At 50.3% G+C, this 216,126-nt stretch overlaps 2 protein-coding genes and 1 pseudogene across 4 annotated transcripts; 1 reads left to right on the plus strand and 2 right to left on the minus strand.

The window, feature by feature from the left end:
- Positions 1–9,187: 9,187 nt before the first annotated feature.
- On the minus strand, positions 9,188–13,525 carry trappc5 (trafficking protein particle complex subunit 5). The gene is made up of 3 exons (XM_085971540.1): positions 13,445–13,525; positions 12,352–12,442; positions 9,188–10,862 (listed from the first exon to the last, which is right to left on the minus strand). The coding sequence occupies exon 3, from the start codon at positions 10,854–10,856 to the stop codon at positions 10,290–10,292; it is 567 nt and encodes a 188-aa protein (XP_085827666.1). The 5' UTR covers positions 10,857–10,862; positions 12,352–12,442; positions 13,445–13,525; the 3' UTR covers positions 9,188–10,289.
- Positions 13,526–34,692: 21,167 nt separating this feature from the next.
- On the plus strand, positions 34,693–181,316 carry gmip (GEM interacting protein). Of its 3 annotated transcripts, XM_085971542.1 has the most exons (22): positions 34,693–35,492; positions 63,326–63,472; positions 103,297–103,387; positions 104,521–104,596; positions 108,617–108,686; positions 122,990–123,115; positions 136,022–136,086; positions 137,420–137,530; positions 148,474–148,554; positions 152,773–152,967; positions 156,052–156,189; positions 157,666–157,856; positions 159,166–159,272; positions 161,376–161,477; positions 162,737–162,829; positions 163,725–163,888; positions 164,985–165,173; positions 166,032–166,169; positions 168,312–168,532; positions 170,010–170,307; positions 176,960–177,080; positions 180,062–181,316. In XM_085971542.1, the coding sequence occupies exons 1-22, from the start codon at positions 35,330–35,332 to the stop codon at positions 180,970–180,972; spliced, it is 3,798 nt and encodes a 1,265-aa protein (XP_085827668.1). In that variant the 5' UTR covers positions 34,693–35,329; the 3' UTR covers positions 180,973–181,316. The 3 variants fall into 3 exon arrangements, with proteins under 3 accessions (XP_085827668.1, XP_085827669.1, XP_085827670.1); XM_085971543.1 differs by lacking the exon at positions 156,052–156,189; XM_085971544.1 differs by lacking the exons at positions 34,693–35,492; positions 63,326–63,472 and adding an exon at positions 68,730–69,033.
- On the minus strand, positions 76,323–77,395 carry LOC147097590 (uncharacterized; annotated as a pseudogene).
- Positions 181,317–216,126: the final 34,810 nt, after the last annotated feature.

Raw genomic sequence — 216,126 nt, forward strand, 5'->3', positions numbered from 1 at the left:
ATGAAGTACCTTTGAAGTGGAGTCACTGTTGTAATGTGGAAACGTGGCAGCTAATTTGCACACAGCAAGCTCCCACAAACAACAATGTGCTAATGTCCAGATAATCTGTTTTTGTTATGTTGGTTGAGGGATAAATATTGGCCAGGACACCAGGTATACCTCCCCTGCTCTTCTTCGAAATAGTGCCGTGGGATCTTTTACGTCCACCTGAGAGAGCAGTCGGGGCCTCGGTTTAACGTCTCATCTGAAAGACGGCACCTCCAACAGTGCAGCACCCCCTCAGCACTGCACTGGAGTGTCAGCCTAGTTTTATGTGCTCAAGTCCCTGGAGTGGGACTTGAACCCACAACCTTCTGACTCAGAGGCGAGTGTGCTACCCACTGAGTCCTAGAGGCACTCGTTTCTGAATACACATCGTTTCTGAATACACATCCTTACAGTTGAGAAATACATGCCCAGCCATCACCAACATAGTTTTCAATAGGAATACTGTAAATTATACATTCCACTGTGGAACAGAGTCATATACAGAAGAACATAAGAAATAGGAGGAGTAGGCCATATGGCCCTTTGAGCCTGCTCTGCCATTCAATAAGATCATGACTGATCTCCGACCTCAACTCCACTTTCCCGACTGATCCCCATATCCCTCGATTCCCTTAGGCCGAGATTTTCCTCACCTCGGCAGGTCCGGGGCGGGCAATGTCGGTGGCGGGTTGCGGCCCCGCCGCTGGCTCCATCCCGCTCTGGAAAATTAATTTACGTTGGTGGGGCTTGTTAAGCCCGCCCAGCACGTTTCCCAGCCCAATTAGAGGAAGCGGGTCTGGTGACATCATTCGTGATGCCTCATCGGCCGGTTTCCTTAAAAGGACCATGGCCAACTTTCTTTTGGCATTTGTGCTGTCAGTGTTCTACAACATTGAAGTGCTGCAAACACTGACAATCACTGCACAGAGGTGCAGGGTTGTACCCAGGTTCTGCCATGACTCCCCTCCATATGCTTATGGAGGGAGTCACAGCACGTAGTAAGGTCATCTTCCCTTCCGATGGGTGGAACAGACCTCCCCAGGAGATCAAAATAGCCTGGTTGCACATTGCACAGGAGGACACAAGCAAGGATGTGGTCAGGAGGACCAGGCTGCAGTGGCACAAACCTTTCAATGATCTCATTAGATCATGAAACATTTGTACAAAGCCACACTCAACATCATCCTGCTGTGCCTCTCATCATATCCCCATCACTTTGCCTTCCCTACTCATGCACATCCTTACTCACACCAACTTACCTTGCACCTCCACCTCTCTATCTACATTATCACATCCCCATCTCACTAGCCACCCCTCACACTTACCCTCATCCTAGTCCAATCATACCAACTAACAACGTACAAGGGTAGCCACTTGGGTGTTTTAGCCAATGTTCATGTGAAGTTTCTGTCAATGTGCTGTCAAACATTGAAAGCTTTATTTCCAACACTTTCTATTCTTGAACAGATTTGTGTGCACCTTTGGAAGTGGCTTAGTGAGTTGCTGTGAATGGTGAGACATAACGGTACCCCCGCAATGGTGGTGAGTGTGAAAGGAATGGCTTGGACATTGTAGGAATGCTTTATGGTGTTGGTGTGGGGTGGTACCAACCTGGCGCATCATGTGGCAGCCAGGGTGTACAGCGTCAAGTGAAGTAAATCTGGCCATGGTGAGGCCATCCCTGGCAGCAATGTGGTCAGGTGCTGATGCCCTCTGTCCTGTGCAGCATCAGGTGATTGCGAAGAAGGTTGGTGTTGTTGTTGGTGCTGCTGGTGTGCCTGGTGCTGCTGGTGTTGGGGCTAATCGTGGTCGGATTCTGAGGACCAAGGTGAGACAGTATAAAGGGCACCCATGTTGATGGAGTAGATGGCAGGTGATGCAGAGGTCAATGGTGAGAGAGTTCTTCCAATGAGGTAAGAGTGAATGGAGAGTGGAAAGTGGAAAGCCTGCAGAATCTGTGCTGGAAATGGACTGAGGAACAGCTTGTGGCTGAGGAAAGTGATGATCTGTCAGGTGGGAGCTTTTACTGTACAATTGAAGCGGTCAAGTAATCAGCTGGAGCAATGGCCACTAAACTCCCGCCTCAGGTCCCCGAGTAGCTTGGACCCCGTGGGCGAGCAGTTAAAGTTAAAAGTTAAGGATAAAAGATTCACAACTCTTTCAGTGAAGAAATTTCTCCTCATCTCAGTCCTAAATGGCCGACCCCTTATCCTGAGACTGTGAACCCTGGTTCTAGACTCTCCAGCCAGGGGAAACAGACTCTCAGCTGTCAAGCCCTCTCAGAATCTTGTATGTTTCAATGAGATCATATCTCATTCTTCTAAACTCCACAGAGTATAGGCCCAGTCTGCTCAATCTCTCCTCAAAGGACAATCCTCTCATCCCAGGAATCAACCCCCTTCATCAGGTTCAACCGCGCCTCCCCCACCCCCACCCCAAGTTAAATTATGTCAAGTCAGAACAGTCGTGGGAGTGCTGCAATTGGCCTACGTCCTTTGTACTGGGAGGGGGGGGGGGGGGGGGGGACGAGAAAGAAACTCCGCCAATCCTAATTGCTTTCCAGTGACCCCTCCTGTATAAAGCAAGTGTGGATGCTGGGTATGACGGACCAGGCTCAGCTTGTCATCTCTCCCCGAGAGCTGAAGAGCTTGTTGCCACTCACAGTCTATAACTAGCATTTATATAGCGCCGATAACGTGGTACAACGTCCCAAGGTGATTCACAGGAGCATTATCACACAAAACACAAGCCACATGAGATACTGGAACAGGTCAAAGAGGTAGTTTTAAGGAGGATCTTAAAGGAGAGGTTTAGGGAGAGAATTGCAGGCCTTGGGGTCTCGACAGCTGAAGGCACAGCCGTGTAAGATTCTCAAAATTAACAGATCCCCCAAAACAAAAGAAAACCCTATTAAAATGACCCTCGCTAAAAACTTCAGGAGTGATAAAAAGGGCATGTTGGGCCTAGCAAGGAGTCTCAAGGTCAAAAACAGACTTGACATTTTTAAAAGGACATGTTCAGGCATGTTTGGGAAAAAAGGCTCTTACAGAATTTGGGATCTACCTCTGCAGCAGACAGTTTGAGTATTCGAGGTAATCAAACTGTCTGGGGGAACTGAAAACGTCACTCAGCCCCTATCAAGAAATTTACATGCTATCAATAGACCCACGGAAGAACAGCCTCACAAGACCCATCCAAAAACATGCATAAAACAAATCGTTTCACCAACCTACAAAGAACCTCAGGCCCCACAGGAAACTCAAAGCTTGAGGACAATTCACTACAATCTAGGTAAGAGCTCAACAGCTCAGGAAAACCATCCCGAAACCACTCGTCACATTTTTAAACTACTTCAACAATTCAGGAAGCCACCCCGAAACCACTTTAAACAACTTAATTAGCAGGCCCCGATTAGTATAACTAAAGGCCTGTTTTCACAGCAGTGGGAGTTCCAAGTTCGAGTTCAGTACTCTCTGCAGTTCGAAGGAGTCTCGCAGAAGCTCTCTCTCTCTCTCTGGAAGCAGTTCAAACACAAGAAGAAACCGGAGCAACAGTTTCAGTGATCATCAGACACCTCGCAGCAACAAGGGCCTTACGAAACAACCAATGGAACATTACCATCAGCCAACCGGTTAATATTGGGCCACTGCGACCAAAGAAAACCAACTTGGAAGAAAACCGAAGATTCGCAAGTGTTTCCACTCTACAAACTATTCCTGCGTTTGGTGAGCATTATCCCTGGTCCTTCAGAGCCTAACTTAGCTAGTAAGGTGGGATTGGGAGGGGTGAGATATTGGTCTACTGTAATTTTTCCCTCGTGTATGTCGAAGTGTTTCCCCATTTTACTAGAGTGTTATTATTGTGTTATATTTTCTTTCTCAAATAAAGATCAAAGTTCTTGCACCAAAATCAGTTTGTCTGCTGCACTTTTATCACAACCCCCAAATAAGTCCACGGTCTAGAACCAAGGGAGTGGGAGCGATTCGAACCGCTCATAAGTCAGAGGTGAAGCTGACCCACACACCACCCCCTACAGCCGCCAATGGTGGAGTGCTGAAAATCAGGGATGCACAAGAGGAACGCAGAGATCGCGGAGGAGGGTTGTGGGGCTGGAGGAGGTTACAGAGCTGGGGAAGGGCAAAGGCCAGGGCCATGGAGGGATTTGAACACGAGGATGAGTATTTTAAAAATCGAGGCAATGCTGGACCGGGAGCCAACGCTCGCACATGAAGAAATGGGCACTTGGGCGAGGTACAAGAGGGCACCGATGGGACTGCACCCAGCAACAATCGAGGGCAGGACATTGGAGGGGTGGGGAAAGGAGAAACTCGTCCCTTGTGGGATGATGCATTTTGACACAGCTTAAGTAAAATTGCAGCCCGGCTTGGGATTTTCCAGTGTCAGTAAATATTGGATCGGACTGTAAATGTGAGCTCAGGACCTCGAGCTATACAACACATAAGCCCTTAACTTAATTCTAGTGTAATGTCAGCAGACCTCCTGTGGCATTGCTCCTGGTTAAAGGACATGCTGTTTTGTAAGGACGGGAACATTATACCATGTAAACCACACTGTAAGATTCAGCTGCTAAAGCGTAGCTGTGCATTGATGCAACTGGTCAGCATTGGCCAAAATCAATTGGATGCCGATTGCTTTAGTGGATGGTTGGGTCAATTAGAGGTCAGGCTGACTCTCTCTGCTGTGTGCAACTGCAAAAGTCAAATACCAGCTGTAGACATTGCGAGTTCTGAAGTATTTTCTGTTGCAGAGGGAGATTGCGAGCGATTGTTGTGTCTTAACAGTGTGAGACCACATTTACATATTGAAATAGGTGACACTCAAGTGTGATATGCTGGACATTTGGTGCAGTATATGTAGTGTCAGCTGTGGCTCAGTGTTGTCTCACTGTCTTTCGGATGAGACGTTAAACCGAGGCCCCATCTGCTCTCTCAGGTGGATGTAAAAGATCCCATGGCACTATTGCAAAGACAAGCAGGGGAGTTCTCTGCGGTGCCCTGCCCAATATTTATCCCTCAACCAACATCACTAAAACAGATTATCTGCTCATTATCATGTTGCTGTTTGTGGGACTTTGCAGTGCGTAAATTGGCTGCCGCGTTTCCTACATTACAACAGTGACTACACATCCAAAAAAGTACTTCATTGGCTGTGAAGTGCTTTGGGATGTCCTGAGGTGGTGAAAGGCGCTATAGAAATCCAAGTTCTTTCTTTGACGTTCAGCTCAAGGTCAGGCAGGAAACTGAGATTGTGCAAAGCTGGGTTCAACCCGAGTGAGGAAGGGGTACAGTTCCCCTCATCTTCAGTACAAGGGATAGGTTCATTCCACAGGTCTGAAGGATTACCTCACCCCGTTTTTTAAATTCATTCCTAGGATGTGGGCATCGCTGGCAAGGCCAGCATTTATTGCCCTTCCCTAATTGCCCTTGAGAAGGTGGTGGTGAGCCGCCTTCTTGACCCGCTGCAGTCCGTGTGGTGAAGGTACTCCCACAGTGCTGTTAGGGAGGGAGTTCCAGGATTTTGACCCAGCGACGATGAAGGAACGGCCGATATATTTCCAAGTCAGGATGGCGTGTGCCTTGGAGGTGGTGGTGTTTCCATGAGCTTGCTGCCCTTGTCCTTCTCGGCAGTAGGGGTCGTGGGTTTGGGAAGTGCTGTCCAAGTGGCTGGACACTGGCTCCACTGCACCAGCGATCCTAACCGTCAACTTATTTGAATGAAATGATTAAGCGGTTACAGGGGGCGCTTCATTGTGTAGTACAGGAAACTCTTTTTTATCCGGGACCGGCGTGGTGCCGGTTTATCAAAAAGTCCAGATTACAGAGAGGTATTGTAAAAGGTACGAGAGCCCCATACACAGCAACAAATCCAGGCGTCCCTGTTGCTATGCAACAGGTGCAGGAACCCCGGCCACAAGACCCAGGCGTCCCTGTTGCTATGCAACAGGTGCAGGAACCCCGGTTACACGGCCACAGATCCAGGAACGGCCACTAATATGAAGTAAAACTTACCTGAACCTACTCCTGAATTTTGCCGGTTAACAGAGATTTCCGGTTATTTAGGTGCCGGTAAATCGAGAGTTTCCTGCAACAAGATTTTGCTTAATAAGCATTTTTTTGTAACCGGGTACTTATATTCGAAAAGACATTAAACTGTCACATGGCGACTGAAAATTTTACAGGCTGAAATCAGCCGAGGCCAACAGGAGCACACACTCGGCCTCTTGCATTGTTCCACGGAAGCTCAACGTAAACTCGAGGAACAGCAGCTCATCTTCCGATTAGGCACTCTGCAGCCTTCCGGACTCAATATCGAGTTCAACAATTTCAGATCATAACCTCGGCCCCTATTATATTTTTACTTATATTTTTTTTCCACCCCTTTGTTTTGGGTCTTCCCTTTCCCCCCCCCCACCCCCCCCCCGGCTTTCCTTTTTTTTTCTCCCTCCCACATGGCAGCTGTCTCTCATCCTGCCAGTACACCTCACACCTAACCTGAGCCGTCTTTTGTCTCCACTGTCCTATCACCATCTCGTCTGGTTTTGAATACCTCTTAATGTCTCTTCACTTCTTTTGTTCTATCGCAGCCCCGCCTTCGATCTATTTCATTTCCTTTCCAGTTTTGAAAAAAGGGTTTCGACCCGAAACGTCGACTCTAATTTCTCTCCACGGATGTTGCCTGGTCTGCTGGGTTTGATCTTAGTCAGGGCACCACAGGTAGCAACAGTACCCCTGGGATCTTTTTAGAAATCAGCAAAGGGGGACCAAGAAATCGATAAAGGGCAAATGGAATGTGAGCACAAACTAGCGAAAAATATAAAAACGGATTGTAAAAGCTTCTATAGGTATGTGAAAAGGAAAAGACTGGCGAAGGTAAATGTAGGTCCTTTACAGTCAGAGACGGGAGAATTTATAATGGGGAATGAGGAAATGGCAGAGAAATTAAATAAATACTTTGTTTCTGTCTTCACGGATGAAGACGCAAAAAACCTCCCAGAAATACGAGAAAACCAAGGGTGTGGCGAGAATGAGGAACTGAAAGAAATTATTAGTTAAAAAAAAGTACGAGCAAAATTAATAGGACTAAAAGTCGATAAATCCCAAGGACCGGATGACCTACATCCTAGGGTTTTGAAAGAGGTAGGCATTGGGATAGTGGACGCATTGGTTGTCATCTTCCAAAATTCTATAGATTCTGGAATGGTTCCTGCAGGTTAGAGGATAGCAAATGTTACCCCGCTATTTAAGGAGGGAGGGAAGAGAGAAAACGGGGAACTACAGAGCTGTTAGCCGCACATCAGTAGTTGGGAAAATGCTGGAACCTATTAAAGGATGCAATAACTGGGCACTCAGAAACTAATACACTAGTAAGATTGGGCAGAGTCAACATGGATTTATGAAAGGGAAATCCTGTTTAACAAACATATTGGAGTTCTCTGAGGATATAACTAGTGGAGTAGACAAAGGGGAACCGGTAGATGTGGTGTATTTGGATTTTCAGAAGGCCTTCGATAAGGTCCCACACAAGAGGTTGGTGAACAAAATTAGGGCACATGGAATTGGGGGTAATATACTAGCATGGATTGAGAATTGGTTAACAGACAGAAAACAAAGAGTAGGGATAAACGGGTCTTTCAGGATGACAGGCTGTGACTAGTTGGGTACCACAAGGATCGGTGCTTGGGCCCCAGCTATTCACAATCTATATCAATGATTTGGATGAGGGGACTAAATGTAACATTTCCAAATTTGCTGATGATACAAAGCTAGGTGGCAGTGTCAGTTGTGAAGAGGATGTGAAGAGGCTTCAAGGGGATCTCGACAGGCTCAGTGAGTGGGCGCGAACATGGCAGATGGAATATAATGTGGATAAATGTGAAGTTATCCACTTTGGTAGAAAAAACAGAAAGGCAGAGTATTTCCTAAATGGGGAAAGATTGGGGAATGCAGATGCTCAAAGGGACCTGGGTGTCCTTGTACATGAGGCACTGAAAAGTGAATGTGCAGGTGCAGCAAGCCATTAGGAAGGCAAATGGTATGCTGGCCTTCATTACAAGAGGATTTGAGTACAGGAGTAAAGGAGTCTTACTCCAATTATATAGCGCCTTGGTGAGACCACGCCTGGAGTACTGTGTACAATTTTGGTCTCTTTACCTAAGGATATACTTGCCATAGAGGGAGTGCAACAAAGGCTCACGAGATTGATTCCTGGGATGGCAGGACTGTCGTATGAGAAGAGATTGAGTAAACTAGGCCTGTATTCTCTTGAATTCAGAAGAATGAGAGGGGATCTCATTGAAGCATACAAAATTATTACAGGGCTTGAGAGGGTGGATGCTGGGAGAATGTTTCCCTTAGCTGGGGAGCCTAGAACCAGGGGCCACAGCCTCAGGATAAAGGGTAGGCCATTCAGGACTGAGGTGAGAAGAAATTTCTTCACACAGAGGGTGGTGAATCTTTGGAATTCTCTACCCCAGAGGGCTGTGGAGGCTCAGTCATTGGGTATATTCAAAACAGAAGTCGATAGATTTCTGACTAGTAAGGGCATCAAGGGATATGACGATAGGGCCGGTGAATGGAGTTGAGGCAGAAGATCAGCCAGGATCTCATTGAATTGGCGGAGCAGGCTCGAAGGGGCCGAAATGGCCGACTCCTGCTCCTATTTCTTATGTTCTTATGCTACAAAGGTAAGAAAAACAGTCAGTCATTAATTCTGCTGGAAAGTGCACTCCTGTGCACAGAGGGAGAGATGAGCTCGAATAATCCCGCCATAGTTGAATAGTGTACAAGAACTCTCCATCCATACTCGACACCGGTGAAAGGACCAGCGGGTAGTCCCCACCTGTGTAACTAGATCCCCAACATGAGTTAGTACCTTCAGAGAGAGAGAGAGAGAGAGAGAGAGCGAGAGAGAGAGAGCGAGAGCGAGAGAGCGAGAGCGCGAGCGAGAGCGCGAGAGAGAGCGAGAGCGAGAGCGAGAGCGAGAGAGAGAGAGCGAGAGGCTGGAATGGTTTCGCTGCTGAAGGAACTACCCTGCACTGTGCAGGAGCTGGGCCTTCCCGTCCAGCGCACACTGGAACAGGAGCACCCAGGCAGTCCCAGACTGCCGACACCCATTTTATCACAAATTAGGAAACATTCCATTCTCTTAAGATAAATTAATTTGGTAACAATTTTATCGAACAATATACAGTACACTGTTACTCCTCGTCCCATTTTAGCTGCAGCTGAGTTCAAGTAGAAGGATGTAACTTCACACGGAGATCGGGCAAATGAGCCGTCCTAACAGAGAGGGGCAAAACACAAGCCCCAACACGGGGCACACAACAGCTAGATAGTTCATTAAAAACGTCCTCTGAAATTTTGTGGTCAAATGCGAGTAATTTCGTGCACCCAGTGTCCCATCAAACACTCCCAGGGCAGGTACAGCACGGGTTAGATACAGAGTAAAGCTCCCTCTACACTGTCCCATCAAACACTCCCAGGGCAGGTACAGCACGGGTTAGATACAGAGTAAAGCTCCCTCTGCACTGCCCCATCAAACACTCCCAGGGCAGGTACAGCACGGGTTAGATACAGAGTAAAGCTCCCTCTACACTGTCCCAGCCACAGAAGAGCATCCCCTACTGTACTGGTAACATTTTTTCCATTCCCCCCTCCCCCCACACAGTGGTCCCTCTCAGTGAGATTGAAAGTGAACTCGGGGAAATTCTGTGCTGTTGGTCCCATGCCAACCAATACGTGGATGGAGATTGTTCCGAACTCTAACTCTCACGGAAGCGTCAGGGGCAGGAGAGACCACCATCACTGCAGCCTGGATTTTATAGCTCTTTTTATAAGTCAATCTAACTTTCATGTACAACTTCAGATAGCGCTAATAAATACCAGACAGTGGGAGGATCTCGCGTTACTTGGGGGCGGTCTACCGAGAGCAGTCTGGTCCCAGAACACAGGGAGGCTGCTGCAGGACAGAACCAGCAAGGGAGAGGGTTACACAACATAATCAGAGTTGAATCTTGCACTCTTGGAATGGTCAATGCTCAATGGGGAGCTGGGAACTGCGGGCGGGTGGAGACACGGTCATCTCCACACTGCAAACTGAAGCGCCCGGTCACTGGTTTGAGGTCTTGGGGGGGGGGGGGGGGGGGGGTGGGGTAGGGAAAACCAGTGAGAAAAGTGAAAGGGAAGGGGGGGGGGGGATGCATCTACACATGCCAAAGTGATGCCAGACATAAATCAAACATTTTATCGTCCATCCAAAGCTTTGTCGCGTGCAATGACGGACTCGTCGAACTTGATCATCAGGGTGGTGCCCTTGTGCCAGTGAGCAGTCACCTTGGCCGGGAAGCCGCTGTAAGAGAGGATGGCCTCTACAATGCCGGCCGTGAACGAGGCGCAGTTCAGCGTGCTGTTCTCCTTGGGCACGGAGATGTAGGCGTTGATGAGCGGCTCCTTCTCGATGATGTAGTAGGTCTTGTCGTCGTCGTTGGCCTGCTCCAGCTTGTCGGCCTCCTTGCCGAACAGGGCCTTCCACACGTTGACCTTGATGAAGAGCAGCACGTTGATGACCTTGGTCTCACGCTTGCCGTTCTTCTCGCGCATCACCAGCGCGTCCAGGATGCGCACGCCCACCTGCTGGCCCAGCTCCGACAGCTTGTTCTGCAGCTCCGACACCGAGTACACCCGGTTCTGGCAGTACTGCACGATCTCGGAGAAGAGCAGGGCAAAGGCGCTCAGGCTGACCTCGGTCTTCGGGCGAGTGATCGATCGCTCCAGGATGGCGGACTTGCCTCTGGTGAAGCGCGTGTCCATGGCAATCTTTGGAAACCAAAAAATACAATCGTGAAGAATGACGAGATCCAATGGAAGAGCAAAGCCGTGCGGTATATCCATCCAGAAACACCCCACACACCCCCTCACTGTATTAAACCGTTTCTTAACTGGTTTCAGGGTTTAGAATTCTCATCCTTGTGTTCAAATCCCTCTATGGCCCTCGCCCCTCCCTACCTCTGTAATCTCCTCCAGCCCTACAACCCTCCGAGAACTCTGCGCTCCTCCAATTCTGGCCTCTTATCCAATCCAATTGTCTTTGCTCCACCACTGGCGGCCGTGCCTTCAGCTGCCTGGGCCCTAAGCTTCGGAATTACCTCCCCAAACCTCTCCGCCTCTCTCGCCTTCTTTAAGACGCTCCTGAAAACCTAGCTCTTTGACCAAGCTTTTGGTCGCCTGCCCTAACATTACCTTATGTGGCTCGGTGTCAAATGTTGTTTGATCACGCTCCCTTGAAGCGCCTTGGGATGTTTTCCTACATTAAAAGGCGTGTATAAATGCAAGTTGTTTTTGCCTCCACTACTCTATCGGAAAGTGCATTCCATGTATTGATCGCTCTTTGTGTGAAGAGTTTCCTGATATCAGTCCTAAGTTGGCCCTGTACTAGTTTAAACTTGTGCCCGATTGTTCTACTTTCCGTTTAGTTTGAAGTTTAAGATCTACCTTTTCTATCCTGTTTGCGATCTCATACACCTCGATAAAGCTCCCCTCTCAAGTTCCCTCTTTTCAAGGCTGAATAGCCCTACTTTCTCCAGTCCTTCCACACGCAGGTGTCAGCCGGGGCTCAGTGGGTCGCACTCTCTCGCCTCGGAGTCAGAAGGTTGTGGGTTCAAGCTGCACTCCAGAGACTCGAGCACATAATCCAGGCTGACACTCACAGTGCATTACTGAGGGAGTGCTGCACTGTCGGAGGTGCCGTCTTTCGGATGAGACGTTAAACCGAGGTCCGGTCTGCCCTCTCAGGTGCATGTAAAAGATCCAAGGGCACTATTCGAAGAAGAGCAGGGGAGTTCTCCTCAGTGTCCTGGTCAATATTTACCACTCAACCGACATCATTAATAAATGATCTGGTCTTTTATCTCATTGCTGTTTCTGGGACCTTGCTGTGCACAAATTAACTGCTGCGTTTCTCTACATCACAATATAGTGGCTGCATTCAGAATGTGCTTCATTGCACGAAGCACTTTGAGATGTGATAATGTGCTGTAAATATGAGTCTGTCTTTCTCCCATCATAGGGATTTGGAAATCTGCATGTGCTGTCGTTCCTCAGTCGAATATCATGCCAACATTCACTGGGTTCTCACACACAAAGAACCGCAGCTCAGTGAGGGCAGCACAGTGAGGCTGATGCCCAAGGAACTGAACCCCAGCGCGGGGCAGCGCCTTCTGGAGGGGGCAGGGAATTAAAAACACAAAAGAGCTACAAGGAGGAGATTGTCTCCCCCCTCACGTTATTACAATACTCCATAACTCACATCACAAGTCACCGATTCTCTCCTGCACACTCCGCTGTTTGGACACAGGTTACTGCCGGAATCTGTGGGGATCCACTATGATTTCCTCTCCCTGTATTGAGAGCGAGAGAGAGAGGGAGAGTTTGAACAAACTAATCAGTGAGACTGGGAATACTCAATGCTTCCCCCACCCCCTTCCACATTAATAGGTGCACATTCTTTTACAACTGCAGTTTTACTACCCTCTGTACTATTGTTAGTACCAGCCCCTGTATTACTACTACCACCATTATTATCCTCTGTGCCATTAACATTATTCCCCTGTACTGTTATTACCATCGCCAGACTGCTAGTATTGCTAACCCCTATTATTATTCACCGCTGGATTATTATTTAGCCCTGTATTGTTATTTAGCCCCTGTATATCCACGCTCCTCAAATTCTTGCCTCTCGAGCATCCCCAATTTTAATCGCTCCACCATTGGCGGCCGTGCCTTCAGCTGCCTTGGCCCTAAGCTCTGGACTTTCCTCCTTTAAGACGCTCCTTAAACCCGACCTCTTTGACCAAGCTTTTGGTCACCTGCCCTAATTTCTCCTTATGCGGCTCGGTGTCAATTTGTGTCTTATAATTCTCCTGTGAAGCACCTTGGGACGTTTTACTACATTAAAGGCGCTAGATAAATACAAGTTGCTGTTGTGTTATGATTTAGCCCGTATTGTTGTTTAGGCCCTGGGTCAGTAATTACCCCCGGATTATTATTAAGCCCTATGTTGCATTCAACCCCTGTATTATGATTATTGTTATTTACCCCCTGTGTAATTGTGATTATTATTGTGTTGTTGTGATTATTGTGCAGTGATTGTGTTATGATTATTACTGAATTGTGATTATTACTGAGTGGTGATGATTATTGAGTTGTGATTATTACAGTGTTATGATTATTACTGAGTTATGATGATTATTGAGTGATGATTATTAAGTTATGATTATTATTGAGTTATGATGATTACTGTGTGGTGATGATTATTGAGTTGTGATTATTAGTGTTATGATGATTATTGAGTTGTGATTATTACAGTGTTATGATGATTATTGAGTTGTGATTATTGTTACCTCCTTTTTCGGTTTTCTCTCCTCTTCCGCCCGGCTCCCGCAGACTGTATCCGGGTCGCTGACCTTTCTCTGACCTTTTTACCCTTTCACCCCTCCCCGCCCCGCCCTTTATTTTCCCGCTCCGCCCTTTTATTTCTCCATGATTTTGCTCCCGGGTTTCTCCTGTTTCCGCCCAGCTCTCTCCCTGCGAGTTTCAAACAGTTTATTATTATTTTTAATGTTTTTAAGTATTCGGTTCCGGGTCAGGCTGGCCCCGCCCCCTCCCTGTGGGGAGGTCTGATCTCATTGGGTAACCCGAGTCACGTGGGCCCGACTGCTGCATCACCCCCTTGTGGAAATTTCACTGCCCTGCAATTGGGGCCAACTTCAGACAGGGAATTGCAGCCAACCTGCTGACTTAATGCAATACAGACAAAGAATATTAATAAATGGAAGGACTATAAATCTGTTTGCAGTCTTGTGTTGCTATTACAACAACTTTCAATAATTTAATATTCAGATTTCCAGCCTCCACAGTATTTTGCTATTCCATTAATATCTTCTTCTTAGGCAGTCCCTCGGAACCGAGGATGACTTGCTTCCACATTAAAAATGAGTTCTCGGGTGACTGATGAGTCCAATGCGGGACCTACAGTCTCTGTCACAGGTGGGGCAGACGGTGGTTGAAGGGGCGGGTGGGTGGGGTGCTTGGGTTGACGTGCGCTGCCTGCGCTGCCTGCGCTTGGCTTCCGCTTGCTCCCGAAGAGACTTGAGGTATTCGCCGCCTTCACGGATGCTTCTCCTCCACTTTGTGTGGTCTGGGGATTCCCAGGTGTCGGTGGGGATGTTGCACTTTTTCAAGGAGGCTTTGAGGGTGTCCTTTGGTAAATCCATTGGCAGGATAGGCGCACCAACGTCAGTGTTCTCGCTCAGGCCAACATCCCCAGCATCGAAGCTTTGACCACGCTCGATCAGTTCCGATGGACGGGTCACATTGTCCGCATGCCCGATGCGAGACTCCCAAAACAAGCGCTCTACTCGGAGCTCCGGCACGGCAAGAGAGCCCCAGGTGGGCAGAGGAAACGCTTCAAGGACACCCTCCATTAATATAGCACCTTTAACGTAGTAAAACGTCCCAAATGCACATCACAGGAACATTATCAAACACAATTTGACTCCAAGCCACATGAATAGATTGAGGCTTCAGCAGGGCATATAATTGGCAAATGAATTTCAACGCAGGTAAGTGTGAGGTATTGCATTTTGCTAAGGAAAATAAGGAGGTTACATATTACTTGGAAAATAAGAAGGTAAATGGGGTAGAGGAGCAAAGGGATCTGGGAGTACAAATACACAAATCATCAAACGTAGCAACACAGGTTACTAAGGCCATAACAAAAGCAAACCAAGCACTAGGGTTTATTTCTAGAGGGATAGAATTGAAAAGTAGAAAAGTTATGCTAAACTTGTATCGAACTTTAGTTGGACCACAGTTGGAGCACTGTGTATAGTTCTGGTCGCCACATTATACAAAGGATATGGCTGTAACTATTTGTAACACCAAAGTTCTGATTGGTCCCCTTGGAGGACAAGACACATCCAGCAATTTGTCTGGGATGTGTAATTAGATCCTCTTCTTCTTACGCAGTCCTTCGGAACCGAGGATGACTTGCTTCCACACTAAAAATTCCACACTATTTATTGCCCAGTCTTCGTTGCCCTTGAGAGGGTGGCCGTGAGCTGCCTTCTTGAACCGCTGGGGTCTGGAGGGGGAGGAGAGGGAGAACGTGGTGCCGGTGTACAGGGGGTGGGGGTGGAAGAACGTGCTCCAGGCCTAACAGAGGGCGGAAGAACGTGATCCATCTTCCCATCTGGATCATGTTCTTGCTCTCATCCCCCACCTTTAGACCTGGATCACTTTCTTTCCCCCCTCTCCACTGTTCTCAACGTGCTCCCCCCGCCCCCACCGAGTTCCTGACCTTCTCCCCCAGCCCAAGTTCCTGACCTTCACCCCCAGCCCCAAGTTCCTGACCTTCTCCCCAGCCTCAAGTTCCTGACCTTCTCCCCCAGCCCAAGTTCCTGACCTTCTCCCCCCCGAGTTCCTGACCTTCTCCCCCCCGCCGAGTTCCTGACCTTCTCCCCCCCGAGTTCCTGACCTTCTCCCCCCCGCCGAGTTCCTGACCTTCTCCCCCCCGAGTTCCTGACCTTCTCCCCCCCGAGTTCCTGACCTTCTCCCCAGCCCGAGTTCCTGACCTTCTCCCCCCCGAGTTCCTGACCTTCTCCCCAGCCCCGAGTTCCTGACCTTCTCCCCAGCCCGAGTTCCTGATCTTCTCCCCAGCCCCGAGTTCCTGACCTTCTCCCCAGCCCCGAGTTCCTGACCTTCTCCCCCAGCCCCGAGTTCCTGACCTTCTCCCCAGCCCCGAGTTCCTGATCTTCTCCCCCAGCCCCGAGTTCCTGACCTTCTCCCCCCCGAGTTCCTGACCTTCTCCCCAGCCCCGAGTTCCTGACCTTCTCCCCCAGCCCCGAGTTCCTGCCCTTCTCCCCAGCCCCGAGTTCCTGACCTTCTCCCCCAGCCCCGAGCTCCTGACCTTCTCCCCCAGCCCCGAGTTCCTGATCTTCTCCCCCAGCCCCAAGTTCCTGACCTTCTCCCCCAGCCCCGAGTTCCTGACCTTCTCCCCAGCCCGAGTTCCTGATCTTCTCCCCAGCCCCGAGTTCCTGACCTTCTCCCCAGCCCCGAGTTCCTGACCTTCTCCCCCCCGAGTTCCTGACCTTCACCCCCAGCCCCGAGTTCCTGACCTTCTCCCCCCCGAGTTCCTGACCTTCTCCCCCCCGAGTTCCTGACCTTCTCCCCAGCCCCGAGTTCCTGACCTTCTCCCCCCCGAGTTCCTGACCTTCTCCCCAGCCCCGAGTTCCTGACCTTCTCCCCAGCCCGAGTTCCTGATCTTCTCCCCAGCCCCGAGTTCCTGACCTTCTCCCCAGCCCCGAGTTCCTGACCTTCTCCCCAGCCCGAGTTCCTGATCTTCTCCCCAGCCCCGAGTTCCTGATCTTCTCCCCCAGCCCCGAGTTCCTGACCTTCTCCCCCAGCCCCGAGTTCCTGACCTTCTCCCCCCCGAGTTCCTGACCTTCTCCCCAGCCCCAAGTTCCTGACCTTCTCCCCCAGCCCAAGTTCCTGACCTTCTCCCCCCCGAGTTCCTGACCTTCTCCCCCCCGAGTTCCTGACCTTCTCCCCCCCGAGTTCCTGACCTTCTCCCCAGCCCCGAGTTCCTGACCTTCTCCCCCAGCCCCGAGTTCCTGCCCTTCTCCCCAGCCCCGAGTTCCTGACCTTCTCCCCCCCCCCGAGTTCCTGACCTTCTCCCCAGCCCCGAGTTCCTGACCTTCTCCCCAGCCCCGAGTTCCTGACCTTCTCCCCCCCGAGTTCCTGATCTTCTCCCCCAGCCCCGAGTTCCTGACCTTCTCCCCAGCCCGAGTTCCTGACCTTCTCCCCCCCGAGTTCCTGACCTTCTCCCCCAGCCCCGAGTTCCTGACCTTCTCCCCCAGCCCAAGTTCCTGACCTTCTCCCCCCCGAGTTCCTGACCTTCTCCCCCCCGAGTTCCTGACCTTCTCCCCAGCCCCGAGTTCCTGACCTTCTCCCCCAGCCCCGAGTTCCTGCCCTTCTCCCCAGCCCCGAGTTCCTGACCTTCTCCCCCCCCCCGAGTTCCTGACCTTCTCCCCAGCCCCGAGTTCCTGACCTTCTCCCCCAGCCCCGAGTTCCTGACCTTCTCCCCAGCCCGAGTTCCTGACCTTCTCCCCCCCGAGTTCCTGACCTTCTCCCCAGCCCGAGTTCCTGACCTTCTCCCCAGCCCCGAGTTCCTGACCTTCTCCCCCCCCCCGAGTTCCTGACCTTCTCCCCAGCCCCGAGTTCCTGACCTTCTCCCCCAGCCCCGAGTTCCTGACCTTCTCCCCCCCGAGTTCCTGACCTTCTCCCCCCCGAGTTCCTGACCTTCACCCCCAGCCCCGAGTTCCTGACCTTCTCCCCCAGCCCCGAGTTCCTGACCTTCTCCCCCCCGAGTTCCTGACCTTCTCCCCCCCGAGTTCCTGACCTTCTCCCCCCCCCGAGTTCCTGACCTTCTCCCCAGCCCGAGTTCCTGACCTTCTCCCCCCCGAGTTCCTGATCTTCTCCCCCAGCCCCGAGTTCCTGACCTTCTCCCCAGCCCGAGTTCCTGACCTTCTCCCCAGCCCGAGTTCCTGACCTTCTCCCCAGCCCGAGTTCCTGACCTTCTCCCCCAGCCCTGAGTTCCTGACCTTCTCCCCAGCCCCGAGCTCCTGACCTTCTCCTCCAGCCCCGAGTTCCTGACCTTCTCCCCCCCGAGTTCCTGACCTTCTCCCCCCCGAGTTCCTGATCTTCTCCCCCAGCCCCGAGTTCCTGATCTTCTCCCCCAGCCCCGAGTTCCTGATCTTCTCCCCCAGCCCCGAGTTCCTGACCTTCTCCCCCAGCCCCAAGTTCCTGACCTTCTCCCCCAGCCCCAAGTTCCTGACCTTCTCCCCAGCCCCGAGCTCCTGACCTTCTCCCCAGCCCCAAGTTCCTGACCTTCTCCCCAGCCCCAAGTTCCTGACCTTCTCCCCAGCCCCGAGCTCCTGACCTTCTCCCCAGCCCCAAGTTCCTGACCTTCTCCCCAGCCCCGAGCTCCTGACCTTCTCCCCAGCCCCAAGTTCCTGACCTTCTCCCCCCCAAGTTCCTGACCTTCTCCCCAGCCCCAAGTTCCTGACCTTCTCCCCCAGCCCCGAGTTCCTGACCTTCTCCCCCAGCCCCAAGTTCCTGACCTTCTCCCCAGCCCCGAGTTCCTGACCTTCTCCCCCAGCCCCGAGTTCATGACCTTCTCCCCCAGCCCTGAGTTCCTGACCTTCTCCCCAGCCCCGAGTTCCTGACCTTCTCCCCAGCCCCGAGTTCCTGACCTTCTCCCCAGCCCTGAGCTCCTGACCTTCTCCCCAGCCCCGAGTTCCTGACCTTCTCCCTCCCACCCCCGCGATCCTCTCTCCGAGCTCCTCTCCCTCCCCCACGATCCTCTCTCTCTCTCCCTCCCCCACGGTCCTCTCTCTCTCCCCTCCCTCCGATCCTCTCCCCTCCCTTCAATCCTCTCTCCCCTTGCCCCCACCCCCCCACCGGCCAACAACAGATTCCCTGGCTTTCACCACACGGAGCCGAGTGAAGCGTGGCGGAGCAGGCTGCAGCTGCGGCACCAGTGGACACTGCTCATGCTTGATCGGATCGAGTGCGCGCGCACACTACCAAACAGGCCCGCTTGCGCAGAGAGAGCCAAAAATGCAGTGCAAATAATCACTCTGAAAGGATACAGAGGCACTGGAGAGGGTGAAAAATAGATTTACATGGATGATACCAGAAACTGCGAGGTTATACCCATCAGACGTTCAACATTAGGGTCTCCAACCCCCCAGGAATGGCCTGGAGTCTCCGGGATTGAAGATTAATCTCCAGGAAGCTGCTGTGAGCACCATCCGGGAGAAAAAAATCATAGGGTGTTTAAAAAAGATTGTATTTTTTCTTCCATTTTCCTTGCACACTTTTGTTTATTAGTTACAAAAATATTGGAGATGTGGAACAAAGGTTTGACCGGGCGGGGCGGCTGGAGGTGGAAGATCAAGTGATGGAGTCTCCAGGAAAGGTCCAAGTCGAGTTGTCGGTCCGATTCCACATGATCGTCCAGTCTATCCTCCTCCACCGTCCAGCTCCAGGGGACTGCCCGCCCCAGTTCCACTCCTACAGGGGACTGCCCGCCCCAGTTCCACTCCTACAGGGGACTGCCCGCCCCGGTTCCACTCCTCCAGGGGACTGCCCGCCCCGGTTCCACTCCTACAGGGGACTGCCCGCCCCGGTTCCACTCCTCCAGGGGACTGCCCGCCCCGTTTCCACTCCTCCAGGGGACTGCCCGCCCCGTTTCCACTCCTCCAGGGGACTGCCCGCCCCAGTTCCACTCCTCCAGGGGACTGCCCGCCCCAGTTCCACTCCTCCAGGGGACTGCCCGCCCCGGTTCCACTCCTCCAGGGGACTGCCCGCCCCGGTTCCACTCCTCCAGGGGACTGCCCACCCCGGTTCCACTCCTCCAGGGGACTGCCTGCCCCAGTTCCACTCCTCCAGGGGACTGCCCGCCCCAGTTCCACTCCTCCAGGGGACTGCCCGCCCCAGTTCCACTCCTCCAGGGGACTGCCCGCCCCGGTTCCACTCCTCCAGGGGACTGCCCGCCCCGGTTCCACTGCTCCAGGGGACTGCCCGCCCCGGTTCCACTCCTCCAGGGGACTGCCCGCCCCGGTTCCACTCCTCCAGGGGACTGCCCGCCCCGGTTCCACTCCTCCAGGGGACTGCCCGCCCCGGTTCCACTCCTCCAGGGGACTGCCCGCCCCGGTTCCACTCCTCCAGGGGACTGCCCGCCCCGGTTCCACTCCTACAGGGGACTGCCCGCTCCGGTTCCACTCCTCCAGGGGACTGCCCGCCCCGGTTCCACTCCTCCAGGGGACTGCCCACCCCGGTTCCACTCCTCCATGGGACTGCCCGCCCCGGTTCCACTCCTACATGTCCCAGCACAGCCCACAATGTTTCTCCTCTTGCCCCAACACGGTCATCTGTAGAGTGCCCCAAAGCCCTCCCTTGGCCCCCTTCCCTCCCTCGTTTACACAATGTCCCTCGGGTCCAGAAATTCGGGTCGGGGGCTTCCCGCGGGTGCAAGCCCCCGACCTGCACTTACCTAGCGCGCCGGTCGTTGAGCTGTAGGGCCCCGTGGAATTGCGATCCTGGGCCTGCTCCAACTGCCGGCGCGCAGTGCTTGCGTATCCCAGGGGCGCAGTTAGTACGATGCATCCCCTGGGATCACGTGGGCCATGGAGAGCCAATCGGAGCAGGGAATGCTCCATTCATAAGTTTGACAGGAAGTGCTGTCAAACTTATAAATACTACGGGCCCCAAAACATCACTAAATCTTCAAATACATTTTTTAAAAACATCACATTTTTTAAATAAACTATAAATTACATGAAATAACTATTTTAAACAATAATTTAAATTTTTGAAAAAAATAATTACAGTTTCTAACGGGGCTAAAAATAAACTTACCTTTCTTTAAAGTATTTATCAAAATAATAAACCTGTGGAAAAATGTTTTAATTTTAATTAATTCACCAGCTACCTTGTAAAAAGCAGGCCTTGTGACTGCTTTTTAAATGTGTAAATTCTGGAGACTTACCCTCCCGGGAAAACCTGCAAAAAAAACGTAAGTTCGATGCGCACGCGCAGCCTCTCCTGCGCACGCATTCAAACTCTGAACCCCTTCATTCAGGGGAATGGAAGTGCCGGTTTCCCGCACATGCGCAGCGCATGCAGGAAACCGGCACTTCCATTGGGCTTACGGGTGAGTACCCCGTGCGTACTCACCCGTGGAGACCCGAATTTCTGGGCCAATAAGTTATAGAAACTGGGACAGTTTTCATACGTAGGCTGATGACACCCAGCTCGCCCTCGCCTCCAACACCCTCGATGCCACAGTCACCACCGTGGACACCTCTCCTTCATCCCTTTCTCGATAAGTGGGTATGGTATAGCAGTGGGTTATGTTACCGGACCAGTAATCTCAGACCTGAATGAATATTCTGGAAAATATGAGTTCAAATCCCAGCCATGACAATTTGAATTCAGTTTTTAAAACTAAAAAGCTGCCATCTGTAAAAGTGACCCGGAAGCTGCCAGATTGCCGTAAAAATCCAACAAGTTCACTAATGTCCTTCAGAGAAGGAAATCTGCTGTCCTTACCCGGTCTGGCCTATATGTGACTCCAGTCCCACATCAACGTGGTTGACTCTTAACTGCCCTCTGACATGGCCCGGCGAGCCCCTCAGCTATATCAAACTACAAAGAAGACCCACCACCAACTCCTCAGTAATAAATACCGGCCTTGCCAGTGACGCCCACATCCCAAGAATTAATAATTAAAAAAATTTATTTTCTTTAGTTGAACATTGAATAAAATCAAAGGCATCTTATTTCCCATCATAAACCCTTGGCCCTGGCTCCATCCCCCTCCCAGGCTGCCTGGCTAGGCTGAACCAGATGGTGCAAAACCTCAGTGCCCTCTTTACCCATGGGCTGAGGTTCAAACTCCTTATTACTGTCCATCACTCAACACTTACCTCACCTCTCAAACCAATTCCTGCCTCTCGCCCGACCTCATCTCCACTGCTGCTTAAGCCAAATGGTATCTCGAGCCCCACCCTACACATGCTCCTACTCATCCAGAACTCTGCCACCCACCTCCTCACCATATCCCTCAGCCCCACCGACCCACCTCCTCACCATATCCCTCAACCCCACCTTCTCACCATATCCCTCAGCCCCACCTGCCCACCTTCTCACCATATCCCTCAACCCCACCTGCCCACCTTCTCACCATATCCCTCAACCCCACCTGCCCACCTTCTCACCATATCCCTCAACCCCACCTGCCCACCTCCTCACCATATCCCTCAACCCCACCTGCCCACCTTCTCACCATATCCCTCAACCCCACCGACCCACCTTCGCACCGTATCCCTCAACCCCACCGACCCACCTTCTCACCATATCCCTCAACCCCACCTGCCCACCTTCTCACCATATCCCTCGACCCCACCTGCCCACCTTCTCACCATATCCCTCGACCCCACCTGCCCACCTTCTCACCATATCCCTCAACCCCACCTGCCCACCTTCTCACCATATCCCTCGACCCCACCTGCCCACCTTCTCACCATATCCCTCAACCCCACCTGCCCACCTTCTCACCATATCCCTCAGCCCCACCTGCCCACCTTCTCACCATATCCCTCAACCCCACCTGCCCACCTTCTCACCATATCCCTCAACCCCACCTGCCCACCTTCTCACCATATCCCTCAACCCCACCTGCCCACCTCCTCACCATATCCCTCAACCCCACCTGCCCACCTTCTCACCATATCCCTCAACCCCACCTGCCCACCTTCTCACCATATCCCTCAACCCCACCTGCCCACCTTCTCACCATATCCCTCAACCCCACCTGCCCACCTCCTCACCATATCCCTCAACCCCACCTGCCCACCTTCTCACCATATCCCTCAACCCCACCTGCCCACCATATCCCTCAACCCCACCTGCCCACCTTCTCACCATATCCCTCGACCCCACCTGCCCACCTTCTCACCATATCCCTCAACCCCACCTGCCCACCTTCTCACCATATCCCTCAACCCCACCTGCCCACCTCCTCACCATATCCCTCAACCCCACCGACCCACCTTCTCACCATATCCCTCAACCCCACCGACCCACCTTCTCACCATATCCCTCAACCCCACCTGCCCACCTTCTCACCATATCCCTCGACCCCACCTGCCCACCTTCTCACCATATCCCTCAACCCCACCTGCCCACCTTCTCACCATATCCCTCAACCCCACCTGCCCACCTTCTCACCATATCCCTCAACCCCACCTGCCCACCTTCTCACCATATCCCTCAACCCCACCTGCCCACCTTCTCACCATATCCCTCAACCCCACCTGCCCACCTCCTCACCATATCCCTCAACCCCACCTGCCCACCTTCTCACCATATCCCTCAACCCCACCTGCCCACCTCCTCACCATATCCCTCAACCCCACCGACCCACCTTCTCACCATATCCCTCAACCCCACCGACCCACCTTCTCACCATATCCCTCAACCCCACCTGCCCACCTTCTCACCATATCCCTCAACCCCACCTACCCGACTTCTCGCCATACTGTTAAACCCCACCTTCTCACCATAGGCTCTGATGCCCGCAGGACTGCACCTCACAAAATCAGCACCTTCAGGAGAGTTGGGGGGGAAATTGGAGTGATATTGGGCACAGTTGAATTTGCTCTGACAGTATAAGTGGGTCAGTATTCAGCAAAGTCATTAACTTTCAGTCTAGGCAGGGCCTGATTCCAGAGTCTGACCCTTCCTCCTCCTTTCCTCTGTTAAATTGGTTCATTAACAAGTTTCATGTGTATTTCTGTGACCCCATTAACAGGCCCCGGTCAGACCCCATCTGGAGTCACTGTGCTCAGCTTTTGGCCCCGCACCTCAGGAAGGATGTATCGGCCTTGGAGAGGGAGCAGCCCAGATTCACCAGACTGATCCCGGGGCTGAAAGGGTTAAGTTAGGAGGACTGGTTACATAAACCTGGCTTGTGTTCCCTTGAGTATAGAATATGGAGGGGCGATCTGATCAAGGTGTTTAAAATGATAAAATGATATTCAAGAGAGTAGATACAGGGCAACTATTTCCTCTGGTGGGGGGAGTCCAGAACAAGAGGACATCGTCTTAAAATTAGAGCTAGGGTGGTCAGGAGTGAAATCAGGAAGCACTTTTTCACACAAAGGGTCGTGGAAATCTGGAACACTCTCCCTCAAAGGTCTGTTGAGGCTGTGGGGCAATTGGAGCTTTCAAGACTGAGATCGATAGGTTTTTGCTGGGTAAGTGTGGCAAGGGATTGGGAGCAAAGGCGGGTAAATGGTGTTGAGGTACGGATCAGCCACGATCTAATTGAATGGCTCGAGGGGCTGAATGGCCCCCTCCTGTTCCTATAAGTATCCTCACTACTAACTGAATATCAGGGGAGGTGGGAGGGAGGAGTGCCGTTTGTAGTGTGATTATAAACAGGTTCTCTCTAAGTATGTACCTGATTTCTGTGCCTAGACTTTCTCCAAGGCTGCTGGAGCTATTGATGCCAGCAGAGGGCGACAGGCCACCTTCCCCCCTCACTGCCTCGCTGCGACTGGGCCCTGACCAGCGGATCGTGCAAACCTGGGAATAACCTCCAGTCTCGGACACAGCGCTGCCCCTCCTACTGGTGCCACCCTCATAATTATAAGCATGTGCTTGTGGAACGGCTAGTGCCACCCAGTCAGTCTGTGCTGAAATAGAGCCTCTTGGCAACTCCTTGCAATCGGGAGTGAACGCGGGTCAGAACGATCACAGGAAGAAAAAGATCCATTTGGCTCAACAAACCTATCGATATCTGACAGATTATCCCACCTTCTCCCCATATCCCTCAATCCCACCTTCTCCCCATATCCCTCAATCCCACCTTCTCCCCATATCCCTCAATCCCACCTTCTCCCCATATCCCTCAACCCCACCTTCTCCCCATATCCCTCAATCCCACCTTCTCCCCATATCCCTCAACCCCACCTTCTCCCCATATCCCTCAATCCCACCTTCTCCCCATATCCCTCAATCCCACCTTCTCCCCATATCCCTCAACCCCACCTTCTCCCCATATCCCTCAACCCCACCTTCTCCCCATATCCCTCAATCCCACCTTCTCCCCATATCCCTCAATCCCACCTTCTCCCCATATCCCTCAATCCCACCTTCTCCCCATATCCCTCAACCCCACCTACCCACCTTCTCCCTCAATCCCACCTACTCACCTTCTCCCTCAATCCCATCTACTCACCTTCTCCCTCAATCCCACCTACTCACCTTCTCCCTCAATCCCATCTACTCACCTTCTCCCTCAATCCCACCTACTCACCTTCTCCCTCAATCCCACCTACTCACCTTCTCCCTCAATCCCATCTACTCACCTTCTCCCCATATCCCTCAACCCCACCTTCTCACCACATCCCTCAAACTCACCTACTCACCTTCTCCCTCAGCCACCTTCTCCCCATATCCCTCGCCCCACCTAACCATGCTCTAACTACACTCTGCAAAGATTTTTCTCCTGACTCCGCTCCTCACTCTCTCAATGAGCATTTTAAATTGATGATCCATCGTCATTCACTCCCTAAACACAGGAGGAAATAATCTTTCCCTATTCACTCTATCAAAACCCTTCATAAGTTGAAAACCCTCTATTAAACCTCCTCTTGGTTTTCCCTGCTCCAGCAGAAATAGTCCCAGTCCCAGTCCCAGTATCTCAAATCTCTCCTGGTAACTATAGCTTCCTATCGCTGTCTTCAGCCTGGTCAATCTAGGGAGCACGCTCTATGTAGAATAATATAGAATTACAACATGGAAACATGTGTAAGAAGTCACACAACACCAGGTTATAGTCCAACAGTTTTATTTGAAATCACAAGCTTTCGGAGCGCTGCTCCTTCTTCAGGTGAAGTGGAGAAATGCATAAAGACACAGCTTATATAGATACCATCACATCAACACAGATACCATCATCACACGTGAGGACACCACCCACCAGGTACGTGGTACATACTCATGTGACTCGGCCAACGTTGTCTACCTCATACGTTGCAGGAAAGGATGCCCTGGAGCATGGTACATCGGCGAGACGATGCAGACACTGCGGCAACGGATGAACGGACACCGCGCAACAATCGCCAGGCAGGAGTGTTCCCTCCCAGTCGGGGAACACTTCAGCAGTCAAGGACATTCAGCCTCCGATCTTCGGGTAAGCATTCTCCAAGGCGGCCTTCGAGACACACGACAACGCAAAATCGTCGAGCAGAAACTGATAGCCAAGTTCCGCACTCATGAGGACGGCCTCAACCGGGATCTTGGGTTCATGTCACGCTACATGTAACCCCACCTGACGTAGGGTCACCCAGACTCGAGTCGTCATTGGCTTGTTCTCTCTACACAGATGCGGCCGGACTTGCTGTGATTTCCAGCAAAAAAAATGTTTTTTTGTCTGTTTTTTGTTTTTCATACAGACCCAACCATCTGCAAAATTTGACCCCTTGTGACCCCACCTCATTTTTCTTTGATGTAATGTTTTCCTGACTGACCTGTTTGGACACCATTCACACCTTTGATTGCTGTGATTATCTCTCTGCCGAGGTGTGATAAATGGCAGTTAGAAAGATTACCTGTAATCATCTGACATTATTCTCTGACTATATAATCTGTGTCTATATGCATCTCTCCACTTCACCTGACGAAGGAGCAGCGCTCCGAAAGCTTGTGATTTCAAATAAAACTGTTGGACTATAACCTGGTGTTGTGTGACTTCTTACATTTGTCCACCCCAGTCCAACACCGACATCTCCACACCACAACATGGAAACAGACCAGTTAGCCCAACCAGTCCTCATTGGTGTTTATGCTCCACATGAACAGTATCCTAATCCCATGTAGCCGCCCCATTCCCATGTCCCTTTGTCCCCTTCCCCTCAGCCACCTGTCTATCCTATTCTTAGCTTTTGACACGGTTCCTGCGTCAATCACTAACACCAGTTGTGAATTCCACAGCCTCACAGCCAATGTTCCCTTGAATTTCCTTTGGCCCTGTGCCTGCGCGTTTTTTGTATTGAAAAGCCGGCTGCGCGGGTTCACTGGAGCGCTGTGCAGCTTACAGGGAACGTTGCTCACAACCCGCTCGGTGCAAAAAGGTTTCTCCTGCTCTCTGACCCAAATCTCTTGAATTTAATCTTATATCTATGTCCCCTCGTTCTCGACCCCTCAATCGCAGGAAACAGACGGGTACGTACTCTCAATGGGGGAAAAAATTTGCTATCGCCCAGTTTGGGGCGCTAATATCGGCTGAGAGCAAAAATTAGCGCCGGCGGCCGGGAAATTCGTCTCCAGCGCCCCTGGAGGTGATTGGAGCGCTAAATCAAGCGCTACTCATCTATCTTAGGGCGCTAACGTCGGGGAACGGGGCGCAGCCTCAGAGCGCTACTCAAGCTCAGGCACTGTCAATCATCTTGTGCTCAGACAGACTGGCACCGGCCAGTTCTTAAAGGGGAGGGTCCATCATGCTGCGCCGTCTCACCCTGCTCATTGCTGCGTTTGACCTGGGCCTGCAAGGGGGTGCAAATCTTCACCAACGATTATCATGGCTGCTCAGAGGCCCAGGGAGAGAGCTCGCCGGTTTAGCGACCAGGCATTGGTGGCTTTGGTTGGCGCTGTGGAACGCCGACGGGCAGTGCTGTTCCCAGACACTGGCAGGAGGCCATTGCCCCAGGAGTTTACAACGATGTGGAGGGAGGTGGCCCATTACATATCATCCAGGAGCCTGGTCCAAAGGAGTCACACACAGTGCCACACGAAGTTCAATGACCTTACTCGGGTGGTCAGGGTGAGTAGATGCATGAAATACCTCTACATCCCACCATCTCAACCTCACGCTGTGCACAGACAGTGTAAACTGCCAAATCCCCAACACTCACCCAACAACTATGCCCATCTACTAAAAGTCACATCCACATCTCACACCTTGCAGACATTAACGGCTATTCAACTATGGTAGGCACAGCTGCCAAACACATGGCTGCACACTCACTCACACGCTGTGCTTTTTCTTGCAGGCCAAGCTTTCACATAACCGGAGAGAGCAACAACGCACGGGAGGAGGTCAGGCAGAGCTGCACCCCCTCACACAGCTGGAGGAGCGAGTTCACAGACTCATCGCCAGTCATGTCGTGGGCGCTGTGGCAGTCGGAGAGGTCGACACCCTTGGGGACAGCAACAGTATGTTAATCACCTCTCTCCTCTCTCATACCACTTCCCCCTCACAACACCAACCTTTCCCACTTTCCATCTGACTATACCGTCTCCATTCCTTGCTCCCTTTCTGCTCCCCCTGCCCTCACGTTAAAGCCACTCTTGTACCTTCCTGCTTTCAGATAGTGAGCCACCATCTGACCAGCCTGTCCCTCGGCCTCCCAGTGGCAGCGACGCGGGAGTGGAGGAGGAACACAAAGCCGGCGCCTCATCGCCTGCGTCTCCCGAGGGCGAGAGATCCGATACTAGGGCCACGCGTTCACTGGAGGGAAGCAGGGGATTTGGATCTGATGTGGGTGAAGCTCCGGGACCCAGCAAGCTGCAGCAACGGCATGGGGGAAGGGAAGCTCAGGGGCCATCTCCCCGGAGGGTGAGTGCACGCACGAGTTCTGCTGCACAGGACTGATGAGGAGCTCGATATCGCGGCGATGAATACTCAGGCGATGAGTATGCACACTGAGCTCATGGGTGCAATGGCAAAGGTGCCCGACAGCATGGATGCACTGGCTAGGAGCGTGGAGGAGTCCGCCACCAGCACAGTTGTCACCTGTGCACAAATCCTTGAACCCATCCTTGCAGAGGATGGTTGAATTGCAGAGAGACCGTGGGGACCCAGAGCCCATGCCGCGTGTAATGGGTGAGGTGGCAGCATCTATTGCAGCACAGGCCGAGGCAACGCAACGGCTTAGTGCTGGAATCGAGTCATTTGTTGCTGCCATCCAAACTCAAACTGCTCTCATGCAGTCTCAGATTGATGCCACGCAAGCGCTGACTGCTGCCATCCTCGCTGGGTCGCCCACAGCCCACCGGGGATCTCACGGTGCCGCAGCAGGCCAGCAATCTGTGCTGGAGCAGATTGCTCCGGATGCTGAGATACTGCCCCGTGGGAGTGCCAGTGTGTCGGTCGAGCAGGAAGGTGCTGTCCTCTCTCAGGATGACAGCATTCCTGCTCCCACCACTGCCGCTCCGCCATTGCACTTGCCACCGCCTGCAACCCAGCCAGCCCAGACTGCTGCCGCCCATGCAGAGTTGGTGCAGTCTGCAGCCGGGCCTTCCTGGCCCAGAGCTGGTTGAGGGCATCCTGCAAGGCCATCTGCAGTCTCTGGATCCGAGATTCAGCAGCCTTCCGCCAGCCTTGCTGCAGCCACTGGGGCCACAATACGGAGGAGCAGGAGGGTTGGAAGGGGGGCAGTACGAAGGGGGGGTGGTCATTCAAGAAGGGCGAATAACATTTTTCTAACATATGGGGGGAATGTTTGTCCCAAAGTTGGATGTGGATGTAAATATATTTTTCACTCTGTTAAGACTTATTTCAATGTGGTAAGAACCAGTTTTGTTTGTTAATGAATTGTTGTGTTTGTTTGTTATTGGTTGTGCTTAATAAGACACAGTTGGTCAGAAAAATAAAAATCTTTATTGAAAGGTTACAAATTTCCTCATGTTACTCATTGGAGCTTTGCCCGATAATAGGGGCTGTGGGCTGGCTGTAATGATGTGCTTGATGATCCCAAAAGCCATCTTCTCTGTCATTCACCAGAAGCGCTGTCTTATGAGATGTTCATGAATGGTCCTTGCAGAAGCAACATTGAGAGCCCCCCTCCCACGTTGTTGCTGCTCATCCTCCTCTTCATCCTCCTCCTCTCACTCCTCCTGAGGTGGTCCATCAATCCCTGGTGGCAATGGCTGGGTCCTCAGAATTGCGAGGTTGTTAAGCATGCGGTACACAACAATGAAAACCGACACCCGATCGGGAGAGTACAGCAGAGCTCCTCCAGAGTGGTCAAGACACCGGAACCGTTGCTTCAGCACGCCGATCGTCTGTTCAATGAGGTTCCTAGTGGCGTTATGGCTCTCATTGTATGCGAGCTCAACAGGAGTGTTGGGGTTATGGAGCGGTGTCATCAGCCAGGTGCAGAGTGGATAACCCTTGTCCCCGAGGAGCCAGCCACGAGGTTGATGCTGTGGTTGGAAGAGGTCTGGGACACCAGTCTGGTGCAGGATGAATGCATCGTGACTGCTGCCAGCATAGTGGGCATTGACGGCGAGGATGCGCTGTCTGTGGTCACAAACCAACTGGACGTTGAGAGAGTGGAAGCCTTTGCGGTTGCGGAAAACCTCTGCATTTTCATGAGGTGCCCGCAATGCCACGTGCGTGTAGTCAATGGCGCCCTGAACCATGGGGAAGCCCGCTATTCTAGCGAAGCCACATGCACGTTCACGCTGTTTGTCTCGGGTCATGGGGAATGAGATGTACTCCCTTCTCCTTTTGTACAGAGCATTTGTGACCTCCCGGATGCAGCAATGAACAGCGAACTGGGAGATGTTCGCAATATCCCCCAGTTGAAGCCTGGGATGAGCAGCTGGCGTAGAAATTGAGAGCGACTGTGACCTTCACTGCCACCGACAGAGACGTCCTGGTCCTGAGCTGAGGCTGGAGCTCTGGCTGCAGGAGGTGGCAGAGCTCAGTGGCCACCTCCTTGCTGAAGCAGAGCCTGCGGAAACACTGCTCCTCGGACAGATGGATTTGGAGAATTGTTCCCGGTATACCCTGGGAGGGAAGGTCTCCTGTGCAGAGCCCTGTCGGCCCTCCTCCCTCTGGCCACGTTTTCCACTCTCTCTCTCCGCCTCCGCTGCCTCTGACGGCGAAGCTGGAGGGCGAGGTCCCGTGCCAGTACAGCCCCCATTAAATCTTCGAAATGTGGTAGTAACAAAGACGACAGAAATGGGAACCTGAAAAGTGTTGCTCAGGAACAAAACTCCTGGTAGGACAGCGTTAAATGTCTCCAGACGCCTCTCCCCCTCTCTCAACCTGCGTAGGCTGAATATTTTGCCGACAGAAAAAAGCAGGAAGCGCCCGCCTTAAATAGCGCTCCCCCAGCTCCCGGCCGACTGCAAAACCTCTCCCTCTCCCTGTCGTTCCTAGCGAGAATCAATTTCCGGACCGGGGCTCTACCAGGGCGTTGTGCACTTCGATGACGTCACGATCTCCGGGCGCAGTGTTTAGCGCCATTGCAAACCGCCAGGGCAATTTCACAGACGGCGCTAAAATCACCGCGTTCGGGCAGTAATTCATAAGCACCCCCCAGAGCGCTATCCAACCTAATCTTCCCCCCAATAGCTTTAATGACCTTGCTATAAGGGGCCCACAACTGCACACACTACTCTGTGATATAAACTCTGCTTTGCACAAGTTTCTCATTACCTCCAAACTCTTGTACTCTATACCCCATTTACATAATCTGTTCACAACCCTCACCTGACATCTCGGGTTGCCAACTCTGGTTGGATGTAGTCCTGGAGATTGCGTCACATGACTTCCCACCGCCAACAGCCTCGCCCCTAGTCTTCTGCCATTGGTCGCCCGACTCGTCCATCCTTGCGGTGCCCCGCCTTCCACGGCCAATTGGACAGCAAACAGACTCTTCATTACCCGATCGGATGATTCTTGACTGTCAGTCAAACAGCCTTTCTTCCCACCTCCAATCGTAGAATCATAGAATGGTTACAGCACAGAAGGAGGCCATTCGGCCCGTCGAGCCTGTGCCGGCTCTCTGCAAGAGCACTTCAGCTAGTCCCACTCCCCCGTCCTTTCCCCGTAGCCCTGCAAATTTCTTTCTGTCAGATACTTATCCAATTCCCTTTTGAAAGCCACGATTGAATCTGCCTCCACCGCCCTCTCAGGCCGTGCATTCCAGATCCTAACCACTCACTGCGTAAAAAGGTTTTTCCTCATGTCGCCTTTGGTTCTTCTGCAATCACCTTAAATCTGTGTCCTCTGGTTCTCGACCCTTCCGCCAATGGGAACAGTTTCTCTCTATCTACTCTGTCTAGACCCCTCATGATTTCGAACACCTCTATCAAATCTCCCCTCAACCTTCTCTGCTCCAAGGAGAACAACCCCAGCTTCTCCAGTCTATCCTCGTAACTGAAGTCCCTCATCCCTGGAATCATTCTCGTAAATCGTTTCTGCGCCCTCTCTAAGGCCTTCACATCCTTCCTAAAGTGTGGTGCCCAGAACTGGACACAATACTCCAGCTGGGGCCGAACCAGTGTTTTATAAAGGTTCATCATAATTTCCACACTTTTGTACTCTATACCTCTATTCATGAAGCCCAGGATCCCGTAAACCTTTTTTAACCACTTTCTCAACCTGCCCTGCCACCTTCAATGATTTGTGCACATATACCCCCAGGTCTCTCTGTTCATGCACCCCCTTTAGGATTGTACCCTTTAGTTTATATGTCCTCTCCTCATTCTTTCTACCAAAATGTATCACTTCGCACTTTTCTGCATTAAATTTCATCTGCCACATGTCCGCCCATTTCACCAGCCTGTCTATGTCTTCCTGAAATCTATCACTATTCTCCTCACTGTTCACTATACTTCCAAGTTTTCTGTCATCTGCAAATTTTGAAATTGTGCCCTGTACTTCCAAGTCCAGGTCATTAATATATATCAAGAAAAGCAGTGGTCCTAGTACCGACCCCTGGGGAACACCACTGTGTACCTTGCTCCAGTCCGAAAAACAACCGTTCACCACTACTCTCTATTTCCTGTCACTTAGCCAATTATCACATTGCTGTTTGTGGGAGCTTGCTGTGCGCAAATTGGCTGCCGCGTTTCCCACATTGCAACAGTGACTCCATTTCAAAAAGTACTTAAAGCGTTTTGAGACGTCCGGTGGTCGTGAAAGGCGCTATATAAATGCAAGTCTTTCTTTCTGTTACTTCATCAAAAAACTCGATCAAGTTGGTTAAACACAATTTGCCTTTAACAAATCCGTGCTGGCTTCCCTTAATTAATCCACACTTGTCCAAGTGACTGTTAATTTTGTCCCTGATTATTGTTTCTAAAAGTTTCCCCACTACCGGGGTTAAACTAACTGGCCTGTAGTTGCTGGATTTATCTTTACATCCTTTCTTGAACAAGGGTGTAACATTTGCAATTCTCCAGTCCTCTGGCACCACCCCTGTATCTAAGGAGGATTGGAAGATTATGGCCAGTACCTCCGCAATTTCCACCTTTACTTCCCTCACCATCCTAGGATGCATCCCATCCGGTCCTGGTGACACTACAGCCAGCCTTTCTAGTACCTCCTCTTTATCAATTCTTATCCCATCCAGTATCTCCTCTACCTCCTCCTTTACTATGTCTATGGCAGCATCCTCTTCCTTGGTATGACATCTGTCATACAGGAAACTTTGTGTTATCTGGAGGCTAAATGTCCGGCAAGCTCGAGCCACCGGTAAAAATCAGGAGCCGTTTTGTTAGGTTTTCTTTCTTCTCGTGGCTTTTTTTTCAACAGTCAGGCTCTGTAAAGTCTCTCTAAAGCTGTTGCTAAGCGACAGGGACGCTTCCAAGGTACGGCCGACTGTTTAGAAGCTGTTGCTAAGCAACAGGGTTTGTTGCCAGATACGGAGCTCAAAATCTCCGTATGTTTCAACATTAACGCTGGTTTGTCCGGCAGTTTTGAGGGAACGGCAACAGCTCGGTCCCGTCGGTGCCGGATAGCACAAAGTTTCCTGTATGTGCTCGTTTTCTGCTTCATCTTACTCTCTATCTCTTTCGTCATCCAGGGAGCTCTGACTTTAGTTGCCCTTGCTTTCCCCCTAGTGGGAATGTACCTCAGCTGTACCTGAACTATTTCCTCTTTAAAGGCAGCCCATTGTTCGATTACAGTTTTGCCCGGGCCAGGTCCGTTCTCAACCCACTGAAATTGGCCTTCCTCCAATTAAGTATTTTTACTCTCGATTGCTCCCTGTCCTTTTCCATAGCTAATCTAAACCTTATGATATTATGATCACTGTTCCCTAAATGTTCACCTATTGACACTTGCTCCACTTGACCTACTTCATTCCCCAGAACCAGATCCAGCAATGCCTCGTTGGGCCGGAGCACATATTTTATATCTAATAAACAAAAGCTCAAAGAAAATGAATGGAACCACATTTTTAAAATTCTCCCTATGATTTTTCCCACAATTTTTTAATGCCTCTGTGATTTTTCTCCCGGGTGGTGCTTGCAGCCGTGTCTGGGAGATTAATCTTCAATTTCTGGAGACTCCAGGGCAATTCTGGAGGGTTGGCGACCCCTAGCTGACATTTGCACATGGACCTTCCAGCCAGAGGTCATTGGGAGTGGGGGCCTTGGCTGATTTCCCTCCTCCTGAACCCAGGGGCACAGAACCCCATTGCAGTGCCCCCCCCCCCCCCCCGTAATACAAGAACATTAAAGTACTGGGGTCTTTGCACAATGAAGACCCTCTTTAATAAGGAAACGGCCGAAGATGCTGCAGCCAAGGCTTCTTCAGCAGCACCTCCCAAACCCGCGACCTCTTCCACCTAGAAGGACAAGGGCAGCAGGCGCAGGGGGAACACCGCCACCTCCAAGTTCCCCTCCAAGTCACACACCATCCTGACTTAGAAGTATATCGGCCGTTCCTTCATCGTCGCTGGGTCAAAATCCTGGAACTCCCTCCCCAACAGCACTGTGGGAGCACCTTCACCACACGGACTGCAGCGGGCCAAGGCGGCTCACCACCACCTTCTCAAGGGGCAACGAGGGATGGGCAATAAATGCCGGCCTTGCCAGCGACACCCACATCCCAGGAATGAATTTTTTTTAAAGCCGGACAGCCAGCAGGGGGCAGCCGTGATTCCAGAAACATTTTGCGTCGGTTTTGTGTGGGAAGGGGCGGGGGGGGAAGACGCACCTTCCCTTTAAACACCCATTAAAGGCAGGGCTGGGCTGAGTGCGGGATTGCAGCTATTCCGGGGTTTGTGGGGAATGCGAGTTCCCCAAAGTTGGTGCCAGTGATTCAGACACTGGAGGTGGGGGGTGAATGCAGCGCTCGCAAGAGGAACAGAGCCAGGCATCAAGCCAGAGGTGAGCTTTGAGGAAGTGCAGGGCTCAAACTTTGGAAAATTGCTCCAGGTGAATTAAAAAATTTTAACAACCTAAACTCTTTAACAGGTTCGGGGCTGCACTTCGGCTGAAGAAAGGAGCCGCGATTAATTAATAAAAATAAAAGCGACTGGGAGTTTAGAAACGTTTTGGCAGGTGTTTGGGTCAATACCTGTTAACATTGTTTTAAAAAATGAAACCAAGATTTTTTTTGTAAATCTGGAAGTGTTGAGCTGTTGTGAGAGTGTGCAGCTATTTCATCTTTTAAACATGATGTAAGCTCCGAAGACTCGAAGGAAGAACAGGTGAAGGAGGCGCTGTTAAAAGTGGTGGGACTTGCTCCTGACTCTGGTTCTGAGGAAGTTTCAATGGATCTGGGAATTGTGGTCAAGGTGTTCCAAGACTGAGAACTCTGTGTCTGGATGTGCTGCCTCCCCTGCCCCCCTCTGCTGCTGATGTGACTCTGTGTGTGTCTCTCTCCTGGACTGGAGCAGTGCAAGGACATGGATGGGAACCTGGTGAAGACTCCCAGTGCCGATCGGCCGTCTCCGGAGGCTTGGGAGCCGCGGGCTCACTCCCCCGGCCCAGGAACCTCGCAGCTGACGGAGTCGGTCAAGGAATTCGCAGATACTCTGGGTCAGTTTAAGGACGCTCTACTCATTGAAGGTAGGTGGCTGCAGCTTTCAACCCCTGCTGTCTCACACTCAGTCAAACTGCAGCACTTTCAATGAGGTGTAACATCGAGCGTGAAACTTGGCTACTGTGTCCATTTCAACTGCGAAACACATCCAACAGAATAGTGATAGATTCTGTCGTTCCATATTTTGGGTTGTGATATGAAGAGGTACTGATGTACTGGTGGGTACAGGTCTGTCATGGTATAACACTACGGTATAGTACTGGTGGACACAGGTTATACAGTGACAGACCTGTACCCCACCGGTACTGTACCCCAGTTGTTATACAGTGACAGACCTGTACCCACCAGTACTGTACCCCAGTGTTATACAGTGACAGACCTGTGCCCACCAGTACTGTACCGCAGTGTTAGTGACAGACCTGTCCCACCAATACTGTACCCAGCGTTACAGTGACGGACCTGTGCCCACCAGTACTGTACCGCAGTGTTATACAGTGACAGACCCGTACCCACCAGTACTGTACCCCAGTGTTATACAGTGACAGACCTGTGCCCACCAGTACTGTACCCCAGTGTTAGTGACAGACCTGTCCCACCAATACTGTACCCCCAGTGTTACAGTGACGGACCTGTGCCCAACCAGTACTGTAAACCGGGGTTATACACTGACAGACCTGTACCCACCAGTACTGTACCTGTGTTATACACTGACAGACCTGTACCCACCAGTACTGTACCCCAGTGTTATAAAGTGACAGACCTGTACCCACCAGTACTGTAACCCCAGTGTTATACAGTGACAGACCTGTACCCACCTGTACTGTACCCCCAGTGTTGACCAGCGACAGACTTGTACCAAACCAATACTGTACCCCAGTTTTATACAGTAACAGACCTGTAACCACCAGTACTGTACCCCCAGTGTTATACAGTGACAGACCTGTACCCACCAGTACTGTACCCCAGTGTTATACAGTGACAGACCTGTGCCCACCAGTACTGTACCCCAATGTGAAACACTGACAGACCTGTACCCACCAGTACTGTACCCCAGTGTTATACAGTAACAGACCTGTACCGACCAGTACTGTACCCCAGTGTTATACAGTGACAGACCAGTGCCCTCCAGTACCGTACTCCAGTGCTTACAGTGATAAACCAGTAACCATTAGTACTGTAACCCAGTGTTGTACAGTGACAGACCTGTACCCACCCTGTACAGGACCCCAGTGTTACAGTGAGAGACCTGTACCCACCTGTACTGTACCCCATGTGTTATACAGTGACAGACCTGTGCCCACCAGTACTGTACCCCAGTGTTTATCAGTGACAGACCTGTACCCACCTGTACTGTACCCCAGTGTTGACCAGCGACAGACTTGTACCAACCAATACTGTACCCCAGTTTTATACAGTAACAGACCTGTAACCACCAGTACTGTACCCCAGTGTTATACAGTGACAGACCTGTACCCACCAGTACTGTACCCCAGTGTTATACAGTGACAGACCTGTGCCCACCAGTACTGTACCCCAATGTGAAACACTGACAGACCTGTGCCCACCAGTACTGTACCCCAATGTGAAACACTGACAGACCTCTGTACCCACCAGTACTGTACCCCAGTGTTATACAGTAAACAGACCTGTAACCGACCAGGTACTGTACCCCAGTGTTATACAGTGACAGACCAGTGCCCACCAGTACCGTACTCCCAGTGTTTATACAGTGATAAACCAGTAACCATTAGTACTGTAACCCAGTGTTGTACAGTGACAGACCTGTACCCACCTGTACAGGACCCCAGTGTTACAGTGAGAGAGACCTGTACCCCACCTGTACTGTACCCCAGTGTTATACAGTGACAGACCAGTGCCCACCAGTACCGTGCTCCAGTGTTATACAGTGACAGACCTGTACCCACCAGTACTGTACCCCAGTTTTATACAGTAACAGACCTGTAACCACCAGTACTGTACCCCAGTGTTATACAGTGACAGACCTGTACCCACCAGTACTGTATCCGTGTTATGCAAGTGACAGACCTGTACCCACCTGTACTGCACCCCAGTGTTATGCAGTGACAGACCTGTACCCACCAGTACTGCACCCCAGTGTTATACAGTGACAGACCTGTACCCACCAGTACTGTACCCCAGTGTTATACAGTGACAGACCTGTACCCACCAGTACTGTACCACACAGTGTTATATAGTAACAGACCTGTACCCACCAAGTACTATACCCCAAGTGTTATACAGTGACAGAACCTGTACCCACCAGTACTGTACCACAGTGTTATATAGTAACAGACCTGTACCCACCAGTACTGTACCACAGTGTTATATAGTAACAGACCTGTACCCACCAGTACTATACCCCCAGTGTTATACAGTGACAGACCTGTACCCACCAGTACTGTACCACAGTGTTATATAGTAACAGACCTGTACCCCACCAGTACTGTACCCGAGTGTTATACAGTAACAGACCTGTACCCACCAGTACTGTACCCCAGTGTTTATACAGTAACAGACCTGTACCTACCTGTACTGTACCCCAGTGTTACAGTGACAGAACTGTCCCAACCAGTACTGTTCCCCAGTGTTACAGTGACAGACCTGTGCTCACCAGTACTGCACCACAGTGTTATACAGTGGCAGATCAGTACCCACCATTACTGTACCCCAGTGTTAATGACAGAGCCGTACCCACCAGTACTGTACCCCCAGTATTATACAGTGACAGACCTGTACCCTGCAGTACTGTACCCCAGTGTATTACAGTGACAGACCCGTATCCACCAGTACTCTACCCCAGTGTTATACAGTGACAGACATGTGCCCACCAGCACTGTATCCCAGTGCTATGCAGTGGACAGACCCGTGCCCTCCAGCACTGTACCGCATTGTTATAAGGTGACAGACCTGTAGCCACCTGTACTGTACCCCAGTGTTGTCCAGTGACAAACCTGTACCCAGCAGTACTGCACCCCAATGTAATACAGTAACAGACCTGTAACCACCAGTACTGTACCTGTGTTATACAGTAACAGACCTGTACCCACCAGTGTTGTACCCCAGTGTTATAAAGTGACAGACCTGTGCCCACCAGTAAAGTACCCCAGTGCTATACAGTGACAGACCCATAACCACCAGTACTGTACCCCAATGTGAAAACAGTGACAGACCTGTACCCACCAGTACTGTACCCAATGTATATACAGTGACAGACCTGTACCCACCTGTACTGTACCCCAGTGTTGACCAGCGACAGACTTGTACCAACCAATACTGTACCCCAGTTTTATACAGTAACAGACCTGTAACCACCAGTACAGTACCACAGTGTTATACAGTGACAGACCTGTACCCACCAGTACTGTACCCCGGTGTTATACAGTGACAGACCTGTGCCCCACCAGTACTGTACCCCAATGTGAAACACTGACAGACCTGTGCCCCACCAGTACTGTACCCCAATGTGAAACACTGACAGACCTGTACCCACCAGTACTGTACCCGTGTTATACAGTAACAGACCTGTACCCACCAGTACTGTACCCCAGTGTTATACAGTGACAGACCAGTGCCCCACCAGTACCGTACTCCAGTGTTATACAGTGATAAACCAGTAACCATTAGTACTGTAACCCAGTGTTGTACAGTGACAGACCTGTACCCACCTGTACAGGACCCCAGTGTTACAGTGACAGACCTGTACCCACCAGGTACTGTACCCCAGTGTTATACAGTGACAGACCAGTGCCCACCAGTACCGTGCTCCAGTGTTATACAGTGACAGACCTGTACCCACCAGTACTGTACCCCAGTGTTATACAGTGACAGACCTGTGCCCACCAGTACTGTACCCCAGTGTTAGTGACAGACCTGTCCCACCAATACTGTACCCCAGTGTTACAGTGACGGACCTGTGCCCAACCAGTACTGTAAACCGGGGTTATACACTGAACAGACCTGTACCCACCAGTACTGTACCCCAGTGTTATAAAGTGACAGACCTGTACCCACCAGTACTGTACCCCAGTGTTTTATACAGTGACAGACCTGTACCCACCTGTACTGTACCCCAGTGTTACAGTGAGAGACCTGTACCCACCGGTACTGTACCCCAATGTTATACAGTAACAGACCCGTACCCACCAGTACTGCACCCCAATGTTATACAGTAACAGACCCGTACCCACCAGTACTGTACCCCAGTGTTATACAGTGACAGACCTGTATCCACCAGTACTGTACCCCCAGTGTTATACAGTAACAGAACTGTACCCCACCAGTACTGTACCCCAGTGTTATACAGTAACAGAACTGTACCCACCAGTACTGTACCCCCAGTGTTATACAGTGACAGACCTGTACCTACCTGTACTGTACCCCAGTGTTACAGTGACAGAACTGTCCCAACCAGTACTGTTCCCCAGTTGTTACAGTGACAGGACCTGTGCTCACCAGTACTGCACCACAGTGTTATACAGTGACAGATCAGTACCCACCATTACTGTACCCCAGTGTTAGTGACAGAGCCGTACCCACCAGTACTGTACCCCAGTATTATACAGTGACAGACCTGTACCCACCAGTACTGTACCCCAGTGTTATACAGTGACAGACCTGTACCCACCAGTACTGTACCCCAGTGTATTACAGTGACAGACCCGTATCCACCAGTACTCTACGCCAGTGTTATACAGTGACAGACATGTGCCCACCAGCACTGTACCCCAGTGCTATGCACTGACAGACCCGTGCCCACCAGCACTGTACCGCAGTGTTATAAGGTGACAGACCTGTAGCCACCTGTACTGTACCCCAGTGTTATAAAGTGACAGACCTGTGCCCACCAGTAAAGTACCCCAGTGCTATACAGTGACAGACCCATAACCACCAGTACTGTACCCCAATGTGAAACAGTGACAGACCTGTACCCACCAGTACTGTACCCAGTGTTATACAGTGACAGACCTGTGCCCACCAGTACTGTACCCCAATGTGAAACAGTGACAGACCTGTGCCCACCAGTACTGTACCCCAGTGTTATACAGTGACAGACCAGTACCTACCAGTACTGAACCCCAGTGTTGGGTACAGCGCTGGTGGGTCTGTCACTGTGTTATGCAGTGACTGACCGGTACCCACCAGTACTACACCCAATTGTTATACATTAGCAGACCTGTACCCCCAGTACTGTACCCCAGTGTTACACAGTGAGAGACCTGTGCCCACCAGTACAATACCCAGTGTGACACAGTGACAGACCTGTACCCACCAGTACTGTACCCGTGTTATACAGTAACAGACCTGTACCCACCAGTACTGCATCCCAGTGCTATACAGTGACAGACCCATACACAAAGCTGGGTGGGCGCGTGTGCTGTGAGGAAGATGCAGAGAAACTCCAGTACGATTTGGACATTTTGGGTTATTTGGCAGATGTATGGCAAATGCAGTATAATGTGGATAAATGTGAGGTTATCCACTTCGGTGGCAAAAACAGGAAGACAGATTATTATCTGATCGGCAATAGATTGGGAAAGGGGAAGTGCAACGAGACCTGGGTGTCCTTGTGCACCAGTCGCTGAAGGTAAGCATGCAGTTACAGCAGACGGTTAAGAAGGCAAATGGTATGTTGGCCTACATAGCGAGAGGATTCGGGTGCAGGATTGAGGATGTCTTGCTGCAGTTGTACAGGGCCTTGGTGAGACCACATCTTGAGTATTGTGTGCAGTTTTGGTCGCCTTATCTGAGGAGGGATGTTCTTGCCATGGAGAGAGTGCAGCGAAGATTCACCAGACTGATACCTGGGATGGCAGGAATGACGTATGAGGAGAGATTGGGTCAATTGGGCTTATATTCACTAGAGTTTAGAAGAATGAGAGGGGATCTCATTAAAACTTATAAAATTCTAACAGGGCTAGACAGACTAGATGCAGGAAGGATGTTCCCGATGGCAGGGAGCCCAGAACCAGGGGGTCGCAGTCTAAGGATAAGGGGTAAGCCATTTAGGACAGAGATGAGGAGGAATTTCTTCACCCAGAGAGTGGTGAACCTGTGGAATTCTCTGCCACACAGGGCAGTTGAGGCCAATTCATTAAATATAGCCAAGAAGGAGTTGGATATATTTCTTGAGGCTAAAGGCATCAAGGGATATGGGGAGAAAGCAGGGACAGGGTACTGAATTTGAATGTTCAGCCATGATCTGTAAGTGGCGGAGCAGGCTTGAGGGCCCAAATGGCCTACTCCTGCTCCTATCTTCTATGTTTCTATGTTACCCACCAGTACTATACCCCAGTGTTATAAGGTGACAGACCTGTGCCCACCAGTTCTGTACCCCAATGTGAAACACTGGCAGACCTGTACCCGCCAGTGCTGTACCCAAGTGTTATACAGTGACAGACCTGTACCCACCTGTACAGGACCCCAGTGTTATACTGTGACAGACCTGTTTCCCCCCAGTACTGTACCCCAGGGTTATACAGGGACAGACTGTACCCACCAGTACTGTACCCCAGTGTTACACAGTGACAGAACTGTGCCCACCAGTACTGTACCCCAATGTGAAACACTGGCAGACCTGTACCCACCAGTACTGTCCCTCAGTGTTATACAGTGACAGACCTGTACCCACCAGTACTGTACCCCAGTGTTATACAGTAACAGACCTGTACCCACCAGTACTGTACCCCAGTGTTATACAGTGACAGACCAGTGCCCACCAGTACCGTACTCCAGTGTTATACAGTGATAAACCAGTAACCATTAGTACTGTAACCCAGTGTTGTACAGTGACAGACCTGTACCCACCTGTACAGGACCCCAGTGTTGACCAGCAACAGACCTGTACCAACCAATACTGTACCCCAGTTTTATACAGTGACAGGCCTGTACCCACCAGTACTGTACCCCAGTGTTATACACTGACAGACCTGTATCCACCAGTACTGTATCCCAGTGTTATACAGTGACAGACCTGTACCCTCCAGTACTGTACCACAGTGTTATATAGTAACAGACCTGTACCTACCTGTACTGTACCCCAGTGTTACAGTGACAGAACTGTCCCAACCAGTACTGTTCCCCAGTGTTACAGTGACAGACCTGTGCTCACCAGTACTGCACCACAGTGTTATACAGTGACAGATCAGTACCCACCATTACTGTACCCCAGTGTTAGTGACAGAGCCGTACCCACCAGTACTGTACCCCAGTATTATACAGTGACAGACCTGTACCCCGCAGTACTGTACCCCAGTGTTATACAGTGACAGACCTGTACCCACCAGTACTGTACCCCAGTGTTATACAGTGACAGACCTGTGCCCACCAGTACTGTACCCCAGTGTTATACAGTGACAGACCTGTACCCACCAGTACTGTACCCCAGTGTATTACAGTGACAGACCCGTATCCACCAGTACTCTACCCCAGTGTTATACAGTGACAGACATGTGCCCACCAGCGCTGTACCCCAGTGCTATGCAGTGACAGACCCGTGCCCACCAGCACTGTACCGCAGTGTTATAAGGTGACAGACCTGTAGCCACCTGTACTGTACCCCAGTGTTGTCCAGTGACAAACCTGTACCCAGCAGTACTGCACCCCAATGTAATACAGTAACAGACCTGTACCCACCAGTAATGTACCCCAGTGTTATACAGTGACAGACCTGTACCCACCAGTACTGTACCCCAGTGTTATAAAGTGACAGACCTGTGCCCACCAGTAAAGTACCCCAGTGCTATACAGTGACAGACCCATAACCACCAGTACTGTACCCCAATGTGAAACAGTGACAGACCTGTACCCACCAGTACTGTACCCAGTGTTATACAGTGACAGACCAGTACCTACCAGTACTGAACCCCAGTGTTAGTGACAGACCCACCAGTAATGCACCCGTGTTATGCAGTGGCTGACCTGTACCCACCAGTACTACACCCAATTGTTATACATTAGCAGACCTGTACCCACCAGTACTGTACCCCAGTGTTACACAGTGACAGACCTGTGCCCACCAGTACAATACCCAGTGTGATACAGTGACAGACCTGTACCCACCAGTACTGTACCCGTGTTATACAGTAACAGACCTGTACCCACCAGTACTGCATCCCAGTGCTATACAGTGACAGACCCATACACAAAGCTGGGTGGGCGCGTGTGCTGTGAGGAGGATGCAGAGAAACTCCAGTACGATTTGGACATTTTGGGTTATTTGGCAGATGTATGGCAAATGCAGTATAATGTGGATAAATGCAAGGTTATCCACTTCGGTGGCAAAAACAGGAAGACAGATTATTACCTGATCGGCAATAGGTTGGGAAAGGGGAAGTGCAACAAGACCTGGGTGTCCTTGTCCACCAGTCGCTGAAGGTAAGCATGCAGTTACAGCAGGCGGTTAAGAAGGCAAATAGTATGTTGGCCTACATAGCGAGAGGATTCGGGTACAGAAGTAAGGATGTCTTGCTGCAGTTGTACAGGGCCTTGGTGAGACCACATCTTGAGTATTGTGTGCAGTTTTGGTCGCCTTATCTGAGGAGGGATGTTCTTGCCATGGAGAGAGTGCAGCGAAGATTCACCAGACTGATACCTGGGATGGCAGGAATGACGTATGAGGAGAGATTGGGTCGATTGGGCTTATACTCGCTGGAGTTTAGAAGAATGAGAGGGGATCTCATTAAAACTTATAAAATTCTAACAGGACTGGACAGACTAGATGCAGGAAGGATGTTCCCGATGGCGGGGAGTCCAGAACCAGGGGTCACAGTCTAAGGATAAGGGGTAAGTCATTTAGGACAGAGATGAGTAGGAATTTCTTCACCCAGAGAGTGGTGAACCTGTGGAATTCTCTGCCACACGGGGCAGTTGAGGCCAATTCATTAAATATAGCCAAGAAGGAGTTGGATATATTTCTTGAGGCTAAAGGGATCAAGGGATATGGGGAGAAAGCAGAGACAGGGTACTGAATTTGGATGTTCAGCCATGATCTGTAAATGGCGGAGCAGGCTCGAGGGCCCAAATGGCCTACTCCTGCTCCTATCTTCTATGTTTCTATGTTACCCACCAGTACTATACCCCAGTGTTATAAGGTGACAGACCTGTGCCCACCAGTACGGTACCCCAATGTGAAACACTGGCAGACCTGTACCTGCCAGTGCTGTACCCAAGTGTTATACAGTGACAGACCTGTACCCACCTGTACAGGACCCCAGTGTTATACTGTGACAGACCTGTTCCCACCAGTACTGTACCCCAGGGTTATACAGGGACAGACTGTACCCACAAGTACTGTACCCCAATGTGAAACACTGGCAGACATGTACCCGCCAGTACTGTACCCTAGTGTTATACAGTGACAGACCTGTACCCACCTGTACAGGACCCCAGTGTTATACTGTGACAGACCTGTTCCCACCAGTAATGTACCCCAGGGTTATACAGGGACAGACTGTACCCACCAGTACTGTACCCCAGTGTTACACAGTGACAGACCTGTGCCCACCAGTACTGTACCCCAATGTGAAACACTGGCAGACCTGTACCCACCAGTACTGTACCTCAGTGTTATACAGTGACAGACCTGTACCCACCTGTACAGAACTCCCAGTGTTGGACCAGTGTTATACAGTGACAGACCTGTACCCACCTGTACTGTACCTGTGTTGTACAGTGACAGACATGTACCCACCAGTACTGTACCCCAGTGTTATAGTGACAGACCTGTACCCACCAGTTCTGTACCCCAGTGATATACAGTGACAAACCAGTAACCATTAGTAGTGTATCCCAGTTTTGTAATGACAGACCTGTACCCACCAGTACTGTACCCCAGTATTATACAGTGACAGACCTGTACCCCGCAGTACTGTACCCCAGTGTTATACAGTGACAAACCTGTACCCACCAGTACTGTACCCATGTTATACAGTGACAGACCTGTACCCACCAGTACTGTACCCATGTTATACAGTGACAGACCTGTACCCACCAGTACTGTTATACTGTAAAAAACCTGTGCCCACCAGTACTGTACACCAACGTGAAACAGTGACAGACCTGTACCCACCAGTACTGTACCCCAGTGTTATACAGTGACAGATGTGTGCCCACCAGTACTGTACCCCAGTGTTATACGGTGACAGACCTGTACCCACCTGTACAGGACCCCAGCGTTTCAATGACAGACCTTTACCCACCAGTACTGTGCCCCAGTGTTGTACAGTGACAGACCTGTACCCACCTGTACAGGACCCCAGAGTTAGTGTGATAGACCTGTACCCACCAATACTGTACCCCGATGTAATACAGTAACATACCTGTAACCACCAGTACTGTACCCCAGTGTTATACAGTGACAGACACGTACCCACTAGTACTGTACCCAAGTGTTATACACTGACACAGCAGTACCAACCAGTACTGTATCCATGTTATGCAGTGACAGACCGGTACCCACCAACACTATACCCCAGTGTTATACAGTGACAGACCTGTACCCACTAGTACTGTAACCCAGTGTTATACAGTGACAGACCTGTACCTTCCAGTACTATAACCCAGTGTTATACAGTGACAGACCTGTACCCACCAGTACCGCACGCCAGTGTTCTACAGTAACAGATCTGTACCCACCAGTACTGTACCCAGTGTTATACAGTGACAGACCTGTACCCACCAGTACTCTACCCGTTTTACACAGTGACATACCTGTACCAAGCAGTACTCTACCCCAGTGTTATACAGTGACAGACTTGTGCCCACCTGTACTGTACCCCAGTGTTATACAGTGACAGACCTGTGCCCACCAGTACTGTACACCAATGTGAAACAGTGACAGCCCTGTACCCCAGTGTTATACAGTGACAGACCTGTGCCCACCAGTACTGTAACCCAGTGTTACACAGTGACAGACCTGTACCCACCAGTACTATAACCCAGTGTTATACAGTAACAGACCTGTACCCACCAGTACTGTACCCCAGTGTTATACAGTGACAGGTCTGTACCCACCAGTACTGTACCCCAGTGTTACAGTGACAGACCTGTACCCACCTGTACTGAACCCCAGTGTTAAGGTGACAGACATGTACCCACCAGTACTGTACCACAGTGTTATACAGTGACAGACTGTACCCACCAGTACTGTACCCAGTGTTATGCAGTGACAGACTTGTGCCCACCAGTACTGTACCACAGTGTTATACAGTGACAGACTGTACCCACCAGTACTGTACCCCAGTGTTATACAGTGACAGACCAGTACCCATTAGTACTGTACCACAGTGTTATACTGTGACAGACCAGTACACACCACTACTGTACCCCAGTGTTATGCAGTGACAGACCTGTACCCACCAGTACTGTAACCCAGTGCTAGACAGTAACAGAGCTGTATCCATCAGTACTGTACGCCAGTGTTATACAGTTACAGACCTGTACACAGCAGTACTGTACCCCAGTGTTATACAGTGACATAGCTGTATGCACCAGTACTGTACCCCAGTGTTACAGTGACAGACCTGTGCCCACCAGTACTGTACCCCAGTGCTATACAGTGATAGACCTGTACCCACCAGTACTGTACCCCAGTGTTATACACTCACAGACCTATACCCACCAATACTGTACCCCGATGTAATACAGTAACATACCTGTAACCACCAGTACTGTACCCAAGTGTTATACAGTGACAGACATGTACCCACCAGTACTGTATCCGTGTTATACAGTGAGAGACCTGTACCCAGCAGTACTGCGCCACAGTGTTATACACTGACAGACCTGCACCCACCAGTACTGTACCCCAGTGTTTTCCAGTGACAGACCTGTACCCACCAGTACCGCACCCCAGTGCTATACAGTGACAGACCTGCACCCACCAGTACTGTACCCCAGTGATACACGGTGACATACCTGTACCCAGCTGTACTGTACCCCAGTGTTTGTGACAGACCTGTACCCACAAATACTGTACCCGTGTTACCGTGACAGACCTGTACCCACCAGTACTGTACCCGTGTTACAGTAACAGACCTGTGCCCACCAGTACTGTATCCCAGTGTTATACAGTGACAGACTTGTGCCCAGCAGTACTGTACCCGTGTTATGCAGTGACAGACCAGTACCCAGCAGTACTATACCCCAGTGTGATAGTGACAGACCTGTCCCCTCCAGTACTGTACCCCAGTGTTACAGTGACAGATCTGTACACACCACTACTATACCCCAGTGATATACAGTAACAGATCTGTACACACCACTACTATACCCCAGTGATATACAGTAACAGAGCTGTACCCACCAGTACTGTACCCCAGTGTTATACAGTGACAGACCTGCACCCACCTGTACTGTACCCCAGTGTTATACTGTGACAGACCGGTACCCACCATTACTGTACCACAGTGTTATACAGTGACAGACCTGTACCCACCAGTACTGTACCAGTGTTATGCAGTGACATACCTGTACCCACCAGTACTATACCCCTGTGTTATACAGTGACAGACCTGTGCGCACCAGTACTGTATCCCAGTACTATACAGTGACAGACCTGTACCCACCAGTACAGTACCCCAGTGTTTTACACTGATAACCTGTACCCACCAGTACCGTATCCCAGTGTTTTACACTGATAACCTGTACCCACCAGTACTTTACCCGTGTTATACAGTGACAGACTTGTACCCACCAGTACTGTACCCCAGTGTTATACAGTGACAGACCTGTTCCCACCAGTACTGTAACCCAGTGTTGTACAGTGACAGACCTGTACCCACTTTTACAGGACCCCATTGTTACAGTGACAGACCTATACTCACCTGTACTGAACCCCAGTGTTGACCAGTGACAGACCTGTACCCACCAGTACTTTACCCCAGTGTTGACAGTGACAGACCTGTGCCCACCAGTACTGTATCCCAGTACTATACAGTGACAGACCTGTGCCCACCAGTACTGTATCCCAGTACTATACAGTGACAGACCTGTACCCACCAGTACAGTACCCCAGTGTTATACAGTGACAGACCTGTTCGCACCAGTACTGTAACCCAGTGTTTTCCAGTGACAGACCTGTACCCACCAGTACTGTAACCCAGTGTTGTACAGTGACAGACCTGTGCCCACCAGTACTGTAACCCGGTGTTCTATAGTGACAGACCTGTACCCACCAGTACTGTAGCCCAGTGTTGTACAGTGACAGACCTGTACCCACTTTTACAGGACCCCATTGTTACAGTGACAGACCTATACTCACCTGTACTGAACGCCAGTGTTGACCAGTGACAGACCTGTACCCACCAGTACTTTACCCCAGTGTTGTAGTGACAGACCTCTAGCCACCAGTACTTTACCCGTGTTACACTAACAGACCTGTACCGATCAGTACTGTACCCCAGTGTTGTACAGTGACAGACCTGTACCCACCAGTACTGTACCCCAGTGTTATACAGTGACAGACCTGTGCCCACCAGTACTGTACCCCAATGTGAAACAGTGACAGATCTGTACCCATCAGAACTGTACCCGTGTTATACAGTGACAGACCTGTACCCACCAGTACTGTAACCTAGTGTTGTACAGTGACAGACCTGTACCCACCTTTACAGGACCCCATTGTTACAGTGACAGACCTATACTCACCTGTACTGAACCCCAGTGTTGACCAGTGACAGACCTGTACCCACCAGTACTGTACCCCAATGTAATACAGTAACAGACCTGTAACCACCAGTACTGTACCACAGTGTTATAAAGTGACAGACCTCTACCCACCAGTACTGTACCCATGTTATACAGTGACAGACTTGTATCCACCAGTACTGTACCCCAGTGTTATACAGTGACAGACCTGTGCCCACCAGTACTGTACACCAATGTGAAACAGTGACAGACCTGTACCCACCAGTACTGTACCCCAGTGTTATACAGTGACAGACGTGTACCCACCAGTACTGTACCCCAGTGTTGTACAGTGACAGACCTGTACCCACCTGTACAGGACCCCAGAGTTAGAGTGATAGACCTGTACCCACCAGTACTGTACCCCGATGTAATACAGTAACATACCTGTAACCACCAGTACTGCAGTGGCATAGTGGTTAGCACTGTTGCCTCACAGCGCCAGGGACCCGGGTTCAAATCGGGCCTCGGGCGACTGTCTGTGTGGAGTTTGCACATTCTCCCTGTGTCTGCGTGGGTTTCCTCCGGGTGCTCCGGTTTCCTCCCACAGTCCAAAGATGTGCAGGTTAGGTTGATTTGGCTATGTTAAAAATTGACTATCTGCACTGTGGGGATTCTGTGTGTATCTGTGTGTGTGTACCCCAGTGTTATACAGTGACAGACACATACCCACTAGTACTGTACCCAAGTGTTATACACTGACACAGCAGTACCAACCAGTACTGTATCCATGTTATGCAGTGACAGACCGTTACCCACCAGCACTATACCCCAGTGTTATACAGTGACAGACCTGTACCCACCTGTACTGAACCCCCGTGTTGAGCAGTGACAGTCCTGTACCCACCAGTACTGTACCCCAATGTAAAACAGAGACAGACCTGTACCCACCTGTACTGAACCCCAGTGTTAAGGTGACAGACTGTTCCCACCAGTACTATACCCCAATGTTATACAATGACAGACTGTACCCACCAGTATTGGACCAGTGTTATACAGTGACAGACCTGTACCCACCAGTACTGTACCCGTGTTGTACAGTGACAGACCTGTACCCACCAGTACTGTACCCCAGTGTTATACAGTGACAGACCTGTGCCCACCAGTACTGTACACCAATGTGAAACAGTGACAGACATGTACCCACGAGTTCTGTACCCCAGTGTTGTACAGTGACAGACCTCTACCTACCAGTACTGTACCCCAGTGTTTTCCAGTGACAGACCTGTACCCACCAGTACTGTACCCCGATGTAATACAATAACATACCTGTAACCACCAGTACTGTTCCCCAGTGTTATACAGTGACAGACACGTACCCACTGGTACTGTAACAAGTTTTATACACTGACACAGCAGTACCAACCAGTACTGTATCCATATTATGCAGTGACAGACCGGTACCCACCAGCACTATACCCCAGTGTTATACAGTGACAGACCTGTACCCAACATTACTGTAACCCAGTGTTATACAGTGACAGACCTGTACCCACCAGTACTCTACCCGTTTTACACAGTGACATACCTGTACCAAGCAGTACCCCACCCCAGTGTTATACAGCGACAGACCTGTGCCCACCAGTACTGTACCCCAGTGTTATACAGTGACAGACCTGTGCCCACCAGTACTGTACACCAATGTGAAACAGTGACAGACCTGTACCCCAGTGTTATACAGTGACGGACCTGTACCTTCCAGTACTATAACCCAGTGTTATGCAGCAACAGATCTGTACCCACCTGTACTGAACCCCAGTGTTGAGCAGTGACAGTCCTGTACCCACCAGTACTGTACCCCAATGTAAAACAGAGAAAGACCAGTACCCACCATTACTGTACCCCAGTGTTACAGTGACAGACCTGTACCCACCTGTACTGAACCCCAGTGTTAAGGTGACAGACTGTTCCCACCAGTACTGTACCCCAATGTTATACAGTGACAGACTGTACACACCAGTATTGGACCAGTGTTATACAGTGACAGACCTGTACCCACCAGTACAGTACCCGTGTTATACAGTGACAGGCCTGTAACCATCAGTTCTGTACCGCAGTGTTATACAGTGACAGACCTGTACCCACCTGTATAGGACCCCAGTGTTATACAGTGACAGACCTGTGCCCACCAGTACTGTACCTCAGTGTTATACACTGACAGACCTGTACCCACCAGTACTGTACCTCAGTGTTATACAGTGACAGACCTGTACCCACCAGTACTGTACCCCAGTGTTATACAGTGACAGACCTGTGCCCACCAGTACTGTACACCAATGTGAAACAGTGACAGACCTGTGCCCACCAGTACTGTACCCCAGTGTTATACAGTGACAGACCTGTGCCCACCAGTAATGTACACCAATGTGAAACAGTGACAGACCTGTGCCCACCAGTACTGTACCCCAGTGTTATACAGTGACAGACCTGTGCCCACCAGTACTGTACACCAATGTGAAACAGTGACAGACATGTACCCACGAGTTCTGTACCCCAGTGTTATACAGTGACAGACCTGTACCTAGCAGTACTGTACTCGTGTTTTCCAGTGACAGACCTGTACCCACCTTTACAGGACCCCATTGTTACAGTGACAGACCTATACTCACCTGTACTGAACCCCAGTGTTGACCAGTGACAGACCTGTACCCACCAGTACTGTACCCCAATGTAATACAGTGACAGACGTGTACCCACCAGTACTGTACCCCAGTGTTGTACAGTGACAGACCTGTACCCACCTGTACAGGACCCCAGAGTTAGAGTGATAGACCTGTACCCACCAGTACTGTACCCCGATGTAATACAGTAACATACCTGTAACCACCAGTACTGCAGTGGCATAGTGGTTAGCACTGTTGCCTCACAGCGCCAGGGACCCGGGTTCAAATCGGGCCTCGGGCGACTGTCTGTGTGGAGTTTGCACATTCTCCCTGTGTCTGCGTGGGTTTTCTCCGGGTGCTCCGGTTTCCTCCCACAGTCCAAAGATGTGCAGGTTAGGTTGATTTGGCTATGTTAAAAATTGACTATCTGCACTGTGGGGATTCTGTGTGTATCTGTGTGTGTGTACCCCAGTGTTATACAGTGACAGACACATACCCACTAGTACTGTACCCAAGTGTTATACACTGACACAGCAGTACCAACCAGTACTGTATCCATGTTATGCAGTGACAGACCGTTACCCACCAGCACTATACCCCAGTGTTATACAGTGACAGACCTGTACCCACCTGTACTGAACCCCCGTGTTGAGCAGTGACAGTCCTGTACCCACCAGTACTGTACCCCAATGTAAAACAGAGACAGACCTGTACCCACCTGTACTGAACCCCAGTGTTAAGGTGACAGACTGTTCCCACCAGTACTATACCCCAATGTTATACAATGACAGACTGTACCCACCAGTATTGGACCAGTGTTATACAGTGACAGACCTGTACCCACCAGTACTGTACCCGTGTTGTACAGTGACAGGCCTGTACCCATCAGTACTGTACCACAGTGTTATACAGTGACAGACCTGTACCCACCAGTACTGTACCCCAGTGTTATACAGTGACAGACCTGTACCCACCAGTACTGTACCCCAGTGTTATACAGTGACAGACCTGTGCCCACCAGTACTGTACACCAATGTGAAACAGTGACAGACATGTACCCACGAGTTCTGTACCCCAGTGTTGTACAGTGACAGACCTCTACCTACCAGTACTGTACCCCAGTGTTTTCCAGTGACAGACCTGTACCCACCAGTACTGTACCCCGATGTAGTACAATAACATACCTGTAACCACCAGTACTGTTCCCCAGTGTTATACAGTGACAGACACGTACCCACTGGTACTGTAACAAGTTTTATACACTGACACAGCAGTACCAACCAGTACTGTATCCATATTATGCAGTGACAGACCGGTACCCACCAGCACTATACCCCAGTGTTATACAGTGACAGACCTGTACCCACCAGTACTCTACCCGTTTTACACAGTGACATACCTGTACCAAGCAGTACTCTACCCCAGTGTTATACAGTGACAGACCTGTGCCCACCAGTACTGTACCCCAGTGTTATACAGTGACAGACCTGTGCCCACCAGTACTATAACCCAGTGTTATGCAGCAACAGATCTGTACCCACCTGTACTGAACCCCAGTGTTGAGCAGTGACAGTCCTGTACCCACCAGTACTGTACCCCAATGTAAAACAGAGAAAGACCAGTACCCACCATTACTGTACCCCAGTGTTACAGTGACAGACCTGTACCCACCTGTACTGAACCCCAGTGTTAAGGTGACAGACTGTGCCCACCAGTACTGTACCCCAGTGTTACACAGTGACATACCTGTATCCAGCTGTACTGTACCCCAGTGTTTCAGTGACAGACCTGTAACCACAATTACTGTACCCGTGTTACCGTGACTGACCTGTACCCATCAGTACTGTACCCGTGTTACAGTAACAGACCTGTGCCCACCAGTACTGTACCCCAATGTTCTACAGTGACAGACCTGTACCCACAAGTACTGTACCCCAGTGTTATGCAGTGACAGACCTGTACCCACCAGTACTGTACCCCAGTGTTATGCAGTAACAGACCTGTACCCCCCAGTGCTGTACTCCAATGTGAAGCAGTGACAGACCTGCACCCACCAGTATTGTACCCCAGTGTTATACAGTGACAGACCTATACCCACCAGTACTGTACGACAGTGTTATACAGTGACAGACCTGTACCCACCAGTACTGTACCCATGTTATACAGTGACAGACCTGTACCCACCAGTAATGTACTCCAGTGTTATACAGTGACAGACCTGTACCCATCAGTACTGTAACCCAGTGCTATACAGTAACAGACCTGTACCCACCAGTACTGTAAACCAGTGTTATACAGTGACAGACCGGTACCCACCAGTACTGTACCCATGTTACACAGTGACAGACCTGTACCCACCAGTAATGTACCCCAGTGTTATACAGTAACAGACCTGCACCCACCAGTAATATACCCCAGTGTTATACAGTGACAGTCCTGTACCCACCAGTAATGTACCCCAGTGTTATACAGTGACAGACCTGTTCCCACCAGTACTGTAACCCACTGCTATACAGTAACAGACCTGTACCCACCAGTACTGTACCCCAGTGTTATACGGTAACAGACCTGTACCCACCAGTACTGTACCCCAGTGTTATACAGCAACAGACCTGTACCCACCAGTACTGTAACCCAGTGCTATACAGTAACAGACCTGTACCCACCAGTACTGTACCCCAGTGTTATACAGTGACAGACCTGTACCCACCAGTAATGTACCCCAGTGTTATACAGTGACAGTCCTTTACCCACCAGTATTGTACCCCAGTGTTATACAGTGACAGACCTGTACCCACCAGTAATGTACCCCAGTGTTATACAGTAACAGACCTGTACCCACCAGTAATGTACCCCAGTGTTATACAGTGACAGACCTGTACCCACCAGTACTGTAACCGAGTGCTATACAGTAACAGACCTGTACCCACCAGTACTGTACCCCAGTGTTATACAGTAACAGACCTGTACCCACCAGTACTGTACCCCAGTGTTATACAGTAACAGACCTGTACCCACCAGTACTGTAACCCAGTGCTATACAGTAACAGACCTGTACCACCAGTACTGTACCCCAGTGTTATACAGTGACAGTCCTGTACCCACCAGTACTGTACCCCAGTGTTATACCGTGACAGACCTGTACCCACCAGTACTGTACCCCAGTGTTATACAGTGACAGACCTGTACCCCCCAGTACTGTACCCCAGTATTATACAGTGACAGACCTGCACCCACCAGTACTGTACCACAGTATTATACAGTGACAGACCTGTACCCACCAGTACTGCATCTTTGAGTTATACAGTGACAGACCTGTACCCGCCAGTAATGTACCGCAGTGTTATACAGTGACAGACCTGTACCCTCCAGTACTGTACCCCAGTGTTATACAGTAACAGACCTGTACCCACCAGTACTGTACCCCAGTGTTCTACAGTAACAGACCTGTACCCACCAGTAATGTACCCCAGTGTTCTACAGTGACACACCTGTACCGATCAGTACTATACCCCAGTGTTATACAGTGTCAGACCTGTGCCCACCAGTATTGTACCCCAATGCGAAACAGTGACAGATCTGTACCCATCACTACTGTACCCGTGTTATACAGTGAGAGACCTGTACCCACCAGTACTGTACCCCAGTGTTATACACTCACAGACCTGTACCCACCAGTACTGAACCCCAGTGTTACACAGTGACACACCTGTACCCACCAGTACCGTACCCCAGTGTTATACAGTGACAGACCTGTGCCCACCAGTACTGTACCCCAGTGCTATACAGTGACAGACCCGTACCCACCAGTATTGTACCCCAGTGTTATACAGTGACAGACCTGTGCCCACCAGTACTGTACCCCAGGATTATACATTGACAGACTGTACTCACCAGTACTGTACCCCACTGTTATCCAGTGACAGACCTGCACCCTCCAGCACTGTACCCCAATGTGAAACGCTGAGAGACCTGTGCCCACCAGTACTGCACCACAGTGTTATACAGTGACAGACCTGCACCCACCAGTACTGTACCACAGTGTGAAACACCGACAGACCTGTGCCCACCAGTACTGTACCCCGATGTTAGTGACAGACCCGTACCCACCAGTACTGTACCCCAGTGTTTCAGTGACAGACCTGTACCCACCAGTACTGTACCCCAATGGGAAACACTGACAGACCTGTGCCCACCAGTACTGTACCCCAGTGTTACAGTGACAGACTGTACCCACTATTATAAATCTCATCATTCATCAAGAAACTACACGTGAAATAATGCTCGACGGCCAGCTGGTGGCGCTGTCCAAGGAGTATAAATACTCGGGCGTGGGCCCAGCTTTTCAGGGACATTTTGTAAGACAAACAACTAGTGAAGTACAACTGGACCTCCGTGTTCTGAAAGAAGTTGATTAAAGCCTTGCTTTATACTCAAACCAAGTGCGTAGTGAGTTTTATTACTTCACCCACCAGTACTGTACCCCAGTGTTACAGTGACAGACCTGTACCCACCAGTACTGTACCCCAGTGTTACAGTGACAGACCTGTACCCACCAGTACTGTACCCGTGTTACAGTGACAGACCTGTACCCACCAGTACTGTACCCCAGTGTTACAGTGACAGGCCTGTACCCACCAGTACTGTACCCCAGTGTTACAGTGACAGACCTGTACCCACCAGTACTGTACCCCAGTGTTACAGTGACAGACCTGTACCCACCAGTACTGTACCCCAGTGTTAGTGACAGACCTGTACCCACCAGTACTGTACCCATGTTACAGTGACAGACCTGTACCCACCAGTACTGTACCCCAGTGTTACAGTGACAGACCTGTACCCACCAGTACTGTATCCGTGTTATACAGTGACAGACCTGTACCCACCAGTACTGTACCCCAGTGTTACACAGTGAGACCTGTACCCACCAGTACTGTACCCCAGTGTTATACAGTGACAGACCTGTGCCCACCAGTAATGTACCCCAGTGTTATACAGTGACAGATCTGTACCCACCAGTACTGTACCCCAGTGTTATACAGTGACAGACCTGTACCCACCAGTACTGTACCCCAGTGTTATACAGTGACAGACCTGTGCCCACCAGTACTGTACCCCAGTGTTATACATTGACAGACCTGTACCCACCAGTACTGTACCAGTGTTATACAGTGACAGACCTGTACCCACCAGTACTGTACCCCAGTGTTATACAGTGACAGACCTGTACCCACCAGTACTGTACCCCAGTGTTATACAGTGACAGACCTGTACCCACCAGTACTGTACCCCAGTGTTATACAGTGACAGACCTGTACCCACCAGTACTGTACCCCAGTGTTATACAGTGACAGACCTGTACCCACCAGTACTGTACCCCAGTGTTATACAGTGACAGACCTGTACCCACCAGTACTGTACCCCAGTGTTATACAGTGACAGACCTGCACCCACCAGTACTGTACCACATTATTATACAGTGACAGACCTGTACCCACCAGTACGGCATCTTTGAGTTATACAGTGACAGACCTGTACCCGCCAGTAATGTACCGCAGTGTTATACAGTGACAGACCTGTACCCTCCAGTACTGTACCCCAGTGTTATACAGTAACAGACCTGTACCCACCAGTACTGTACCCCAGTGTTATACAGTAACAGACCTGTACCCACCAGTAATGTACCCCAGTGTTCTACAGTGACAGACCTGTACCCACCAGTACTGTACCCCAGTGTTATACAGTGACAGACCTGTACCCACCAGTACTGTAGCCCAGTGTTATACAGTGACAGACCTGTACACACCGGTACCGTACCCCAGTGTTGCAGTGACAGACCTCTACCCACCAGTACTTTACCCCAGTGTTACAGTGACAGACCTGTACCGATCAGTACTATACCCCAGTGTTATACAGTGACAGACCTGTACCCACCAGTACTGTACCCCAGTGTTATACAGTGACAGACCTGTACCCACCAGTACTGTACCCCAGTGTTATACAGTGTCAGACCTGTGCCCACCAGTACTGTACCCCAATGCGAAACAGTGACAGATCTGTACCCATCACTACTGTACCCGTGTTATACAGTGAGAGACCTGTACCCACCAGTACTGTACCCCAGTGTTACACACTCACAGACCTGTACCCACCAGTACTGAACCCCAGTGTTACACAGTGACACACCTGTACCCACCAGTACTGTACCCAGATGTAATACAGTGACATACCTGTACCCACCAGTACCGTACCCCAGTGTTATACAGTGACAGACCTGTGCCCACCAGTACTGTACCCCAGTGCTATACAGTGACAGACCCGTACCCACCAGTATTGTACCCCAGTGTTATACAGTGACAGACCTGTGCCCACCAGTATTGTACCCCAGGATTATACATTGACAGACTGTACTCACCAGTACTGTACCCCAGTGTTATCCAGTGACAGACCTGTGCCCACCAGTACTGTACCCCAGTGCTATACAGTGACAGACCCGTACCCACCAGTATTGTACCCTAGTGTTATACAGTGACAGACCTGTGCCCACCAGTACTGTACCCCAGGATTATACATTGACAGACTGTACTTACCAGTACTGTACCCCAGTGTTATCCAGTGACAGACCTGCACCCACCAGCACTGTACCCCAATGTGAAACGCTGACAGACCAGTACCCCCCAGTACTGTACCCCAGTGTTATCCAGTGACAGACCTGCACCCACCAGCACTGTACCCCAATGTGAAACGCTGAGAGACCTGTGCCCACCAGTACTGTACCACAGTGTTATACAGTGACAGACCTGCACCCACCAGTACTGTACCCCAGTGTGAAACACCGACAGACCTGTGCCCACCAGTACTGTACCCCGATGTTAGTGGCAGACCCGTACCCACCAGTACTGTACCCCAGTGTTTCAGTGACAGACCTGTACCCACCAGTACTGTACCCCAATGGGAAACACTGACAGACCTGTGCCCACCAGTACTGTACCCCAGTGTTACAGTTAAAGACTGTACCCACTATTATAAATCTCATCATTCATCAAGAAACTACACGTGAAATAATGCTCGACGGCCAGCTGGTGGCGCTGTCCAAGGAGTATAAATACTCGGGCGTGGGCCCAGCTTTTCAGGGACATTTTGTAAGACAAAGAACTAGTGAAGTACAACTGGACCTCCGTGTTCTGAAAGAAGTTGATTAAAGCCTTGCTTTATACTCAAACCAAGTGCGTAGTGAGTTTTATTACTTCACCCACCAGTACTGTACCCCAGTGTTACAGTGACAGACCTGTACCCACCAGTACAGTACCCGTGTTACAGTGACAGGCCTGTACCCACCAGTACTGTACCCGTGTTACAGTGACAGACCTGTACCCACCAGTACTGTACCCGTGTTACAGTGACAGGCCTGTACCCACCAGTACTGTACCCCAGTGTTACAGTGACAGACCTGTACCCACCAGTACTGTACCCGTGTTACAGTGACAGGCCTGTACCCACCAGTACTGTACCCCAGTGTTACAGTGACAGACCTGTACCCACCAGTACTGTACCCCAGTGTTAGTGACAGACCTGTACCCACCAGTACTGTACCCGTGTTACAGTGACAGACCTGTACCCACCAGTACTGTACCCCAGTGTTACAGTGACAGACCTGTACCCACCAGTACTGTATCCGTGTTATACAGTGACAGACCTGTACCCACCAGTACTGTACCCCAGTGTTATACAGTGACAGACCTGTACCCACCAGTACTGTACCCCAGTGTTATACAGTGACAGACCTGTACCCACCAGTACTGTATCCGTGTTATACAGTGACAGACCTGTACCCACCAGTACTGTACCCGTGTTATACAGTGACAGACCTGTACCCACCAGTACTGTATCCGTGTTATACAGTGACAGACCTGTACCCAGCAGTACTGTACCGCAGTGTTATACAGTGACAGACCTGTACCCACCAGTACTGTACCCCAGTGTTATACAGTGACAGACCTGTACCCACCAGTACTGTACCCCAGTGTTATACAGTGACAGACCTGTACCCACCAGTACTGTACCCCAGTGTTATACAGTGACAGACCTGTACCCACCGGTACTGTACCCCAGTGTTATACAGTGACAGACCTGTACCCACCGGTACTGTACCCCAGTGTTATACAGTGACAGACCTGTACCCACCAGTACTGTACCCCAGTGTTATACAGTGACAGACCTGTACCCACCGGTACTGTACCCCAGTGTTATACAGTGACAGACCTGTACCCACCGGTACTGTACCCCAGTGTTATACAGTGACAGACCTGTACCCACCGGTACTGTACCCCAGTGTTATACAGTGACAGACCTGTACCCACCGGTACTGTACCCCAGTGTTATACAGTGACAGACCTGTACCCACCGGTACTGTACCCCAGTGTTATACAGTGACAGACCTGTACCCACCGGTACTGTACCCCAGTGTTATACAGTGACAGACCTGTACCCACCAGTACTGTACCCCAGTGTTATACAGTGACAAACCTGTACCCACCAGTACTGTACCCCAGTGTTATACAGTGACAGACCAGTGCCCACCAGTACTGTACCCCAGTGTTATACAGTGACAGACCTGTACCCACCAGTACTGTACCCCAGTGTTATACAGTGACAGACCTGTACCCACCAGTACTGTACCCCAGTGTTATACAGTGACAGACCTGTACCCACCAGTACTGTACCCCAGTGTTATACAGTGACAGACCCGTACCCACCAGTACTGTACCCCAGTGTTATACAGTGACAGACCAGTGCCCACCAGTACTGTACCCCAGTGTTATACAGTGACAGTTCCCCCTGGCCGGCCTCCACCTTCCACCCTCCAGATACTTCAGCTCATCCAAAACTCTGGTGTGCGTATCCTAACTCGCATCAAGCCCCTTTCACCCATCACCCCTTTGCTCGCTGACCTACATCGGCTCGCGGTCCACCAACACCTCCATTTTAAAATTCTTGCCTCGTGTTCCAATCCCACCATGGCCTCGCCCCTCGCTATCTCTGTAACCTGCTCCGACCTGCCGAGATCTCTTGGTTCCTCCAACTCTGCCCTTTTGTGCATTCCTTCGCCCCACCATTGGCATTCGTGGCTTCAGCTGCCCCGGCTCAAAGCGATGGAATTCGCTCCGTAAACCTCTCCGCCGCCGCTTCACCTCTCGCTCCACCTTTTAAGATGCTCCTTACAACCTACCTCTTTGACCAAGCTATCCTAATATCTCCTTCTTTGGCTTGGTGAAAATATTTGCCTGATTATGCTCCTGTGAGACACCTTGGGATATTTTACTACGTTAAAGGTGCTATATTGATACAAGTTGTTGTTTTATTGCCCCACTGTGGTAGTCACCCCGGCCCCCCACCCCCCACCAGTAGGGGAGGGGTTATATCCGTGAGGGAAGCGGCACTGAGAGCAAATCCAGTGAGCAGCTCTCCATTGCCTACCTTCCTCCAGTTGCCCCTCCCCCCTTTTCTCACCGCAGTATTACTGCAAGGAGACGTGATTGGACAGTGAATCTGCTCTGGGGCCTCCTCTCTCACCGTGTAGTGTCTGACCCCAAGTGGGGCAATGCGGGCCCTGGGGTGCAAATGGTATGTTGGCCTTCGTAGCGAGAGGATTCATGTACTGGAACAAGGATGTCTTGCTGCAGTTGTACAGGGCCTTGGTGAGACCACACCTTGAGTATTGTGTGCAGTTTTGGTCGCCTTATCTGAGGAAGGATGTTCTTGTCATGGAAGGAGTTCAGCGAAGATTCACCAGGCTGATACCTGGGATGGCAGGAATGACGTATGAGGAGAGATTGGGTCGATTGGGCTTATATTTGCTGGAGTTTAGAAGAATGAGAGGGGATCTCATTGAAACTTATAAAATTCTAACAGGACTAGACAGACTAGATGCAGGAAGGATGTTCCCGATGGTCGGGGAGTCCAGAACCAGGGGTCACAGTCTAAGGATAAGGGGTAAGCCATTTAGGACAGAGATGAGGAGGAATTTCTTCACCCAGAGAGTGGTGAACCTGTGGAATTTTCTACCACAGAAGGCAGTTGAGGCCAATTCATTAAATGTAATCAAGAAGGAGTTAGATATATTTCTTAAGGCTAAAGGGATCAAGGGATATGGGGAGAAGGCAGGGACAGGGTACTGAGTTTGGATGATCAGCCATGATCGCATTGAATGGCGGAGCAGGCTCGAGGGGCCGAATGGCCTACTCCTGCTCCTATCTTCTATGTTTCTATGTGAGGCCTGTGCTGCTCTCTGCCCCGAACGTATCCTGGAATCGACCCGTGAGGAGCCCGAAAAACTCCGCCTGTTACTGTTTTCACCTCTTGTTATCCCGAATCAATAAATTGTCTACAACTCGGGCTCCCAGGGGTCATCTCCTAGCGGATTTCCCCTCCCGCCTGTCCCGGAAGTGCTCGGACACAGTTCCAGGTCACGCTCTGTTACCTTGGCCAAGTGCCCATTCTTCATCTGTGAGCCGAGCCCGCGAATTTCAGAGGCTATTTGACTGTGAGGCCGATCACACCCGAGCCTCATCCTCCTCGCCTGACATCTACTTTCCGGGAGCCACTGGATGGTGATCTGGCGAAGGCTGCCGGTCACTTTAATTCTCCGCTCCACTCCCACTCTGACCTCTCTGTCCTCGGCCTCTTGCACTGTTCCAACGAAGCTCAGCGTAAGCTCGAGGAACAGCACCTCATCTTCCGATTAGGCACTTTACAGCCTTCTGGACTCAACATAGAGTTCAAACAATTTCAGACCAGAACCTCGGCCCCTATTTTTTCACATGATAGCTGTTGATGATTCTGCTCTTCCCAGTTACACCTCCTCTAGACCCATCTTTTGTTTCTTTACTTGTCCCATTACCATCTCCTTTTCCCTTGCATCACCATCCCTTTTGTCTTTTAATCTCTCCTGCCTTCCACCCAATCACAGACCTTCCCTTTTGTTCTTTCCTCCCCTTCCCCCTTTCCCTGCCTCTGCATTTGCTTAGAACCTGTTACATCTCGAACCCTTTCCAGTTCTGACGAAGGGTCCTCGACCTGAAACATTAACTCTGTTTCTCTCTCTGCAGATGCTGCCTGACCTGCTGAGCGTTTCCGGCATTCTGTTTTCGCATCAGGAGGAGGGAGCTAGGCTGGTTCCCCCTCACCCCAGGGGCTTATAAACTGATTGTAACCCCCTCGATCTCCTGCCTCGACTGAGACCCATTGACCTGGGTTTCCCCAGCCTGTGTGGCCACACAGCCATTCTGGGGGTGGAGCAGAGGTGGGGAGACAGCCCTTCTCCAACCACACGCCCGGGCCCCCATGTGCTCAAGACAGGAACCCAACCAATCACAAGTTACCTGGAGCCTCGGCGCATGTGGTGGTTGACACCATCGAGGAGGGTTGCCGCCCATGAGGGGGGCCGTTTTCCCTGCGCCCCCTGCGCGGTGCCTGCTTTGCTGGGGTGCCCCCACCCGCTGTGCCACCCTCCCCCCCTCCTCGTGACCAACGGGTGTGACTTTCTCTTTCAGCCGACGTCCCTGCGGATCAGGAGCTGGTTCAGGAGAGGCTGACTGCCATGCTGCAGGCTCTGGAACTCGTCATTGGCCGCTACCCGTCACTGAACTCCGACAACTCCCTCGTGGAGGCTGCCGCCATGGTGGTGAATATGGTGCATGGTAAGGAATCGTGTTTCCCGCGCTGCAGTAAGGGCGGTGAGCTTTATACGGGGCTGAAACACACAAAACTGCGGGCCCCACGCAGGCTACAATCCACGGCTATCCCAGCCCTGGGAACGCCCAGTCTCGGTGGGCTCCTGCAGTCTGCTCCTGAAATGGAGCAGGGAATTCAGACAGTTAGTTGACAGCTTGCGTTTTTACCTTATATCTCAGTCTTAGCTCAGTGGACAGCTCTCTCGCCTCTGAGTCAGAAGGTCATGGGTTTAAGTCCCACTCTAGAGACTTGAGCACATAATCCAGGCTGATGCCCCCAGTACTAAGGGAGTGCTGCACTGTCGGTGGTGCCGTTTTTCAGATGAGACGTTAAACTAAGGCCTTGTCTACCTGTCCAGGTGGACGTAAAAGATCCTAAGGCACTATTGGAAGAACAGGGGAGTTCTCCACGGTGTCCTGGCCAGCATTTATTCTTCAACCAACATCACTAAAAATAGATTATCTGATCATTTATCTCCTTGCTGTGCACAAATATGTCTGCCCCTATCATCTTCTTAGGCAGTCCCTCAGAACCGAGGATGACTTGCTTCCACATTAAAAATGAGTTCGCAGGTGACTGATGAGTCCAATGCAGGACCTACAGTCTCTGTCACAGGTGGGGCAGACGGTGGTTGAAGGGGGCGGGTGGGTGGGGTGTTTGGGTTGACGTGCGCTCCTTGCGCTGACCTGCGCTTGCTCCCGGTGAAGAGACTCGAGGCGTTCGGCGCCTTCCCGGATGCTTCTCCTCCACTTTGTGCGGTCTTGGGCCAGGGATTCCCAGGTGTCGGTGGGGATGTTGCACTTTTTCAAGGAGGCTTTGAGGGTGTCCTTGAAGCGTTTCCTCTGCCCACCTGGGGCTCTCTTGCCATGTCGGAGCTCCCGAGTAGTGCGCTTGTTTTGGGAGTCTCGTATCGGGCATGCGGACAATGTGACCCGTCCATCGGAGCTGATCGAGCTGTCTGCCCCTATATTGCAACAGTGACTACACTTCAAAAAGTACTCCATTGTAAAGCGCTTTGGGACGTCCTGACAATATGAAACTTCTTTGATATGCTAGTTCGTTCTATTCCTCGAATTCAGTGTTTGATGCTGTAAACGATGAACCAGTGGCCCATGGGCTATGTGATAGAGTGACCCAGTGAAGGTGCATTGACTGCGGGTTTGCAGGGGGTCAGAGTGGTGTGGCTCCCAATGTGCGGGTGTCCTGCAGCCCACACCAGCCCTGCTGCACGTCCCCGCGTTCTCTCTCCAGCTTTTATTCTGGGTCTTCTCATTTGGCAGCCTTGTTGAATCCGGCGAGTTTCTGCTGCCGATTGTACGAGATCCCTTAAAATGTAACGGTAAAGGACGGCAGGAAGCGATAACTGACGGTGGCACACACTGGTAGGGAGGGAAGGGGTCGTATCCTGCCACTCTGCGGCATTCTCTCTCGTTTCTGCTTATTCTGTGTCTGTAGTGTTGGCCTGGCCTCAATGAAACCACTTCTGTGGTGAATGAAATAGAGAGAGATGAAGGGTGGGGGTGGGGGTGGAGGTGGAGGTGGAAAGAGAGAGCTAAGGGCGGGGGGAGGGGGGGGGGGGAAGAGAGATGAGATGGCGTGTGAGAGACAGAGAATGAGAGGGGGCTAGATAGAGGTGATGAGAGAAGGTGGGGAGTAAGGATAAGAGAGAGTGAGGGGGCAAGAGTGACACAGTACAAGACAGACAGAATCATACTAAACAGAAAGGTGATATCAATGCAATTCCTTTGGTTGCCACTGCATTTTGCAGCCTCTGGCCCCAGTAATCCTTTCACCAGCCCTTGCTTTGGTTGTATGAATTTCTTTGGTAATGTAAGAGCGCAAAATCAAACTTTTCTCGGGGAGCCCCTGACTTGGTTGTCGGGTAGAGAGAGCTGAGTACGATTAAAAATAAGGCCCCCCCCCCCCATTCTCCATCTTCTTCACCCACCCCCCTTAATTACAATTGGTCTCAGTGCTCCTGCCTGAGGGAGTGGGGGAAATGTCAGTCAGAGTTTGTGCTTCTTATAGCTGCCCAGTGATCCCTGTAAGTGTGGACCTCGCGGCTGGAGGCAGGAACGGGCTTGCTTGTGATGCCTTCCACAGTCGGATAACCTCGTACTATTGAGCCATGAAGTGTGGGCACCTAGGTGAGAAACTGGAGGGCCTCTGGGGGAGGGGGAGGGGAGGGTCTTGTGGAACCGTACTCGGGAGCAGAACTCGTGGCTTCGGGACGAGGGGAGAAACCAAGGAGGAATATCGAGGATTGTGTTGATGTCATGCCTCATCACACAATCAAAATGACCAGAATTCCTTGTTGGAGTGCCGTTGACTGACAGTTATAAACAAGGGAGCCAAACTCCTGATTTAACAGGGAGCAGAGGGATACGGGTTTGGAATGGTAGAGAGGATCCTGGGCCCAGGTATCTAAATACTGGTGAGCGTGTGACGGGTTAATTGGCGTTTTCTTGTTACTCACTCCTCGTGACTGCCGCCTGCTCACTGCAGCTTCACAGCACGGTTTCAGTAACTGCCAGGAAACCTCATGCCTGTTCAGCACTGCCTTCCTCTCTCTATCTCTCTCTTCCCGTCAAAGAGTTTTCTAATAATAGGTACAGTGACTTGGGCAAGTTTAAAAATTTTTTTTTTTTTTACCTAAGACGTAGGAGCAGGAGTCGGTCATTCGGCCCCTCGAGCCTGCTCCGCCATTCAATAAGATCATGGCTGATCTGATCTTGGCCTCAACTCCACTTCCCTGCCCGCTCCCCATAACCCTTGACTCCCTCACCTTTCAAAATTCTGTCTATCTCCACCTTAAATATATTCAATGACCCAGCCTCCACTACTCTCTGGGGAAGAGAATTCCAAAGATTCACGACCCTCTGAGAGAAGAAATTCCTCCTCATTTCCGATTTAAAAGGTGCCCCCTTATTCTGAAATTATGCCCCCTAGTTCTAGATTCCCCCACGAGGGGAAACATCCTCTCTGCATCTACCCTGTCAAGTCCCTTCAGAATCTTATATGTTTCAATAAGATCGCCTCTCATTCTTCTAAACTCCAGTGAGTATAGGCCCAACCTGCTCAACCTTTCCTTATAAGACAACCCCTTCATCTCCGGAATCAACCTCGTGAACCTTCTCTGAACTGCCTCCATTGATGTGGGCATTGTTGGCAAGGCTGGCATTGTTTATCCATCCCTCATTACCCTGAGAAGGTGGTGGTGTGCCTTCTGTTTGTCACAACTGTGTGGCTGGTTGGGTCACTACGGAGGGCAGTTAAGAGTCAACCACATTGCTGTGGGACTGGAGTCACATATAGGCCAGACCGGCTAAGGACGGCAGATTTCCTTCCCTAAAGGACATGAGTGAACCAGTTGGGTCTTAACGACGAGCTTATTGTTTCTAGATTTTTTTGGTTTTTGAACAAATTCAGATTCAAATTCTCAAACTGCCATGGTGGGATTTGAACTTGCATTCTCTTGATTATTAGTCCAGTAACATAACCACTACACTACTGTACCCGCCTGGGTCCATGCAATCTTTTGGGGGTGGGTGGACCAAGTCTTGAGGGGGAGGGGGATGTAACAGCCAATTTCGGGGGCTTGTATTGAATTTGCAGCTGAGCATCTTTGAAAGTTCATGCCTTTGCCTGTGGCCTTTCCCTATGATCTATTCAATTCAATTTTATTTGCCATATGTACTAGTACAATGGAATGCTTACTCCCCGTCGGGACACGTCAGCTATTTTTACAGCGCCGTGTTCAGAAAGTCAATTCTTTGGCATCCAGTGGCAGTGGGAGCACGATGTCCCTCAGCCGCTCCGTCCTCCTCGTCACCGCGGCCTCCTCCTCACTGTTGCCGGCTCGGCTCCACGTGTGGTGGCCTGCTTCTCCCGCTCACCCTCTGGCCACCATTCCCGGCTCCCCTCCTCCCAGTCGGACTGCGAGTCGTCGTGGCTGCTGCTGCGTCCTGATGCGCTGCGCTGCCTCCGCCCGACTCGCCGAACACATCCTCCGGTCGCCGCGGCCTCCACCTCACCGTCGCCGGCTCCACGGTCCGACGGCCCGGGCCTGCTTCTCCCGCTTCTTTGGCGCTGTTGTAAGTCCCCCCACATTCCTGCTCCACACTCCACACCCACCCACCCACCCCTCCCACTCCACACCATGGCTCAATTGCAGATCAGACCAGCCGCTTGGGGTTCCCCGGTCTGGTTGGATGTATTCCCGGTGGTTTTATCACGTACGAACATGTGCAAAAATACTGGACAGGGAAAAACCAGCTTTCCTGTCCAGCCCCACACAGTCTAGATGTCTCACGATTAGGAAATTCCATCCTTAATGGAGAGATCACATAACGTTATGGGAGGGGCGAGTAACCAGATTAAAAAACCCAAGAACAGAGGGGGGGGGATTTCCTCTCCAACACCCCCCGCCACCCCCCCGCAATGCTTCCGACCACCCTGCCCACTTCCCAAAAAACACCTTCCCCCATCTCCAATATTGTATCACTGATGAATGGAAGTGTTAAAAAAAAAGTGAATAAAACCCAATTTTTTTAATGCCCCATGATTTTTCTCCCCGGGTTGCTTGCAGCAGTGTCCAGGAGATTAACCTTTAATTCCTGGAGTCTCCAGGAGGGTTGGTAATCCGGCACCCACTGCGATACTGAGGCACACAACAACAGCGGGAGAAGCAGGCCACCACACGTGGAGGAGGAGAGAGAGGCGGAGAGGTTTTAGGGAGGGAATTCCAGAGCTTGGGGCCTCGGCAGCTAAAGGCACGGCCACCAATGGTGGAGCGATGAAAATAAGGGATGTGCATGAGGTCAGAATTGGAGGAGCGCAGAGATCTCGGAGGGTTGTGGGGCTGGAGATTAGAGATAGGGAGGGGCGAGGCCATGAAGGGATTTGTAAACAAGGCACAGACCAGAAAGGTTCAGGTGTTCGACCTTGGCTGGCATTGGGGGGGGGGGCGGGGAATGGAGGAACACAAACAAGGAGGGAAATAAAATCGCCAGCGCAAGAGTTTCCAAACTCCTGGAAAACCAGATTGCAGAGAATTCTTGCTCTCCGATCCTCCTTCCTCTTCAGATTGAAGTCATCCCTTTTATATAAGTGGGGCTTTGCTGGAAGGTCCCAGTCTGGTTTGAACCGAGGACTCTGCAGTGACTAAAACCTCGCAGACGTTTGCAAGGAGGAAGTGCCCTGACTTTGCAGATTTGCTGATGTCACAGACCCAGATGAGGCAGTGCAGCTGCCCTGCGGTGGCTGTGTGCGGGTGGCCGGGGGTACGTTGTGCCAGTGTACCTGGCCGCTGCCGATCGTTCAGCTGGGTATCAACACCCCCAGCGGAGGAACTAAACTGTTAACGACCCAGGTCCGTGAGCCCGTCTCGCCTCTTCTCCTTTTCTGTTTGATACGGTTCCTATGCTGAACGCAGAGGCACAGGGAGCGGAGAGCTGCTGTAGCGACTGCTGACTAAGACATTGGAATTAACGTCAGCACGGAGACATGGGAGATACAGAGGAGAACGGTAGGTTAGAACTGCCTCAAATCGCCGATGCCTGTAACTCAGTCCTTTTAGATGACGTTTTCCAACGGATTTTGTCTCAGTCACAGTACAAAATGATTGTAGTCAGTAGAGGAGGTGCTTTTTTTTCAGACTCTGGGCTCTCGTCTCCATTTAGGTCAGTGCCGACCACATCCTGTGACATTCTTTGTGTTGGTAGAACAAGTGTGTGAATGTCTGGAGCTCTCGAGTGGATTGGTGCTTATTGCAAACATGATTTTCTTTTTGTTTTTTGGGCATTTGTCTTTCAACATCTGAACTCCCCTTTCAATGGGATGACTAATGAGGTTTTACCAGATCTGCTCGCCGTACTGACCCTGATTTAACCAGGTTGGGGGACTGGGGATGGGGGGGGAGGTGGAAGGGGGAGGGAGGGTGGGAGACCACGGATGGGGGGGGGGGGGGGTGGGGGTGGAGTGGCTGGTAGAACAAGAGCTGAGGGAAAAGAGACCGGAGGAGGGGGACCGGGGTTGACTGGGGAGGGGACCTCACCTCAAGCTGCTGACTAGTCTGTTTCATTCTGTGTTTTTTAAGCCACCAGTCGCCATTTAGGTGGAAGCCAAATCCTTGCCCAAGGCTGGTCACCCTGAACAACGGGTGTATATTCCAGAAATGTCTTTATTGTGCAGGAGAAAAGATCAGCGATTCCAGCCGAACCAGTTTTGACCTCCCATCACCCCTGTGCTCGCTGACCTGCATTAGCTCCCGGTCCGGCAATGCCTCGCTTTTAAAATTCTCATCCTTGTTTTCAAATTCCTCCGCGGCCTTGCCCCTCCCTACCTCTGTAACCTCCTCCAGCCCTCCGAGATCTCTGCGCTCCTCCAATTCTGGCCTCTTGCGCCTCCTCGATTTTCATCGCTTCACCATTGGTGGTCATGCCGACAGCTGCCTAGACCTTAAGCTCTGGCACTCCCCCCGCTAAACCCATTGGGGGAGAAATTCGGTATCGCCCCATTTGGGGCGCAGCTATCGGCCGGGCGCAAAGATTAGTGCCTGGCGCTAATTATCGCCTCCGACGGCAAACTTGGCTTTTATCGCCCCTGGAGGTGATTGGAGCGCTAAATCGGGCGCTTCACACCTGTCTTAAGGCGCAAAGGCCGAGGAGCGAGGCGCTACCTCAGAGCGCTGGCGAAGCTCATGTGATGTCAGTTGGCAACGGAACACAGACACACTGGTGCCGGCCAGTTCTTAAAGGGGAGGGTCGATCTTGCTCTCCATCCTCATCCTGCTCATTGCAGCCTTGAATCTCAGCCTGGAGAGACCTGTACATCAAATCTGCTGGAAAGAACAATGGAGAGGCCCAGGGAAGGAGCTCAGAGTGCATCTCCCACAGTCTCTTCTAAATCGATACAAGGAAGGGCAAATCAAAATGAACCTGCAAAGTGCTGCTCAGTACTCAAAACTCCTTCACACAGCGTTGAATCTCCCCAGAAGTCTCTCTCTCTCTCTCAGAATGCGTGGTGCAAAAATGTCACCAACAAAAAAAGGCAGGAAGCGGTCGCTTTTAAATAGCGCTCCCCCAGTCCCTTCCTGACTGCAAAACGCTCCCCTCAACCTGTCGTTGCTAGCGGCAGGCGGTAAGGCAGGGTTCACCACTCAATATCTGGTCCGGGGCGCTACCAGGGCGTTGCACACTCGACTGACGTCACGATCTGCCGGCGCAGGAGATCATGGCGGTAGTGTTTAGCGCCGCCGCAAAATGTATAGTCATTTTCGTGAGCGGCGCAAACATCGCCACGCCCGGGCGCTAGTTGCTTTGCGCCCCATTAGCGCCCTCTTAAGGCACTAACGGGAGGTGCAACCAACTGAATTTTTCCCCCATTGCCTCTCTACCTCTCCTCCTTTAAGATGTGCCTTAAAACCTACCTCTTTGACCAAGCTTTTGGTCACCTGTCCTAGTATCTCCTTATGTGGCTTGGTGTCAAATTTTGTCTGATAAAGCTCATGTGACGTGCCTTGAGATGTTTTACAACATTAAAGGCGCTATATAAATGCAAGGTGTTGTTGTCGTGCTCTTGGCGTGTTTTGATGTACTGTCAATGAGGAAGCTAAGTGAGTGACTGTCTTCTCGGGTCAAAACCTAAGTATCGAGTTCCTCCTGTCCCATTGCTGATTCGCCCACAGAGTTCCTCTTGCGCTATGACTGCTCCAGGTCTCACCTACAGCGGCCTGTAGGGTTCGTACTGTGGGGTCCATGCTCAGTTTGTGGGGAGGGAGGAGGCGAATAAGTGAGCGTGGAGCAGAGGCCGTTCAACTCTATAGCTCAGTGCCTTTCGCAGACTGGGGACAGTCCGTTCGACCGGGGACTCCAACCAGCTCAACTCACTCGTTGAGGAGAAGTTCTGCAAAACTTCCCCAACCAAAACAATCATATGAGGAAGACTAAGAGATTGCAGGTGGAGAGGCATACGTGTATTTATACGCACATTTTAAAAACATTTTCATTCGTTCATGGGATTTGGACGTCGCTGGCAAGGCCAGCATTTATTGCCCATCCCTAATTGTCCTTGAGAAGGTGGTGGTGAGCTGCCTTCTTGAACCGCTGCAGTCCGTGTGGTGAAGGTACTCCCACAGTGCTGTTAGCGAGGGAGTTCCAGGATTTTGACCCAACGACGATGAAGCATCGGCGATACACTTCCAAGTCAGGATGGTGTGTGAATTGGAGGGGAACTTGGAGGTGGTGGTGTTCCCATGCGCCTGCTGCCCTTGTCATTCTAGGTGGTAGAGGTCGCGGGTTTGGGAGGTGCTGCCGAAGAAGCCTTGGCGAGTTGCTGCAGTGCATCTTGTAGATGGTACACACTGCAGCCACGGTGTGCCGGTGGTGGAGGGAGTGAATGTTTAAGGAACTAGAGGGGGTGCCAATCAAGTGGGCTGCTTTGTCCTGGATGGTGTCGAGCTCCTTGAGTGTTGTTGCAGCTGCACTCATCCAGGCAAGTGGACAGTATTCTATCATACTCCTTACTTGTGCCTTGTAGATGGTGGAAAGGCTTTGGGGAGTCGGGGGTGTGAGACACTCGCTGCAGACTACCTGTTGAGCGTCTCTGCAAATGAAACAAATACACAGCTCATTTGTCCAACATCTGGAAAAAAAGAAATGACAGGTTAGAGATTGTGAAGGATATTTTCTCTGCGGTATGGCGGGAGATGTGGAGCAGACTCCCAGATACGGTTCCACATCGCCTCCATCTTGTGGAGAGTTCGTTAGCAGCTTTTAAAAAGGAGCTGCATTGATAGCTATCGAGATGGAGAATAAACATAGAAACATAGAAGATAGGAGCAGGAGTAGGCCATTCGGCCCCTCAAGCCTGCTCCGCCATTCAGTGCGATCATGGCTGATCATCCAAGTTCAGTACCCTGTCCCTGCTTTCTCCCCATACCCCTTGATCCCTTTAGCCTTAAGAAATATATCCAACTCCTTCTTGAATATATTTAATGAATTGGCCTCTACTGCCTTCTGTGGTAGAGAATTCCACAGGTTCACCACTCTCTGGGTGAAGAAATTCCTCCTCATCTCTGTCTTAAATGGCTTACCCCTTATCCTTAGACTGTGACCCCTGGTTCTGGATTCCCCGACCATCGGGAACATCCTCCCTGCATCTAGTCTGTCCAGTCCTGCCAGAATTTTATAAGTTTCAATGAAATCCCCTCTCATTCTTCTAAACTTCAGCGAGTACAAGCCCAATCAACCCAATCTCTCCTCATACGTCATTCCTGCCATCCCAGGTATCAGCCTGGTGAATCTTTGCTGAACTCCTTCCATGGCAAGAATATCCTTCCTCAGATAAGGCGACCAAAACTGCACACAATACTCAAGGTGTGGTCTCACCAAGGCCCTGTACAACTGCAGCAAGACATCCTTGTTCCTGTACTCAAACCCTCTCGCTATGAAGGCCAAAATACCATTTGCCTTCTTAACTGCCTGCTGCACCTGCATGCTTACCTTCAGCGACTGGTGCACAAGGACACCCAGGTCTCGTTGCACTTCCCCTTCTCCCAATCTATTGCCATTCAGATAATAATCTGCCTTCCTGTTTTTGACACCAAAGTGGATAACTTCACATTTACCCACGTTATATTGCATCTGCCATGCTTCTGCCCAATCACCCAACCTGTCCAAATCATCCTGTAGTTTCTCGGCATCCTCCTCACAGCACACACGCCCACCCAGCTTTGTGTCATCTGCAAATTTGGAGATATTTCATCTAGTTCCCTTGTTGAGATCATTAATATATATTGTGAATAGCTGGGGTCCAAGGACCGATCCCTGCGGTACCCCACTAGTCACTGCCTGCCACTCGGAAAAAGACCAGTTTATTCCAACTCTTTGCTTCCTGTCTGCCAACCGGTTCTCTATCCAAGTCAATACCTTGCCCCCAATCCCATGTGCCTTAACTTTACACGCTAATCTCTTATGCGGGACCTTATCGAAAGCCTTCTGAAAGTCCAAATACACCACATCCACTGGTTCTCCCTTATCTATTTTACTAGTTACATTCTCAAAAAATTCCAGTAGATTAGTCAAGCACGATTTACCTTTTGTAAATCCATGTTGGCTTTGTCCGATCCTGTCACTGTTTTCCAAGTGCTCTGCTATTACATCTTTTATAATGGACTCTAGCATTTTCCCTACTACCGATGTAATTCCCCGTTTTCTCTCTACCACCTTTTTTGAATAGTGGGGTAACATTAGCTACCCTTCAATCCATGGGTACTGTTCCAGATTCCATCGAATGTTGGAAGATGATCAACAATGCATCTACTATTTCTAGGGCCACTTCCTTAAGTACCCTAGGATGTAAATTATCAGGCCCTGGGGATTTATCGGCCTTCAATCCCATCAATTTCCCTAACACCATTTCCCTACAAATACTGATTTCTTTCAGTTCCTCCCTTTCATCAGACCCTATGTTCCCCGACATTTCTGGGAGGTTATTTGTGCCCTCCTTTGTGAAGACAGAACCAAAATATGTATTTAATTGGTCTGCCATTTCTTTGTTCCCCATTATAAATTCCCCTGATTCTGACTGCAAGGGACCTACGCTTGACTTCACCAATCTTTTTCTCTTCACATATCTATAAAAGCTTTTACAGTCAGTAAGGGGTTATAATTCTTATGGGGAGGTGGACAAACAATTATAGTGGCCATTAAAGTAGCGAATCAACAGATCAGAGAGGGTAACTTGTGACAGAATAATCAGACCCAGGCTCTGGGTGGAGTGGGACTGATGAGGGGGAGGGGTAGGAGAGGGCAATTCATGGCAGAATAACCAGACAGCCTGGGTGGAGTGGGAGTGGGGAAGGTAGGGATATCATGGTAGAATAATCAGATATGGGCTTCTAGTGGAGCAGGATTGATGGACTGAAAGATCGTTTCTCGTCCCGGATTTGTTTGACTCCATACCAGTTTTGCATTTCTTGCGGTTTAAAACTGCTTGGAAGTGTTTTAAAAGGTGAATAATTAATTGAAAGCTCAGGAATTCCGTTTGGATTGAGTGCGTGTTTAATGGAATCGGGCACAGCGACCAGGAAGCTCTGTGTGGGTGATGAGAGTTAAACAGGTTCAGCGAATCCTCACCAAATCAAAAGCTGAATTTATTTAGTAGCTGAACTCCCGTCGCATTGCACCTGCGCCAAAATAAATGGCAATTGTCTCTTGCTTCCTGTAGCTGTAGTGCCCCCTCCTGGCACCCCATCAGCTAACTCGGCATGGACCAGCCTTGGAGTCTGGGATCTTCATAGTCTGTACAGCTCAGTCCCACAGCGAGGGGAGGGGTCCATACTGAGCTCTGGGAGAGGCACTGGTTCATTGTTAACATTTTGCTCACCGTTTTTGGGTGTAATTTTTTATGTTATAGCATCTTCAAATTATATTTTTACACCCTGAATAGACTGGTGATAAACAGGCCACCGCAGGCCAGATGTGCAATAAACATCTGCCAGTTGGACAGCGTCTGGCTCACTCACAGCTGCCATGCACCAACTGATGAGTCGCAATTCTTAGGCGCATGGGCCGCCATTTATTTCAGCAAGCCACTGGTGGACTGTGTGTCTGCATGGGCCAGCAATGTGACTTCTACATTGCTTGTCCGGTACAGATCCTCACCCTCATCCAGGAACCGGAAGTGTAAGCTGTAATTTGCGCCTTTCAAGTGGGAGTGTGCCAGCAGCCGAGGCAAATGTCGCCTCGCGCGTGATATTAGCACAGCCAGTAGACACAGTGAGTGTTCTCTGTTGCAATCTCCGCATCACACCATCATTTAACTAAGTACTGGCCAGTAAAAGGCACGCTCCAGATCGTAAGGAATGCGGGGTCCGCATATGGGAGTGACCAGTGATGCTGAACCCGAGGGAATATCTGACGTCAAAACACAAATATTGTGACAAGTGCCCTAAACTCCCCGAGAGCAGCTATCTCAGCACAGGGTGAGGATCAAACCTGGGCCTTTCTGGCCCAGAGGTGGGTCAGTAACCTGAGTCAGATCCCAATTTTTTTATTCCCCCCCTTTCCCCCCCACCCCAACTCCGAGATCATTTAGGGACTGAGGACTAATGTGAAAGGGGGTGGCAGGCGTGGATGGGGTGGGGCAAACTGAGGTCCAACTCTTGTTTGTTGCCACATTTTCTCTGAGAGTTTGACCCTGATCAGTTCTGGAATGAGTAGGCAATGGACCGAAACAGGCTTTCTGTAAATCTCAGGACAGAGGTATCTGTATAGTCAAGAGGGCGGGAGGATTACTCACCTCGGGAATCTCTGGGGCTTAAAGCTTAGCAACACAGTTAAGGGTCAATAGGCTTGACAGATCCTTCAGCTACTCTCTGGAACTCCCTCCCCAAACAACCTCCACCTCTTGACCTTCCTTTTATGCCAAGATCTCGGCCAACTCTCTCACTGCCTTAAAGGAGCTATATAAATGCAAGGTGTTGTTACCAAGGTCAATGATACTGCAGGTTTGGCTTTCTGTTTCTCGAAGTGGGAGTCATTACCCAAAACTGCATTTCAATCGGACCTCTCCCAGGTAGATGCATTTTTAATATGGATATTTCTTTTGGCCATTTCTCTAATCCAATGCCCTCGCCTCCTGAAGAAATTGACTTCTCGCTGCGGTAGGGGATTCCACAGGTGCTGGCTCCAAGTGGTCATTCTTCATATGTAGGCTTATATAGTCATAACTGCATTACATAGAATCCATGTTGGCTTTCCCTGACCTAACCCAGGATATAGCTGAGGCCAAACAGAGCTCAGATCTGATAACTCAGCAGTGGCCGGCGATGCAACTCGGGACTTTCCTGGTTCCCTTGGTCTGGTACTTGCTGGACCCACAGGGCAGGGCACCCGGGGCAGGGCCCAGTCCCATAGGGCAGGGCATCAGAGAAAGGGCCCAGTCCCACATGGCAGGGCTCCAGGGGAAGGGCAACCAGGGCAGGGCCCAGTCCCATAGGGCAGGGCATCAGGGAAAGGGCCCAGTCTCACATGGCAGGGCTCCAGGGGAAGGGCCCAGTCCAACAGGGCAGGGCTCCCAGGAAAGGGCCCAGTCCCATGGGGCAGGGCGCCGGGGGAAGGGCCCAGTCCCATAGGGCAGGGTGCCGGGGGAAGGGCCCAGTCCCACAGGGCAGGGCGCCGGGGAAAGGGCCCAGTCTCACAGGGCAGGGCTCCAGGGGAAGGGCCCAGTCCCATAGGGCAGGGCGCCAGGGGAAGGGCCCAGTCCCACAGGGCAGGGCTCCAGGGAAAGGGCCCAGTCTCACAGGGCAGGGCTCCAGGGGAAGGGCCCAGTCCCACAGGGCAGGGCTCCAGGGGAAGGGCCCAGTCCCACAGGGCAGGGCTCCAGGGAAAGGGCCCAGTCCCACAGGGCAGGGCGCCGGGGGAAGGGCCCAGTCCCATAGGGCAGGGCGCCAGGGGAAGGGCCCAGTCCCACAGGGCAGGGCGCCGAGGAAAGGGCCCAGTCTCACAGGGCAGGGCTCCAGGGGAAGGGCCCAGTCCCACAGGGCAGGGCTCCAGGGAAAGGGCCCAGTCTCACAGGGCAGGGCGCCGGGGCAGGGCCCAGTCCCATAGGGCAGGGCACCGGGGGAAGGGCCCAGTCCCATAGGGCAGGGCTCCAGGGGAAGGGCCCAGTCTCACAGGGCAGGGCGCCGGGGGAAGCGCCCAGTCCCACAGGGCAGGGCGCCAGGGGAAGGGCCCAGTCCCACAGGGCAGGGCTCCAGGGGAAGGGCCCAGTCCCATAGGGCAGGGCTCCAGGGGAAGGGCCCAGTCCCACATGGCAGGGCTCCAGGGGACGGGCCCAGTCCCATAGGGCAGGGCTCCAGGGGAAGGGCCCAGTCCCATAGGGCAGGGCACCGGGGGAAGGGCCCAGGCATTCATGTCACAACCAAGGTTGGAAGAAGTAGGAAAGAAGATTAGATAAATCAGGGCTCGGTGACTGAGTGACACCACGTTTGGGTTTTAAATCCTGCAGATTGTAGGAAAAAGGGGTTCAAGTTTGGCGGTTCTGTGAAAAAATGAGTTAGAGTCGGACACGGTGCAGTGAAGCTTGATTTGAACATGGTAGGGATACAGGGAGAAGGAGTAGGATGGGGCATTGGAAGGAATGAGAGGAAAATTCAGGGGAGCAATGACAAGTGAAGTGCTGATAAAATAAGGGGGAGAGAGGCTGGACGGAAGAGGTGAGGGAGGGATTGGATGACCAGCTTTTCCTTGTATTCTGTCGAACAGCCTTCAGCTGCCCAGGTCCTACTCCTTGGAAATCCCCTTTCTCTTCCTGGCTCATGTCTTTCCCCATGTCTATTTATGAACCAGCTTGGGGCCTTTTTCACATTAAAAGTGCTGTATAAATGAGCTATGCTAGCTGACATATGTTGGCTCCTAGTCCATCAATGCCTCAAATTAAAAATTCTTGTCATAAATCGCAACTTCTACAAGAAGTAACTCAGGAAGTACTACTGAATGGCCAGCTGAGGGCGCCGTCCGAGGAGTATAAATACTCGGGCGTGGGCCCAACTTGGCCAGAGACAATCTGGAAACAGGAAGCTAGTGACTACTAACTAGACCGCCATGTTTTGTTACAAGTCGATTAAAGTCTTGCTTAATGTACAACCAAGTGCGCAGTGAGTCTTTATTACGTCAATTCTCGTCCTTGTTTTCCAATCGCTCCATTGCCTTGCCCCCTCCCTATTTCTGTAACCTCCTCCAGCCCTCCCAAGAACTCAGCGTTCCTCCACTTCTGATCTCTTGTGCATCCCCCAGTTCCTTCGCTCCACCATTGGAAAAACCCATCTTGTGAAACAAAACGACGGGAAAATAAATCAGCTGACGTGACCTGAAAGCCGACCGGAAACGAAGAGTGAAAGGGATCGGGATTCATCCTGATCGGAAAAGAAACCGGGCCGGCGCCAGAGAAAGAAATCGGATCAAAGTGAAACAAACAAATAGAAAATGGAAGGAAGGCTGCACTCCCCTCACCCCACCATTGGTGGCCGTGCTTCAGCTGCCTAGGCCCTAAGCTCTGGTATTTAATTCTTAAACCTCTCCGCCTCTCTCTCTTCCTTTAAGACGCTAATTAAAACCCACCTCCTCCTGTCCTAATGTCTCCTCCTTTGGCTCGGTGTCAATTTATTTTGTCTGACTACGCTCCTGTGAAGCGCCTTGGGATGTTTTACGGCGTTAAAGGCGCTATCTAAATGGAAGTTGGTGGTGTGTGAGAGAGGCGTTGGGAGAATGTCCCTAGAAATGGGGCAGTATTCAAGTCTTGGGCTTTAGAGAGAGTGAAGAGCTGTTGAGAGGGTCAACGAAGTGCATGGCCCCAAAGAGGAAACTTGTTTAAGCGGCAGAGCAGTTCGTGAGAGGCCCAATAGAGGACTGAGTGGCTTCAAGAGCATTGGCTGAATTGTGGTTGGGTTTCTGCTGATACATGGGGGTTAAAAAAATAAATCCACGTTCTATAAATCTGACTGGTTGTCAATGTTTGGGAATCAATTCACAAATAGTTATTGACGTAAGAAAACTACTAGGCACTTGGTCTGAGCATTAAACAAGGCTTTAATCGACTGTTTTCCAACATGGAGATCTAGTTGTGTCCTTCACTAGTTCCTGTTAAAGAATGTCCTGAGCAAGCTGGGCCCGTGCCCGAGTATTTATACTCTCCCTGGACAGCGCCACCAGCAGGCTGCCCAGTATTACTTCGTAAGTCATTTCCACATAAAGGACAAGATTCATGTCAGTTATTTTAACGAGGGAGTTAATCCTGACAGAGGCAATATCTTTGATTTGTTCTCGGAATGTGGGCGTCACTGGCAAGGCCGGCATTTATTGCCCATCCCTAGTTGCCCTCGAGAGGGTGGTGGTGGGCTGCCTTCTTGAACCCCTGCAGTCTGTGTGGTGATGCTGCTTCCACAATGTGTTGGTACTTTGACCTAGTGATGATGAAGGAACGGCTACATATGCCAGGTCGGGTTGGTGTGTGACTTGGCGGGGAACTTGGTGGTGATGGTGTTCCCGTGATCTTGCTGCTCTTGTCCTTCTCAGTGGCGGAGGTCGCAGGGCTGGGTGGAGCTGTCCAACTAACCATGGCAGGTCGCTGCACTGCATCCTGTAGATGGTACATGTATTGATTTCTTTGTGGGTTCAATGACGAGACATTTATGAAAGAGAATGTCTTTTAATCTAAAGTCTGTTCAACTCTTTTAACAGCATTTACAGGAGACATCATGCTAGTGATCCATCTAGAACGAAACTGAAACTAAACTCAACTGCTTGTCTCTCACATGACCTCTGCTGGTCAGGCATAAGTAATCAATACATGCAAACATGCTGGTAAGGCATCATAATCAAACAGGCAAATAACATCACTATTTGCTGATATCATTACAGTACACACTGCAGCCACAGTGCGCCAGTGAGTCCAGTGGCAAGGACACTGACCAAGTGAACGGCTCTGTCCTGGATGGAGTTGAGCATTTTGAGTGTTGTTGCAGCTGCACCAGGCTAGTGGTGAGTACTGCAACATACTCCTCGTACCAACTTGCTTGTTACTAATATCACACAGTGCGACTCTGACAATTAAATGCTACTTGAATTATTTTCTGTCATATGAATTGAAACTAGGAGTGGTGAACCTGTGGAATTCTCTACCACAGAAGGCAGTGGAGGCCAATTCATTAAATATATTCAAGAAGGCGTTGGATATATTTCTTAAGGCTAAAGGGATCAAGGGATATGGGGAGAAAGCAGGGACAGGGTACTGAATTTGGATGATCAGCCATGATCTCATTAAATGGCAGAGCAGGCTCGAGGGGCCGAATGGCCTACTCCTGCTCCTATCTTCTATGTTTCTATGTAGGAGGTAATTAGAACCTAACCTGCCAGTGGGGAAACTGAGCAGATCAGATCAGGCGCCCATTTAACACACGGTCCGATTTTACTTCCTGTTGGGGTCAGGTGAGGTGTTAAACAGTCGCCCGATCCAATCCTCTCGGTTTTCTGCTGAGGTGGGAAGGTTAAAATAAATCATCTTTCCCAGTGATGTAACATGGTGTTTTGTTTAAACACGCTGAATATTTGTGTTGGGTGGAAAGGGATAAAGGATGCGATTTGTGTTTTTGTAAAGACAAATGTTTGAGATGGCTTTCCCCTGAAGGAAGTGGTCCAATGTTCCCCACTCAGGTGTGCACGCGCGTGGCCATGCAGTATTCTGAAATTTCCCGGCCAGGCCGGCTTTTACATTGTAAGTACTGCGCATGTGCAGCAATTTAAAGGGACCGCACGTTACAAGAAACAGGCCGCGCAGAAGAAAGCGCAGCTTACAGGGAACATTGAAGTGGTCCCTTTAACAGTGCACCGGGAGATCTTGGATACATCGCCCTGCCGTGCCGTGCAGCGAGTGTTGGTAGGCTATTCAGCCATACAAGGCATCAGTCATTACAAAAACAGCTGGAGATTTCTCTGGGTCACCTGGGAAAATTCCCATCCGCTGTAAAAATCTAATAAATCGGAAGGGTTTCTGGATTCGCACTCACCGATCCGTTCTCTGAGTTTGTGTCTGTTGTGGGACGCTCGGAGTGGGGGAACAGGGTGTGTGCCGGTTCATTCTGATGGGGCATGACAGGGTAAATGGTGAGAGAGTGTTTCTATTGGTCGGTAACGAGAGGGCATGAATTAAAGGGGCGGTTGGGGAAAAAATGGTTTATGCAAGAGGGTGGCCCGAATGTGAAATTCTGCTCGATATTGGAGGTGAGTTCAGAAACTCTTCTAAAAGGGAATCAGAGAATTGCCTGAAAAATAAGGAATAAAGGTGTGGGGAGCAAGCAGAGAGTGTAATTAGACACAAATGCTCGTGTGGAGAGAAACACCAACACAGACTTTGATGGGCCGAATGGCCAGTGTCTGTTCTGTAACACTCTATGGCTTATACGCTGCAGTACAGTGAGTAGGGGTGAAGATTACAGCTATAGTTCCACACAGACAGTCAAGGAGTCTGTGGGAGGTACAGCAAACCTCATTAACTAGGCTGATGGGGGGCGGAGTACGAAAACCTGGGCTTTTCCCCCAGGAGCCCAGCTTGGGATCAGCGCAGTTCAAGTCTGGCACTCGCCCGCCGACCCTCTCCGTCATGGAAATCAAGTCGGAAGGAGAGGAAGGGTGGGGTGAGTGAACGGCCTACAACACTGGATCCCAGCGCCCTGGCAACTCAGTGGGTGAAGTCAGTGCAGAGCAGGAAAGTCGTAGGTTCAACTGCCGGCTAATGTTGGGGCCAACTGATCTCAGCCGGCGCGGTATTCGGCATGCCACAATTAGTCTCAGTGCCCTGGGTGGGGGTGGAGAAATCAACCAGGATACCCAGCTCCTGATCACTTTGAAGTGAATCCCAATGGAAAATGCACATGAGGGTGTGCGCGAGGAGTGGGGTGAGAACGGCCGGCCTTGCCCCTCCGCTGTCAAATGGCCAGCCTACACTTGCTGTATTAATGCTCCCCAGGGAGGGGAATCGTGGCCCCCTTTGCAACCATCCGCTGGCGTGAGTAAGTGGAACTAGCAACAGAAAACAGCGAAAAAGGAACTTGTGAAACAAAAGGTCGGGGGAAAAAAATCAGCTGACGTGACCTGAAAGCCGACCGGAAATGAAGCGTGAAAGGGATCGAGATTCATCCTGATCTGACGCCAGAGAAAGAAATCTGATCAAAGTGAAACAAACAAATAGAAAATGGAAGGAAGTCTCCACTCCCCTCACCCCACCATCGGTGGCCGTGCCTTCAGCCGCCAAGGCCCTAAGCTCTGGAATTTGTTCCCTAACCCTCTCCGCCTCTGTCTCCTCCTTTTTAAGATGCTCCTTAAAACCTATCTCTTTGACCAAACCTGCCCTAATATCTCCTAGAGTGGCTCGGTGTCAAATTCTGTCTGATTTACGGTCCTGTGAAGTGCCTTGGAATGTTTTACTACGTTAAAGGCGCCGTATAAATGCAAGTTGTTGTTGAAAAGAGAATAATGGTATCAGGATTCAGCTCAGCGGAAACTGTTCTAAATCTGGGCCCCTAGTTCCCTTTCATGGCACTGAGTCACGGATGCCAGGACCGTCCCAGCTGCACGTCTGGTCTAGCCACTGAAATTGGACGCCGTGCGCCTGGGCCATGGAGGGGAATGTCAACCAGGGCTCCTGCTTCTGAGTGTTAACCAGTAACTCCTGCAGGAGTTTGTGAGTGCGTGCGTGTTGTTAGATGAGGAAGGTGCTGCGTTTGTTTGATGCACTCTGGTCGAATATCTTACCAACACTTGTAAGAAAGACAGACTTGCATTTCTATAGCGCCTTTCACAACCCAGTGATGTCCCAAAGCGCTTTACAGCCAATGAAGTACTTTTGAAATATAGTCTCTGGTCTAATGTAGGAAATGCAGCAGCCAATTGGTGCACAGCAAGATCCCACAAACAGCAATGAGATAAATGACCAGATAATCTGTTTTTTAGTGGTGTTGGTTGATAAACATTGGCCAGGACACCGGAGAGAACTCCCCTGCTCTTCTTCGAATAGTGCCGTGGGATCTTTTACGTCCCCGACAGTGCAGATGGGGCCTCGGTTTAACGTCTCATCCGAAAGACGGCACCTCCGGCAGTGCAGCATTCTAGAGGGTCAGTACTGAGGGAGTGCTGCACCGTCAGAGGTGCCATCTTTCCGATGAGACGTTATCTAGGCTCGGGTACAAGTGAGGGGCCAAAGGGTAAAAATCATCTCTTGCATCAGAGGGGGTCACTTTTGTAATGTATGTACCTTTAAGGGGGAGAACTACTTTTTACAGCTCCTGTATCCTGTAGTACCGGCAGTGACCACACCTGTATATAAACCCTGAGTAGTGATCTGCACATTCAGTTGCAGTTTGAACCCTCATTCAGTAAACACCTGTTGATCGTTCCCTGCAGTCTTTTGTCTGATTATTGAAGGACACAACATTAAGATACCTGGATCTAACATTGGCGACGACGCAGATTCGAACCTACCTGCAACTCTGCATCACCTCCCAGGGATTCGCTCCTGGAGAACAGTGGAAGGAGGTCGAGTCCAGAAGCACGGGCGTCGACCACGGGCAACCGCCCAGTCATCCAGCGGAGATTTGAGCATCGCAGGGGAGGCTGTCGAGAGCCAGGCTTGGCTTTCCAGTCACGGTGGTCCAGCGAAACGGGCTGGCAACAGGTACTGCGCAGACCCTTCCCGGACAGCAGCGGCTAGAGCCAACCAAGCGGCACAAAAAAAGGCCGAGCAGCGTCGACGGGGGAGAGAGAGAGGGCAGAGCGCACAGGGCGCAGCCGGTGTTCAGGACCGAGCGGCATCAACGGGGGAGAGAGGCGAGAGAGAGCAGAGCGTAGCCGGTGTTCAAGGGCCGAGCAGCGTCAACGGGGGAGAGAGGCGAGAGAGAGCAGAGCGCAGCCGGTGTTCAAGGGCCGAGCAGCGTCAACGGGGGAGAGAGGCGAGAGAGAGCAGAGCGCAGCTGGTGTTCAAGGGCCGAGCAGCGTCAACGGGGGAGAGAGGCGCGCAGGAAAACGCGAGGCGCTGCCATTGCCACGAGGACCGCAGAGAGCGGCATTGGCAGCAGCGCAGGAGCAGCGCACGAAACCCACAGGGCGTCGCCATTTGCCACGAGGACCACCGAGAGCGGCGTTGGCAGCAGCGCGGGAGACGCCATTTTAAGCCGCAGCGGGGAAGAAAGGAAAGCGCGGGAGACGCCATTTTAAGCCAGTCTAACCACACCCAAAAATGTCGAAGAGTGGCAGTGTCACAGCGTTCGACAATGAAGTCGAAGATTGGACGACATATGTCGAACGCATAGAAGTATACTGCAAGGCGAATGAAGTGCCAGATGACAAGAAAGCGCTGGTATTGTTGAACTCAATGGGTGCAAAAACGTATGGCTTACTACGAAACCTAGTAACCCCAGAGAAGCCAGTAGAAAAGGATTTTGAAAACATAGTGTCAATCCTACAGGACCACTTAAACCCCACACCGCTGCTGATAGCAGAAAGATTTAAGTTTCACAAAAGGAACCAGCATAAAGATGAAAGTAATGCTGAGTATTTAACGGAACTGCACAAGCTATCGAAACACTGCCAGTTTGGAACGGGACTAGCAGATACTTTAAGGGACAAGTTTGTGTGTGGGCTTCAAAGTGAAGGAACCCAGAAACGGCTTCTATCAGAAAAGGATCTTACGCTGGACAAGGCTTCCAGCATTGCAGTATCACACGAAGCAGCCGCACGGGGCGCTGCAGAGATACAATGGAGACTGCAAGACTATGGCACAAATGAAATGTCATACGGAATAGTGAAGTGCTATCGCTGCGGCAGAACAACACATGACCATAATGATTGCTGGTTCAAGGACAAAGTGTGCAGACAGTGTGGAAAAGTAGGACACATAGCAAGAGTCTGCAGGTCGGGAAAGAAAACCAGCAGCAAGAAATCTCCACAGGAGAAGTACAAGAAGGTACATAAGGTGACGGAGAGTAGTTCAGACGAACAGAAAAGTGATACAGACTCCGGAAGCAAGGAGCTGGGTTGTCTGAAACTACATAATGTGATCAAAACGGAGGATCACCAAACTATCTGGGTCACGCTCAAGATAGCAGGAGTCCAAGTGAAAATGGAATTGGACACAGGATCAGCCCTAACAGTCATAAACCGAAGTGACTACAAGCAGCTATTCTCACATATAACCTTGAGAGATACAAAGATGGTCTTGAAGACGTACACGGGGCAAAAAGTCTACCCCAAAGGAAAAATAAGGGTGAACGTTATATATAACGGCAAGGAAACACCAAAAATTGACCTATATGTATTGCCAGATGGAGGACCACCACTACTAGGAAGTGAATGGATCCGGAAGATACAGCTAGATTGGCATTCCATACAAGCACTGACTGTAGATGCCAAAAAGGATGACGACGTCACACCTGGACGACTGTCAAAAATGCTAACTGACGCACAAGAAGTGTTCCAGCAGGGACTCGGAACACTAAAAGGCATAACAGCGACGATCAAAATAGAGGAAAATGCAAGCCCAAAGTTTTTTAAGGCCTTATGCGATCCGCCCAGCCGTCGAAGCAGAGCTGGAAGGTTTGGAACGTTCAGGAGTACTATCCAAAGTGGACTGGAGCGAGTGGGCTACACCCATCGTTCCTGTAATGAAGAGGTCGTTGAGTAATACGCCTGGGGAACCAAAGAAGGTTCGCATCTGTGGGGACTTTAAGGTGACAGTGCACCCAGTCCTTCACACTGTACAATATCCGCTTCCATGGATTGAAGATATTTTCGCCTCGCTATCTGGAGGGAAACGCTTCACTAAGATTGATCTGGCCCAGGCGTACCTGCAAATGGAGGTAGAAGAAGCCTCGAAACAGTACCTCACGATCAACACTCATAAAGGTCTCTACCAATACAACCGGCTGGTGTTCGGGGTAGCATCAGCTCTGGCTATTTGGCAAAGGGCAATGGAACAAGTCCTGCAAGGGATTCCAGGGACCCATTGTTATTTGGACGACATCCTGGTCACGGGCGAAAATGACAGTGATCACCTCGCCAACCTGGAGCAGGTGCTCACTAGATTGAAGGAATATGGACTCCGAGCTAATCGCCACAAATGCGAGTTTTTCCAGAAGCAGATCTCGTATTGTGGCCACGTTATTGATGAAGAGGGGTTACATAAGTCCCCTGAAAAGATTGAGGCAGTAGTCAAGGCTCCAGCACCGGAAAATGTGTCACAACTGAGGTCGTTCCTCGGGCTGGTGAACTACTACCATAAGTTCTTGCCGAATTTGTCCACCGTACTACACCCACTGAACACCCTACTGCAAACGGGGGTACCATGGAAGTGGAGTGACGAATGTAAACGAGCTTTCCAGAAGAGCAAAGCATTGATCACATCAAAAGAGGTGTTGGCTCATTTCAACCCAGCACTACCAATTCGGTTGGCGTGTGATGCATCACCCTATGGCATTGGAGCGGTGCTGTCGCACAAATTCCCGGACAGCTCGGAGAGGCCAGTAGCCTTTGCGTCTCGGTCACTAACCTCAGCCGAGCGTAACTACGCCCAGATTGACAGGGAGGCCCTCAGCCTAGTGTGGGGAGTGAAAAAGTTCAATCACTATCTGCACGGGCAGAAGTTCACCTTGCTGACTGACCACCAACCACTTGTCTCCATCTTTAATCCAAAGAAGGACGTTCCGGTGATGACTGCTCAACGGCTACAAAGATGGTCCCTTTTTCTAGGAGCACACCAATATGAAATCGAGTATAAGGGCACGAAACAGCATGGAAATGCTGATGGGCTATCACGCCTGCCACTGCCTACTGCGGAGGAAGCACCAGCAGTGGATCCTGTCGAAATATTTCATTCGACTATAATTGAATGCTTGCCAGTAACTAACGCTGGTATAGAGAAGGAGACCCGAAATGACCCGACACTGTCTCGGGTATATGATTTGACGGTGAAGGGATGGCCAGCACATGGCGACTCACTGTTGCCAGCATTCTCATCCAGAAGAGAACAGCTGTCAGTATGCCAGGGGACCTTGATGTGTGGATCCCGAGTGGTAATTCCACCCAAGTTAAGGGAGAGTGCTCAATGAGCTTCACGAAGTTCATCTGGGAGGGGTGAAAATGAAAAGCCTTGCTAGGGCTTATGTGTGGTGGCCGGGGATCGATCAGCAAATCGAGGACCTGACAAAGAGCTGCTCAGGATGCCAGAAGGTCCAAAATGCACCACCACATGCCCCTCTACACCCATGGGAGTGGCCCTCATCTCCATGGCAATGGGTGCATATTGATTTTGCTGGTCCATTCATGGACTCAATGTTTTTAATAGCCGTGGATGCGCACTCGAAATGGCCTGAGGTGATCAAAATGTCCTCCACCACCACGGAGAAAACTATTGCAGTCCTACAGACCATTTTTGCCAGGAACGGCTTGCCAGAGCAGATTTGCTCTGATAACAGACCACAGTTTGTGTCCGAAGAGTTTCGAAGATTTATGAAAAGGAATGGGGTAAGGCATTACACATCCGCCCCGTATCATCCAGCCACGAATGGATTGGCTGAGAGGTTTGTACAAACCTTTAAAAAAGCAGTAAAGGCCATGTGCAATGGCGACATTCCACTGCAGCATAAGGTGGACAATTTCCTGTTAGCCTACAGAAATGCGACACATGCAGTCACCAACCAGGCCCCGGCCATGATGTTCTTTAGCCGAAGGTTGAGATCTCGTCTGGATTTGCTCAGACCAAATGTACGAAGAGATGTTGAGAATAAGCAATTCCAGCACATCAATGAGAAGCTGACAAGGAGCTTCAATGTAGGGCAACCAGTCTTGGCCCGCGACTACCGAACAGAGAAATGGCAACCAGGAACGATATGCACACGGCAGGGGCCACTAATGTACACAGTGGATGTTGGGGAGAACATTGTGAGACGCCATGCTGACCAGATCCTAGAGTCACAGGAACGAGTCAACCCCATGTCTCGGCCATACGTACCTGGTGAGGAACCCGACGTACAGGTCGCATCTACCTCAGAAACAATAGCATTGGAAGCTGATGAATCAACTGACGACAGGGTGTCAGAATCGCCTCCGCACCAAGAGCGGGACACTCGGGAAAGGCGTTATCCAGAAAGAATCAGGAAGCCTCCCCAAAGACTGAATTTATAAATAGACTATTTTCAGTTAATGTTGCATGTTAAAAGTGTTAATTGTAATTAGTTTGATATTTAATTGTTAAATGAGTGTTATGGTACTGTTAATCTAAAAGGGGAGGAATTGTAATGTATGTACCTTTAAGGGGGAGAACTACTTTTTACAGCTCCTGTATCCTGTAGTACCGGCAGTGACCACACCTGTATATAAACCCTGAGTGGTGCTCTGTACAGTCAGTTGCAGTTTGAACCCTCATTCAGTAAACACCTGTTGATCGTTCCCTGCAGTCTTTTGTCTGATTATTTAAGGACACAACATTAAGATACACAGATCTACAACTTTAACCTCACTGACATGATCGGATCGGCAGCCCGATTTTTACTTTCCATTGAAGACAAAGGCGGCCCATTGGATTGCGTCAGATACCTGCCTTACGGGGAGGGGGAGGGGGTGGGTAGGTCACACTTCCCTCCAGAGTATGTGAACGACCTATGTGGGGCTCTATCACGCTTGCATTCTGCTGCAATAACCAAACAGCCACTGGAGCCCAAAGTGCCCGGGATGACCTTCGTTCTTTAGGTTTGAACGGTTCCTCCCCCCCCACCCCCCCACAAAAGGCCATTGAACCCAAAGCCGAATTTGCAGAGACGTGGTATATTGAGCAACAAGAGGGCTCCTGCTGGCTCGGGTTAGTCGACAAGTTCAGAAGTTAAGCCTTTTATAGTTCAAAAAACACACAATCCAAAACAAGAACTATCAAAGACCAGGAATGTCTCGCCAGCAAACAACAGCTTTTAACGAGGGGCTCTTAATGGGCCGGAGGCCTTCGACCGGACTAACCGGGCCGTCTGTATACAGATCTATAGGACCCACACTCCAGGGCCGTCTGTATACAGATCGATAGGACCCACACTCCAGGACTGACTGTATACAGATCTATAGGGTTCACACTCCAGGACTGACTGTATACAGATCTATAGGGCCCACACTCCAGGACTGACTGTATACAGATCTATAGGGCCCACACTCCAGGACTGACTGTATACAGATCTATAGGGCTCACACTCCAGATCTGACTGTATACAAATCTATAGGACCCACACTCCAGGACTGACTGTATGCAGATCAATAGGGCCCACACTCCAGGGCCGTCTGTATACAGATCTATAGGGCCCACACTCCAGGACCGTCTGTATACAGGTCTATAGGACCCACACTCCAGGACTGTCTGTATACAGATCTATAGGACCCACACTCCAGGACTGTCTGTATGCAGATCTATAGGACCCACACTCCAGGACTGTCTGTATACAAATCTATAGGGCCCACACTCCAGGTCTGTCTGTATACAGATCTATAGGACCCACACTCCAGGACTGACTGTATACAGATCTGTAGGGCCCACACTCCAGGACTGACTGTATACAGATCTATCGGGCCCACACTCCAGGACTGTCTGTATACAGATCTATAGGACCCACACTCCAGGACTGTCTGTATACAGATCTATAGGGCCCACACTCCAGGACTGTCTGTATGGAGATCTGTAGGACCCACACTCCAGGACTGTCTGTATACAAATCTATAGGGCCCACACTCTAGGACTGACTGTATACAGATTTATAGGACCCACACTCCAGGGCCGTCTGTATACAGATCTATAGGACCCACACTCCAGGACTGACTGTATACAGATCTATAGGACCCACACTCCAGGGCCGCCTGTATACAGATCTATAGGACCCACACTCCAGGACTGACTGTATACAGATCTATAGGGCCCACACTCCAGGACTGACTATACAGATCTATAGGGCCCACACTCCAGGTCTGACTGTATACAGATCTATAGGGTTCACACTCCAGGACTGACTGTATACAGATCTATAGGGCCCACACTCCAGGACTGACTGTATACAGATCTATAGGGCCCACACTCCAGGACTGACTGTATACAGATCTATAGGGCTCACACTCCAGGTCTGACTGTATACAAATCTATAGGACCCACACTCCAGGACTGACTGTATACAGATCAATAGGGCCCACACTCCAGGACTGACTGTATACAGATCTATAGGGCCCACACTCCAGGACTGACTGTATACAGATCTATAGGACCCACACTCCAGGACTGTCTGTATACAGATCTATAGGACCCACACTCCAGGACTGACTGTATACAGATCTATAGGGCCCACACTCCAGGACTGACTGTGTACAGATCTATAGGGCCCACACTCCAGGACTGTCTGTATACAGATCTATAGCGCCCACACTCCAGGACTGACTGTATACAGATCGATAGGACCCACACTCCAGGTCTGACTGTATACAGATCTATAGGACCCACACTCCAGGACTGTCTGTATACAGATCTATAGGGCCCACACTCCAGGGCCGTCTTTATACAGATCTATAGGGCTCACACTCCAGGACTGACTGTATACAGATCTATAGGACCCACACTCCAGGGCCATCTGTATACAGATCTATAGGACCTACACTCCAGGACCGACTGTATACAGATCTATAGGGCCCACACTCTAGGACTGACTGTATACAGATCTATAGGGCCCACACTCCAGGACTGACTGTATACAGATCTATAGGGCCCACACTCCAGGACTGACTGTATACAGATCTATAGGGCCAACACTCCAGGACTGACTGTATACAGATCTATAGGGCCCACACTCCAGGACTGACTGTATACAGATCTATAGGGCTCACACTCCAGGTCTGACTGTATACAAATCTATAGGACCCACACTCCAGGACTGACTGTATACAAATCAATAGGGCCCACACTCCAGGACTGACTGTATACAGATCTATAGGGCCCACACTCCAGGACTGACTGTATACAGATCTACAGGGCCCACACTCCAGGACTGTCTGTATACAGATCTATAGGACCCACACTCCAGGACTGTCTGTATACAGATCTATAGGACCCACACTCCAGGACTGACTGTATACAGATCTATAGGGCCCACAATCCAGGACTGACTGTATACAGATCTATAGGGCCCACACTCCAGGACTGACTGTATACAGATCTACAGGGCCCACACTCCAGGACTGTCTGTATACAGATCTATAGGACCCACACTCCAGGACTGTCTGTATACAGATCTATAGGACCCACACTCCAGGACTGACTGTATACAGATCTATAGGGCCCACACTCCAGGACTGACTGTATACAGATCTATAGGGCCCACACTCCAGGACTGTCTGTATACAGATCTATAGTGCCCACACTCCAGGACTGACTGTATACAGATCTATAGGACCCACACTCCAGGTCTGACTGTATACAGATCTATAGGACCCACACTCCAGGACTGTCTGTATACAGATCTATAGGGCCCACACTCCAGGGCCGCCTTTATACAGATCTATAGGGCTCACACTCCAGGACTGACTGTATACAGATCTATAGGACCCACACTCCAGGGCCATCTGTATACAGATCTATAGGACCTACACTCCAGGACCGACTGTATACAGATCTATAGGGCCCACACTCCAGGACTGACTGTATACAGATCTATAGGGCCCACACTCCAGGACTGACTGTATACAGATCTATAGGGCCCACACTCCAGGACTGACTGTATACAGATCTATAGGGCCCACACTCCAGGACTGACTGCATACAGATCTATAGGGCCCACACTCCAGGGCCGTCTGTATACAGATCTATAGGGCCCACACTCCAGGACTGACTGTATACAGATCTATAGGACCCACACTCCAGGACTGTCTGTATACAGATCTATAGGACCCACACTCCAGGACTGTCTGTATACAGATCTATAGGACCCACACTCCAGGACTGACTGTATACAGATCTATAGGACCCACACTCCAGGACTGACTGTATACAGATCTATAGGACCCACACTCCAGGACTGTCTGTATACAGATCTATAGGGCCCACACTCCAGGGCCGTCTGTATACAGATCTATAGGGCCCACACTCCAGGGCCGTCTGTATACAGATCTATAGGGCCCACACTCCAGGACTGACTGTATACAGATCTATAGGGCCCACACTCCAGGACTGACTGTATACAGATCTATAGGGCCCACACTCCAGGACTGACTGTATACAGATCTATAGGGCCCACACTCCAGGACTGACTGTATACAGATCTATAGGGCCCACACTCCAGGACTGTCTGTATACAGATCTATAGGGCCCACACTCCAGGACTGACTGTATACAGATCTATAGGACCCACACTCCAGGTCTGACTGTATACAGATCTATAGGACCCACACTCCAGGACTGACTGTATACAGATCTATAGGGCCCACACTCCAGGACTGACTGTATACAGATCTATAGGACCCACACTCCAGGTCTGACTGTATACAGATCTATGGGGTTCACACTCCAGGACTGACTATACAGATCTATAGGGCCCACACTCCAGGACTGACTGTATACAGATCTATAGGGCCCACACTCCAGGACTGACTGTATACAGATCTATAGGACCCACACTCCAGGACTGTCTGTATACAGATCTATAGGGTTCACACTCCAGGACTGACTATACAGATCTATAGGGCCCACACTCCAGGACTGACTGTATACAGATCTATAGGACCCGCACTCCAGGACTGACTGTATACAGATCTATAGGGCCCACACTCCAGGACTGTCTGTATACAGATCTATAGGGCCCACACTCCAGGACTGACTGTATACAGATCTATAGGACCCACACTCCAGGTCTGACTGTATACAGATCTATAGGACCCACACTCCAGGACTGACTGTATACAGATCTATAGGGCCCACACTCCAGGGCTGTCTGTATACAGATCTATAGGGCTCACACTCCAGGACTGACTGTATACAGATCTATAGGACCCACGCTCCAGGGCCGTCTGTATACAGATCTATAGGACCCACACTCCAGGACTGACTGTATACAGATCTATAGGGCCCACACTCCAGGACTGACTGTATACAGATCTATAGGACCCACACTCCAGGTCTGACTGTATACAGATCTATAGGGTTCACACTCCAGGACTGACTATACAGATCTATAGGGCCCACACTCCAGGACTGACTGTATACAGATCTATAGGGCCCACACTCCAGGACTGACTGTATACAGATCTATAGGGCCCACACTCCAGGGCCGTCTGTATACAGATCTATAGGACCCACACTCCAGGACTGACTGTATACAGATCTATAGGACCCACACTCCAGGGCCGTCTGTATACAGATCTATAGGGCTCACAATGTTTCATGATTTGTAGATAGACACATTGCTGACATTAAGCAATGATTAAAGACTTGATTGTGCAATTCATGATCCCTGTGAACTGACCTGAAACATAATTTGACAAAATAGAAAAGGGTCTTGCAGGGAGAGTCACCCCCCCAAGGCCTGACCTCGGAGGGAGAGTGACTCCTCCAATAGTTGATCTCACGGTGGGTGGGGAGGGGGGAATTTATCCTTCTAACACACACCTTGTTGAAATATTCGACCTTCTCGAACTGACTACAGCCTTTGACACAGTTGACCACACAATCCTCCTCCAACGCCTCTGCACTGTTGTCCAGCTGGGTGGGACTGCACTCGCCTCGTTTCATTCTTATCCAGTCGAAGCCAGGGATTCACCTGCAATGGCTTCTCTTCCCGCTCCCGCACCATTACCTTTGGTGGCCCCCAAGGATCTATCCTTGGCCCCTCCTATTTCTCATTTACATGCTGCCCCTCTTGAAGTCATCCAAAACTCTGCTGCCCGTGTCCTAACTCACACCAAATCCCGTACACCCATCACCCCTTGGCTCGCTGACCTACATTGACTCCTGGTTAAGCAGCGCCTTGATTTTAAAATTCTCATCTTTGTTTTCAAATCCCTCCGTGGCCTCGCTCCTCCCGATCTCTGTAATCTCCTCCAGCCCCACAACCCTCCGAGATCTCTGCGCTCCTCCAATTCTGGCCTCGGAACATCCCTGATTTTAATTGCTCCATTGACAGCTGTGCCTTCAGCTACCTGGGCCCTAAACTCTGAAATTCCCTCCCTAAATCTCTCCGCCTCTCTACATCTCTCTCCTCCTTTAAGAAGCTCCTTAAAACCTATCTCTTTGACCAAGTGTGCCCTTATGCACCTCGGTGTCAAATTTTGATAACGCTCCTGTGCAGCGCTTTGGAAGTTTTACTACATTAAAGGCGCCATATAAATAACAAGTTGTTGTTGTACAACTTGAGATTGTGATGCAGGCTCACGTTCATATCTGAAAGGCCTTCTGCCTAATAATGGTGTAAATTTAGTGTTCCCAGAAATGGAAAGAGGAAGTGTGGCTGAATTGGGTGAATCACTTGTGATACAAAAAACAAGAGAATTCTGTACTTTTTACTCTCTCCCATTCTGTCCTTCCCTCTCCTGAAGGTGCTGACTCCCACTGGGATATGTTTCCATGGGCACCAACCTGATACCCGGCTCTCGTGGACCATCCTCAGCCAGTCAGTGTAGAGGACAGGCCATTCATCTGTGATGATATTGCGTCCAAGGCCTTCTGACATGCACGCTCACACTTTACAGCAGTGTCCACTGGGTAACGTCCATGAGCAGAGATGCCTTTTGACTTTTTTGTCTCCACCTCCACCCCCTTCCCCCCCCCCCCCCCACCCCACACCGGCTGAGATCAGCTGTTTCAGCATAGAGCAGGTCAAACCTGTGACCTTCCTGGTCTGTGTGACTCGACCACTCATTGGCTGTTGAGCTGAGGTGGGGAGGTGGAATGGGAGTGGGAGGCAGAGTCAGCTGTAGTTAAGGCTGCCCCAAACTCAGTTCCTTTGGGGCTGTTACACAGAGAGAGAGAGAGAATCTCATTGGGTCCCAGCAGCCCTCCAGTACCATACTCAAATGGCCATTCTTCACGGGATTCTAGACAATGGACCATCAGTAGGCTATTCGACCGTGGGGGAAATCACGGCCAAACCCCATTCTGTCCTCGCCCAACATCCACGCGCTTTGTGCTTTGCAGTAAGTGCCACTGGACAGTGACCCCTGGCTGCTATCCTCTCCAATAGCCCCTCCTGTCCGCCAAACTGCAGCAAGAATCTCTGCCTTCAGGAGAGAAGGGGGGTGGGGAGACCGGGGAATCAATTGAAGTTGTACGTGTGGCTGGTAAGGACCAGGAATGAACGGAATGTGAGTCAGTATGTTAGAGGGAGCAGCTCAGGCAGGTGTGTGTTTACCTCTAGCCGACTGGGCTATGTTATAAAAACCAGTGTTAGGATGTCTTTGGCAGGGCCTGACTTTAAGTTGGTTAATCACTAATGCGACCACGTTTTAAAGGGGTTTGGGCCTGTGAGCCAAGATCCAATTATTGTGCAGATTTGTGATGGAATGAGCAGCTCGTCCTGTTGGGGGAAGGGGGGGGTCGTGGAGCCTCGTAGGCCACAGCCATGAATCGCTATTACTCCGAATCCCACCAGTGAGCCTTAAAACCGGGGGGAGGCAGGTGGAAGGCCTCCCGCCTTGAAGTTTTGCTTTTGGCCCTATCTTTCCAATGAATGCTGCAACTGGATCCACTTTCTTTTCACCCGTCTCCCTCCCCCACCTTGAAGACGATGACTGTCACTGGAGCACAGTTCCATGGGTTCTGTCGGCCATAATTCCTGAGTATTGGCGGGCTATTCTTACTAGCACTGCAGCTGGGCCCAGTTTTGTGTGCGGACCCGCATTTTCCGGCAGTTCTTAGCTTGCAGTGTTCGGGAGCGAGCCATAATCCAGGGATGGGCTAACCAAATCCCATTTCATTCCTTTCTTATCCTTCCTCTCTTCCCCAACTTTCTCCCCCTCTCTCTCTCAGGCCTCGCAGTGCCTGGTGACCCCCCAGTGCCTCCGCCATGTGGCCCTTCATCATGCATGAGCCTTAGGCAGTGTGCTGGTTATTCTACCATAGGAGACATCACCGACATGGATTAGGAACTGAACCTGGTCAGTAAGCAGAGGTCCTCAAATTTTATTTTACTGTGCCCGCCCTTTAGAGATACATGTCACATGCATGCCTCCGCCACCCCCCCCCCCCCCACCCCGCCACCCACCAGAAGAATGAGAGGTGGTCTCACTGAAACATATAAAATTCTTAAAGGGCTTGACAGCGTGGATGCTGGGAGGATGTTTCCCCTGGCTGGGGAGTCTAGAACTAGGGGTCACAGTCTCAGAATAAGCCATTTAGGACTGAGAGGAGGAGAAATTTCTTCACTCAGAGGGCGGTGAATCTTTGGAATTCTCTACCCCAGAGGGCTGTGGAGGCTCAGTCGTTGAGTATATTCAAGACGGAGATCGATAGATTTTTGGATACTAAGGGAACCAAGGAATATGGGGATAGTGCAGGAAGGAGGAGTTGAGGTTGCGCCCCACCCCGGATTGGGAGTCTCTGGCTTCGAGCATGCGTGGAATGACCAATTACTGCATTTTTGGGGAAATCCAGTGGCCACATCACATCAAGCCTCACTGACCCCCATTTCTATCCTCAGTTGTCGGCTCCTTCCTTAGACCAGGCTTTATTGGCTATGTAATGGTAAACGATAGGTTAACTGCTACCGAGTTGTTCAAAAAACTCTAATAAGCCACAAGTCTATCTGTACAAAGTGTAAACGGTAACCTACACCCAGTGGTTTGTCTGTTTGCGTATCTTGTATTCAGAAACTAGCGTTGAGGTTTCTTGAGGCTGGCTTCAGGCTGACCAAATGTTGACTCTCACCGTGCTTTGACTGGTGCCCAGTCAGTTCCTCGTTGTGATCACCCCTATATTGAGAGCCCCCGAGTTCGGTTGTTTGATCGTGGAGAGTTGTTCAGCTGTGAGGGAAGAGTTGGTCAGTACAGGCACCTTCTAGGTCAAGAGAACCATTGGCAGTGTCTAGAGATTGGGTCATCTGTCTGTCATTCAGGATGTAGATTGGTGTGTGGCATTAGAAGGGGCATTAGGGAGAGATCATGAAAACAGTACATGCTTCTGTTTAAAAATAGCTTGGATATATTATATGTGCTGTTCATTGCACCACCTTCCTCCGCCATGAGTTTACACCCTTTCCAAATACTTCCTGTAATTACCCAGCTGACTGTGTCCATCATAATTCTTAGAATTGATATGTATAAACAGTGCTATGAAAAGGGGGTGGGGGAAAGAGAAGGAAATTCCACTTTAAAAGGTGAAGAGGCTAAGGCGGGTAGATGGAGTTGCGGTACAGATCAGCCATGATCTAACTGACTGGCAGAGCAGGCGCAAGGGGCTGAATGGCCTAATGTTCCTAAGAAACACAATGGGCCAGTAGTTCCGGTCCCAACGCGTGAGTACGGACGGTGTACTCACGCGTGGGCCCGTTGGAAGTGCCGGATTTCAGCATGCACAGCGCATGCGCGGGAAACCGGCATTTCCTCTCCATCGAACCAAGGGGCTGCGCGCACGCGTTGAACTTCCTTCTTTTTGACAGGTTTGCCCGTGTGCAAGGGCCTGGACTTTTTAGAAATGAAAAAAGGAGGCGTAAGGAGTGGATTCTTGAAGGTAAGTGGTCTATTATTTAAAATTATTACATTTTTTCCACAGATTCATTGTTTATAAGGACTTTACAGTAAGGTAAGTTTATTTTTAGACCCGATTTCGTAAAAAATTATTTTTTTCAAAAATTTTATTAATTGTTTTAAATAGTTTTTTAAAGTTATTTATAGTTTATTTAATTATTGGGATTTTTTTTTAATTTTAATTAAAGTTAAACTAGTCTTTTGGGCGCCCGTACTTTTCATGAGTTTGACAGTCTTTACTATCAAACTCATGAATGAGTTTCCCCTCCCCTGATTGGCTGCACAGTGCTCACCTGATCCCAGCCGGCACATCGCACTAACTACGCCGCTGGATCAGGTAAGCACATCGCCCCGACAGCTGAACCGGGCCAGTGACAGGAAATGCAAGCAGGCCCGGGCTTCAGATGTCAGCGCGCCGGGTGAGTGCAGATCGGGGGCTTGCACGCGCGGCGAGCTCCCGATCCTAATTTCTGGCCCAATGATTGCTTATAAGGTTGGGGAGGATTTGATGACTCTGTGAGAAGAATGTTCCCTTCAGGCTGCTCCTTAATGGGGCCACGCACCCAAAAAACAATTCAAGGGAACATTGCTCATGGGGACTGACCTGGGATCATTACAGTTGATAACCATCAGCATTTTGTCTGCGGGTTGTCCCAATTGGAACCTTCTATTATTATTTTTTGGAATGAAGCGGATCCCTGGCGCGCTCCTCGCCTGACCCTTCGTGTAGGCTTATTTCTGACCCAGATTTTGAGGAGGGCAGTGGTGTGGGCAGGATTTTTTTTGTTGGGTGTGGGGTGGGCGGTTACTTGGATATGAGTTTGACAAACCAAACAAAACTACTTCTAAGTCTATTTTTCAAAAAGGAGTTTCACAATAGATTTTAAATAGAAACATTTATTACTTCCATTAATCTAACCATTCAAATAAAGCGAAAGAAAAGAAAATAGAAGTCTTTTCAGACAGGAACTCTAAAGACAAAGTCCAAGTACAGCTAGCCTATCAATAATAACTTTGCTACGATTCACTGCAATATCCTGGTGAACATTGAGTAGCGCAAACCCAACGACAGGAAACTCTCGATTTACCGGCACCTAAATAACCGGAAATCTCTGTTAACCGGCAAAATTCAGGAGTAGGTTCAGGTAAGTTTTACTTCATATTAGTGGCCGTTCCTGGATCTGTGGCCGTGTAACCGGGGTTCCTGCACTTGTTGCTGTGCAACAGGGACGTTTGGTCTGTGGCCGGGGTTCCTGCACCTGTTGCCGTGCAACAGGGACGGCTGGATTTGTTGCTGTGTACGGGGCTCTCGTACCTTTTACTATACCTCCCTGTAATCCGGACTTTTTGATAAACCGGCAGCACGCCGGTGCCGGGTAAAAAAGAGTTTCCTTTGTAATAGATTTTCACTGGTTGAGTTGTGGAACTGACCAGCTCTGGAAGATCATAGGTTTTTAATGGATTTCTTATCCTGGTGTTTGCCTAATCATCGTACAGGAAACTTCGCGATATCCGGCACCGACGGGACCGAGCTGCTGCCGATCTATCAAAACTTCCGGATAGACCAGCGCTAATGTTGAAGGATACGGAGGTTTTCATCTCCGTATCTGACAACATACACTGTTGCTTAGCAACAGCTTGTAAACACTCGGCCCGTACCTTGGAAGCGTCTCTGAAGCTGTTGCTAAGCTACAGAGATGCTTTCCAGAGCCTGCCTGTTAAAAAAAAAATGCTAGGAAAAGAAAAAAAACCTAACCAAAACGGCTGCTGATTTCTGCCGTTAGATCGAGGTTTCCGGACATACAACCTCCGGATAAACCAAAGTTTCCTGTATTTGGGCCTTTGTTACCCGTGTGACCCTCTTTTAGTTGTCAGGGAGAGAAAAATACAGATAATGGATGAAACGAGGAGTATATTCAAAACATTTTTTTATAAAAACTTCCCTTCCCACTCTGCTTCTGAGGATCTGTGGTGACTGACCTGTGTGTGTATCAGACCTGAAGTCTAGAGGAAGAGGAGGTTTTATGTAGGTCGCTGGTCATGAGCGTGTGAGAGTGGGTTTACTCACAGCTCAGCTGGCATGCTCCTGTCAAGAGTGTGGTTTTGAAGGGGCTGGGTGGGGAGGGAGTATCTCTCCGGTTCTTTGTCACGTGAACCCAAGAGTTGCCGACGCATCCCGACAACTGCACTGATTGACTGGTTCGCCCTGCAGCCTCTCCATCACGGCGCTGTAAACGGGAAGCAGCAACAAGCAAGCGATTTTTTGCAGCCCGAGTTTTCTGCCTTTCTTCCTCTCTGCTCTAACATCGCATCCGTTTGTGGTTAGAGTCTGTCTGCGCTTTGCAGGAAATGGTAGAGCTGGCCCAAAACTCCATTCCGGAACACAGCATTAGTTTTCTACTGGCTACGTAAGTCCTCGGTGGTGGCAGGGAGTTTGCAGGAGTTGTTGGGATTCTGAGAGAGAATACGGAGGGTGGGGTGGGGTGGGGTAGAATATTGTCCCATCAGTGAAGTTTAGCTACAAACACTTGGTGCACTTACTACAGATAACAAGCTCAGGATGGTGTGAGGGTTGCAAGTTAATGGCCCAGATTCTGCTGGAGCAGGGCAGCTCGCAGAGTGTCGCGTTGGTTACACTTTTCCTGCACCCTACAGCTTGGATAAAATGTGCGCTGTAACTTGCTGGAAGTGCAAGCTGATAATATGGCAACTGGGACCTTGGTGAACGACGGGACCAACAGTGCATGTTCTTAACCAATGAGATTTAAGGATTGAGAAAGAATCATAGGAATGACGGCGAAGGAGGGTGAATTCGAGCCACATCAGGTACAGAAAGAGAAATAAAGCGAGGGAAAGGAATAGTAAGAAAAAAATGTAAAATTAAAAGGGCGCCAGCCTCGCCTGGGCACCGGAAGTACCGCCCCAGAAGTAGTCGCAGCCGCCCGCCGCAAATTCAGTTTGAGCGCCCCAGAGGGAAGCGCGGCGCTACTCGAGGCGCCCCGCATCCCTCTTGGGGCGTTGCAGCTGAAGATCGCAGCACAACGTGCCGCAGCACCACACGCTGCGGCACGGCGTGCGGCGGTACTGCAGGCCTCCCTCCCCTTCTTAAAGGGGAGGGGCCTGCTGCAGCGCGGGCGACGATCGCAAGTGCCGGCAAAAGAGCCCGGCACCGAGGAGAAGTGCCGGGCTCTTGGGACACAGCCGGCACTCCGCGGGTTGTGGGGGGGGGTGCTCAGGAGGCCGGGGACGGCGGTGCGGAGAGGTGCTGGCAGGCAGCCAGCAAAAAAAATGGCCGCCCCGCACCTCAGCGCCTCTACCGCCGCAGGTAGGCCCCCCTGAACCGGTCGCAAATAGCGACCGGCATTAAAGCAGGGGGCGCTACTAAATTTCGCAATCGGGGCGGTAGCGGGGCGCTGCGCACACCAATGACGTCATAGGTGGCGGTGCAGCGCTAACGGCTAGCACCGCCATTAGCGCACCGCTAAATTTAGCGGGAGGCGTGGGCAGTGGCGTCCAACCCACTAAGTGCCCTCCTAAGGCGCTAACGGGTGGCGCAGCCCACTGAATTTCTAGGCCAAAATGTTTTAAATCTCTAGCAACAATTTACTACCTGAAGGAATGAGACTCCATGGTTTAAATTGTTCCCTTTCTGGGCTGGAGAGGTTGATTGGCATTGCAGGAACATAAATCTCCTAATTAAAAAGGTACTTATGCTGTTAAGTACAAGCCCTAACTTTCTGCGGCAAATTAATTGGTAATTAATACGCAAATGCATCGGAGCTGATCGAGCGTGGTCAATGCTTCGATGCTGGGGATGTTGGCCTGAGTGAGAACACTGATGTTGGTGCGCCTATCCTGCCAATGGATTTGCAGGATCTTGCGGAGGCAGCGTTGGTGGTACCTCTCCAGTGCTTTGAGGTGCCTGCTGTACATGGTCCATGTCTCTGAGGCATATAGCAGGGCGGGTATCACTGCTGCTCTGTAGACCATGAGCTTAGTGCTGGGTTTGAGGTCCTGGTCTTCAAACACTCTCTTCCTCAGGCGACCGAAGGCTGCACTGGCACACTGAAGGCGGTGTTGGATTTCGTCGTCGACGTCTGCCCTTGTTGACAGTAGGCTCCCAAGGTATGGAAAGTGGTCCACGTTGTCCAAGGCCTTGTCGTGGATTTTGATAATCGGGGGGCAGTACCGTGTGGCGGGGGCAGGTTGGTAGAGGACCTTTGTCTTACGGATGTTTAGTGTAAGGCCCATGCTCTCGTACGCTTCGGTGAAGGTGTTGACGATGGTTTGGAGTTTGACCTCCAAGTGAGCGCAGATGCAAGCGTCATCTGCATACTGTAATTCGACGAGAGGATGGGATGACCTTGGATCTGGACTGGAGGCGACGGAGGTTGAACAGTTTCCCGTTTGTTCTGTAAATTAGCTCCACTCCAGTGGGGAGCTTACTGAGGTGATATTAGGTGAGTGATAAAGGTTGGCCAAGATACCGGGAAAAATGCCCTCTTCTTCTTCGAATAGTGCTCTGGGATCTTTCACATCCACCTGAGCGGGCAAATGTGGCCTTGGTTTAACGTGCCATCTGAAAGATGGCACGTCTGACAGTGAAGCATTAGGTTATAGACTTCGGTTCTGGAGTGAGGCTTGAACCCACACCTTCTGTCTCCGAGGCAAAAGTGCATCAGCTGACACTAAATAAAGGGAGGGGAATGTAGGTTGGATAGGCCAAAGGGATCACCAGGGTGAAATGTGGGCCTCCTAACACCACGGCCTCTGCCCAATGCAGTCAGGCTCACTAAGAGCGAATCAACTAGGCCAAGCGGGGAAAAGGTCTGTTTGAGGTGTCCCAGAAAGGGGCACCAATTCTGAGTGTTACATATTTTTGAAAATTTGTTCTGGGGATGTGGACGATGCTGGAAAGGCTGTATTTGTTGCTCATCCCTAGTTACCCAGAGAAGGTGGTGATGGGCCTTCTTCTAACCAATGGCATTTACAACTGAGTGGCTTGCTAGGCCACTACAGAGAGGGCATTAAGTGTCAACAACCTGACGTGTAAAGGCCAGACCAGGTACGTTTGACAGGTTCCCTTCTCGGAAAGACATTGGTGAAGCGGTTGGGTTTTTACAATAACCTGGCAGCTTTCAATGGTGCTCACAAATTACCAGATTTGTTGAATCCAGCTCGCCGTGACGGGATTTGAATTCACAATCAGTGGGTGCCAATCCAGTACCATGACCGTTATAGTACTGTACCCTCTGAGCCGTGTTGTCATAAATCGAGCATGAGTGCAGTTTTTTCATGCTGCTCAGTTTTCTATAGCATTCGGAGCCAGCTGGGTCTGGCGGGGATGAGCAGGAGCAGCAGGAATACAGTCCGTGTCCGCACCAGCTCGCCCTGCTAAGGACAAATGAGGGTAAAGGGCCTCGGAGAGAGAGGTGAACAAGAGGGGGAAAAATCTTCAACTCTCCCCCATTTAATGAACTCCATTCTCTACACAGGTCTAAGTGCTCAAGGCGAAAGCGATGAAAAGCTGAGATTCAGTGATATATTCCAGGAGCTGGATGCGCTAGAAATTTCCTTTGGAAACTCGTGAGTAGCAGCTTGTCACATCCCACCGTTTAACAGTTGTTTCCCAGTTTTCTCTGCTGCTCTTCTGGATTATAACTCCACAGGCCATGTGAGCCTGGAAGGGGAGCGCCATTCCTCTGACGGCCCAATCCTCTGCTGACCCACGTCAGTTCGTCGGCACTTTCCAGGCGAAGTTCACTGGGCAGGAGCCCTGTTCCCGAGGTGACACTGATGCCTGGGATAGCTCCCCTTACTGAGACCAGCTAACCCAACGTGGACCAGTGATCCAACCACTCTGGTCTGTGTGGCTTGGCCCCACTTTGCACACACCACATTTACCAGCTAATCCAGGGGGTGCCTCTGATAATCCGACGGACCAAACCCTGAATGTTTCAGGCCTTTCATGCCGGTTACTCAATGAGGCACCTGGTAACTGTATCATACTAATGGAGACTTTTTTCACACACGGTCTTGTTATTGGCCCCCTTTCATAGGGGAGGGGGCGGTCTCAGTGTTATCACACGCTGCTGTCCACCCCCTTTGCTGTCCTGAAGTACAGTGAGATGACACTGATTCTCCCTTTGATTTTGCTGGAGGTAGATAGGGAGGTGAAGCTCACTGCAAGGGATCAGGAGCTGAGCATATCAAAAGGGGGCTGCATGTCATATGTTTTCTCCCCACCCAGTGCGCAATACCAGCGTCCTGCTTCAGCAAAACCCAAGGTGTAATAACACCTCTGTTGCAGATAAAACAGACCTATTCTTTTTTGAAGGTCTAAGAGAGCGCATTTTACTTTCCCTGGTGAGTCGAGCTTGCTTTGCTTTGGGAGTTTCCAGTTCTCGGACCAATTGCTGCTTCTGGACTAAGTGAATGCAGAGTGGCCTTTAACCCAATATCAAACCAGACTGGGGCGGGGCGGGGCATTCCAAAAGCCTGCCCTGCGCAGGATGGCGATGGGTTAGATCGTGCCCAGTCTTTAACAGCCAACAGTTGAAAATAGAGCTGTAGTTTCGATTGTTGAAGCTGTAAATTGTTAATTCCATTCCCACCCCACCAACTTCCTCCCTTCCCCCAAATAAGACTGCATCCCAAGTAACTGTGGAACAGTCTTTAATCTCCTATAGATTCATACCGTAGCGCTCTTTCTCTTACAGCACAGTCGACCTATTCATGACAGAAACGGCGAACAGCTTCATTTCCCCAGACCCATCTCCAGAGGAAGAGATTCTGGTGAGTTCCAAGTGATAACTTTGGCAACGGTGATTATGAATTTATCAGGAGGTGGGGGATGGCATTCCTGCCCTGTGCCCACAGTCAGATTCCTGGATATTAGAGATGGGCAGTCTGACTGGATGTCACCTTTCAAAGATACAACAATGTGCAATATTGACTGCTGGTTGAGCCTGTGAGATTAACAGTTGGGTCTGGGGTTGTAGAATTGAGTTCAACTGTGCAGTATTTGCAACGGGGTGACATATGGGGCAGGATTTTTATTGGGCCTTGGAGGCGGGATTGGAGGCGTGTGGGGGGTTAAAATCTCGAAGTCGGGGGCACGAACCCATCCCGCCCCCAACCCGCCTCCATGCCAGTTTCAAAGGAGGCGGGTACCCGACCCGCACTGGGACCCGCTTCCCCGAGGCGGGAAGGGATTAGTGCCAATTAACTGCTTGTTAACAGGTAGTTAACAGGCAGTTTTTTAGCCTAATCCCTATTTTTATTGCTGAAGTGTGGGATTCTCGACGGCTCCAAACCACGCCAAGTTAGCGAGGCGGGCCGTCGGGCTGAAGGGTTCGAGATGTCCGGTGTTCAGGTGAGTGATGGGTGCATGAGTGCAGAGGTAAGTGTGTTTGGTGTGTGTAAAGTGTTTAAAGAAGTTTTACTTACATTTACTTACCTTTACAGCCTTCCTTCCTTCAGGTCTCTGGAGTCCCTCATCTCACTGGCACAGAAAGCAGAATGGCCGCGAGCTGTCAAAAGTTGCAGCATTCAGCTTTCTGTTCTGGAGAGATTTCTAAATCAGCCTGAGAGGAAGGAATTAACTTGGCGTACAGATTGTCAGTGTTTGACAGCTTCAAACAGCTGTCAAATGCTGATATGTCATCTGTCAAAAGCTTTTGACAGATGAAATGTCAATCTGTGACATCACCTGTTGCCGGGTGGCCCTTAATTGGCCTGCTGAGCCTGCTGAGCGGGCTCAACAAGGTCAATCAAGTGAAAATCGTGTGGGTTGGCCACAACTCGATGGAGGCGGGACTACAAGCCCGAAAGTTGTAGTCCCGCCTCCTACACGCCTCCTCAATGAAAATCCAGCTCATGATGTCTCCATTGGGGGAGGGGGGCTGCCCCGCAAATCAGTCATCCTTTATTAAAATATCAGACAGGAAACTGTTTAAAAATTAAAAAGTGGAACTAGTGCCTAGGATGGTACCGAGATACACAGATCAGTAAAGTCCTGGATTCATTGCCCAGACGGGGCTGACTTAGCTGATCTCACCCAGGTGCTGGAAGGAAGCTACAATTAGCATCAGGGCCCCTCAATTAGGGAGGGACAGGCAGACAGGTACAAAAAATAATTTAAAATGCTAATGGATTGTTGGCCTTTCTTTATCTCAAGAGGGATGGAATACAAAGGGGTAGAAGCTATGAACATAACATAAGAACATAAGAAGTAGGAGCAGGAGTAGGCCATACGGCCCCTCGAGCCTGCTCCGCCATTCAATAGGATCATGGCTAATCCGAACCTAGACTCACGTCCACTTCCCTGCCCTCTCCCCGTAACCCCTAATTCCCTTATCTGCTAGGAAACTGTCTATCTCCGTTTTAAATTTATTTAATGTTGCAGCTTCCACAGCTCTCTGAGGTAGCAAATTCCATAGATTTACTACCCTCTGAGTGAAGAAGTTTCTCCTCATCTCAGTTTTGAAAGGGCAGCCCCTTATTCTAAGATTATACCCCCTAGTTCTAGTCTCACCCATCAGTGGAAACATCCTCCCCGCATCCACCCGATCAAGCCCCCTCACTATCTTATATGTTTCGATAAGATCGCCTCTCATTCTTCTGAATTCCAATGAGTAGAGGCCCAACCTACTCAACCTTTCCTCATAAGTCAGCTGTATGCTACAGTTATATAAAGCTATTTAGACCCCATTTAGAGCACTGCCTTCAGTTCTGGGCCCCGCACCTCAGGAAGGATGTATTGGCCTTGGAGGAGGTGCAGCCCAGATTCACCAGAGTGATACCGGGGCTAAAAGGGTTAAATTATGAGGGTAGTTTGCATAGATTAGGCTTGAATTCTTGAGGTGTTTAAGATGATAAAATGATTATAGGGTAGATAGAGAGAAACTATTTCCTCTGGTGGGGGGAGTCCAGAACAAGAGGGCATAACCTTAAAATTAGAGCCAGGCCGTTCAGGGGTGATGTCAGGAAGCACCTCTTCACACAAAGGGTACTGGAAATCTGGAATTCTCTCTCCCACAAAGCCATAGGCTAGGTCAATTGAAAACTTCCGTGATTGATAGATTTTTGATAGGTAAGGGTATTGAAGCATACAAAATTATTACAGGGCTTGAGAGGGTGGATGCTGGGAGAATGTTTCCCTTGGCTGGGGAGTCTAGAACCAGGGGCCACAGCCTCAGGATAAAGGGTAGGCCATTCAGGACTGAGATGAGGAGAAATTTCTTCACACAGAGGGCGGTGAATCTTTGGAATTCTCTACCCCAGAGGGCTGTGGAGGCTCAGTCATTGGGTATATTCAAAACAGAAGTCGATAGATTTCTGACTAGTAAAGGCATCAAGGGATATGGCGATAGGGCCGGTGAATGGAGTTGAGGCAGAAGATCAGCCATGATCTCATTGAATGGCGGAGCAGGCTCGAAGGGCCGAATGGCCGACTCCTGCTCCTATTTCTTATGTTCTTATTAAGGGATATGGAATCAAGGCAGATAAATGGAGTTGAGATCCAGATTAGCCATGATCTAATTGAATGGTGGAACAGGCTCGAAGGGCTGAATGGCCTACTCCTGTTACTATGGTGTTAAGTCCGTGAATGATTGAGACACGGACTAGCAGGAGAGAAAACAAACAGATCTTTACTGGTGAAAGGCATAAACGAAACTAAACAACAGAGGCTCTCTAGCGCCGTTTATACAGGGGTGGTCACTCCCGGTACTGCAGTCTGAGACCAGTTATTCTCTTAAAGGTACATACACAACATATGGGAGGGGAATCAGCCAGGGATTCCACTTGTGTCCACTGTGTGTGTGGCTGTTGGTTGAGGACAGGGTCGGAGCTCGGCTGTGATGCCCCCCCCCCCCCCCCCGCCCCGTCAACACGTCTGTCAGCACTCGCTGTCTGGGCTCACTCGTGACGAATAGCTAGTTGGGTGAGGTAATGGGGGGGGGAGGGAGGGGCAAATGCTGGCATGAGGCAGCCTTGCCCAGCAAGCACAGAGGGAGGGAGGGAATGGGGCAAAAATATTCAGGAGGGAACTGACAGATTGGAGAGTATTCCATTCAGTCTGAACGAGCTAAGAAGCCTCCTGCAGAGAGCCAAAGAGGTAACTGCCCCCACCCCCCAATCATGATCCCAGCACGTCCCTTACAGTAAGTGACCTCTTTTAAGGGGTGTCCTTAACCATCCTGCCATCCTTTGCTTTGAATCCTCTACGGATTCCTCTAGGTGTCGCCGTTGGTTGCTCCATCCCCGTGAGGCTCTACACTGCGAGCGTAGATTGCTTCAATGTTTCACAGCCGCTAATGGCGCACTCACAGCCCAGCGGCTTCAACGAGGCTAATGTTTCACCCACTCCAGGCAAAGAGTGTTTGTGTGCCATTCCTCCCCCCACCCTTTCCATTTCCCTTCCCCCCGCACCCACCACCGCCCCCCCCCCCCCGCCCCAACACCTCCAGTCCAAAGCAACTAACTCTTGCTAGGTTACAGTTCCATGGTACCAACAGCCCTGACCCCAGTTTTGGTGTATGATCACGTGTATGAATGTTGGTAGGCTATTTCACTCTGAGAGGCACCGTGGTTAGCACTTTGTTTCCCCTGCTGCCTACTTCGAGGGTACTGAGGACAACTGTAGTCCCGACCCCCCACCACCCCAACTACTGCTGTAGCTGCGAAACGCTGCCTCAGCCCAGACCAGCGATCGAACCTACGACCCTGAAACCCACATGGCTAAGTATCACTTAACTGAGATGTTGTGTGATCTCGAGAGCAGCGACTCACATGCCCTTTTTTTTTCTTCAGGTGAATGAGGATTTCTTCTCGGAATGTCGCGATCATGTGATCGAGGAGCGGGATGAATTTCACATTTCCGGTACTGAACCTGAATGCCTGATTGCTCATGCTAGGCAATGCTGGGTTGGGGTGGGGGGTGGGGTGGCGCGGGGAGGGGAGTACAGGGTTGTTGGGAAAGAACAAAGCTGATCCACTTTGCCCAGCTTGGCCCAATGAGTAACTGAACTATGCGCACCTAGGTTTAGTTGGTTTCATACTTCCCCTACAGACAGGAAGAATCAGCCAGGGTTCCAGCTGCTGAAAAGTGTGAGGCCTTCTTCCACCCCATGGGCAGAAGGCCCACTCACTATATAAAGGCTCACCCATGCAAAATGACGCACTGGAGGGTGCCTGCCGCTGCTGGAACTGTATCCCCGCAATAGTTGACTCGGAGAAGATTGGGGCGGAACAGTAGTAAAACGTCCCAAGGCGCTTCACAGGAGCGATTATCAAACAAAATATGACACTGAGCCACATAAGGAGATATTAGGACAGATGACCAAAAGCCTGGTCAAAGAGGTAGGTTTTAAGGAGCGCCTTGGAGGAGGAGAGCAAGATAGAGACGTGGAGAGGTGTAGGGAGGGAATTAGGGGGCTAAATTCGGTTGATTTGCGCCTCCCGTTAGCGCCTGGGCGGAGCGCCGCTAACGCCTCCCGTGCAATTCAGCGGGAGGTTAGCGGCGGTGCTAACCGTTAGCGCCACGCGGTGCTGGCGATGACATCATCGCCGTGCACAGCGCCCCGGCTGTAACACTGGGTAGCGCCCCCCCAACTTACCGCCGGACGCTGTGTCCGCCGGGGTCAGGGGGGCCTACCTGCGGCCGGGGCGGCGCTAGTTAAAGGGGAGGTGGTGGGCGGCCATTTTTGTTGCTGGCCGCCTGCCCCTGTTGCTGTCCCCGGCCCCCGTGAAGTACCCCGGCGGGGTGCCGGCTGCTCTCCGTGAGCCCGCCACTCCTCTTGCATGCCGCACTCGTTTGCCAGCACTCCCGATCCCCGGTGGTCCAGCTGGGCGCCAGGTAGATAAGGTGGTTAAGAAGGCATACGGAATGCTTGCCTTTATTAGCCGTGGCATAGAATACAAGAGCAGGGGGGTTATGCTTCAACTGTATAAAACACTAGTTAGGCCTCAGCCAGAGTACTGCGTGCAGTTCTGGTCACCACATTACAGGAAAGATGTGATTGCACTAGAGAAGGTACAGAGGAGATTTACAAGGATGTTGCTGGGAGTAGAGAATCTTAGCTATGAGGAAAGACTGGATAGGCTGGGTCTGTTTTCCTTGGAACAGAGGAGGCTGAGGGGAGACCTTATTGAAGTGTATAAAATTATGAGGGGCCGAGATAAAGTGGATAGACAGGACCTATTTCCCTTAGCAGAGGGGTCAAAAACCAGGGGGCACAGATTTAAAGTAATTGGTGGAAGGTTTAGAGGGGATTTGAGGGGAAATTTCTTCACCCAGAGGGTTGTGGGGGTCTGGAACTCACTGCCTGAAAAGGTGGTCGAGGCAGGAACCCGAACCACATTTACAAAGTACTTGGATGTGCACTTGGGACGCTGTAACCTGCAGGGCTACGGACCAAGAGCGGGGAAGTGGGATTAGGCTGGAGAGCTCGTTGTTGGCCGGCGCGGACACGATGGGCCGAAATGGCCGCCTTCCGTGCTGTAGCTTTCTATGATTCCATGATTCTACGCGCTGCGCCAGGCCCGCCCCATTTAATAAGGGGAGGAAGGCCAGCAGTATCACGGCACGTAGCACCGCAATATTGGCTCGCACGCCCAAAGAGGGACGCGGGGCGCTTCCAGTAGCGCTCCTCCTCCCTCTCGGGGGCGCTACCTGGGAAAATCGGCCCAAAGGGGGCGCTACCCAATTTTTACCCCTTAGAGTTTAGGGCCTAGGCAGCTGAAGGCACGGCCGCCAATGGTGGAGCCATTAAAATCGGGGATGCGCAAGAGGCTATAATTGGAGGAGTGCCAAGCTCTCAGAGTGTTGTGGGGCTGGAGGAGGTTACAGAGATGGGAAGGGGCGAGGCTTTGGAGTGTTTTGAAAACAAGGATGAGGATTTTAAAATTGAGGCATTGCCAGATGGGGAGCCAATGTAGGCCAGCGAACATGTGTGATGGGTGAACGGGACTTGGTGCGAGTTAGGACACGGGCAGCAGAGTTTTGGATGAGCTCAATTTATGGAGGGTGTCAGATGGGAGGCCGGCCAGGCGAGCATTGGGATAGTTAAGCCGAGAGGTAACAAAGGCATGGGTGAGGGTTTCAGCATCAGATGAGGTGAGGCAGGGGTGGAGTCAGGTAGAAGTAGGTGGTTGGAGCAGATATGTGGTCGGAAGCTCGTCTCGGGGTCAAATACGACACCAGGGTTGCGAACAGTCTGTTTCAGCCTCAGGCAGTTGTCGGGGAGTGAAATGGAGTCGGTGACTAGGGAATGGAATTTGTGGCGGCGACCAAAGACAACGGCTTCGGTCTTCCCAATATTTAGTTGTTGGAAATTTCTGTTCATCCAGTACTGGATGTCGGGCGAGCAGTCTAACAATTTAGAGACAGTGGAGTGGTTGAGAGAGGTGGTGGTGAGGTAGAGCTGGGTGTCGTCTGCGTACAGGTGGAACCTGACTTTGTGTTTCCGGTAGATAGCGGTGAGGGGCAGCATGTATATGAGAAATAGGAGGGGGCTGAGGATAGATCCTTGGGGTACTCCAGAGGTAATGGTGCAGGAGTGCTCTCTGATACTCTGGCTACGACTGGTTAGAAAGAACGGAACCAGCCGAGGGCAGACCCGCCCAGACGGAGGATGTGCGTTGGAGGAGGTGGTCAACCATGTCAAAGGCTGCAGACAGGTCGAGAAGGATGGGGAGGGATCGTTTACCACAGTCACAGTCACATAAGACTGCACCTCCCCACTGTGAGATCCCAAGAGCGCTGGTAAACCCTCGCTCAGGGGCCCAATCTTCATCTGTGAGCCTAGAGTATCAGCTGAGGCCATTAGCAGCATTCCTGCTATGCCCTCGGTGGAAATTACTGTGGCACAGGCTGGGGCTCGAACACCGCCTGTCCTGCCCTGGATGGCACGGTTACGATGGGGCAGTGTATTTACCAACTGAACCATGGGTGGGGGGGGGGGACAGCCATGTCCATTTAAGGGCTGGGGGAAGGGCAGGAATACAGGGCACATAGTAAATACATGACCCTGACCCGTGTTTTACCTGCCCTGGGAGTGTTTGATGGGACAGTGTCTAAGATGTGCTGTATCTGTTATCACAGCCCAAGATCTACACAGGCGCCTGCCCAGCGGTGGGTGACTGGGTGGCTGGGGTGCCCAGTAAATGTATCCGCAGCTTCAATCACCCACAGCTTTGGAGCCAGACAAGATGTCATCGGTGCCCAAATACTTTGGAACCAACCACAGGAAGTGTGGCTGGCACCAGTATGGCTGTGATTTTGCTCATCAGCTGAAAACAATGAAGAAATAGTAGTTGTTTACGAAATGTAGTTGCAGAATGATCTGCATGTGGTGTCAGACTACCAGTGAAAGAGTTTGATGATCTACTTAATGAACAAATCTGAATCATCCATCAGATAGTCGCGTCGGCTATGTATAGAGGTTTCTTTTGTGCTGTGTCTGACACAGGCACTGTCCTTGTATGAGAGTTACTGACTCTGAACTGGACCGTCTGGCTCTCCTGCATTTTTAACGAGTGTTTCAAGGTATTGGGAGGGTTAGTGCGGCAGTATCTGGAAGTTAATCAGCACACACCAGCCTCAGCCTGGAGCCAAAGAGATACTATTGTCTTTGTTAGTGTGATGTCGACTGAATGCAGACACACTACTGCTTTGTTTTGCGTGGGTCAGCGAGATAAATGTTTGACACTTTTACACACAAGCTAACTGGGCTTGGCTACCAAAATGTAGCTCTTTTTGATATATTAATGACCTGGACTTGGATGTACAGGGCATAATTTCAAAGTTTGCAGATGGCACGAAACTCGGCAATGTAGTTAACAGTGAGGAGGACAGCAACAGACTTCACGAGGACAAAGACTGGTGAAATGGGCCGATGCAATTTAACACAGAGAAGTGTGAGTGATCCATTTTGGTAGGAAGAATGAGCAGAGGCATTATAAACTAAATGGTACAATTTTAAAGGGGGTGCAGGAACAGAGGGACCTGGGGGTTTACGGACACAAATCTTGGAAGGTGGCACAACGAGTTGAGTTAGATTAAGTGAGTGGGCAAAACTGTGGCAGATGGAGTTCAATGTGGAAAAATGTTAGATCATCCACCTTGGACCTAAGATAAATCAGAGTATTTTTCTAAATGGAGAGATGCTAAAAACTGTGGATGAGCAGAGATTTAAAGGTCCAAGTACAGAAATCACTAAAAGCTGGTGGACAGGTACAGAAAATAATTAAAAAGGCGAATGGAATATTGGCCTTTATCTCGAGAGGGCTGGAACACAAAGGGGTGGGAGTTATGTTACAGCTGTACAGAGTTCTGGAGAAACCCCTATGTGGAGTAAGGTGCAGCACAGATTCATCAGAATGATACCGGGGCTAAAATGGTTAAATTATGAGGACAGGTTACATAGACTCAGCCTGTATTCCCTTAAATATAGAAGATTAAGGGATTGATATACCTATCAATTCATTCCATGAAAAGCGACGAGTTAAGTTAGTAACTATAGGTTTTTATTGGCTAAATAACAGAGCCCACCCTCGTGGGTGATCGGTTCCAACAAGGAAGAATACCAGCCAAGCGGTCACCTTTATACCTGGGCAAGCAGGCGGAGCCATGAGCGGAGTCAGCTGAGGTATGCCTAGGTATAACAGCGTGCGTGGCAAGAGGTAACCTTGTGTAGTGATAACAACAGTGTAAACAGTGATAACAACAGTGTAAACAGTGATAACAACAGTGTAACAATAGTGAACGGTTGTGAACGATAACAGTGGTTTACCACATTCACCCCTTGTTTAAAATTGAGTCCGGCGGGGTGAAGTGTACTACCAGTTCGTGTATGTCAGTCTGTCAGGAGGCCTCGTAAGCCTTTCTGATCGGTGCAGCAGCGGCGGCGGTGGTGCAGTATCCGATGTTAATGCTGGTGTCTGCGTGGTCGACGAAGGCTCCTGGGGTTCCGGCATGCCGCCTACAGGAGCTGGATTTGGGGGAGTGGTGGGGGATAACGGTGGTATCTCAGGGGTGCCCGAGGGTGCGAGGTCTCACAAGGAGACTGTGTCCTCCCGCCCGTCTGGGTATGCCACATAGGCATACTGGGGGTTGGCGTGCAGGAGGTTCACCCTCTCGACCAGGGGGTCCATTTTATGGGTCCTCACGTGCTTCCGCAGCAAGACGGGCCCCAGAGAAGTCAGCCATGTTGGTAGCGAGGTTCCCGTAGTCGACTTCCTGGGGAAAACAAACATTTGCTCATGAAGGGTGGCGTTAATGGTGGAACAAAGCAGTGACCGGATGGAATGGAGTGCTGCCGGGAGGACTTCCTGCCAGCGAGAGGTTGAGAGGCCCTTAGATTTTAGGGCTAAGAGGATGGCCTTCCAAACTGTCGCGTTCTCTCTTTCCACCTGGCCGTTCCCCCGGGGGTTGTAGCTGGTGGTCCTGCTCGCGGCAATACCTCTCGTGAGCAGGAACTGGCAAAGTTCCTCGCTCATGAAGGATGAGCCCCGGTCACTATGTATATAGTTCGGGAACCCGAACAAGGCGAAGAGGTCGTTCAGGCATTTGATGACCGTGGTACTGGTCATGTCTGGGCAGGGGATGGCAAAGGGGAAACGGGAGTACTCGTCAATAATGTTGAGGAAGTACACATTACGGTCAGAGGACGGGAGGGGCCCCTTAAAATCGATGCTCAAGCGCTCGAAGAGGCGGGTGGCCTTGATTAGGCTTGCTCTGTCCGGCCTATAGAAATGCGGTTTGCATTCGGCACAGGCTTGGCAGTTCCTGGTCATGGTCCTGACCTCCTCGATGGAGTAGGGCAGGTTGCGGGCCTTAATGAAGTGGTAAAGTCTAGTGACCCCGGGGTGGCAGAGGTCGTTGTGGAGGGTCCGCAGTCTATCAACTTGCGCGTTGGCGCATGTACTTTGTGATAGAGCATCTGGGGGCTCGTTGAGTTTACCAGGCCGGTACAAGATATCGTAATCGTAGATGGAGAGCTCAATTCTCCACCTCAAGATCTTGTCGTTCTTGATTTTGCCCCTCAGCTTGTTATTAAACATAAAAGCAACCGAACGCTGGTCGGTGAGGAGGGTAAATCGTTTGCCTGCCAGGTAATGCCTCCAGCGTCGTACCGCTTCCACAATCGCCTGGGCCTCCTTCTCGACAGAAGAGTGTCGGATCTCAGGGCCCTGGAGGGTCCTTGAGAAGAAGGCCACAGGTCTCCCCGCCCGGTTAAGGGTTGCAGCTAGGGCGAAGTCGGATGCATCGCTCTCCACTTGGAAAGGGATGGACTCATCCACTGCGTGCATTGTGGCCTTCGCAATGTCTCCTTTTATGAGGGAGAAGGCAGCGCATGCTTCTGCTGTCAGGGGGAAGGAGGTGGACTTCATGAGGGGTCTGGCTTTGTCCGCATAATTGGGCACCCATTGGGCATAGTAAGCGAAGAGCCCCAGGGTTCTCTTCAGTGCCTTTTGACAGTGGGGAAGGGGAAGCTCCATGAGGGGGCGCATTCTTTCGGGGTCGGGGCCGATGACTCCGTTCTCTACTATGCAGCCGAGGATGGCAAGGCGCGAGGTGTTAAATATACATTTCTCCTTATTGTAAGTGAGATTCAGCCGTTGGGCCGTACGGAGGAATTTCTCCAGATTAACATCATGGTCCTGCTGATCGTGGCCGCAGATGGTGACGTTATCTAGATAAGGAAACGTGGCCTGCAGCGCGTTCTGGTCAACCATCCGGTCCATCTCCCTTTGGAAGACCGAAACCCCGTTGGTGACGCCGAAGGGAACCCTAAGGAAGTGGTAGAGGCGGCCATTCGCCTCGAAGGCGGTATACTGGCGGTCCTCAGGGCCGACTTGAGGTTGATGGTGGAGAATACCCGGTACTGTGCAATCTGGTTGACCATATCAGATATGCGGGGAAGGGGGTATGCGTCCAGCTGGGTGTACCGGTTTATGGTTTGGCTGTAGTCGATGACCAGGCAGTGTTTATTGCCGGTCTTAACGACTACGACCTGGGCACGCCAGGGGCTGGTGCTCCCCTCGATGATGCCCTCCTTCAGGAGTCGCTGCACCTCAGAGCTAATAAAAGCTCTGTCCCCGGCGCTGTACCGCCTGCTCTTGGTAGCGACGGGTTTACAGTCGCGGGTGAGGTTAGCGAACAAGGAGGGGGGCGGGACTTTGAGAGTGGAGAGGCTGCAGGTGGTACGCGGCGGGCGGTTTAAAAACTGCTGGTTGTAGACTGTGAGTGGGGGGAGGGATCCACCGTATGCCAAAGTGACACTTTGAAGGTGGCATTGGAAATCCAGCCCTAGTAGGACGGCAGCGCACAGCTGGGGCAGGACGAGAAGTTTAAAGTTTTTATATTCCGTGCCCCTAACCGACAGGGTCACCACACAGTAGCCGCTGACGTCTGTTGAATGGGACTTCGACGCCATCGAGATCCGATGGCGCGTTGGCTGGACAGTGAGGGAGTAGCAGCGCACCGTGTCTGGGTGAATAAAACTCTCCGTGCTCCCGCTGTCGAACAGGCAGGTCGTGGCGTGGCCGTTTACTTCGATGTCCATCATGGACCTGGACAGATGATGCGGGAGAGCTTGGTCAAGCGTGACGGAGGCCAGTGTATGGCTGAGTGAGCTGCTGTAGTCGGCAGGTGAGGCGGTGGTCGGGTCTGGAGACAAAATGGCGGCCGAGTGCGGCGAACAAAATGGCGGCGCCCATGACGCGGATCCCCACGAGGTCGAAGTTGGACAAAATGGCGGAGAAGATGGCCGCCCCCACGACTCACATGAGGCACTGCTGGCGTCTGTGGCCTTGATCAAAGATGGCCGCCCCCACGACTCACATGAGGCACTGCTGGCGTCTGTGGCCTTGATCAAAGATGGCAGCCCCCACGACTCACATGAGGCACTGCTGGCGTCTGTGGCTTTCCCCCTGCAGGCGTTTGCGAAGTGGCCTTTTTTTTTGCATCCGGAGCAGGTCGCGTTCGTTGCAGGGCAGCGCGCCCTTTGATGTCTCGCCTGGCCACAGAAATAGCAGCTGGCGGCCCGATCGCGGGGCTCCGCTGCCGCAGCAGGTCCCGAGGGTGGCGGTCCCGATCGATTCCGGGACACCGACGCCGCAGTAGGTCCCAGGGGCGGCGGTGCGAGGGGTAATGTGGCCGAAGTCGGGCCCGAGTCCCAGGGTCGCGCAGCACTGTACCCGGAGTACGCCTCGAGGTCCCGATGGGCCACTTCCAGGGAGCGAGCGAGGGCTGCAGCTGCTTTCAAGCCGAGGTCCTTTGATTCGAGCAGTCTTTGCCGTGAGTAGTCGGACCGAAGGCCTTTCACGAAGGCATCACGGATATTTCCTTCAGCATGTTGTGCAGCCGATACAGCTTTAAAGTCACAGTCCCTGCCGAGTGTTTGTAGCGCCCGTAGAAATTCATCTACAGACTCTCCTGGCTGTTGCGAGCGGGATCTTAGGAGATGTCTGGCATACAGTGAATTTACTGGGCTCCGGTACTGCTCTTTTAGCAGGTCGAGGGCCTCCTCGTATGTAGCAAGGTCCCGGATGAGTGCAAATACTTTAGGGCTCACCTGGGCGGTCAGAACTCTCAGTTTGTCGGCTTCCGATGGCACGCCAGAGGCTACCAGGTAGGATTCAAAGCAGCTCAGCCAGTGATCGAAGTCGAGGGCTGAATTCGCTGCCTGTGGATTTAGATCCAGGTACGGCGGTCGGAGGGCTCGCAGCCAAGTCGGCTGCTGGGGCTGTTGTAGCTGGCCGTTTGGCTGGTCGTTTGGCTGCTCCAGTCCAGTCATTTCAAAATTTAGCCAATAAAATTGATATACCTATCAATTCATTCCATGAAAAGCGACGAGTTAAGATAGTAACTATATAGGTTTTTATTGGCTAAATAACAGAGCCCACCCTCGTGGGTGATCGGTTCCAACAAGGAAGAATACTAGCCAAGCGGTCACCTTTATACCTGGGCAAGCAGGCGGAGCCATGGGCGGAGTCAGCTGAGGTATGCCTAGGTATAACAGCGTGCGTGGCAAGAGGTAACCTTGTGTAGTGATAACAACAGTGTAAACAGTGATAACAACAGTGTAACAATAGTGAACGGTTGTGAACGATAACAGTGGTTTACCACAGGGATGATCTAATTGAGGTGTTTAAGATGATCAAAGGAGTTGACAGGGTAGATCGAGAGAAACTATTCCCTCTGGTGGGAGAGTCCAGAACAAGAGACATAACTATTAAAATTAGAGTCAGGTTGTTCAGGGGTGGTGTCAGGAAGCACTTCTTCACACAAAGGGTGGTGGAAATCTGGAACTCTCTCCCCCAAAAAGCTGTTGAGATGAGGGGTCAATTGAAAATTTCAAACCTGAGTTTGATAGGCAAGGGTATTAAGGGTTCCAGAACTATGGCGGGTAAATGGTATTAAGATGCAGATGGGCCACCATCTAATTGAATGGTGGAACAGGCTCGAGGGGCTCAACGACCTACTCCTCTTTATGTTCTTCCTAGAAGGCTGTTAAATAAGCATACAGTAGTACCCTTGACTTAATGAACAGAGACATAGAGTGCAAAAGCAAGGCAGTTATGCTAAACCTTTATAAATCACTGGTTCGGCCCCAGCTGGAGTATTGTGTCCAATTCTGGGCACCGCACTTTAAGAAGTATGTTAAGAAGCCTTAGAGAAGGTGCAGAAGAGATTTTTAAAAAAGAAAGACTTGCATTTATATAAGGCCTTTCACGACCACCGGACATCTCAAAGCGCTTTACAGCCAATGAAGTACTTTTTTGAAGTGTAGTCACTGTTGTAATGTAGGAAACGTGGCAGCCAATTGCGCACAGCAAGCTCCCACAAACAGCAATGTGATAATGACCAGATAATCTGTTTTTGTTATGTTGATTGAGGGATAAATATTGGCCAGGACTCCCCTGCTCTTCTTCGAAATAGTGTCATGGGATCTTTTACGTCCACCTGAGAGAGCAGACGGGGCCTCGGTTTAACGTCTCATCCAAAAGACGGCACCTCCGACAGTGCGGCGCTCCCTCAGCACTGCACTGGAGTGTCAGCCTGGATTTTTGTGCTCAAGTCTCTGGAGTGAGACTCAGAGGCGAGTGTGCTACCAACTGAACCACAGCTGACACTAGAGTTTACTAGAATGATACCAGGGATGAGGGGCTTCAGTTACGTGGCGAGACTAGAGAAGCTGGGGTTGCTCTCCTTGGAGCAGAGAAAGTTAAGGGGAGATTTAATAGAGGTGGTCAAAATCATGAATGGTTTTGTATAGAATAAATATTGAGAAATTGTTTCCAGTGGCAGAAGGGTCGAGAACCAGAGGACACAGATTTAAGGTAATTGGCAAAAGAACCAGAGGCGAGATGAGGAGAATGTTTTTTAACGCAGCGGGTAGTTATGATCTGAAATGCGTTGCCTGAAAGGGCGGTGGAAGCAGATTCATAGTGACTTTCAAAAGGGAATCGAAGAAATACTTGAAGGGTTATGGGGAAAGGGCAGGGAAGTGGGACTAATTGGATAACACTTTCAAAGAGCCGGCACAGGCATAATGGGCCGCATGGCCTCCTGTTACTGTTTCATTCTATGAATGCACACACTTCTACAGAGCAGGAGCCAGAATGAGTTCATTCAGACCCCTGTCCCCAGGAACCTGGGCTCAAATTCAGCCCACACTGGGGTCGACACTCTCTTGGTTCTGGTGGCTGTACAAGAACTTAGTTTGACAGTCCAGGAATACAGGACAGTCCCTAATACAAAACTGAGAATCATGCTCGTAAATTACAGTACACCTGGTGTGGGAAATGGAAATTCTCAGCTGCGGCAGCATGTGGCGTGCTTTTCAGGTTTGAAGTTATACTCTGTATCTAACCCGTGCTGTTCCTGCCCTGGGAGTGTTTGATGGGACAGTGTAGAGGGAGCTTTACTCTGTATCTAACCCGTGCTGTTCCTGCCCTGGGAGTGTTTGATGGGACAGTGTAGAGGGAGCTTTACTCTGTATCTAACCCGTGCTGTTCCTGCCCTGGGAGTGTTTGATGGGACAGTGTAGAGGGAGCTTTACTCTGTATCTAACCCCGTGCTGTACCTGCCCTGGGAGTGTTTGATGGGGCAGTGTAGAGGGAGCTTTACTCTGTATCTAACCCAAGCTGTACCTGCCCTGGGAGTGTTTGATGAGACAGTGTAGAGGGAGCTTTACTCTGTATCTAACCCGTGCTGTACCTGCCCTGGGAGTGTTTGATGGGACAGTGTAGAGGGAGCTTTACTCTGTATCTAACCCGTGCTGTACCTGCCCTGGGAGTGTTTGATGGGACAGTGTAGAGGGAGCTTTACTCTGTATCTAACCCATGCTGTACCTGCCCTGGGAGTGTTTGATGGGACAGTGTAGAGGGAGCTTTACTCTGTATCTAACCCAAGCTGTACCTGCCCTGGGAGTGTTTGATGAGACAGTGTAGAGGGAGCTCTACTCTGTATCTAACCCAAGCTGTACCTGCCCTGGGAGTGTTTGATGCGACAGTGTAGAGGGAGCTTTACTCTGTATCTAACCCGTGCTGTACCTGCCCTGGGAGTGTTTGATGGGACAGTGTAGAGGGAGCTTTACTCTGTATCTAACCGCGTGCTGTACCTGCCCTGGGAGTGTTTGATGGGACAGTGTAGAGGGAGCTTTACTCTGTATCTAACCCGTGCTGTACCTGCCCTGGGAGTGTTTGATGGGACAGTGCAGAGGGAGCTTTACTCTGTATCTAACCCGTGCTGTACCTGCCCTGGGAGTGTTTGATGGGACAGTGTAGAGGGAGCTTTACTCTGTATCTAACCCGTGCTGTACCTGCCCTGGGGGTGTTTGATGGGACAGTGTAGAGGGAGCTTTACTCTGTATCTAACCCCGTGCTGTACCTGCCCTGGGGGTGTTTGATGGGACAGTGTAGAGGGAGCTTTACTCTGTATCTAACCCCGTGCTGTACCTGCCCTGGGAGTGTTTGATGGGACAGTGTAGAGGGAGCTTTACTCTGTATCTAACCCCGTGCTGTACCTGCCCTGGGAGTGTTTGATGGGACAGTGTAGAGGGAGCTTTACTCTGTATCTAACCCATGCTGTACCTGCCCTGGGAGTGTTTGATGGGACAGTGTAGAGGGAGCTTTACTCTGTATCTAACCCAAGCTGTACCTGCCCTGGGAGTGTTTGATGAGACAGTGTAGAGGGAGCTCTACTCTGTATCTAACCCAAGCTGTACCTGCCCTGGGAGTGTTTGATGCGACAGTGTAGAGGGAGCTTTACTCTGTATCTAACCCGTGCTGTACCTGCCCTGGGAGTGTTTGATGGGACAGTGTAGAGGGAGCTTTACTCTGTATCTAACCGCGTGCTGTACCTGCCCTGGGAGTGTTTGATGGGACAGTGTAGAGGGAGCTTTACTCTGTATCTAACCCGTGCTGTACCTGCCCTGGGAGTGTTTGATGGGACAGTGCAGAGGGAGCTTTACTCTGTATCTAACCCGTGCTGTACCTGCCCTGGGAGTGTTTGATGGGACAGTGTAGAGGGAGCTTTACTCTGTATCTAACCCGTGCTGTACCTGCCCTGGGGGTGTTTGATGGGACAGTGTAGAGGGAGCTTTACTCTGTATCTAACCCCGTGCTGTACCTGCCCTGGGAGTGTTTGATGGGACAGTGTAGAGGGAGATTTACTCTGTATCTAACCCGTGCTATACCTGCCCTGGGAGTGTTTGATGGGACAGTGTAGAGGGAGCTTTACTCTGTATCTAACCCGTGCTGTACCTGCCCTGGGAGTGTTTGATGGGACAGTGTAGAGGGAGCTTTACTCTGTATCTAACCCATGCTGTACCTGCCCTGGGAGTGTTTGATGGGACAGTGTAGAGGGAGCTTTACTCTGTATCTAACCCCATGCTGTACCTGCCCTGGGAGTGTTTGATGGGACAGTGTAGAGGGAGCTTTACTCTGTATCTAACCCCGTGCTGTACCTGCCCTGGGGGTGTTTGATGGGACAGTGTAGAGGGAGCTTTACTCTGTATCTAACCCGTGCTATACCTGCCCTGGGAGTGTTTGATGAGACAGTATGGAGGGAGCTTTACTCTGTATCGAACCCGTGCTGTACCTGCCCTGGGGGTGTTTGATGGGACAGTGTAGAGGGAGCTTTACTCTGTATCTAACCCGTGCTGTACCTGCCCTGGGGGTGTTTGATGGGACAGTGTAGAGGGAGCTTTACTCTGTATCTAACCCGTGCTATACCTGCCCTGGGAGTGTTTGATGGGACAGTGTAGAGGGAGCTTTACTCTGTATCTAACCCATGCTGTACCTGCCCTGGGAGTGTTTGATGGGACAGTGTAGAGGGAGCTTTACTCTGTATCTAACCCGTGCTATACCTGCCCTGGGAGTGTTTGATGGGACAGTGTAGAGGGAGCTTTACTCTGTATCTGACCCCTGCTGTACCTGCCCTGGGAGTGTTTGATGGGGCAGTGTAGAGGGAGCTTTACTCTGTATCTAACCCGTGCTGTACCTGCCCTGGGAGTGTTTGATGGGACAGTGTAGAGGGAGCTTTACTCTGTATCTAACCCGTGCTGTACCTGCCCTGGGAGTGTTTGATGGGACAGTGTAGAGGGAGCTTTACTCTGTATCTAACCCGTGCTGTACCTGCCCTGGGAGTGTTTGATGGGGCAGTGTAGAGCCCGATTTCTCTCCTTTACCACATATAACATTTATGGTACTGACTGTCACTCCTGGCTGGGTTTACCCTTTGCTCCTGCCGGGAGTCAACATGGGCCCTTGTGTCTCTGTCTCACTCTCACGTTGTATGCATCAGGCTCCCTTTTGCTATTGCTCGCTCTCTTTCTGCGTTTCTCTCCCTGTCTGTTTCTCTCTCTGTCTCTCAAATACAATGAGTGTCTCTCTCCCTCCCTATCTCCATTGATTTCTCTCTCACTCACTGTCTCTGACACTCTGTATGTGTCTCTCTTTCGATGTGTTTTGTAGACAGCCTGCTAGTTAATCCTTTCCTCAGTATCCTCCCTCTGACAGTCATCGCGACATTGCTACTTAGTGCTGTTAATCTCCTGATGACAAGGTCAGACTCGTCGAGGGGCCTGTAGCTGCCTGTTGGGGTCTGCGTGTAACTAGCCGCGTGTCGCTCGTCCAGCCTCATGATCCCGTGTCCCTTCACTCTCTCTGCAGTGGATGATGCTGATGGAATGCTGGTGAAGTGTGAAGAGGGTGTCGAGTCAGCCCTGCTGTACGCCAAGTTCTGGGTGAAGTACACAAAGGACCTGCTGTTATGGATGGAGAGGCGGAACTCTGCGGGTGAGTGGTGTGATGGTAAAGGTGCTGTGCCATGTGGGGGCCATGCCCTCGGAGTCAGTATTACTGGGGTGGGGTGGGGGGGAAGAGAAGGGGGGGGGAAGGGGAGAAGAGGTGTGCTCTCTGAGTCGGTATTACAAGGGGGGGTTCTCGGTGTTGGTATTACTGGGGGCGGGCCTCTCGGAGTGGATATTACTGAGGAGGGTGTGCGCTCTCAGGGTGGGGTGCGCTCACGGAGTTGGGTTGTCACTGTATAACACGGGGGTACAGTACTGGTGGGTACAAGTCTGTCACTGTATCAACACTGGATACAGTACTGGTGGTTACAGTCTGTCACTGTAACACTGGGGTACAGTACTGGTGAGTACAGGTCTGTCACTGTGTAACACTGGGGTACAGTACTGCTGGGTACAGGTCTGTCACTGTATAGCACAGGGGTACAGTACTGGTGGGTACAGGTCTGTCACTGTATGACACTGGTGTACAGTACTGGTAGGTACGGGCCTGTACTGTATAACACTGGGGTACAATACTGGTGGGTACAGGTCTGTACTGTATAACACTGGGGTACAGTACTGGTGGGTACAGGTCTGTCACTGTAACACTGGGGTACAGTACTGGTGGGTACAGGTCTGTCACTGTAACACTGGGGTACAGTACTGGTGGGTACAGGTCTGTCACTGTATAACACTGGGGTACAGTACTGGTGGGTACAGGTCTGTCACTGTATAACACGGGTACAATACTGGTGGGTACAAGTCTGTCACTGTATAACACTGGGGTGGATGTCAAATGAACTCGGCCTCCAAGGAGCGAAAATCGTCTGAAACACACAGCTCAACATTGAGCTGGTCCCCGTCTGCACACTCTGTCCTTGTTCCCTTCTTGGGGTGTGTTTCCCTGTTTTGGGACTGCGTGTTTCTTAGTCTGTTTGATGGCCTGTCGGCCCGTGTTGGATTTATGCCAGCTCTAAATTAACATTATCATTGCTGCAGTGTCACTCGAAGGTAAGCAATACTGCATTCCTCAAAGTATGGGGGGAAGAGGGGCATGGATCGTCTTTACCTGTGTTTTTTGGTGGGGGGGTGGGGGAAGGAAAAACACAGAGGTGGGCTCTGAGTGAGCTGCCCTAGGGCTCAAGTTTGGAACTGCAAACCTTTCTAATTTGTATGCTTCAGCAACTCCGTGCAAAGTGGTCAAAATTTCAGACGGCACCAAACTGGGAGGGGCAGTGGAATCTGAGGAGGCAGCTCAGTAATTACAGCATAAGGTGGACAAAATATGTAAGTGGGCTGAACAATGGCAGATGTTTAATATAGACAAATATAAAGTGCTGCACATAGGAAGGAAAAATAGACCACACACATTCTCTGAAGGCCACACACATTATCTATAGGCCACACACACATTCTATGAAGGGTGAAGAAATAACTAAGGATGAAGTTGAAATAGAACCAGGAGTCTCAGTAGACTCAATGGCCTAGCACTCAGATTGCTCAGTGTCTCTTTTTCAGGCGCGAAAGGGTCCAATATTGCATGCCAGGATCTTGGGCTGTTATGAGGCGGTGACACAGCTGACACCATATTGGACGATGCTGCTTTCAGGCATCCCTGGCGGCCGCCTGAAAGCAGTACTGGCCCAATTTAAATGTGCAAAGAAGGGTCTTGTGCCTGTTGTGGAGGATCCATCTGCCAAACTGGGCAAAAAAAACCATTGGAGCTTGTGCTATGCAAGTTCAGGCAGGAGCTTTTTGTTTCTACAGGAGCCCAACCACTGGTCCTTAAAGGGACCACTGGAGGCCACGGAAAAATCACATAGGTGCGTTTTTAAAACCTACCTGAATGTAGACCCAGGAGAAGCAGTGTCAGCCGTGTGTCAGTGGGCAGCACTCCCGCCTCTGAGTCAGAAGGTTGTGGGTCCAAGTCTCACTCCAGAGACTTGAGCACAAAAATCTCCGCTGACACTCCAGTGCAGTGCTGAGGGAGTGCTGCACTGTCGGAGGTGCCGTCTTTCGGATGAGATGTTAATCTGCTCTCTCAGGTGGACATAAACGATTCCACGGCACTATTTTGAAGAAGAGCAGGGGAGTTCTCCCTGGTGTCCTGGCCAATATTTATCCCTCAACCAACATCACTAAAAACAGATTATCTGGTCATTATCACATTGCTGTTTGTGGGAACTTGCTGTGTGCAAATTGGCTGCCGCGTTTCCTACATTACAACAGTGACTACACTTCAAAAGTACTTCATTGGCTGTAAAGCGCTTTGGGACGTCCTGAGGTCGTGAAACACGCTATATAAATGCAAGTCTTGCTTTCTTTCTTTCACCAACTTAATATTACGGTCCGCTGCGGGCCTGTGCTTGCCCCCTTCCAGTTGCCTCCACTCCGGACTCACCATAGGTCCTTGGCCAACGTCATAGCTGGCTAGTATTGCTTCACACCGCGAAAGGCGAACTGCCTCGGGATGCGACCAGTGTCGCTAGTTCACCAGTCGCCTCCTGATAACACAAGAGGACTATTTTATTGTGTGGTTCCCTCGCCTATTCATTAAGGTGCGATGGTGACTGCCGCCGCTCAGTTTGCACCTGAAAATGGGCGTGAATGAAATTCCAGGCCAACATGTTCAACCAATGTACAGCAGCGATGAACAAAGCCAATAGGATGTTGAATTGCATCAAAATCTGATGTTGTAGAATACAAGTCAGAGGAGGCAGTGATCAAAATATACAGGGCTCTGGTCAGACTGCACCGTGTCCAGTTCTGGTCACTGAGACACTGAGGAGACTTTCACGTTCTGGAGGCAGAGCAGTGCAAAAGGTCTGAGTTATGAGGAGAGACTTTGGCCCCGAATTTAGGTCAGCTAAGCGGTTAAAATCGGGACAATCGACTGTACCTGTCTGCGCTTGCCGGCCACTATTTTTACTCTGCAGCTGACTGAGGTTACACATGCACCCACCAGAAAGCAGAGGGTGCCTCATGAATAAAGAAAGAAAAAGCTTATATTTCTGTAGCACCTTTTCCCACCCCCCCCCCCGGTCATCCCAAAGTGTTTTACAACCAATGAAGTACTTTTGAAGTGTAGAATGAATACAAATAAGGTCTGATGATGTTATGTGGATCCCGATGTGGTTTTAACAACGTAAAACTTAGCAGCATTGCAAAGACAATGATTGAAAACTGAATTTAAAGAGGCACTCGGATCATTATGATCTGTGTGCCATTGTGAGTTGTGGATTTCCAAGGCAGTGCTGAGCTTCCAGTTTGCTGATTTGATTTTTGTTTTGCCGTTACCTGCCCTCATTAAGCACTCGCTGCTTATCATGGAGGAGCAGCATCAGCAGCCTGAAGAATCGGGATAAGCAGCTACTGGGCCTGTTAGAAGGCAGGTGAGCGGAGCTGCTCACTGAAGGCCTTGCCTAACACCCGCACCTCCCAGTCTGCAGCAGACAGCTGCATCAAACAGGTCCCTAATGCCCACCTTGCCAGAGCAGCCCAGTACATTATCTTTGCGATGGGTGCTAACAGCCAGAATGATGGAGCTCTGGGATGTAGTAGGGATAACTGAAACATGGCTACATAAAGAACAGGACTGGCCGTTAAATATTGGAGATTATAAAATATTTAGGTAGAATAGGGAAGGAAGGGGGGGTAGCTGTACTAATTAGAGATAACATAATGGCAGTAGAAAAAAAGAGACATTAAGGTAGAAATAGAATCCATATGGATTGAGATAAAGGATAAGAAGGGATCAATCACGCCAATAGGGTTATTCTACAGACCACCTAATATTGGAAGGGAAGTGGTGGAAGAAATATGAAAACAAATTTTTTAAATGAGTAAAAGAAAGAATAATCATGGGAGATTTCAATTACTCTCTAATAAACTGGCATGAATAGGTAGGGAAAGGGGAAAAGGGAATGGAGTTTTTACAGTGCGTACAGGACTCCTTTCCTACCCAGTACAAGAGAGATATCACTTCCAAATCTATTAATGGGAAATGGAGCAGATAAGACAAGAGGTGGAGCATCTAGACAATAGTGATCACAACATAATGAGGTTTACAATAATGATTGATAAAGATATAAGTAAAACACAGACCAAAGTAATAGATTGGAAAAAAAAGTTAATTTTGAGGGAATGAGAATGGAAATAGGGAAGATAAACTGGGAAAAAATATTGACAAACACAGATAGAACAGCAGTGGGAAATATTTAAAAAGGTTATCAATAGAGTTCAGGAGAAATATATTCCGCTAGAAAACAAGAACAAACTAGCCAATAAATAGTAAACAGGTTGTAAGGAGGGGTGGGGCCGATTAGGGACCAAAAAGGAGATCTATGCATGGAGGTAGAGGGCATGGTTGAGATACTAAATGAGTACTTTGCATCTGTCTTTACCAAGGAAGAAGTCATAGTGAAAGAGGAGGTAGGTGAGATACTGGATTGGCTAAAAATTGATAAAGAGGAGGTACTAGAAAAGCTGGCTCTACTTAAAGTAGATAAGTCACCAGGACCAGATGGGATGCATCCTAGGATGCTGAGGGAAGTAAAGGTGGAAATTGCAGAGGTACTGGCCATAATCTTCCAATCCTCCTTAGATACGGGGGTGGTGCCAGAGAAATGGGGAATTGCAAATGTTACACCCTTGTTCAATAAAGGATGTAAGGATAAACCCAGCAACTACAGGCCAGTCAGTTTAACCTCAGTGGTGGGGAAACTTTTAGAAACGATAATCCGGGACAAAATTAACAGTCACTTGGAAAAGTGTGGATTAATTAAGGGAAGCCAGCATGAATTTATTAAAGGCAAATCGTATTTAACTAACTTGATTGAGTTTGTTGATGAGGTAACAGAGAGGGTTGATGAGGGTAATGCGGTTGATGTGGTGAACATGGACTTTCAAAAGGCGTTTGATAAAGTGCCATGTAATAGGCTTGCCAGCAAAGTTGAAGCCCATGGAATAAAAGGGACAGTGGCAGCATGGATACGGAATTGGCTAAGTGACAGGAAACAGAGTAGTGGTGAACAGTTATTTTTCAGACTGGTGTAAGGTATACAGTGTTCCCCAGGGGTCGGTACTAGGACTATTGCTATTCTTCATATATATTAATGACTTGGACGTGGGTGTACAGGGCACTATTTCAAAATCTGCAGATGACACAAAACGTGGAAGTATAGTGAACCGTAAGGAGGATAGGGATAGACTTCAAGAGGACATAGACAGGCTGGTGGAATGGGCGGACACGTGGCAAATGAAATTTAACGCAGAGAACTGCGAAGTGATACATTTTGGTAGGAAAAGCGAGGAGAGGCAATATAAACTAAAGGGTACAATTCTAAAGGGGGTGCAGAAACAGAGAGACCTGGGGGTATGTGTGCACAAATCATAAAAGGTGGCAGGGCAGGTTGAGAAAGCGGTTAAAAAAGCATACGGGGTCCTGGGCTTTATAAACAGAGGCATGGGGGAAAAATTGAGTCGCGCCCCCTTTGGAGCGCTAACTTCACCAGCGTCCCCAAAACATTAGTGCCCCCTTGGCCGACATTCACCGGTAGCGCCCTAAGAGGGAAGCGGAGTGCTACTGGAAGCGCCCCGCCTCCCTCTTGGGGCGCTGCGAGTGAATATCACGGCGCTACGTGCCGCAGCGCGGTACTGCAGGCCTTCCTCCTCTCCTTAAAGGGGAGGGGCCTAGCGTGACGCGACCCGGGGCCCAACTGGGCCACCAGGGGTCAGAATGCCGGCAAAGGAGCCCGGCACTCGAGAGAAGTGCTGGGCTCACGGAGCGTAGTTGGCACTCGACGGGAGCGCTGCAGAGGAGGCCGGGCACGGCAGAGGAGGCAGCTGCTGGCAGGCGACCAGCAACAAAACTGGCCGCCCGGCACCTCTCCATTAATTTGCGTCACCCCGGCCGCAGGTACGCCCCCCTGACCCCATCGGACATAGTGTACCAAAGGCCCAGGCGCTAGTTGCTTTGCGCCCCCCGTTAGCGCCCTCTTAGGGCGCAAAGCAACCGAATTTTTAGGCCATAGAGTACAAAAGCAAGGAAGTTATGATGAACCTTTATAAAACACTGGTTCGGCACAACTGGAGTATTGTGTCCAGTTCTGGGCACCGCACTTTAGGAAGGATGAGAGAGTGCAGAAAAGATTTACAAGAATGGTTCCAGGGATGAGGGACTTCAGTTACGTGGATAGACTGGAGAAGCTGGGGTTGTTCTCCTTAGAGCAGGGAAGATTGAGAGAAGGCATAGTGGTTAGCACTGTTGCCTCACAGCGCCAGGGACCCGGGTTCAAATCCGGCCTCGGGCGACTGTCTGTGTGGAGTTTGCACATTCTCCCCGTGTTTGCGTGGGTTTCCTCCGGGTGCTCCGGTTTCCTCCCACAGTCCAAAGATGTGCGGGTTAGGTTGATTGGCCATGATAAATTGACCCTTAGTGTTAGGGGGATTAAATACGTGGGGTTACGGGGATAGGGTGGGATATGTGTTGGTGTAGGGGTTACGGGGATCGGGTGGGATATGTGTCGGTGCAGGCTCGATGGGCCGAAATGGCCTCTATCTGCACTGTGGGGTTTCTGTGATTCTGTGATTTGATAGATGTTCAAAATCATGAGGGGTCTAGACAGAGTAGATAAGAGAGAAGCTGTTCCCATTGGCAGAAAGGTCAAGAACCAGAGGACACAGATTTAAGGTACAGGAAACTTTGTGATATCCGGCACCGATGGGACCGAGCTGTTGCCGATCTATCAAAACTGCCGGACACACCAGCGTTAATGTTGAAGCATACGGGCATCTCCGTATCTGACAACAAACACTGTTGCTTAGCAACAGCTTGTAAATAGTCAGCCCGTACCTTGGAAGCATCTCTGTAGCTTAGCAACAGCTTCAGAGAGACTTTCCAGAGCCCGACTGTTGAAAACAAAGCCACGAGAAGAAAAAAAACCTAACAAAACGGCTCCTGATTTCTGCCGGTAGATCGAGGCTTCCGGACATACTACCTCCGGATAAACCAAAGTTTCCTGTAATTGGCAGAAGATCCAAAGGCGACATGAAGAAAAACTTTTTTACTCAGCGAGTGGTTATGATCTGGTGTGCATTGCCTGAAAGGGTGGTGGAGGCAGATTCAATCGATAAGTACCTGAAGGAAAAGAATTAGCAGGGCTACGGGGAAAGGGCGGGGGAGTGGGACTGGCTGAAGTGCTCTTGCAGAGAGCTGGCACGGGCTCGAGGGGCTGAATGGCCTCCTTCTGTGCTGTAACTATTCCATGATTCTATAATGAAACACCATGGATTAGTAAAGAGCTGAGGAGAAAATTCAAACTAAAGAAAAAGGCATAGACTAAGTAAATAGACAACAAAGGAGGGGATGACAAAAGGGAATATGAAGAGGTTGGGAAAGAAGTCAAAAAAACAATTAGGAAAGTAAAGAGGAACTATGAAATTAAACTATCAAAGAATATAAAAATAAATAAAGTACTCTACCGGCACATAAATAACAAAAGGACAATCAGGATAGAGATAGGGCCACTATGGATGCACAAGATAAACTCACAGGAAATGGCATTTACCAGGGAGACTAATGGGGTGGACATGACATTAGAAGAAGAGATCAAAAAAGGTGTCAAGACAATTAAGATAGATGGGCGGTGGGAGAGATAATTGGTAAACTAATTAAACTTAGAGAGGATAAAGCAATTTGTCCGGATGCATTACAGCTACATGTACTAAAAAAAGCTGGGGAAGAGATAGTGGAGGCGCTATTATATATTTATAATAAAAATTCACTAGGAAATGGTATACAGGTACTGCCAGGGGACTAGAGGACAGCTAATGCTATTCCTATATTTAAAAAGGGAAATGGAACAAGTCCAGGGAACTATAGACCAGTTAGCTTAACATCAGTGTTAGGAGAGATAATGGAATCTATACTCAAAGATGTAATGTTGGGCCGACTGCCCTGTTTGCTGTAAATTCTATGCATTTTGCAGCAGTGGCTGGTTTCCCTTGTGTCCAGGGCATAGTAGACTGTCTCCTGTAGCTATCAGGACACCAAAAGACGAGCCAACAGCTTTTGTCAACAGAAGTATTTAACTGGTGTGTGATTGTGGTGATACTGAATACAAAATAATATTGTAGTGAATTCTTTTATCACCCAAGTAATGGACCCACAGTGCTTTTCTTAAAAGAAAGTTTACTAACTCTACTACTCAAATGAGATGCTCCCCCAGTGGCTTCAGCAGAGCTGGGGAAGGCTGCTGTTTAGATGGTTATGGTGGGTGAATTCTGGGTGGACAAGCCCCTGAGGACCGAGCTGCAGACAGCAATGCTTCCAGGGCAGGCTGGCCCAGCTGGCCTCTGGCACCGCGGTTGATGTTGGTTGACGGGGTGGTGAGGAAGCGGATGTGCTGACATCCTGACGGGATGATTACCTGGAAGCGATCAGGATGCAGGGGAGAAGGGGCGCGTGTTTCCCTGGGGCTGGGGTAGGCTTGTTTACCCGGAAATGACGGAGGAGGCATGTTTACATGGGGGCGACTCGGAGATGGGAGTATATTTTCCAATGGGATGTGGGCGTTTACCTGGGAATGATTGGGGAGGTGTGTTTACCTGGGGTGAGTAATTCTGGATTTTTTCTGTACTTCTTTGTGCCTGTTCTCGCTGGGTTTGGGCCCTTCCCTCATAAGAACATATAAGAACATAAGAAATAGGAGCAGGAGTAGGCCAATCGGCCCCTCGAGCCTGCTCCACCATTCAATAAGATCATGGCTGATCTGATCCTAACCTCAAATCTTCTATCACTCTGCATCCACCCGAACCCATGTGATCTCCCGGGAGAGGCGAAAAACCAGATAAAGACCCAATGGCCAATTTGGGAGAAAAATATCTGGGAAATTCCTCTCCGACCCATCTAGGCAATCGAAATTCTTCCAGGAGATCACTCTGTCCCTATATTTTCTACAGTACTTACCTTCTGTAAATGCGATCTCCACCCCAGCCAGGAACAGGAATAAAACCATCTCCTGAAATCTAACACAGAATTAGAACACAGTAGGAGCAGAACAAGGCTACACGGCCCCTGGGCCCACTCCACTACCCACAGGGCCATGACCATTCCGAACCTAGACTCATGTCCAATTTCCTGCCCACTCCCCGTAACCCTTAATTCCCTTTACTTCTAGGAAACTATCTATTTCTGTTTTAAATTTATTTAATGATGTAGCTTCCACAGCTTTCTGGGGCAGCAAATTCCACAAACCTACCACCCTCTGAGTGAAGAAGTTTCTCCTCATCTCAGTTTTGAATGAGCAGCCCCTTATTTTAAGATTATGCCCCCTAGTTCTAGTTTCACACATCATTGGGAACATCCTCACCGCATCCACCCGATCAAGCCCCTTCACAATCTTATATGTTTCAATAAGATCGCCTCTCATTCTTCTGAACTCCAATGAGTAGAGTCCCAATCTACTCAACCTCTCCTCATATGACCACTCCCTCATCCCCGGGATTAACCGAGTGAACCTTCTTTGTACTGACTCGAGAGCAAGTATGTCTTTTCTTAAGTATGGACACCAAAACTGTATGCAGTATTCCAGGTGCGGTCTCACCAATACGTTGTACAACTGCAGCAATACCTCCCTGTTTTTATATTCCAACCCCCAAGCAATAAAAGCCAACATTCCATTGGCCTTCTTAATCACTTGCTGCACCTGCATACTAACTTTTTGAGTTTCGTGCACCAGGACCCCCAGATCCCTTTGTACTACAGTACTTTCCAGTTTCTTGCCATTAAGATAATAACTTGCTCTATGATTTTTCCTGCCAAAGTGCATAACCTCACACTTTCCAGTATTGTATTCCATCTGCCAAATCTCTGCCCACTTACTTAGCCTGTCTATGTCCCTTTGCAGGTTTTTTATGTCCTCCTCACTCACTACTTTCCGTCCCATCTTTGTATCATCTGCAAACTTTGATATGTTACACTCGGTCCCCTCCTCCAAATCGTTAATATAGATTGTAAAGAGTTGGGGACCCCGCACTGACCCCTGCGGAACACCACTAGTTACTGGTTGCCAATCTGAGAACGAACCATTTATCCCAACTCTCTGCTTTCTGTTAGATAGCCAATCCTCCACCCACGCCAGAATATTACCCCCAATCCCGTGATTTTTTATCTTGAGCAATAATCTTTTGTGTGGCACCTTGTCAAATGCCTTTTGGAAGTCTAAATACACTATGTCCACTGGTTCCCCTGTATCCACCCTGTATGTTACTTCCTCAAAAAACTCAAGCAAATTTGTTAAACATGACTTCCCCTTCATGAAACCATGCTGAGTTTGTCCTATTAAATTATGTTTATCCAAATGTCCCATTACTGTCTCCTTAATAATGGACTCTAACATTTTCCCAACCACAGATGTTAGGCTAACAGGTCTATAGTTTCCAGCCTTCTGCCTACTACCCTTTTTAAATAAGGGTGTTACATTAGCAGTTTTCCAATCTGCCGGGACCTTTGCTGAGTCCAGTGAGTTTTGGAAAATTATTACCAATGCATCCACAATCCCTACCGCTACTTCCCTCAAGACCCTAGGATGCAAGCCATCAGGTCCAGGGGATTTATCCGCCTTGAGTCCCATTATTTTACCAAGTACCACTTCCTTAGTGATTTTAATCGTATTTAGTTCCTCCCCCCCTAGAGCCCCCTGTTTGTCCAGTGTTGGGATATTCTTAGTGTCCTCTACTGTAAAGACTGATACAAAATAATTGTTCATGTTCTTGTACCTCCTCCCTCCCCAGTTTTCATGTTTGAGCTCAGACAGTGAAGGCTGGTAGGCTCTTTGACTATAGTGAACATCACAGCCAAGCCTATTAAGGGTGATTCTGTCCTCGCCCAACATCCTCACACCTTCCTGCCCAACGTGGGAGAGGTCACTGGATAGTAATCAGGAACCCTGGCTGAGTTTGTCTCTTTACCCCTCCAACCCAGGGCACTGAGGCCAATTTTCATACCTACTGTCACCACAAATGAGATCAGTAACTCGTCACAGACCAGGGATGACAGCTGGTACCTTCTGCCCTGTGTGGCTAATCATTTGGTGAATAAACTCAAGATATTTCTGATGCATTTAAGGGGAAGCTAGTTAAGTATGTGAGGGAGAAAGGAATAGAAGGGTATGCTGGGAGGCAATGTTCTCTGTAATTTTTTTTTGAGTCGCGTGGCCCCTTTGCTGGAGTTCTTTGAGGATGTAATGAGAAGGGTGGACAAGGGTGAGCCAGTAGATGTGGTGTATTTGGATTTCCAGAAGGCATTCGATAAGGTGCCACATAAAAGGTTACTGCATAAGATAAGAGCTCACGGAGTTGGGGGTAATATATTAGCATGGATAGAGAATTGGCTAACTAACAGAAAGCAGAGAGTCGGGATAAATGGGTCATTTTCCGGTTGGCAAACGGTAACTAGTGGGGTGCCACAGGAATCAGTGCTGGGGCCCCGACTATTTACAATCTGTATTAATATCTTGGATGAAGGGATCGAGTGTAATGTAACCAAGTTTGCGGATGATACAAAGATGGGTGGGAAAGCAAGTTGTGCAGAGGACTCAAAGAACCTGCAAAGGGATATAGACAGGCTAAGTGAGTGGGCAAACGTTTGGCAGATGGAGTATAATGTGGGAAAGTGTGAGGTTATACACTTTGGCAGGAAAAATAAAAAAGCAAATTATTATTTAAATGGAGAGAGATTACAAAATGCTACAGTTCAGAGGGACCTGGGGGTCCTTGTGCATGAAACACAAAAAGTTAGCATGCAGGTACAGCAAGTAATCAAAAAGGCAAATGGAATGTTGGCCTTTATTTCAAGGGGGTTGGAGTATAAAAACAGGGAAGTCCTGCTACAACTGTACAAGGTATTGGTGAGACCACACCTTGAGTACTGCGTACAGTTTTGGTCTCCTTATTTAAGGAAGGATATACTTGCATTGGAGGCAGTTCAGAGACGATTCACTAGGTTAATCCCAGAGATGAGGGGGTTGACTTATGAGGAAAGGTTGAGCAGGCTGGGCCTCTACTCATTGGAATTTAGAAGAATGAGAGGTGATCTTATTGAAACATATAAGATACTGAGGGGGCGCGACAAGGTAGATGCAGAGAGGATGTTTTCCCTCGTGGGGAAATCTAGAACTCGGGGGCACAGTTTCAGAATAAAGGGTCACCCTTTTAGAACTGAGATGAGGAGGAATTTCTTCTCTCAGAGGGTCGTAAATCTGTGGAATTCTCTGCCCCAGAGAGCCATGGAGGCTGGGTCATTAAATACATTTAAGGTGGAGATAGACAGATTTTTACAAGATAAGGGAGTGAAGGGTTATGGGGAGCGGGTGGGAAAGTGGCTTTGAGCCCAAGATCAGCCATGATCTTATTGAATGGCGGAGCAGGCTCGAGGGGCCGAGTGGCCTATTCCTGCTCCTATTTCTTATGTTGCAGCCCATTCAAAATTCCTCGCAAGCGTGTTTTTTTCAATTTAAAAGCTAGCTCACCGGCTGCGTGGGACCCGAAGAGTGCTACGCGGCCATGCAGCTTAAAGGGAACATTGCTAGTAGGGTGGGAGGAGGCTTGTGTGGAGCACAACACCGGCATAGACCAGTGGGGCCGAATGGCCATTGCTGTGCTGTTAATTCTATGTAATCTTGGGGAGCGTACCACTGTATGTCTTACTACATTCTATTTTATTCCGGCTCTTTGTATGCTGATGGCTCTCGGTCACAGAACTATCTGGCCTCTTATACGTGCTTCTGACCCCATCCCAGCCCCCACTCTCTCCTTATAATGTAACTCTAGAACAGAAATAGGTGGAAATTTATTTCCTTCCATAAATGTCTATGAGTGATGTCATTTCCCTAACGATATCCTTGTTTTACAGAGATTGAATTCTCGAAGAACATAATTAAAATGGCTGAAACAGCCAAAAATATGATCAACCAAGAGGTAAGGTGTTCCCTGGTATAAAGTAGAACACTGTTGTGTTTAGTAGGTTGTTTTAGGTCTGTTGAGGCAGTGTTCCTCCTCCCCCTTTATTTGATTCAAGGTCAGCTTGGTTCCGTTAGTAGCTCTCTTGCCGCTTGAATCAAAAAAGCCCGAGGGAGGGCACTGGTGAAGGTGCCGTCTTTTGGATGAGACATTCACCGAGGCCCCTTCTGCCTGGTGGATGTAAAAAAAAACTCCCACGGCACTATTGGAAGGGCGGTGGAGTTCTCCCAGTGTCCTGGCCAACATTCCTCCCTCAAACAACAGCACCAAGAATAAATGTACTGGCTATTAGTCTGGATAACATGCTCAACTCCCGGATTGGGCCTCGGGTGACTGTGTAGAGTTTGCACATTCTCCCCGTGTTTGCGTGGGTTTCCTCCGGGTGCTCCGGTTTCCTCCCACAATCCAAAGATGTGCGGGTTAGGTTGATTGGCCATGATAAATTGACCCTTAGTGTTAGGGGGGATTAAATCACAGAATCACAGAAACCCCACAGTGCAGATAGAGGCCATTTCGGCCCATCGAGCCTGCACCGACACATATCCCACCCGATCCCCGTAACCCCTACACCAACACATATCCCACCCTATCCCCGTAACCCCACGTATTTAATCCCCCTAACACTAAGGGTCAATTTTTTTTTATCATAGCCAATCAACCTAACCCGCACATCTTTGGACCGTGGGAGGAAACCGGAGCACCCGGAGGAAACCCACGCAAACACGGGGAGAATGTGCAAACTCCACACAGACAGTCACCCGAGGCCAGATTCGAACCCGGGTCTCTGGCGCTGTAAGGCAACAGTGCTAACCACTATGCCACCGTGATATGTGGGGTTACGGGGTTACGGCGATAGGGCTTGGGTGGGATGGCTGTCGGTGTAGGGACCGGGTGCTAGGGTTTGGATGATCAGCCATGATCTCGTTGAATGGCGGAGCAGGCTCGAAGGGCCGAATGGCCTACTCCTGCTCCTATCTTCTATGTTTCTATGTATGTAACCCACGATCTTCTAAAAGCAGACACGAGGCGGCTAATTTGCCGGTTCTGCAGAGAATAAACTCCACCCCGCCAGTACATGGCAGTGGGGCCTTTCCCTAATCCGAGGTCTGACAAAGACATTCTCAGCATTTGAACAGTAAAATGGAGCGAATATCCTGAGAACAGATAGAGTTTGTGTTTCAGTCTCGCCAGGGTAAATCGTTCAGAATACTGTGGCGTATCAAAGATTCTGGAGCTTGTAGGGAGTTATTAAGATGTTTACGGATGACTCATCGCCTCCTTGTTCTGACAGAAATTCATGCCTTTCCAATACATCTATACGGTGGCCCTACAGCATGACATCCAACATGGACAGAAGACAATTAAAACCAGGATTTCACTGCAGCACAATAAATACATCCAGGTAAGGACTTTGGTGACTAGCTTCGCTTGTACCTCCCACAGTTAGGGCAGGTGGTCTAGTGTCACTCAGAGACCAGTGTCTTTCACTGCCTGAGCCTTTGACATAGAATTTACAGCAGAGAATTTGGCCCAACTGCTCCGTGCCGGTGTTTATGCTCCACACGAGCCTCCTCCCACCCCTCTTCACCTCACCCTATCAGCATATCCTTCTAATCCTTTCTTCCTTATGCCGAGGGAACGGTAGCTTGGGTTATGTTACTTGACTAGTAATCCAGAAGCCTGGACTAATGATCCAGCGACGTGAGTTCAAATCCCACCGTGGCAGCTGGGGAATTTAAATTCAGTTAATTAACTAAATCATTAAAAAACCATCTGGTTCACTAATGCCCTTTAGGGTCTGGCCTGGCCTACATGTGGTTAACTCTTAACTGCCCTCTGAAATGGCCTTCTCAGTTATAACAAACCTCTACGAAAAGCATCGACCTAGGCACTGGCTTCGGACATGACAATGGCACACCCTGCAAAGCCCTCCTCACCAACATCTGGGGACTTGTGCCAAAATTGGGAGAACTGTCAAGCAACAGCCTGACATTCAGCCAGACTCCTCCATCACCATCCTTGGGTATGTCCTGTCCCACCGGCAGGAGAGACCCACCAGAGGTGGCAGCACAGTGGTATACAGTTGGGAGCGAGTGGCCCTGGGAGTCCTCAACATTGACTCCAGACCCTGTGAAGTCTCATGACTGCAGGTCAAGCATGGGCAAGGAAACCTCCTGCTGATTACCACCGACCGCCCTCCCTCAGCTGATGAATCAGTACTCCTTCATATTGAACAGCACTTGGAAGAAACACTGAGGGTAGCAAGGGCACAGAATGTATTCTGGGTGGGGGGACTTCAATGTCCATCACCAAGAGTGGCTCAGCATCACCACTACTGGCCGAGTCCTGAAGGACATAGCTGCCAGACTGGGTCTGCGGCAAGTGGTGAGAGAACCAACACGAGGGAAAAACCTACTTGACTTCGTCCTCACAGGTGCATCTGTCCATTACAGCATTGTAGCAGTAACCACTGTACAGTCCTTGCGGAGACGAAGTCCCGTCTTCACACTGAGGACACCATTGTGTTGTGTGGCACTACCACCGTGCTAAATGGGATAGATTCAAAACTGGGCATCCATGAGGCGCTGTGGGCCATCAGCAGCAGCAGAATTGTATTCTACTACAATCTGTAAACTCATGGCCCGACATATTCCTCACTCTACCATTGCCATCAAGCCAGGGGACCAACCCTGGTTCAACGAGGAGTGCAGGAGCAGCACCAGGCATACCTAAAATTGAGGTGCCAACCTGGGGAAGCTGCAACACAGGACTACATGCATGCTAAACAGCGGAAGCAGCATGCTATAGACAGGGCTAAGCGATCCCGCAATCAGCGGATAAGATCAAAGCTCTGCAGTCCTGCCACATCCAGTCGTGAATGGTGGTGGACCATTAAACAACTAACGGGAGAAGAGGCTCCAGGAATATCCCTATCCTCGATGGTGGAGCCCAGCATGTGAGTGCAAAAGACAAGGCTGAAGCATTTGTAGCCAGAAGTGCCGACTGGATAATGCATATCGGCCTCCTCCTGAGGTCTCCACCATCACAGAAGCCAGTCTTCAGCCAATTCGATTCTCTCCACGTGATATCAAGAAACGGCTGAGCGCACTGGATACAGCATAGACTATGGGCCCCGACAACATCCTGGCTGTCATGCTGAAGACTTGTGCTCCAGAACTAGCCGCGCCTCTAGCCAAGCTGTTCCAGTACAGCTACAACACTGACATCTACCCTGACCGGAGCGGCGCTATAAACAGCGCGAGAGGAGCGGAGGCAGCAGACCTGAGCGGGAGCGACTCAGCAAAGGCAGAATTGGAAAGAGCGACATCAGAATTAAAAAGTGACGTCAGCACAAGGGAAGGAGCTGATTGGTGAGTACCTGGTAAGTGTTTCTAGTTAATAGTCTGTAAAGTAAAGGCATGGAAGGGCAGCTCAGTCCCGTGGAATGCACATCCTGTGCCATGTGGGATGTCCTAGACGCTTCTCCTGACCTGGACGACCAAGTGTGCGGGAAGTGTCGCCAGCTACAGCAACTCAAGCCTTGGGTTTCGGAGCTTGAGCGGCGGCTGGAGTCACTCCGGTGTATCCGCGAGGCTGAGAATTTCGTGGATAGCACGTTTCTGGAGGTGGCCACCCCACAGCTTAAGAGTGTGCAGACAGAGAGGGAACGGGTGACCGCCAGACAGAAGAGAAGGACCAGGCAGGTACTGCAGGAGTCCCCTGAGTGCATCTCGCTCGCTAACCAGTATTCAGTTCTGGATACTGGTGAGGGCGATGGTTCCTCTGGGGAGTGCAGCCAGAGCCAAGTCCACGGCACCACGGGTGGCTCAGCTGCACAGGTGGGGAGGAGGAAGAATGGAAGAGCAATAGTGGTAGGGGATTCGATAGTTAGGGGAATAGACAGGCATTTCTGCGGCCATAGACGTGACTCCAGGATGGTATGTTGCCTCCCTGGTGCCAGGGTCAAGGATGTCACCGAACGGTTGCAGGACATTGAGGGGGGAGGGTGAGCAGCCAGAGGTCGTGGTCCACATCGGTACCAACGACATAGGTAGAAAGACGGATGAGGTCCTGCAGGCAGATTTTAGGGAGCTAGGAAAGAGATTAAAAAGCAAGACCTCAAAGGTAATAATCTCCAGATTACTCCCATTGCCATGTGCTAGTGAGTACAGAAACAGGAGGATAGAGCAGATGAATGTGTGGCTGGAGAGATGGTGCAGGAGGGAGAGCTTTAGGTTCCTGAGGCATTGGGACCGTTTCTGGGGGAGGTGGGACCTGTACAAGCCGGATGGGTTGCACCTCAACAGGACCGGGACCAATATCCTCGTGGCGGGGTTTGCTAATGCTGTTGGGGAGGGTTTAAACTAGCTTGGCAGGGGGATGGGAACCTGAGATTGGATTCAGAAGGGAGAGAAGCAAAGCTGGAAATGGAAGGCAGAAAATTAGTCAGCGAGTTTGGAAGGCAGAGGAAACAAAGGCTAGAAAATAGACAACAAGGGAGTTTGACACTGCTAAATGGTATATACTTCAATGCAAGGTGTCTAGGGAATAAAGCAGATGAGCTGAGGGCACAGATAGACACGTGGGAGTCTGATATTATAGCTATTACTGAGGCATGGCTGAAAGAAGGGCAGGAATGGCAGCTCAACATTCCTGGTTACAGGGTTTTCAGATGAGAAGGAGGGGGGTCGCAATATTGATTAAAGAATCAATTATAGCTGTGAGGAGCGAGGATATCTTAGAAGGATCATCAAACGAGGCCATATGGGTTGAACTGAAAAACAAAAAAGGGGCAATCACACTGCTGGGAGTGTACTCTAGACCTCCGAACAGTCTGAGCAAATATATAGGCAAATTTCTGAGAAGTGCAAAAATAGGGCAGTAATAGTCAGGGATTTCAACTTCCTTAATATTAACTGGGATAAAATTAGTGTGAAAGTTATAGAGGGAGCAGGATTCTTAAAATGCATTCAGGAGAACTTTTTTAGCCAGTACGTAGCAAGCCCAACCAGAGAGGGGGCGGTTCTGGACCTAGTTTTACGCCTACGGAGGGCACGGTCCATCATCAAAGACCCTACCCACCCCAGCCACAGTCTGTTCGCCCTCCTGCCATCTGGGAGACGCTACAGATGCATTCACACCCGTACGACCAGATTTAGGAACAGCTTCTTTCCCAGGGCTGTCATCCTACTGAACTCCACAAATAAACACTAAAGCCTGCACATCTGCCGATGCACTTTATTATGGTCATATTTATGCTAATATATATGTACAAATGTATGTTGAAATGTTTAAATGTCTTAATCCAAATGTACACTCTCGGGAGCCGCAAGCCTACATTTCGTTGTACTGCACTTGTGCACTAACAATGACAATAAAAGTTGATTTGATTTGATTTGATTTGAAGCTGGGCAGGTGGAAAGGGTATCAGTGGGAGAGCATGTTGGTGGTAGTGATCATAATTCAGTTAGATTTAGGGTAGTTGTGGAAAAGGACAAGGACAGACCAGGAATAAAAGTTCTCAATTGGGGAAAAGCTAATTTTACCTAAGCTGAGACTGGAGACAGAAACTTGAAGGTAAATCAGTGTCAGAGCAGTGGGAGGCATTCAAGGAGGAGATAGTGAGGGTTCAGAGCAAGTATGTCCCCTTAAAAGAGTTGGACTAACAAATCTAGAGCTCCCTGGATGTCAAGGGGCATACAGGGTAGGATAAAGAAAAAAAGGGAAGCTTATGACAGATACCGAGGGCTCAATACTGCAGAAACCCTAGAGGAGTATAGAAAGTGCAGGGGTGAAATTAAAAAGGAAATTAGGAAAGCAAAGAGAGGCATGAAAAAATATTAGCAATTAAAATCAAAGAAAACCTAAAGATGATTTATAAATACATTAAGAGCAAGAGGATAACTAAAGTAAGAGTAGGGCCTATTAGGGACCATAAAGGTAACCTGTGTGTGGAGGCGGAAGACATGGGTATGGTTCTTAATGAATACATAGAAACATAGAAGATAGGAGCAGGAGTAGGTCATTCGGCCCTCAAGCCTGCTCCGCCATTCAATGCGATCATGGCTGATCATCCAAGTTCAGTACCCGGTCCCTGCTTTCTCCCCATACCCCTTGATCCCTTTAGCCTTAAGAAATATATCCAACTCCTTCTTGAATATATTTAATGTATTGGCCTCTACTGTCTTCTGTGGTAGAGAATTCCACAGGTTCACCACTCTCTGGGTGAAGAAATTCCTCCTCATTTCTGTCCTAAAAGGCTTACCCCTTATCCTTAGACTGTGACCCCTGGTTCTGGACTCCCCGACCATCGGGAACATCCTTCCTGCATCTAGTCTTTCTAGTCCTGTTAGAATTTTATAAGTTTCAATGAGATCCCCTCTCATTCTTCTAAACTCCAGCGAGTACAAGCCCAATCGTCCCAATCTCTCCTCATACGTCATTCCTGCCATCCCAGGTATCAGCCTGGTGAATCTTCGCTGAACTCCTTCCATGGCAAGAATATCCTTCCTCAGATAAGGCGACCAAAACTGCACACAATACTCAGATGTGGTCTCACCAAGGCCCTGTACAACTGCAGCAAGACATCCTTGTTCCTGTACTCAAACCATCTCGCTACGAAGGCCAATATACCATTTGCCTTCTTAACCGCCTGCTGCACCTGCATGCTTACCTTCAGCGACTGGTGCACAAGGACACCCAGGTCTCGTTGCACTTCCCCTTCTCCCAATCTATTGCCATTCAGATAATAATCTGCCTTCCTGTTTTTGCCACCAAAGTGGATAACCTCACATTTATCCACGTTATATTGCATTTGCCATGCTTCTGCCCAATCACCCAACCTGTCCAAATCATCCTGTAGCTTCTCGGCATCCTCCTCACAGCATACACGCCCACCCAGCTTTGTGTCATCTGCAAATTTGGAGATATTACATCTAGTTCCCTTGTCTAGATCATTAATATATATTGTGAATAGCTGGGGTCCAAGGACCGATCCCTGCGGTACCCCACTAGTCACTGCCTGCCACTCGGAAAAAGACCCGTTTATTCCAACTCTTTGCTTTCTATCTGCCAACCAGTTCTCTATCCAAGTCAGTACCTTGCCTCCAATCCCATGTGCCTTAACTTTACACACTAATCTCTTATGTGGGACCTTATCGAAAGCCTTCTGAAAGTCCAAATACACCAATACTTTGCGTCTGTTTTCACAAAAGAGAGGGACGATGCAGACATTGCAATCAGAGAGGAGGAGTGTGAAATATTAGATGAAATAAATATAGTGAAAGAGGAAGTATTAAGGGGTTTAGCATCTTTGAAAGTGGATAAATCCCCAAGCCTGGATGAAATGTATCCCAGACTGTTAAGAGAAGTAAGAGAGGAAATAGCAGAGGCTCTGACCATCATTTTCCAATCCTCTCTGGCTACAGGTGTGGTGCCAGAGGACTGGAGGATTGCTAATGTGGTACCGTTGTTTAAAAAGGGATAAACGGATAGACCGAGTAATTCCAGGCCAGTCAGCCTAACCTCGGTGGTGGGAAAATTATTGGAAAAATTCTGAGGAACAGGATAAATCTTCATTTAGAAGACACGGATTAATCAGGGAGAGTCAGCATGGATTTGTCAAGGGAAGGTCGTGTCTGACTAACTTGATTGAAATTTTTGAGGAGGCAACAAAAAGAGTCGAAGAGGGTAGTGCGTTTGTATGGATTTTAGCAAGGCTTTTGATAAGGTCCCGCATGGCAAACTGCTCACAAAAGTAAAAGCCCATGGGATCCAAGGCAAAGTGGCAAGTTGGATCCGAAATTGGCTCAGAGGCAGGAAACAAAGGGTAATGTTTGAAGGGTGTTTTTGTGACTGGAAGGCTGTTTCCAGTGGGGTTCCGCAGGGCTCAGTACTGGGTCCTTTGCTTTTTGTGGTACATATCAATGATTTGGACTTGAATGTAGGAAGTATAATTAAGAAGTTTGCAGATGATACCAAAATTGGCCGTGGGGTTGATAATGAAGAAGGCTGCAGACTGCAGGAAGATATCAATGGACTAGTCAGGTGGGCAGAACAGTGGTAAATCGAATTCAATCCAGAGAAGTGTGAGGCAATGCACTTGGGGAGGGCTAACAAGGCAAGGGAATACTGTACACTATAAATGGTAGGACACTGAGAAGTGTAGAGGAACAGAGGGACCTCGGAGTGCATGTCCACAGATCCCTGAAGGTAGCAGGACAGGTAGATAAGGTGGTTAAGAAGGCATATGGGAAACTTGCCTTTATTAGCCAAAGCATAGAATATAAGAGCAGGGAGGTTATGCTTGAACTGTATAAAACACTAGTTAGGCCGCAGCTAGAGTACTGCGTGCAGTTCTGGTCACCACATTACAGGAAGGATGTGATTGCGCTAGAGGGGGTGCAGAGGGGATTTACGAGGAAGTTGCCTGGGCTGGGGAATTTTAGCTGTGAGGAAAGATTGGACAGGCTGGGGCTGTTTTCTTTGGAACAGAGGAGGCTGAGGGGAGATTTGGTTGAGGTGTATAAAATTCTGAGGGGCCTCGATAGAGTGGATAGGAAGGACCTATTTCCCTTAGCAGAGGGGTCAATAACCAGGGGGCACAGATTTAAAGTAATTGGTAGAAGGATTAGAGGGGAGTTGAGGAGAATTGTTTTCACCCAGAGGGTGGTGGGGGTCTGGAACTCACTGCCTGAAAGGGTGGTAGAGGCAGAAACCCTCATCACATTTAAAAAGTACTTGGATATTCACTTGAAGTGCCGTAACCTCCAGGGCTACGGACCAAGTGCTGGAAAGTGGGATTAGGGTGGAGAGCTCTTTGTTGGCCGGCACGGACACGATGGGCCGAATGGCCTCCTTCTGTGCTGTAAATTTCTATGATTCTATGATGAATGTGAAAAACTGCCCAGTTATGTCCTGTCCACAAAAAGCAGGACAAATCCAATCCGGCCAATTACCACCTCATCAACTTAATGTCAATCATCAGCAAAGTGATGGAAGGTGTCGTCAACAGTGCTATCAAGCGGCACTTACTCACCAATAACCTGCTCACTGATGCTCAGTTTGGGTTCCGCCAGGACTACTCGGCTCCAGACCTCATTACAGCCTTGGTCCAAAGAACTGAATTCCAGAGGTGAGGTGAGATTCACTGCCCTGGACATCAAGGCAGCATTTGGCCGAGTGTGGAATCAAGGAGCCCTAGTAAAATTGAAGTCAATGGGAATCGGGGGGAAAACTCTCCACTGGCTGAAGTTATACCTAGCACAAAGGAAGATGGTTGTGGTTGTTGGAGGTCAATCATCTCAGCCCCAGGACATCGCTGTAGGAGTTCCTCAGGACAGTGTCCTAGGCCCAACCATCTTCAGCTGCTTCATCAATGACCTTCCCTCCATCATAAGGTCAGAAGTGGGGATGTTCGCTGATGATTGCACAGTGTTCAGTTCCATTCGCAACTCCTCAGATAATGAAGCAGCCCATGCCCGCATGCAGCAAGTCCTGGACAACATTCAGGCTTGGGCTGGTAAGTGGCAAGTAACATTCGCGCCACATAAGTGCCAGACAATGACTATCTCCAACAAGAGCGAGTCTAACTACTGCCCCTTGACATTCAATGGCAATACCATCATCGAATCCCCAACCATCAACATCCTGGGGGGTCACCATTGACCAGAAACTTAACTAGGCCAGCCACATAAATACTGGGGCAACAAGAGCAGGTCAGAGGCTGGGTATTCTGCGGCGAGTGTCTAACCTCCTGACTCTCCAAAGCCTTTCCAACACCTACAAAGCACAAGTCAGGAGTGTGATGGAATACTCTACACTTGCCTGGATGAGTTCAGCTCCAACAACACTCAAGAAGCTCGACACCATCCAGGACAAAGCAGCCCGCTTGATTGGCACCCCATCCACCACCTTAAATATTCACTCCCTCCACCACCGGCGCACCGTGGCTGCAGTGTGTACCATCTACAAGATACACTGCAGCAACTCGCCAAGACTTCTTCGGCAGCACCTCCCAAACCCGCGATCTCTTCCACCTAGAAGGACAAGGGAAGCAGGTGCATGGGGAACACCATTACCTGAAAGTTCCCCTCCAAGTTACACACCATCCTGACTTGGAAATATATTGCCATTCCTTCATCGTTGCTGGATCAAATTCCTGGAACTGCCAATCTAACAGCACTGTGGGAGTACCTTTAACACACAGACTACAGCGGTTCAAAAAGGCGGCTCACCACCACCTTCTCAGGGGTAATTAGGGATGGGCAATAAATGCTGGCCTTGCCAGTGATGCCCACATCCCATGAATGAACAAAAAAAAACGTATCTATCTTCCCCTTAAATGTATCTCTGCTATTCGCCTCATCTATTCCTTGTGGTAACAAGTTCCACATTCATACCACTCTCTGGGTAAAGAAGTTTCTTATGAATTCCTTCCTGGATTTATTGGTGACTATCTTATATTTATCCCCCCTAGTTTTGGATTCCCCCCAACATGCAGAAACATTTTCTTTTAGTCTACTTTATCAAACCCCTTCATAATTTTAAAGACCTCCTATTAGGTCACCCCTCAGCCTTCCCTTTTCTAGAGAAAACAGCCCCAGCCTGTTCGTGTGTCGAATTGAAGTAATTCAGAGAATAACATTTTGGGATACAGCATATGAGTAATTGGAGACATGACGTGGTAAGTGTAGCGTACTTGGACCTATGGTTCCCAAAGCTCTCCACCACTGGGGTTTTCCTTGGGCCTGCTGTAGACTAATTGATAGAGATTGGTTGCTATGATTAGTCAACAACTCTATTATCATTGTATCCTTCGACTACCAGGATGGTAGAAAGCGAACTAGATGGGCCGTGGTCTTTTTTCATCTAGCATTTCCTATGTTCCCAAGTACTCGGGCAGCTACATGTGGTGAGTGCAGAAATTCACAGCTTGTGTTGCACGGTTTCACACCAAACCACTCTCCCTCAATGCATACAACGAATAATAATTTGGGGCCTGTTTCAGCACCATCAGCCACTCCAGCTGCTTCTTTGAATGTTGTCCCATTTAAGAATCAGTTTGGCTCAATGGTAGCACTCGCATCTCATGTCAGAAGGCCGTGGGTTCAAGCCCCACTCAAGGACTTGAGAACATAATCTGGGTTTCCGCTTTAGTGCAGTACTGAGGGAGTGCTGCACTGCCGCAGGTGCCATGGTTTAGATGAGATGCTAAACCGAAGCCATGTCTACCCTCTCAAGTGGATATAAAAGATCCCATGGCACTATTTGAAGAAGAGCAGGGGAGTTCTCTGTGTCCTTGTTAACATTTATCCCTCAAACAACACCAAAGATTGATTAATTGGTCATCTACCTCACTGCTGTTTGAAGGACTTTGCTGTGCACGAACTGGTTGCTGCATTTGCCTACATAACAGCGACTGCACGTTTAAAGTAATTCATTGCACTTTGGAATATCCTGAGAGTGTGAAAGGTGCTATATTATTTTGCCGCCTTTCATCCATCCCAGCTGTCCCTTCGCCTCACTAGCCACCTCTGTGTGTCAGTCAATGGGGTCACGTCAATGAAGTCTCAATTTTCAAGGGCCTGGTTGGTGCAGGGGGCCAGCAAGCTGCCAGTTCACTGGTGTCAATCGAGCTGGCTAGGTGAATGAACGAGGTCCCGAGTGCAGGATGGCACCAAGGAGTAAAAAGAGCAGCAAAGAAGATGATGTAGGTTAGGACGTAGTGATTGGGCAACACCAGGCTTGGGTTTTAAAAACCCATAAACTGTAGGAGGAACACTGAAGCAGTTGAGGAGTTCCACGCTTTCTCCTCTTCTTGAAGATACTGACTTCTTCCTCTGGTACTCTCTCCACAATGGCCATGTGTTAACCCAGGCTGCCGATTCAGCCACAGTGGGCACCATAGCTGAGCCTGATTCTGTCCTCGCCTGATGTCCAATCATGCACCCCTAGATTTTGGTCTTCAACATCCTGCTGTAGAGCTTCTCATGCTTGGGAATGTCCATCGGGAAATAAGGCAGGCGCTTATGGCCCTCTGTCCAAATGAAAACAAAAATCCAACTGCACCTTCCAGCAGGGGTCACTGGATAGCGATCAGGAGATATTGGCTGGGCCCTTGGCTGAGTTTGCCCTCCCTAACCCAGGGGCAGTGAGGGAGGTGAAGAGTTCCGTAGATGGCATCCCTAGTGTCGCATGAGTGAGATCAGTATTGACCGGGTTTTAGATCTAACTTTAGACCTACTCTTTGTCTCCATCTCACACAAGGCAGTGCATTTACCTACTGATCCCTTGAGAGAACTGTGCTTTTAAAAAAATATATTTTCCCTTTTTTTGTGTAAACAGCCTCTGATGTCGAGAAAAAACGAGTTGGAGAAACGGCGACGAGACTTCAAGGAGCAATGGCAGAGGGAGCAGCGCAAAATGGTGAGTGAAACGCTGCGGCAAAATACATCGCTCAGGCTGTGCCCGAGAGTGCACCCGCAGGCTGTGTCATGGACAAGTGTCGGCGACCTTCTTCGACATCTGCATAAGCTCATACCCTTCAGTTAGCATTAACTATTAGAGTTGGAACCCTGTCTGATTTCCCCCCCCCTCCCCCACCCTGCAAAGGGCACTGAGGTCAACTGTACTTGTACAGAGAATCTTTTTTTTTAAAAAGGCACAGCTTCTTCGAGAGCTTAGTAGGTAAATTGTGCCACTGTTGTCCCAGCGGTGCCCCCCCAGAACAACTGTACTGTCCTCCCTACGTGTATGTGTCTGTACGCAGTTAGACAGCCAGCCAAACTCCTTTCAATAACAACATGGGAGTCAGGATGTAGTCATAGAGTCATAGAGTCATAGAGTTATACAGCACAGAAAGAGGCCCTTCGGCCCATCGTGTCTGCGCCGTCCATCAAGCCCTGTCTAATCTAATCCCATTTTCCAGCATTTGGTCCATAGCCTTGTATGCAATGGCATTTCAAGTGCTCATCCAAATGCTTCTTGAATGTTGTGAGGGTTCCTGCCTCTACCACCCTTTCAGGCAGTGAGTTCCAGACTCCAACCACCCTCTGGGTGAAAAAGTTCCTCCTCAAATCCCCTCTAAACCTCCTGCCCCTTACCTTGAATCTATGCCCCCTTGTTATTGACCCCCCTACTAAGGGGAAAAGTTCCTCTTTATCTACCCTATCTATGCCCCTCATCATTTTGTACACCTCAATCAGGTCCCCCCTCAGCCTTCTTTGCTCCAAGGAAAACAACCCCAGCCTGTTTAGTCTTTCTTCATAGCTGAAGCGCTCCATCCCAGGTAACATCCTGGTGAATCTTCTCTGCACCCTCTCCAAAGCAATCACATCCTTCCTATAGTGAGGCGACCAGAACTGCACACAGTACTCCAGCTGTGGCCTTACCAGCGTTTTGTACAGCTCCATCATAACCTCCCTGCTCTTATATTCTATGCCTCGGCTAATGAAGGCAAGTATCCCATATGCCTTTTTAACCACCTTATCTACCTGATCCGCTGCCTTCAGGGATCTATGTACATGTACACCAAGGTCCCTCTGACCCTCTGTGCTTCCTAGGGCCCTACCACTCATTGTGTATTCCCTTGCCTTATTTGTCCGTCCAAAATGCATCACCTCGCACTTTTCAGGGTTAAATTCCATTTGCCACTTTTCCGCCCATCTGACCAACCCGTTTATATCGTCCTGTAGCCTAAGGCTTTCCTCCTCGCAATTTACCACCCCACCAATTTTCGTGTCATCTGCGAACTTACTGATCATACCTTTTACATTCTCATCCAAATCATTTATGTAGATCACAAACAGCAAGGGACCCAGCACCAATCCCTGAGGTACCCCACTGGACACAGGCTTCCAGTCACAAAAGCAACCTTCGACCATCACCCTCTGCCTCCTGCCACTCAGCCAGTTTAGGATCCAACGTGCCAAGGCACCCTGGATCCCATGGGCTCTTACCTTCTTGACCAGTCTCCTATGCGGGACTTTGTCAAAAGCCTTACTGAAGTCCATGTATACCACATCCACAGCATTTCCCTCATCCACACACCTAGTCACCCCCTCGAAAAATTCAATCAGATTGGTCAGACATGATTTACCCTTGACAATGCCATGCTGACTATCCCCGATTAATCCTTGCCTCTCCAAGTGGAGACTAATTTTGTCCCTCAGAATTTTTTCCAATAATTTCCCTACCACAGATGTTAGGCTCACTGGCCTGTAATTCCCTGGTTTATCCCTGCTACCCTTCTTGAATAATGGTACTACGTTAGCTGTTCTCCAGTCCTCTGGTACATCCCCTGTGGCCAGAGAGGTTCTGAAAATTTGTGTCAGAGCCCCTGCAATCTCCTCCTTTGCCTCACACAGCAGCCTAGTGTCCAAGCTCCGGTGTTTAATAATGTCACACTTGCATGAGGTCAATGAAACAATACAAATCAGTTGCATTGGGTTGGAGTAAAACTGAGAAAGAAAAAAGAAAGAAATGCACCTTGTTACATACATGAGATATAATTAACATCTAAACATGAATATGTAATGAAACCATTCAACTCACAGGCAATGCTTTCGAAGGCGTAACAATGTAAGATTACAGCGGATTAACTTGCAGCACACTCCATGCTGATGTGACCTCTTTGTTTGCTATCACTATACTACCTGTTGAGTGACCCTACTGGCCATTTCCATTTACTGCCACCTACTGGCGGCAACAAAACGAAACTCCTGCAATTATAAGGCCTCACAGCTCCAGGGACCCGGGTTCGAATCCGGCCTCGGGTGACTGTCTGTGTGGAGTTTGCACATTCTCCCCGTGTTTGCGTGGGTTTCCTCCGGGTGCTCCGGTTTCCTCCCACAGTCCAAAGATGTGCGGGTTAGGTTGATTGGCTATGATAAAATTGACCCTTAGTGTTAGGGGGATTAAATACGTGGGGTTACGGGGATCGGGTGGGATATGTGTTGGTGTAGGGGTTACGGGGATTGGGTGGGATATGTGTCGGTGCAGGCTCGATGGGCCGAAATGGCCTCTATCTGCACTGTGGGGTTTCTGTGATTCTGTGATTCTGTGAACAACAACTAACTCAACACAGACTGGGACAAAATTTGGCTCAGTTGCTAGCACTCTCGCCTCTCAGTCAAGTCCCACGCCAGTGATTTGAGCACATAATCTAGGCTGACCCTGGTGCAGTACTGAAGCAGTGCTGCACTGTCGGAGATTCCATTTTCAGATGAGACTCGCAAAAGGTGGGAAGTGGTGTTCCACAAGGATCGGTGATGGGAACACTGCTGTTCACCATTTGCATAAATGATTTGGGCTCAGGAATCAGAAGTACAATTTCAAGATTTGCGGACAACACCAAATTGGGGGTATAGTTAATACAGAGGAGGACTGCAGCAAAATACAGGAAGTCAATAAACATGCAGAATGGGCGTGTAATTGGCAAATGAACTTCAATATAGATAAGTGTGAGGTGGTACATCTTGGTAGGAAGAATGAGGACACATACTCCTTGGAAAAGAAATGTCTTAATGGTGTACAGGAGCAGAGAAATCTGGGGGTACAGATACACAAATCACTAAAGGTAGCGACGCAGGTTAATAAGGCCATTAAAAAAAACAAAGTGCTGGGGTTCATTTCTAGAGGGATAGAATTGAAAAGCAGAGAGGTTATGCTAAACTTGTATAGAACCTTGGCGAGACCACACTTGGAGTACTGTGCACAGTTCTGGTCTCCATATCATAAAAAGAATATGGAGGCACTGGAGACGGTGCAAAAAAGATTTACTAGGATGATACCAGAACGGAGAGGTTATACCTATCAGGAAAGATTGAACAGGCTGGGGCTCTTTTCTCTAGAAAAGAGAAGACTGAGGGGTGACCGGATTATAGATTGTGAAAGGGTAGAAGATGTTTCCACTTGCGGGTGAGACCAGAACTAGGGGCCATAAATGTAAGATAGTCAATAATAAATCCAATAGGAAACCCAGGAGAATCTTTTTTCCCCAGTGAGTGGTTAGAATGCGGAACTCACTACCACGGAGAGTAGTTGAGGTGACTAGCATAGATGCATTTAAGGGGAAGCTAGATTAAACAGATGAGGGTGAAAGGATATGTTGATGGGGTTAGATGGAGGAGGCTCGTGTGGAGCATAAACACCGGCATGGACCTGTTGGGCCGACTGGCCTGTTTCTGTGCTGTAAATACTGTGTTACTATTTAATACGTCAGATGAGGCCCTGTCTGCCCCCTCAGGTGGATGTTAAATATCCCATGACACTGTTTGATAAGCAGGGGGAGTTCTCTGACCAACAGTGATCTCTGACCAACCTCACCAAAAAACAGATTAATTGATTTGTTTATCTCATTTACGGTGTGTTGGATGCTGCACATTGGCTGTGGCATTTCTTACATTACAATAGTGACTGCACTTTGAAAAGTGCTGCAGTGAAACGTTTTGGGATGTCCTGAGGATGTGATAAGATGCCATATAAATGCAAGATTGTTTGCTCGTACCCACTGACCAACATAGGAGCGACCAGGACAATCCTTTATATAAAAAAAAGTTGGTGTTTCAGAAATGATAGAGCTGAATAAAGTACATGTTGGGAGATGGCTGGTGACCGAGGCTGTGAACTTGTTCCATTCTGCAGAACGAAGCGCTGGCAGCACTGCGGAAGTCGAAACAGATGTACCTCCAGCGCTGCGAGGATTTTGAAAAGGCGAAACTGCACAGTGCCAAGGCTGAAGAAGAGCAGCAGTCGCTGAGCATGAGCGGCACTAACCCAGGCAGCGCCAGCAAGCAGCTGGAGAAACGCAGGCGGTCAAAGGACGATGCACACTTGAAGGTGAGCGAGGGCACCTCGTGGGGGTAGGGTTGCTAACTCTGGTTGAATGTATTCCTGGAAGTTTCATCACCCGACCTCCTGCCTCCAACTGCCCCATGCTCCCGCCATCTGTCACCCAACATGTCCATCTTCACGGTGCACAGCCTTCCCACGCCAGTTGGAAAGCGAAAAGACTCTTCGCTACTCAATTAGATGATTTTTGATCGTCAGTCAAAAAGCCTTTTTTCCCATTGCCAATATTTTTATAACTAATAAACATAAGTTACGTAGAATACAGGAAACTTTGTGATATCCGGCACCGACCGGACCGAGCTGTTGCCGATCTATCAAAACTGCCGGACATACAAAGTTAATGTTGAAGCATACGGAGGTTTTCATCTCCGTATCTGACAACAAACACTGTTGCTCTAAACAGTCGGCTGCAGCTGCAAGCGTCTCTAGCTGAAGCTGTTGCTATAGCTACAGACCTTGCAGTGCCTGACTGGGAAAAAAAGCAACGAGAACTAAAAAAGCTTATAGAAAACAGCTCCTGATTTTTGCCGTTAGATCGAGTATTCCGGACATATAACCTCCAGATAAACCAAAGTTTCCTGTATACAGCATAGGAACAGCCCATTCGAGCCTCCTCCAATACTTCCTCATCAGCATAACCCTCTATTCCCTTCGCCTTCATTTGCTTATCTAGCTTCCCCTTAAATACTATTCGCCTCAACTAATCCCTGTGTGTTCAAAGAAAATGGGAAAAAAAAACTTTTTTAACAGCCTATGATTTTTCTCCAGGATTGCTCGCAGCACCGGCCTGGAGATTAATCTTCAATTCCTGGAAACTCCAGGCCAATCCTGGATAGTTGGAGGCCCTAGCAGTCGGAGTTAAATAACTGCACCTTTGAATTGCCGTCATTTCTGGTGGAACCTTCACCGATGCCGTGAAGCAGTAGTTAGCCTGTGGTCATGTGGCTGGGGCTTGCAGGGCATTCCGAGCATCGCTTTGGGGCTGGAGCCCTGCTAAGGGAGGGCACAGAGGGGAAATATAGAAGGCACCATTTTGTGGGTGAATAAGTGGAGATGTGGAACAATAATGAAAGGACAAGGAATCTTCTGTGGTTGACGAGGAAGTTTTTTTATTGACGGGGTGGTGGTGGGGGGGGGAGAAGAATTTGAGATGTCCTGCGACATGGTGGCCAATATCATTAGAAACATGGCCCCCTTCAACAGCCATGAAGGAGAATCCCACACTCTAACTATCCTAAGTGCACTGGATGGTGTGGGATACTGAACCAAACAGACCAGGAATGTTCAACCCTCAACCTGTGCCGAATTTTTCTCTTTTCATCCTTTGTTTGTGTGGAATGATCCGGGAAGCCTGGTTGTTCTATCTCCTCCCCACCTCCTAAAAGTGCAGGTGCTTGCTGTGCTCTGTATTGTATCTTGACCGAACAGTAATGAATAGAGGAGACGGAATGTACCTTTTACTATTTACTGAGTAAATGGGTGGACATTACAGCACATTGTCTGCATGGCAGAACCCGAAACTGAAAGTGAAAGACAAAGTAAAACCGAGCCCCCCAGCACCCCCTTCAGGTAACACCCGGGAACTGGGACAAACTTAATTGAAGCAAAACTCAAAACACAACACTCTGAATATCCAATGGCAAAGCTCTGCCACTTCACCCAAGTGGCCATTCTTCATGTGTAACGTTGCAGTACTCATTGGATGTATTGCTGGAGGTTTCATTACGTGACATCCAGCCTCCTCCTCCCCGCGGCTGGGCTACCCAACACGTCCATCCTCATGGCACACCGTCTTCCCACGCCAACTGGAGAGTGAATAGACACTTCATGACTCAATCGGATGATACTTGAGTGTCAAAACAGCCTTTACCTTTCTCCAACTCCTATATTTTTATAACTAATAAATTAAGGTGTTCAATGCTCCCATGATTTTTCTCCAGGGTTGCTCGCAGCCGTGTCCTGGAGATTAATCAATTCCTGGAGTGGCAGCAACCCTATTCATGTGTGAGTCCAGACAGTGAATGTCATCAGGTTATTTGATCTTGAGGAACATCACAAAGGGAACTGGGTGATAATCAGTAGCATGGCTAATTTATTCTTTGCCACCCCCACCCCCCACCATTTGTCTGCCTCTGCTCCAACTCATTTCACCTCCTCCCCTTATCCCCACCCCTGGCGGCTGTGCCTTCAGCCACAGGCTCCACACTCTGGAATTCCCTCCCAAAACCTCTCCACCTCTCTCGTCTCCTTTTACGGCTCACTTCAAAATAGACCAGACTTTTAATCCCCCCTCATAATATCTCCTTCTTTGGCTCGGTGTTCTTTTTTGTCTGATTATGCCTCTGGACATTTTTCTACGTTAAAGGCACTATATAAATTATTAAGTACAATAAGTAGTTGTCTTTTTTTCTCTTTATCTATCTTCTTCTCTCTGACATTCTCTTGCCGCGTGACATTCTTAAACGTTAAAGGCATTATATAAATGAAAGGTTTTTTTCTCGCTATCCCTCTCGGGCGATGGAAACGGATACAATGATCATTTTTTTGTTACTCCTTTCTGGGTACAGTGCCACAAGCACTGGGTAACTCATCATACTAGATTTGAGTCAAGACAGTGAATTTAACAGGCAATTTGACTGGTGTAGGCATCACAGTTGAGCAGTCACCTTTGTCTTGATTTTTTTTCTCCCTCTCTTTCCCCGCCACAACCAGGGGCGTAAATCCCAGCTCTGGTCAGCGAACTCCACACAGGGCTTCATACAGGAGGCCTTTCTGGTCTTATTTTCTCAGTTTATTACTGGATCAGGTTCCAGAGGCCTTGGGAGTGAGATCAGTTTTCTGGGGTGAGGGTCTCTGACCAGACCGCTCCACAGGCGTTTCACTTGGGCCTCTGATAGCAGTCGGAGAGGGGATGCACACTGGATCAGGCCAAGCAGGAATTGAAGTGCAGTCTCACAGTTGAAAAGCCGATGCTTTAATCAGTTACACCTTGCAGTCCCTGGAAACCTATTCATCTGAACGACTTTCAGTGCTGAAAGGGCTAAGCTGGCTACGTTTCTTCTCCCCCACTAGGTTCAGGAGACTGAACTATATTACAAAAACTGTGTCTACGAGGCTAACTTCAGGCGCAAGGAGATGGAGAGAATGAAAGTGAGGATCATCACACAGCTTCGCAAACTCATCCACCAGTGCGACCTCACACTGAAAGCGGTGAGACCATCAACTAACATTGTTTTTCTTTCACTCTCGCTCTGTCTCTCATGCACACTTACTTTCTAGCTCTCTCCTTCCTTATTCTCACCCATAGCATTCACTCACACTCTCCTCCACTGTCTCACCCTCACATTTTCACCTTTCATTCTCACTCTCACCTTCACTTCCCCACTTTTTCTGACAGTCTCTCATTCTATTTGTGTCTCTCTCCCCCCTCTCGTGCTCTCACTATCGCTCCATCCTCTCACTGTCCCCTCTGTACTCTTGACTTCTCCCTGGCCCTCCTGTGAGGGTTCACTCTCAAACAGCCCCCATCATTTTTTTCCCCACTAGTAACACTGTTCTCTGACTGTCACACAGGATGCCTGTTATAGGAGGTGCTCAGCCACAAAGCTAGTCTGGTAGTTGGAAAAACGTTGTCCTATTCGTGGCCACTCTCGGTACTGAACCCAAAATGAGCAGTGAGCTCAGATCTGAGGCTACCAGAAAGTGTACATCAAATTCAGCTCTTCCTCACTCTTCTAATTGCTTAGCGAGTCAAGGCACCACTCGGGGTAGAACTGAGCCATACAGACAAGGCAGTGTTTGATGGGACAGTGTAGAGGGAGCTTTACTCTGTATCTAACCCGTGCTGTACCTGCCCTGGGAGTGTTTGATGGGACGGTGTAGAGGGAGCTTTACTCTGTATCTAACCCGTGCTGTACCTGCCCTGGGAGTGTTTGATGGGACAGTGTAGAGGGAGCTTTACTTTGTATCTAACCCGTGCTGTACCTGCCCTGGGAGTGTTTGATGGGACAGTGTAGAAGGGGGCTTTACTTTGTATCTAACCCATGCTGAACCTGCCCTGGGAGTGTTTGATGGGACAGTGTAGAGGGAGCTTTACTCTGTATCTAACCCGTGCTGTACCTGCCCTGGGAGTGTTTGATGGGACGGTGTAGAGGGAGCTTTACTTTGTATCTAACCCGTACTGTACCTGCCCTGGAAGTGTTTGATGGGACAGTGTAGAAGGGGGCTTTACTTTGTATCTAAACCGTACTGTACCTGCCCTGGGAGTGTTTGGGACGGTGTAGAGGGAGCTTTACTCTATATCTAACCCGTGTTGTACCTGACCTGGGAGTGTTTGCGACCATGTGGAGGAAGCTTTATTCTGTATCTAACCCATCATGTACCTGACCTGGGAGTGTTCACTAGGACTGTGTAGAGGGAGCTTTACTCTGTACCTAATCCGTGTTGTACCTGCCCTGGGAGTGTTTGATAAGACAGTGTAGAGGGGGCTTTACTCTGTATCTAACCAGTGCTGCGGCTGCATTAGTGCTGACACTAGGTGCATGAAATGGAAATTGTTCCATTCTTCACACTAACGTCCCTTACCTCATTGAGGTGGTAAATTACTGGGAAGAAACAGATCTTGAATTACTATGGATACAGACCAAGATTAATAAAATCTAACCTTTCATATATTGGTCTCACCAGGTCTCTGTGAACCTGTTCCAAATGCAGCAGGAGCAGATCGAACAGGTGCCATTTGCCTTTAACTCAATGTATGAGAATATCAAACCTTACGAACCTGGCCAGAAGTATTTTGAGTTTGTTCAAAACCTGGACAAGAAGATGCTGTCCATGGAGAGCTATGAATTTGAGGAGTTTGCCACCCCCAGCAGCAGGTCAGTGATGCAGAGTTGGAGTGTGGGGTATGGCCCATTGGGAATCTATAGTGAGATTGAATGGAATGGTTTCTCCCATTGGGATTCTATAGTGGGATTGAATGGGTTTCTCCCATTGGGAATCTATAGTGGGATTGAATGGGTTTGGCCCATTGGGATTCTATAGTGGGATTGAATGGGTTTCTCCCATTGGGAATCTATAGTGGGATTGAATGGGTTTGGCCCATTGGGATTCTATAGTGGGATTGAATGGGTTTGGCCCATTGGGATTCTATAGTGGGATTGAATGGGTTTGGCCCATTGGGAATCTATAGTGGGATTGAATGGGTTTGGCCCATTGGGATTCTATAGTGGGATTGAATGGGTTTGGCCCATTGGGACTCTATAGTGGGATTGAATGGGTTTGGCCCATTGGGACTCTATAGTGGGATTGAATGGGTTTGGCCCACTGGGATTCTATAGTGGGATTGAATGGGTTTGGCCCATTGGGATTCTATAGTGGGATTGAATGGGTTTGGCCCATTGGGAATCTATAGTGGGATTGAATGGGTTTGGCCCACTGGGATTCTATAGTGGGATTGAATGGGTTTGGCCCATTGGGATTCTATAGTGGGATTGAATGGGTTTCTCCCATTGGGATTCTATAGTGGGATTGAATGGGTTTGGCCCATTGGGAATCTATAGTGGGATTGAATGGGTTTGGCCCATTGGGACTCTATAGTGGGATTGAATGGGTTTGGCCCATTGGGACTCTATAGTGGGATTGAATGGGTTTGGCCCATTGGGAATCTATAGTGGGATTGAATGGGTTTCTCCCATTGGGATTCTATAGTGGGATTGAATGGGTTTGGCCCATTGGGATTCTATAGTGGGATTGAATGGGTTTGGCCCATTGGGAATCTATAGTGGGATTGAATGGGTTTCTCCCATTGGGATTCTATAGTGGGATTGAATGGGTTTGGCCCATTGGGATTCTATAGTGGGATTGAATGGGTTTGGCCCATTGGGAATCTATAGTGGGATTGAATGGGTTTGGCCCATTGGGATTCTATAGTGGGATTGAATGGGTTTCTCCCATTGGGATTCTATAGTGGGATTGAATGGGTTTGGCCCATTGGGAATCTATAGTGGGATTGAATGGGTTTGGCCCATTGGGATTCTATAGTGGGATTGAATGGAATGGTTTCTCCCATTGGGATTCTATAGTGGGATTGAATGGAATGGTTTCTCCCATTGGGATTCTATAGTGGGATTGGTTGGAAGGCTTTGGCCCATTGGTAAATTGTATGTTAATTTTTTTAACTTGCAGGTCCTCCCCGACTGGAAGAAGAAAAAGTGGTGCCATGCTGATCCATCGAACGTCAACATCCTCCGCTGACTTTCCGAATGTGGCAGACGAAGTTGAAAACAAACTCAGTAAGTTGACAAAAGCAGTTTTCAAAAGCAGGGAAGCCTGTGTTACATTCGAAAATAAGAAAGTTCTACTGTGAAATTTGCAGCGTATCGCTCAAATGTTTTTCTCTTAGTCGGGACAATCCAAAATGTCTGTGAATCTGTTATGATAAGGGTACAAGAAACACATGCAGACTTTGTAGGAGACTGTTTTCTCCAGACCCACCCTCCAACTCATCTCCTATATCAAGCAGCCTGGGAGAACTACTTTCCAGCTCACATCAGCTGCTGGGTGGGCAGGACACGCTGTCTTTTGGGCTTGAGCCCATTCACTGCAATAGAGCATCATCAGACCAGGTGAGTCTGATGGCCCTCTCGTTGCCCTTCCTTGGCACTCTTGCCGCCTCCCTAATGGCCCTCTCACTGCCCCCCCCCCCCCCCGCCCCATTGGCACTCTCACCATCTCTCTTCCCCCACCCCCGATAATAATCACCAGACCACCGATCTGTCGTCGTCCTGTCCATCCCCCCCCCCCCCATCCCGGGACAGTATTCCTATCGCTACCACTCACAGGTAGGAATTTACTGAGCAGCCCCGATGCTGCGACATTGTCTTGGACTGATGGATGTGCAGCAGTCTCTCAACATAAACAGCTGAGTCAGTCAACAAATTCCTTTGAAAAGGAACTAGGCAAGTATCTGTTTGAGAATGATGCGGGAGGTTTCACAGGGATAACATATAGACAGATAGGATCAGATACTGCATACACAATAATCCCTGTGCTGCAGGGAAGGGGGGGATTGTTGCATCTGGAGAGGGCTGAATAATGCAGAGTGAGATGGGTGATTATTCTGGAGTTTTGGTTAACTACAATTGAGAATCAGAAAATACTGAAATATTTGAAGGTGAAAAATTTGCAGGGCTATGGTGGAAGAGCAGGGAAGTGGGACTAATTTGGTAACGAGCCAACACAGGCATGACAGGCCAAATGGCCTCCTGCTCTGCTGTATCATTCTGATTCTCTAAAAGAGAGAGAGCTTGGATTTATATAGCGACTTTTCAAGTCTCAGAAATAAAGAGAGCCGTGCATTTATATAGCATCTTTCATGACCTCAGAAGGACCCAAAGCGCTTTACAGCCAATGAAGTACTTTTTTTTAAGTGTAGTCACTGTTGTAATGTAGGAAACGCGGAAGCCAGTATGCGCACAGCAAGCTCGCACAAACAGCAATGTGATAATGACCAGCTAACCTGTTGTAACGATGTTAGTTGAGGGACAAATATTGGCCGGGACACCGGGGATAACTTACCTGCTCTTCTTCAAAATAGTGCCGTGGGATCTTTTACGTCCACCTGAGAGGGCTTCGGTTTAACGTCTCATCTCAACAGTGCGGCACTCCCTCAGTACTGAACTGGAGTGTCAGCCTAGATTTGGTGCTCCAGTCTCAGGAGTGTGTCTTGAATCCACAACCTTCTGACTCGGAGACAAGAGTGCTACCTCTGAGCCACAGCTGATGCTGTCTAAAAGCGTTTCACAAAAAATAAGTTACCCTGAAGTACGCTCACTGTTATGTAGGCAAATGCAGCAGCCAATTTGTGCGCAGCAAGGTCCCCACAAACAGCAAGGAGATGAATGACCAATTAGTCTGTTTTTGGTGGTTTTGGTGCAAGGATGTTGGCTAGGACACCAGGAGAACTCCCCTGCTCCTCTGGGGATCTTTAGCATCCACCTGAAAAGGTGGACATGGCCTCAGTTTACTGCCTTACCCTCCGACTGTGCACCACTCCCTCAGTACTGCACTGGAATGTCAGCCTGGATTGGGAGCTCAAGTCCGGGAGTGGGGCTTGAACCCACGATCTTCTGACTCAGGCGAGAGTGCTACCAACTGAGCCAAGGCTGACACAATGTTTGCTGCTTTACCCCCTAGACCCTCCTATGATCAGTACGACTGAGAAGGGTTATCAAGAACAGCGGAAGGAGTGGGTGTAAAGGACCAGAAGGAGCTTTTCTCATTTTTATCCATTCTTACGATTCTTGCCATGCCCTCAGCAGCTCACCTCCATGCTGAGGAACGTCAGGGGCTCTGGAACAGACTCGAGAGTTTATGCGTTTTTGTTGTTGTTGCAGTGTCTCGTAATGCAGCAGGGTCTAAGCCTGGCTTAAGTGATTCCGAAAGCACCGGAGTCAGCAGCGAGTCACGCTCCTTTGATTCTCCGACGTCCAGTCCAGGTATGTGCCAGCGAAAACCGTCTGGTCGCAGGTGCAGTGGGGACTTAGTTACAGGATTGTATTTTCAATAACTACCCTCAGGCAGCTTCTGTCATTGGTTCATTGGGTTAATGCACCCCCCTCCTATGGGGTACCTTGTCATACAGAGCGGGAAGGCTTCAGTGGGGGTAGGTAGTGGTGGTTGGGTGTAATACAATTGACCTACAGCTCCACCCCCCCCTACTAAGATTATCCTGTAATATCTGATATGCAGGATAGAGGATGAGGTGTGGCAGAGTCTTGGGCTATCTGTGAGTACACGGACCCAAGTGATAACAACTGAGTTGAATACCTCTTAATGTCTCTTCTCTTTTGTTCTCTCCCAGCTTGGCCTCTTAATCTATTTCATTTCCTGTGCTTCTTTAGTCTTGACAAAGGGTTTTCACTCGAAACGTTGACTCTATTTTCTCTCCACGGATGTTGCCTGGCCTGCTGAGTTTTTCCAGCATTTTCTGTTGTTATTTCGGATTTCCAGCATCTGCAGTATTTTGCTATCGTGATAACAACTGTGTTTTCTTTTATGAATGACTTGTAAAGTTGCACCAAAATTCCCGGGCATCCATATCTTGGGGCCCACTGGATTGCAGTTTTCATGGAAAATGGGATGAAAGACCCTCTGCCAAACACTGGGAACAGTCCTGCAGTAAACACGATGTGACTTATTCAGTCACCATAAAGCAGTGACCCCGATCATGGTATGAGGGGGTTACACGTTACATTACTGGGCCCGATTTTACAGGCACGCACATTTCCAGCAGGGACTATCACCCCACTGGTCACGTGAGTCAGGAGATTGCGGGTGAGACCTACTTGGGAACTTGGCCACTGTGAGTTGCAGTGTACTTGAGACGCACTGAGGGTCTTTTTGCAGGTCTATTAATTTAGGCGGGGTTATTAGTCAACAGGCCTGGGTTCAAACCCTACCGGGTGGGCAGCGGTTCAAGATCTCGAATAAAGATCACAAAAGATGAGCACAAATGAGAATTGTTTCATCCCTCAGATCAGTGCCCGCAGACCCCAAATCATAGCGTCCAGCCGTCTCTTGAATGTGTCTACCCTACGAGCACTGGTTTGAGAAGGTGCCCAGTTCCTTTTGAAGTGTGAGAGTGGCACAGGAATGCCACAACCTGCCTACTCAGCGATTGGGCCACCTAGCTTTGCATGGGTTCTCAGTGCGCATGAGTTCTCAATGTTTAAAAACTTATGTTTTGTCTCCTCAGCTCATTTTGATAGGAAATTACCAAAGGCCACATCTTCACGGATGTCTCCAGATGATTTTGAAGAGAGAGATGGAAACCAGTTGCAGGATAATGGTACGTAACAGGGGCTCAAATCTAGATTTAGATTACCAATTTGAAAATCAACTTGGAATGGAACTTGGAGTCCCTCGGATGGATAAATTCGTAACAAATGTCTAAGTGGAGGTGGCCGAGTCCCACGCCTGGTGTTGCAGGAGCTTGGTGTTTGGAGAAAATTGGTGTATATTGTGTGATGTCCTGGCGAGGAAAAGTCAAACATCAGCCAGCCAGGGACACACTGCTTTCCAGGCCCGCTCCACCGGCCACCTCCCCTTCAAATAGCCTGCCAACACTCGCTGACTGGGCTCTTACAGGGGAAATGGAGGGAGGCACCAGACCAGCACCAGTGAATATGGCAGCGCAGCAACACCTCCCCCAAGTAAGACGGGGGCAAGATGAGAGAGTGGGATGGGGGAGGGAGGTAGAGAGGGGGAAAGGGGGAAATAGAAGTGTGAGTAAGGGGTGAAATGAGAGGAGGTGAGGGGAATAAGCAAGATGAGAGGGATGAAGGGAAAGGGGAAAATAGAGGGGATGAGAGGGAAGGAGAAAAGAGTGGAGATGAGAGAAGTGAGGGGGAAAATGAATGAGAGAGGAGGGGGGAAAGTGTGAGATGAGACAGAGGGGATGAAAGAGAATGATGGGAGGTAGAAAATGGACAGGAAAGGGGGATGATAGCGAGATGGGGAGAGGAAGAGAAAGGGGAAGGGGAGAGAGATGAGAGAAAAGGGGAGGGAAAAGAGGGGAAATAGGAATGTGAGGGATGGAGAGGGGAGAAAGAGATGGCAAAGAGGGAGGGAGATGTGAGAGATGAATGAGGGGGGAAGAGAGAGAGATGAATGAGGGGGAGAAAGAGAAAAGGGGGAGGGGGGAAATATAAATCAAGACTCCATTTATCTTGAACTTTTTTCAGATTTGACGGACTTGATCAATGAGACTTCCGGAACACTAGGGCGCTTCAAGAACGTCTCGCTCTCCAAAGCAGCACAGACCCACCGACTGCGGAAACTCAGAGCCCCGACCAAATGCCGAGAGTGCGACGGCATCATTATGGTGAATGGCGCAGAGTGTGAAGAGGTGAGAGCCGCCTGATTAGTTAGTACTGGCCGCGGCACACCCGAGTGCAATCAGAGGTTCAGGCAGGCGACCTGTGGGTCCTGCCACAAACCTACAGCTTCTAGATTTTAATCGTACTCCAGTGGAACTCCGATCGACGAATCGAAAACCTGGAGGAAAGGAGCTCGCTGCTGGTTCTGGGGATGCATGAACAACTGAGTGTGGTGCTGAGACAGGTCCATCCCTACTCTGTGCTGTGTTAGCTGATCTCGGCTGGGCCATTATCATTGCCCTGAGCTAGGGCTTCCACTTCTGATCGGCTATCTGCCGACTTTCTCCCCTTGTTGGAATGTGCGCGAGTGAATGCCAGGTGAGGGCAGGATCGGCTCTCCCGTGATGCCCTGTTAATAAATAGCCTGCCAACACTCCCATGTAACAAATGGCTGCTTGGGAGAGGTCCCAGAGGGCACCAAAGGACCTGTAACTCAGTGAGAATTGGGGCCTTCAGGAGAAAATTGAGAGGGGAGAAAACAGGTCGTGAAGATTTAGTTCCTGCCCCGGTAACTCGCTTCCTTGCTGCGGGTACAGGTCAGTAACGCGTCACTGATGTACCCTTGGCACAGCACAAAACCCCCTGGTGAGACCTGCGCCTGTCCATATGCAGACACCTGAAGGCCTCTAACCACAAGGATCTGTTGAATCCCTGTTGGATTGAAAGCTCACTTACCTTTTTGGACCTTCTTCACCCTCGCTGCCTGTCCCTGGTGGAAGGGCCAGTCACAGTTCTTTGAGCGAACCTGACACTAAGGGGGCGGGAATATCCCCCTCCCCTGTGTGGTAAAATACTAGAAAATCTGCTGTAGCATTGCCCGCGAGTTGTTTGGATTTTGGAACAGGGCTATGATGTGTGAAAGGGACAGAGATGCAGCCTCATTAACCCCTTTGCACAAGGAATGGAGTGTTCTCCTGATGAGTACAAGAGGAACTTGGGGGCCTTTGTTGAAAGCAAGCTTGTGTAATGCTGAACCCACTCCAAGCTGTGCATTCCTTGAGGCGTTGCTTGTGCTGAGTATTTGTGGTGCTGTTTCGTGCTTACTCTGGTGTTTACTGTTTGCAGTGTTACCTGGCGTGTCACAGGAAGTGCCTCGAGTCGGTTGTCATCTTGTGCGGGCACCGGAAGCTGCAGAACAAGGTCTCTCTGTTTGGAGTCGACTTCGCGCAGGTTCCAAGGGAGACGGCTGAAGAGGTGCCCTTCATCATCAGAAACTGCACAGCAGAGATAGAAAGCCGGGCATTGAGTGTACAGGTAGGAGCAGGACCACGGAGATAGAGAACTGGGCACTGTTACAAGTAGAGGCACCTCGGGAAGTACCATGATGACAGAGCAGGGCAGCGAATGTACAGGTAGGGGCACCGCGGCAGGACCACGGAGATAGAGGACTGGGCACTCAGTGTACAGGTAGGGGCACCGCGGGCAGGACCACGGAGATAGAGGACTGGGCACTCAGTGTACAGGTAGGGGCACCATGGGCAGGACCACGGAGATAGAGGACTGGGCACTCAGTGTACAGGTAGGGGCACCGCGGGCAGGACCACGGAGATAGAGGACTGGGCACTCAGTGTACAGGTAGGGGTACCGCGGGCAGGACCACGGAGATAGAGGACTGGGCACTCAGTGTACAGGTAGGGGCATCTTGGGTGGATCTACAGGCATAGAGAGCCAGTCACTGAGTGTACCAGTAGGAAGCCTGGCAGACACTTTCCACCACCACGGATAGATGGTCGAGTGTGCCGGTCTCCCCTCCCCAGAGGAGGTGCGTGCCAGTCTTCCCTCTCCCAGGGGGAGTGTGCCAGTCTTCCCTCTCCCAGGGGGAGTGTGCCAGTCTCCCTCTCCCCAAGTGGTGTGTGTCTGTATCCCCTCCACAGGGAGTGATTGTGCCAGTCTTCCCTCTCCCAGGGGGACTGTGCCAGTCTTCCCTCTCCCAGGGGGAGTGTGCCAGTCTCCCTCTCCATCCTCTGTTGCACAGGAAGTTATTGTCACATCCCACAACTCCCCGCTCGTGCGCTCTACCATGGTTGCCAAGCTTTTTGTTTTCTTTCAATAACTTCTAATTGGATGTCAGAGTGTTGTATGTACAATGCTTGTTCCTCTTTGCTATTTCAGGGAATCTATCGGGTGAACGGTTCGAAGATACGCATCTCCAAACTCCGCCAGTCCTTTGAAAATGGGAGGGACCTCACTGACATGTCCGAGAACTCCCCTCACGACATCACCAACGTTTTAACCCTGTACCTTCGAGAGGTGGGCTGCAGCACTGCGCTCCTGTATGCGGCCCGAGCACTTCATTCTCAAAGTGGCTTTTCTGGGGGAATGTTGATTTTGAATTTCAGTCACCAGCTGCTTCACAGTGCCAACTCTACGCACTGGCTAGGGTTACAGTGCCAGCTCGATGGATGGGATGGGGTCACAGTGCACTGGATGGGCTGACGGCGCCAGCTCTGTACACTGGATGGACTGACAGCGCCAGATCCGTGCACTGGATGGGCTGACGGCACCAGCTCTGTGCACTGGATGGACTGACGGCGCCAGCTCTGTGCACTGGATGGACTGATGGCGCCAGCTCTGTGCACTGGATGGGCTGACGGCGCCAGCTCTGTGCACTGGATGGACTGACGGCGCCAGCTCCATGCACTGGATGGGCTGACGGCGCCAGCTCTGTGCACTGGATGGGCTGACGGTGCTATCTCAGTGCACTGGATGGGCTGACGGTGCTATCTCAGTGCACTGGATGGGCTGACGGCGCCAGCTCCGTGCACTGGATGGGCTGATGGCGCCAGCTCCGTGCACTGGATGGGCTGACGGCGCCAGCTCCGTGCACTGGATGGGCTGATGGCGCCAGCTCCGTGCACTGGATGGACTAACGGTGCCAGCTCTGTGCACTGGATGGGCTGACGGTGCCAGCTCTGTGCACTGGATGGGCTGACGGCGCCAGCTCTGTGCACTGGATGGGCTGACGGCGCCAGCTCTGTGCACTGGATGGGCTGACGGCACCAGCTCCGTGCACTGGATGGGCTGACGGCGCCAGCTCCGTGCACTGGATGGGCTGACGGCGCCAGCTCTGTGCACTGGACGGGCTGACGGCGCCAGCTCCGTGCACTGGACGGGCTGACGGCGCCAGCTCTGTGCACTGGATGGGCTGATGGCGCCAGCTCCGTGCACTGGATGGGCTGACGGCGCCAGCTCTGTGCACTGGACGGGCTGACGGCGCCAGCTCCGTGCATTGGATGGGCTGACGGCGCCAGCTCCGTGCACTGGATGGGCTGACGGCGCCAGCTCCGTGCACTGGATGGGCTGACGGCGCCAGCTCCGTGCACTGGATGGGCTGACGGCGCCAGCTCCGTGCACTGGATGGGCTGACGGCGCCAGCTCCGTGCACTGGATGGGCTGACGGCGCCAGCTCCGTGCACTGGATGGGCTGACGGCGCCAGCTCTGTGCACTTTTTCCCATTGACATTCCGTTGGTGTGGACCAGCCCGTTAATGCTCTCACACAGGGTGGGGAAGGAGTGTGGGTTAAACTACGGCCTATGAACCCTGACAATGCAGTTCTTTTTGCTCTTATAAAGGGTGATACCACGATCCAACGCTGCGGGCAGTGGCACACACCAGGAGTGCATCTTGAGATATCGCAAGCGCGCAGCCGTGATTTTCCATCTGCATCGCTGAATCACCCCTGTACTTTTAACTGGCTGGTTTGCTGTTTACTTTTTGTGGGCCTGGGGGTTTGGATAGAGCTGTTCTTTGGCGCTGTTATCTCATTGGTGAATAAATCCTAAATTAGAACACCAAGATCTGTTACAGCAACTTGTATCCAGGAATTAATGGCGACAGGGACGTAAAACTTTATTTAAACCCCTGAGGCACATCAAAGTGTCTCGGGAAGGCAAGAGGTTTGAGCACACCTGCGCTAACACAAGCCAGGGACAAACTGACAACAAATGAGAAAAGAGCAACTTTTATTGGTGCTGGTGAAATTCTGTAATCCAGAATAAAATGGATGAAGTTGGAGCTCCCCCTATAGACGTATGGTGGGTCTGAGCCACACAGAGAAGGAAGGTCTGAGGTTCATTGGCCGCTCTGTGTCGAGTCAGCTAATTGCAGTCGGGGCAGGACCTTTGGCTTCAGAGCTCCTAGGTTGGGGGGTGGGTGGGGGGGGTTGTCAGCTTTCCAGAAATTCCTACTGGAAGGGCATGGATTGGGATTAGGCTGAGCCGTGATGGCCCACCTCACTCCCAGTCGATTATCCTGCTGGCCTACACATCGAGTTGGTAATTGAGCTACAATACTGGCCAGTACCAGCAAGGGGTGGGGAGGGACAGAAAGATGTTAGTGAAAAATTGCTTTTAAGTTTATGTTTTTTTTTAATGTATATTTTTATTTCAAGCTCCCCGAGCCGATTGTTCTGTTCAGCCTCTACAACGATTTTATGAACTTTGCCAAAGAGTTACAGCAGGCCTGTGAGGAGCTGAAGGACAGCCAGGCCAGGGGAATGCCCGCGGCTACCGATAAAGTGGCAGAGCTCATCCAGCATGCCAAGGCCTTGCTGCAGAATCTACCAGCCTCCAACTACAACACTCTGGAGCACATCATCGGGCACCTCCACAGGTAGGCCCAGGATTGGCACACTAATATAGAATGAAAGGGATAATAACGGGTCAGGTAGTGTTAGCGGTTATAGTGCCAGCAAACCGGAGCTCGTGAGTTCCAATTCCACCGTGGCAACTGGTTCACTAATGTCCTTGAGGGAAGGGAATCTGCCACCCATATCTAGCCTACACGCCGATCCAACATCACACTATGCGGCTGACTCCTTATGCGCTAAGGGCAATAAATGTGCCTTGCAGGTGCGCTCAGGTTCGGCTGCAATTTCTCTCGCCTCTCCCACAGTGGTCAGCTTGTTGACGGCCACTAGCCAGGCTCGCTCATAAAGAGTGACCATTTGGCACCTATGGAACTTGTACCCCATTGAGAGATCAACTCCTTTAGGAAAGCCAGAGAAGTTATTGGAAGAACTGCTATATTGAGTGTTGTGCCCGGGGACCTGTGCAAGGCTGTAACTAACACATTGTGGCATGGAGTGCCAGGGTCTGCTCCCATGGTGCCACCCTGACGAAGTCCCCATCTTTACTGTGCCATCATTGGGATAGTGGAAGGCAGTGGGGGTGAGCTATATGACAAAGACTGAGCATATCCCCCAGTGGAAGGAGGGTATAATGGAGGTTGAGTCTTGCCAGGACATTGCCCCATCACCAGCTTCAGGTTGGAAATGGCTGGACGACGGAACTGAATGCCAATGCAGGGTGGGTTAAGGATTTCCCTTCAGGCCTGCAATTGTTGCACCAGCACTAAGCTGTGATGATTTATATTAGTTGAGACTCCAGTCGCAGTGAGAGCAGTTGGATTAATGGGAGGTGGTGTCTTTACTGTCTGGGCAATAATCTCACTTGATGTGAGTGAGAAGCAGGAGTCTCACATTATGTGGGAGCCTCTGTGAGGGGCCAAGGCAGCACCCACAGTACTTGGCTGTTGGATTCCCAGCTAACTGGCTCCTTCATGTGCTGACTCCGAGTGAGTTCCGACATCCATTTTGGACACTAAATTGTCACTCAGTTCATCTTACTGCATCAGTCTGGAGTCACAGGCACAATGGGTGTCTGCTTCTGAACTTTGAATGCCTATTGAAAGGCCCCTGCAGCTCCCCCAACAGCTCGAGCTGACTAACCCGTAGACAGAGTTAGCTGGTCTCAGCTGATTTGGGGGTGGAAGAGTTACAATTGGTTTCCGTGCCATGGGCTAAGGGGGTTAAAGAGTGGCCCCCGTTCGTTATCCATTATCTTCTGCCGGAATGCGGCCCCTGCCTGACAGGACAGGACTTCAGGCTCGGCTGTGATGTCTGTTAAGGTTCAATAGCCTGCCAACACCCACTGTCTTGGCTCACACATGAAGAATAGCCACTTGAGTGAGGTACCAGAGGGCAGTTGGTACCCGTTGAGTCATCCCTGGGTGATAGTTGGGGGGGGGGGGTAGGGTGTGTAAATCTTTGTGTTGGTTGCTTCAAGGTCGCTCTCTCTTCCTCTTACAGAGTGACAGAACGATGCGAAGAAAACAAGATGTCATCCAATAACCTGGGAATAATCTTTGGCCCCACGCTGATGAGGCCTCCGGTTCTGGAGGACACGGTTTCAATGATTTCTCTGGTGAACTCTGGGTACCAGGCTCAAGTTGTAGATTTCTTCATCATGCAGTACCATCAGATCTTTGAGACCAAACAAGGCCTCAAGTCTTGGCTTCACTTACCCGAGAATTCTTCGTTGGAAATGATGGTAAACCAAGCAGGAGAGACCCTGAGCTCGGCAAAGAGCAGGAGCAAATCCTCCGAGGTACAGTCTTACAGAATTATCCCGAAGAATGTAATAAGGACACAGTGTCAAAAGGCTCAGTTGGTAGCACTCTGAGGTATACACACCGCGCTGTTTCATGCTGGCAGTCGGTGTTTTGAGGGTCTGGTCTGGGTGTCAGCGTTTGCGGACAAAAATCAGTGCAGACTGGACCCACTCTCCTCGGTGTCACCCCTGCCCCAGTTCTACTGCTAACGGAAGTGACTCATCATGTGGGTGGAAAACTTGAGCGAGCAGGTATTCCCATCAACAGTATATAGCGAGTAGAATCATTTCTACTGACAGCAGAACTCGGGTAGGGGCAGCACTGAGGGGAGAGAAAAGAGGGTATAGGTAGAAGGGAAGGGGTAATGAAGGAATGGGGATATGGATGGGAATGAAGAATAGGAAAGGGGTAGACATTAAGATTTTGAGGGAAAAGGAGAGACGTGGGAGCAGAGCTTTGTGAGGCTGGAGTGCCACCGTGCCGTGCTGGGCGGGGGTGAGGGTGCCGGTATTAATTAGGGGATAGAAGACGATTAGCTCCATCTGTAACTGGGGGAGTTGGATGGAGTGCAGTGTCTGTGTGAACTGGGTCTGGATGGGGTAGAGTCTGTGAAGTGGGTCTGGAAGGGGTAGAGTCTCTGAACTGGGTCTGGAAGGGGTAGAGCCTGTGAACTGGGTCTGGAAGGGGTAGAGTCTGTGAACTGGGTCTGGATGGGGTAGAGTCTGTGAACTGGGTCTGGAAGGGGTAGAGTCTGTGAACTGGGTCTGGAAGGGGTAGAGTCTGTGAACTGGGTCTGGAAGGGGGGTAGAGTCTGTGAACTGGGTCTGGAAGGGGTAGAGTCTGTGAACTGGGTCTGGAAGGGGTAGAGTCTGTGAACTGGGTCTGGAAGGGGTAGAGTCTGTGAACTGGGTCTGGAAGGGGTAGAGTCTGTGAACTGGGTCTGGAAGGGGTAGAGTCTGTGAACTGGGTCTGGAAGGGGGGTAGAGTCTGTGAACTGGGTCTGGAAGGGGTAGAGTCTGTGAACTGGGTCTGGAAGGGGTAGAGTCTGTGAACTGGGTCTGGAAGGGGTAGAGTCTGTGAACTGGGTCTGGAAGGGGTAGAGTCTGTGAACTGGGTCTGGAAGGGGTAGACTCTGTGAACTGGGTCTGGAAGGGGTAGAGTCTGTGAACTGGGTCTGGATGGGGTAGAGTCAGTGAACTGGGTCTGGAAGGGGTAGAGTCTGTGAACTGGGTCTGGATGGGGTAGAGTCTGTGAACTGGGTCTGGAAGGGGTAGAGTCTGTGAACTGGGTCTGGATGGGGTAGAGTCTGTGAACTGGGTCTGGAAGGGGTAGAGTCTGTGAACTGGGTCTGGAAGGGGTAGAGTCTGTGAACTGGGTCTGGAAGGGGTAGAGTCTCTGAACTGGGTCTGGAAGGGGTAGAGTCTGTGAACTGGGTCTGGAAGGGGTAGAGTCTGTGAACTGGGTCTGGAAGGGGGGTAGAGTCTGTGAACTGGGTCTGGATGGGGTAGAGTCTGTGAACTGGGTCTGGATGGGGTAGAGTCTGTGAACTGGGTCTGGAAGGGGTAGAGTCTGTGAACTGGGTCTGGAAGGGGGGTAGAGTCTGTGAACTGGGTCTGGAAGGGGTAGAGTCTGTGAACTGGATCTGGAAGGGGGGTAGAGTCTGTGAACTGGGTCTGGATGGGGTAGAGTCTGTGAACTGGGTCTGGATGGGGTAGAGTCTGTGAACTGGGTCTGGAAGGGGTAGAGTCTGTGAACTGGGTCTGGAAGGGGTAGAGTCTGAACTGGATCTGGAAGGGGTAGAGTCTGTGAACTGGGTCTGGAAGGGGTAGAGTCTGTGAACTGGGTCTGGAAGGGGTAGAGTCTGTGAACTGGGTCTGGAAGGGGTAGAGCCTGTGAACTGGGTCTGGAAGGGGTAGAGTCTGTGAACTGGGTCTGGAAGGGGGGTAGAGTCTGTGAACTGGGTCTGGAAGGGGTAGAGTCTGTGAACTGGGTCTGGATGGGGTAGAGTCTGTGAACTGGGTCTGGAAGGGGTAGAGTCTGTGAACTGGGTCTGGATGGGGTCGAGTCTGTGAACTGGGTCTGGATGGGGTCGAGTCTGTGAACTGGGTCTGGATGGGGTAGAGTCTGTGAACTGGGTCTGGAAGGGGTAGAGTCTGTGAACTGGGTCTGGAAGGGGTAGAGTCTGTGAACTGGGTCTGGAAGGGGTAGAGTCTGTGAACTGGGTCTGGAAGGGGTAGAGTCTGTGAACTGGGTCTGGATGGGGTAGAGTCTGTGAACTGGGTCTGGAAGGGGTAGAGTCTGTGAACTGGGTCTGGAAGGGGTAGAGTCTGTGAACTGGGTCTGGAAGGGGTAGAGTCTGTGAACTGGGTCTGGAAGGGGTAGAGCCTGTGAACTGGGTCTGGAAGGGGTAGAGTCTCTGAACTGGGTCTGGATGGGGTAGAGTCTGTGAACTGGGTCTGGAAGGGGTAGAGCCTGTGAACTGGGTCTGGAAGGGGTAGAGTCTCTGAACTGGGTCTGGAAGGGGTAGAGTCTGTGAACTGGGTCTGGAAGGGGTAGAGTCTGTGAACTGGGTCTGGAAGGGGTAGAGTCTCTGAACTGGGTCTGGAAGGGGTAGAGTCTCTGAACTGGGTCTGGAAGGGGTCGAGTCTCTGAACTGGGTCTGGAAGGGGTAGAGTCTGTGAACTGGGTCTGGATGGGGTAGAGTCTGTGAACTGGGTCTGGAAGGGGGGTAGAGTCTGTGAACTGGGTCTGGATGGGGTAGAGTCTGTGAACTGGGTCTGGAAGGGGTAGAGCCTGTGAACTGGGTCTGGAAGGGGTAGAGTCTGTGAACTGGGTCTGGAAGGGGTAGAGTCTGTGAACTGGGTCTGGAAGGGGTAGAGTCTGTGAACTGGGTCTGGAAGGGGTAGAGTCTGTGAACTGGGTCTGGAAGGGGTAGAGTCTGTGAACTGGGTCTGGAAGGGGTAGAGTCTGTGAACTGGGTCTGGAAGGGGTAGAGTCTGTGAACTGGGTCTGGAAGGGGTAGAGCCTGTGAACTGGGTCTGGAAGGGGTAGAGTCTCTGAACTGGGTCTGGATGGGGTAGAGTCTGTGAACTGGGTCTGGAAGGGGTAGAGTCTCTGAACTGGGTCTGGAAGGGGTAGAGTCTCTGAACTGGGTCTGGAAGGGGTCGAGTCTCTGAACTGGGTCTGGAAGGGGTAGAGTCTGTGAACTGGGTCTGGATGGGGTAGAGTCTGTGAACTGGGTCTGGAAGGGGGGTAGAGTCTGTGAACTGGGTCTGGAAGGGGTAGAGTCTGTGAACTGGGTCTGGAAGGGGGGTAGAGTCTGTGAACTGGGTCTGGAAGGGGTAGAGTCTGTGAACTGGGTCTGGAAGGGGGGTAGAGTCTGTGAACTGGGTCTGGATGGGGTAGAGTCTGTGAACTGGGTCTGGATGGGGTAGAGTCTGTGAACTGGGTCTGGAAGGGGTAGAGTCTGTGAACTGGGTCTGGAAGGGGGGTAGAGTCTCTGAACTGGGTCTGGAAGGGGTAGAGTCTGTGAACTGGATCTGGAAGGGGGGTAGAGTCTGTGAACTGGGTCTGGATGGGGTAGAGTCTGTGAACTGGGTCTGGATGGGGTAGAGTCTGTGAACTGGGTCTGGAAGGGGTAGAGTCTGTGAACTGGGTCTGGAAGGGGTAGAGTCTGTGAACTGGATCTGGAAGGGGTAGAGTCTGAACTGGATCTGGAAGGGGTAGAGTCTGTGAACTGGGTCTGGAAGGGGTAGAGTCTGTGAACTGGGTCTGGAAGGGGTAGAGTCTGTGAACTGGGTCTGGAAGGGGTAGAGCCTGTGAACTGGGTCTGGAAGGGGTAGAGTCTGTGAACTGGGTCTGGAAGGGGGGTAGAGTCTGTGAACTGGGTCTGGATGGGGTAGAGTCTGTGAACTGGGTCTGGAAGGGGTAGAGTCTGTGAACTGGGTCTGGATGGGGTAGAGTCTGTGAACTGGGTCTGGAAGGGGTAGAGTCTGTGAACTGGGTCTGGATGGGGTCGAGTCTGTGAACTGGGTCTGGATGGGGTCGAGTCTGTGAACTGGGTCTGGATGGGGTAGAGTCTCTGAACTGGGTCTGGATGGGGTAGAGTCTGTGAACTGGGTCTGGAAGGGGTAGAGTCTGTGAACTGGGTCTGGAAGGGGTAGAGTCTGTGAACTGGGTCTGGAAGGGGTAGAGTCTCTGAACTGGGTCTGGAAGGGGTAGAGTCTCTGAACTGGGTCTGGAAGGGGTCGAGTCTCTGAACTGGGTCTGGAAGGGGTAGAGTCTGTGAACTGGGTCTGGATGGGGTAGAGTCTGTGAACTGGGTCTGGAAGGGGGGTAGAGTCTGTGAACTGGGTCTGGATGGGGTAGAGTCTGTGAACTGGGTCTGGAAGGGGTAGAGCCTGTGAACTGGGTCTGGAAGGGGTAGAGTCTGTGAACTGGGTCTGGAAGGGGTAGAGTCTGTGAACTGGGTCTGGAAGGGGTAGAGTCTGTGAACTGGGTCTGGAAGGGGTAGAGTCTGTGAACTGGGTCTGGAAGGGGTAGAGTCTGTGAACTGGGTCTGGAAGGGGTAGAGTCTGTGAACTGGGTCTGGAAGGGGTAGAGTCTGTGAACTGGGTCTGGAAGGGGTAGAGCCTGTGAACTGGGTCTGGAAGGGGTAGAGTCTCTGAACTGGGTCTGGATGGGGTAGAGTCTGTGAACTGGGTCTGGAAGGGGTAGAGTCTCTGAACTGGGTCTGGAAGGGGTAGAGTCTGTGAACTGGGTCTGGAAGGGGTAGAGTCTGTGAACTGGGTCTGGAAGGGGTAGAGTCTCTGAACTGGGTCTGGAAGGGGTAGAGTCTCTGAACTGGGTCTGGAAGGGGTCGAGTCTCTGAACTGGGTCTGGAAGGGGTAGAGTCTGTGAACTGGGTCTGGATGGGGTAGAGTCTGTGAACTGGGTCTGGAAGGTGGGTAGAGTCTGTGAACTGGGTCTGGATGGGGTAGAGTCTGTGAACTGGGTCTGGAAGGGGTAGAGCCTGTGAACTGGGTCTGGAAGGGGTAGAGTCTGTGAACTGGGTCTGGAAGGGGTAGAGTCTGTGAACTGGGTCTGGAAGGGGTAGAGTCTGTGAACTGGGTCTGGAAGGGGTAGAGTCTGTGAACTGGGTCTGGAAGGGGTCGAGTCTCTGAACTGGGTCTGGAAGGGGTCGAGTCTCTGAACTGGGTCTGGAAGGGGTAGAGTCTCTGAACTGGATTGGATGTGGGAGAGTGACTGCTGAGCTAACTTTTGGGGAACGAACAGCCTGGTTGGGCTGTTAAAAATCCAGATGTCACTTTTTCCTTTTTCTAGATTAATTGATTAATTTAATAAATGCTTAAAATTAACCCGAGTCCATAATTTTTAATTAAAATAATTCAACATTTTCCAGGTGAGCCTACCCACTCCCCCATGTTGTGGCATGAACACACTGATTTCCCCGTCAGGCTTTCTAGTCTGATGTGTTTTTATCCTCCAATACAGTGAAGAATGTTGGGTATACCAGCAGCTTAAGGTACAAAGCCCGTGTAGCTACTTGTTTTCACGGGTCAGGTGCTTACAATCGGGCTGTCCTTCAGTTATCAGCTTTTTCTAGGTTGGCCTGTATGCAGAAGCCTGAGCGCGCAATCTAGACTGACACTTCAGTGCAGTACAGAGGGAGTGCTGCATTGTCAGAGGTGCCTTCTTTCAGATGAGGTGTTAAACCAAGGCCCTATTTGTCTGTTCAGGTAGATGTAAAAGACCTCACAGCATAATTTAACGAGGAGGGAGTTCCTCCAGTTCAGAGACTCTACCCCTTCCAGACCCAGTTCACAGACTCTACCCCTTCCAGACCCAGTTCCTCTGATGTCCTGACCTGTGTTTATCCTGACCTGTGTTTATCCCTCGATTAATACCATCAAAAAGAGATTATCTGGTCATTTAAAAAAAAATCTCTTTGCTGTTTGCAGGATCTTCCTGTGCACAAATTGGCTGCCACTTTTGCCTACATAACAGTGACTACATTACATTGGCTGTGAAGCACCTTGGGATGTTTGCAGGATCCAAGAAGACACTATATAAATGCACACTCCTGCCTCCCTTCTTCCATCCTTAATCAATCCCCACCCCCCCTTAAAAATTCAATGCATTTACAGCATAATAAAATACTGAATGTAATCAATGTCTTTCACCCCAATTTTCTCCCCTCCCCCAAAGGTGCTAACTCTTGCATGTCCACAGGTCCCAGATGCCATCCAATACCATTCTTCAGAGAATGCTGGCTGGCTGTATGACCGTGAGGGAGATGACAGCCAAATCTGTACCTGACCCCATCTGACGTCCCCATACACACATGGATATGCACTTCCAGCAGGAGTCACTAACCAAGTGGGAGACCTCTGGTTGACTTGTTTTTCCCACTGCTTACTTACCTAGCTCAAGGGCGTTGAGGCCAATTGCAGAAGCTCCGCAGCCACCCCAGCTGAGATCAGTTAACTTGGCACAGGCTGGGAATGGAAACTAGAACCTTCCTGGTGTGTATGCCTTGGTGAAAATTGGGGAGAGGGTGCAGTATGGGTGTAAGGGAAGTTTCGCTGGTAATTCTTGATGACTACTGCTCTATGTCTTGTGTTCACTGCCTCGTCTCTCCTGCTGCAGAGTCTGGTTCTGAAGCGACATTCGAGTGAAGGATACGTATCCGACAAATCCTCATCAAACGAAACGCTCGATGACACGCGAGACCAACGGAGAGAGCGCTCTGGTAGCAATGACACGGCAGGTGAGGGATGGGGCCTGGGATGTCTGTGTGTGTCTATGAACAAACAAAAGGGTTAAAGGGTAATGAGTCTGGGACGTCAAAACTTTGCATTTTCATGCATCAGCCGAGCGGTTGCTGTTTTCCCTATGCTGCAGAGTTGGGGGGAGGAAGGGCGGGTAGCTGGCATGGGGAGGGCGCCAGTCTTGGATATTCTCTGCCCAAGGAAGGAGAGCTGTGCTGGGAGGTGTTAGAATCACGTTTGGGTCCGGTTTAGTCACCAAGATTGTAAGGGAGTCATTCAGATCCTAGAGGCAGTTGAAAGCACAATGAGGTTGATCCTTGTCTCAGAGACTGAGGGGATCCTGGAAAAACGTGGGCTTTTCAGCCATGGAAAGAGGCAGCTGATAGGACCTTAAAATAGTAAATTGCCTGTGGTGTTGCCCACAGTCAGTGAATAAATGTAAGGTTATAATTTAATGTATAAAATGGCAACGGAGTTGGGAGAGAGACTTCAGAAACTTGCTCTGCAGCACCACCACAGACTGGTGATTGTAACTGCATTGTTACGGACAACTGTTTACATACAGAAATTCCGTTCTAAATACTTACAAAGGCAGTTTCAAAGTTAAATGCTGACAAAAATGTGACCAAAAATCATGACAGTAAGATTTTTAATAATATACAGATATACAATAGTAAATGGCATAGGGACAATGCTTCAAATTAAACTGAGTGAGGAGGACTAGGGAGCTCAAGGACAAACACAATAACAACTTGAAATAACAACAGAAAATGCTGGAAAAACTCAGCAGGCCAGGCAACATCCGTGGAGAGAGAAATAGAGTCAACGTTTCGGGTCGAAAACCTTCTACAGAACTGAGAGAAAAGGCAGGAAATGAAACAAAAGGCAGTTTGGGGGCTGTGAAATGGGGGAGGGGCTGAAAGAAGAGATATTAAGAGATATTCAAGGCGAGACGAGATGGTAATAGGACAGGTAAAGAAACAGACAATGGCTCCAAATGAAGTGTGAAATGCGCTGGCAGAGTGAGAGACAGCTGCCATGTGGGGGAGAGAAAAAAGGAAAAGGCACAAACCAAAAGTGTGGATAAAAAATATAAAAATATAATGGAGGCCAAGGTTATGATCTGAAATTGTTGAACTCGCTATTGAGTCCAGAAGGCTGTAAAGTGCCTAATCGGAAGATGAGGTGCTGTTCCTCGAGTTTACGGCCCCTCACCTGTCTCACCTCAGTCTCGCCCCACCCTCTCACCTGTCTCAGTCTGGTCCCGCCCTCTCACCTGTCTCAGTCTGGTCCCGCCCTCTCACCTGTCTCAGTCTCGTCCCGCCCTCTCACCTGTCTCAGTCTCGCGACGCCCTCTCTCGTCTCACCTCAGTCTCATCCCACCCTCCTGTCTCATCTCAGTCTCGTCCCACCCTCCTGTCTCACCTCAGTCTCGTCCCACCCTCTCTCGTCTCACCTCAGTCTCGTCCTGCCCTCTCACCTGTCTCAGTCTCGTCCCGCCCTCTCACCTGTCTCAGTCTCTTCCCGCCCTCTCACCTGTCTCAGTCTTGTCCCGTCCTCTCACCTGTCTCAGTCTCTTCCCGCCCTCTCACCTGTCTCAGTCTCGTCCCGCCCTCTCACCTGTCTCAGTCTCTTCCCGCCCTCTCACCTGTCTCAGTCTCGTCCCGCCCTCTCACCTGTCTCAGTCTCGTCCCGCCCTCTCACCTGTCTCAGTCTCGTCCCGCCCTCTCACCTGTCTCAGTCTCTTCCCGCCCTCTCACCTGTCTCAGTCTCGTCTCGCCCTCTCACCTGTCTGTCTCGTCCCGCCCTCTCACCTGTCTGTCTCGTCCCACCCTCGCACCTGTCTCAGTCTCGTCCCTCCCTCTCACCTGTCTCAGTCTCGTCCAGCCCTCTCACCTGTCTCAGTCACGTCCCGCCCTCTCACCTGTCTCTCTCGTCCCACAATCTCACCTGTCTCAGTCTGGTCCCGCCCTCTCACCTGTCTGTCTCGTCCCGCCCTCTCACCTGTCTCAGTCTCGTCTCGCCCTCTCACCTGTCTCAGTCTCGTCTCGGCCTCTCACCTGTCTCAGTCTCGTCCCGCCCTCTCACCTGTCTGTCTCGTCCCACCCTCTCACCTGTCTCAGTCTGGTCCTGCCCTCTCACCTGTCTCAGTCTGGTCCTGCCCTCTCACCTGTCTCAGTCTCGTCTTCTCGCCTGTCTCAGTCTCATCCCACCCTCTCATCTGTCTCAGTCTCGTCCCGCCCTCTCACCTGTCAGTCTCGTCCCGCCCTCTCACCTGTCTCAGTCTCGTCCCACCTGTCTCAGTCTCGTCCCGCCCTCTCACCTGTCTGTCTCGTCCTGCCCTCTCACCTGTCTCAGTCTCGTCCCGCCCTCTCACCTGTCTCAGTCTCGTCCCGCCCTCTCACCTGTCTCAGTCTCGTCCCGCCCTCTCACCTGTCTCAGTCTCGTCCCGCCCTCTCACCTATCTCAGTCTCGTCCCGCCCTCTCACCTGTCTCAGTCTCGTCCCGCCCTCTCACCTGTCTCAGTCTCGTCCCGCCCTCTCACCTGTCTCAGTCTCGTCCCGCCCTCTCACCTGTCTCAGTCTCGTCCCGCCCTCTCACCTGTCTCAGTCTCGTCCCGCCCTCTCACCTGTCTCAGTCTCGTCCCGCCCTCTCACCTGTCTCAGTCTTGTCCCGCCCTCTCACCTGTCTGTCTCGTTCCACCCTCTCACCTGTCTGTCTCGTCCCGCTCTCTCACCTGTCTCAGTCTCGCCCCGCCCTCTCAGCTGTCTGTCTCGTCCCGCCCTCTCACCTGTCTGTCTCGTCCCACCCTCTCACCTGTCTCAGTCTGGTCCCGCCCTCTCGCCTGTCTCTCCTCAGTCTCGTCCCACCCTCTCACCTGTCTCTGTCTCTCTCAGTCTCCCGCCCTCCCACTGTGACCTGCCCGTGTTTGGGGAGCAGACCCTGGCAGTAATGGATTGATGTATTTCCCTACCTGCAGGTGCGGGCCTGGCGGATGGGACGAGAACGGCTGCGGACGACTGGCGCCCTCCGGACGGCCCCGACTGGGAGTGTGACGGCGGCGCCGAGCCCTCGCCGCGCTGCGCCTTCAACCGGCAGCTGGGCAAGTACCAGCGGTATGGGCAGGCCAAGACCCGGCCCGTGATCCCCAAGACCTCGGTCTTGCCCATCATCACGGCCCACATGCCCTCGGCGGCGGAGGCCGACTGCCCCGAGCTGCTGGTCGCCGAGGGCGAGGCGACGGAGCGGCGAGCAAGGACGAAACCCCCCGGCTCCAGCCGCAGCTCGTCACCGGACGGCGGCACCTTGCGACGCTCGGGCGGCAAGCACAAGCGCTTCGAGATGACCGTCGGCACGGCCAGGCTGGTGTCCAAGCTGCAGGACCGGAGGCGGCTGGAGAGCGGCGAGGCGGCCGCGGCCTCTGAGGACGAACGGCCGAGGGGCCTGGAAACCGAGCGGGGGCGACACCAGGCGGCGGAGCGGCCGGGGGGCCAGGAAACCGAGCAGGAGCGGCCGGGGAGCCTGGAAACCGAGCGGGGGCAGCGCCAGGGGGGCATGGAAACCGAGCAGGAGCGGCCGGGGGGCCTGGAAACCAAGCAGGAGCGGCACGCGAAGCGGCCGGGAAGCCTGGAAACCGAGCAGGAGCAGCCGGGAAGCCTGGAAACCGAGCGGGGGCAGCACCAGGCGGCGGAGCGGCCGGGGAGCCTGGAAACCGAGCAGGAGCAGCACGCGGCCGCAGCAACAGCCGCCGCCACTGCCGCCCACCTGAACGCCAACCAATCAAACAACGTGTGGAGCGAGCACGCGCTCAGGCAGTGCGACGTCGGGAAGATGCTGCACGTGCTGCGTCACCAGCGGAGCCGCGAGGACCGGCAGGCGCACTTCGTGTGAGCCCGCGCCCGGGGGGCCAATCGCTCGCCTGCTTTCAATGCCTGCTCACCTCCTGACCTCGCCGGGGCAACCTATCAACTGCGAGAGCAGTTGGGATGGCGGGAGGAAAGAAAATGGCTGCCGCTCCGCCCGGCGCTCGCCAACAACAACAACAACTTGCATTTATAGAGCGCCTTCACTGTAGGCAACCGTCCCAAGGCCCTGCCCAGGGGGCCTCATCACACAAACATTATTTTCCAATCCTAAAGACTGAAATGTTCTTCTCCCATGCAATGTTTTCTGTCCTTTACCACCAGCTGTCTTTTTTTTATATTGTATTATTATAAAATTGAAAAATGATTTAACGTCTTTTGTTGACATCCAGTTGTGTCTGGGCAATTATTAGTGGGACCTCCACTCACCCACAACAACAACTTGTATTTATACGGCACCTTTAATGTAGGAAAACACATTTTGACACCGAGCCACATAAGGAAACATGTGGTGACCAAAAGCTTGGTCAAAGAGATAGGTTTTAATGTGCTTAAAGGAGGAAAGAGAGGCAGATAGGTTTGCGGTGGGGGGGGAGGTGGAATTCCAGAGCTTAGGGCCTAGGCAGCTGAAGGCACGGCCACCAAAGGTTGAGCGATTATAATCAGAGATGCTCAAGAGGGCAGAATTAGAGGTGCGTAGATATCTCGGGGGGCTGGAGGATATTACAGAGACGGAGGGATTTGAAAACAAGGATGAGAATTTTAAAATCAAGGCATTGCTTAAACAGGAGCCAATGTAGGTCAGCGAGCACAGGGGTGATGGGTGAACGGGACTTGGTGCGAGTTAGGACACGGGAGTTTTGGATGACCTCAAGTTTACGTAGGGTAGAACATGGGAGGCCAGCCAGGAGTGCGTTGGAATAGTCAAGTCTAGAGGTAACAAAGGCATGGATGAGGGTTTCAGCAGCAGATAAGCTGAGGCAGGGGTGGAGAGGAGCAATGTTACAGAGGCGGAAATAGGCAGTCTTAGTGATGGTGCAGATTTGAGCTAGGGAGTTCAACTCAAAGGTTGCGGACTGGGTCAACCTCAGACAGTTGCCGAGAGGGATGGAATCGGTGGCTAGGGAACGGCGTTTGTGGCGTGGACTGAAGACAATGGCTTCGGTCTTCCCGATATTTAATTGGATGAAATTTCTGCTCATCCAGTGCTGGATGTCGGACAAGCAGTCTGACAGTATAGAGACAGTGGAGGGTTCGAGAGAGGCGGAGGAGAGGTAGAGCTGGGTATCATCAGCGTACACATGAAAACTCACGCTGCGTCGTCGGATGATGTTACCAAGGGGCAGCATGTAGATGAAAAATAGGAGGGGGGTCAAGGATAGGTACTTGGGGGACACCAGAGGTAACAGTGCGGGAGCGGGAAGTGAAGGCTTTGCAGGGAACTCTATGGCTACGGCTAGAAAGAAAGGAATGGAACCAAGTGAGTGCAGTTCCACCTAGCTGGGTGATGGTGGAGAGGCGTTGGAGCAGAATTGTGCGGTCAACCATGTCAAAGGCTGCAGACCGGTCAAATCAAATCAAATCAAATCAACTTTTATTGTCATTGTTAGTGCACAAGTGCAGTACAACGAAATGTAGGCTTGCGGCTCCCGAGAGTGTACAAGTTGGATTAGGACACTTAAACATTCAACATACATTTATACATTTGGCTTGCAGTATATTAGCATAAATATGACCATAATAAAGTGCATTGGCAGATGTGCAGGCTTTAGTGTTTATTTGTGGAGTTCAGTAGGATGACAGCCCTGGGAAAGAAGCTGTTCCTAAATCTGGTCGTACGGGTGCGAATGCATCTGTAGCGTCTTCCAGATGGTAGGAGGGCGAACAGACTGTGGCTGGGGTGGGTAGGGTCTTTGATGATGGACCGTGCCCTCCGTAGGCAGCGTTTCTGATATATATGCTCTATGGTCGGTAGCCGGGTGCCGGTAATGCGTTGGGCAGTTTTGACTACCCGCTGCAGGGCTTTCCGGTCATGGTCAAGAAGGACGAGGAGCGATAGTTTACCTTTGTCACAGTTGTTGAATCCGTGATTCTCAAAGTATGATGTTTTCCAATAACTACACGGAGGCTGTAACTTAACAATCAACAGGTGTTTACTGGAGGAGGGTAGTCTAAAGACTAACCGTACAGAGGCATGCTCAAGGCATATATACAGGTGTGGTCGCTGCCGGTACTACAGTATACAGGAGCTGTAAAAGTAGTTCTCTCTTAAAGGTACATACACTACAACAGTCAATTAGGATGTCATTTGTGACCTTGTTGATAGCTGATTTGGGACTGTGGCGGGGGCAGAAACTTGATAGGAGGGATTCAAACAAGGAGTTTCAGGAAAGATGGGCACGCATTTGGGAGGCGACAACACGTTCAAGGACTTTGGAGAGAAAAGTGAGGTTGGAGATGGGGGCGATAGTTTGCAAGGACGGAGGGGGTCAAGGGTTTTTTTGAGGAGGGGGTGATGACGGCAGATTTGAAGGAGAGGGGGCCATTATCTGAGGAGAGAGAACTGGCAGCAACAGCCAGGAAGGGAAGTTGGGCGGTCAACATTTAGTGGGAGCAGGTTCGAGAGAGTAGGAGGTCGGTCTCATTGGCAAGATGAGCTTTGAGAGGGCATGAGGAGGGAAACTAGAGAAATATGCAAATTTAGGGTTAGGGCAGGGGGGGGGGGGAAACTGAGAGGTAGTTAGGCCCGGTGGGCATGGGGAAGAGAGGGAAGTAACAGAGGCAGCTGAACGGATGTTCTCAATCTTTATAACAAAACAGTCCACCACGGCCATTTAAGTTGCTCATGCGGAGGATAAACGCCAACATGAAGTGGTTGGGATCGACAGCCTGTTTCCTTGTTGTAATTATGGTAATGTTACTGGACTAATAAGCCAGAGGATGAGTGTTCAAATCCCACCGTGACAGTTTGAGAATTTGAACCCCGTTTTTAAAATCTGCAAATAAAAAGCTGGCATCAGTAACAGTGACCTTAAGGCAAGGATTGTCATAAAAACCCAATAGGTTCATTTAGGGAAGGAAACCTGTTCTTACCCAGTCCGGCCTATATGTGACTCCAGTCCCACACCAATGTGGTTGATTCTAAGGTTACCTAGCGAGCCACTCGGTTGTATCAAACCACCTTCTCAAGGGCAGCTAGGGGTGGGCAATAAATGCTGGCTTTCCCAGTGACACCCACATCCAGAGAATGAATAATATAAAAAATTCCATGCAAAGTAACTCACCAATTCTGGTAATACGGCCGGCAACTTTGTAGTACACAAGGCTTCTCTCCGAAGCCAAGGAAGTTGTTGGCGTCAATAGGAAGCTGGTATCTAAAAGAAAGGCAGGGGAAGAGCAGGGTAGGAAAGAGCACGGGTTTGAATCACACTCTATTCAGTTCGCTCGTCGAGTGGAGGCTGCACTTCTCCCTTAGAGAAAGCCTGAACATCCATTTCCTTGGCTCCAGGTAAATGAAGCCTGGGAGATGATAAAAACAAATACAGCATCTACTGGGAGAACTTCATTTTGAGAACACCTGCCCCCACTACCACCCCCCTCAAAAAACAAACAGGAACCTTCCTGTCCCCAAACAGCAATAACAAACGGCTAACACATGCAGCTGATGTCAGAGGTAGGCTTGCCAACCCTCCAGGATTGTCCTGGAGTCTCCAGGAATGACGCCAAACAACCCAAGAGAGAAATCACATGCCTTTAAAAATTGTGGGTTTTTTAACACTTGATTGTTAGTTATAAAAATATTGGAGGAACAGGCGGTTTGAGGTGGGAGTCGTGATGAAACGTTCGAGAATATGTCCAGCCAGAGTTGGGAACCCTACGGTGGGGGGGAGGGGTGGGGAAAGAGGAACCCAAGCAGGCGTTTTTATTTCAATTTTAGCATGACAATGCTATGGTTACTGTTTGAATTTGCCCCTTGCCCCATGCATAGAAACATAGAAGATAGGAGCAGGAGTAGGCCATTCGGCCCCTCGAGCCTGCTCCGCCATTCAATGCGATCATGGCTGATCATCCAAATTCAGTACCCTGTCCCTGCCTTCTCCCCACATCCCTTGATCCCTTTAGCCTTAAGAAATATATCTAACTCCTTCTTGAATATATTTAATGAATTGGCCTCTACTGCCTTCTGTGGTAGAGAATTCCACAGGTTCACCACTCTCTGGGTGAAGAAATTCCTCCTCATTTCTGTCCTAAATGGCTTACCCCTTATCCTTAGACTGTGATCCCTGGTTCTGGACTCCCCTGCCATCGGGAACATCCTTCCTGCATCTAGTCTGTCTAGTCCTGTTAGAATTTTATAAGTTTCAATGAGATCCCCTCTCATTCTTCCAAACTCCAGCGAGTATAAGCCCAATCGACCCAATCTCTCCTCATACGTCATTCTTGCCATCCTAGGTATCAGTCTGGTGAATCTTCGCTGCACTCCCTCCATGGCAAGAACATCCTTCCTCAGATAAGGCGACCAAAACTGCACACAATACTCAAGATGTGGTCTCACCAAGGCCCTGTATAACTGCAGCAAGACATCCTTGTTCCTGTACTCAAACCCTCTCGCTACGAAGGCCAACATGCCATTTGCCTTCTTAACCGTCTGCTGCACCTGCATGCTTACCTTCAGCGACTGGTGCACAAGGACACCCAGGTCTCGTTGCACTTCCCCTTCTCCCAATCTATTGCCATTCAGATAATAATCTGCCTTCCTGTTTTTGCCACCAAAGTGGATAACCTCACATTTATCCACGTTATATTGCACCTGCCATGCTTTTGCCCAATCACCCAACCTGTCCAAATCATCCTGGAGTTTCTCGGCATCCTCCTCACAGCACACATGCCCACCCAGCTTTGTGTCATCTGCAAATTTGGAGATATTACATCTAGTTCCCTTGTCTAGATCATTAATATATATTGTGAATAGCTGGGGCCCAAGGACTGATCCCTGTGGTATCCCACTAGTCACTGCCTGCCATTCGGAAAAAGACCCGTTTATTCCAACTCTCCTTTCTGTCTGCCAACCAGTTCTCTATCCAAGTCAATACCTTGCCCCCAATCCCATGTGCCTTAACTTTACACGCTAATCTCTTATGTGGGACCTTATCAAAAGCCTTCTGAAAGTCCAAATACACCACATCCACCATCACATGCCCAGAACCACGTGATGGTGCATGAGGAGGAAAGCTCATTAAAGGCCGCAGCATTGTTTCAAGCTGCTTTACTCTTTTTAAAACCAATGTTCCAGTTTTTTTTCCAGTTCCTTCAAGTCAGTCTTTGTATTTATATTTCCTCATACCAAGTTGCATCCCAGTGAATCTGTGTTGTATCCTCTCTCAAGCCTCAAAAACCTTCCTATAATGTGGAGCCCAACAATAACTGAGGTCTTATTAAGGTTTTATGGGGGAGAAATTCAGTTGCTTTACGCCTCCCTAAGAGGGTGCTAATGGGGCGCAAAGCAACTAGCGCCCGGGCGCGGCGCCGCCAATACCTCCTGTGAAATTCAGCGGGGGGATGCTCATTTTTTCGGGACACTAAAAGTAGCGCCCCCGCGAAGTCAGCACCCCAAAAGGGGCGCGACTCAATTTTTCCCCCTATATATATTATGTTATATTAGCTCTTGGCTTTTATATTCTGTACCTCTTGTGATAAAACCTAGATTTCATTAGCTTTCAATACAGCCTTATCAACCTGAGGTGCAGCCTGTAATGTCCTATTAACCCGTCCCCCAAATCCCCCTTCCACAGCACCGAGCCAACATCCATTCAGAGTTCAATTACTGCTGTTATTTTTTTGAATCACTATCCATCACGTCACATTTACTGACATTTTGAATTCCATTTGCCATTTTTTTAGCCCCTCCCCATCTTAACATCCCTTTGCAGTATCCTCTAGTCTGCTAAAGAATTGACTATGTCTCCTATTTTAGTATCATCTGCCAATTTCAACTGGCTCTAGGGCTATATCCAAATCATTGATATACACAGTGAAGAGAAGTGGCCCCAGAACTGAACCCTGAGGGACACCACTACCCACTTTCAACCACTCTGAAAGCGACCCTCAACTCTTACTCTCTGTTTTGTCCCTTCTAACCAATTTTAATCCAGTTTGCTATTACTCCTTAATTGTTCTCGTAATCTCCCACGTGATGTCTTTGTGTATCAGCCATGGTTTAGTGGGTAGCACTCACCTCGGAGTCAGAAGGTTGTGGGTTCCAGAGACTTGAGCAAAAAATCTAGGCTGACACTGCAGTGCAGTACTGAGGGAGTGCTGCACTGTCGGAGGTGTCGTCTTTCGGATGAGACATTAAACTGAGGCCCTGTCTGCCCACTCAGGTGGACGTAAAAAATCCCATGGCACTATTTTGAAGAAGAGCAGCGGAGTTCTCCCCGGTGTCCTGGGGCCAATATTTATCCCTCAATCAACATCACTAAAACAGATTATCTGGTTATTATCACATTGCTGTTTGTGGGAGCTTGCTGTGCACAAATTGGCTGCCGCATTTTCTACATTACAACAGCGACTACACTTCAGAAGTACTTCATTGGCTGTAAACCGCTTTGGGATGTCCAGTGGTTGTGAAAGGCGCTATATAAATGCAAGTCTTTTCTTAAAAGCTTTCCTAAAGTCCATGTACACTACATCCACTGCATTTCCCCATTTACCATGTATGTTACCTCCTCAAAGAATTCTGAGGTTTTTCAAGCATAATTGTCCCTTTGGAAATCCGTGCAGGCTACTTCTTACTAGTTTCTCTTTATCTAGATCCATGGTAATTTCCTCCTGAATTAAAGACTAACATTTCCCCTATTACAGATGTTACCCAGATTAGCTCTGACTCCCTTTTTTAAAATGGCTATTACACTGGCCACTCTCCAATCCTCCAGCACGCATCCACACTAAACTGAGCCTGAAATATAACTTCTAGGGCCTCCGCAATTTCCTCCCTCATCTCCCTCAGGATCTATCCCATCGGGCCCTGTCGATTTGTCTTTGCTTACCCTAACTAACTTATCTAAAATGTTCCTCTTATCCAGCACAATATCGTTCATCTCACTCCCACCCACGTCAGCACCTTTCTCCTCTCTGATAACCTCTTTAGTAAAGATTGATGCAAAATATTTATTAAATATCTCTGCCATGTTTGATCATCATCTACAAATTGGCAATTCTCTCCTCTCGCGAGTCTCACCTTACTTTTAACAATTCTCTTTTTACTGATACACACGACTTCTCAAATACTTTCTCAGTTCTGTAGAAGGGTTTCGGCCCGAAACTTTGACTCTGTTTCTCTTTCCACGGATGTTGCCTGGCCTGCTGAGTTTTTCCAGCGTTTTCTGTTGTTATCTCAAATACTTTACTGTTCCTTTTGGTGCCTTTGGATTGTTTTCCCTCATACTCTCCCTTAGCTTTCCTTATCCCGCTCAACCTCCTTTCTTATTTTCTCCTTTAATTCTTATAGTCATTACAGGCTCTTGTTGTCAATTTTAATCGGTTTCTAACCTCTTTATTTATCCATGGCATCCTAAAACGACTACAGTAGTAGTTTCCATATTTACTTACTTTCTAGTTGGATCTTAAACCTTATCACATGACTACTCCCACAGTGCTAACCCACATTTAGCTCGTCAGCCTGATCTATCTCATTACTCATAACCAGATCGAGCAACACCACCACCCTTGTACGCCTATTAATATACTTTGAGGAGACTTCCCCTCAAAACCTCCTTGAAAAAGTGCAACATCCCCACCGACACCTGGGAATCCCTGGCCCAAGGCCGCAAAAAGTGGAGGAGAAGCATCCGGGAAGGCGCCGAACACCTCGAGTCTCTTCGCCGGGAGCAAGCGGAAGCCAAGCGCAGACAGCGCAAGGAGCGCACGTCAACCCAAGCACCTCACCCACCCGCCCCTTCAACCACCGTCTGCCCCACCTGTGACAGAGACTGTAGGTCTTGCATTGGACTCATCAGTCACCTGTGAACTCATTTTTAATGTGGAAGCAAGTCATCCTCGGTTCCGAGGGACTGCCTAAGAAGAAGAAGATTAACATACTGCCTGAGGAAGGAGTCCCATACACATTTTAGGAATTCCATTGCCTTTTCTCCATTTACTCCCTCTCTGTCCCAATCGATAAGTGGATAATTAAAATCTCCCAGAACAATCCTGTTGTTGTTCCTACTCATCTCTCTCACCTGCTGCTTCAATTTGGAGGCCTGTAATACAACCTTTCTAATGTAATATGCCCTTTTTTAATGTTTGAGCTCCAACCATATTGACTCTGTCTGTACCCCTTCCTCATCTACATCACTGCCCTCCACAACATGCATTTCCTCTTCACCAATATTGCCCCTCCGTCTCCTTTCTTTCTATCCCTCCTGAATATATTGCATCCCGATATGTTTATTTTCCGTTCTGGTTTAGTTTGCAGCCAGGTTTCTGTTAAATGCTATTATATCTAGATTTTCCTTTTAAACAATTGCTTCCAGTCCCCCGAATTTATTTTCCCACGTTACAGCAGTGACTACAATTCAGAATTACTTCATTGGCTGTGAAGCGCTTTGGGACATCCTGAGGATGTGAAAGGCGCTATATAAATGCAAGTCTTTCTTTCCCACACTCGCACATTACAAAACCTGCATTTGTTTTTTTTTACAACTACTCCATTTCTTATGGTTTTTTTTGTCTAAGCCAGGCCCTACCTTTACTTCAGTCTTTTTTTGCCCGTTTATAACCAGCCCATTTACTTGTATTTCTCTACTCCGCATGAATATTATCCTCATCTATTTCTCCATTCATCATTAGTCGATCCTGGTTGGCTTTATATTCCCAGCTCTCCCCGCCCCCCACCCCAGCCAGTTTAAACACCTTGCCACTTCTCTATTTAACCATTTTGCTAGTATATTAGCCCCCCTCCCTCTTCAGATGTAGCCCATTCTTGCGGAATAGCTCCCATCTGTCCCAGAATTGGTGCAATTGCCAAACAAAGTGGAATTCACATTCTTGACACCGCCCCTTTGGCCATGTATTAATTTCTCTATCGTCCTGTTCCGAGCCATTGATTAGTTTTTGAGGTTTTCAATGGATTTCCCATCAGCAGCAAAGCAGACGAGCCTTGATCTTTACCCGTGTTTGGGTTTGGGCTGGGTAGCAACTCGATCTGTTACTTTCTCCTCCCCCTCAAGTGTAGGGCTGTGGGCATCCAACGCGTGTGTGAAAAACCACAAGTGCAAATCTATGCAACTGTGCACAGAACCTTATTCTCTCTGTTGTCATTTTTCAGGCAAATACCCAAACAATAAAAGGAACAAACTTGCATTTATATAGCGTCTTTAATGTAGAAAAATGTCCCAAGGAATCTCACAGAATTCTAATCAGACCAAAGTGGACGCTGAGCCAAAGAAGGAGATATAAGGGGCAGCACGGTGGCATAGTGGTTAGCACTGTTGCCTCACAGCGCCAGGGACCCGGGTTCGAATCCGGCCTCGGGCGACTGTCTGTGTGGAGTTTGCACATTCTCCCCGTGTTTGCGTGGGTTTCCTCCGGGTGCTCCGGTTTCCTCCCACAGTCCAAAGATGTGCGGGTTAGGTTGATTGGCTATGATAAATTGACCCTTAGTGTTAGGGGGATTAAATACATGGGGTTACGGGGATAGGGTGGGATATGTGTTGGTGTAGGGGTTACGGGGATCGGGTGGGATATGTGTCGGTGCAGGCTCGATGGGCTGAAATGGCCTCTATCTGCACTGTGGGGTTTCTGTGATTCTGTGATTCTGTGATATCCGGGGTGACCAAAAGCTTGGGCAAAGTGATGGGTTTTAAGGAGGGTCTTAGAAGAGAAGGAGGTGCAGAAACAGAGAGGTTTAGATTCAGAATGATACAGCACAGGCCATTTGACCCATTGTGCCTGTGCCAGCTCTTTGCAAGGGCTATAAAATTCGTCCCACTCCCCTGCTCTTTCCCCATAGCCCTGCAAATTTTTTTCCCTTCAAGTATTTGGGTTAAGGGAGGGAATTCCAGAGCTTAGGGCCGAGATGGCTGAAGGCACGGCCGCCATTGGTGGAGCAAAGTGAAGCGGGGATCCAATGTCGACGGGCTCCTGCTAATGAGGGTCATGTGACTGAGAATACCAGCGATACCTGCTTATGTAGGGAGCCAATCAGATCACACATTTGACTGGCAATGGAAAGGATTAAGTGAAGCGCCTTTAAAAGAAGTGAGGGGAAATAGATTGGCACAGAGAGTAAGTGTACTACACAGAGTAGTACAGACTGCAAAGGACCCAGGTTCCAATGCTGTTCTCTACTGAGTTAGGTGTCCTCAGTCGGATGGAGGATAAAGGGTAGGGCAGAATCTCACTCTCGTGGGTCAGGGGAGGTCATTGCTGCACTGAATAATTCCACTGTGAAAACCCCAACACTTCCTATACCCACGGAACTGTACCCAAACACCTCCTGCACCCGCTGAACAGTACCCCAACATCCCCTGTACTCGTGAAACAATACCCCAACATCCCCTGTACTCGTGAAACAGTACCCCAACATCCCCTGTACTCGTGAAACAGTACCCCAACATCCCCTGTACTCGTGAAACAGTACCCCAACACCCCCTGTACCCGAAGAACCGTACCCCAACACCCCCTGTACTTGGGGCACTGTACCCCAACACTCCCTGTACTCGGGGCACCATACCCCAACACTCCCTGTACTCGGGGCACCGTACCCCAACATCCCCTGTACTCGTGAAACAATACCCCAACATCCCCTGTACTCGTGAAACAGTACCCCAACATCCCCTGTACTCGTGAAACAATACCCCAACATCCCCTGTACTCATGAAACAATACCCCAACACCCCCTGTACTCGTGAAACAATACCCCAACATCCCCTGTACTCGTGAAACAATACCCCAACATCCCCTGTACTCGTGAAACAATACCCCAACACCCCCTGTACTCGTGAAACAATACCCCAACACCCCCTGTACTCGTGAAACAGTACCCCAACACCCCCTGTACTCGTGAAACAATACCCCAACACCCCCTGTACTCGTGAAACAATACCCCAACACCCCCTGTACTCGTGAAACAGTACCCCAACACCCCCTGTACTCGTGAAACAATACCCCAACACCCCCTGTACTCGTGAAACAATACCCCAACACCCCCTGTACTCGTGAAACAATACCCCAACACCCCCTGTACTCGTGAAACAGTACCCCAACACCCCCTGTACTCGTAAAACAATACCCCAACACCCCCTGTACTCGTGAAACAGTACCCCAACACCCCCTGTGCTCGTGAAACAATACCCCAACATCCACTGTACTCGTGAAACAGTACCCCAACATCCCCTGTACTCGTGAAACAGTACCCCAACATCCCCTGTACTCGTGAAACAGTACCCCAACACCCCCTGTACTCGTGAAACAGTACCCCAACACCCCCTGTACTCGTGAAACCGTACCCTAACATCCCCTGTACTCGTGAAACAGTACCCCAACACCCCCTGTACTCGTGAAACAGTACCCCAACATCCCCTGTACTCGTGAAACAGTACCCCAACACCCCCTGTACTCGTGAAACAGTACCCCAACATCCCCTGTACTCGTGAAACAGTACCCCAACACCCCCTGTACTCGTGAAACAGTACCCCAACACCCCCTGTACTCGTGAAACAATACCCCAACACCCCCTGTACTCGTGAAACAATACCCCAACACCCCCTGTACTCGTGAAACAATACCCCAACACCCCCTGTACTCGTGAAACAATACCCCAACACCCCCTGTACTCGTGAAACAATACCCCAACACCCCCTGTACTCGTGAAACAATACCCCAACACCCCCTGTACTCGTGAAACAATACCCCAACACCCCCTGTACTCGTGAAACAATACCCCAACACCCCCTGTACTCGTGAAACAATACCCCAACACCCCCTGTACCCGTGAAACAGTACCCCAACACCCCCTGTACCCGTGAAACAGTACCCCAACACCCCCTGTATTCGTGAAACAGTACCCCAACATCCCCTGTACTCGTGAAACAATACCCCAACACCCCCTGTACTCGTGAAACAATACCCCAACACCCCCTGTACTCGTGAAACAATACCCCAACACCCCCTGTACTCGTGAAACAATACCCCAACACCCCCTGTACTCGTGAAACAATACCCCAACATCCCCTGTACTCATGAAACAATACCCCAACACCCGCTGTACTCGTGAAACAATACCCCAACATCCCCTGTACTCGTGAAACAGTACCCCAACACCCCCTGTACTCGCGAAACAATACCCCAACATCCCCTGTACTCATGAAACAATACCCCAACATCCCCTGTACTCGTGAAACAATACCCCAACATCCCCTGTACTCATGAAACAATACCCCAACACCCCCTGTACTCGTGAAACAGTACCCCAACACCCCCTGTACTCGTGAAACAATACCCCAACATCCCCTGTACTCGTGAAACAATACCCCAACATCCCCTGTACTCATGAAACAATGCCCCAACATCCCCTGTACTCATGAAACAATACCCCAACACCCCCTGTACTCGTGAAACAATACCCCAACATCCCCTGTACTCGTGAAACAATACCCCAACATCCCCTGTACTCGTGAAACAGTACCCCAACACCCCCCTGTACCCGGGGAACCGTACCCCAGCACCCCCCTGTACCTGGGGAACTGTACCCCAACACTGGATAGAGCTGTTCTTTGGCGCTGTTATCTCATTGGTGAATAAATCCTAAATTAGAACACCAAGATCTGTTACAGCAACTTGTATCCAGGAATTAATGGCGACAGGGACGTAAAACTTTATTTAAACCCCCGAGGCTCCCCGGTGCACATCAAAGTGTCTCGGGAAGGCAAGAGGTTTGAGCACACCTGCGCTAACACAAGCCAGGGACAAACTGACAACAAATGAGAAAAGAGCAACTTTTATTGGTGCTGGTGAAATTCTGTAATCCAGAATAAAATGGATGAAGTTGGAGCTCCCCCTATAGACGTATGGTGGGTCTGAGCCACACAGAGAAGGAAGGTCTGAGGTTCATTGGCCGCTCTGTGTCGAGTCAGCTGATTGCAGTCGGGGCAGGACCTTTGGCTTCAGAGCTCCTAGGTTGGGGGGTGGGTGGGGGGGGGTTGTCAGCTTTCCAGAAATTCCTACTGGAAGGGCATGGATTGGGATTAGGATTTGGGGTGGAAGAGTTACAATTGGTTTCCGTGCGATGGGCTAAGGGGGTTAAAGAGTGGCCCCCGTTCGTTAGCCATTATTTTCTGCTGGAATGTGGCCCCTGCCTGACAGGACAGGACTTCAGGCTCGGCTGTGATGTCTGTTAAGGTTCAATAGCCTGCCAACACCCACTGTCTTGGCTCACACATGAAGAATGGCCACTTGAGTGAGGTACCAGAGGGCTGTTGGTACCTGTTGAGTCATCCCTGGGTGATAGTTGGGGGGGGGGGGGAAGGGTGTGTAAATCTTTGTGTTGGTTGCTTCAAGGTCACTCTCTCTTCCTCTTACAGAGTGACAGAACGATGCGAAGAAAACAAGATGTCATCCAATAACCTGGGAATAATCTTTGGCCCCACGCTGATGAGGCCTCCGGTTCTGGAGGACACGGTTTCAATGATTTCTCTGGTGAACTCTGGGTACCAGGCTCAAGTTGTAGATTTCTTCATCATGCAGTACCATCAGATCTTTGAGACCAAACAAGGCCTCAAGTCTTGGCTTCACTTACCCGAGAATTCTTCGTTGGAAATGATGGTAAACCAAGCAGGAGAGACCCTGAGCTCGGCAAAGAGCAGGAGCAAATCCTCCGAGGTACAGTCTTACAGAATTATCCCGAAGAATGTAATAAGGACACAGTGTCAAAAGGCTCAGTTGGTAGCACTCTGAGGTATACACACCGTGCTGTTTCATGCTGGCAGTCGGTGTTTTGAGGGTCTGGTCTGGGTGTCAGCGTTTGCGGACAAAAATCAGTGCAGACTGGACCCACCCTCCTCGGTGTCACCCCTGCCCCAGTTCTACTGCTAACGGAAGTGACTCATCGCTGCATCATGTGGGTGGAAAACTTGAGCGAGCAGGTATTCCCATCAACAGTATATAGCGAGTAGAATCATTTCTACTGACAGCAGAACTCGGGTAGGGGCGGCACTGAGGGGAGAGAAAAGAGGGTATAGGTAGAAGGGAAGGGGTAATGAAGGAATGGGGAAATGAAGGAATGGGGATATGGATGGGAATGAAGAATAGGAAAGGGGTAGACATTAAGATTTTGAGGGAAAAGGAGAGACGTGGGAGCAGAGCTTTGTGAGGCTGGAGTGCCACCGTGCCGTGCTGGGCGGGGGTGAGGGTGCCGGTATTAATTAGGGGATAGAAGACGATTAGCTCCATCTGTAACTGGGGGAGTTGGATGGAGTGCAGTGTCTGTGTGAACTGGGTCTGGATGGGGTAGAGTCTGTGAACTGGGTCTGGAAGGGGTAGAGTCTGTGAACTGGGTCTGGAAGGGGTAGAGTCTCTGAACTGGGTCTGGAAGGGGTAGAGTCTGTGAACTGGGTCTGGAAGGGGTAGAGTCTGTGAACTGGGTCTGGAAGGGGTAGAGTCTGTGAACTGGGTCTGGAAGGGGTAGAGTCTCTGAACTGGATCTGGAAGGGGTAGAGTCTGTGAACTGGGTCTGGAAGGGGTAGAGTCTGTGAACTGGGTCTGGATGGGGTAGAGTCTGTGAACTGGGTCTGGAAGGGGTAGAGTCTGTGAACTGGGTCTGGAAGGGGTAGAGTCTGTGAACTGGGTCTGGAAGGGGTAGAGTCTGTGAACTGGGTCTGGAAGGGGTAGAGTCTGTGAACTGGGTCTGGAAGGGGTAGAGTCTGTGAACTGGGTCTGGAAGGGGTAGAGTCTGTGAACTGGGTCTGGATGGGGTAGAGTCTGTGAACTGGGTCTGGAAGGGGTAGAGTCTGTGAACTGGGTCTGGAAGGGGTAGAGTCTGTGAACTGGGTCTGGATGGGGTAGAGTCTGTGAACTGGGTCTGGAAGGGGTAGAGTCTGTGAACTGGGTCTGGAAGGGGTAGAGTCTCTGAACTGGGTCTGGAAGGGGTAGAGTCTGTGAACTGGGTTTGGAAGGGGTAGAGTCTGTGAACTGGGTCTGGAAGGGGTAGAGTCTGTGAACTGGGTCTGGAAGGGGTAGAGTCTGTGAACTGGGTCTGGAAGGGGTAGAGTCTCTGAACTGGGTCTGGAAGGGGTAGAGTCTGTGAACTGGATCTGGAAGGGGTAGAGTCTCTGAACTGGGTCTGGAAGGGGTAGAGTCTCTGAACTGGGTCTGGAAGGGGTAGAGTCTGTGAACTGGGTCTGGAAGGGGTAGAGTCTCTGAACTGGGTCTGGAAGGGGTAGAGTCTGTGAACTGGATCTGGAAGGGGTAGAGTCTCTGAACTGGGTCTGGAAGGGGTAGAGTCTCTGAACTGGGTCTGGAAGGGGTAGAGTCTGTGAACTGGGTCTGGAAGGGGGGTAGAGTCTCTGAACTGGATCTGGAAGGGGTAGAGTCTGTGAACTGGGTCTGGAAGGGGTAGAGTCTGTGAACTGGGTCTGGAAGGGGGGTCGAGTCTCTGAACTGGATCTGGAAGGGGTAGAGTCTGTGAACTGGGTCTGGAAGGGGTAGAGTCTCTGAACTGGGTCTGGAAGGGGTAGAGTCTGTGAACTGGATCTGGAAGGGGTAGAGTCTCTGAACTGGATCTGGAAGGGGTAGAGTCTCTGAACTGGGTCTGGAAGGGGTAGAGTCTGTGAACTGGGTCTGGAAGGGGTAGAGTCTCTGAACTGGGTCTGGAAGGGGTAGAGTCTGTGAACTGGGTCTGGAAGGGGTAGAGTCTGTGAACTGGATCTGGAAGGGGTAGAGTCTGTGAACTGGGTCTGGAAGGGGTAGAGTCTGTGAACTGGGTCTGGAAGGGGTAGAGTCTGTGAACTGGGTCTGGAAGGGGTAGAGTCTCTGGACTGGATCTGGAAGGGGTAGAGTCTCTGAACTGGATTGGATGTGGGAGAGTGACTGCTGAGCTAACTTTTGGGGAACGAACAGCCTGGTTGGGCTGTTAAAAATCCAGATGTCACTTTTTCCTTTTTCTAGATTAATTGATTAATTTAATAAATGCTTAAAATTAACCCGAGTCCATAATTTTTAATTAAAAAAATTCAACATTTTCCAGGTGAGCCTACCCACTCCCCCATGTTGTGGCATGGACACACTGATTTCCCCGTCAGGCTTTCTAGTCTGATGTGCTTTTTATCCTCCAATACAGTGAAGAATGTTGGGTATACCAGCAGCTTAAGGTACAAAGCCCGTGTAGCTACTTGTTTTCACGGGTCAGGTGCTTACAATCGGGCTGTCCTTCAGTTATCAGCTTTTTCTAGGTTGGCCTGTATGCAGAAGCCTGAGCGCGCAATCTAGACTGACACTTCAGTGCAGTACAGAGGGAGTGCTGCATTGTCAGAGGTGCCTTCTTTCAGATGAGGTGTTAAACCAAGGCCCTATTTGTCTGTTCAGGTAGATGTAAAAGACCTCACAGCATAATTTAACGAGGAGGGAGTTCCTCCAGTTCAGAGACTCTACCCCTTCCAGACCCAGTTCACAGACTCTACCCCTTCCAGACCCAGTTCACAGACTCTACCCCTTCCAGACCCAGTTCCTCTGATGTCCTGACCTGTGTTTATCCTGACCTGTGTTTATCCCTCGATTAATACCATCAAAAAGAGATTATCTGGTCATTTGAAAAAAAATCTCTTTGCTGTTTGCAGGATCTTCCTGTGCCAAATTGGCTGCCACTTTTGCCTACATAACAGTGGCTACATTACATTGGCTGTGAAGCACCTTGGGATGTTTGCAGGATCCGAGAAGACACTATATAAATGCACACTCCTGCCTCCCTTCTTCCATCCTTAATCAATCCCCACCCCCCCTTAAAAATTCAATGCATTTACAGCATAATAAAATACTGAATGTAATCAATGTCTTTCACCCCAATTTTCTCCCCTCCCCCAAAGGTGCTAACTCTTGCATGTCCACAGGTCCCAGATGCCATCCAATAGCTTATCTGGTGGCCATTCTTCAGAGAATGCTGGCTGGCTGTATGACCGTGAGGGAGATGACAGCCAAATCTGTACCTGACCCCATCTGACGTCCCCATACACACATGGATATGCACTTCCAGCAGGAGTCACTAACCAAGTGGGAGACCTCTGGTTGACTTGTTTTTCCCACTGCTTACTTACCTAGCTCAAGGGCGTTGAGGCCAATTGCAGAAGCTCCGCAGCCACCCCAGCTGAGATCAGTTAACTTGGCACAGGCTGGGAATGGAAACTAGAACCTTCCTGGTGTGTATGCCTTGGTGAAAATTGGGGAGAGGGTGCAGTATGGGTGTAAGGGAAGTTTCGCTGGTAATTCTTGATGACTACTGCTCTATGTCTTGTGTTCACTGCCTCGTCTCTCCTGCTGCAGAGTCTGGTTCTGAAGCGACATTCGAGTGAAGGATACGTATCCGACAAATCCTCATCAAACGAAACGCTCGATGACACGCGAGACCAACGGAGAGAGCGCTCTGGTAGCAGTGACATGGCAGGTGAGGGATGGGGCCTGGGATGTCTGTGTGTGTCTATGAACAAACAAAAGGGTTAAAGGGTAATGAGTCTGGGACTTCAAAACTTTGCATTTTCATGCATCAGCCGAGCGGTTGCTGTTTTCCCTATGCTGCAGAGTTGGGGGGAGGAAGGGCGGGTAGCTGGCATGGGGAGGGCGCCAGTCTTGGATATTCTCTGCCCAAGGAAGGAGAGCTGTGCTGGGAGGTGTTAGAATCACGTTTGGGTCCGGTTTAGTCACCAAGATTGTAAGGGAGTCATTCAGATCCTAGAGGCAGTTGAAAGCACAATGAGGTTGATCCTTGTCTCAGAGACTGAGGGGATCCTGGAAAAACGTGGGCTTTTCAGCCATGGAAAGAGGCAGCTGATAGGACCTTAAAATAGTAAATTGCCTGTGGTGTCGCCCACAGTCAGTGAATAAATGTAAGGTTATAATTTAATGTATAAAATGGCAACGGAGTTGGGAGAGAGACTTCAGAAACTTTGCTCTGCAGCACCACCACAGACTGGTGATTGTAACTGCATTGTTACGGACAACTGTTTACATACAGAAATTCCGTTCTAAATACTTACAAAGGCAGTTTCAAAGTTAAATGCTGACAAAAATGTGACCAAAAATCATGACAGTAAGATTTTTAATAATATACAGATATACAATAGTAAATGGCATAGGGACAATGCTTCAAATTAAACTGAGTGAGGAGGACTAGGGAGCTCAAGGACAAACACAATAACAACTTGAAATAACAACAGAAAATGCTGGAAAAACTCAGCAGGCCAGGCAACATCCGTGGAGAGAGAAACAGAGTCAAGGTTTCGGGTCAAAACCTTCTACAGAACTGAGGGAAAAGGCAGGAAATGAAACAAAAGGCAGTTTGGGGGCTGTGAAATGGGGGAGGGGCTGAAAGAAGAGACATTAAGAGATATTCAAGGTGAGACGAGATGGTAATAGGACAGGTAAAGAAACAGACAATGGCTCCAAATGAAGTGTGAAATGCGCTGGCAGAGTGAGAGACAGCTGCCATGTGGGGGAGAGAAAAAAGGAAAAGGCACAAACCAAAAGTGTGGATAAAAAATATAAAAATATAACAGGGGCCGAGATTATGATCTGAAATTGTTGAACTCGCTATTGAGTCCAGAAGGCTGTAAAGTGCCTAATCGGAAGATGAGGTGCTGTTCCTCGAGTTTACGGCCCCTCACCTGTCTCACCTCAGTCTCGCCCCACCCTCTCACCTGTCTCAGTCTCACCCCGCCCTCTCACCTGTCTCAGCCTGGTCCCGCCCTCTCACCTGTCTCAGTCTCGTCCCGCCCTCTCACCTGTCTCAGTCTCGCGACGCCCTCTCCGTCTCACCTCAGTCTCATCCCACCCTCCTGTCTCACCTCAGTCTCATCCCACCCTCCTGTCTCACCTCAGTCTCGTCCCACCCTCCTGTCTCACCTCAGTCTCGTCCCACCCTCTCTCGTCTCACCTCAGTCTCGTCCTGCCCTCTCACCTGTCTCAGTCTCGTCCCGCCCTCTCACCTGTCTCAGTCTCTTCCCGCCCTCTCACCTGTCTCAGTCTCGTCCCGCCCTCTCACCTGTCACAGTCTCTTCCCGCCCTCTCACCTGTCTCAGTCTCGTCCCGCCCACTCACCTGTCTCAGTCTCGTCCCGCCCTCTCACCTGTCTCAGTCTCTTCCCGCCCTCTCACCTGTCTCAGTCTCGTCCCGCCCTCTCACCTGTCTCAGTCTCTTCCCGCCCTCTCACCTGTCTCAGTCTCTTCCCGCCCTCTCACCTGTCTCAGTCTCTTTCTGCCCTCTCACCTGTCTCAGTCTCGTCCCGCCCTCTCACCTGTCTCAGTCTCGTCCCGCCCTCTCACCTGTCTCAGTCTCTTCCCGCCCTCTCACCTGTCTCAGTCTCGTCTCGCCCTCTCACCTGTCTGTCTCGTCCCGCCCTCTCACCTGTCTGTCTCGTCCCACCCTCGCACCTGTCTCAGTCTCGTCCCTCCCTCTCACCTGTCTCAGTCTCGTCCAGCCCTCTCACCTGTCTCAGTCACGTCCCACCCTCTCACCTGTCTCAGTCTCGTCCCGCCCTCTCACCTGTCTCTCTCGTCCCACAATCTCACCTGTCTCAGTCTGGTCCCGCCCTCTCACCTGTCTGTCTCGTCCCGCCCTCTCACCTGTCTCAGTCTCGTCTCGCCCTCTCACCTGTCTCAGTCTCGTCTCGGCCTCTCACCTGTCTCAGTCTCGTCCCGCCCTCTCACCTGTCTGTCTCGTCCCACCCTCTCACCTGTCTCAGTCTGGTCCTGCCCTCTCACCTGTCTCAGTCTCGTCTTCTCACCTGTCTCAGTCTCGTCCCGCCCTCTCACCTGTCAGTCTCGTCCCGCCCTCTCACCTGTCTCAGTCTCGTCCCACCTGTCTCAGTCTCGTCCCGCCCTCTCACCTGTCTGTCTCGTCCTGCCCTCTCACCTGTCTCAGTCTCGTCCCGCCCTCTCACCTGTCTCAGTCTCGTCCCGCCCTCTCACCTGTCTCAGTCTCGTCCCGCCCTCTCACCTGCCTCAGTCTTGTCCCGCCCTCTCACCTGTCTCAGTCTCGTCCCACCCTCTCACCTGTCTCAGTCTCGTCCCGCCCACTCACCTGTCTCAGTCTCGTCCCGCCCACTCACCTGTCTCAGTCTCGTCCCGCCCTCTCACCTGCCTCAGTCTCGTCCCGCCCTCTCACCTGTCTCAGTCTCGTCCCGCCCTCTCACCTGTCTCAGTCTCGTCCCGCCCTCTCACCTGTCTCAGTCTCGTCCCACCCTCTCACCTCTCAGTCTCGTCCCACCCTCTCACCTGTCTCAGTCTCGTCCCGCCCTCTCACCTGTCAGTCTCGTCCCGCCCTCTCACCTGTCAGTCTCATCCTGCCCTCTCACCTGTCTCAGTCTCGTCCCGCCCTCTCACCTGTCAGTCTCGTCCCGCCCTCTCACCTGTCTGTCTCGTCCCGCCCTCTCACCTGTCTCAGTCTCGTCCCGCCCTCTCACCTGTCTCAGTCTCGTCCCGCCCTCTCACCTGTCTCAGTCTCGTCCCGCCCTCTCACCTGTCTCAGTCTCGTCCCGCCCTCTCACCTGTCTCAGTCTCGTCCCGCCCTCTCACCTGTCTGTCTCGTCCCGCCCTCTCACCCGTCTCAGTCTCGTCCCACCCTCTCACCTGTCTCAGTCTCGTCCCGCCCTCTCACCTGTCTCAGTCTGGTCCCGCCCTCTCACCTGTCTCAGTCTCATCCCGCCCTCTCACCCGTCTCAGTCTCGTCCCACCCTCTCACCTGTCTCAGTCTCGTCCCGCCCTCTCACCTGACTCAGTCTCATCCCGCCCTCTCACCCGTCCCAGTCTCGTCCCACCCTCTCACCTGTCTCAGTCTCGTCCCGCCCTCTCACCTGTCTCAGTCTGGTCCCGCCCTCTCACCTGTCTGTCTCGTCCCGCCCTCTCACCTGTCTCAGTCTCGTCCCGCCCTCTCACCTGTCTCAGTCTCGTCCCGCCCTCTCACCTGTCTCAGTCTCGTCCCGCCCTCTCACCTGTCTCAGTCTCGTCCCGCCCACTCACCTGTCTCAGTCTCGTCCCGCCCTCTCACCTGTCTCAGTCTCGTCCCGCCCACTCACCTGTCTCAGTCTCGTCCCGCCCTCTCACCTGTCTCAGTCTCGTCCCGCCCTCTCACCTGTCTCAGTCTCGTCCCGCCCTCTCACCTGTCTCAGTCTCGTCCCGCCCTCTCACCTGTCTCAGTCTCGTCCCACCCTCTCACCTGTCTCTGCCTCGTCCCACCCTCTCACCTGTCTCAGTCTCATCCCGCCCTCTCACCTGTCTCAGTCTCGTACCGCCCTCTCACCTGCCTCAGTCTCGTCCCGCCCTCTCACCTGTCTCAGTCTCGTCCCGCCCACTCACCTGTCTCAGTCTCGTCCCGCCCACTCACCTGTCTCAGTCTCGTCCCGCCCTCTCACCTGTCTCAGTCTCGTCCCGCCCTCTCACCTGTCTCAGTCTCGTCCCGCCCTCTCACCTGTCTCAGTCTCGTCCCGCCCTCTCACCTGTCTCAGTCTCGTCCCACCCTCTCACCTGTCTCTGCCTCGTCCCACCCTCTCACCTGCCTCAGTCTCGTCCCGCCCTCTCACCTGTCTCAGTCTCGTCCCGCCCACTCACCTGTCTCAGTCTCGTCCCGCCCACTCACCTGTCTCAGTCTCGTCCCGCCCTCTCACCTGTCTCAGTCTCGTCCCGCCCTCTCACCTGTCTCAGTCTCGTCCCGCCCTCTCACCTGTCTCAGTCTCGTCCCGCCCTCTCACCTGTCTCAGTCTCGTCCCACCCTCTCAGCTGTCTCTGCCTCGTCCCACCCTCTCACCTGTCTCAGTCTCATCCCGCCCTCTCACCTGTCTCAGTCTGGTCCCGCCCTCTCACCTGTCTCACAGTCTCGTCCCGCCCTCTCACCTGTCTCAGTCTGGTCCCGCCCTCTCACCTGTCTCAGTCTCATCCCGCCCTCTCACCTGTCTCAGTCTCGTCCCGCCCTCTCACCTGTCTCAGTCTCGTCCCGCCCTCTCACCTGTCTCAGTCTCATCCCGCCCTCTCACCTGTCTCAGTCTCGTCCCGCCCTCTCACCTGTCTCAGTCTCGTCCCGCCCTCTCACCTGTCTCAGTCTCGTCCCGCCCTCTCACCTGTCTCAGTCTCGTCCCGCCCTCTCACCTGTCTCAGTCTCGTCCCGCCCTCTCACCTGTCTCAGTCTCGTCCCGCCCTCTCACCTGTCTCAGTCTCGTCCCGCCCTCTCACCTGTCTCAGTCTCGTCCCGCCCTCTCACCTGTCTCAGTCTCGTCCCGCCCTCTCACCTGTCTCAGTCTCGTCCCGCCCTCTCACCTGTCTCAGTCTCGTCCCGCCCTCTCACCTGTCTGTCTCGTTCCGCCCTCTCACCTGTCTGTCTCGTCCCGCTCTCTCACCTGTCTCAGTCTCGCCCCGCCCTCTCAGCTGTCTGTCTCGTCCCGCCCTCTCACCTGTCTGTCTCGTCCCACCCTCTCACCTGTCTCAGTCTCGTCCCACCCTCTCACCTGTCTCTGTCTCTCTCAGTCTCCCGCCCTCCCACTGTGACCTGCCCGTGTTTGGGGAGCAGACCCTGGCAGTAATGGATTGATGTATTTCCCTACCTGCAGGTGCGGGCCTGGCGGATGGGACGAGAACGGCTGCGGACGACTGGCGCCCTCCGGACGGCCCCGACTGGGAGTGTGACGGCGGCGCCGAGCCCTCGCCGCGCTGCGCCTTCAACCGGCAGCTGGGCAAGTACCAGCGGTACGGGCAGGCCAAGACCCGGCCCGTGATCCCCAAGACCTCGGTCTTGCCCATCATCACGGCCCACATGCCCTCGGCGGCGGAGGCCGACTGCCCCGAGCTGCTGGTCGCCGAGGGCGAGGCGACGGAGCGGCGAGCGAGGACAAAAACCCCCGGCTCCAGCCGCAGCTCGTCGCCGGACGGCGGCACCTTGCGACGCTCGGGCGGCAAGCACAAGCGCTTCGAGATGACCGTCGGCACGGCCAGGCTGGTGTCCAAGCTGCAGGACCGGAGGCGGCTGGAGAGCGGCGAGGCGGCCGCGGCCTCTGAGGACGAACGGCCGAGGGGCCTGGAAACCGAGCGGGGGCGACACCAGGCGGCGGAGCGGCCGGGGGGCCAGGAAACCGAGCAGGAGCGGCCGGGGAGCCTGGAAACCGAGCGGGGGCAGCGCCAGGGGGCCATGGAAACCGAGCAGGAGCGGCCGGGGGGCCTGGAAACCAAGCGGGGGTGGCAGCAGGCGGCGGAGCGGCCGGGGGGCCTGGAAACCGAGCAGGAGCGGCACGCGAAGCGGCCGGGAAGCCTGGAAACCGAGCAGGAGCAGCCGGGAAGCCTGGAAACCGAGCGGGGGCAGCACCAGGCGGCGGAGCGGCCGGGGAGCCTGGAAACCGAGCAGGAGCAGCACGCGGCCGCAGCAACAGCCGCCGCCACTGCCGCCCACCTGAACGCCAACCAATCAAACAACGTGTGGAGCGAGCACGCGCTCAGGCAGTGCGACGTCGGGAAGATGCTGCACGTGCTGCGTCACCAGCGGAGCCGCGAGGACCGGCAGGCGCACTTCGTGTGAGCCCGCGCCCGGGGGGCCAATCGCTCGCCTGCTTTCAACGCCTGCTCACCTCCTGACCTCGCCGGGGCAACCTATCAACTGCGAGAGCGGTTGGGATGGCGGGAGGAAAGAAAATGGCTGCCGCTCCGCCCGGCGCTCGCCAACAACAACAACAACAACAACTTGCATTTATAGAGCGCCTTCACTGTAGGCAACCGTCCCAAGGCCCTGCCCAGGGGGCCTCATCACACAAACATTATTTTCCAATCCTAAAGACTGAAATGTTCTTCTCCCATGCAATGTTTTCTGTCCTTTACCACCAGCTGTCTTTTTTTTATATTGTATTATTATAAAATTGAAAAATGATTTAACGTCTTTTGTTGACATCCAGTTGTGTCCAGGCAATTATTAGTGGGACCTCCACTCACCCACAACAACAACTTGTATTTATACGGCACCTTTAATGTAGGAAAACACATTTTGACACCGAGCCACATAAGGAAACATGTGGTGACCAAAAGCTTGGTCAAAGAGATAGGTTTTAATGTGCTTAAAGGAGGAAAGAGAGGCAGATAGGTTTGCGGTGGGGGGGGAGGTGGAATTCCAGAGCTTAGGGCCTAGGCAGCTGAAGGCACGGCCACCAAAGGTTGAGCGATTATAATCAGAGATGCTCAAGAGGGCAGAATTAGAGGTGCGTAGATATCTCGGGGGGCTGGAGGATATTACAGAGACGGAGGGATTTGAAAACAAGGATGAGAATTTTAAAATCAAGGCATTGCTTAAACAGGAGCCAATGTAGGTCAGCGAGCACAGGGGTGATGGGTGAACGGGACTTGGTGCGAGTTAGGACACGGGAGTTTTGGATGACCTCAAGTTTACGTAGGGTAGAACATGGGAGGCCAGCCAGGAGTGCGTTGGAATAGTCAAGTCTAGAGGTAACAAAGGCATGGATGAGGGTTTCAGCAGCAGATAAGCTGAGGCAGGGGTGGAGAGGAGCAATGTTACAGAGGCGGAAATAGGCAGTCTTAGTGATGGTGCAGATTTGAGCTAGGGAGTTCAACTCAAAGGTTGCGGACTGGGTCAACCTCAGACAGTTGCCGAGAGGGATGGAATCGGTGGCTAGGGAACGGCGTTTGTGGCGTGGACTGAAGACAATGGCTTCGGTCTTCCCGATATTTAATTGGATGAAATTTCTGCTCATCCAGTGCTGGATGTCGGACAAGCAGTCTGACAGTATAGAGACAGTGGAGGGTTCGAGAGAGGCGGAGGAGAGGTAGAGCTGGGTATCATCAGCGTACACATGAAAACTCACGCTGCGTCGTCGGATGATGTTACCAAGGGGCAGCATGTAGATGAAAAATAGGAGGGGGGTCAAGGATAGGTACTTGGGGGACACCAGAGGTAACAGTGCGGGAGCGGGAAGAGAAGGCTTTGCAGGGAACTCTATGGCTACGGCTAGAAAGAAAGGAATGGAACCAAGTGAGTGCAGTTCCACCTAGCTGGGTGAGGGTGGAGAGGCGTTGGAGCAGAATTGTGCGGTCAACCATGTCAAAGGCTGCAGACCGGTCAAATCAAATCAAATCAAATCAACTTTTATTGTCATTGTTAGTGCACAAGTGCAGTACAACGAAATGTAGGCTTGCGGCTCCCGAGAGTGTACAATTTGGATTAGGACACTTAAACATTCAACATACATTTATACATTTGGCTTGCAGTATATTAGCATAAATATGACCATAATAAAGTGCATTGGCAGATGTGCAGGCTTTAGTGTTTATTTGTGGAGTTCAGTAGGATGACAGCCCTGGGAAAGAAGCTGTTCCTAAATCTGGTCGTACGGGTGCGAATGTATCTGTAGCGTCTTCCAGATGGTAGGAGGGCGAACAGACTGTGGCTGGGGTGGGTAGGGTCTTTGATGATGGACCGTGCCCTCCGTAGGCAGCGTTTCTGATATATATGCTCTATGGTCGGTAGCCGGGTGCCGGTAATGCGTTGGGCAGTTTTGACTACCCGCTGCAGGGCTTTCCGGTCATGGTCAAGAAGGACGAGGAGCGATAGTTTACCTTTGTCACAGTTGTTGAATCCGTGATTCTCAAAGTATGATGTTTTCCAATAACTACACGGAGGCTGTAACTTAACAATCAACAGGTGTTTACTGGAGGAGGGTAGTCTAAAGACTAACCGTACAGAGGCATGCTCAAGGCATATATACAGGTGTGGTCGCTGCCGGTACTACAGTATACAGGAGCTGTAAAAGTAGTTCTCTCTTAAAGGTACATACACTACAACAGTCAATTAGGATGTCATTTGTGACCTTGTTGATAGCTGATTTGGGACTGTGGCGGGGGCAGAAACTTGATAGGAGGGATTCAAACAAGGAGTTTCAGGAAAGATGGGCACGCATTTGGGAGGCGACAACACGTTCAAGGACTTTGGAGAGAAAAGTGAGGTTGGAGATGGGGGCGATAGTTTGCAAGGACGGAGGGGTCAAGGGTTTTTTTGAGGAGGGGGTGATGACGGCAGATTTGAAGGAGAGGGGGCCATTATCTGAGGAGAGAGAACTGGCAGCAACAGCCAGGAAGGGAAGTTGGGCGGTCAACATTTAGTGGGAGCAGGTTCGAGAGAGTAGGAGGTCGGTCTCATTGGCAAGATGAGCTTTGAGAGGGCATGAGGAGGGAAACTAGAGAAATATGCAAATTTAGGGTTAGGGCGGGGGGGGGGGCGGGGAAACTGAGAGGTAGTTAGGCCCGGTGGGCATGGGGAAGAGAGGGAAGTAACAGAGGCAGCTGAACGGATGTTCTCAATCTTTATAACAAAACAGTCCACCACGGCCATTTAAGTTGCTCATGCGGAGGATAAACGCCAACATGAAGTGGTTGGGATCGACAGCCTGTTTCCTTGTTGTAATTATGGTAATGTTACTGGACTAATAAGCCAGAGGATGAGTGTTCAAATCCCACCGTGACAGTTTGAGAATTTGAACCCCGTTTTTAAAATCTGCAAATAAAAAGCTGGCATCAGTAACAGTGACCTTAAGGCAAGGATTGTCATAAAAACCCAATAGGTTCATTTAGGGAAGGAAACCTGTTCTTACCCAGTCCGGCCTATATGTGACTCCAGTCCCACACCAATGTGGTTGATTCTAAGGTTACCTAGCGAGCCACTCGGTTGTATCAAACCACCTTCTCAAGGGCAGCTAGGGGTGGGCAATAAATGCTGGCTTTCCCAGTGACACCCACATCCAGAGAATGAATAATATAAAAAATTCCATGCAAAGTAACTCACCAATTCTGGTAATACGGCCGGCAACTTTGTAGTACACAAGGCTTCTCTCCGAAGCCAAGGAAGTTGTTGGCGTCAATAGGAAGCTGGTATCTAAAAGAAAGGCAGGGGAAGAGCAGGGTAGGAAAGAGCACGGGTTTGAATCACACTCTATTCAGTTCGCTCGTCGAGTGGAGGCTGCACTTCTCCCTTAGAGAAAGCCTGAACATCCATTTCCTTGGCTCCAGGTAAATGAAGCCTGGGAGATGATAAAAACAAATACAGCATCTACTGGGAGAACTTCATTTTGAGAACACCTGCCCCCACTACCCCCCCCTCAAAAAACAAACAGGAACCTTCCTGTCCCCAAACAGCAATAACAAACGGCTAACACATGCAGCTGATGTCAGAGGTAGGCTTGCCAACCCTCCAGGATTGTCCTGGAGTCTCCAGGAATGACTCCAAGCAACCCAAGAGAGAAATCACATGCCTTTAAAAATTGTGGGTTTTTTAACACTTGATTGTTAGTTATAAAAATATTGGAGGAACAGGCGGTTTGAGGTGGGAGTCGTGATGAAACGTTCGAGAATATGTCCAGCCAGAGTTGGGAACCCTACGGTGGGGGGGAGGGGTGGGGAAAGAGGAACCCAAGCAGGCGTTTTTATTTCAATTTTAGCATGACAATGCTATGGTTACTGTTTGAATTTGCCCCTTGCCCCATGCATAGAAACATAGAAGATAGGAGCAGGAGTAGGCCATTCGGCCCCTCGAGCCTGCTCCGCCATTCAATGCGATCATGGCTGATCATCCAAATTCAGTACCCTGTCCCTGCCTTCTCCCCACATCCCTTGATCCCTTTAGCCTTAAGAAATATATCCAACTCCTTCTTGAATATACTTAATGAATTGGCCTCTACTGCCTTCTGTGGTAGAGAATTCCACAGGTTCACCACTCTCTGGGTGAAGAAATTCCTCCTCATTTCTGTCCTAAATGGCTTACCCCTTATCCTTAGACTGTGATCCCTGGTTCTGGACTCCCCTGCCATCGGGAACATCCTTCCTGCATCTTGTCTGTCTAGTCCTGTTAGAATTTTATAAGTTTCAATGAGATCCCCTCTCATTCTTCCAAACTCCAGCGAGTATAAGCCCAATCGACCCAATCTCTCCTCATACGTCATTCTTGCCATCCTAGGTATCAGTCTGGTGAATCTTCGCTGCACTCCCTCCATGGCAAGAACATCCTTCCTCAGATAAGGCGACCAAAACTGCACACAATACTCAAGATGTGGTCTCACCAAGGCCCTGTATAACTGCAGCAAGACATCCTTGTTCCTGTACTCAAACCCTCTCGCTACGAAGGCCAACATGCCATTTGCCTTCTTAACCGTCTGCTGCACCTGCATGCTTACCTTCAGCGACTGGTGCACAAGGACACCCAGGTCTCGTTGCACTTCCCCTTCTCCCAATCTATTGCCATTCAGATAATAATCTGCCTTCCTGTTTTTGCCACCAAAGTGGATAACCTCACATTTATCCACGTTATATTGCACCTGCCATGCTTTTGCCCAATCACCCAACCTGTCCAAATCATCCTGGAGTTTCTCGGCATCCTCCTCACAGCACACACGCCCACCCAGCTTTGTGTCATCTGCAAATTTGGAGATATTACATCTAGTTCCCTTGTCTAGATCATTAATATATATTGTGAATAGCTGGGGCCCAAGGACTGATCCCTGTGGTATCCCACTAGTCACTGCCTGCCATTCGGAAAAAGACCCGTTTATTCCAACTCTCCTTTCTGTCTGCCAACCAGTTCTCTATCCAAGTCAATACCTTGCCCCCAATCCCATGTGCCTTAACTTTACACGCTAATCTCTTATGTGGGACCTTATCAAAAGCCTTCTGAAAGTCCAAATACACCACATCCACCATCACATGCCCAGAACCACATGATGGTGCATGAGGAGGAAAGCTCATTAAAGGCCGCAGCATTGTTTCAAGCTGCTTTACTCTTTTTAAAACCAATGTTCCAGTTTTTTTTCCAGTTCCTTCAAGTCAGTCTTTGTATTTATATTTCCTCATACCAAGTTGCATCCCAGTGAATCTGTGTTGTATCCTCTCTCAAGCCTCAAAAACCTTCCTATAATGTGGAGCCCAACAATAACTGAGGTCTTATTAAGGTTTTATGGGGGAGAAATTCAGTTGCTTTACGCCTCCCTAAGAGGGTGCTAATGGGGCGCAAAGCAACTAGCGCCCGGGCGCGGCGCCGCCAATACCTCCTGTGAAATTCAGCGGGGGGATGCTCATTTTTTCGGGACACTAAAAGTAGCGCCCCCGCGAAGTCAGCACCCCAAAAGGGGCGCGACTCAATTTTTCCCCCTATATATATTATGTTATATTAGCTCTTGGCTTTTATATTCTGTACCTCTTGTGATAAAACCTAGATTTCATTAGCTTTCAATACAGCCTTATCAACCTGAGGTGCTGCCTGTAATGTCCTATTAACCCGTCCCCCAAATCCCCCTTCCACAGCACCGAGCCAACATCCATTCAGAGTTCAATTACTGCTGTTATTTTTTTGAATCACTATCCATCACGTCACATTTACTGACATTTTGAATTCCATTTGCCATTTTTTTAGCCCCTCCCCATCTTAACATCCCTTTGCAGTATCCTCTAGTCTGCTAAAGAATTGACTATGTCTCCTATTTTAGTATCATCTGCCAATTTCAACTGGCTCTAGGGCTATATCCAAATCATTGATATACACAGTGAAGAGAAGTGGCCCCAGAACTGAACCCTGAGGGACACCACTACCCACTTTCAACCACTCTGAAAGCGACCCTCAACTCTTACTCTCTGTTTTGTCCCTTCTAACCAATTTTAATCCAGTTTGCTATTACTCCTTAATTGTTCTCGTAATCTCCCACGTGATGTCTTTGTGTATCAGCCATGGTTTAGTGGGTAGCACTCACCTCGGAGTCAGAAGGTTGTGGGTTCCAGAGACTTGAGCAAAAAATCTAGGCTGACACTGCAGTGCAGTACTGAGGGAGTGCTGCACTGTCGGAGGTGTCGTCTTTCGGATGAGACATTAAACTGAGGCCCTGTCTGCCCACTCAGGTGGACGTAAAAAATCCCATGGCACTATTTTGAAGAAGAGCAGCGGAGTTCTCCCCGGTGTCCTGGGGCCAATATTTATCCCTCAATCAACATCACTAAAACAGATTATCTGGTTATTATCACATTGCTGTTTGTGGGAGCTTGCTGTGCACAAATTGGCTGCCGCATTTTCTACATTACAACAGCGACTACACTTCAGAAGTACTTCATTGGCTGTAAACCGCTTTGGGATGTCCAGTGGTTGTGAAAGGCGCTATATAAATGCAAGTCTTTTCTTAAAAGCTTTCCTAAAGTCCATGTACACTACATCCACTGCATTTCCCCATTTACCATGTATGTTACCTCCTCAAAGAATTCTGAGGTTTTTCAAGCATAATTGTCCCTTTGGAAATCCGTGCAGGCTACTTCTTACTAGTTTCTCTTTATCTAGATCCATGGTAATTTCCTCCTGAATTAAAGACTAACATTTCCCCTATTACAGATGTTACCCAGATTAGCTCTGACTCCCTTTTTTAAAATGGCTATTACACTGGCCACTCTCCAATCCTCCAGCACGCATCCACACTAAACTGAGCCTGAAATATAACTTCTAGGGCCTCCGCAATTTCCTCCCTCATCTCCCTCAGGATCTATCCCATCGGGCCCTGTCGATTTGTCTTTGCTTACCCTAACTAACTTATCTAAAATGTTCCTCTTATCCAGCACAATATCGTTCATCTCACTCCCACCCACGTCAGCACCTTTCTCCTCTCTGATAACCTCTTTAGTAAAGACTGATGCAAAATATTTATTAAATATCTCTGCCATTTTTGATCATCATCTACAAATTGGCAATTCTCTCCTCTCGCGAGTCTCACCTTACTTTTAACAATTCTCTTTTTACTGATACACACGACTTCTCAAATACTTTCTCAGTTCTGTAGAAGGGTTTCGGCCCGAAACTTTGACTCTGTTTCTCTTTCCACGGATGTTGCCTGGCCTGCTGAGTTTTTCCAGCGTTTTCTGTTTTTATCTCAAATACTTTACTGTTCCTTTTGGTGCCTTTGGATTGTTTTCCCTCATACTCTCCCTTAGCTTTCCTTATCCCGCTCAACCTCCTTTCTTATTTTCTCCTTTAATTCTTATAGTCATTACAGACCCTTGTTGTCAATTTTAATCGGTTTCTAACCTCTTTATTTATCCATGGCATCCTAAAACGACTACAGTAGTAGTTTCCATATTTACCTTTCTAGTTGGATCTTAAACCTTATCACATGACTACTCCCACAGTGCTAACCCACATTTAGCTCGTCAGCCTGATCTATCTCATTACTCATAACTAGATCGAGCAACACCACCACCCCTGTACGCCTATTAATACTTTGAGGAGGCTTCCCCTCAAAACCTCCTTGAAAAAGTGCAACATCCCCACCGACACCTGGGAATCCCTGGCCCAAGGCCGCAAAAAGTGGAGGAGAAGCATCCGGGAAGGCGCCGAACACCTCGAGTCTCTTCGCCGGGAGCAAGCGGAAGCCAAGCGCAGACAGCGCAAGGAGCGCACGTCAACCCAAGCACCCCACCCACCCGCCGACTGCCCCACCTGTGACAGAGACTGTAGGTCCCGCATTGGACTCATCAGTCACCTGAGAACTCATTTTTAATGTGGAAGCAAGTCATCCTCGGTTCCGAGGGACTGCCTAAGAAGAAGAAGATTAACATACTGCCTGAGGAAGGAGTCCCATACACATTTTAGGAATTCCATTGCCCTTTCTTCATTTACTCCATCTCTGTCCCAATCGATAAGTGGATAATTAAAATCTCCCAGAACAATCCTGTTGTTGTTCCTACTCATCTCTCTCACCTGCTGCTTCAATTTGGAGGCCTGTAATACAACCTTTCTAATGTAATATGCCCTTTTTTAATGTTTGAGCTCCAACCATATTGACTCTGTCTGTACCCCTTCCTCATCTACATCACTGCCCTCCACAACATGCATTTCCTCTTCACCAATATTGCCCCTCCGTCTCCTTTCTTTCTATCCCTCCTGAATATATTGCATCCCGATATGTTTATTTTCCGTTCTGGTCTAGTTTGCAGCCAGGTTTCTGTTAAATGCTATTATGTCTAGATTTTCCTTTGAAACAATTGCTTCCAGTCCCCCGAATTTATTTTCCCACGTTACAGCAGTGACTACAATTCAGAATTACTTCATTGGCTGTGAAGCGCTTTGGGACATCCTGAGGATGTGAAAGGCGCTATATAAATGCAAGTCTTTCTTTCCCACACTCGCACATTACAAAACCTGCATTTGTTTTTTTTTTAACACTACTCCATTTCTTATGGGTTTTTTTGTCTAAGCCAGGCCCTACCTTTACTTCAGTCTTTTTTGCCTGTTTATAACCAGCCCATTTACTTGTATTTCTCTACTCCGCATGAATATTATCCTCATCTATTTCTCCATTCATCATTAGTCGATCCCGGTTGGCTTTATATTCCCAGCTCTCCCCGCCCCCCACCCCAGCCAGTTTAAACACCTTGCCACTTCTCTATTTAACCATTTTGCTAGTATATTAGCCCCCCTCACTCTTCAGATGTAGCCCATTCTTGCGGAATAGCTCCCATCTGTCCCAGAATTGGTGCAACTGCCCAACAAAGTGGAATTCACATTCTTGACACCGCCCCTTTGGCCATGTATTAATTTCTCTATCGTCCTGTTCCGAGCCATTGATTAGTTTTTGAGGTTTTCAATGGATTTCCCATCAGCAGCAAAGCAGACGAGCCTTGATCTTTACCCGTGTTTGGGTTTGGGCTGGGTAGCAACTCGATCTGTTACTTTCTCCTCCCCCTCAAGTGTAGGGCTGTGGGCATCCAACGCGTGTGTGAAAAACCACAAGTGCAAATCTATGCAACTGTGCACAGAACCTTATTCTCTCTGTTGTCATTTTTCAGGCAAATACCCAAACAACAAAAGGAACAAACTTGCATTTATATAGCGTCTTTAATGTAGAAAAATGTCCCAAGGAATCTCACAGAATTCTAATCAGACCAAAGTGGACGCTGAGCCAAAGAAGGAGATATCCGGGGTGACCAAAAGCTTGGGCAAAGTGATGGGTTTTAAGGAGGGTCTTAGAAGAGAAGGAGGTGCAGAAACAGAGAGGTTTAGATTCAGAATGATACAGCACAGGCCATTTGACCCATTGTGCCTGTGCCAGCTCTTTGCAAGGGCTATAAAATTCGTCCCACTCCCCTGCTCTTTCCCCAGAGCCCTGCAAATTTTTTTCCCTTCAAGTATTTGGGTTAAGGGAGGGAATTCCAGAGCTTAGGGCCGAGATGGCTGAAGGCACGGCCGCCATTGGTGGAGCAAAGTGAAGCGGGGATCCAATGTCGACGGGCTCCTGCTAATGAGGGTCATGTGACTGAGAATACCAGCGATACCTGCTTATGTAGGGAGCCAATCAGATCACACATTTGACTGGCAATGGAAAGGATTAAGTGAAGCGCCTTTAAAAGAAGTGAGGGGAAATAGATTGGCACAGAGAGTAAGTGTACTACACAGAGTAGTACAGACTGTAAAGGACCCAGGTTCCAATGCTGCTCTCTACTGAGTTAGATGTCCTCAGTCGGATGGAGGATATAGGGTAGGGCAGAATCTCACTCTCGTGGGTCAGGGGAGGTCATTGCTGCACTGAATAATTCCACTGTGAAAACCCCAACACTTCCTATACCCACGGAACTGTACCCAAACACCTCCTGCACCCGCTGAACAGTACCCCAACATCCCCTGTACTCGTGAAACAGTACCCCAACATCCCCTGTACTCGTGAAACAGTACCCCAACACCCCCTGTACCCGAAGAACCGTACCCCAACACCCCCTGTACTTGGGGCACTGTACCCCAACACTCCCTGTACTCGGGGCACCGTACCCCAACACTCCCTGTACTTGGGGCACCGTACCCCAACATCCCCTGTACTCGTGAAACAATACCCCAACACACCCTGTACTCGTGAAACAATACCCCAACACCCCCTGTACTCGTGAAACAATACCCCAACATCCCCTGTACTCGTGAAACAATACCCCAACATCCCCTGTACTCGTGAAACAATACCCCAACACACCCTGTACTCGTGAAACAATACCCCAACATCCCCTGTACTCGTGAAACAATACCCCAACACCCCCTGTACCCGAAGAACCGTACCCACACCCCCTGTACTCGTGAAACAATACCCCAACATCCCCTGTACTCGTGAAACAATACCCCAACATCCCCTGTACTCGTGAAACAATACCCCAACATCCCCTGTACTCGTGAAACAATACCCCAACATCCCCTGTACTCGTGAAACAATACCCCAACATCCCCTGTACTCGTGAAACAATACCCCAACATCCCCTGTACTCGTGAAACAATACCCCAACATCCCCTGTACTCGTGAAACAATACCCCAACACACCCTGTACTCGTGAAACAATACCCCAACATCCCCTGTACTCGTGAAACAATACCCCAACATCCCCTGTACTCGTGAAACAATACCCCAACACACCCTGTACTCGTGAAACAATACCCCAACATCCCCTGTACTCGTGAAACAATACCCCAACACCCCCTGTACTCGTGAAACAATACCCCAACATCCCCTGTACTCATGAAACAATACCCCAACATCCCCTGTACTCGTGAAACAATACCCCAACATCCCCTGTACTCGTGAAACAATACCCCAACACCCCCTGTACTCGTGAAACAATACCCCAACATCCCCTGTACTCGTGAAACAATACCCCAACATCCCCTGTACTCGTGAAACAATACCCCAACATCCCCTGTACTCGTGAAACAATACCCCAACACACCCTGTACTCGTGAAACAATACCCCAACATCCCCTGTACTCGTGAAACAATACCCCAACATCCCCTGTACTCGTGAAACAATACCCCAACATCCCCTGTACTCGTGAAACAATACCCCAACACACCCTGTACTCGTGAAACAATACCCCAACATCCCCTGTACTCGTGAAACAATACCCCAACACCCCCTGTACTCGTGAAACAATACCCCAACATCCCCTGTAC

Source organism: Somniosus microcephalus, chromosome 31 (assembly GCF_052327205.1).
Source record: "Somniosus microcephalus isolate GS21.2 chromosome 31, FLI_Smic_1.0, whole genome shotgun sequence".
NCBI lineage: Eukaryota > Metazoa > Chordata > Chondrichthyes > Squaliformes > Somniosidae > Somniosus > Somniosus microcephalus.

Bases quoted from the DNA above. Each gene is read 5' to 3' on its own strand.
- gmip (XM_085971542.1), top strand. From the start codon at position 35,330: ATGGATGGGAACCTGGTGAAGACTCCCAGTGCCGATCGGCCGTCTCCG. The intron at 123,116-136,021 runs GTGAGTGGTGTG...CTTGTTTTACAG, and splicing joins GGAGAGGCGGAACTCTGCGG to AGATTGAATTCTCGAAGAAC. The intron at 157,857-159,165 runs GTCAGTGATGCA...TTTAACTTGCAG, and splicing joins TTTGCCACCCCCAGCAGCAG to GTCCTCCCCGACTGGAAGAA.
- trappc5 (XM_085971540.1), bottom strand. From the start codon at position 10,856: ATGGACACGCGCTTCACCAGAGGCAAGTCCGCCATCCTGGAGCGATCG.